Source organism: Phacochoerus africanus, chromosome 11, assembly GCF_016906955.1.
Source record: "Phacochoerus africanus isolate WHEZ1 chromosome 11, ROS_Pafr_v1, whole genome shotgun sequence".
Lineage (NCBI taxonomy): Eukaryota > Metazoa > Chordata > Mammalia > Artiodactyla > Suidae > Phacochoerus > Phacochoerus africanus.
The window spans coordinates 127,234,013-127,522,370 of NC_062554.1; the positions used below are offsets into that span (position 1 = coordinate 127,234,013).

General features: G+C 38.3%; 1 protein-coding gene and 1 pseudogene across 3 annotated transcripts; both read left to right on the forward strand.

The window, feature by feature from the left end:
• Window positions 1-23,171: 23,171 nt before the first annotated feature.
• PLA2G4A (phospholipase A2 group IVA) lies at window positions 23,172-183,396 on the forward strand. Of its 3 annotated transcripts, none has more exons than XM_047751917.1 (19): window positions 23,172-23,279; window positions 38,694-38,870; window positions 54,171-54,273; window positions 67,829-67,910; window positions 92,269-92,417; window positions 93,114-93,227; window positions 105,397-105,434; window positions 107,693-107,834; window positions 121,887-122,023; window positions 128,852-129,074; window positions 129,851-129,965; window positions 142,238-142,375; window positions 142,464-142,556; window positions 146,499-146,570; window positions 151,147-151,389; window positions 159,895-160,079; window positions 172,630-172,825; window positions 174,414-174,571; window positions 182,793-183,396. In XM_047751917.1, exons 3-19 carry the CDS (start codon window positions 54,241-54,243, stop codon window positions 182,922-182,924), a joined length of 2,250 nt encoding a protein of 749 aa, XP_047607873.1. In that variant the 5' UTR covers window positions 23,172-23,279; window positions 38,694-38,870; window positions 54,171-54,240; the 3' UTR covers window positions 182,925-183,396. The 3 variants fall into 3 exon arrangements, with proteins under 3 accessions (XP_047607873.1, XP_047607874.1, XP_047607872.1); XM_047751918.1 differs by having other exon boundaries at window positions 38,723-38,870; XM_047751916.1 differs by lacking the exon at window positions 38,694-38,870.
• Window positions 183,397-245,228: 61,832 nt separating this feature from the next.
• On the forward strand, window positions 245,229-247,867 carry LOC125112195 (microtubule-associated protein 1S-like; annotated as a pseudogene).
• The last annotated feature ends 40,491 nt before the right edge of the window (window positions 247,868-288,358 follow it).

Sequence of the window (288,358 nt, forward strand, 5' to 3'; positions counted from 1 at the left end):
AAGAATATACATACATATATATACACACACCCACACACACACATATATATAAACGGAATCACTTGATTTACAATGATTATATATATAAGTATATATATATAAATACTGAATCACTTTGCTGTACAGCAGAAATTAACATGATTTTGTAAATCAACTGTACTTCAATAACATTTTTTAAAAAGTTGTTTCACATTTGTTCTTTTCTTCTCCATCCCAGTGTCCTCCTATGGTCCAGATGGTCATTACTATAGCAGGTTCCTGGCTAATCACTCTGCTTCTGGATATATTAAATATCTCACTAAAAGTGTGATTTGATCTTTTCATTTCTGAGCATAAAACCTTCCAGAGGCTCACCTTTTCCTATAAAATAACGTTCCTGAGCTCAACATGCAGGGACCTTGAACATGATTATTTGTCCCCAGACTGTATATTCAAAACATCTTTCTCTACAGCTCATCATGAGCCCTTTACTTCAGGTAATAAGGAAGCTTTCCCACCATTCTGCCTAAGACATGCCTGTTGTTGAAACTAGAACGTTACTTTTGTTACGCTGTACCCTGGAATGTCCTCTTCCTCTTCTCACACCTTGTCCATAGTCCCGACTTTTCTCTGAAATATCCTTCCTTTTCTTTCTTTTTACTTTTTCTTCCTTCCTTCCTTCCTTCCTTCCTTCCTTCCTTCCTTCCTTCCTTCCTTCCTTCCTTTCTTTCTTTCTTTCTTTCTTTCTTTCTTTCTTTCTTTCTTTCTTTCTTTCTTTCTTTCTTTCTTTCTTTCTTTCTTTCTTTCTTTTTTGTTGGCTACCCCTGTGGCATACGGAAGTTCCTTGGCCAGGGATCAAACCCATGCCATAGCAATAACCAGAGCTATAGCAGTGACAATGCTGGATCCTTACCCACTGAGCCACCAGGGAACATCTCCTTCCCTTTCTAATGGCATATAAATAAAAATATCAGTAAGTAAATGATTAGAGTGCCTCCTCTTTGCTTCAATGCTACGCAAAATGGGTGATGGAAGTGACGTGAGGCAGAGAATACTATACTATTTTTTAATTGTTGAGAGAGAGAGTGGTAAGCAGTAGGCTTTAGAGTTAGAAGATGAAGTTCAAACTCCAGTTATGTCTGCGGGAATTTTGACAAGTCATCTTAAATTTTATGTATTTGGTTTTCTCATGTGTAAAATGGGTATGGTAGTATCATCTATCCCACAGGATTGTTGTAGGATCAGATAAGAAAATGTCCCTTGAAAATAGTAAAGTTCCATAAGAACGTTATTACTGTCATTATTGCTTTTATTTCATGTGTGTATGCTATTTGCATATTCCCTATTAGATTATAAGCTTTCGAAAGGGGAGTATTGAGTCATTCTTTACTTTTGAATTTCCCCCGGATACTAGTATGTAATAAAATTTTGAATAAGAAATTGAATGCATAGTACGTTTTTACAAAACAAGAAATTTAGAGGGCTGTGGTAGCCCACAAATACATTTTTGTCTTGTTAAGAGAAACAATAAAGGGCAGGAAGCTAGTGATGTGAAGATTAACACTGCTTTCATTGAGAGATTATCTCATAGTGACGAAAATAGTCTTACTACTGAAATCTTTTGCGCCACAAGAATTTTTGAAAGATTCCAAGATAAATAATTTATAAACTCCTCAAGGGAAAATGAGGTCAAAATTCTACAGGGAAAAAGAAAATGACCCATAAAAGAGGAGACTTGAGTATGAAGCAACATGAAGAATTAGAATTATAATAGAAAATATGTTTAGCAAAATTCTATGGCAATAGTTTACCTCTGGTACAAAATAACTTGAGGTTTGGGATTTGGTGAAATTCAGCCACTCTGCCTAGTCCCAACAACAAACAAAATGTATAACATCAGTAATAATTGGGATTCAATTTTATAGTTAAGCCATATAGTTAAGCTCCTAATTTTCAATCAACTGAATGACTAGCTAGCAGCTTATGTCAAGGATTATGGTACTACAAGGAAGCCACTGTAAGATGAATACATTTTCAGTGGTTTCAGAATTATAAGAAATGCTCTTAAATTTCTAATAACCAAATGCTGTCTTTAGTTGCCGCCTGCTATAATTAAAATTAAATTCTGATCCCATGAGAATGTTCAGGTTAAGAATAGGCTGGTAAGAAAGGAGTACAGCTCCATACATGTGTACGTATGTGGGCAGAGAGGAATGCAGCAAATGAAGCTCATAAACAGAGCGATCAAATGAATATTATGAAATCAGAGGATGCTCCCAAGAGGATAAGGTCCTGCCTTGTCTCCTCGTCATTGCCTTCCTTCAACTTTGTACCTGGACCTGCTTGACACCAATGGGCCTGCTTGGCTCTGTTTCAGACTCTGGAACCAAATCAAGAGAAACATAATGAGCCCTATAGGAATAGTCGGCTGGCTCAGCCTTAAGTAAAAGATGTTACTGATCCCTCTCTGACCTCGAGCCTTACCTGGTGCTCATCTTCTCCCTCTTGCTATGACTGAAGTGAGTCTCTCCTTCATTTCCACTCTAACTCTGCTATGGCTGATTTTGGGTCCTGTGCCATAGAATATTGCTTTTCACCACTTGTCTTTGTCACAAACATACCACTGGTTCTTCTAAGTCCAGGGTCCTTTTTACCTTTGACACAAATAAGAAAATAAATTACAGGAGTTCCCGTTTTGGCGCAGCAGAAACGAATCCGACTAGGAACCAGGAGGTTGTGGGTTCGACCCCTGGCCTCACTCAGTGGATTAAGGATCCCTCATTGCTCTGGTTGTGGTGTAGGCTGCAGACACGGCTTGGATCCCGTGTTGCTGTGGCTCTGGCTTGGGCCAGCGGCTACAGCTCCGATTTGACCCCTATCCTGGGAACCTCCATGTGCCATGGGTGCAGCCTCCCAAAACAAAATAAAATTTAAAAAAGAAAAAATAAATGACAAAGCTATAAACAAGATATGCTGAAAAAGTAGCAAAAAATACTACAAATTTTATTTTCCTCCCATTGAGGAAAGAATGGACTTTCTCCAATAAAAGTAAAGTTCAGAAGAATGGGGGGCTCTTTATCTTTTGGTCCACAGGCACAGCCATCTAGGATTGACCCACCGAGGACATGCAGTCTAGCTCTGTGACAGTTCCACAGAAGCCACAACAGTAGAACCAGCACTTGAGGGTCACAGTCTAAGCTGTTAGTGGAGGGAAAGCTCTAAGCTGTGCTCCACAACCACCTTTGAAAACATAGTGAATTTTTTTTTTTTTAATTAAAGTTTTCCTAGAGGTTCCCATCGCGGCGCAACGGAAACGAATCCAACTAGGAACCCTGAGGTTGCAGGTTCCATACCTGGCCTTGCTCAGTGGGTTAAGGATCCGGCATTGCCATGAGCTGTGGTATAGGTCGCAGATGCAGCTCAGATCTGGTGTGGCTGTGGCTGTGGCGTAGGACTGCAGCTGTAGCTCCAATTAGACCCCTAGCCTGGGAACCTCCATATGCTGCAGGTGTGGCCCTAAAAAGACCAAAAAAAAAAAAAAGTTTTCCAGATCACCTGTTTTATGTGAAGCTATGTGCTAACTATAAGGACCTCATAGAGGAATAGGACTGGGTTTCTCTCCTTAAGGAGCTCACTGTCATGGTGGGTGAGGAGAGGAGAAAAAAAATGATTGAGTTGCAGAGGTGAAGAGATTTGGTGAAATTTGGCCACTCTGAATAGTCACAACAACAAACAAAATTGTACAATGGCAGCAATAACTATGATGCAATTATTTGAAATTCTTTACTTTTGTCTCCTGAGGAGAAAACATGAAATTGTGATGGGAATGAATATAAGGATAGAAAAAGAGATATGTCATAATAATTCATTTAAAATACTTGCAGTGTGGCAAGAGAAAAATAAATGCCTATGTTTAGAGATATAAAAATTCAAATCAATCCTAAAAGTGCAATATAGTATGGCTTGAATAAACTAATAAATGACATGGTTACAGGGGACTATTACTTAAAGGTGATTTGAACAGACTTTGAGAGTCGTTTTTAACCAGAACCTGAAGGTGATGGAAAATAAATTCTTATCCTATAGCTAGTCTAGATTATGACTTGTGTTAAGGCACAGGGACAAACCTTAGTATGTTTGCATGAAGGATGACCATTAAATGTTGTTGGCTAAAGTAGAGGGGTCAAATTGCTGATTAGTAAAATATGAGTTAAAGGTTCACCTTGGGAAGATAGTGGATGATCTAGGGACTATGGCAACCAACAGGGCAGGCCACAGGAGTTTAGAACCAGAGGTCTGCTAATAGGGGATCTACTAGCTCTGAGAGTCTGGGGAGCAGGAATTCAGTTACCTGGCTGAGTAGAAATATTCATTCATTCATTCATTTATTTATTTATTTATTTATTTATCTTTTTTTGCCTTTTCTTGAGCTGCTCCTGAGGCATATGGAGGTTCCCAGGCTAGGGGTTGAATCGGCGCTGTAGCCACCGGCCTACGCCAGAGCCACAGCAATGTGGAATCCGAGCTGCGTCTGTGACCCACGCCACAGCTCACGGCAACGCCAGATCCTTAACCCACTGAGCAAGGCCAGGGATTGAACCCGCAACCTCATGGTTCTTAGTCGGATTTGTTAACCACTGCGCCACAACGGGAACTCCCATTTACTCACTTATTAACCTAATGTTTATTGATAATTTTCTATGTTCTAAGAAATGGTCTAGGCACTATGAGTGCCATGGGGAATAAAACAGACAAGGTTTCAAATTTCATGGAACTTAACATCCTAGTGAAAGGAGTCAGAAGAAAACATATAACAAACAAACACACGAGGAAAAAATACCAGATAACATTTGCAAGGCAGAAATTAAAGTGAATCATATGGAAGAGTGATTGAGTTGTTCTTTTATATCTGGGAGTAGGGAAGGGAGATGAGTCGGAGATGACCCCTTGGTGATGTGACATTTAAAGGAAGACTCAAAATCAAGAAAGAACCCTGCACAGTATGAGGGATGTGTGGCTGTGGTGAGCACAGTCTGGTGGAACAGTTCCCAGCAGACAGACTAATTCCAAAACCCTGGGAGGCCAATGTGGTCAAGAAGGAGTAGGCAAGAAACACGTGGCTGAGCAAGCAAGCTGGCGAAGGACCCTGTGGGGAAGGATCTCAGGAACTTAAAGCACAATTCTGAGGTATATAGAAGCAGAGAACTAACTCAGAGGGAATGTGTCCGGGAGCTGAGTGTGGGCATAGGTATGGGTTTCAGATATGGATAAATTGGACAAAGTTAGAGTTCAGTACGGTTTGCTGTAGGCAGGGACCAGAAGTTAACTCGGGTCTGGGCAGTGTTTTTTTTGCTGGAAGTCGTTTTAGCAATAATAACCACAACGATGATTATAATAATCTACCAGTTTACCTCTGAGAGACTTTTTACCTCTCTTTGCCTTCACAACTTTAACTCATTTTTGCCTATTGGTTGAAATCAGGTGTCCCATCCTTTTGACCCAACTCCAAATTTTTGTCGAGTTTAGGATTCCTTCCTCAGGGACCCACTAATACTCAATATATTACTATTCCCATATAGCCACATGGCTTTATGTGTATAAGTTTATATTTTGTTACTCTGTGAAGTTTTTCAGGGAGAGGGACTACATCTTGTTCTTTATATTCCAAGTATGCAGCGTAACGTCTGGCATAAAGAAGTGCTATTGAATATATGCTTTTGGTTGAATAAATGCATGAAAAAATGAGTAGATAACAGTTTACGCCTATCCTTTATGAAATTAGGCCAGGCATATATATGAAATAATAGCAGTTAAAGGTGAAAGTATGTTTAATACATGCCAGGTGCTTTCCTCACATTATGCCTGTTAATTCTCATAGCAAATCAGTGTGGTTATCCAACCTTCAGAGACGAATAAACTGCAGCTCAGAATCAATACAGAGCTGCAGCAAGGTCATACACCTGGTAATGGGCAAGCCTGGAAATAATGCTGGATTCTTTCCAGTACTGTGATTTTTTTTTTTTTTTAGCCCGGTTAGCCCGAGGGCACAGCACGAGTAGTGTTGTACTCAAAGACATATGTGCAAGAAGGAAAATTTTCTGTCCAGTAGCAGATAGTTCCTGATAGCTATGACTGTTTTTGATTTATTGGGCAATGGAGAATATTTCAGCTTTTGAGTGACAGGTCAAAATGTATATGCTATGATGGATATGATCTTTGAGATAATTATTCTTGCTACTCTGGCTACTTTTACAGGTTGAATTACAGAGAGACCAGTTAGGAGTTTATCACAATCTTCCAGAGGGGGAGTTATGGAGAATTAGATTTATAGCCCTAGGAATTCCAGTTGTGGCTCAGAGGGTAAGGACCCAACATTTTTTTTCTGTGGGGAAGCAGGTTCCCATCCTGGCCTCTTTCACTGGGTTAAAGAACTAGCATTGCCACAAGCTATGGGTTGGGTCACAGATGCAGCTTGGATTTGGTGTTGCCATGCTGTGGCATAGGCCAGCAGCTGCAGTTCCGATTGTATCCCTGGCCATGGAACTTCCACATGTACAGGTGCAGCCATAAAAAGGAAAAAAAAATTATAGCCCTAGAGCTAGAAAAGAAAAAAACAATAATATAGGAAATATTGAGTAGAAGAAAAAGACAGAACTTCATTTCTCATTAGATGGGGAATGATAAGGACAGAGTTCACTTGAATATAACTCTAAGATTGTGAGCCGAGGGATCTTAAGAGCATTAGGGAATTTGTGATGTCATGTGATTTAAGGAATTTTTTTTTAAACTCAATGAATTTTATTACATTTGTAATTCTACAACCATCATCCCAACACAATTTTACATTTCCATCCCAAACCCCCAGCCCATCCCTCCCCAACCAACCTCTTTTGGTAACTGTTAAGTTTTTCAAAGTGTGTGAGTAAGTTTCTGTTCTGCAAAGAATGTCATTGTATCCTTTTTTTAGATTCCACATAGAAGTGAGAGCATATGACGTTTGTGTCTCACTGTCTGACTAACTTCACTTAGCGTGGTAGTTTCTAGGTCCATCCATGTTGCTGCAAATGCTGTTATTTCATTCCTTTTATGGCTAAGTAATATTCCATTGTGTATGCATACCACATCTTACTTATCCACTCCTTTGTTGATGGGCATTTAGGTTGCTTCCATGTTTTGGCTATTGCATATAGTAGTGCTGCAATGAACTTTGCAGTACATGTGTCTTTTCCAGTCATGGCTTTCTCTGGATAGATGCCCAGGAATGGGGTTGCTGGATTTTTTTTTTTTTTTTTTTATGGCTGCACCAATGGCATATGGAGTTTCCCAGGCTAGGGGTCGAATCCGATGTAGCTCCCAGCCTACACCACAGCCACAGCAACACGGGATCCAAGCCATGTCTGTGACCTACACCACAGCTCACAGCAACACCAGATTCTTAACTCACTGAGCAAGGCCAGGGATCGAGCCTGCACCCTCACGGATACTAGTCAGATTTGATTCTGCTGAGCCACCATGGGAACTCCAGATTGCTGGATTAAATGGAAACTCCATTTTTAGTTTTTTGAGCACTCTTCATACTGTTTTCCATAGTGATTGCACCAATTTACATTCCCACCAATAGTGCAAGAGGGTTCCCTTTTCTCCACACCTTCCTTCAACAGCATTTATTTTTTTGTGGACTTTTTTGATGATGGCCATTCTGGCTGGTGTAAGGTGGTACCTTATACTAATTTTAATTTTTCTCTAATAATTAGTGCTGTGGAACATCTTTTCATGTGTTTTTTTGGTCATCTGTAAGTCTTCTTTGGGGAATTATCTGTTTAGATCTTCTGCCCATTTTTTGATGGAGTTTTTTTTTTTTGTATTGAGCTTCAGGAGGCATTTATGTATTTTGGAGATTAATCCCTTGTTAGTCATTTCATTTGAAAATATTTTCTCCCATTGTGCAGGGTTGTCTTTTCATTTTGTTTAGGGTTTCTTTGCTGTGCAAAAACTTTTAAGTTTAATTGTCTCATTCGTTTATTTTTGTTTTTATTGTCCTGACTCTAGGAGATAGATCTGAGAAGATATTGCTGTAGTTTATGTCAGACAATGTTCAGCCTAGTTTTCCTCCAAGGGTTTTATGGTATCCAGTCTTATATTTAGGTCATTAATCCATTTTGAGTTTATTTTTGTGTATGGTGTTAGGGAATGTTCTAATTTCATTCTTTTACATGTAGCTGTCCAGTTTTCCCAGCACCACTTATGGAACGGGAATTTGTTAAATGCTGCTTAAAATTCATTATATTTTTTAGATATCCTAATAGTCCACTTATATGTCATGGAATGGGTGAACGAAAATTAGTGCATGATTTATGTCTTAGTTCCTCATCTTTGAATTGGTAGGCATTTCCTTAGCAGATTTTGAAGGTCATTGTCCTTGCTAAATTTATAAGATTCTTGTGAATTGAAGCAGTTTCCTCCTTTACATACCCTTCCCTTTCCTTCCTCTTCTTATTTCAAAATGGTGGTCCTGACCTCTGCACGGCACAGGGAAATCTACTCAATATTCTATAGTAACTTATATAGGAAAAGAATTTACATATATGTATATAAAACTGATTCACTTTGCTGTACAACTGAAACTAATACAATGATAAGTCACCTACACGTCAATAAAAATTTTTTGAAAGAGTTGAAATCAGGAAAAAAGTGATGGTCCTTAAAGTGATCATTATCTGGATGAAGAAATATATATATATATATTTATATGTATTTTTAGGGCCACATATGTGGCATATGGAAGTTCCCAGGCTAAGGGTCAAATTGGAGCTGTAGCTGCTGGCCTACACCAGAGCCATGGCAATGCAGGATCCAAGGCACATCTGTGACCTACACTACAGCTCATGGCAACGCTGGATACTTAACACACTGAGCAAGGCCAAGGATGGAATCCACATCCTCATGGATACTAGTCGGGTTCATCACTGCTGAGCCACAATGGGAACTTCAAGAAATATATTTAAATATAAGTATATAATCAGAAATCTATCCCAGTTTTATACACACATTTTTTGACACTTTCAGTTTGCAAGGCCTGAAAATGCTTACGATTGCTTCTTTCTTTTGGTAAGCATTGCTCAATACAACCACTTGCCTTTCTTTTTAAAAACTGCTTAGGATGAGGCTGTTTTCTATTGTGGTTTCCTCCATAGTAAGTTTTTGATAAAACTCTTCTGTTTATCATACGTTCAGTCATGTCACTGTAGCACACCCTCAGAAATGGTGAAGAAACCATACTGCCATCAGTCATCCAGTCAAGTCATGTTGCAGAGCCTTGAAAGTCCATTCCAGAACCTTAAAATGAGAAATCAAAGCATACCAGTTTGTGTTAATTATGGTCCTGAATTCATAGTGCCTGATTTTTTAAAAATTAATTGGAATTTAGGAAGCATAATGCAGACTTTGGGATGACAAAGAAGAACCATTATAGGAAATCATGACATTATCATACATTAAGTGCAGAGCAATGGAACCTTGGAAATTGGGATTTGATTGTGTCATATTAATTAAGATGAGTTGCTGAAATTAATAGAATAAAAATAACAAGAGAAAAGGGCTTAGAAGACTAAGCAGAGGGAATTCATTCCTTTAAAAATATTTATTGAATACCAATTATTAACTTATGTAGAGAGCATGTTTTACATTAGTTAAACAGAAGAACACAAAATAGACAGTCTTTGTCCTCTCTGAGAGTATAGTCTAGAGCATGAAACTATAGGGAATTTAGGCACTACACAAAAGATTTGCAGTGTAACATGGAGGGGAATTGCAGGGGAAATAGAAGAAAAAGGAGAGAAGCCTGGGTTTGGGCAGAGGAAGAGAGGTATTGGCCTGGTAAAATCTTTTCTGAAAAAGTGATCTTTAAATTGGAAATTGAAGGTAAGCAGTTGGCAGAACTGTTGAGTGAGGAATGGGATATGTGGGAAAGTAAGGAGACGGTCAGGAGTAAGAGATATTCTTGGAATTGAAAGAAGTCCAGTTAGCTCTGGAATAAAGCGAAACAGATGACACGTACTCGAATCAAGATATTTTGAGACCATGTCAAAGAGAATGTGTAGCATCCCAAAGGAAGTGGGAAGCCCTTGAAAGAAGGTGACAAAGATTTGTGTACTGAAGTGATCATGATTATGTTGGCTACTCTTGGAGGAAGCTTTGGAGGGGAAATGAGTGAAAAGTGAACATATATGTGTATATCTAAATGTGCCTCTTGGAAAATATGTCTACCAAGAAATACAATATATTGTATTAACTGAAGAAAGAGCAAGGGAAGTTTGGGGATAATGCTTTATTATATTTATGCAGCCTGGTAGAGTCTTCCTTCTTGATAACAACACCCATTATGAGATTGGAAACGTTTGTACTGCTGGAAGTGTTTTAAGAAAGCAAGATTCCATACCCTTTCTTTCGGAAAGAGTTCAAAATCATGGTGCTCAGACTTTGGCTGTCGGGGATCAAAAATGACTTCCCTCTCCCCTCAAAACAAAACAAAACAATAACCCAAAGAAAAATTTGGATTGCCATTTTAAAACAAAAATTTAGAGAGGATATCATCTCAGTAAATGGTAAGTCTTCTAATTCTTCTGAAAAGATGATTAAGAACATTTTTATGTGTATTATTTTCCTCATTTTCCAGTTCTATAGTTCAAAAAGCTGTAACATTTTGTTTCATTCACAATGGCTCAGAGATAATTTTGTAAACCTCAGCTCTGCCTATCACGGAGACAGGATAAAAACCAGTACTGCCTTTACCTGTGAACCAAATGTATCTGAGGTCACTCAAGAATTTGAAATACACCTTAATTTCATGGCCGTGTCTTCTAGGATTCATTTGAAGGAGACTTAACCTCTCTTACCCAGAAATCGCCATTTGTTGCATATTCATTAGAGGAGAGCAAATGTTTCTCATAGTTTTCCTTCGTTTGATAGCTACCAGATTTGTAAATATACCCCTTTATTCAGTATGTTTAACAGAATTCTGATGAGTCATAGTGCTTTCCTATAAGGATACTAAAAATAATCTTGAAATAGGAACAGAAATTAAAAACCTCCTATTTTAAGGCTTCCCTGACTGGTTAGTGTTTTTGTAAGGAATATTCACATAAAATAGAATAGCTACATATATATTAACTTAGGTTGAATGTATTTAGAAAATGAAAGTTCAGTGAGCATCTTCTGAAAATATATGTTTCATAGGTATTATATTTTTGTTTTCACTTTCTTCTTCTTTTTTTTTTTTTCTCTTTTTTAGGGCCACACCTGAGGGATATGGAGGTTCCCAGGCTAGTGCTTGAATCAGAGTCATAGCCACTGGCCTATACCACAGTCACAGCAACACGGAATCCGAGCCACATCTGTGACCAACACCACAGCTCACGGCAATGCCAGATCCTTAACCCACTGAGCAAGGCCAGGGATCGAACCTGTGTCCTCATGGATACTAGTCAAATTCATTTCCACTGAGCCATGATGGGAACTCTAGTTTTCACTTTATTCTTAATTAAAATAGTTTACCGGGTGGAAGAGAGCTTTGGGAACAGGAAAATGTAATTTTCCTCTCTATGTAAAGGAGGCTTAAGAAGGTCTGGGAGTTTAGTCTTAACCTTGAGAGGAGTAACATTAATATAGCACATCAAGAAAAGTGTTTGCAGAAACTTGAACTTCTTGCTTCCTTCATTGTTCCTTACACATTTTAGCGCAAAATAAATGCTATTATCATTAGGTAAAATCCTGCCAATGTATAATGGTGATGTTGATCAAACTTGTTTCAAGTTATGTATGTTAAAAGAAAAACAAAAGCATAAAAATGCTATGAGCTTCGAAATCAGGAAGACGAGTTTGGATCTCTGCTCTATCACTTAGTAACTTACATTGGGCAACTTAGTGAACATGTGCCTTAGTTCCTCATTGATATGAGAATATTATTACATATTCATTAATGTGGCTATTACCCTGTCATAGAGCAGTTGAAAATGAATGAAACAGCCAGCATCAATATGTTTTCTAGACCCTCAATAAATGGTTTCTATTTTCTTCTCATAGTCATTCTCCCCATTCTAGTATCCAACCCTCGCTTTCTACCTATATCCTTTTGAATGTCCAGGATGCTGGCCATCCAGGCAACATACAAATGTCAACTTTCCCACTGCGTCTCAAATCAAGGCTTGCCTCTTCAATTAACTGTGCATTCGAATTGAGATTTAGTTACAATAATGTTTATCCAAGTTTCATTTATACTAGTGAAAAAGTTGGAAATAGCATAATGTCTTAAGTTATCCTTTCATAAATTACCATGTACCCATATATTGTCATGTTACAAAACCATTAAAAATTTTATTGCCATGGGAAGCTATTTCAAACATGCAGTGGATAGGATAAGGAAAAATGGAAATAAAACAATGTATACAGTGTACTGACATGAAGAATCATATGGATGTGCATAGAATTAAAAGGACAAATGATATACAACAAATGTTAACCATTGTTATCTCTGGGTGGTGGAATGTGTGATTTTTATTCTCTTCGATATACGTAGGCCAAAGGCTATGCCTTCTGTAAGACAGGCTGTAAGAAATGTCACATTTCTTTTATTTATTTTGGGGGCTGTGCCTGCAGTATGCAGAAGTACCAGGGCCAAGAATCAAACCTGCACCACAGCAGTGACGACACCAGATCTTTAACCTGCTAGGCCACCAGGAACTCCTCTTTTATTTTCCAAGTCAAAATTAAAGTGCTCCTCATTCTCATCTGGCTAGGGCTTTTAATTTCAAGTATTACTGGAACGTCTTTCCTCTTAAAATTCTCCAAGTTTATGTAAGTGATGTGTGGGTCTTCTAAAGTTCTAAACATTTAAATAGAATCTTCAGGTTTTAGTGTATGCTGCCTGTTATTCATGATAAGCCCATGACAAAGCCATACCATGCCTTTTTCTTTTTTTTTTCCTTTCCTTTTTAGGGCCGCACCTGCAGCATATGGTAGTTCCCAGGCTAGGGGTCAAATTGGAGCTGCAGCTGCTGGCCTACATCACAGCCACAGCAATGCCAGATCCTTAACCTACTGAGCAAGGCCAGGGATCAAACCCACGTCCTTATGGATACTAATTGGATTCATTACCACTGAGCCATGATAGGAACCCCCACATCATGCCTTTAAATCCAAGAATTGTTCTCTTGCTTCTGTGTGAATCCTGTGAACTCCTGCCAATTTAATCCATTGTTGCCCTGGGCATTTTGCATTTTGTAATCCCAAATCTCTTCATTCCTCCTCAAATTGTTTTCTTATCTTCACATGGCAAAACTATTTCCCACTTAGAATAAACTCACTCTCTTCAGATATTAATGCATGACGTAAGTGGTAATTTAAAGATTAAATTAAATATGCACTATTAAATGTAAGCTTATTATTTATCAATATATATTACTTAGGTACTACTATGCAGCAATATGTATTACTTACTATGTATAAGGCACTAAAGTCCTTAATTTTAAATAAAGTCTCTGAATCAACAGTTTTATACAAGTTATCTTCCACCTTTTCTCTGTGTTTGCTTCCTTTCATAATTCTCTGTAAGAATTTGGGCTTTGCAAACATAACTGGGAAAAGGCATGAAGGAAAGTAGGCAGTCCAGGGGAGTAATCTTCTCCATGCTTTGTAGTGGTTATACTTCTTAAAAGATTCTTTATCAACGGAATACAAAACCATGATTTAGAATAGAGAAGAAAAAAATATCCAGAGCTCTGAAAACTAAACACAAAAGGATGAGACGTGTATTTTCAAAATGTTCAACAATGAACTTGTTACTTCACTAATATAAATTAAAAAAAACCCCACAGCTATCAGAGAACAAAACAAAGCATGCTTGTGCAAACACTCTAAACTTTCTCATTTTCTTTTTATTTCAGAGCTTTATCTTTGAATTCTAAGGCTCAATTAATTTATCTGTGAATAGACATTGGGAAATGGCTATAGAAAGAGATACGTAATTTGAGTTCAAAAGGTTTAGTTTAAACTTTGACTCTACTTTGCAAGAGTCCATGGTTTTCTGTTCTTCCAGTAGGATGATAACGATGCAGGCTGGGGCAAAGCTGCCAGGACCCCAGTTAATCCCAGGGGTTACACACGGTTCCAGGCCACAGGGGAGAGTTTCTTTAAGTAATCACATCTGCCTCTCCAAGGACTAAAAGCAGAGGACACATTCTGTAATTCCGAATCTCCTTTTTTCCCCCCACAAATTGTTTTTCACAACTTCCAGATGGCAAAACTGATCCCAATTAAGAATAAACTGATTTACTTGTTCAGACATAAATTTATGAGGTAAGCAGTAATTTGAAGATTAAATATGAAAATTTAAAGCCGTTATTAAATATATACCATGCCTCCAAACTGAATCTCTGAATCATCAGTCTTATACAGATTATCTTCTCATACTATGTGGTTTGATTTACTCCTGTAGCTGAGTTTTGTCAAATTGTCTCAACCTTCCAATTCCTCTTTCCTATCTTTTTTGTTTGTTTGTTTGTTTGTTTGCCTTTTCTAGGGCCACTACCTGCAGCATATGGAGGTTCCCAGGCAGGGGGTCTAATCGGAGCCTACACCGCAGGTCACAGCAATGCCAACACTGGATCCTTAACCCACTGAACAAGGCCAGAGATCGAACCCGTAACCTCATGGTTCCTAGTCGGATTTGTTAACCACTGCACCGCGAAGGGAACTCCCGTCTTTCCTATCTTGATAGCCCTCCTCCCCTAGAGGGAATTCACCATTCCTTCTTGACTCCGTAATCCCTCTGGTTTTCCCCCTCCCCACATCACTGTTCTCCATTCTTCCCTCTATCTTACTATCTTCCTAAGTACCAGATTTCTAAGAGCCAAGAAACCGACACCCATCGCCAACAATCAGTTACCAAAGTCAAGACAAAATAGTGCAACTACTGTCTTTGATAGCTTGGAACTTTGTTTTTCTTTCTTTCTTTTTTTTTTTTTTTCAAAGCTGCTATCGAATTTATTCTCATTTTATTTTTTTTATTGATATATAGTTGATTTACAATGTTGTGTTAATTTCAGGTATACAGCAAATCGATTCTTTTTTTTTTGGTTTGGTTTGGTTTTGTTTTTTAGGGCTGCACCTGAGGCATATGGAGGTTCCCAAGCTAGGGGTAGAATTGGAGCTACAGCTGCCGGCCTACACCACAGCCAACAGCAATGAGGGATCCGAGCCAGGTCTGTGACCTACACCACAGCTCACCGCGATGCTGGAGCCTTAACCCAGTAGGCGAGGCCAGGGATCAAACCTATATCCTATGGGTGCTAGTCAGATTTGTTAACTGCTGAGTCATGACTGGAACTCCTTTGATTCAATTTTATGTGTATATATAACTGAATACATATAGGTTATATATACTATATAACTGAATACACCTGTATCTATATTCTTTTACAGATTCTTTTATATATACATCTTTTGTATACACATACACACACATATTCTTTTTCAGATACTTTTCCCTTATAGGTTATTATAAAATATTGAGTAGAGTTCCCTGTGCTATACAGTAGGTCCTTGGCGGCTGCCTGTTTTATGTATAGTAATGTGTGTATGTTAATCCCCAACTCCTAATTTATCTCTCCTCCTCCTTTTCCCCTTGGGTGATAGCTGGGAAGTTTCTTTTCCACCACAGGAAAACATCTAAATTCTTTCATTTGTTTTGCAGTAATTTTTAAAGTCTAATCCCAGTGTACATGCCTGAACTTAGCTCCCCGTGCTCTGCCCACAAACTCTTCTCGTCTCCTGGAACTGCCTTTGCACGTCCTCCCAGCCATTAATTCCTGCCTTTGCCTTTGCTGCTCAAATGGATCACAGCTACCCACCAACATCCAATCCTAGTCTCATGGCCCAGTTTGGACTTCAGATTTGATTTGGTGCTTCCTTGTTTCTTTGTCATCCTAGTGCTTCCTGCTCAAGACGCTTGTAATGGCTTTCAGTTAGAGACATCTCCTTTTTCAGCTGTCAGTACAGGTTTCTGTGCTTGTACTTGCTGGTTCTTCTTTCTGGAACATTCCTCCCACACTCAGTTCCATGGCTGGTTGGCCTATTATTTTTCAGTCAAATTTTTGGATCCTTAGAGAGGCCTTTCCTTGGCATATTGTTTGTTTTTTTTTTTTGTTTTTAAAGTTGGTATTTTGTTAATCTGATTCTTTGCCTCCCCTGTGCATTAGGATATAAGCGCCATGATAAATGGACCTTGTCTACCCTTTGCTCTCTCACTCTCTCTCCGATGCCTAACAACATGCCAGGCATATGATAAATAAGCAAGACTTCTGAGGAATGGCCATATGGAGCCCTTGGTAAAGTTGGATTATGTTTTTAGGAGTTTTCAGGAACCAGTCTTGGGCACTGAAGCAGCATAAAAGCTTCTTACTTTAAAGGGAGGAAGTGACTTGATCAGTGGTCCTATCTGTAGTAGCTTGTGCTTCCTGAATTGAATTTTTGCCTAAGTATATTATAAAAAATTTTAAAAATGTCCTTTAGGAGTTTCCGTTGTGGCACAGTGGAAACAAATCCGATTATTATCTATGTGGATGTGGGTTTGATCCCTGGCCTCACTCAGCAGGTCAGGGATCCTGAGTTGCTGTGGCTGTGGCATAGGCTGGCAGCTGTAGCTCTGATTTAACCCCTAGCCTGGGAACTTCCACGTGCCTTGGGTGCAGCCCTAAAAAAGCAAAAAAATTAAAAAAAATAATGTCCTTTAAATGCATAAATATTTAAAAATCATTGTGAATGAGTGATTGAATGAGTGAATCCTATTTATTGGGTGAATGGATGCTGTTTATTAACATATATTAAATGCAAAGAGAATGCTGTATAAGGGTTAGTGGAACACTCCAAAATATGACCATATATAGCTTAAGCCATGCTTTTACTACAAAGAGCAAAATGACTGTTAAAGAAAATAGCAACATCTAGAGAACCAAATGAAAGGAAGATTTTTTTTCTAGAACTATTATTTATAGCAAAATAGTCATACCTTCTTCTTTCTTCCTTTTTTAGTGATAAATCAAATATATTATCCGATCTTGCAGTGCTTTCTTTAAATGCAGCTAGTTATAAGCAACATTGGGCACAAAACTGTTTAGGATATTAGTTTAGTGTTTTATTTTTAATTCAGTTCTTGGACTAGTCTGCTATTTTTCAGGAAAGTAAAAATACCTCAGTAAGGTATTAATTAGGAAATATTTAAATTTATTGAGTCAGTGATGTTTTTCTTAATGGTCCTCTCTATACGTAGAAAAGAGTTGTAATATTTTGTGAAGTGGGAATAAATTAGATTTGGGGGAATTTTTTTAAATAGCAATTTTTGGATTATTTTTGTTACTGTGGTTATAAGTTTTCAAATATTACTCCATCCTAAGAAACAAATTTGGGACAAATGGGGATTTAAGGCTAGGTTATAAATGTAACGAAGACACACCACGTTCAGGAACTTTTGACAAAACTAAGTTTTCCTAATTCATTTTATCTACCCATGGCCATAATGCACACACTGCTTTCTGTATCTTGGTTATTTGGGTGAGGATTAAGAGTCGTCTGTCTTTGTTATGTTTCCAGTTAGAGAAAGATGACATACATATAGGGGAGGAAGGAAACCAGATGTTTCCAAAGAGAAGGTATTGGTCTTGACAATGTATTTGAAACATTAAACAGCATAGAGCTTAGAAGGGCTTAGTCACAGGTCATATACACATAAATATAGGAATGCTCTTATCTTAGGTCTTTAATGGAAACTGTCTACTGGCATCGTCAGAACTCAGTTACTTGAGGAACTCTGGACATTCACTTAATTGCAATTCTTCCTACTCAGGATTGTCTTCAAAGCAAAAGGCACAAGTTCAGCCTCTTGCATGGTTGTCAGTACACTTAAATTCCAAGGGCACAAGGAGTTTTAAAACCCTATCAAGTGCCTGCACATGAGTTTCTGAGCTGTGTGTTTGGGATGGTGCCCATTCTGACAGAACTGCTGAAATTAGACATGCACTTGCTTTACCAAATTTAGAGGGATCTTGGAGCGCAGAAAGCAGATTATGCATTATTGCCACATGTAGGTAAGATGAATTAGGACAACTTGGTTTTGTTAAAATTTCCTGAACATGGTATGTCTGTAGTCAAATTTTTTTAAAAATATGAAGGGGAGTTCCCGTCGTGGCGCAGTGGTTAACGAATCCAACTAGGAACCATGAGGTTGCCGGTTCAGTCCCTGCCCTTGCTCAGTGGGTTAAGGATCCGGAGTTGCCGTGAGCTGTGGTGTAGGTTGCAGACACGGCTCGGATCCCACGTTGCTGTGGCTCTGGGGTAGGCCAGTGGCTACAGCTCCGATTCGACCCCTAGCCTGGGAACCTCCATGTGCCATGGGAGCAGCCCAAGAAATAGCAAAAAAGACAAAAAAATAAAAAAAAAATATGAAGGGAGCTTGATTTAATTTTCCCTTCTACTTTTTCTGCAGGGAAAAAAAAGTTGGTTTTTTTTTTTTTTGTCTTTTTTAGGGCCACACCTGCAGCATATGGAGGTTCCCAGGCCAGGGGTCCATTCGGAGCTGTAGCTGCCAGCCTACACCAGAGCCCCAGCAACACAGGATCCGAGCCTTGTCTGCGACCTACACCACAGCTCACGGCAATGCCGGGTCTTTAACCCACTGAGCAAGGGCAGGGATGGAACCCGAAACCTCATGGTTCCTATTCGTTAACCACTGCGCCACAACGGGAGCTCCAAAAAAAAAAAAAAAAAAGCATTTTTAAGATATAGTATAATGGGTCAATAGACAGTGGAGAAAACTTCACAGTATGAGTTTAGCAGTGGAATGATTTGACTTGAATTGTGGGACAGTTTATCTAGGAATGAAGCCTAAGATATTTTAACAGGGGAAAGAGAGGCAGGAATGATGCCCACATGGCAGTGTATGTGAGTAATAGTAATGCAAGGGTACCAATCAATATTTTGACCATCAAATTTAAAAAGTGTAGCGGTAAGAAAAATGTTGACTGTAGAAACAAGAAGATGAATGAAGGAGTTGAGATGGAGAGGAGCGGCAAGACTGTGACCATTGCTGGTAGGGAAGAGATTGGTGGCAGGTTCCAAGCCTGGGCGCTTAGGGGTGCCGTTTTCCACCAGTGGCTCCACTACTGCTGATGTACAGCAGTAAGGGATTCGGCTAACTTGGGACAGGCTGAAAAGATGGTCAAACAAAACTTGCTGTAAGGGATGGTTATGATATCCTAGAAAAATTCTGGGCTTTGGAGTCAAAGAGACTTGGATTGAAATCCTGGCTTCATTACTAATTTTGTGTGCTTAGGGGTCTAAATAAAGATCAGAATGCTTAATTTCATGAATATAGTGATAAATGTTACTGGAAATGTAGTGATAACACTAAGTATGTGGCCCGATATAGGTTCTAAGCAAGGAGTAACAGTGATATTATTAGTGCTTTATCTGGTATAGTCCTCTTAATAGATTTAAAAGACATTTAGGAGGGAAAAGTTTAATAAACTAGTAATAATCATCCCGACATGCTCAATTAAAAAAAGAATAATTAAGAGAAAATTATTGCTTCCATTTTTCAAGTCAGAATATTGATACAAATATATGGGTATAGTAAATGCACAATAAAAGTACAAATGATTACTAGTAGATATTTCGCTATTAAAATAATTCTTATTGTTTATAAATGCTTTCTCCTTGGATTTGTGTTCATAACAACATCTAAATTTGTATTTTATTTTTTATGTTTTTCTTTTTACAGCTGCACCTGCAGCTTATGGAAGTTCCTGCGCCAGGGGTCGTGTCAGAGCTGCAGCTGTCAGCCTACACCACAGCCAAGGTACCTCTGGATCTGAGCAGCATCTGTGACCTATGCCATAGCTTGTAGCAATGCCAGATCTTAACCCACTGAGCAAAGCGAGGGATCAAACCCACATCCTCACAGATACTATGTCAGGGTCTTAACCTACTGAGCCACAATGGGAACTCCACTGCATCTAATTTTTAAATTAATTGTACATAATTTTAACTAGGGTCCACTTCACCTTTATCTCTGATTAGCTTCATATTTCCAGGAATTTTATTAGTGTGTGTGTTAAAAAATTAAATTTTCTCTTCTTTAGTAACAGTGAAAATGGCAGTGGCAAGTAGACTGCTATTTGGAGGTCGGGTTTAAGACATCCTTGAGCCCAATATCATGGATGATAAATTCAACAAACATCCTTTGAGCTCCTAAAATGCTATAGACTTTGGGAAGAGGATTTATCAAAATGAAAAGGGCTTGTTTCCTACCAGATTGAAGCATAAAACATTTTTCCTTTTATGGCCAGGTTTAACACAAATTAATCAGTGCTCTAATAAATGTTTTTACTCAAATTGAAAGATGAATTCAGCTGGAAAAAGGAGTGGGTAAGTTACATCTTTTCCAGATGAGGTGTAATTGAGCTAAGCCTTGCAGAGTAAGTAGGATTATTTTAGTAGAATTTAAGGGAAAGATGTGCCAGGAGATTAGTCTCTGTGGTAGTTGGAATGATTGTGGTTAATTAGCTGATTGCCAAACAATTCACAAGTGAGAATTATTTTCATTTTCTTTGATTTGGGTCTTATTAACTTGCTTTTGTTAATACATTGAGAAGAATGACATATTAGTTATATTCACAGACAGTTAAATAGTACAAATACCAATGTAGCTACATTATGGACAGAACACTCAAGCAAAGCAGTGGACAAGAGGAATGTATTAATATATGTGAATTGGTTAATTAGTGACCCCTGAGAATCTTCCCTGTTTCTATCTGCAATCTTGATTGGATTTCCCTGTTCATCTCTGAGTATCCCATGCTGGCTAACCATTTTCCCTGGATGTACCAAATTAATCATCAAATAGTATCTCAATCCTCATGTTCATGTTTATGGGGGACAAATCACTTTCAACTGGTTAAAATACAAGATAGGTGAAGTGGAAGTGGTGGAAAAGAGCAAAGAAAGAGAAAAATCAATCATTTAAAAAAAACCAGGTTTTACTTTTCTGCTTTTTAAGCCATGGGTTTTAACAAGTAGGTACTTCCTTGTTAGTTAATTTGGCTAGTTTTGAGTCTGTTCCTTTTGTTTACTTTCCAGTGCTAAAATTAGCTTACTATTCTCAGTCTAATTTTTGAAAATGTTGATAATTAATGGCACAAAGTCTGAAACGTATCGACTCGCAATAATGCACAAGGTAGAACTGGATTTTAAAAAGGCTGCTACATATACTATTGCTCAGTATTAGATGGGTCCCACCTGTATTCATTCTCCTAAGAGATTTTGATGGACAGGGCTAGAAAAGAGGGGTCTTTAGATCTAATTGATCCTACAGACTGAGGTAGGCTATGAAAGCAGAGACTCTCTTACCTAGTGGAGAAATTCTTGGAATTAGTAGGCAAATGTTGGAAACATTTTTGGAGGAATTAGGACAAGGTGAAGACAGTTGATTTGATCATCTGGGGGGTCAATGGGAACAATGAGATCATGAGTAAGGAGCCAAACTGAACCAAATGTGGGCATAGAGGCCATAGAACCACAGAACGTTGCAAGGAGAGGCAGTCAGCATCCATTCCAGAGAGCTGGAGAGACATACCTGCAGTAGCTTTTACACTATATGGATGGAGATAAGTCAGCCTGATTTAATAAGGCTAGAAGGAAGAAAGAAGCAAACATCTTCCCATATGTTTTAACTCTATCCATCACATATACTGAAATTCTCTTTAAAAGCATTTAATCAAAAAATTGTCTTTCTTTTTTCTACACCACAGCCATAGCAACACGGGATCTGAGCCGTGTCTGTGACCTACACCACAACTCACAGCAATGCTGGATCCTTAACCCACTGAGCAAGGCCGGGGATCAAACCTGCATCCTCATGGTTACTAGTTGGATTCATTTCCACTGAGCCACGATGGGAACTCCCCTCAAGTTTTCTTGTCACTGCGGGGTATCTTCCCCAAATATCAAGAGCTACAACTTTTATTATCAAATTGACCCAAGCATTGTGAAGCCACTTTTCAAAGGAGCCTTTCTTCATCAGAATCTTGGGATGACTCTGTCCTGCAAAACATATTCTTTCTTTACCTGGAGAAAAAGGTTAAAAAAAAAAATTAATGGTGTGTTCTCTGCTCTTCTACTTAGCACTTCATTTTTCAAAAAATTTAGGATCTTCTTTGGAAAGAAAAAGTTCTTGATGTCATGAGCTACTACGGATTTTTTTTTAGGAAGGAGAGATTTATAATATAACAGGTTGAATTTATGGGAGAAAGTGAAGACAAAAAGGAGTTAAATCTTGGGCTACGGAAAACATAAAATCCGGAAGATTTGATGAGGGAGCCTGCAGAAATTATATTCTTTGAAAATATCATGAGAGCTAGGGAAAGTGTGCTTCGGTATTTTACTAAAGGCAAAAATAGAAGAACCTGTGTTTGAAAGACAAGCTATGCTGAATGAATGTCAGTCTTTAATGACACTAATTGATTCTTGCGGAATTTGAATAAATTTAAACAATATATCTTCTTTGTTACAGTGATATCAGTTATTGGAATTTACTTGGCACATTTGTAACAACCTGATTTGATTTATTCCCCTAAATCTCAACATGTGGATTATATCCTCTGGTATGCCTTTAATCTTAAATTTACAAACACGTGGTTATTAACACAAATGTTTTGAGTTTGGGGAGGAACTATTTCAATGGATTTAATTTTTAAAGTGGTCTCATATAGTTCATCTTCAAAGTGCACATAGTCTATATTTTGGGCTTGTTATAAACCTTGCCTTTTTAAAGAGGCAGAAATACTCTGGGTTATTCCTCTTTTCAATTGGGTCTTACTTGTTTGGAGAAAAAAAAAAGGAAGAAGCAGGAACTACTTAAGGAAAAGAAGTACTTTCAGACACACAGACATCCATGTGATTTAGGACTGGTTAACGTATAGATGATTTAAGCATGTTTTCTGACTTCAAACCCCTAGTTCTGATAGATAAACATTTATATTTAAGACATTAACTGCTCTGAGAAGCGCGTTTCTCCCTTCCTCTTTAATTCCACCTTAACACAACTGCAAAGACTAAAGGAAACCAGCCCACAGTTTAGCCCCTCCCACCAAGGCAAAGCCTTGAACTTCTCTGTGATCCCCGGCTGAGAAAGGATCCTGACAGAAAGCTAGAGGCGTAAAGGAGCCTGAAGAATCTCAGTAACTCTGGGAACTGTAAGCAAAAATTTACTCTTCCCCCCCCCCCCCCCCCCCGCTCCACTTCCCTCTCCCACCCTCCCTAGCTCTTAGTTTGTCCCTTGCCTGAAAGGAGGAAAGGATGGAGGGATGCCTAGGACTCACCGCTTTAAAAAGTCTGCGCGTCCTCCGCCTTTTGAAATAAGACACAGATCGGGGGCCCTAATTTCCTTCTAACAAATGCCACTTTGCTTTCCGGGGTCTAAATGCACTGTGGAGTCGGACGGTAAGAGTTTGCTTCACTCAGCGCCGGAAAGAAAGCGAACTTTCAGAAAGGCAGTGAGGTGGCTCTCGTTAGCCCTCGCTCCACGTGATGCCACCCCGTGGCTGCCAGTCCCCATACTCCAGCAGCAGCGCGCTGTTTGACAGCCCCGAGGATCTTGAGTGAAGGAATGCATGGACTCTTTTAAGTTTTAATTAAGAAACAGTAATTTTGGCTACTTCGGCGAAGCATTCCTGGGTATTTGATGTGTGGCCGTGTGATTTGAAAAGACAATATTGACAAAATTAGTTGTACAATGACTGGTCTTCTGATTCGCCCTTCTAAATGATTTGCTATGCCAGGAGAGCAGAGCTCCAAACTAGATATTGGAAAAGATGTGCTCAAGTAAGAAAGTTGAGTTCTGCGTGTGAACACTATTTTAGTAATTTTGTAACAGAAGCGTTTGTAAAAAAAAAAAAAGGCATTTGCATTTGAAATAGCAGTGACAACATATCTTGAGTCTCCTATAACTTGTAATCATTTTAGTCTTAAAAATAGTGATGTTTACCTCAAAAACTAGAACGAGAAATGCTGTTCATTTTGGTTGAGGAGGTAAACATCTGTTGGCTAAGGCGGATGGAGAGGACTAGAACTCTCCTGTGTGCATATGGGTATAATTCGAAGTTACATTTGCCTACCTAGAGAGTATTTCTGTTCTGTTTTGTTTCTGTTTGCTGCATAAATTTGGAATTGTAGCCTAAGAGATATTTTCAGGGAATGGTAGTGAAACACACCTTGTTAAGAGTTTTTAAATTGTCTTGCAGAGATCCCTGAACCTTGCCAATCAAGTTTGATATTGGGATATAAAAAAACAGGCTTTCCGCTTCTTTCATTGAGCAAAGGAAGAGTTAATTTAAAATTAAGCAATAATTGTGCAATGTATAGAGAAGGCTTTAATCTGCTTTTGCTCAAAATAGCTTTACAAACTTCCTGTAGGGGAAGCACAATTGATGGGATGAGAAATGAAGAAACCCATTTAATATTTTTGCTTTTCCCAGTTAAACATAAATGCAAAATATTTCAAAAGTGACTTGCAAATATGAAAATGCTTCTTGTTGCATTTTACACTTATCAGTTTCTTGCTAATAGTACCCGACAAAGGTCATCCCACAGAGATAATTTGGCCTGTATTTTTTCCCCACCAGTATCATTCCTAGTGTCTCTGCTTAGAAAGCAAAGTCATAGAACCCAATCATTTGCATACTAAAATAACATGTTCCAGGAATAAAAAAGAGGAAGACAGAATTAGCTGTGGTTCCTTTTCCTCTCCTATGCCCTTTATTTACCATCAGTTTTTTTTTCTTTCTCTTGTTTGAAGAATGTATGGATTTAGTTATTCCCAACTTTTTTTTTTTTTTGTCACAGGCCTTTTTATAAATCTTATGAAAGGTGTAGACCCCACCCTAGAATAATGACACATGCTTCTCTAGCATGCACAAATTCTGATAACACCTTTAGGAATTTCACAAACCCCCCCAAATGATTTACGTCACATGAAAATGTAGTATTTCTTAGAACTTTGGCGTTTACTGATAATATCAAATAATTAACAAATTATTTTACTTATAAGTAAAGAACTGCCTGACAGTGAAGATTGTACTTATTTTCTAGTGTTCTGGAACTGTAAATAATTGGGTGTAATGGAAAAACTACTTGGAAACCAAGTGACCTAGATGCTAGACTCCCCCCAACAGTAATTAGCTGTGCAAATGCTAAGCTTGCCATTTTTCTGTAACATGTGATATTTTTTATTATTAAATGCAATACGTAAAACATAATAGGGTAGTAAGATGCAAATTACTTTTTATTGGATTGTGGGATTTCTACATTTGCTGCTTTTTGTTCCAAAATTCGTATTTCCCCGCCTAATTATGTTTAATAATATTCTTGTTTATTACAAAGATAATTCATGCTTACTGTTTAAATCTTGTTAAGTAAAAAATTGTGAAGAAGAAAAGGAAGGTTGTACATAGTCCCCCGCAAGGTGTAACAACTTTGAATATGTCATTCATTCAATCAAGAGTTACTATTAGTGCGCATCAGCAAAGAGACAAGGAATTCATGCATATACATCTGTTTATACTTCTAGACATTCTTCTACACATACACTCACATGTAGATCTTACAAAGGTATGTTCACACCTGTTAAAAGATCAACTGAGGCATATGAAAATTTTTGAGTTCATTTGAGCAAAAATTGATTGGTATGGGGCAGTGCCCAAGTAGAAGTGCTTCACTGACAGAATCTGGAGGAGTGAATTTTGTAGAGAAAAAGCAGAACCAAGGTAAGATATTTATTGATGGGCTCCAGCTTAAATCCTAGTCGGCTGTTTATGAATGACTCTCCATGGGTTTTAATTTTGTAACTTTGAGGAATTTACTGGCTTAGATTTCAGTTTACTGATGTAGGCTGCAGTGGAATTATAGTCACCTTAGTCTAGTGACTTCCTTGTTTACTTAATGTAACACACTCTTCCTGCTATTTCATGATGTGTTTCCCCTCAATCAGGAAATTTTCCGTTAGAACATGATATTGTTATACTTGTACATTATTTTATATTCATTCATATCTTAAATATTACTGAGTCAATACTATGTGTCAGGCACTGGGCAGGTGATGACAATCTAGCCATAAGAAAGAGAGTGTGGTTCTAAGATGTAATTTTGGTCTATGGAAATGTACTGGCTGATTACAAATCGTTGAATATTTAGGTGGATTAAAGTTTTCCACTATTATAAATAGTGTTTCATTTAGGACCTCTTAATAAATGTACGCATCTTTGTTTATTTCCCTTGGATAGAGTCTTAAAATCTATTTTATTTTTATTTTATTTTATTTTTGCTTTTTGCTTTTTAGGGCCGCACTCGCGACATATGGAGGTTCCCAGGCTAGAGGTCAAATCGGAGCTGTAGCTGCTGGCCCCAGTCCCAGCCCCAGCAACGCAGGATCTGGGCCACGTCTGCAACCTACACCACAGCTCATGGCAACGCTGGATCCTTAACCCACTGAGCAAGGCCAGGGATTAAACCTGAAACCTCATGGTTTCTCGTTAGATTTGTTTCCGCTGCACCACAACGGGAACTCCAAAATCTATTTTCTAGTAGATTCTAACAAAAGTTCCATTACTCACAAGTTGTGAGATCATAAGCCAATTTCTCAATTGTAAAATAGAAATTATAATGGGTATTTGGAGAGTTTAAAAAATATTTAGCAAACTATCATGGTGTACTAGTTATTATTTTTGCTATTTTTTCTCTTGAGAAAGATTATGTCCATTTATAAGTAGTATAGGAGAGTTTTAAACTAACACTATGGTATTCCCCTAAACCAGCATGGTGTTATCACTCAACCAGAACAAACAACAACCAAGTCCAAAAACTCAGAGTTGTTACATGAAAATTGTATCTTGCTTAAGTTTGCACTTCTTTCAGAACTAAGGTTGAACCATTTTTGTAGTGGGCACTTATATGTCTGTGTTTATAAATTGTCTCCTTCAGTGTGATTTTTAAATCTTTCTTTGTTTCAGTTTTAATTTCTAACATGGTAAACATCAATGGCTGTAAATAACATAAAGGTCCTTTGGGGTCCTCAATGATTGTGAAGCGTGTAAGGGGCCTTACCATTAAAGGCTGCATTTTGAAATGGAAATAGAAATTCTGTAAACATTGCTTTTTTCAAGTTTAGAGGATTGTTCTTATTGTTTCTTGATGCCTCTTCTTTAACAATGGGTGAGATGCGTAGAAAAACGAAAGTGAAGTTATCTTTATTCTCATAGACTCTCATCTACAAAATCTGGGAATTTGACGAGGTTTCTGAGAGGGCCAAAACCTCTGAAGACTCTCCCACAGCTTCAGAAACATCCAGACTTGCTTAATGTAGAGAAGGTGGAGATAGAACGAAGGGTTACAAAATGATTCTTTATGGAGGTTTTGTAAGAAAAATGGTGTCCGTGTTTGTTAAGACCCAATTCAGAGAAAATGAATTCAAGCTTTAGGCAATTTACTTTCTGCTCTGTGGCAACTAGGGCAGTGACAGGTGGGAGAAGAAACTGTTAGTTCTGGAGTTCCTTGCAAAGAAGTAAGTGCCTGTCTTTTGATAACACCACCCACCTGAGGAGAAAAAAGAGATGTGCCAAAGATGTCTCTGAGCAGTGTGTGATTTTCAGAGTTTGTTGTTGTTGTTTTTTTGTTTTTTTTTGTTTTTGTTTTTTTTTTGGTTCTCTGTGATTCTTAGTCCACCCTTAGAACATTCTTTGAAAATACAGCATATCTCTCCTTTATACAAATGTAAAATAAGCTTACATACTTCAGTGGTCACCATGAGCAGACTTATGAGGCTGCCCCACCAGTGGGATCACTTATGTAATGAATTCTAATAGCTATAGAGAAACAGAGCGACCCCCTGGAAGTGATCTCTGTCAGAGTTCACTACCCACTGAATCAAAGATGATGGGCCGAGAGGCCAAGTGGTGCTCATTTTCCTTCCGTTTCCTTCTTGGGGGAATAAAGGAATATCACACCATGTGATTGTAAATCACCTGCTCCCTTTATCTTTTTTCTTTCTTTTTTTATTAAAGTATAGTTGATTTACAGCCTTGTGCCAATTTCTGCTGTACAGCAGTGATTTAGTCATAGTATATATATATACATATACATATATATATATATATATTTCTTTATATTACATTCCATTATGGTCCATCCCAGGAGATTGGGTATAGTTCCCTGTGCTCTACAGCAGGACCTCATTGCTTCTCCATTCTAAATCTCATAGTTTGCATCTACTAACCCCAAACTTCCATTTCATCCCACTCCCTCCCTTCCCTGTTCCCCTTGGCAACCACAAGTCTGTTCTCTATGTCTTTGAGTCTGTTTCTGTTTCATAGATAGGTTCATTTGTGCTGTATTTGAGATTCCACATATAAGTGATATCATGTGGTATTTGTCTTTCTCTGACTTCACTTAGTATGAGACTCTCTAATTGCATCCATGTTGCTGCAGATGGCATTATTTGATGCATTTTTATGGCTGAGTAGTATTCCATTGTATAACATCTTAATCCATTTGTCTGTCAGTGGACATTTAGGTTGTTTCCATGTCTTGGTTATTGTGAATGGTACTGCAGTGAACATGAGAGTGCATGTATCTTTTTGAGTTATAGTTTCTTTTTTTCAAATATTTATCCAGGTGTGGGATTGCTAGATGACATGGTAGTCCTATTTTTGGTTTTCTGAGGAGTCTCTCTAATGTTTTCCATGATGGTTATACCAATTTATATTCGCACCAACAGTGTTACTCTCTTTTTCTTAATCTTTGTCTTCATTTGCTTGACCTCTGGAGTCTGTAGGAAAATATAGGTATTTTAGGTAACAGTGTATTTCCAATTAAAAAACAAATATACCTAATATGTATAATTTTGGTATTCCATAGTATGGAAAAGTCATGTATTTATTATACGCAGCTTCGTTTTTTACTTTATTATTTAATTTACAATCTGTTTTTTGATTACCTTATTTGAAAAAAAATATCCAAGGGACAGTAATATCTTTCCCTTGCATAGAATTTTGTGGTTTATAAAGAGCTTGCTCAAGAACTTTATTACGATAACCATGTGAGTTGGCAGGGCAGATACATTTTACAGGTGTGAAAAGAAAGATAACGGAAAGCTAAATAGCTTATTTATTATGTCCCAAGTCTTCTGATTTTCATTTTGATGGATTTTGTATGCTTCAATTGATTAATTGGTTTATATTTTCAGTTTCGATGTATTTTAAGGCTATCAACCTCTTCCTATTTGTATTAACATTGGAAAAATTATAGGGGGAGAACCAGAAATTACACATTCCAATGCATATTCCCATATTAGCTCAATTGTTCTACTCTTGTAACTGGATTACTGATTGACATAATAGAAGAAGTTGCACCAACATTTAAGAATGACTGAAAAGGTTTATGATTTAGAATTCCTTATTTTGTAAAATTTTACACACATATATAATACCACTTGAAGAAAATAAAGTATTTGGAGTTTAATCCAAAACTACAAAATAGGCACTTTATGAGCTGTATAAGAGACATTAATTGTACGAATTATTTTACTTTCGTTTGGTAATACAGCATTCTTTTAGAATATTCTGAGTGTAACCTCAGAGTCTATGACTCTCTTTCACTCTTATTAATCCTGGTGGTTGGCATAAAGCATTTGTATCAAAATGATTACTCTGACCTTGGATTTATCATTTACAGAATAAAGTCATTATTATTTTACCTTTCCAAATGATCCATCAGCTTATGGCAAACCAGATACTCCTTTTTAGAAGTAAAAATCAACTTTCATTATAAAATTGCCTTATTATATATATATGTATAAGTTCGTAATGAATAACAAACACATAGTAGGTCAGGTTTGACTGCTAGATGCAACTGTGTGGCTAGAAACATTAGGTCTTGCAAATGTTTCTGAATTTCAGTCAGTAAATTGACACACTTCCTATTTGCCCCATACTTTTATGTCCACAGTTTTAACAAGATAAAGTTGAGCACAGTACCTTGGCAATAAACCGAGGTTTTTGACCCCTTGTAGAAGGATTTATAATTGAGGAAGAGACAATATCTGCCTAGAATAGTCTAGGGGAAGGTAAGTGGTATCTTATAAGTTTTCTTTGGGCTCTCATTTTTTATTTCTTGAAATTCAAGGACTTTTTACATGCATTTGAGGCAATACCATAAAAGTATTAAGAAAAATCATTTATAGCAATTAAGGATTTATAGAAAAGTAATTTTGGGAAAAATATTTAAAGATGAATGCCGTTACGGGGACATGCTATATGGACTCCTGCATCCATAACTAAAATTTCTTAATGTCCATCAGTCCCTTGTTCTTATCTACCACAAACCTCAGACAGGTATCAACTTCCTTTCCACTCAACTGTCATGAAGTAGAGACAGATGAATTTAAAATTGATTGAACTTAGATCTCAAAGAGATAACTCTAGGGCATTTCTGTCATTCATGGAGTAGTCTTGAAAATTACTACTTTCAATGTACAATGGGAATTCATAGTCAGCTATAATGTCAAAGTATCATTATATCCTTGATTATTGAAAGATGACATATTTTAGGAAGATTTCTCACAGTGAAAATTCTAATTTATAGGGGTTTCTCAGTTAATTAAAAATTTAGTTGGAAAATATTATGATGATAATATAATCTGCTACTTGCTTATTTTTTGAGGTAGTGATCGCCAGGGATTGCTATTTAAAATTAGTAAAAGTTTACAATATTTATATGGGATTTTTTTTGTGTGTATGTGTCCTTATCACTAACAATCCCTCTGTTCTCAATGAAAAGCAATATAAGAAAGAATCAGTTTTGTGAGACTCATTCAGTGTTTGCAGAAATTTATACTATCTGCTTAAATTATGTGTTAAATTGACAAGTTGGCTTGGCTGATTCATACCTTAAAGTTATTGTCACAATGAAGAGAACATTGTTGTATAACTTAAAATTCTCTGTAAAGAAACGAATTTTTAGATACTATTTTATGAATATATATAGCATGCCTAGGAAAGAATAGGAAAAATCTGTCTTTTTAACATTTAGAAAAAGAAGAGTTATTAGGGGAAGCCATGTGGATAGACTGTACTTTTTTTCGCTTAAGAATTTTTACCTGTTTACCTGTTGGGTCAAGAAAAAAATGCAGATGTAACATCAACCAGGAATCACTGACCACTGAGTTCACCAAATCAGTATGTTCTAATTGCTGCTGACTATATTCCAGGCACTGTGCTACATTTAGGGACTACTTGGGTGAGTAAAGATTTAATACCCCCTTGGAGAAGAGAGAATAATTAAGGAAATAATGGATAATAAAAGATGCAAATGGACTTGAATAGTACAGGCTGACCTGGGGAAATGAAGGATGGAAAGGTGAAGTTTAAGCTGAGATGTGAGGGATGAGAAGCCATGTGTGGAGAGCGAATGATGTGGCTTATTATGGAGGGTCCAGGAGCAGCATTTGTAAATGAGCCTGCAAAGGAGCAACCAAGGAATTAATGCAAAATTAGGAGTTAGGACCATGTCATGGGAGCAAAGAAGTGAAAGTGGTTCCAGAAAAACAGGATAGAAAAGTGATGACTGACTGATTTAAAAAACCAGGAAGTCACTAGTGATCTTGATGAGAGCAGCTCCGGTGGAGTGGTGGGGACGCGGTGGGGTGGCAGAGGGCTTGGAAGTGAGGACTCTGAGGACGCGGATAGACAGCGTGTGAGCAAATGGGCCATTAGAAAAATCTGAAGCAGCGTAACAGGGGAGACATGGAGGGAAAAGGAAATGGAGATGAGAGAGACTGTAAAAAGCTTGCCCATCAGGTTATCCCGTAGAAGGTCAAGTTGGATGATTCAGAAAAGACAGGCACAGCTTTCCGAGTGAAGCAGTTGAGGAGGAGAGAGGGATTTTGCGTCCCAAACACATGTGGGGCCAGGTCCAGTACAGGGGGAGGAACTCTCCCTTCTTTGTGACAGAGAGAAGGAGAACCCAGGTGCTCTGGCAGGGAAGTTTGAAGGTTTGCGGGTGAGAAGATGAACTTCCCCTTGTGACGCCTTCTGTTGTCTCTGTGAAAGGAGATGAGGTCACTACCCAAGAGTGGGGGTGGGGATAAGGTGAGAAACTTGAAGGGGAGAAGAAAGTCCTTTTCTAAGGTGGAAATGCAAGGGCACCAGAAAACCTAGAAAGATGCTGTGTGGTGGCCAGAGCCTCTGAGAATGTGGACCAAGATAAAACCACTTTAGCAGGCTATGTGGTTTTTCTCCAGTTATGCTAAGAACGAACCCAGAGAAGCTAGGTCCGCTGAATTTCTCTAGAGGGTTTTTTGTTTGTGTTTGTTTGTTTGTTTTTGTTTTGTGTGGGAGTTTTTAAAGGAAGAAAGAAAATCGGGAAATCACTAGAATGAATGACCAGAAAACAAAATACCTAAAACAAAAGTGCATAGAAATTCATGAGCTTATAGAATGCAGATCTTTTCATCCAGGGTAATTATTAACCAGTAAGATGGAATCACAGATTGCCTTGTTTTCTAGCATTTGGTCGGCAAAGACAGAGCCTTTGTTCCTTTCAAACACTTGGATTTTTTGCCTGGCCAATTGCTAGGCCCAGTTCCACACATCATCGCATCTCAGGGCATTTACCTGTTCCGGGAGCCATCATGCTGGGTGGCTTTTCCTTCAGGTCCTAGGTGCCAGAATTATTGTTTTAAGTTCTGAATACTTAACCATTGTCTTGCCTGCCTTTCTTGGATGGCCAGCTAAGTTCTTGAGTCTGGTTTATATCTTACTCCTCACCCTTTGCCTACTTTCTTCCTCCAGATGCTTGAGGCCACCTTAATGTTCCCTAAAAGATAATGCTTTATAGAATTGGGACCATTCCAAATCTGCAGTGTAAAGATGGCTGAAACGTTTAGTAATAATAACCAGCTGTCGCAAAAGAGGGTCTCTTACAGCTCTGCTATCAGGATGTCCTTCTTCAGCCTGACAAAAATCCTTCATTTTGCAACTTAAAGTCATTTCATTTCCTTTTTTTTTTTTTTCCAATCTTTAGAGCTTTAGAGAACAGCTGGTTACCATAAGTACCATAATCAAAATGCTGTTTTTTTTTTTAAGAACTAAAACAATTTTATTGAACTGTTGACTTTCATATTTCCTCAAAGTTTAATTAAAACACATCTCATTTTAAACAATTATTCATTCTTTAGCCCTTTCTTATTAATCCTTTTAACACTGAAGTGCTTAATTTTACTCTACTGATGGCCAGGTGCTTCTATGAAGGGAAACAGTGAGTCTATGTGGGTCAAGTTGGGCAGGGAGGTGAGGAGGGGAAGCTCTTTGTGATCAGATGCCCTTGAGTTTGCTTCTGGCTCAGATGGTTCCCAGATGCACTGCCTGGCATGGAGGAGGGAGGAGATGCTTCTTTGACCTTCATCCCTCCCTGCCTCAGTGAACCATGTCTGTCCTGCGTTGGAAAGTCATTCTGCACTTTATTCCTGGTTCTGCCCATATTTCCTGAGGTTCTGGTATAGATATAGTTATCAGACTTTTTCCTGTCCAAAGTGAAGAGGGGAGTGTAACAGTTTTTGTTAATTTTCATATTTTTGCAAAAACCCATTGCGGCATTAGATCCCACACCAGCAGCTCAGCCGAAACATCCATATACACTTTATTAATTAAAGTCCTTGGCCCTCTTAGTTACTACCGATGTCCTTAGTACTCCTCTCCATTGTTGAACAAAGGCTGAGGAAATGTAAATTTCATAGTTTGGAGCAAATGAGTGTTTCTAGTTCATTTCAACCTGTGTTTATTATATGTAACACCTACATGTTCAGGTCGTGCTTACATATTCGTTACTTTGGCAGCAGAGATAGATGGTACAAAAGGAACTTAGTTTTCTATTGTTTTACTCTTTATAGTTCTATAAGTGCTTCTGTCTTCAAAAATTTTGCATTGTACTTTAGAACTACATGGGTGTACTCCGCAGAAAATAGAGGGAGAAAACTCAAGCCTCCAAAGCATGCATAAATACCATTTAAGGGGTCTGCTATACTGCATGGACTCCATGTATTTCAATACAGTTGGTTGCCTTTGTGATCTAATGTTTTTATTTCATGAAATTTATAATGTCGTACATATAATGTATCATGGGGTCCATCGGCTTCACCAGACTGCTAAAGGCATTCAAGGTATAAAAGATATTAAAAACTCTTGAGAATATTGCCTTCAAATGCATATTTCTATGTACAGGCCTCTCAATCCTACAAAAGACAGGGTTTCCCATTTGTTTCAAAAGTGAGTTCATATTCATAGCGTCTAGAAGCACATTTCTAAAACCTCTCACAACCTGAAGAAAGAATGATGAACATGAATTCCTATTATATGTTACACAATCCAGACTTGTCGGATGCTCGTGTCATGTTTGGTGGTTTAACGTGCCAGTAACTCATGAGATGGATAGATGTTCAGCTCCCTTGACCTTCCACACTCCTGCTATATTTTTCTTTTTTCCACTTCAAGATCATATTCAATATCCATATTTTAATAACAAGCTCAACCTCAGTAGCTGCTTGAAATAGTTATCGTGTGAGTTGAAAAGTAAACCAACTTTAAAATGTTATAACTCATCCAGTAATAAAATGGCTCTCAAGAAACATTTAAGCCAGTATGACGATTTTCCTGGGGGTTTTCCCTGTACTGTTTACTTAAAAAAAAAAAAAAAGATATGGCTTTCCCTGCTGTGGCAATCTTGAGCACGTCATAAAAAGAGGCAGCAATTAAGGAGGGAGTGGAACCTCAACAAAACACAAATGCTCCCTAGGGGAGCATATTTGCAAACCAGCCGTCTGGTCTGGTGAGAGAAAGTTGTAGAAGTGAATGTACTTTTCAAAAACCCATTGCTTTTCCTGGCATTTTGTGCCACATTTTAAGGCATATTTAAAAACTGTTAACACTAAGGACCTCATTGTTATCAGTTTATGTTAAGTAGAAGGTCAACCATTATTTTACATTTTTTGAAAATGAGCAAGATATAGGTAACACTTGTCAATGTGGTTTTATTCCATAATGGTCCGTGTGGGAAGAGGAATTTTTTTTTTTTAAATGATCCCCGTTGTATTTGGAAGTCAACATCTTATAACTATGATTCAAATCTGGAAAAGTATAAAAGGTGAAAAAGGCTCTTTTTAAGCTTTATTTGACCAATCATAGAAATTCAGTGATTCATTTCCTTCAAATTAATATCTTAATCCTACTTCACACAAACAATAACTTGGCGTCTCAAAATTTTGGTCAACCTAAAATTTAGACAAATGCCCTTTTTATTTTGGCTCTATTTCCTTTTTAGCCTGAATATGGGGGGATGGGGCAAGGGCGAGGAGGGGATGCTAGAGGGCTGTTAAAAAATCAATAAATAAAAAGGCTCCTGGTTGAGAGCTGAGAGATGAGTTTGGCTGTTTCCCTAACTGGGTGAACACACTAGTTTTGTTTACATCTTGAGACCTCAGCTTAGAAATTTGCACAAGTTCTGTCTAGATGGTGATTATAACTACTTCGTCCAATTCCAAAAATTTCTGATCTTAAAATACAACCAGAATGACTGCTTGTTTTTGGCCGCCAAAGGGGTGAAACAATGGAAAATAACAGCAAACTTGGTCAAAGAATGAAAACTAGAAAACTGGCTCCAGAGTGAGGAGACATTCTTGCTTTGTAATGCAGCGTGTGAAACTGGACCAGCCAGTTTTCAGGCCCTTAAAATAGACAGGTTCATCTGGATTCATACTTCCCAATTGTGAAGTGGTAAGAGGAACTACATTACGCATTGCGTTTCATTTATGTAGTGCATGTGTGTGCACACGCGCATGCTCATGCACTTTTAAAATGATCAGATGAGGGAGACTGGCCTGTGTAAATGATGCTGTCCTCTCTGCTCTATATCCCCTCACAGTCCTAGCTTAGGAGCCGGTCTTATCATGTCTGGACCTCTTTGGTTGTGTCTCTCTCCTTGAGCACTGCCTTTCTCCATTAACAACTGTATGCTTCTTTGTTGAGCTGCTATGTTTATATTATGGATGTGTGTTAGAGATTGAGTTGGGACTCCCTCCATTCATAGGTTGAAGCCTTAACCCCCCAACACCTCAGAATGTGACTGTCTTTGGAGATCTGGCCTTTAAAGAGGTGACTGAGTTAAAACCAGGCCCTTAGGATGGGCCTTCATCCACAGAAGAGACAATTTGGACACCCAAAGAGATGCCAGGGGAGCATGGCTACTGAGGCAAGAGCATGTGAGGATGCAGGGAAGAAGATGGCATCTTCAAGCCAAGAAAAGAGACCTCAGAAGACACCAAACCTGTGGGACCCTTTGATCCCTTAGATGTCTAGTCTCTAGAACTGTCAGAAAATAAGTTTCTGTTGTTTAAGCTGTGAAGGTTATGGTGTTTTATTACTGTAGCCCTAACTAATAACAAGGCGTCACTTTCATCATGTCCCCTCTCTCTGCCGGTCATTTAGGGTCTTCTGTAGAATGGCTGAATGATGTAAAGAGAGGGAATTTGGTATGAGTCAGAGGGTCATGGGCTAGGGCCAGCTCAGCATTTGTCACCACAGATGACCTGGAGAAAGTTGCTTGGTCTTTTGGGGAGACATTTATTTCTTGTAGACTGTGAGTAAGGGGGACCATCCACCTCAGTTTGAGCTGTCAGTTAGACGAATCACTCACCCTTTCTCTCTAATGTGGCAATAATAATCCCTTTGCTGTTTTGAAGATGAAAGGAGACGGTGCCTATAAATCATTTAGCACATTATCATTGGTGTCTGGGAAATGTTTAATGTGAACTTTTGAAAGTAAGTTTGCAAATTAGTAATTGCTAAGATAACTTCCAGCTTGTCCTTCTAGGTTCTGTAAATAGGCTCTCCTTGGCCTTGATTATTTCTCAGCACAAAACCTCATCTGTGGTCTCATCAGTTTTCCCCAGGACACTATACAGATTCCCAAATTTATTCATTCATCTTCTAGTAAATAGTAATTGGGTGATCATTTGGGGCCCAACAAGAATACAGGGAGAAAGAGACAGATCTTCCCCCTTGTTGATTATAGCGAGGAAGTCATAAAGTATATACCATTGTGTAGGAGCTATCAAGGAGAAATACGATGGATTTATTCAGAGCATGGGTTTGTGCAGAACCTTGGAGGGCAGGCAGAGACTAGCCTGTACAGAAGATATGTGGGGGGAGGTGAGGAGGGTGTGGGGTGGCACCTGTGAGAGTCTGGGGTGAAATGGAACGTCGCCACCGTGGCTGCAGCCTGCTGTCCATGGTCTTATCCTAGAGCACGTATTTCCATTTCTGCTTTCTAGATATCTAGGCCCTTTCATGCTTTCAAATATCAGCTCAGTTATTTACCTCTTCCAGCAAGCTTTTTCTAATCTAAACCACCTGCATCTTTCTCTGCTCTGAAACTCCAGTAAATATTCCATACATACGTGTCTGTTTGGATAATGAACTTTCGGATGTCCCTCTGTGGTGCAGCAGGATCAGCAGCATCTCTGCAGTACCAGGATGCAGGTTTGATCATCCCCTGCCGGACACAGTGGGCTAAAGGATCCAGAAAGGTCACAACTCTGTCATAGGTCGCAACGGCAGCTCTAATCTGATCCCTGGCTCGGGAACTTCCATATGCCTCCGGGTGGCCAAAAAAAAAAAGGAACTGTTCATTAATACAGATTTGAGGGATGAAAAAGCAGTGTCAGTGGCCTAGGAATGAAAACAGAATGGAAAAAAATCCACTCAAGAGCAGTGATGTGGCTGGGCACCAGTAAGGGACCAGGTATTTCACTGTGGGTCCTGAAAGGCACGTTGCCTACTCTGGGGCTCCTGGCTTGAGAAATAGATCCTGTTCATTAATCTGTGCCTTTGGATCATGTGCCATGCCTTTCCATTTCCTTGGAAATAGGGAAGGCCTCTTAAAAGGTTTCAGTATTAACGTTAGGGTACAGCTTGAGAGACATTTCTAATGTAAGTGGCTCATTTACCTATCTTAATTTCCGTTGTTCCTTCATTCCTCTGTGCCTATTGGTGATATCAAACTCTGCTTAGTGTAGGTTTTAAAAAAGCAACAGAAAATAATTTAAGGATTTAAAATTTTAACAATGCCTTGGTAGCTATATATATATGTATGTAAAATCATATATATATGATGATGGAAGCAGTAATGCCGTGTCCTTCATGCTTTTAGAACATCTGTGTCCAGAATAGCGGAGAAAGCTTTGCTTATATACATATATACATGTAAATATATATTATATTATAATTTTATATATGTAATTTCATGGATCAGAAAAGCAATGCTTTTTAATCTCTGCGAAACCTCATTGTTGAGTATGATAAAGTACCGTCTTTATAAAAGGTGCTTGACAAATTTGTCTACTTGAATTTCCTAGAAATCTCCATAGTGCCAAATAACCCTCAAGATTTTGGTGGAAAGCATGTTTCATAAATAATGGTAACTGATGATTTTGTATATTTACGACTCGCTAGGTACTGTACTTAATGGACGCATGTTTTCTCATTTCCTCCTCCCATTGCCTCCGTGAGGTATGGGGACTGTTTTTCCCATTTTACAGATAAAGCAACTGAGGATCACAGTCACACAGTCAGAGAAAGGAGGAGACAGGCTTGAACTTAGATCAGTCTGGATCCAGGAGACAAACCTGCCCCTCCATCAGTGCTGAGCCTATGAATGCCACCTCTGCTCTGTTCCACAATTTGCAGGTGAAAAGAGAAAAGGATTCTTTGTGCTCTTAACCTTCTTTCCTCCACATGCCACAGACCGAGTACAGGCAGACCTTGGTTTATTGTGCTTTGATTTGTTACACTTCACAGATACTGCATTTTTTCTTTTCTTTCTTCCTTTTTTTTTTTTTTTTTTTGTTTGTTTTTAGGGCTGCACCCGCAGCATATGGAGGTTCCCAGGCTATGGGTCGAATCAGAGCTACAGCTGCTGACCTGCACCACGGCCACAACAACGCAGGATCCAAGCCATGTCTGTGATCTACACCACAGCTCATGGCAACGCTGGATCCCCGACCCATTGAGAGAGGCCAGGGATCGAACCCGCACCTTGTGGTTGCTAGTCGGATTCGTTTCCACTGCGCCACAACAGAAACTCCAGATATTGTGTTGTTCAAGCTGAAGGGTTTTTATTATTATTTTTATTTTATCTTAGGCCACACCCATGGCATATGGAAGTTCTCAGTCTAGGAGTTGAATCAGAGCTACAGCTGCAAGCCTACGCCACAGCCACAGCAGTGCCAGATCCAAGCCACGTCTGCAACCTACGCCACAGCTTGAGGCAACGCTGGATCCTTAACCCACTGAGTGGGGCCAGGGACTGAACCAGCAACCTCATGGATACTAGTTGGGTTTGTTACTGTTGCGCCACAACAGGAACTCCACAAGTGAAGGGGTGTGGCAATCCTGCATGGAGCAAGTCTATTGGCAGCATTTTTCCAATAGCAGTAGCTCCCTGTATCTCTCATATCACATTTTGATCGTTCTTGCACTATTGCAAACTTTTTCAATATTATATTTGTCTTTGTCATGGTTATCTGTGATCAGTATCTTTAATGTTACTTTTGTAATTGTTCTGGAGCTTTATGAACTGCACTCATATAGGGCAGTGAACTCAATTGATAAATGTTGTGGGTGGAGCCATCAGGACACATACATCTGTTCTTCATCTCTGTCCCTCTCCTCAGGCCTCCCTATTCTCTGAGAAATCTCTATTGAAATCAGGCCAGTTAATAACCCTACAATGGCCTTTAAGTGTTCAGGTGAAAGGAAGAGTTTCATGTCTCTCATTTCAAATCAAAACCAGAAATAAGATTAAGCTGAGCGAGGAAGGCACGCTGAAGGCAGAGAGAGGCCAAAAGCCAGGCTGCTTGTGCCAAACAGTTAGCTAAGCTGTGAATGCAAAGGAAAAGTTCTTAAAAGAAAAGTACTACTTCAGCGAACACACGAATGGGAAGAAAGCAACACAGCCTTCCTGCTGCTATGGAGGAGGTTTTAGCGGTCCAGATAGAAGGTCACAACCAGCCACAACCTTCCTTTCAAGCCAAAGCCTAATCCTGAGCAAGGCTCTAACTTTCTTCAATTCTATGAAGACTGAGAGAGATGAGGCAGTTGCAGAAGGGAAGTCTGAAGCTAGCATAGGTTAGTTCATGAGGTTTCAGAAGAGACGCGGTCTCTGTGACATCAGAGTGCAAGGGGAGCCGCAAATGCTGATGTAGAAGCTGCAGCAAGTTATCCACAAGATCTGGCTAAGGTAATAAATGAAGGTGGCTACACCAAACATCAGATCTTCAGTGGGGACGAAACAGCCTTCTATTGGCAGAAGATGCTATCTTGCACTTGGATAGCTCAAGAGGAGAAGTCAGTACCTGGCTTCAAAGGTCCAGTGGACAGGCTGATTCTCTTCGGGGCTGATGCATCTGGTAACGTGACGTTGCACCGAGTGCTCCTTATCATTCTGAAAATCTGAGGGCCTTAAAAATCCCACTGTCTGTTCTCTATAAATGGAAAAGCAAAGCCTCGATGATAGCACATGTGTTACAGCATGGTTTACTGCATATTTTAAGCCCACGCTTCAGACCTACTGCTCAAAAAAAGAAGACTTTCAATATGTTGCTCCTGATCATTGATAATGCACCTGGTCACCCATGAGCTGTGACAGAGATGTCCAATGAGATTAATATTGTTTTCATGTTTGCTAAGACAACATCCACTCTGCAGCCCATGAATAAAGGTGTCTTTTTGAATTTCAAGTCTTTTTTTTTTTTTTTTTTTTGGCTGTGCCCACAGCATACAAAAGTTCCTGGGCTGGGGGTTGAACTTATACCACACCAGCAACCAGAGCTGCAACAGTGACAATGCTGGATCCTTAACCTGTTGAGCCACATAGGAATTCCCTTAAGGAATATGTTTTTTTAAGGGCTAAAGTTGCCAAAGATAGTGATTTCTCTGATGTATTTGGACAAAGTCAGTGGAAAACCTTCTGGAAAGGATTCTCCATTCTGGATGCCATGAAGAATGTTTGTGATTCATGGGAAGAGGTCACAATATCAATATGAGCAGGAGTTTGGAAAAAGTTAATTCCAACCCTCATGGATGACTTTGAGGGATTCAAGACTTGGGTGGAGGAAGTAACTGCAGTTAATGGTGGAAATAAGAGAACTAGAATGAGGAGTGGAGCCTGAAGATGTGACTGAACTGCTGTACTTTTATGATAAACTTGAAAGGATGAGTTGCTTCTTAGGAATGAGCAAAGAAAGTATTTTCTTGAGATGGAAACTACCCCTGGTGAAGATGCTGTGAAGATCGTTGAACTGACAGTAAAACATTTAAAATATTACATAAACTTGATAATAAAGCAGTAACAGTTTGAAAGGATTGACTCTAATTTTGAAAGAAGTTCTACTTTGGGTAAAATATTCTCAGACAGCATTGCATACTACAGAGAAATTATTCCTGTAAAAAAGAGTCGATTGATGCAGCAAACTTCATTGTTGTCTCATTTTGAGAAATTGCCGCAGCCACCCCAATCCTTAGCAATCACCACCCTGATCAGTGAGCAGCTATCAACACTGAGGCAAGACCCTCCACCAGTAAAAAGATGATGATTTTTAATCCATGAGGCTCACATGATGATTAGGATAAAGTATTTTATTAAGGCATGTACATTGTTCTTTTAGACATAATGCTGCTGCAAACTTAAGTAGACTACATTACAGTGTAAGTGTAATTTTAATGTTCATTGGATTTCCTTTTTTGGCCATTCCACGGCATAGGGAGGCCAGATCTTTAATCCACTGTGCTGGGCTGGGGTTCGAACCTGCATGCCAGTGCTCCAGAGACTCCACTCACCCTGTTGTGCCACAGCAGGAATTCCTCTTGCGACTGTCTCTATTGAGATATTTGTTTTGTTGCGGTGATCTGGAACCAAACCTGCAATATCTCTGAGTTATGCCTGTTGCTCTTTTCCTGTCATCCTGTAACTCTAGGCAGGGAAAAAAAGAATGGCAAAACACTCTAGTCTGTGTTTTTAGTTTTTTGGGTTTTTTTTTTTTTTTTTTTTTTCACCTTTCCCAGGGAAGTCCATCTTGCCCTGACAACATGACTAAACAGGGTGTTTGACAGACCACACACATTGAAAGCCAGTAGTTGCATTGCACAGGCAAGTGTGTGTTGAAAAGTATATATGCATTTCCCTCTCATTAGTGTCAGGAAGTTTCTAATTACAGGGTAGCCAGAAAAAAAAAAAAAAAGAAAGAAACCCTGAGCTTCATATCTTTTGCTTCATACTTAAAAGACTGTACATTCACTAAGACTAGTTATTTAGCATAGTTATTAAAAAAAAAAAACCAAAAACAAACAAAAAAACCCTGAAACTGTTTTTTTTTTTTTTTTAATGAGCATTCATGATCGTGGTTGTGCAAACTAGTTGCAATAAGGTTTCCAAGCTAGTTGTGGGGAGAAAACATTTTTCCCACTGTTTAATGTGGCTAGGTGGACAGAAATGCCTTAATTACACAGAAACCTGAACTATCTACTGCTGCTATTAACAGTTTAGGGGGAAAAAAGGATGAGTGGGTGCCTGTTTGTAACTGGAATTAAAAATGTCATCACTGTCTGGCAGTAATAACCAATGATTTTATTCTGAAGAAATTGAACCTTACTCAATAATTTCCCCATAAGCCTGCTTGGTTATTCCTTTTGAACATAACTTTGGAGTGAAAACTGTACACATAAAGTACATCTATCTGCATGTATTGGACTTTTAAGTGATTTTTTCTATTTTGAAACAATTTAAGATTAGAACTTGCAGACAAAAATATTGCAATTTCCATATATTTTTTACCCAGATGTCCCCCATAACTTATATAGCCATAGTACATTATCAAAACGAGGAAACTGGCATGGGAATAATGATATTAACTAATCTATAGACTTAATGTGGATTTTACTAGACTTTTGTATGTATCAGATCTCATCCAGTCTGAAAACCTCTTCATTTTGATTGAAGTGTTAAATTCATCCACATCTACTATTTTAGTTGTTTTCCTTATCTGCAGGGTTTATGTTTCAAGACTTCCGGTGAATGCCTGAAATCTCAGATATACTGAACTCTGAATACATTATGTTTATTTTGTTTTGTTTTTGGCTAAGCCCCTGGCATGAGGAAATTCCCAGGCCAGGAATCAAACCCATGCCGTAGCAGCAGCCCAAACCTCTGCAGTGACAGTGCTGGATCCTTAACCCTTTAACCTGCTCAGCCACAAGAGGATTCCTAGTACATCTTTTCTTATGCGTATATACCTATGATAAAGTTTAATTTACAAATGAGGCACAGTAAGAGGTTACCAATAATAACTAATGATAGAATAGTTATAGCAATATATTATAATAAGTTATGTGAATTTGAGCTTTCTCAAAGTATTTTATTGTACAAATTTAATGTCTTTCCCATCTTAACTAAGCACTTATCCATACTATGGAGCTAACTTTTGCAGTTTGAGGTGCAACAGCAAAACTAGCATGGATTTCTTTTTTCTTCTTCACAATTTCCCAGATAAAAGAATTCTTTCTTAACTAGATATTAGCATCCTCAGCATACAGCTTTTTTTTCTTTTCCTAAGTTGAGAACGTTTACCTTTTCACTTATAAGAGGCACTTTACAATTTCTCTTTGGCATATCCAAATTGCCTGCATCACTCCTCTTGTGTTTCGGGGTCATTATTAAATAAAATCAGTGTTACTTGAACTCAAACACCAGGATACTGCAACAGTTGATTTTATAACCAAGGCGGCAAACAGATGATTCGTGTTCTAGGTGGGACAGAGCAGCATATTGTGAGATTAAAACTTATGAATGGCTTTTCTCTGAAGTTTTTCCATTTAATTTTTTTGACCACAGGGAACTGAAACTTTGGGAAGGGAAACTGCAGAGAAGAGGGCACTACTGTGTTAGGGTTATGGTTGGATTTCCATCTGCCATTTTGCTTTCTGTTTTCTATATGTCTCATTTCTTTTTTGGTCCTTTGTTCCTTGTGTTAAGTAGATAACTCCTGGTAGACCTTTTTAGTTCCTTCATTGATGTTTTAACTGTATTTTGAGTGATTTTCTTAGTGGTTACTCTAGAAATTATTTCTAGGTGCAACTTAATTTAATACAATCTACTTTATATCAATAATAACTTAATTCCAGTAGAATAGAGCAACTTTGCTGTAATACAGTTCAAATCCTTCCCTATCATTTGTGCTGATATTATCACATATATCCTTTCCACATATATCAATCTATATATATTATAAACTCAACAATACAGTATTTATTGCTTTACACATTCCATGTCTTTTAAAGAGCCTTAAGAAGTAAAGAGTAAAACTATATTGAGAAAATACTTTATATAGATGTGCTTATTTACTGTTTCTTTCTTCCTACGGATTCAATTACCATCCGGCAGTTCTTTCCTTACTCCATTATAGCTCCATTCCTTCCCCCTCTTTTGTACTAGTATTTTCATACATACTGCATCTTTAAATAAGTCCAACAATACAGTTTTATTATTATTATTTTATGTAATTGACTACAAACTCAGTAAAGAAGGAAAAATATATATGTTTATACCATCCTTTGAAATTATCTATAGACTTACCTTTACCTGCACTATTTCTTTGTGTGTGGATTTGAGTTACTATCTGGTGTCCCTTCCTTTCAACCTGAACTTTTCCCACTATTTTTTGTAGTGCTTGTCTCCTAGCAAAAACTTATCTCGGTCTTGTGGGAACGTCTTTATTTTTCCTTCTTTTCTTGAACAGTAGTTTTACTGCATGTAGTATTCTTGGTTGACGGAATTGTTCTTGGGTCGGCACTTTGGATGCGTTCCTACTGTCTTCAAGCTCTACTGATGAGAAGTCATCTATTAATGTCATTTTGGTTGCCTTGTATGTGATGAACTTTTTTTCTCCTATAACTTTCAAGATTTTTTATTGTCTTGGATTATCAATAGATGGGCAAGATGTGCGTAGATTTGGATCTCTTTGTATTTATCCCACTTGGAATTGGTTGAGCTTTTTGACATAGTTAGTCATATTTGGGAAATTTTCAGCCATTATTCCTTCAAATATGTTTTCTTTCCTTTTCTCTCTCCTCTGAGATTGCACCTTCATATACATTAGTATACTTGATGTGGTACCTCAGTCTTTGAGGTTTTGTTTATTTTTCTTCATTTTTTTCTGGCTTTTCTGTTCTTCAGATTGAATAATCTATATTGATGCATCTTTAACTTCACTGATTCTTTGATAAGCTCATATCTGCTGTTTATCCTCTTTAGTGCTTTATTTTTATTTTTATTTTTATTTTTTTGGCTGCATCTGTAGCATGTAGAAGTTCCCAGGCCAGGGATCTAACCTAAGCCACATCTGTGACCTACACCACAGATGTGGCAGCACTGGATCCTTAACCTGCTAGCCACAGTGGGAACTCCTTTTGGTGAATTTTTCATTTCAGTTATATTTTAACTCCAAAATTGTCATCTGGTTATTTTTTCTAATGTCAGTATTTCTTTATTGCTATTTTCTATTTGATATGTTTTTATGTCATACTTTCCTTTATTTTTTTATTATTATTTTTGGGGGTCTTTTTAGGTACACACCCATGGCATATGGAAGTTTCCAGACTAGGGGTCAAATTGAAGCTATAGCTGCCAGCCTACACCGCAGGCACAGTAACATGAAATCCAAGTCACATCTGCAACCTACACTGCAGCTCACGGCAACACCAGACTGTTACCCCACTGAGCAAGGCCAGGGATCGAACCCATGTCCTCATGGATACTAGTTGGCTTCACTACTGCTTAGCCACGACAGGAACTCCCTCCTTTAGTTCTTTATGTGTGCTTTCCTTTAGTTCTGTGATCAGATGCTGTGCAATATTTATTAAGTTCATCTAGAGTCCTTTAGAGATAGTTATTATTGATTGTGGTTTTTTGTATGTGTGTGGCTCACTGGCTCACACTTTCCTATTTGTGTTTTTGATTTTTGTCTTTGGTTGTTGTTGCTGAAAACTGGATATTTTAGATTATATACTGTAGCAACCCTAGATTCTGAGCCTTCCTCTGGGACAGTTACTGTTGCTGTTTGTTTTATGACTTTCCTCAGCTTCTATGGAGTCTTCCTCTACAGTGTTTCAACTCTGTGTCAGCTTAGTTGTTATCTTTCATTCTTGTTTTATGTTTAGGCTTGGGAAGATAGGAAAAGCAGTCACCCTGAGTTGATTTAAAGAAAGGATGTTGCTCTGGGATTAAATACCATGAGCCATGTTTTTAATTTTCAATTTACCTTAGTTTCTAACCTAATGGACCCGGGCAGTTAACTATTGTATGCATGTTTCCTACTTTGGGCTTAAATATCAGGGAGCCTCTATCCAGTTCTTGCTGCACAATATAGCAGTAAGCATAGCAGGGGTAAATACAGGGGTTTATGAATGGAGTTTTTAGAAATGAGAAAAGGAAATAAAGTTGCTGACACTAAACTTGGGGCACCAGCAGCAAATTTCCTCTAAACACTGTGGGTACTAGTCTCACTTCTTCTGAAATTTCACTTGTTCTGCCTTTTTTTTTTTTTAAATTGGATATTGATATTTAACATCGTTTGACATTAGGAGTAGTTAGGAATGAAAACAAGAAATATCAGAAGAGAGTGCCCGTGCTATTCTGTGAATTTCCTTTACACACAGACTTGACATTGTGTAACATCCATCTCTCCATCCATCTTGACAACAAATAAATGTTTATCCTGAATCTACTGTATCTTAGGCACTCTACTAATTAGTAGGGACAGATAACTCTGTTCCTCTCCAGTGAGAAATAGGTGGATAAATATGGTCACCAACCTGATGCATCTTTAGTTCCGTCAGGAAGGGCAGGCATTGTGTAAGTGGAGTAGAAGCTTGCAGAAGTACAAGGTACACATGGAACCAGTAACAGGCAGACCGCATATACTCTGAAGATCGCAGAAAGCTTCTCTGTGGAGGTGACATTTAAGCTGAGTCCTGGAGAATGCATGAGCTACATCTAGGTGAGCAGTTGCCTTCAAAGCCCTGCACGATCTTCCCCTGCCTGTATTTCCAAACTCATCTAAAGTCACTTTCACTTTTGCTTACCATTCACCAGCTGCTTGTCTTCTGTCAGTTCCTCAAAAGGTCTGCCTGGAACACTGTTTAGATTCACTCCCTTCTCACCCTCCTCTATGATAGCTTTTTTCCAGAGGCCAGGCCTCGGGTTATTCTTTAGTTCTAATTTTTCTTGTTTCCATCACTTTATACAACACTATTTTTAATCATTTCACTTATTTCTTGGATTACATGTTTTGTGACTGCCGTCAAGATGAAAGGGCATAATTCGCTTTTGCCTCTCAGACCTTGGAACAATGCTTGATGCACAGTAGTTATACCTAATGTATTTATTGAGTCAATGGCTGGAGAGAAAAGGTAGGTAACAGCTCTGAATGGTAGAGAGTGTGATGAAGAAAAGGAAAGAAAACAGCAGGACTCTAGCATAGAAAGGGAGGAGAGTGGTAGGATAAGACAAAGAGTGTAGATATAAGCTCAATCTTGACGTCTTCCAGACCGATAATTTCACATCTATTAGTGCGTCTTGAAATCAACTTAGTGGGCTGCTCTGCCACCAGATTTAAACAAATGAAAAAGAATAAGAATCAAGGCACATTGTTCTTAGTAAAATTGTCACATCAAATTTGCTTCCATGTTTTATTTATATATGTATGTATATAAATTGTGTATTACATTGTGATGCAAAAGGGTTTTCTGTGTTGGTTTGTAGGAAATAGGTATGAAAGCCAGAGTTGTAAGCCCTATTAGGGGTTTCTGACTTTATTCTAAAGGAATAGGAAATCACTGAAAATAGTTTCAAAGAAGAGTAGATTGCAAGATTCTCATAACTCTAGACCTTAATCATAGAAAATGTTACTGCTTTTAGCCACATTTGAGCGTAAAGTACTAGGTTAATCTGCATTTATTGCCACCCCAAGTTTACTTTATTATGTTTGTTGAAGGCAGAAGCTACGCCTTATTCACCATTGCATTCCCAGTGCCTACCATAGAATAGGTAGAAGATCTCTTGTGCAAAGATGCTGTTTGTGGACTGAAAGTCTGTAGATACCAGCAGATGCTTTTCTACTATATCACTGTCATTGGTATGTTTTTTTTTGTTTTTTGGGGTTTTTTCAGGGCTGCACCATGGCATATGGAAGTTCCAGGCTAGGGGTTGAATCAGAGTTGTAGCTGCCAACCTACGCCACAGCAAAGCAACACATGATCCAAGCCACGTCTGCAACCTACCCCACAGCTCAGGGCAACACTGAATCCTTAACCCACTGAATAAGGCCAGGGATCAAACCCACATCTCATGGATATTTTAGTTGGGTTTGTTTCTGCTGAGCCAGGATGGGAACTCCCAGTTCTCTTTTTAACATGGAAAATTTTGGTGAGAATAACTACCATAATCCTGTTTATATTTCAAGGTTCTGCCATGGAGAGTATAAAGTAAAGAGTCTATAGAGCCACAAAATTTCATAATCCACACCTTTCTGGTTCATCATTTGCTCCCAAGCACCTCACGTAGTGCAAAGTATATTGTAGGTATTTGTTTGTTGAATGATAAAATCAAAATTTTCAAACTTCCCAGTCACAACAATAATGACAACAGACAATATACCTTTCAAAGTACATATATAGTTATTGGTGGTCAGTCTGTGTTATCTTGAGTGTAAAAAGGAAATTCTATTATGGGATAGGTGCCTTTCACAGAAATTGACTGAATAGTCCTTATTATAACATACATTTATTTATTTATTTGCTTTTTAGGCCGGCACCCATGGCATATAGAAGTTCCCAGGGTAGGGGTCAAATTGGAGCTACAGCTGCCAGCCTATAGCATAGCCACAGCCATGCATGATGCGAGCCATGTCTGCAACCTACTGCACAGCTCAGGGCAATGCCGGATCTCCCGACCCACTGAGTGAGGCCAGGGATCAAATCTGTATCCTCATGGATACTAGTCAGATATGTTTCAGCCGAGCCACAATGGGAACTCCCTTACTATAACATTTAAGGTAGTGCTACCACATTTATGGCAGAGAAAACTGGATCTTAGAATGTGAAACTGGAATTTGATTCAAAGTCTTTCTGAACCTATATCCAATGGTGTTTTCACCAAATTATGCTACTTCAATGAAAAAAATAACATGGCTTTCCCTCAGGTATTTAATCCCTGATAGCAGTGCCCTGGCGTGGCCCAATAACTGTGTAGACGTCTCAGCTTCTGGAAGGGTGAGATGCATTTCTCAAGGATTACTACTGCTACACCTGCTCTTGGGCCTAGGAGGTTTATATAATCTAACATGTTCTTGAAAGAAGAATTTACATTAAGAAATTATTTCACTTCCGAGAGGCAATGACATAAGGGACAATATGGAGTAAGAATGAGGCAGGCAATTTTCATATATATCATCCATGAAAATATATCCACTAGCAGCTCCAGCGTGTGAGCTGTATTCTGACTTGGGAACTGATACGAGCATATCTTGAATTTAATTGGCATTAAAAACAACAGCCATGCTGGTAGATTAAATCATTGCTGATAATTTTAACCAAGATATAATAGAAACAGCTCAGAAAATCCTGATACTGGGAAGTGCTAAATAGTTAGGATTATGTCATCTGAGTAATATTCATGCATATATTTCTTGTACTACAAATTTGACTACAAATATCAGAGTCATAAATTGCCCTATTGTAGTTTAGCCTGTATCTTCTTATACTGTCATTTCTTTAATATGGAATAACATGGAATGTAGTTAGCGATAAGAGTAATCAGAGCTTATTCAAAGGCACAGCATAGTGTGGTGGTAAATGAACAGTCCTGCAGCATAGGGTGCAGCTGCAGCTTGGATTCGATCCCCGGCCCAGGAACTTCCATATACCATGGGTGCAGCCAAAAAAAAAGAAAGCAATAATGTTTGTATTTTATTTGGATGATATTTGTAATATGAAGTTAATTGGAGGGAAATGATAAGAGGGAAAAGGGGAATTCATACCACTATTGATTAAACAGAGATGATGTAGAAGAAATAGAGGTGAAGATAATACAATTTCTGGATGGAATAGAAAGTGCATTTTCTTGGTTAAAATGTTTTAGTGTACCTAGGCTTAAGAATTGTTCCTCTTACTTGTATAGATAGATTCACCCATTCATTCATTTATTCAACAAATTGTATTAAGCGGCCATAAGCACCAACGAATCATCTGCCTTTATGAGGCTTATGTTCTGATTAAGGGAGAGGAGAGAGAGAGAGAGAAAAGAAACACATGAAAACTGTATAGTAGATATTGATGGCAATTAAAAAGTAAGGTTTCTGCCATTGAAAATAATGGTAAGGCAAGGCTTCACTGGGAAAATAATATTGGAATAAAGATCTGAAAGTTATTGACAATAACAATGAGATCCAACCAAAGTAGCAAATGTGATAATTAAGGCAATTAGTGATTGGCTAATGTTATCAGTATAAAATATTCATTAGGTTTAAAATAAGCAAATGTAAGGCAAAGACTTCAGTAATTTATTACAGTAAAATTGGAATAATGGTTGGCCTCATCGTGATTTAAAAAAATTATTTAAAATGCTGCCTACATTTTCATTTTGGTGAAAATGCTTTATGAGAAGATAAGAATAATCAAGCTTTGGGAGATTAAGAAGTGATTAAAGTAAGTTAATGTCATTTAAAAAATTTCCCCAGTAAAGATAATAATTCTTGATGTCAGAATAAAGAAGAAGGGGAAATTCTCATTTTATATAGTTTAAAATAGTTGACTCTAGATGATTTTTACCTTTCGCATGACACCATAGGTTGTCAAGGAAATGAAAATTAATACAACAATGAGATACCACTACACACACACACCTGTTAGACCAAAATCCAGAACACCAACAGCATCCAGTGTTCATGAGGGTGTGGAGAACAGAACCCTTATATAGTCCTCCTTTGGTATCCACAGGGATTGGTTCCAGAATCCACTGCAGATACAAAAATCTGCAGATGTCCAATTCCCATAGTCAGTGCTCCATATCCATAGTTCCACATCCAAGGATTCAGCGCCTGCAGATCGTGCAGTACTGTAGTATTTCTTGAAAAAAATCCACTAATAAGTGGACTCATGCAATTCAAATCTGTGTTGTTCAAGGGTCGATTGTATTTTGCTAGTAAAAATGCACAATGGTACAGCCACTTTGGAAGACAGTTTGGTAGTTTCTTATAAAACTGAATATATTCTTACTGTATGATTCACCAATCACACTCTGTGGTATTTAACCAAAGGTAAATTTATACAAAAACTCGCACACAGATGTTTATAACAGCTTTATTCACAATTACCAACATTTGGATGTAACCAATATGTCCTTTAGTAAGTGAATGGAAAAATAAACCTTAGTGTATACAGACGACAAAATACTATTCACCACTAAAAAGCAACGAGTTATCAAGCCATGAAGAGACATGGAAAAAACGTAAGTGCATTGTTACTAAGTGGAAGAAGCCAATCTGAAAATGTTCCATAATGTATGATTTCAACTATGTGAAACTCTGGAAGAGGTAAAACTATGGAGACAGTAGAATGAGAGATGGTTTCCAGAGACTGGCAGACAGGGAAGGATGAATAGGCAGAATGCAAACCATCCTTAGGGCAGAGAAAATACTCTTATAATTGTATAATGATGGATACCTATCATTTTATATTTGTCAAAACCCACATAAGGTATAATAACAAAATTGAATTGTAGGCTTAACTGTGAACTTTGTATCAATGTAGTTTCGACAATTTTAGCAAATATACAATTCTGGTAGAGTATATACATGTGTGTTGGAGGAGACCATGCATGTGTGGGGACAAAGAGTAGAGGGAACTCTATAACCTTCGTCTCAAGTTTGCTGTGAAACTAAAATTGCTTTAAAAAGTTATTGTTATAGGGAGTTCCCATTGTGGCTCAGTGGTTAGCGAATCCAACTAGGAACCACGAGGTTGCGGGTTTGATCCCTGGCCTCGCTCAGTGGGTTAGGAATCCAGCATTGCCGTGAGTTGTGGTGTAGGTTGTAGATGCGGCTTGGATCCCATGTTTCTGTGGCTGGTGTAGACCAGAGGCAACAGCTCCGCTTAGACCCCCTAGCCTGGGAACCTCCATATGCTGTGGGCACGGCCCTGGAAAAGACCAAAAAAAAAAAAAAGTTATATAGTATTTGTCTTTCTCTTTCTGACTTATTTCACTTAGTATGAGAGTCTCTAGTTCCATCCTTGGTGCTTCAAATGGCATTATTCTTATTTTTTATGGCTAAATAGTATTCCATTGTGTATTTATACCACATCTTCTTAATCCAATCATCTGTTGTTTCCATGTCTTGGTTATTGTGAATAGTGCCGCAATGAACATAGGGGCATGTGTCTTTTTCAAGGAAAGTTTTGTCTGGATATATGCCCAAGAGTGGCATGGAGGATAATGTGAGAAAAAGAATGTATATATGTATGTGTGCCTGGGTCACTTTGCTGTACAGTAGAAAACTGACAGAACCTTGTAAACCAATTGTAATGGAAAAAATAAAAATCATTAAACTATCTTTAAAAATAAATATCATTCTTTTTGCTTGAAAAAAATGATGAAGTGGGTTTTAACATTCATTATGAGATCTCAATTATGTAAAAACAAATTAATTCCCTCTTTTCATTTTTACTTAACATGTATGAATATGCATTGAGATAGTCTGGAAGAATGCACCTCAAAATGAAAGTAATGATGATACTTTATTCTCTTCTATTGTTCATGTTTGTGACAATGAACATGAACCTTTTAAAATAGTTTTTAAAATGTCATGTATAAAAAGAAAAGAAATGGGGAGTTCCCATCTTGGCTCAGTGGTTAATGAATCCGACTAGGAACCATGAGGTTGCAGGTTTGATCCCTGGCCTTGCTCAGTGGGTTAACGATCCGGCGTTGCGGTGAGCTGTGGTGTGGGTTGTAGACGCAGCTCTGATCCTGCGTTGCTGTGGTGTAGGCCGGAGGCTCCCGCTCTGTTATACCCCTAGCCTGGGAACCTCCATATGCCGCAGGAGTGGCCATAGCAAAGACAAAAAAAAAATCGTTAAAAATTTAAGACAAATTTTAATTATTCAGAAATGAAAAAATTAGATATTAGAAATTAATCATAAATAATACAAACATTTGAAAGGATGTTCCAAATTAGTTGTGATCTGTAGAATGCTAGTCTGTTTTGTTTTATAACATCCCAAGGAGAAACAGTCCATGATGGAAGAAACAAAGATGTTCATTAAACAGTTTTTAACTTGATTTTAAATAACGTGGAGTACTTTTAGAAGAAGAAAGAAAATTGCAGAGTATGTTTTTTTTTCATTTAAATACTTCATTTAACTGCTTTAACATTAAACTGGCACTTTAAAATGAATGAACGTTTCTTTTAAAACATGAGCATTAAAGGTGAAATTTAACATGACTGTGTTTTTAAAATTCTTAATAAATAGCTAAAGTGAACAATATTCTTTTTTAAATTGTGAATTTGTGTAACAGTGATCCAATGAAGAAAACAAACAGTGGCATGTAGCTTTTTAATTATAAACAGTACAAAAATAATTTTGATTTTCTGTAATTTCAATAAACTTCTCATAAAATACTTGGCAAAGGAAAAGAAATCCTGGGGATTCCTAATAATTACAGAATAAATTTGAACAAATAAATATGGAAATTAAGCTGTACTATCAGAATATGTTTACTCTTTCCCTCAGTTATATGTGTATACTCACCCATATAAAGAATTAGGAAGGGCAGTCTAATTGTAGACTTTTACTTCCTAAAGTTCATCTCATTTATCATTTAAATCTTGCACCTGCATCCAAGAGGAAGCTTAACAATAAGGATTGTTTATTTTGTAGGTTCTAAAGAAGCTAGAGCACCAGAGAAGACTTTTGAAGTGTGAAGAGATTTCCTGTAATTGAAACCAAAATGTCATTTATAGATCCTTATCAACACATTATAGTAAGTAATTTACTATTTATATATTCTTCGGGGCGAGGGGGCAGACACACTTTTGTGCATGAATATTGCTGAAGTTACGAGTAAAATAGAAAACTCTATGAAAAACCTTGAATTTTTTTAATGAAAGTAAACTTTATGTGGTTTAAATAAGGTAAAATCCACAATAAAACTAGCTCCTCTTCTTTTCATCACTGTAAGTTTCCAGAAAAGAAAGGCTTAGAGGGAAAAAATACCAAAACATCTGTAACAGTATTGAATGTTCACAGAACAATAAAAAATGTAATTATCAGTTAGCAATTATTAGCCTGCACCCGTCACATGAATTGATGGAGAGAAGATAAAATAATTGTTAAGGGCTACATTTTGGTATGCATTGCCAGGGTAATTAATTTTGTAAGCTTTCCCTTAGATATGCTTAAGCAAATTCTTCTGTGGTTGGATAATTTTTAGTAAAAAGTTGAATAATTCAAATTTTAGTGTGTAATTTTCCAAATTCCATTGGAAGTGTACACTCTTTCTCCTGATTAAAATGAAAAACAAACAAACAAAAAAACCCCCCAACAAACAGAAGAGAAATATTTCGGTGCTAAATTCAACACTTGAGATCCAGTTGGATTTATATGGTCCAGAAATAGTTTTTATGGATATTAAGGGGAAAGAAAACCTCATTTTTATTTAAAATGAAATGCTTTTCTCTTACCTTGCATCCTTCTCTGGCCACCATTCTCTTTCTTTCCCGGTCTGGATAGCAAAGGTTAATTTACTATAATTTTTTGTATTTCCTTCTTCCATTCACAACCTGAATCCCTGAAAACTGGACTCAGCTCTTGCATTTTCCAAAAAGATCTCATCAAGGGCCTCTTTGGTGCTGAATCAAATAGGTTCTTCAGTCTTCCCACTGCCACCCCATCTCCCAACCCCATCTCTGCTGGTCACTCTCCTCTTTTTAAAACTCCTTAAAAGTTTTTTGTTTGTTTGTTTTCTTTTTATTTATTTATTTATTTATTAATTATTTATTTTGCAAGCTTCTCTCACTCTCGTTTTTAAAGGAGGCATAATGTATATAAAGTGCATAGACCTTAATTGTTCAGCTTGATGGATGTTTACATATGTATTCCACCCATGAAACTCTTGTGCAGATGAAAATACACATTCTGAGGACCCCAGAAGAGTTGCTCATGTCCCTTTTAGACAATGAATTCCACAAATGTAACCAATATTTGACTTCTATTACCAAAGATCACGTTTCCTGTTCTTGACCCTCATAAAGATACCTGCATTCAACATTTTATCTGTGAGATTGTTTGATGCTGTGAATAGCAGAATTCCATACTTTGGCATTGCTACATCCCACTATCTGAACACTGTATACCACAGACTATCTGGTCTACTGATACCTTCCATGTCCTCACTGAAGGGCAATGCTACCTTTGCTGTAAATCGGGCAACCACGTAGGTGTGGCTTGGTTTCTTTTCTGTTGTGTTGGTCCATTAGTCTTTGTTTTCCCCAATACCCCTCCTATCTTAATCTCTATAGCTTTGACCTAGAAGGCTTTGGCCATTTATATACAGTAGCGTAAATCCTCCACCTTTTTCTTCTTCAAGATTGTCTTGGACTTTTTCAGGCTTCTGTGTGTCTTTATAAGTTTTGGAATCAATTTGTCAACTTAAACACACACCCACACACAAACCAACGCTGAGATTTTTATTAGCACTGGAATTATTCTACAGATAATCAGGGGAGAACTGACATGATAATAATATTGAATTTTCCAATTCATTTATAATCTATAAAACTAATGTTTATCTAGAAACTAAAAAACTAGGATTGCGTTTATATGGAAATACAAGTGACTTTTTTAGATCCAGTGAATTTACTGAATTTATTAATTTAATAGTTTGTAGATCCTTTTGGATTTTCAACTTACACATTCCTATTATTGGTGAATAATTCCAGTTTTATTTCTTCCTTTTAAATATCTAAATGTTCACTTATCTTTCTACCTTTCTGATTGTAGACCATCTATTTTAGGGATAGCTCATAAGTTTGAAAAATGTCTTATTTTCATAATTGTGCAATTAAAAATATTTTATAATCTTTATTGTGATTTATTCTTTGACACATAGATTAAACGTGTTTCTTTATTTTCAAACACTTGGTAATGTTTTAGTTGTTTTTTTCATTGATTTATAATGTCATTCCTCCCTGTTCAGAGAGGAGAGTCTGTATAATTTTTTTGTTGAATAATAAATAACAGAAGTGCTTTTGGAATTCCTAGTGGAAGTGACATGTAAGCACCAGTCTGAAGGTTTAGTAGAAGTTAGGTGAAGAGGGAGAAAATGACTTTTCTGGATTGGAAAAACATAGGTTAAGTAGTTTGGAGGTGAGAAAGTACATGATGTAAGGAAATAAAAGAAGTTCACCAGGGGTGGGGCATATACATTCCAAAGGATAGTATTATTTCAAATGACCTTCACTTTTCTACCTAATCTGACCACAAGGTTGAGTTAGTTTCAGATAAGTTTCTTTCCTTAGCATACTTAAAATCAACCTGCCTCTGCATATTTTAAGGCTCATTTCTGTCACCTTTTCTTGCAAATTTTGTTAACAATAACCAAATATTTAGGCCATAATAGTTACCTATATGGAGTTCGTGGTGGCTCAGCAGGTTAAGGATCTGGTGTTGTCACAGCTGTGGCTCGGGTTGTTGCTGAAGTGCAGGTTCGGTCCTTGGCCCTGGAACGTCTACATGCCATGGGCATGGCCAAAAAAATTATCGTTGTTACCTACATGGCATCTTAATCTGATGAAGCATGCTAAAACCGCAAATCTGTATCACATTTTTCTTGACCCTTCCCCAGCATCAGAACTGGACACTCAGTCAGCATCCCAATTCATGATGCTTTTCAGTGAAGAGGATGCTAAGAGCTTTATAGTTTTATTCATTCTTGTTTTTGCTGTATGTGTGAAAAAAACTATGCATGTGTACGTGTAAATTGTTTCAGTGGCACAATTCCCTGCCCTCGTTTTCACAGAAAGATACTTTTCACAATGTATAAGTGAGCACACTCAATATGGAACCCTTTCATCAAAAAAGGAAAGATGGGGAGAACTAAGCCAGTGTACTCGCAATGAAGGGTGCCAGACAGGCCAGCAAAGTTTGGCTGCCTCCAGGCAGTGAGGATTTTCACCACACCTGTGATGCAGGGACATGTTGGAGAATCCTGTGGGCTCATGCAGCAAGTTCTCTTGTTTGCAATGGTGCCAGCTTTTAAGAATGTAGGCGAAGATGGAGTAACAAATATATGGCAGCAGGCCGTTCCCGTAGAGTTGTTCTGAGCTGCTTTCCAACCTGAAGGCAACTGGTTCCTCCAGAATCTATCGAAGTTCATTTGGACCAAGAAGACATCATTGTTCCATCAATGTTCAGATATAAAATATTTATTAAAATTTCCATCTTTGCGCTTTGAAAATCTGAGTCACTTCCCTGGAGTGAGGAAAAAAAAAAAATCCACAACTTTTCCCACCACCTATTAGCAATGGAGGGCCCCATATCCAGGCAAACTAAGGTCGTGTCCACATTAGAGCTGGTCAGCCACATAGGTATGCAAGCACGACTGTCTGCTAAAATACAGGGACCTTTGAAAAATGTCATTGTAGGATGACTGGAAATATTACCAAAAAAGTAGAAAGCTGTTATTCTAGATTATTATAGTAACATGGGGCGGGGGGGTGGGGGGAGACACTGAGTAGGTAATCAAAGAGCTAGTGTTTTAGTGGCAGTTCCAGACCTCAGTTACGTGCTCTCGAGCACTCAAACTGAGTTGTAGCTGTTTCATATGGAGAACAGGGTATGAATAATACCTGCTGTGTCTGCTTCACTAGGCTTTTTATAAAGCATAAATCATTATGTCCCTAAATATTCTTTAGAAACTTAACAAGATATTTCTAGGAGGCAACTGAAGGTGAGATATTGCTGCTGGGAAATCAGAAATATAAAGGTGACGAAGCTATTGCAAAAACACAGCCATGGGCACAAATGGATAGTGAATTTTACGTCAAGTAGCATGTTTTTTGGAGATTCGAGAAAGGTGAAGCAGAAGATGGTGCGTGAAAAGCTTCCAGCTCCCCCTGAGACCAGCCATTCCCTGCCACAAGCCTCGTGGCACAAGTACACTCGTTTAAAGGAACACCCATATTTCTGCTTCTTCACCACAGAGCATAGATCAGAAATCTCTAGAAGGTCACCAAGTTTACTTCTCAGTTCTTCAATTTCAATTTTTTTTTTTTTTTTAATGGGCTGCACCCCGCAGCATGGGGAAGTTTCCCCTGGCCAGGGGCCAGGGCTACCAAAACTGCACCGCAGCAGTGGCCCAAGCTGTTGCAATGACAACACTGGATCCTAAACACACTGCATTATGTGGGAGCAGCTCCATTTGGTTCTATTTTAAAACTTCTGGGCCATTTCTTATAGTTTCCTGTTCCCTGTAGTCTTACTTAAGTCTGACTTCCATTTCCTGGATGGTGCTGATGTTAAGTTCAGCCTATTAATTAATTGTGCTGGTGGGTAGTCTTGGTTTCATACCTCCTCATGTTCCTAATTATCTTTGGTTTTGCTGAATATTATTGTAATGAGAAACTATCTGTAGAAATAATTCTTCAGAATTTTACTGGTTTCTGTCAGGTTTCTTGGGAAGCCAGGGGGAAAATGCAATCCCGGTTTCAGGTTAGTTGTTTTCTGGGCCCCTGGTTGAGGCTAAAATGGGTCGCAATACATGAAGGGCTGTTTATTCTTATTCCTATGGTACAGGCTGTGGAGTTTCAGGCTTGAAACAGGGGAATGGTTTCCTAGGGTCCTTATCCTCAGATGGCTTCTAATCCCTCAAGGCTGCTCAGCCTCTCAGCCTCCTCCTCTCTGGCTCAGCAAATGTCCCTGTGGCAAAATGGCCCTGTGCCTGTGTTTCTGTACTCCCCGTCTGGTCAACCCTGTCTTGGCAATTAAGGCCTTCCTATCTTGTTAGTTCTTTGTCATTAGTATTAGTCCTAGGGTTCTCTGATAGATCAGGAGATAATGTCTTGATTCATTCAGACTGCTGTATCGATAACACAGGTTCGGTGGCTTATAAACAGAAAGGTGTTGCTCATATTTTTGGAGTCTGCGAAGTCCAACGTCGAGGCAGCAGTGTGAATGCATTTGATGAGGACCTAGTTCGTAGCTGCTGTGTCTGTGAGGTGGAGGGGGTCAGCAGTCTCTCTGGATTCTTTTCTAAAGGCACCTATTCATTCATGGGGGGCGGGGGTGGGGTGCCTTGTCCTGCCCAAAGGTCCTATCTTCTAATACTGTCATCTTTGGGGGTTTAGGATTTCCACAGGTATTTTGGGGTGACACAAACATTCAGACCATAGCTGATATCTAGTTATGGGGATTTATTGTGAGGAATTGTCCCATGTGGTTATGGAGACTGAGAAACCCCAGAATCTAACATCTACAAGCTGGAGACCCAGGAAGGACAATGTTGAAATTCAGTTCAGCTCTGGAAATGAAGGGAGATGTCTTAGCTCAAAAAGTGAGCTAGGAAAAGAGCAACAGATCCTTCCGTTTGTTCTTCAGGCCCTCAGTGGATTGCCAACCCACAGTGGGAATGGAAATAGCCTTTCCTGAGTCTACGGATCCAGGGGCTAATCTCATCTAGAAACACCCCTCTGGACACATCCAGAAATAATGTTTAATCTGGGCACCCTGCAGCCAGTCAAGCTGACAAATAAAATTAACCATCACAGTTACTTTAGGAAAATACTTCTTTTTTAAAAACTCATCTAGGTTTATTTATTTTATAGAGGAAGTGGTAACCCAGATTACTTAGTCTGCCATTATCACAAGTGGAATTTACTTGAAATCAATAGTGCCTCTACGTAATCCCAAGAAGATAGGTAATCATCTCATCTCAAAAAGATTTCCGCAGATGGTAAAGTTATCCCCCAACCGTCATATTCAGTATTGCTGTCTGTGAAATTCCAGTGGTGAACTCTGGATTTGTACTAGGGGACCCTTGAGAAATCTCATGTGGTTGGTATATCACAATTGCCCTTTTACAGATGAACAAACCAAGGCTGAAAGGGGTTGCTGGGCCCAGTTCCAGCATGTGTGTGGAGGCCTCTCCACACCACCAACTAATTCTTGGACACTAGCAAAGTAACCAAGAACTCAAATCGATTCTATAATTGTAAAATCCGGCATTGCCGTGAGCTGTGGTGTAGGTCGCAGATGTGGCTCCGATCCCACATGGCTGTGGCTGTGGCGTAGGCTGGCGGCTACAGCTCTGATTAGACCCCCAGACTGGGAACCTCCATATGCCGCGGGTGCAGCCCTAGAAAACTCACACACAAAAATTCTCTAATTATAAAATATAAAATTAAAAAATATATATGTTCATCTGAGTCCCCATATATATATTTCCTACATCTCACAGTATTACAAGGGCAGAAAACTGAGACAGAAAATATAAAAGCATTGTATCATAACTACCCTTCTGACTTGTGTCTGTATCTTTTAGTTATTAATTATTTTTCACTTACTGAAGAGTACAAGACAAAAAGATTTTTGTTTTGTTTTTATGGCATGAGGAAGTTCCTGGGCTGGATGTCGACTCAGAGCCACAGCTGCAGGCCTACACCCAGCCACAGCAATGCTGGGTCTGAGCCGTATCTGCAACCTATGCTGAAACTTGCAGCAATGCCAGATCCTTAACGTACTAAGCAAGGCCAGGGATTGAGCCCACATCCTCATGGGTACCAGTCAGGTTCATAACTCCCCACAAAAGAAAAAAAGGTTAAATAGCTGTATTTATGTTCATGGGAATAGATATTTAACTTGAGGGAGGGTCCTTCCTAAAAGCTCTTCCTCTGACGGTTGTAATTTAACCACCAAACAATAGGAAAATTAAGCAAAGAATATTAGATTTTTTTTTAATGCTATAGCTATTAGGAGAGAGCTAAAGAAAAGCAGAGAACATTTAATGCATTTTTTTATACTCAAAGCTGTCAGAATTATTTCATATATTAAAATGAAACAATTAAAAACACTCAGTAGATCACTCACAATGCTTTGCATCTAAAGAAATAAATGCATTTACCAAACTTCAGGAGCATTTCCAGAATCATTTCAGTGACTTAGAACAGATAGAGTAGTCAGATTAGGTCAAAAAGTGGATGTGTGCAATATATAATGCAAACAAAGTCAAAATAATTTTTGAAAGCCAGCTTATTTTTAACCTAAAAATACACTAAAAATCAAAGTAGCAGAGTTCCATGAAGACCCTAAAATACAAATGTACTTCAATAAATATTTTTTTGCTGTTTTTCCATGAGATAAGCCTACTTTACATATCATTTAGCAAAAAGCATAAAAATTGCCTCAGCATGTCTTTTTTCCTCCTTGATGAAAATGAAGCAGTGCATTCCAAAATCATTTTTCTTTTCCTTTTTCTGCTTTTCAGGGTTGAACCTGCGGCATGTGCAAGTTCCCAGGCTAGGGGTAGAATTGGAGCTACAGCTGCACAGCAACTTGGGATCCAAGCCTTGTCTGCGACCTGCACCACAGCTCATGGCAACACCAGATTCTTAACCCACTGAGTGAGACCAGGGATCAAACCTGCATCCTCACAGTTACTAGTGGGGCTCCTTACTGCTGAGCCACAATAGGAACTCCAAAACTGGGGAAGTTTTAAGCTAAGAGTACATCACTAGTCATGAAGGGGTTTAAGGAGAGGAGAATTCAGCATAAAATCGGGGTAAAGATTGACAGAGTCCACGCTGACCGACATCAGGGGGCTCAGGGAAGGTCAACAGGGTCATCCTTTAGGTTCTGGTTGATCTGGTGGTTGAGTGCTTCAGGCTAATCTTAACCATTGAAACACAACGGGGAATCTTAAATCATTTAATATCTTTGCTATTGTTACTTCTCTTGCCTGATAACAATCCCTTGTCCCTGCATTCTTTTGTTCCCCTAAGATCCTTAATTAATGAGACCTGTTCAAGGACAAGCATTGTGGCCAGGCTTAGATCACAAAATGGCTTAGGCCAAACAGGACTTCTCTGCTGTCAAGAAAGCCATGACTGGTTCTCTTTCTCTGGGGACCCCCTACCCTATTTGCCTATAGTGTGGAGGCAGGAATAAAGTTAATATTCACAAAAAATCTCTGTGGTACTATAGCTATTACCATTGGACTAGAATCTCTATCAGTTAAAATTTAGGTACTAAAAATTTGGGTGATTGCTTATTTCAAGTATCTTGAAGACATTAGAATCACAATACATTTATGGTGAATATGTCATTAAATGAGTATTTTAGACTCAAGCTGTTACCATATAATTTTTTTTTTTTGTCTTGTCTTTTTAAGGCCACAACCTCGGCATATGGAGGTTCTCAGGCTAGGGGTCTAATCGGAGCTGTAGCCACAGGCCTACACCAGAGCCACAGCAACATGGGATCTAAGCTGCGTCTGCGACCTACACCACAGCTCACAGCAACGCTGGATCCTTAACCCATGGAGCGAGGCCAGGGATTGAACCTGTATCCTCATGGATGCTAGTGGGGTTCACTAACCACTGAGCCATGACGGGAACTCCTAATTTTTTTTTTTTTGTTTTTGGTACGGGTTTCGCTTCTAGAGCAGTTCCAGTAAACCTGATTAAAAATAGGACCTAAAATCTTCTACCTTCAATGAAAATGAACTCTATACTTACTTTAATATTTAAAGATTATTACAATAAGTTATATTTCATATTTATTACATATTCTTAATATATAATAGAAAATTATATATGCAAGTGGAAAGTTTCTGGTTCATGACGGGGAAGAAATTCAAGTCATATTTCTGATTATACTTTTTTTTAATGATGTCTGCTAAAGTTAAATTCTGTTGCCAAATTTGGTGTTTTGGACATTAGGATAATTTGTGCATATAGCCAATCCATGACTGATACTTCCTAAAGCAAGTTTATGTATTTGTTTGTTCACTTTTTAAAAAAATGTTTTAAAGTATAGTTGATTTACAATGTTTCAATTTCTGCTATACAGCAAAGTGACCCAGTCATGCATTTATATACATGCTTTTTCTCACATTATCTTCCATCATGTCAGGTGAAAGGACCTCATTGCTTATCCATTCTGAATGTAATAGATTGCATCAGTTAACCCCAACCTCCCAGTCCATCCCACTCCCACCCCCTTGGCAACCACAAGTCTGTTCTCTATGTCTGTGAGTCTCTTTCTGTTTTGTAGATAGGGTCATTTGTGGTATATTGTATATTCCACAGAGAAGTGATATCGTATGGTATTTTTGTTTCTCTTTCTGACTGACTTCTCTTAGTATGAGAATCTCTAGTTTAAAGCAAGTTTAGATAGCACTGTTGGTCGAAACTAGATAAAGTGATTGCTCTTTAAAAAATGTGGGAGAAGAGTAGCATGATGTTTGTGCCTCTTAAATGTATTAGAAGGAGACCACAGCAGGAAGTGACACAGAAAATAAGTATCTTATCGAAAAAAGTATCTTGACTCCTGTGTGACATCAATGCAGCATTTTTTTTTTTTTTTTAATTTCTGAGATGTGTTTGAAGTTGCCTGTTGCTGATTATGGCGATCGCAATCTCTGGGTTCAGTAATGAGGTTCTGTAGTCATTATACAGCCTGTAGTTTGGGTTTGAGTTAAAATTAGGCAATGGCAGTTGCATAGAAAAAAATATGTCCATGCAGAGTCGACCTTCTCTTCCATCAGATTTGTTTTATAATTGTTCTTTCATTCTTTGTAACAGTAGCACTTTCAACAGAGTAGGAAAACCATCAAGTTGATTTTAGATAAATGGACTGGTTCCGTTTTCCAGTGCCCAGGCCTCTGAGTTACAAATGTCAGTATAATTCTCCAGAATGAACTTAACGCCATAGTAGTTTTCATAATGGCTTGGAACTTGTAATTATGAAGAGAAAAAGGGTCATGATTTTCACTATGGAAAAGATAAAGGTAAAGAAAAACACTCAGAGTAAGGTAATCCAAGACCTGAAGGCAAGGCTTAATCTTGATGACTAAATAAGGGTATTGAGCTTAGACGTGACAGCTCAATTGAAATACGGCATCTCCCTTTGCCAACTACCAGGTAGCTTTGTGCTGAGTCATTAGGTCCCCCCTAGGGAACACTGGTTTTGCATTCAATAATATCATTTCCTCTGGCACCATCCCTGAAACATAACCCAAAGTCTCTTATCCAAGTCAGAAGCTAGCCCAGTCCACACTAGTTTGAAATTATACATGATATTGGCCCCAGGAAACATGGTTCTTCATAGCTCTTAGAAAGAGATGGGCATGATTTTGACACTCCTGTTTTCAGAAGTTATTTACAGGTCATCTGAAGATTTGTGAGGCTGCCAAAATTAACTTGCAAAAACCAAGAAAGTGATTGATTGGCTCCTTATTTCCTGCGAATGCTGTGCAAGTAATTTGTTCATTATAGTTAGGAAGGCCGAATTGAGACTGAGGGAAACAAAAGCAAATTGAAAGGGAGAGTCGAATGATAGAGAAAATAGCCCATTATTAGAGGGACTTTAGGTCAGCTACAGATAAGAGAATAAATTGTAACTATCTATCGTAGTTTATTTTCAACTCTTTTGGTCAGGTTTTACATCTGTCTTCCTAATCACCACATTAACTATATTATTGATGGACAGCATACATATGCCAGGCTCGGTGCTCTGGTCTCTGTATGAATTGTTTTGTTTCATTCTTAAATTACCCCTGTGAAATAGGTACTATTATTGTTGCCATTCTTTTTTAAAAAATTTTATTGGGGTATAGTTGATTTACAGTGTTGTGTTAGTTTCAGGTGTACGGCAGAGTGACTCAGTTATAGATATACATATATCCATTCTCTTTGTTTTGGTAATTAAAAAAGTTTTATTGAAATATAGTTGATTTACAATGTTATGAGAATTTCTGCTGTACAGCAGAGTGATTCCGTTACACCTATATACATATCCATTCTTTTTCAGATTCTTTTCCCATGTAGATTATTACAGGTCACCAAATAGAGTTCCCTGTGCTGTACGATAGGGCCTCGTTGGTTATCTGTTTTCTATATTGCAGTGTGTCTATCTATACTACTTTAGTAAATGGAAATAGCCTTTTTTTAAACCATTAGTTATGGTTGTTGTTGTTGTTATTATTATTGCTTGTGTGAGTAAAGGAATGTAGGAAGAATAAAGACATGGGTGCAGGAAGACTGGATTCTAATTCAATTTTAACTTTTACTATTTGTGAGATACTGGGAAAATTACTTAATCTCTCAGAACCTCACTTAACTCATCTATAAATATATATAATAGCATTTATTTTTCAGATTGGGAAAATTAAATGAGAATTTGCATCAAGCGGAATGTATACTGTATGGTTCAAACGCAATGAATCCTTATTATAACAATATCATCTCTCTGTACATGTTATTAATAAACATTTGACATACGAATACATTTGCAGCAATTTTAGTTTTCTTTAGTGGAGAAAGCTAATCCATAAACTGGGTTTTTGAGAGCATGTACTTATTCTCCTTCAGGCTCAGATATCATTTGTCTAGGATCATGTTTTTTGTTTTTGTTTTTTCCCTTGTATGTACATGTCTTATTGTTACAGCACCATTTGTTGAAAAGGCTCTTTTTTACATCATGTTGCTTGAGCAAATTTGTCAAAAATCAGTTGACTATGCGTGTTGTTCTATTTGGGGGCTCTCTATTCTGTTCCACTGATCTATTTGTCTATTCTTTCATCAATATCATGTTGTTTTGATTACTGTAGCATTACAGTCAGGTAGCATTACTCTTCCAGCTTTATTCTACTCCTTCGATATTATATTAGCTATTTGGGGGTCTTTTGCCTTTCTCCATAAACTTTAGAATCAGCTTGTTGATATCTATAAAATAACTTGCTGGGAATTGATTGGGATGGTCTTAAATCTCTAGATCAATTTGAGAAGAACTGGTATCTTGACAATATCCAGTCTTCTATCCATGAATATGGAATATTTTTCCATTTACCTGCTTGATCTGTTTATTTCTGATAGAGGATATTGAATTCTCTAACTAGAATAGTAGATTCTCTCCCCCACTCCCTTTTTTTTTTTCGGTAGGAGGAGTGCATGTGATTTTTGATTGTAGTATAAGACTATATGCCTTTTTTAAAGCATTCATGGTTTTTTTTTTAATGATTGATAATTTCGTTTATGTAGAATAAAACTTTGACTACTCAGAGCTCTTCTGAATACAAAAAGTGTTTCTCTTTGACAACAAACTTGAATAAAAATCATTGTGAGGAGTTCCTGGTATGGTGTGGTGGGTTAAGAATCCAGCATAGGTCTCAGCTGTGGCTCGGATTTGAATTCAGTTCCTAGTCTGGGAACTTCCATATGCCTTGAGTGTGGGAGGAAGAAAAGAAAACAGAAGATATATATCTTTGAAAGATATTATATGCTTCCCTGCCTTTTTAGACAATGCTCGTTATTCATGACTTTACCTCTTCTTGATGCTCTATTATAAATCTGAACGTAAATTACTCTGTGATTGAGTAATATCTTCAGAAACTCTTGAATGCTATATAACTTTTGCTGCTTTATCCTAGCTTTTAGACTGCAATTACGCACTTCTCTGAATTGTCTTAGTTTCTTTTTAATTAGTTATGGACTTTTTAATCAGTTTATAAATAAGTCTATTAAATTAAGAAACGTAGGAGTAGCTTATAAATGTGGGCTTCTCCTGAGATTAAACAACAGTGCTTGAGCTTTGGATAAAAAGACTTTGTAATTTTTCACTTTCTCAGAGAACTGTATGCATTCTTGCTTTCTAATTCTGTGGGTAGAGTTGTTTTGATCACTAATTTCCAGTTAGGTGAAGTTTTTTATAAAGGCTTCTACCTGTTAATATTTATTATATGCGTGTAAACTATTAGGCTAACAGAAACTTTTAACATTGTTGCATACGGTGCATAAGAAATGCATTAAAATTAATATAAGTAGTTTGCTGGTTATTGTCTTGGGTCCAAAGGATTTTGAAAACCACTCTGGAAATGTTATACCAGAAAAGACTTTCATTGAACAGTAACAGTAAAAACAAACTTAGATAATGCAAACATCTTGCTCTGACTTTGCCTTTCTAAGCCAGGATTTTCTTATCACCCAGTACAAAGCCTGATTGTATACCTAGGAAAGCCTGCAGTCCTGATTTACATTTTTTCTCCAAGGGCTTGGTAAACTCTGTAGAGTAGGGACTGCAAAAAAGTCCTAACAGTCAAACTGTAGCCATATTTTGAAGCATGATCTAAACTTCTCAATTCTATGTGGGGAAAGAGGAGAAGATCAGAAAAGGAAAAGCCTCAGGATCAAAGAATGTTTCTGGTATGCGTGTTGCTTCCTTTCTACTGGAATATTTTTGGTTAGTCTCAAGGAAACAGTGAAAACAATTTACTTAGATGCTATATTACAAGCTGATTTTAAATTCATTATCATTTTTCTTTCCAGGTGGAGCACCATTATTCCCACAAGTTCACGGTAGTGGTATTACGTGCTACCAAAGTGACAAAGGGAGCGTTTGGTGACATGCGTAAGTGCCCTTATTTGCTCTTCTGTTGAAAGTACGTAATTATGATTCACTCTCTAGTTGCTTGAATTCCTTGACAAGCCAGGGGCTGTCCCTTCTTCAGATGTGTTCATCTTTGTCTGCATATTTGAGTGACTTGCTGATGTTCTTCTATACATCAGAATAATATTTTATCTTGACTTTACATTAATTGAGTGTACTTGGAATCAGTGAAAATGACTATCTTATGATATACAAATCTTTGGGTTTCAAAGACATTCTATTTTGGAAAGAAGACTGAGTCAAAACTTTAGACCAACTGCCTCTGTAAAGTATTGTGCCTATACGGTTTTTTAAAAATGTAGTTTCTCTAGTGCTTATGGCTTTAAGTATGTTTATTATGTGTGGAAATAGCTAGAGAAACTGGTGTGGGACAACTCGAAATGATATGATCCACCGTCTGAGGATAATGTTGAATTGACTTGTCAGTATCCTTCTCTGTGTTTTCAAATGCAATTTTCCTGGTTAATCTTACCATTCCATTCAACTGTTTGCATTAGCTCCTGCGTCATGGTGGTGGGAATACAAACAAGGATGGGCGAAGATTGTGAAGTGAATTGGGTAAAGTTGTAGATTCTTTCCAAAGTATGAGAATGACGATTTACCCCTGAGGATAGGTTTGGGGGAAAGAATGGAGATGGCAAATTTATCAGTCTGGGGAGCAGGGAAGTCTTTCCTAGACAGATGGATTTAAACTGGTACTTGAAGGAAGAGAAGGCATTTGGTGTTATGAGCAGGGAGAGTCCCAGGCAGAGAAAACAGCACGTTCAAAGAGATACACAGCAAAGGTGAAGGAGGATAAGCACTGACACAACAAGACTGAGGTTTTATCAGAAATTTAACAGGAAGAATTTGATGACATCTGAGTAAACAAGTCACATGGATTGAGTCTTCACTACAAAAATGTTTGTTCTGGTCATAGTGTGTTAAATATATGGAAGGCAAATGTGGAATATACTTTTTAAGAATAGGAAAGACTTCAGCTTGTTGAAATCATGATGAAAATGGGCCAATAAAGAGATGTTAAATACTAAGAAATGGAAAATTTGAGCTCTGGGCTCAAACTTTTGGTGAATGAAGAAAGATGTCCAAGAAGTTGGTAAAAGTTGGAAGTAAGGAGGGGACCAGGGAGTGAAATCTAATGGCAAGAGTTTTGGATGGGCATTGCATCCTTGCAGAGGTGACAGGAACAATTTCGTCAAGTCTAGTCTGGACCAGGAGTTTATTTTTTAAAATTTATCTCATACATTAATCTATCCCATTTAATCACTCCTTGGCCAATGTTTTTCTTAAGTTGTTCCTAATTTGCTTTAAAAAAAAAAATGAGAGTTCACTGGAGAAAGGTTCCTGTGAAAGAGAAGCCACATCAGAAGCCAAATTTAAAAACTGGACCCCCATGACCTTGAGAGAAACATAGCACTTACAACTCTAGAGGTCCTGCTGTTAATTAGAAAAGCCATTCTAAATTCAACTAAAGGCTGTGTTAGTGACTGGCCAACCATACAAGTTACTGATCTAATTTGACTTTAAAAAAAGTATAGTTCTCTCTTATACAAAGTAGCAGCAATATTTTCTGTCAGCACAGAGCTGTCTTAGAGACAATGGCTGTCACTATGCTTAAGAGGAGTCCAAGAGCAGTTCAAATTTTATTCTGTGAGTTCCCTTCAACTGGTGTGATCTGATTTCTTAGCTACTTTCCCCGTAAGCCCCAGACACTTTGACCATGCTTATTTATTTATTTATTTTGGCTGCGCCTGTGGCATGCGGAAGTTCCTGGGCCAGGGATGGAACCCAAGCCACAGCAGTGACAATGCTGAGTCCTTACCTGCTAGGCCACCAGGGAACTCTTGGCCATGTTTGTTTACTGTAAGTAGGACCAGAAAGACAGTAATGCTGCAAGTGTCATTTAAAACTTACTTGAGCTGACGTTGGTAACGTTACTCAAAAACGAACGTATGTTAATATATCTCATGAAATAGCAAACAAGTGCATTTTCAATCCCCAGTGTGCCCAACGCAGCTTATACCCTTGATTTCCAAAAAGCTTCCTTTTTAAAGAGAAGGACCCAAGGAAGTCATAGCCACTGGAGATTAAGCATTATTAGAAAAAGGGTAGTGTCGGAACATTTTGTTAACATTTTTATTCAGCATTTGTAATTTGATTTTATTTTGCTTGTGTTATAAATTTTTTGGGGGGAGGGGATTGTTGCCAACCCTTGGTATCTCCTTGATGCATTTTCAGAACATCAGGAGGAGACAGAAAGAAAGAACAGAAGAGAGTCTTAGAGAAATGAATTCAGTGATAAGTTTAGTAAGAAAAAGTAGAGGGACAATATACGGTGACTAAGAATTTATTTTTGAGAAGTTGTGGGAGGTTGTAGTGAGAAAAGGCATAGGTGTGAGCTGTTTTTTCTAAGAGGCGTTTTGATGATGTTGCTTGGTGAGTTTCATCTAATCAAATCACCAAGTAAGTGGAATTTGGGCTTCTTCTAGATAGAAGTTCTTTAAAGGTAGACAAAGATGGAACTATAAAAAATGTCCTAAGATCTGCAAAGGATGACAGAAAATTACACTCTCTTCTGTCGTTGATAGTGCCTACATTTACTTAAAAATTTCAATAAAGTTTTGAGTGGTGGTAAAGAAGGACAGATTACTGTTAGGTTTTTCTGCTTTACCTGTGTAGGTGGACATTTTCTCAAGGAAGCCACATGAATCAAAGAGTTGACATTTAGTAAAGTACCTATGTTCTGTTTTTTTCAATCTAATACTAAGATTATATCTAAATTTTATTTTGTCCCTTGATAAGTCATCCTATTCTCTTCTTTCTTTTCCTCCTTCCTTCCTTTCTTTTTCAGGCCTCACGTGTGGCATATGGAAGTTCCCAGGCTAGGGATCAAATCAGAGCTGAAGCTGCCAGCCTACGCCACAGCCACAGCCACATCCATGATGGATCCGAGCCATTTCTGCAACCTATGCTGCAGCTCATGGCAACTGGATACTTAACCCACCAAGTGACCTAGGGATCAAACCCACATCATCATGGATCCTAGTCAGGTTCTTACCTGCTGAGCCACAACAGGAGACCCAAGTCATCCTATTCTAACTAGCTGCATTTAGAAATACCATCCTTTATTCCTAAAATATCATAATTTAATCAGCAGCATCCCATAAACTATCTTGAGAGGAGTCGGAGCTGACATGTTCATCATAACATTTCACTCATTTCCTTGTTTTCACCTCAGAGCACTGGGCCAGCCAAGAACAAAACAGCCCCTTCCCAGATGTGGTTGCTCATCTCACTATGTTCCAAACACATCATTTATACCCAGTGCTGCAGTGGTGCCAGCCCTTCCCTGCATTCTTATGCTCACATCATGTGAAGAGGTAGTTTGAAGTTCAAATGTGCACCTGACTCACCATAGTCTTATTTCAAAAAATAAGTCATTTGCATTAATTTGACAATATTAACATGTAACTGGGAGTACGTCACTCGTGCCAGGCACTGAGTGTTGGGTGGATTATTAAATATTATATTAAACTCGCTATTTTGCATCATTCCTTTCCTTTTCCAACAGGAGACATGTATGTGCAGAATGACTGCAGTGACAGTACAATTTCAGTTGGTAATATAGTTTTCTTTGTGCATATGTGAAACAAAACACACCTCCCTGTCCACAAACCTCATTTTATAACCAAACGAGATAGCTGGCACAAAGGCTACAGCTCCCTCGCTGAATTTCTGCTCCTTTTAAAAAAGTGTTAGGAAAATGCAGATCATACATTATCATGGAGGCTCATCTCAGAATTCAGAACTAAATAAAGCCCTGTTTCATCCCCTAAGATGAAATCAGAGAATGAATACTGTAGTGTTTTTTAAAACGGTAAAATACCATACCAATGTTAGATATTTTTGATACCCTAATGTCAACTGAAAAATATATATGTACGACCTAAAAGTGGATGGTAAGTTTTATTTGGGGCAAAATGAGGCCTTAACCCCAGGAGGCAGCATCTCAAGTAACCCTGAGAAAACTGCTCCAAGAAGGCAAGGGGGAGCTGGGATACACAGGAGTTTTGCAACGAAAGGGTAAGTGGTAGGAACAAAGGATTACTGTTAAAAAGGAATTTAGTGCTTTTCTATGTATAGGAAGCTGCAGGGTCTGGAGTCACTGAAATCATTCCTTTACGGTGCACCTCAGCTGTCTGGGGCCAGTATCCTCTGTTTTCGCATCCTGAGGTTCCTCAGGGCTCACTCTTGGGAGTGGCTACAGTCTGATGGCTGCTAAGTAGCAGGTGTTCTTTGTTTTCTTCCTGCGTCCCCCCTCACTAGGTTCACCCTTGGAGGTGGCTGCAATCACTGATGCCTGTGACATCTTTTGTTTACAGATATGGCAGGCAATATTTTATTTCTCACTAATTATGCCTATGTACTGAGGATTCTTTTCTAGTCTCATTGGACACAATTCTTTCTTTACAAAATTGGCATCGTAAATATTAGGACTTCTAAGGACAGTTGTTGGAATGCAGATGAATCTACTGTCCTTAAGTACTCAGGAAACCACAGAGCTTAAATGCCAACATTTAAGCTTTATGAAAAAATATATATATACTTGGGAGAATTGTGAACTCATTGTCTTTAAACCAATTTTTATAAGATTGTACTGCTTAATATTTTAAGATACTTTTTAAAGGATTTTTTAAGGATCCCAGGCTTTCATTTTTCGTAATGTCTTTGTGGGTAAATGATATTTTATTTCAGATAAACCTTTAGCAAGATCTTGCTCACATTCCTAATTTTAAAACAGCAGGTTCAAGGCTGACCTAATATCTCCATATGGTGCTTCTTAGGCTTTAATGTTGATATGTTTCACTGGGAGATAATTGTCTAAAATGCAGATTCTGATTCAGGAGGTCTGGGAAGTAGAGTCTAACATACAGGTGATGCGGACATTGCCCATCCATGGTCTGCATTTTGGGAGCCAGGGTCTAGGCAATTTCTTCTATTTTTATTTTTGCTTATCCTGAGGCTATAGAGATTAAAAACTCAGATAAAAAGACCTTTAGATATTCCAAAATGGAAGTTACCACTAAGCTCATGGGTTAAGAATCCAACTGCAGAGGCTCAACCTGGGTTCGCTCCCTGGCCCAGTGCAGTGGTTTAAAGGATCAGGCTTTGCTGCACCTGCAGCATAGTCACAGCTATGGCTTGGACTCAGTCCCTGTCCTGGGAACTTCTCTATGTGTGTATGTGTGTTGGTGTCCAAAATGGACAAAGTTTCTAATTTTTTTTTTTTTGGTTTCTGCTGATTTTACTGTTTTTAAATGAAATAATCATGAGCATCTTAATACTCTTTATTTTAAAAATCCTATGTAGGATTAATTACATGACTTACTACATTATTCTTGAGAAGAATGATAGAAACAAATACAGATGCCCTAAACATAGCACAATTACATTATAAAATTCTGAAATTTGTTTATGCTGTAATCATGATCATTCTAGATTGAAGGCAATGAAAAAGTAGGGCAGGAGTTCCCACTGTGGCACAGGGGTTAAGAACCTGACTGCAGCAGCTCAGTTCACTGAGGAGGTATGGGTTCAATTCCCAGCCCTGTGCATTGAGTTAAAGGATCTGAGTTGCCTCAGCTGTAGTGTAGGTCTCAGCGCTGGCTTGAGTTCATTCCCTGGCCTAGGAACTTCCATATGCCATGGGTGCAGCCTTAAAAAAAAAAAAAGAGTAGGGTATATATTTTTACGTTTCAAAGATCACAGTGCATACTTAAAATGAAATGATCAAATGTATGGAAGGTACCATATATGCACACATTTCCAAATATAGTCTTCCTCCCTGGTACACATAAAGGTATCCTCCATAAATATTTTGATATGGTTTAATGCTCTCTCAATTTCCTAATTCGATTTTATTGGGACAGATCTGAGCACCCAGGCAGGGTAACTCTAGATACTCTGCTTTTTGTTATGCTAACATTTGACGTACTGTTTTCCTCTCCCCTGCAAAGACCTTCGGTTGAGATGTGGCACGTCTGTGGGATACTCTAAGTATGTTGACTGCGTGAAATTTGAAAAAGTACTTCTCCACAAAATAAGTTTAAATTGCTGTCTTTCACGTATCGTCAGAGAATGAGAGTACAAAAACAGGGTGATTCAAACAGAATGGAAGACTTCTAAAATATTCTAGACACAGGAGAACGCCTATATCATTTTTTTTTTAGATTCCACATATAATCAATATCATATGATATTTGTCTTTCTCTGTCTGACTTACCTCACTCAGTGTGATCATCTCTAAGTCCATCCATGTTATACAAATGGCATTAATTCATTCTTTTTTATGGCTGAGTAATATTCCATTGTGCATATGTACCCCATCATCTTTGTCCATTCCTATATCAGTGGGCATTTAGGTTGCTTCATGTTTTGGTTGTTGTAAATAGTGTTGCAATGAACATTGAGGTGCATGTATCTTTTTTAAATAAAGTTTTCTCCTAACATATGCCCAGGAGTAGGATTGCAGGATCATATGGTAACTCTATTTTTAAGTTTTCTCTCTCTGTCTCTCTCTCTCTCTCTCTTTTTTTTCTTTTTTTTTTTTTGCTTTTTAGGGCCATGTGAGGCATGTGGAGGTTCCCAGGCTAGGGGTGGAATCAGAGCTACAGCCACCAGCCTATGCCATAGCCAAAGCAATGTGGGATCCAAGCCACATCTGTGACCTACACCACAGCTCATGGCAATGCCAGATCCTTAACCCACTGATCAAACCTGCATCCTCATGATTCCTAGTCTAGGCTCGTTAACTACTGCGCCACGAAGGGAACTCTGTATTTTTAGTTTTTTGAGAACCTCCATACTGTTCTCCACAGTGGCTGCACTAATTTACATTTCCACCAACAGTATAGGAGGATTCCTTTTTCTCCACACCCTCTCCAGTATTTAGGTAATTTTCAGTTTTTCACCTTAGAGGCAAGAAATATCCATTCTGAATTCCTGGGTTGAGCTAATTATTGGAGCCGTCTTTTTTTTCAGCTTAAGAGAAACAAATGGTGGAATAGCACTTCCACTTTCTTTTTGATACTCTTGGGCACAGTTCACTCCTTTGCTCCCCTGACAGCTGTCCAGATCTCTGTTTAATACCTGCCACATGTACTTGTAAGATTGGGGCCTGCATCTTACTCTCTTTTTAGAAAATAAGTGCTTAGCCTTGAGTCTGGCATAGTAGGAAGGTCTCAGAGAAATTTGGATGAATGAATAGAATACATAAATATATGTAACTATACGTTTTTTGCATATTGCTTCTTTTTGTCTCAGAGAGCATTTTAAAAATTTAATTTCTATTTTTTGTAGATTATAAATATCTGTTATTTCTTTCCATTGCTATCTAGAATTTTCATGGATTTCAAATTTTATACCCCTTTTGGGTTTATAACATAATTATTCTTGGATTAATTACAGAGTTTCAAATATTATGTTTTATAAATGGCACTGCTACCTTGTCTGAATCAAACTAACCTCAGCCCTTAAGTTGTGATTGAATATGAGTTTTGGTTTATTCATATTTTTGGAATATTTTTGAGAATCCACCTGTGATTCTAAAAATTCTAAAATAATTTCCCAATGGACATTTTATGGAAAATGATTGCAAGCTGAGTGAAGTATTCCAGAACACTTGTCTACCTCTCATCTCTTATCTTGTATTTTCTATGTGGTAGGGAAATAAAGTGTGTACGGGAGGAGCTCCCTGTTCCTCCCTCCTTTAAAATACCATGCATTTTAGTAAGTTGTTAAAATGGTTTTGTGAGTACTGTTAGTCCTTTTCCTCTGTATTTAAATTTCAGTTGTTTGTTTTTGTTTGTTTACACATATGTATTTGTGTGTCTTAGATCTGACCAATGCAGTGCATGAGCCTGTCTTTGACATTTTGTTAGCATCAGGTTATGCTCGAGGGGCTTTTCACCACCTTTATTCAGTGCTGCACGGAGCTATATTCTAGTGGTATATTTGGCAGCCATGCTTTTATGAGCTAAGAAAGGCAGGTTCCTGTCAAAGTGAAGAGTACACTACCAGTTCTAACAGGGACACAATGTACATGTTCTTTCTATTTTTTTTAAGACCTGTCAGTGCTGGATCCTACTCATTTAGTAGGATTTATTTTATATGTATATATATATCTATCTCAAGCATCTTCATCTTAAAATACTTTTTATATTTTTCATATATATACTTGAACATGTTAATGTCCTACAAACTGAAAGGAAAAAAAAAAACCTTAATTTAAGGATTCTGGCCATAGCATGCAGTGGCTTGATGTGGGGTCTCAGCTCCTAGACCAGGGATTGAACACAGGCCACAGTGCTGAAAGCACTGAAGTCCTAACCACTAAGCCACCAGGGAACTCCCTGAAAAACTTTCTTAAAGCTAATTGATATGCCACCTTCTTATCATATGTTAGATGAACTTTCTTTGCCAAAAATCATATACTACTTCTATATTGAACAGGTATGATTAATATCTAATGGAATCAAACTAAAAACATGTTTAAATGGCTCTTAAATTTCCAATGAAAAGTATGCTCTTAAAGTTTTTATTTCAAGAACTCTTCTGCTCTAAAGTTTGAGCAGAAGTTCCTGGGCTGGGGGTTAAACCTGTTGCCACAGTTACGACCTTCACCGCAGATACAGCAACATCGGATCATTAACCCACTGTGCCACAAGGGATCTTTCCTAGTATATTTTACATTTTTTTATTTTTTAAAAAATAAAATCATGTGACAGAGATTGAAATGACTAGTTAAACGTAGTTGAGGTGTAGTTAACTTATGCCTCTTTAGAAGTACTTTTTCATTTTCACTTCTCATTTGTTATATCAATATATTTTTTCATGAAATACTTTAGATGAAATTCTCAAGAAAATTATTTTAAGTTGATGTCCAAGGGTAATCCACATCTCAAATGAAATAACAGTTTTGACATTTTAACTTTTTTTTTTTTTTAAAGGGCCATACCCACAGCTTATGGAGATTCCCAGGCTAGGGGGTCTAATTGGAGCTGTACCTGCCGGCCTGTGCCACAGCCACAGCAACGCAGGATCTGAGCGGCATCTGCAGCCTACACCACAGCTCACGGCAACGCCAGATCTTTAACCCAATGAGCAAGGTCAGGGATCGAATCTGCATCCTCATGGATGCTAGTCAGATTCGTTAACCACTGAGCCATGACAGGAACTCCAACATTTTAACTTTGGAGAAGAAATGTTAAAGAAATATAAACACAGTCAGTGCTTATCCCAGCAGGCTCCATTGTTAACGTCGTCAGTAAATGCTGAGCACCTGCTATGTGCTTAGTACCCATCCAGGGCCTTGAAGAAGTACCAAAGAAATGAGCATAATACTTATGGTAGATAACTTTATTGAATGCCTACTTCATACTGGAGAGGAAGCAAGACTTAGTGGTTAGAGCCAGGCCTTTGGAACTGGCTTACTCGAATTCAAGTCTCCCTTCCATTATTTCACTATTCACTATTAACCATGGTGAATTTGGGAAAGTTACTTGGCTTTCTCAGGTCTCAATAGTTAAACCCCTCAGAAATTCCCACTGTGGTGCAACGAATCTGCAGCATCTCTGGAGCACTGGGACACAGGTTCGATCCCCTGCCCAGAAGAGCGGCACAGTGGGCTAAGGATCTGGCATTCAGCTGAGGCATAGATTGCAACTGTGTCTCAGATCTGATCCCTGGCCCAGGAACTGGGTGGCCAAACAAAACAAACCAAACCAAACCAAACCAAAAAACTCACCTGGGGGTAATAACTTCCTCCTTGACTTTATAAGGATTAAATGAGATTATGAAGTGCTTAGGAAAGTCCTTGATGCATAATGTGCACGATATGTTTGTTAAATAAATAAACAAAAATGCTAAGCAGAGTTCTTAGGGCTTTTCGTTACACTTAATTTACTCAACTCAGTAACACTATGAGATATGTGATATTTTAATTTTAATTTTACCAATTTAGAGATTTGTTTAAAAACATTATGTAAATAGTCCCAAATCACACAGCTGTTATGTTTGGGGCTAGAACTCAAGCCTGTCTCACCCCGATGTCTACTAGTGCAGCAGCTTTGCCTTTGAGCTATTTATGGTCTAGCTGGGAAGATGAAATGGGTGTAAATAACTCTTTGGAAAACCAACTTAAGAGAGTGTGTACTCGGTAATTGTTAATTGTAACTATGTTTAGGTTATACAGTATTGATGATTTTGAAAAGTGTTGGCAGTAAGCCTCCAAGAAGACTTTATAGCTTGAATGGCTATTGAGATGGGTTTTATAACTTAGAGTTTTAATGTATGGAATGGATATGGGACATTTCAATTTGGAAAAAAATATAAGAAAAGTTTTAAGTAGTATTGGCATGGCATATCTAATATATGTTAGAGAATGCGGCTTTTTTTTTTCTTTCACTTTTTAGGGCTGCACCCATGGCATATGAACGTTCCCAGGCTGGGTCTAATCAGATGTACAGCTGCCAGCCAATGTCACAGCCACAGCAATGCAGGATCTGAGCCACATCTGCGATCTACACTACAGCTCACGGCAACACCAGATCCCCTACCCACTGAGCAAGGTCAGGGATCAAACCCGCATCCTCATGATACTAGTCAGATTCATTTCCACTGAGCCACAACGGGAACTCCGTATTTTTTAATTTAATTTTATTTATTTGTTCTTTTTAGGGCAGCACCTGAGGCATATGGAAATTCCCAGGCTAGGCGTTGATTCCGAGCTGCAGCTGCCAGCCTTTATCACAGCCACATCAATGCTAGATCCGAGCCTCATCTGCAACTTACATTGCAGCTTGTGGCAATGCTGGATCCTTAAGCCATTGACCAAGGACAGGGATTGAACACACATTCTTACGGATACTAGTCAGGTTCTTAACCCACTGAGCCACAATGGGAACTCCAAGAACAGATCTCTTTTTAATGATTATTCTAGTGAATAAATGTCAGGTAGTACAGATAATGCCTTGCTTTGGAGCAATGGCTCCAAATGGGGACCAATTTTGCCCACTTGGCACATGGGTTACTATCTGGAAGACATTTTTATTTGTCACAACTAGGGGAACCTACTGGCACTGAGTGGATAGAGGTCATGGACAGCACCCCAGAGCAAAAGATTATCTGGCCCCAAATGTTAATAATGTCGAGAACTCTTGTTTTAATAAAAAAGAATTATTCTTTCAGAGAGTAGAGTGGAATATATATTTTTGGATTATATTTATAATAAAATTAATAATATAGCTAAAATTAAAAATATAAATAAATGTTTTATAATACTACATAAGAACTCTGGAGTATTACTTTTTCTCTCCAACCTAAAGAGATTACAGGAAACACTCCTAGATTATAAATGTTTAAAAACGCGTCAAGCAGAAATCCCGATAACAGAAGTATTTTTGTTTCCTTCCAAAAAGGGCATCATGGATGTTTAAGTAAAAGGGCAAGGCAGGCAACAACACAACTTTCAGTTCTGTGTTAGAGCTACATTTATCTTTTGGGGGGGTTATGTCCCATGTATGTGTCTCTGTTCTCTCATGGAATAGCAGCATTCCTGACAAGGAGTCATTTCTACCTCACGCTGGATAGTAGCTCGCTTCATTAGTGTAGGTCAATTGTTAGTACACAATGTACCAAGTCACTTGTGAGTAGAGTTATTGGGCTTTTTTCCTGGCATCCACTTGGCTGATGGTACATTCCGATAGTTTAATTTCCCTTTACAAAGGGAAACGTGATGCTGAGAAACACCGTGATGGATCTGAGGCTGTGAGAAAAAGGAAAATGAAAAATAGACGTTCAAATTAGAGGCTCGACTGATAAAGGGATCCCCAAATAGTGCTAATAAAAGTGCTTTGTGATTTGAAATGAGGAAAAAGTATTCTATGATTATTTGGCTGCCTTGGTCGTAAGGGTTTTGCTCTTTCCAGTATATACAGAATCTCTGCCAAAGTTCTGTCTTACGAAACCATCTTGAATTCGTCACTAACTTTTTCAGCTTCTGAATTTCCAGCAATTTGCAGGAACTTCTCTTCAGCATCTGTAGCCCTAATGATTCCAATTTTGAGCCCGTTCTAGAGGGAGCAGGGGCTGCCACCTGTCACTATGTCCCTTGGTACTTTACCCTGTTCCTTGGAGTTATTAAAGAAGGCTAGCTGGGATTTGAAGATTTATTGGTTCGTTTATTAATTTTTCCATTTAGTACTTGAAAATTAAGGTTAAATACAAATGCACTTGGGAAAACTAACTGATATTAATTTATTAAATGACCGACACTGATATTTGTATATTAAAATACAAATAAATGTGGCGGGACAAAGCTCCAGAGAGTTGAGACATACTAACCTAGAGTAAAAAGAAGTCATGTACCTCCCATGATATAGAGCCCCCTGTTCTACAGTTGCTCAGATCCAGTTCATCGCCCATCACTTCAATGGTATTTACTATGTTCCTTATGTTCCAGACTTTGTGCTAGACTCTTGGACATAGTGGTGAATAGGAGAGATGTGGTTCTTGCTGTCGTCATGTTTGCAGTTTAATAGAAGCAAAAATAAGAGTTATTTGTGCTGGTGTATTTGAAAGAGCAAGGAATGTGGCTTCAGAGAGTGTCAGTTCATCTCCTGTCTCTAAATGACTTTGCTCAACTTACTCAATGCCTCTGAGTCTCAGTTCCCTTACTTATGTGATGAGACTCATAATACCTCCTTCAGCAAGTTGAAGCTTTATGCGGAATTATTTTTATTTTATGCAGATGTCCACAGATGGGGCTTCTAGGGAACGTGGTTGGCAGTGCAACTCAACCCATTAGGAAGATAGAACAACTAGTTTGACTTGTGAACGAGATAAGGAGGAGCATAGAAAGAACATCTCATTCCACTCGTGTTTTAAGTCTCTGGACCCTTATCTTGGATAGTCTTTGGACAAGGACAGTGACTTGAGTAACATTTAGTTATGAGTTACGAACATTTCGTTATCAGCTAAAATGTCAAATGAAAACATAATGATATACATAAGCAAAAGAGAGGCAATGTTCTCTTAGAACAGAAGCTTCTGCCATCAGTATAACTTGTAGACTGTGTGAAATATGTGGATTCCAGAGATGCTTCGTGGCCTCAATGTTGACTTGTGATGTTCCAGCGTGTGGTGGAGGAGGGTCACGGATGGGAAGGAAACCTGGGGTCTGATGGTGGGGGCTCTTGTGGGCCTTTGTCACTGTGTTGAGACCTGCCTTCCTAGGCAGTTAAGGTCAAATGGGTTTCACAAAGACAGTTGTGGCAGCATTATGGAGAGTGGCTTGAAGGTGGGAAAATCAGCAACTTCAGAAGTGTATGAATAGGCCAGGTGACTCAGCTGAACTGGCTAAGTTATATTTTGGAGGAATTGAGGAGCCAGCATATTAGAAGTGAAATAGGTAAAAGTTGGAGACAGATCAGATATGGGAGCTATGAGGAAATGACTCTCCTGTTTCTGGCTCAGACAGCTGGACATAATGGTACCATTTAATCAAATAAAGTCAGGAAAAAGAGCAAGTCTTTAGTTTTTTGGTTTGGTTTTGCTTTGTTTTTCTTTTGTTTTGCATTTAGTGAAAGAAGTTCAAAATATATTGTCAGCAATAGATTGTATATGGACCTATAATCAAGAACCTTACATTTGTTTTGTTTGTACCACCTCCTCCTGGCAGCCTTGAGGGAATGCAGGAATGCATGACGGCTGCCACTTAAACCTGAAGATGATGGGCTTTCAAGGATCTGAGAATAATTATACTATAGGATTGGTGTATGCCACCTGGCTTGAAGGATGCACATTGAGTGTTTTTAGGATTCCGTAAATAACTGTGTTAACTCCTTTTCAAATTGGTTTTGACTCTATGAGCACTCAGCTTTTTAAAGGGCTCACTTCTTTTTCAAACATTTTAATAAAGATCTTTAAACAATATGAAGATAAAGTCCACAATGTCATGGTGAGTTGAAGGGAGAAAAGTTAAGATACAAGGAGGAAACATTTAGAGAAGTAGTTAGGGAATCAGAAATGATGATAGGCACAAAAGGAGGAGATAATCGAACAAAAGAAAGAGGTAATTGCATAAAGCATGTTGCGTATATACAAAATCAAATGAAAATTGAGAAAAAGCTCTTTGAAGTTTATATCGAAGTTGTAATAGGGGCATGGTGATTGCCAGGGGAGGGGGGGTGGATATAGAAAGATGTTGGTCAAAGGGTATAAACTTCAAGTTATAAGATGAATGTGTTCTGGGGATCTAATACACTGCATGTGACTCTAGTTAAAGATGCTTTATTATATTCCTGAAATGGCTAAGCGAGTAGATCTTCAGTGCTCTAACAACAAAAAAGAAATGGTAATTATGTGAGGTGATAGAAATGTTAACTCATTCTACTGTGGTAATCATTTGTAATCATAAGTGCATGTTGCATGCCTTACACTTATACAAAGTTGCATGTCGATTTTATCTCAATAAAGCTGCAAAAAAAAGTTATAATAGAGACAATAGACTGACTATGGTAATGGAATCAGGCAGAACACACTAGTTTAGGAACTTACGGGTGATGGAATTTAGAAGCAGTAAATACAAACTGTATTTATTTTTCCAAGAGCTTTGATGGAGGCAAGATCTTGAAGAATTGGCAGAATTAATAAAGTTGTGTTTGTTTTTTAGGATGCTTAGTGTTTGTTTATATTTATAGGTTGAGAGGAAGTAGCCAGGGCTGAAGTAAATATTTACAGATTAAATTTGGGGTTGGGGATAAATAAATGAGAAATCCCTGAGTGGAGGTAGAATAATTTGAAATTGAGAGAAGAATGTTATGGAAACTTTTTCTTCTAAGACATCAGGGAAGAACTGAAGAATGAATAAATGCAATTTTAAATTGTAAATATATTTTTAAAATTGTGATGTATTGGGAAGAGAAATTGGAAGAGAATATTTAATCCTCTCTTTTTGTTTTCCTAGTAAAGTGTAAATATGAATTGTGTTCTCAGATGAGGAGTAGCGAGGAGGGTAGGTGACCTTGAAAAAAGCAGTGAATGTTTAAATAGCCATGTGGAGGGTGGAACTTTAAAAAAATAGAGATTAGTATATGTTTGGTCAAGTTAATAACAAAATGGTCATTGGGCGATGCTGAAATAACTAATGCAGAGCATTCATGTCTCCTAAGAGCAACTTAGAAAACACAGGTTAAATTAATTTTTAAAAATATCTGAGGGATTGAATAGCTGCTGCGTCAACCAGGATTTGAGGGACCAAGGATCTTAGAAAGAAGAGAAGCTGTTGAAGTAGGACCAGTATTCTCCCAGCCTCCCTCTCCTCAATCCACTGTGTAACCTCGAGAGATTTGGGGATGAGAAGGATGTGGGATGTGGCCAAGCAGTAAAGAAGCAGGAAATCCACCAGAATTGTTGGCGATCTCAAAGGACTTGGGGATATAAAAACTGGATTTCAGAACCAAATCAGTTAGAATGTGAGGGCTGAGATCCCTGAGAGCAGGGAAGCCTGAAAGTCGATGACTTCATCATGCACAGGAGCCAAATTTTTCAGCAATACAGGGCAACAGGCTAAGAAGCAAACCTAAAATATGAGAAAAACAAAGCAGAGTTATTGGCAGTCTCACAGTGCTAAGAGGGAAAAAAACCCAAAAAACTGGATATCAGAACCGCCAAATAAAAGGGGCTTAGAAAACACCCTGGGCTGTCTGTTGAAAAGCTTTGAGTGGGAGTGAGTTTAAGTGAAATTTACAACGATTTAAGTCAATTCAATTTTTGAATAAACTAAGCAGATCCATCCCATTCTCACTTCCTGACAATGAATAAGATGAGTGTGCTGAGGAGGTAGATCCAGCTTCCCCACAATTTTTCATAGAAGGTCTGGCGTTAGGTCAAGAATTTCCAGGTAGACCAAAAAAATAAGATCAAGGACAATAAGTAGATCTGCAAGAACTGGATGTGGTCTTTAAAATAACTAGGGTTAATGTGTCCAGGAAAAGAGATGCCAAGATGGAAATTTTTCCCTGGGAACCAGATATATAGAAAAGAAGCAAATGAAAAATTTAGAATTAAAGACATAGTAAATGAATGCGACACTCAGTGGATAAATTTACTATAGTTTGAAGAAAGGGAATTAGTGAACTGAACGGGTCGGTAGAAAATATCCAGATTGAAACACAGAGGACAAAAACAGAAATAAAATATGGAATTAAAGCATAAGGAATATCTAGGACATGATAAAAAGAAAAAACAAAAACACTGGGGAAGAGAATGGGGCAGAAGGATTATTTGAAAATACAGTGTCTGAGGGTTTTCTATCACTGATAAAATGTTGTTATGAAACTCAAGGATAAATACAAAAAAAATACCAATTTTATGCATATTGTAAAGCTGCTGAAAACTAAAGGCAAAGAAAAAGAATCCTAAAAGCATCAAGAGAAAAAAGACACATTCAAAAGTGTGTTCCACCATAGAACAGATAGATGTCATAAGGTAATAGAAATATATCTTTTCCTTTTTAGAAAGATAATCTTTGAAGGGCTGAAATAAAATAACTCTCAAAATAATCCTGATGAAGTTAAAGTTAGAGGACAAACTACCTGGTATCAAGATTTATCATACAACAATGATAATTAAGACAATGTGGTATCAGTGGAAGCTTAAATGAATAGACTAATGGACTAGTAAACTAATGGAAGTCCAGAAACAAACTTATACGACCACTTGATTATTGAAAAATATTTATATTGTAATGTAAGAGTTAAATGTAGCATTTTGAGGTGTTCCTGTTGTGGCTCAGTGGTAATGAACCTGACTAGGATCCATGAGGATGTGTGTTTGATCCCTGGCCTCGCTCAGGGGATTAACTATCCAGCGTGGCCATGAGCTGTTGTGTAGGCCACAACTACGGCTCTGGTCTGGCATTGCTATGGCTGTGGTGTAGGCCAACAACTACAGTTCTGATTTGACCCCCTAGCCTGGAAACTTCCTTATGCTGTGGGTGTGGTCCAAAAAGGACAAAAAAAAAAGTAGCATTTTGAATAAATGATGCTGAGTTTATTGGTTATTTATATATGTATATAAATATACATATATAATATTATATATACATATATTATATATATGTATATATACATATATATACATGTAAATATATACATGTAAATATACATATATAATACATGTAAATATATATACATATATATACATGTAAATATATACATGTAAATATACATATATAATATTATATATACATATATTATATATATGTATATATAATATTCGTATATATTATATGTATATGAGAATATAAGAGTATTAACACCCATATCACACCTTACACAGAAATTAATTCTAACTGGATTTTAGATATAAGGGTAAAGGGTAAAGCAAAAGAGATTTTTGAAGAAATAAATACAAGCCATTTTATATTAGAATAGCTAAAGTTATCTTAAATGAAAGGCAAGAAACACCGACTATAAGGAAACTAGTGGATACACTGGACTATATGAAAGTTAGGCATTTCTTTTTATCAAAGAACATCATTAAACTGGTGAAAATATAAACCAGATTGGGAAAATACATTGGAATATGCATGTGGCTGTCTAAGGACTCCTACAGATATGTAAAGTACACTATACATTAATTTAAAAAAACAAGCAAACTAATAGAAAATTAATGGATAGGAGACTTGAGTATGCCTTTCACTAAGAGATTATCCAACAGGACAATCTGATTTTTTTGCACATATCATATCCTTCAATAAAAATATTACATTAAGAAAAGAACTAAGCTGTTGTTGAAATTCATACGTTTGTAATGAGGTTAACCATCACTCTCCTTTATGCCAGCAGCTCAGCCAGCATAGTACAGGAGTACTGAAAAGATTCGCAATCATAAAATATTTAAGTTTTTTTTGGAGTTCCCATTGTGGCTCAGTGGTAACAAGCCTGACTAATATCCATGAGGACACAGGTTTGATCCCTGGCCTCAGGCTGGTTAAGTTGGTTAAGGATCCGGAGTTGCCATGAGCTGTGGTGAAGGTCGCAGATGTGGCTCTGATCCTGAGTTGCTGTGGCTGTGGTGTAGACTGGCAGCTGCAGCTCCAATTTGCCCCCTAGCCTGGAAACCTCCATATGCCACAGGTGTGGCCCTAGAAAGAAAAAAAATTAAGTTTTTACAGCTTTAAGTTCTCCATGTAATTATCATTATCGCTACATCATAAACATTTAGAGTGACCACATTGGAGTAAAATATTCAGAGGCATTTCTTTCAACAAATTATTATTTCATTTTTGATCATACTATGGCATTCCTACTTTGGCGGTAACTGAAGCAGAACACTTCAATATCAATCCAACACCTTAAATAGATTCCTAGCTCACATACCCACATGTACTGTAATCTGGGATTTGTTTTCATGTTGTCACTTGAAAATGTATTGAATGGCTGGAGAGAAACAGCCGCAAATTACTGGGTTGTGTTTATCATAGTCCACAGGCACGATAACGCCATGACGAAGGGCAGTGAGCCTGTTGACTTCTCAATGCCAAAATAGTTCTACTGTCCTGTAGGTGTTATTTTATCTTTGTTCTTTATTTGATTCTCATGATATATTTTAACCCCAATTTTTCAAACGTGTGCACAAGTTACCACCTCTAGTCAAGTTGTTAAAAATGCAGATTTCCAAGCCCATGCTGAAGACTCTCGAAGATGCAAGGTGCCTGCATTTTTAACACTCCAGATAACGCTGCGAAGATATTTTCGTGGACTGCATTTTGAGGAAAGCTGCTGTAAGATCACCATCAGTGGATCAAAACTTTCAGAATAGGATATTTTGAATGAGGATTCACGGGGACTTATGAGGTTTTTTGGCTGCATTGCACACAATTTGTAACAGGTTATGGATCATATTTACTAGAAGCAAGGGGTTTAGGTGGCTGCTGTGCAAAATGGATATGTACAAGCATATTTAAAATCAAACTTGGAGAAGTTTCCATTGTGGCTCAGTGGTAACAAACCTGACTATTATCCATGAGGACTCGGGTTTGATCCCTGGCCTCACTCAGTGGGTTAAGCATATGGTGTTGCCATGAGCTGTGGCATGGCAGAGGCATCTCAGATTCAGATCCTGCATTGCTATGGCTGTGGCATAGGCTGGCAGCTACAGCTCCGATTAGATCCCTACCCATAGCCTAGGAACTTCCATGTGCTGCAGGTGTGGCCCTAAAAAGACCAAAAAAGAAAAAAAAAGCAAACAAAAAATCAGACTTGGAGGTTAGAAGCTGCCACCAGCTCCTGTGGTGAATCATATAATGCATTACTCAGACAAAGCTGAAATGACAGATGGACCTCTTATTACTTTAGGCAGGCGCTCCTTAACTACTGAAGTTTATGAGAAGTTTTACAATCCTGGAATTCTGAAGCTATTTCTGGTGCATGTAGTTTCATGTCATCTTTATAGGAGCAAAAAAGATCCATATCCCACACCCCCAACATTTTTGTTAGTCAAGATTTAGATAAAAGGATAAGATGTAAAAAAGTCTTTGCCTGCACACTACATCTATACCACCTGTTGGGCTGGAGCTAATCAAGGTAAAGCTGAAGCAGTGACTCAGCACCCAGTTACCTTATAGGCATCAACTCATGAAGCCATGAAATAAGCATGAAGATGAGAAAAAGATTTATTTTCCTATGTTTGACTCCCCCCACTTCATGCATTTCTAGGAGTTCCTCTAAAGCATTGGGCTAAGTTTTACTGTTAAAATGGACCACTTTCCCCTTTCAAAGCTTCCGTGTGCTACCACACCAATGAGGATGATAGATTGTTTAAAAAAAAGAAAAAGAACTGAGATAGGTGATTATCATAACCAAATTTAAACTAGCTTCTTGCAACTTCTTTTCATCCTGTAGTGTCTACCACTGCTACAGATGTTTCTCCACTTGCAGAGATGAGCAGTGAAGCACATTGCTGCATCACAGTTGGCAGCTGACTGTGGTTCTCTGTTGTCTGGCACTCTTTGACGCCTCCACTTTGATGTCTCTTGTTAATGAAGCTAGAGGAGAAACTAGAAAAACCACCAGTCATGACAAAAAATTTTAGAGTATTGACTTTATTTAGAAGTGGAAATAGTAAGAATATAAAATGACACCTTTGAACTGGATCCCATTTTTTTCTCTTAAAGCTGCTCATGTTTTGACATATAATGATGTTGGCATCTTGTTGTATGGTGTCTTTTTTATTATTTTGTCAGAGTTAGAATTTGGAAGAGCATATGACCCTCTGAGAGTCCAAGTGGCTGAGAAGATGGTAATACCACCGGTCAACTGATGTCACTTCAATTTGCTGTATCCTGTTTCTATCTAGAACCTCCCAAGGAACTTGACTTTCTACTTTCTCTTTCTCATTTGACTCAAGAAACGCTCCTTCCTCTTCCTCAAAGATTCAAATGAAGATCAAGCCTCAAAAAGCCATTTCTCGGGAGTTCCCGTCGTGGCTCAGTGTTTGATGAATCCGACTAGGAACCGTGAGGTTTTGGGTTTGATCCCTGGCCTTGCTCAATGGGTTAAGGATCCAGCGTTGCCGTGAGCTGTGCTGTAGGTTGCAGATGTGGCTCGGATCCCACATTGCTGTGGCTCTGGCGTAGGCCGGCAGCTACAGCTCCAATTAGACCCCCAGCCTGGGAACCTCCATATGCCGCGAGAGCGGCCCTAGAAATGACAAAAAGACCAAAAAAAAAACAAAACAAAACAAAACAAAAAAACCCCTATTTCTCACCTCTGACTTTATGTATGTGTAATAACCTGGATGACTGAGTTACTAGTCACTGGTATAGTGTATCTGCTTGTCTTCCATTACTCTTGCCTCTAAAATTAGGCTTAGCATTTGACTCACTTCCATGTTTCAAATCTATACTTTCGTGTTTGGCTCCCTATCCAGGCCACACTGCTTCTTGACAGGCAGTTCCTGGCATATAGTAGGAACCCAAATATTTATTGAATGAATAAACGGTGTTTATCATCTGCCTGCTTCCCCTTCCTAACACACTCTTTGTTTTCTACATTAGCTTTTGCTTGGTTTTGTGTTTCCTGATATTTGGGGGAAAGATAAAAAAGAGCATTAGTCCCATAAGACAGAACCAACCCTAGGGGATGAGGAAGGGTCACATTTTTGTATATTTAAGGTGAGGTGCTAATTGAGTGGTCTCTTTAAAATCACTTATTTACTTCTACCCAAAAAAGGGAAAAATATTTTTCTTTAGTCTTCTACCATCTGCTCTTATAAACATGTAACTTTATTTCCAGTTTGCAACCCTGTTGAGCACTGGTGGCATGGCAGAAACATGGCTAAGGGAAAGGAATGGTCATCGCTTGGCTGAAGAGTGAATGGTCCCCTTCCAGCATGTCCTTCTTGTCTTTGGCCCATTTTTCCTCTTGCCATTCTTCATGCCCAGTCTTTTGTTTCCTAGTTTGTCTTCCATGGTCCTAAAAGCATTGAGTTTGAAATTGCAATACATAAATGTACCAAACCAATACATTGCACACTTTACATTTACACAATGTTATGCCTATTATATTTCAATGTGAATAAACAAATAAATACAACGGAAATAACTAGCTTTCCCTCTCTCTAAAATATTGAAAGACTGAACAGAACATGACCTACAACAGATCAACTAGAGTAATTGTTTAAAAATGCACATCTTGGAGTTCTCATCATGGCTTAGTGGTTAGTGAACCCAACTGGCATGCATGAGGACACAGGTTCAATCCCTGGCCTCGATCAGTGGGTTAAGGATACGGCGTTGCTGTGAGCTGTGGTGTAGGTCACAGATGCGGCTTGGATCCTGCATTGCTGTTGCTGTGGTACAGGCGGCAACCAAAGCTCCGATTGGACCCCTGGCCCGGGAACCTCCATATGCCACGGGTGTGGTCCTAAAAAGACAAAAAAAAAAAAAAAGACCAAACCAAAAAAAAAATGCAGATCCCTAATCTCACTATTGATCTGCTGATTATGGATCTTTTGGGATTGAGGGTCAAGGGTCTGTGTTTTTAATCAGAGCCCTAGGCATTTATCTTGTACTCTCTCTTTTGAGACTCAGCTGCTCTTGACCAATGATGCATAAACTCCAAGTGGAACAATTAAGTAAAAGACAGACGCAAATGCTTATACCTCATTTGCATGTCTTTTCATTTAACAGTAAAAAAAAGCCCACTTAAAAGATCTGATGCCCACATAGAACTGTGAGCAGCATTTAAAAATTAGAAGAACATCAATTATTTTATTTGATCCTATTTTATTTTATTTTTTTAAATTTTTAAAAATTTAAAAATTTTTATTTTTTTGTCTTTTTGCCATTTCTTGGGCCGCTCCCACAGCAGTGGGGGATCCGAGCCACATCTGCAACCTACAGCTCAGCTCACAGCAACGCTGGATCCTTAACCCACTGAGCAAGGCCAGGGATCAAGCCCAAAACCTCATGGTTCCTAGTCGGATTTGTTAACCACTGAGCCACGACGAGAGCTCCTGATCCTAACTATTTTAAAAGGACAAAGTATATATTTTTAAATTATTAAAAAAATTATTCTTTCAAAGTTGGCCATTTAAGAATTATTACTTTGGATTTTCCTTTGTTTTCAATTCGTCTATCTTTATGAGAACCTCTGTACCTATCTTTCTCTCCTTAACTACCCTTACCCCCCTCTTCTCTTTCCTCCTTCCTTATCTCCCTTCCTTCTTTTGGCTCCAGCTCCTCCTCATACCGTATGATCACATCTTTAGTGCATAGGGTCATGATGTCATGCCAAGGGGGAAGGGGAAGGAGTGGGGGGGACTGGGAGCTTGGGGTAAATAGATGCAGAATGTTGCCTTCGGGATGGATCAGCAATGGGATCCTGCGGTGTAGCCCTGGGAACTCTGTCTAGTCACTTACGATGGAACACGTCATGTGAGAAAAAGGAATGTATACATGTATGTGTAACTGGGTCACCATGCTGTACAGTAGGAAAAAATATATATATAAATAAATGATAAAAAAAGAGAGAATGATCGTTGCGGCCAGATCTTGCTCTGATACTTACTAGCTGTGTAATATTGGACAGATTGCTTAGCATCTCTGTTCTTATTGCCTCAATACTAAGAGTACCTACCTTATGGTGCTGTTGTGGGATCTGAATGAGACTAATGTGTGTCAAGTGCTCAACAGAGATCCTATTGGTCATCACTCGATGGTTAGTTTTTGTGGTTATGAGTTATAATGACCACATGGGAAAAGGATATGTTAAAGAGAAAAGTCCGGTCCTAAAGTTAGGGGACTTTAAATATTGTGACGGTTGTTAGGTTCTAAAGATATAAAGATGAGTAAGACTTGGTTCCTGACCTTAAGTCATTGTTAACATTCTTAGAGGAAAAGACAGCGAGACGTATGCTTTCATTCATAAAATTTAGTGTGTGCAAGGCTGTAAGACGTTGATTCAAAGGAACTACTAAAGAGTGATCAATATTTTCACACTCAGGGTCACTTGCTTTGCTGTTAAGTATATTTGTAGCAGGGGGGAAATTTTAAAAGTTCCTTTATTTACAGTTGTTTCTTTCTGTTTAAAATGGCACCCGTACCATGCCCTGACTCAAGCGGACCTTTATGTGCAACAGAAAAATTTGTCATTTCCTTCAGACACCCACTTCCATCTGATTGAATACTGCCATTAGTACAGAAATATATACTGACTACTAATGTAAATGCCTCCCCTTAGAGTTCTTCAGTGTACAACCTGTACGACCATACAAAGCAGCCTTATAACTACAAACAACATTTATGTGACACTGACTTTCACTATTTTGTGTGGCAGATAACATGATAGGTTAATTTTTCTAACATAGGCAATCACGATGGTCTTGAACTCATGACCTTGTCACCATCATAGTCCTAGGGTGAAGGTTATTCTGTAGTTAGCCGAATGAGATGGTTATCATTGTTTAGTAGTTGGACTGAGATGGTGGCTGCAGTGGACATGCCCTCTAGGTGGAGAGAGTACTGCTAAATAAACTACCTAATAAATGATTTCCTCTCTGAAGTGCAAGGATGTGATATATAAAAAGTATATATAACCTATGATTTTCTTCTACTATGTATTATTTCGCCTCGGACCTTTTGGCTATGTTGCTGTGGTTTCATTGAAAATAATCTGATAGCACATATTAGTAAAAACAAATTAGGAATTAATCACATTTTCGCCTCCTTCTCACTTGTGTTTATTGTCCATAGTTGACACACCAGACCCCTACGTGGAACTTTTCATCTCCTCAACCCCTGACAGCAGGAAGAGAACAAGACACTTCAATAATGACATAAACCCTGTGTGGAATGAGGCCTTTGAATTTATTTTGGATCCTAATCAGGAAAATACTTTGGAGGTAAGTGAATCATTTGGGGCCTGTGAGACAGTCATCGTCAAGTTGAGGTTGATGCTTGAGTTTGTCGCCTACCTGCCTTTATTCTCCTCACCTAGGTGTGGTTGGACTCCAGTTGTGCATATGTGGTGGACTAGCTTCTAGCTACTACCCTTCAACTTATTCGAGTGTCCAACAGGAAATGCAAGAGTTAAGTAGGGCTGAGAAGAATCTTGTATCCTCCCCATGTACTTTGGAGAAAGCACATTTTCTGTTATAAAGAGGAGGACCCAAGTACAACAAAATAAAAAATATTGTCAATTGATTAAAACTTTAACATCAATGAACTTTATCAGCCTAAAGTTAAAATAATTAGCTTTAAAACAAGTTAACATAGATCTTTTCCAAAACAGTCGCACCAACTTCCTATGTGAATTTCTTTCTTAGATTCCAAAATCGCATTTCCCCTGAGAGGAGATACATTTTCATTTTTCAAAATATGACAATGAATAGGTTAATCAGAAAAGTGGAAACATAATTCTTATGATAGAAGCACCTGTGACGTTCAGAAAGAAAAAACCAAGTATTGTTACCAGTTGAACATTGAGCTGCTCCAATGAATGAGAATATTCATTTCTTAAGTGTGGTGGAGATATTAGATATAATTTCCAAAGATCCCAGAAAAGCGTCTTTCCTATGTCTTACCTTTTACTCTCCTAGATCACGTTAATGGATGCCAATTATGTCATGGATGAAACTCTTGGGACAGCCACGTTTCCCATATCGTCTATGAAAGTGGGAGAGAAGAAAGAGGTTCCTTTTATTTTCAACCAAGTAAGCAACACAATAGAATTATTTTTCAAAAGTATGTCATATAAAATGTATTTAATCTGGAACGTTGGAGTTTAATGTTTGGAAACCCTTCCTCCCTCCCTCCCGTCCTTTCTTCCTTTTCTAGGGTTGCTGCCTTTCTGAAATTTTGGTAATTTATTTAAGAATAATAAAACTGTAGAAAAATTATTTATACAGAGCAAACACTGGATTCTGAATTTATAGGAAACTAATTTCACGGTTTACAGCAAGAAATGTAAGGCACAGGTAGACCGGCATTCAGAAAGCTGGTTAATGGCTTCATTTCTCGCTTGGAGCAGCTCTGTTTTTGCTCCTTGGAGTAACTTTTTGCATCTCTCCCCTCATCCAAATTTAGTTACCCCCTAACTCTTCCTCCTTTTCTGACCATTACCATCCCCACAGACCTTTTCCTCCCCGAGCCACACGATAACTATGTTGTTCACTGGGACGGAATCATTTAAACTGTTCAAACCAAAATCCTGTAAGTCAGGAAACTAGAATACTAGCTATGCATGCCCAGTCATAAGGTTAATACATAGTTTATATTTGTTGAATGAATGTATACCCATTTAGAAACCGACTTTAGCCTGAAGGACTGCTCGACCAGTTATGCAATCAGTGATGTAGCTGCTTTGAGGACACTGCCATCACACAGTCCCTGCTGGCCCTTCAGCTGCTCCAGGAAACATGTCTTCTGTACATTTTCTTTCTAGCACTGAGATATACTGCCACATTTCTGTGGACTCTTCAAGTTCTTATATTCCTTTCTTTTTCAAACATTTATTGGAGTCTATCAGACGTTGTGTTGTGTTCAAGGGATATAAAGAAGAATGAGGTACAGGAAGCTCTTCCCTCAATTATCTTCATCTGGGGCGGGGTGAGGTGGGGATTGGAAACGGAGGTAGATGTAGGGAGATCCATGCGGTGAAAAGAAACGACCACACAGTAAGATAAGTATCAGTGAGGTATGTACAGAGTGCAGTGGGGAGAAAGAACAGAGATATTGTGCTGTGAGAGGAGACCAGGCATGGCTTCCTATCAGTAGGTGATTTCGAGCAGGTCAAATGGTGCACAGCATGGGTTACACTCTGTCATTTGAAGCCAGGCTGCTTGGGGTTTAAATCCCAGCTCTGGTTCTCATCATCTGTTTCATTCTGGGAAAATCACTTAGCTCCTCTGAATCTCGATTTCCTCGTCTAAAAAGCAGAGATAGTATTTCATAGGAGGAGCATTATAACTAAATGAGTTAATTATATTTGTACATAATATAGCCATATAAAATATATCATAATATAGCTTACATTTAAGTAAATTTGGATATAATTACTTAATTTTAATTTTATATAAATATACTTATTTTATATATTAAGTATATGACATTGCATAGGAAATATATAATTTTAATATATGTATATATTATACATATATGTGTATTGTATATACATACCTATATGTGTGTGTATATATGTATTATATATACATACCTGTGTGTGTGTATATATGTATTATATATACATACCTATATATTCATATAGAAAATACTCGCATAGATCTATCCGTATATACATATAGTGCTTAGAACAGTGCCTGGTATGTATTAAATACTACGTAAATGTTTATAAAGGGTAGAATTTTGGTAGGCAGAGAAGCAGTTACGAGCACTCTAGGCAGAAGAAACTGCGAAGGCATGGAGTCTTGAGAGAAGAAAGCAAGCTGGGGCATGGCAAGTTTCAGGGCTTGGCAGGTCCACATTGGTGAGCAGTGGGGTAGAGAGAGAGAGGTGGTTAAAGGCTAACATCTGCAGCCCTTACCTATGGCATGTTGCGGGGATCCGTTCTCAATAAACCTTTGTGGAGGGCTTAGTAAGCACAGTTTAGCCTTTCCAAAATATAATGGTTTTTTTCCACTCTTTAGTCTGTGACACAAAGACTGATTTTAGAGAAGATACTGTAGAAAAACATGCATTTCCTCTCCTCCTGTCATTTCCTATGCTTAGGTGTGTAATCCCCCAGGCTCTAAAAAGGCTTTCTACATTCCTGAATTTAAAGTAGCTTACATAATTATTTTCTTTAGGGTGCTTGAGAAAACAGTTGGCCAAACAGCTTTTTTTATTATTCCGTTCTCAAGAGTCCTCTGTAGTTTTCATCGGAATGACAATTCTTCGGGTTGGAACCTGTGATGGCCGTGGGAGAAAGGCTGGTGGGAGAACCCCCATTTGTCCCCAGATGGTGTGGTGTGCCCTAGGGGAGCCCCTCCTCATCCCTGAATCCCCATCTTTCACAGGAAAATTGTCTTTTTTTCTACAATATTCACGGAGGTTGTGAGAAAAAAGTCGTGAGTGAATTGCTGTGGGAGATTTTTAAACAATTCTCAGAGGTGGTTAAGGCAATCTGGCATGATAAAAAGACCACTTGAATTTGGCAGAGGAAGGGTGCGTGCTTCAAGCCAAGACATTATTAGCAAAAACTCCTTCAATGTTTTGTCATCCAAAAATTTATAGAGAGAACACAGAGTGATTTCTGGCATCCAGGAAGGGGCTGGAGAAATAACAGGAGCCTCCAAATGGAGATTGCTAGCTTCCCAAGGCCCTGCTCCACCCATTCAGGGCAGGAACTGGGAACTGGGAGATTTGGACTCTCATTGTGTCTCTGCCACTAACCTCCCTCTAGACTATTTGAGTTGTCATTCTTTCTGAGTTTTATTTGCTTTATCTCTAAGATGAAGGGTTTCTATTAACTTATTTCTGAGATCCTTCCTAATTTATAAAATTCTGTGACCTAGAAAGAATACCTTATTTTTCCCTTGACCATTTTCACCCAGAAGTTTTCAGTTCTTCCCATTTTATGGATATGGAAAAAAAATGTAATAATAAAAGTCTTTATTGTGTAGGTTTGAAATGCGGACCTATCAATGGATTATTTTTTAATATGAGAACTTGAGCCTTTATTGCACACCTAAAACTTTGCTTGATGTTAAGAAATCTATAAAAGGACTTAGTAGTTTGTTTGCAAAGGGAGACGTTCATGTGTGAGCTGATATGGAATATAATAAGCACCTATTCTTTGATTGACTTACTTGGGAGTTATTACACACTGGTTATGTTCCAGGAAGTATTATAGATGATGGGCAAACAGCAGAGGACATGGTGAATAATGGTTCACAGGGAGCTTCCATTCTAAAAGGGAGAGTAAACAGACAAGAAGCAGCAAAAGGATAATCACCACGACATCAGCTAGTGATAAATGCTATGAAGAAAGTAAAATAGATGGATGCAGCAAAGAACAGCTGGTGGACACCCAAGTTCATATAGTCAAAAAAGGACTTTTGAAGGTATTATGTTTGTATTCAAATTTCATTATCAAAATTTCAAGCATATACAAAGTTGACATATTTTTACATTGGATACCCATAGAACTGCTACCTAGAGCCTACAGTTAACATTTTATTCTATTTGCTTTGCCAGATGTCTTTCCATCTCTCTATCGATCCAACCTTCTTAATACATTTAAAAACAATCTGCAGACAACAGTATGTTTCATCCCTAAACACTTCAGCTTATCATGAGCTGGATATACTGTATTTAGAAATTACAAATAGTGTTCATAAATCATTTTAAGTGCCAAATAAAGTATAGACAATATATACAGTGAGAGGTATAAGTAAGAGTTATTCATCCTCCATTCATTTCACCAGTAGCTGTTGATTACCTGCTATGTAGCAGACACTCTTTAGGCAATGCCTATGCCGCAATAAACAAAGTTCTACCCTCCTGGGACTTATATTCTACTTATACAGATAAATAAGAGGTACCTGTGTTGGACGGTGATAGAAATAAGTGCTAAATAAGCCAAGGAGGGAGGAGAGTGAAGTATGCATGTTTGTATGAAGACAGTTGCAAATGCAGTTCTAAAAATGTGGCTAAAAAAAGTATCTCTGATGATATTTGAAGGCAGAAGACCCTCTGAGTAGAAAGGTCCCGGAGCAGAAGTTGGCCTGGCATGGTGAATAAGGAGGGGAGCGTGGCTAGAACACTGGCACACGAAGCGTAGTAGAGAGAGTGGTAGGAGATGGGGAGAGGTGGGTGGGGTTTCAGAGGACCACTCTGCGTTATAGTAAATATCCATGGCAGGAGCTTGTCCTTAAAAGAAGGATGCGGTTAGATCGCCAAAGGGGTGGAAGGCCATTCTGGTGGAGAGAACACTCTGGGTCTTTGCTCATGGTTATAGGACTTTTTAGAAAGAACGAGCATGCTCAGGAGATGATGTCTAGACAAGTGCCATGGCAGTAGAGCATTTGTGAGTGAAGGAAGAACAGGCACATGGGGATCGAACCTTAGCAGAGCTCAAAGCCAAGATGCTGGAATTTGAATGTTATCTTATCAATAGCATTGAGCCATGGAGGGTTTTTAACCAGGTAATGGGGAATTTAGAGCAAACACTATTTGGCTTTTTCCTCAGAAGTATTACGAAGCCAAAGTCTAGTAGGTAAAGTAGAAAATGTTTGATGTTGGAAACAAGAAGGTTGATGCAGCTTTAGCAGAGGACCTCTGTCAAAAGTGACAGGTGTGAGGAATGCCAGGTGACTTGAGCAAAATAAGTGTAGTAATAGCTTTAATGTGTCAGTAGGATCAGCTGGAGGTGGAAAGCAGGAATTTATTCAGCTCTTCCTGAGACTATGATTTGTCATTCAACTCAATTGTAAAACTTTTTTTTTCTTTTTTTCTTGTTTCTTTTTTTTGAGAAAGCCAATCTCAGGGCTGCAGGGCTGGGTGCACAGTTTTGTTTCCCAGCTAGCAGCACGTATAACATCTGGGTTAGGTTGTATTTGTTGGAATCATAAGTTTAGAGAGTGTCCGAGTCGTCATTTGAGAGAAACTGGTGGGACGTGCAGCGTTTGACCCCAGGCTTAGGGCCAGACAGCCACCGTCTGGGTTGGAGTCATGATCTGGCTCCTTATTCACTGTGTGATGTTGGGTGAGTGGTGTTTTTTTATTTGTTTGTTTGTTTTTGGTTTGGTTTGGTTTGGTTTTCTTTGCCACGCGTGCCCATTTGTGAAACACTGGTGTATATAGTACCTACCTCTAAGGGTTGTGATTATGGTTAAATGAGTTAATATATGGAAAATTTTAGAATAGTACCTGGCCCAGTCAGCACTAAATAAATATTAGATATTCTCGTTATAATTCTACTGGCCAGATTTTACCATTTGTCAAGTGCTTCATGAAACTGACTTAACTTCTTAGACTTATTTGTTTGAACTTACTGACCAACATGAACTTCTTTATATAGAAGTAGAGCCTAGAAATTTAGTGACCGTTTGTTTTGACACTGTTCAAAATCAAAAATGCTCTAGTCACTCGTTATTGCTGAGTATATCAAACATGGTTTGGGGTGACAGTAGCCCTTTTTAAAGTGGAAAGAATCTCTTCCAAATTCAGTGTGTTTTGTGTAAACAAAGTAGCTGACTTCAAGAGAATCCTGAAGATGCTAAGATTTTAAGTTATGATAGGGAAAAATTATACTTTATTCTCGAGGAATTTTTATCTTGGCCAAGACTCTGAGGAAGGTAGCCTCTGATTTTGCATTGTATGGCGTTTTAATTGCACATATTTATTTAGAAGCTAGTGTTATTGTTTAAAAATAGCCATGTCTCATGGTTTCTGTGGTATCTAATTTTGGCTAAATGCTTTCTTTGATTGTTACTCATTCCTGATTGCAACTTTAAAATAAATAAGAGAGTTCTATAGAACAGAGAGTGGGAACTTCCTCTTTTTTTTTTTTTTTTTAAATGGGGGTTTTGTTGGTGACTTAGTATCGGAATGACCTCATTGGAAAACTAGGCATTAATGTGTCAAAACAAAGACTACCATGTAGCAAAGTGAACTAGACAAAGCCGACTTTGGAGGAAAACAGAAGAAATATATAATTTTGTGAGAAATTTGGGAGATCTTTGGCTACGATGTGAATGCCATCCCACTGACATAGGGCAGAGTTCAAACATAGGTCGAACAATTCCCGACTTTAAAAGAGGATGCATTTTTGTTTTGGCATCCTAGCAATGGACACTTAAGTGAGTCTGTTTTGATCCTTCTAAATTTGTAACTTTTAAATTATAGGGCATGTTAGCAGGCTCTTGTATTCCTGGGGTCCTCCTCTGAACCTCAGCTCCATCAGGAACTAGGACATTTTCAGCCTGTTTACCAGTGCACACCCAGCCTGACACATGTCAGGAACTTTCAGTTTTGGATGAATAAATAAATGAATGCACTTATGGGAAATGCAGAAAACCTGGGAAGTGCTCAGACAGGCATAATGAAAATAAATGAAGTTTAAAAAAGAAAAAACTGGAGAATCTGAGGGGTTCCTACTTGGAGAAAGAGAGGTAGTATTTTGATTTGTAGTAGTGCTTTAGGAAATCTGGTTTATTGTTGTGCTAGCTGATGATTACACAGCTCTTTCCAAATGTCCAATGTCCATATAAAAAAAAAAGAGAACTTAAATTAATAAAAAGATATTGTTGTCAAATAAGAGGAAGAAAACTCTGTGCGATAGTGTGGAACCTGGCTACAGGGGAAGTGGTGTTTTTGTTTTGTTTTCTGTTTTTATAGCTGCACCCATGGCATATGGAAGTTCCTGGGTCAAGGATTGGATCCAAGCTTCAGGTGCGACCTATGCCACAGCTTCAGCAACATGGGATCCTTAATCCACTGCACCTGGAGGGGATGGAATCTACTCTGCAATGACCTGAGCTGCTACAGTTGGATTCTTAACCCACTGCACCACAGTGAGAACTCTAGAAATGGTGTATTTTTTTTTTTTTTTTTCCTTCTTAAGCCACACTTGAGGCATGTGGAAATTCCCAGGCCAGGGGTCGAATTGGAACTGCAGCTGCTGGCCTACACGAGATGTCACAGCAATACCAGATCCAAGCCACATTTGTGACCTGACTTGCAGCTTGCGGTGTTAATCCTTAACACACTGAGCAAGGCCAGGTGCCAAACCTGCATCTTCATGGATACTAGTCAGGTTCTTAAACTGTTGAGCCACAACAAGAACTCCCACAAGTGGTGTATTTTTTTTTTTTTTTTAATCTTTCAAATCTTTTAAGACTATCTGGGATATCTGGGGGGACACACCTATCCCAAATCCTTTGTTGATAGGTTTTATGATTCCTGGTAGTAAATGCTGATTTAATTTCATTAAGAAATCATACATATTAACTAGACTTACTATGGTGATTATTTTGTATTATATACAAATATTGAATCATTATGTACTTGAAGCTAATAAAATGTTACTTGGAAATTATATCACAATTAAACATGTTAGTTTTTAGTGTTATCAAAAAGTGTATATATTAAAAGATGATTTTAGCAGTGTATTACTCAATTTTAAACATACAAAATTTATTGAGATGTGACCTTGTTTGTATTGTACCAGGATTGTAATTTCTCTCTGCGTGTGGATTATCTACTTATTAGATACACATGTGGTTCCTTCTTTCTTTTTTTTTTTGCTGACCCTGTGGCATATGGATGTTCCTGGGCCAGGAATCAGGAATCGAATCCAAGTTGCAACTTCAGCTTACAACCTATGTCGGAGCTGCAGCAATGCCAGCCCCTTAACTCACTATGCCACAGCAGGATCTCTTCTGTTTCCTTCTTCATAAGATGAAAATACAGTTTATGGAAAGATGATTTTTTTGTAAAAGTGACCCTTTTGATATAATTTTATTTTTATCTGGCACAGGTCAGGTAAATATAGATAAAGGAGAAAATATTGTGTAATTCTATTGAAAGATGCAAATGATTATTGAATCAAATGGTGATTAGTTGTCCTTGTTTCTGTCGAGGGGGTGAAAAAGGGAATAAGGCAGGAATTTCCATTGCAGCTCAGTGGGTTACGAACCAACTAGTATCCATGAGGATGCGGGTTTGATCCCTGGCCTCTCTCAATAGGTTAAGGAACTTTGCCATGAACTCTGGTGTAGGTCACAGACACAGATCATGTGTTGCTCTGGCTGTGGTGTAGGCTGGCAGCTGCAGCTCCAATTCAACCCCTAATGTGGAAACTTCCATATGCCACAGGTGTGGCCCTAAAAAGCCAAAACCCCCCCAAAAACCCAAAACAAACAAACAAACAAAAAAGGTAAGGAGGGGATAAATTCACTTAGGAGGGATCAGAATTAAAAATAAATTTTTTTTGTCTTTTTTTTTTTGCTATTTCTTGGGCTGCTCCACAGCATGTGGAGGTTCCCAGGCTAGGGGTCTAATCAGAGCTGTAGTCTGAGCCGCATCTGTGACCTACATCACAGCTCATGGCAACGCTAGATCCTTAGCCCACTGAGCAAGGCCAGGGATCGAACCCACAACCTCATGGCTCCTAGTCGGATTCACCAACCACTGAGCCATGACAGGAACTCCTAAAAATAAAGTTTTATTGAAATTAAGATTTGTAAATACTGGAGCATTGTATTTATTTTTGTGTTAATTTTTTTTTCCATTATAGTTGGTTTACAGTGTTCTGTCAATTTTCTACTATACAGCAAGATGACCCAGTCACACATACATATATACACTCTTTTTTCGCACATTGTCACTGGGAATTTGGGGTTAATAGATGCAAGCTATTGCCTTTGGAATGGATAAGCAATGAAATACTGGAGCATTTTAATAAGAGGAGTCACGGCATATTTGAGGAGCTCTTTACTAATAGGATTGATTTTTCAAGTTAAAGATTATTTAATTGAGCGCATCTTTTGGAAATACTAATTTTAAAGGACTTCTTTAATGACAGTTACTATGCTTGTTGCATTAACTTTATTATTTCAAAATGACCCCTGAAAAGTTTGCAAAAGAATTCATGGGTTAGATACTGTAAATGTTATTTTTAAGTCTGAAATACCTTTTTTTTAAAAAAATAGGTTTTTCTCCTCTAGTTCCCTTCCCCTGCCCCAATTAAACATCTCCCATTGTAAGCCTCTAAAATTACTTTCCACTGTAAAATTCAAAGAAGAGATTGTTTTTTTCCCCAAGAACGTACAATGAGTACAGGCTGCTTCTTACATTAATAATTCCTAGAAGAGGTGGGGTTCTCATTGTCCTTGTTCCTGGCTAAGTCTTATGGGCTTGCGGACTCCCAGGGAGATTGGGTCACCTTTCCTTCTAATCACCAGATAATGCAAGCAGAGATGCTTCATGCAGTGTGTGGGAAGGAATTTACAATAACTGTTTAATGCCTCATAGGAAGTACATATTTTTGTGGCTCTTTTATCTGAAGGACATGTTCCAGGTGAAAGATGCAGAGAGACTGTAAATATGTCCATCTTCATGGCGTGTCTGAACATGGCGCATCAAGTGGGAGGGTGTAAAATTTCCTCCAGGTGGCGGGTAGTCCACTTGGGCAACACGCGGAAGTCAGGATCCCAATCCATGTGACAGAACCATGGCAGCACATTTGGTAATACTCCGAATGGTGGAAAAATCCTAGGTCTTCTCTTCTCTTATTCAGCCTTTATTTCAAGCATCTTATTCGCCTGTCTAGGATCATGGATGTCTTAGCCAAAGAATGTTGCAGAGGGATGTAGAAGGGACAGTCTTATGGAAAAGACACATATGACCATAAACAAATTAATGGGACAAGTAGGCACTAGGTAAATTCATGCATCAGACATTCTAAATGTAAAATGTTTAGGGACCTGCCAGTTAAGAAGCTGGTTTTTTTTCTGAAGACTTTCTGTCATGAGATGGCATATGGGAATTGGGAGCCCATTCTAGCTTTGAATCTTTCCATTTGTTACAAAACTCTATATTGAGTTGTAATATTGTTCTTTTAATTTTCATTCTTCCTTGATGCTTTTGCCTTTTGGAGATAAAAACAGTAAATCTAGTCTCGTTTTAATAGCAGATTTCATGTGTTGTTGTGTTTGGTTTTGTTTTGTTTTTTAAAAAAACAAGCAGACTATGTTTTGCCCATGTCTTGTTTTTCTTACTAAATATCTGAAGAAGTAATCTCATTCAATATAAAATGTTTTCCAAGCCCTCTTTGGGAAAGAGTCCGTTTGAAATATGAGAATGGGGAACTGATATAATGTGCTGGAATGTGGTCTGAGCAGGGTTTTCGTTGATAGAATGCACAGCAATTACATCAATTGTCTAGAACTTTTTGACTTACAGCTGAACTCTGATTCACGTGGGTAGGAATAAGCCCATTTGTCTGGGATTCATGATTATTTTATTAACTTCAAAGTAATGTTTATATTCATAGGAACTGCTGTCTGGGTGGGATCAGCCCATGATTTCATCTTCAGTAGCAACGAAATATTTCTTGACAGGAAAAGATGCCTAAAGTACAACCTCACACACTCACACCCAGTAATTTGGCAGATACTTATTGATTGTACGTTGTATGCCGAATACTGTGCAATGAACCTGTAAGAGACCTATTTAAGACAAAGCTTATGGTTTAGTGGGACAGGAAAATTTTCATACAGATAATTTCAATACCTTTCTCTTAGTCATAAAATTCAGTACTAAGAATTATGCATGAACTTACTTTAACCTTTTGGAAAGCTCCTACTAGTTTGTTTTTTTCCATCCCTAAAACCAGAAAGAAAACAAAGCCAGTAATCTATAGCATTTCATGTTGACTGAAAGTCTGTCTTCTTCCCATTTGAAGAGGCATAGCCTGGTCCTGTTCTATTTGAAGGTATCCAATAGGTTCCTTTAACTATATTCTTAAGGTAATTGATGGAATAAAAAATAAGAGCACTGTCTTACAATTGTGCAGTGACCTTCAAGACATTTTCTCATTTGTTTCTTCTACTAATCTAGAGTAATATTATTCATGATTAATGGCAGGGATAGTATTGAGAAGGTATTTCTATGCACAACAGATTTTTTTTTATCATTTATTTATGTATATATATATATATATTTTTTTTCCTACTGTACAGCGTGGTGACCCAGTTACACATACACGTATACATTCCTTTTTCTCACATGACGTGTTCCATCGTAAGTGACTAGACAGAGTTCCCAGTGCTACACAGCAGGATCCCATTGCTGATCCATCCTGAAGGCAACATTCTGCATCTATTTACCCCAAGCTCCCAGTGCCTCCCATTCCCTCCCCTTCCCCCTTAGCATCCACAAGTCTATTCAAGTCCATGATTTTCTTTTCTGTGGAAAGGTTCCTTTGTGTTGTATATTAGACTCCAGATATAAGTGATATAATATGATATTTGTCTTTCTCTTTCTGACTTCACTCAGGATGAGAGTCTCTAGTCCATCCATGTTGCTGCAAATAGCATGATTTTGTTCTTTTTTATGGCCAAGTAGTATTCCATTGTGTATATATACACACACACACACATCTTCCTAATCCAATCATGTATCAGTGGACATTTGGGTTGTTTCCATGTCTTGGCTATTGTGAATAGTGCTGCAATGCACAGCAGATTTATAATCTCTGGAAAGGCATCTTTTAATACCCCTTTTCTCTGTGAATATTAGTCACTCCCTTTTTCATTAAGCCAAAATTGGTCTCTTGGCAGGATAGCCTCCTCCCATAAGTTTGGATGGTTCCTCTAGTATTGAAAAAATAAAAACCTAAGTCCCATGTCCCAGATATAGGTATTTCTTAAGCTGCCCACAGTTGGCTGGCCCTGGGTCCTGATAGCCACTTTGGATGTGCCTTCTGTCTTCAGTTTACTATAGCCTGTACTTGTCACAAATAGAAAAATGTGAATTCTCACTTTGCCTTCTGATTTTGAGGCCAGGGGACAGCTCTTAAATTATGATAACACATCTTCATTATTTTTTGATATCAGGACATTCTTATGTTTTTTGAAAAATGATTTTGGAATGCACTGCTTCATTTTCATGAGGGAGAAATAAAACCATGCTGAGGCAATTCTTATTCTTGTTAAATGATATGTAAAGTAGGCTTATCTCATGGAAGATATTAATTATTACTGAAATTATTGAAATGCATTTGTAATTTAAGGTCTTCATGAAATTTTGCTACTTTGATTTTTAGTGTATTTTTTAGAGTAAAAATAATATGGCTCTCAAAATTTATTTTAACTTTGTTTGCATTATATATTACACACATCCGTTTTTGACCCAATCTGATTAATACATCTGTTCTAGGTCACCGAAATGATTCTGGAAATGTCTCTTGAAGTGTGGTAAGTACATGTATTTCATTGGATGCAAAGCATTGTGAGTGATCTACCAACTAATTTGTTTCATTTTAATATATGAAATAATTCTGACAACTTTGAGTATAAAAAAATTCATTAAATGTACTCTGCTTTTCTTTAGCTCTCTCCTAATAGCTACAGCATTATAAAAAAATCTAATATTCTTCGCTTAATTTTCCTGTGTTTGGTGGCTAAATTATAACTGTTAGAAAAAGAGCTTTAGAAAGGCCCCACTCGAGTTAAGAATCTATTCTCATGGACATAAATAAAGCTATTTAAGCCAGTTTTTCATTGTTTCTTTTTTTCTTTCTTTCTTTCTTTTTTTTTTGGCCACATCTGCACCATGTGAAAGTTCCTGGGCCAGGGATCAAACCTGCAGCACAGAAGTGACCCAAGCCATAGCAGTGGCAATGAGAAATCCTTAACCCATGGAGCCATCAGGGAACTCCTGTTTTTCATTAGTGATTCAGATAGATATTGCAAACACATTAAAGTGAACAGAACTAGGAAACTATAAAGAGGGAAAACTGAAAATTGAGACTATAAATGGTCAAGTTCCATGAAGTGTGTTGCTCTTTCAAAGTGGCCTCCGAAAATGAATGTTGGAAAATCATTTATTTATTTTCAAATGATGACTCTTTGGGGAGTCAGTCCTGCCTTGAGAATTAGCTCATCTCTGACCTCGGGCTGAGTTCAGTGTATCCCCCCCTCCCTCAACCTCTCTCCATCTTTCTGAACTTCCCTGTTAAAGTGGGTTTTACCAAAATTACCAGTACACATTTTATTTACACAAACCACAAATTTGGTATAGCCTTCTCATATCTCATAATTTGCCAAATGAATGGTGATACTGGGTTTAGGTATTTCTTTCTCTTATTTTGATCCCTGGAACATGTTGATTCAACTTAGAAAATTATTGCATAAGTTACCACTGCCCTTCAACATATATCAAGATGTGTCAAAAAACAGTCTAAATTATTTAGTTGTGTTATCTCGCATTATATTGATTCTTGCTTACAGGTGGTATATTTTGGTATGAGATTAGGCTGTTTTTGTTACTTGACTACAGAAGTAGTGCTGTTTGTTTCAATGGGAAATGATCTCCAATGGTGTAATCAGGACAATATTATGTAAAAGAAATAGGATTTTGCAATTATCAAAAAAAAATGTAGGGGAAAAACTCAGCTAAACATGTACATAGGTCCAGAAGCAATTTACTATTTACAATGAACTCTCATCAAACTGTTTTTATATCTTAATTTCTTTTGACTCTAAAACAATCTTTAAAGAAGAACTCAATTTTTTAGGGGATGTCTTTTACCAAATATAAAATAAAATCAAGAAAGCAATTAGAGAGTTAAAAGAAGAAACACACAAAATGTACTTCTAGATTTCTTTTTAAAAAACTATTTTAAAAATCACGAGCTGGTTTTAAAATTTAATATGAAGACCTGTCTTTTCGGGGAGGCATTGTTCCATGGTGGAACATATTTGCCCTGTGATCCTGACATCTCAGAGCTTCAGACTTTTTGATCTGTACTAAGGAGTTGTAAAAATAATATGTTGTAATGTGTAGTATTTACTCCCATCATTGTTGCAGTGATACAAATATAATACCTAATGTGTCTAGCATGGTATAAGTACCTGAGAAATCGCTGCTGCCATTATTGGAAGGAAGGGTATCTAATTTAAGGGTTCTGAAATCCAGTCACAAACTCATTTGTGGTGAACCCATGTTCTGCCATTAGAAGTTCCTTTCATTGTCCGAGGAGAGCACTCAGATAAGGCAGTTGATTAAGACAGCGTTTCTGCCAGTATGTTCCTCAGAGCACAGACTCTGGGGGAGGTTAGTGTCTTTCTCGACTGGTGGGGGCCAGAGGGACAGAGGCAGGAATTCTTGATCAAGTATGTCTGGGAACCACCGAAGCAAACAGATCTAAACAGGCTTCTTTCCTGCAGCACTTCCCAAAGACTATACCATCATAACATGCAGTTTACTAGGGGCTGTTTATTTGTTTTTTTCTAAAACATCTCATATTCCTTGTTTTCCGAGAATGTCCCTTGGATGATGCTGCATTTAGAGCGACATCATTTTACACCCTTGTTTCAGATGCCCTTGTGGGAAATGGGTTGAGGGGAGAAGTGAACATGTGTGCGTGTAGCCACCAGGGACTTAGGGAAACTGGATGGTGTATAACAAGGCTCCTGGGGTCAGTGGCTCATGATCTCTGTTTTATATGCAGTTCATCCCCAGACCTCCGATTTAGTATGGCTCTGTGTGACGAGGAGAAAGCGTTCAGACAACAGAGAAAAGAAAACATCAAGGAAAACATGAAGAAACTCCTGGGCCCAGAGAATAGTGAAGGCCTGTGTTCTACACGTGATGTGAGTTGGAAATTTTTCAAACTTTATTGCAATTTGAGAATAAGGTTGTTTGTACTTTCTCCCAAACTCCACCCAAACTTGAGATATTGAGATTGAGCGTTATTTCTCCATCTTTTTGAGATACGGTTAGTGTTTCATAAATGGAAACTCTTTGAGGAAGATCGTCACAAATGCTGCCCATATCTGGTAATATTTATCAGATAGAGTTTTTAAAGGAGGCATAGGCGTACAGATGCGCAAACAAGATGTTCATTTCATTAGTAGGAAAATTTAACCTCAGATGGAAAAGGATCATTTGATTCATTTGGATAGAGACTAAGATTAAACAGCTGTGGGAATTATCATTGCTGAACAGGAACAAAATGTTGTAACTTAATGATAACAATAATTTTTTTTTTGAGATCTGAATAGGGGCGATAAAAGGAAATGTTTCAACTTCTTAGTATTTCATGGTAGGGAGTGAAAAGGTATCCAAAATTACCAAGTAGTCAAAATAATGACCTCCACATTTTAATGTTTTTCGTAACATTATTCATAACATTTCATAGCAGATATTAAAATTAAGCTGTTTTTGTGAATAAATATTGAAAGTGTAATCCATCAATTATTCTTTTACTTCTTTTTCTTCCCTTAAATTTGAATAAAATAAGTGGCATTTAGTATTCAGTAGAATGTGTTATATAACTGAGTTTTTGTCTATTTTTCTATACATTTGTTCCTTCTCTAAATCTGTCTATCTATGTACCTGTCTATCCATTCATCCATTCATTCACCCAGCTACTGGTTTATCTTTTTTTTCTGAAATCTGCAAAAGTAAATTGTGGCCATAGTTAATAATACTGTATTGTATAATTTAAAGTTGCTAAGAGAGTAGGTATTAAATGTCTATTGCAAGAAAAAAATGTATAGCTTTGTATGGGGATGGATATTAACTAGGACTATTGTGACCATTTCACAATATTTACAAATATCAAATCATTATGCTATACAACTGAAACCAATACAATGTGTGCTAATTATACCTCGGTAAAACAACATTTTAAAAAATTGCTGCAACAATGATAATAATGAAATTATCCATTATTCATCAAATGATAAAAATGATATTTCTGCTTAGTGGCGTATCAGGTAATTTTTAAAATCAATTCTTTGATCTTTTCTGTCAATTTAATGTTTTAAATGAGCATAACTTATTTTTGGAAAGACATTTTCATTAAATGTATGTCAATATTTTATATATATATATATATATATATATATATATATATATATATATAATCATAAATATATACTCCCATACAGGCACACACAGATCAGGGATTTGAAATTATTTTAAGTTAAGGACAAAATGTGATTGGAAATGAGACATAAATTCTAAGTAAGGAGGCCAGATGGGTACCCCTGTCCTACATGTGATGGCAGATTTCTAAATATGTTTCTAGGTGGGTGTAGGGGTACAAAGCCAATCTGCTGCTGCTGGAGTGGCTTTTGTTGTCATGGGAGCAAACTCTAAGATAAAATGTTGCTGATTTGGGGAATTTTTGCTAAAAGGAAGCTAGGAGGAGAAGCAAAACCTCTATTGATGCTTCTATTAAAAAAGGACTGTGGTTGTTTCTTATCTCAGGTTGTTTAGTCCTTGAAGAAACAGCCTTCTCTAAGTGCTACTCAGAAGTTCTCAGCTTCCCAGGAATTCTTTTTGTTTTTGTTTGTTTGTTTCCTACAGCAAACGTTTCATCAGCAGTTCTACACGTTCGTTTTGTCCCCATCCTCTTTTGGCATCGTTATATGTTTGGCTCAGAGAAATGAGATTTCAAGTTCTTTTCATTTCTGCCATTTGTCATTCATTGAGACACGGTGCTAGGAACTGGAGGTGAACAAAGCTGAAATGGTTAATACTGAACTGTCACTTTCCTCGCTGAGTTTTAAGCCTGGTTGGGGAGAAAGACAGTTAAGCAGATGGAAGAGTGATGGAAACAGGATATCTCCATTATTCATGGCTGTCATCTTTATTTGGGGGACCCCTTCTGACCATCTCAGTGTTTCCCTCCCTAGTTCTTTCCCTTTATTTACGATGATTTTTTGTTTCACTTCCAGCTACTGATTCCCCCTTTGCTCCTCTCACAATGGATAGACTTGCCTCCTAATCAGAGAAACTAAAAGTCATTAGATGATAAATCCTTCATTTATTGCCCAGGATTGATGTGTTCCATAACCTATGCTTATCCTTTGCCGCTTCCCTTTGAGTTCAGTGGAGGAAAAAGCCCCTTTTCTTTCAAATGCCAAGCCGCATCAGATATGTATTACAAATCCCCATTAGGAACCCCAACAGATCAGCTGTCCAGTCCTCCCAGGACCCCTCCCCACCTCTATTATCTGCCTCCTCTGTGTGCATTCTATAAAAATATAAACATGCTCTAAACTCTTGAGAGAGGAAAGAAAAAAGGAACCAATAGAAATCCCCATGGAACATACATTTCCTTTTCCTTTCTGCTCTGCTTCTCTCCTTATCTTCACAAACTTTTCCAAAGTTTCCCGTGCAATCTCATTCTACTTCCTTGTTTTCCTCTGACTTGTGCCTTTATTCTTCTACTGCAGCACTTTGCTAGTCACCAGTAGAAACACATGCAAAGGGGTTTCCAGCCCTCTCTTACCTAACTGTAGCTGCAAATGACCAGTGTCTTCTACTCTTGGAAACATTTGCCTCCCATCATTTACCCTCTTCTCTCTGATTGCCTTTACTAGATCTCCCTCTGTGTATTATTTAAATATGAGATCTTCAAGACTCAGCCCTAGACCTCTTTCTCCACCTTCTGCACTAAGAAATTTCTCTCCCTTCCACCTGCCACCTGATATCTCTGGGCTAAGAACTTTCACATGTGTATCAGCAACCCAGGACCTCCCTTCTGAGCTCCATACCTGAGTATCTCTACCTCCTCCCCTTGATTTCTTCCCCTCTACTCCTCCCTTGTCCCACGTGGCATGTCTGAAGCTGAAGACCCAGCCCTCTCATCTCTGTGGTTCTCTTGATGCCTGTCCTCCTCCTTTCCACTGTCTGTCCACACTGAATTCAGGGTGAGCTTTCTAAAACACAAAGCTTAAAATTCGTACACTGCTCTTAGGATTGGCCCCACAGCATCCCTCCACTTCATGTGTTGCTAGTTCATCCCCAATCCCCCCTGTCCCCTCTACCAGATGCCTCTTAGTTCCAGGTCTCAGTAGAACCCTTGCCCAGTTGGTGCCCTTGTGCATTGTGGCTTCTCTCTGCAGTGTGCCTCCCAGTTCCACCCTCTCTCCACCCTGCCCCCTTTTCAGTTAACTCCCAGCCTCCCTTTTTTGTTTTGTTTTGTTTTATGGCCACACCTGCAGCATATGGAAGTTCCTGGGCTAAGGGTTGAATCTGAGCTGCAGCTATGGTCTACACTACAGCCAGGGCAACAGTGGATCTGAGCCGCATCTGTGACCTACACCATAGCTTATGGCAAAGCCAGATCCTTAACCCACCAAGCCAAACCAGGGATCTAACCCACATCCTCAGAGACAATGTCAGGTCCTTAGCCCACTGAGCCACCATGGGAACTCCCAGCCTCCCATCCTTGAATCAGTGCCCATGTCACTTATTCTGACAGCCTTTCTCATCACTCTTCCTTCCCTCCATCCCCCTGCCCAAGTCCAAGTTAAGTCTCTCAGTCATGTTCTTTTATGGCACAGATAAATACATTGTCTTCTTTGCATTTCCCACAGTCATACTTCAAAAAATATTTGGACAAATATTTATTTAATGTCTGTTTTCTCCATTAGAATAGAAGTTTCACAAGGACCAGGGCAGTGTCTGTTATTCACCATCGTGTTCCCAGCACCAGCTTGGCTCCTAGCTCACAGTGGGCCCCCAGGAATATTTCTGTTGTAAGAGTCAGAGCACACCTGTAGTCAGAGGACAGATTTGCTAGGGAGAAAGATCAGGGGCTCACAACTGAGGAACACCTGCATCAAGTTGTTAGGGAGGAGGTACATGTTGAGGAGAAGGCTTAGATGAAAAGGTCCCAATTTGGATAGTTAGATTAGAAAGTCGGTGGGACAGGGAGCTCCTGTCGTGGCTCAGTGGTTAACAAACCCGACTAGGATCCATGGGGATGTGGGTCCAACCCCTGGCCTTGCTCGGTGGGTTTAGGACCCAGGATTGCGGTGAGCTGTGGTGTAGGTCGCAGACGCGGCTCAGATCCCAAGTTGCTGTGGCTGTGGCATAGGCAGCACCTGTAGCTCTGATTCGACCCCTAACCTGGAAACTTCCATATGCCTCGAGTGCGGCCTTAGAAAGAAAAAAAGAAAGGAAAAAAAAGTTGGTAGGACATATTGGTGCAGATGTCCAGTGGCCTTTGGTCTTAGGTTTTGCTTTTTGAAAGGAAAGTGCTGCCACACCTCGTAGGCACTTCTCCTTTTGTGAAAAAGAGTCTTTCTGGGAAAATGAAATTTGGCCTAATATTCATACCATTAGGCTTTTCTGCAACAGATGGAGGATGAGGTAATTATGCTTTTCTCTGGGCTAGCCTTCAAAAATATTAAACTCATATTTTTGGGAGTCATTCCTAGAATTAAGACTTTTGATGTTGTTGTTTTGGTTTTGGTCTAGACTTTATTCTCTTGGCAGAAATAATCCGTTCAGATATATTCAGCACCACCCATTCCCATAACACACGTATCATTCTCCTATTTTGTGTTCCTCCTTGGCTCAGGGCCTTGTGAGCCCCCATTTCCCTTGCTCCCTGCCAAGGTCGTCACTTTCTTTTCAGTACTGGCTAGTTGGCCCCCTGAAGGTAAGGAAGAGCAGGCTATTGTGGCAGCTTGTCAGAGACATACCAGCCCAACCTCATTTCTCCTGTCTTGGTCCCAGTTTACAACAAATGGTTTGTAGCATCCAGTTTAGAAGCTCAGTGTTGAATTAAAATGTGGCATGAATTTGGGCAGTATGAATGTGGGCGCCTTGCTTCACTTGTGAAAGGGAGACAGTGTCTCTTATTTGGCTAAAAGGATGCGTGCTAAGGCTTGTAAAGCAGTCAGCACGATGTGTAAGTCACATCTTAGTTAATAAAATAGTTGCTATTAAACCCATACATGGGTGTTGCTATTGTATGACACTCCAGGGCAATTTCAAATTCAATAAAACCTTAGATTTCTTACTTGGATAATGAATTAGTCAAACAGTTAAGGTTTCTAATAACTCAAGAGTTTCTTCTTCCAAGTAATAAGACTTTTGAAAATAATCATTCTGAATAATTTTTTAAAGAGTTTTGAAGGTATCGATTCAATCATTTGGATGGGAAGGCTTTCTGAAAAATGTAATTCTTTTTTTTTGTCTTTTTATGGTCACACCTGTGGCATATGAAGTATGGAAGTTGCCAGGCTAGGGGTCTAATAGGAGCTGCAGCTACCACCTACGCCACAGCCACAGCAACATCAGATCTGAGCTGAGTCTGCAACCTACACCACAGCTCATGGCAAAGCCAGATCCTTAACCCACTGAGTAATGCCAGGGATCAAACCTGTGTCCTCATGGATACTAGTTGGGTTTGTTACTACTGGACCACAACAGGAATTCCCTAAAACATGTAATTCTTTGCCCAGATTGAACTGATTTAAGCGCTCTTATGTCTGCAGTCTTTGCAATCAACTGCCATTTCCCCATGCTTTCTATCTTCCCTTTAAATAACTTCTTCAAACCGCTCCTTTCTCTCTCAACTCTGTTGTTGTGGAATTACAGCCTAATGAGCAAGCATAGCTCTGATTAGTATAATTTCTCCATAAATAAAGGGCTGAGATCTTTCCTATGTAATAAATTTGCATGGGAATTTTGGCCATGTTTAGATTATTTAATTTTCTTGTTCCAAAATAGCTTTTTTTTTTTTAATAGTTATTTCCCCAATACAATGTTGTTTTTCTACTGTACAGTATGGTGACCCAGTTACACATACATGTATGAATTCTTTTTTCTCCCATTATCATGCTCCATCATAAGTGACTAGACATAGTTCTCAGTGCTACAGCAGGATCTCATTGCTAATTCATTCCAAAGGCAATAGTTTGCATCTACTAACCCCAAGCTTCCAATCCATCCCACTCCCTCCCCCTCCCCCTTGGTAACCACAAGTCTATTCTCAAAGTCCATAATTTTCTTTTCTGTGGAAAAGTTCATTTGTGCCATATATCTTACAGAATGGGAGAAAATAGTTTCAAGTGATGCAACTGACAAGGGCTTAATCTCTAAAATGTACAAACAACTTATACAACTCAACAGCAAAAAAACCCAACAACCCAATTGAAAAATGGGCAAAAGACCTGAATAGACATTTCTCCAAGGAAGGTATACAGATGGCTAGCAAGCACTTGAAACAGTGCTCAACATCACTGATGATTGGAGACATGCAAATCAACCTACAACGAGATACCACCTCACACCAGTCAGAACAGCCATCACTAATAAGTCCACAAATAACAAATGCTGGAGGGGTTGTGGAGAAAAGGGAACCCTCCTGCACTGTTGGTGGGAATGTAAGCTGGTACAAAATAGCTTTTGGTCAGAAGAGGCTTCCAGATAACCGTCTCTTATGTGCAGTGACATGCTGCTTGACTGTTTTCATGTCTCTGCTTAATAAAACAAAGCTGGTTGGGGGACTGGAGTCTAGAATTAAATTAGTAGGGAAGTGAGAAAAGGAAATTGGACTCTAATCTTCATCAAAGAATAAAGGAGGAAATACAAGGAAGTTATAGCAATTTAAACAAATAGCTGTGGATGAAAATAAAAGAATAAAAGGATCCTTAAAGAGTATGTTCTCTGAGTGCTTTTCTGTATTTAAATTTGTCAGATAAGTTAGGCGGAAAACTAGAAAAAATACAGGCTATCTAGTGACAGAGTAGGGGGAGGCCAAGCAAAGTAATTTCTGAAGGAGGTCACAGAAATCAATCTTAAGTTGTCAATAAGAATTTTTATTCCTTTGTTTATGGTTTCCTTCATCTAGAAGTTTCTGCCTTCATTATGACAATAGCACTTTGCATTGTCAATTCTGATTTCTTTTAGATGTAAACATTGTTGGGCAGATCATCTGAATCCTCCTTAGCTAGTTTTGAGTGGGGACCAGAACAAGATAAGGCTCTGCAGCAAGACCCAGTAACTGTGAAAGCTGCTCTGCCACATGGGCCATGTGACCATTCAGATTCATTGATGCTTGAAGTGTCTGTGGCAGATGGAGATGCTCTTTGCAGCCTGTGGTGGGCCCTTGTAGGTGAATTGCAGCATAGGCATTTCTGGTGCAAGGCCTTGCCATCCTCTGTGGATAGCTACTGTCCTTTTGAAAAAAAAGCTTTTGGCTGCCAGTGGACCTTAGTGGAGATTGAATGCTTAACGGTGGGTGACCAAGTCATCCTGTGACCTGAGCTGACCATCATGTTATCTGACCCACCAACCCATAAACTTGGGTGTGCATGGATGCATTCCATCACCAGATGCAAGTTATGTATGTGAAACTGGGCTGAACAGATCCTGAATATACAGTGTAAGTTCTGTGAATGTAAGTTTCATGAAGAAATGGCCCAAATGCCCACTCCCATTATACTACCTTCTGTTTTCCATCCTGCACTCAAAGCCCCTGGGGAGATCCCTATGATCAGTTGACAGTGGGCCTCATTACAGCTGATTCTGCACAATATTTAGGCGCCACCTGAAAGAGGACAGCTGCAGGACACGAGCCCCTTTCTGGGACATCCTTGAAGGACAGCTTTGGGGGCAGAGTTCCAGGAGTGCACCTGCTTTTCATTTTGCTTGGGGGGTGGGTAATGGCCAGATGTGCAGTTATATACCGAAACGTGTCCTGAGGCCAATGTTTTGGCTGTATAGGTAGGGACTTTGAAAGAACACAGTTAGAAAATTGGTGACAAAGAAGGTAAAGGCTGAGGAAGAGGTATGTGAAAGAGCTTTCTGAGTGGATGAAAAATGTGCAAGATAATTGTGTCCTAGGTCAGTGCCCACCAAAGGGTGGCCTCAGCTGAGAAAGATTTTCATAAACAAGTGGATAGGATGACCTGTTCTGTGGATACCAGTAAGTTTCTTTCACCAGCCACCCCTGTAATTGCCCAGCAGGGCCATGAAAAAAGTGGCCATTGTGGCATGGATGGAGGGTATGTCTGGACTCTGCAATATGGACTTCCATTCCCCAAGGCTGAGCTGGCTACGGCAGCTGCTGCGACTCAATCTGCCAACAGCAGAGACCAACACTGAGTCCCCAGTATGGTGTCATTCCCATGGGTCATGTCAGCTACCTCCTGGTGGCAGATTACACTGGACTGACTCCATAAGGGAAAGAGCAGTGTTTTGTTTTTACCTGAATAAATACTTATCCTGGATATAGATTTTCCTTCCCTGCACTCAAGTTTTCTGCCAAAACCACCACATGTAGACTTATAAACTGCCCTATTCAGTGTCCCAACACTCCACACAGCATTGCTTCTGATCAAGGAACTTATCTTACAGCAAATGAAGTATAGCAATGGACCATGTCATGGAATTTACCAGCCTTACCATGTTCTCCACCATCATGGAGTAAGTACTTGGTAGGATGGTAGAATAGCCTTTTGAAGACTCAGTTATAGTGCCAGCTCAGTGGCAGTACCTTTCAGGTCTGGAGCATGGTTATCTAGGAAGCCATAAATGCTCTGAATCAATGTCCCATATTAATGCTATTTCTCCTCAAGATTCCTGGGTCCAAGAGTGAAAGTGGGAGTGGCACCACATACTATTACCCTTAGTGACCAACTAGCAAAATATTTATTTCCTGTCTGTGTGACCTTACACTCTTCTGGCTTAGAAGTCTTAGTTCTAAAGGAAAGAATGCTTCTACTGGTGGAACAATGGTTCCATTGAACTATAATTTAAAACTGCTGCCTGGCCTTTTGAGGCTCCTCATGCCTCTGAATCAACAGACTAAGAAGGGAACTACTATTCTGGCTGGGGAAATTGATCCTGGCTATTAAAGGGAGGCTGATGGAGGCAGGCAAGAGTAGGTCTGGAATACAAGAGGTCCTCTATGGTTATCTCTTAGTATTTCCATGCCCTGTAAGTTAAGTCACTGGAAAACTATAAGAACCCAATCCAGTAAGGACACAGACCCTTTAGGGGTGAAGGTTGAGTCACCCTCTAGCTGAGGTGCTTGTTGAGGCAAAGGGAATATAGAATGGATAGTGAAAGAAAGTAGTTATAAATACCAGCTATGACCAGATGAGCAGTTACAGAAATGAGATTGTATTTGCCAAGATTACCTCTTCCTTGGTTTACGATGAATATGTTTGTGTGTGTGCGCAGGTACGCACAGAAATACAAAAGCAGATTCATATTTAAGTTAGGAGGTATCAAGGAGAAGAATAAGCATTATTTAAGGACTTTGCATCCTTTTCCGGGGAAAGTATTTTCCAGATACACACAGGATATCTGTATCATACTAGCCAGGGGTATGGCCTTATTATTTTCTTTATTTGGAGATTAAGTATGGTTGAAGAGAGGGACTGGACTTGTGATGGATGTTTTTGATTAGACTAACATTTAAGTCAGTGAAATCTGAGCAAGCAGGTTGTCATCTAGACTGTGGGTGGGACCCATTTAATCAGCTGAAAGACCTAAATAGAACAAAAAGACCAACCTCACCAAGCTAGAAAGAATTCTCCATCAGATAACCCTTGAAGTTCATCTGAGCCATCAGTTCTCCTGGGACTCTGCCTGCTGGTATTTGGATTAGAACTATATTATCAACTCTCTAGAGTTTGGAACCTGCTGTCCCATACTGCAGATTTGGACTTGTCATTCTTTATAATTGTGTGAGCCAATTCCAGAGAGAGAGAGAGAACCTATCTACCTATTGGCTCTGTTTCTCTGGAGAACCTTAATTCAGGAACCAAGAAGGTAAAAGTCTTTACATAATTGTCAGAACTTTAAAATCTATGAAAACATTAAAAAAAATCCTTGAGCACTTTAGAATTTTCTTTTGCAAGGGAGGAAATTAATAATATCTGCAAGCCCATGTAGGAAGATAATTTAATCAAACACAGGATTTTTGGTAAATAAAAATTCATTTCCTGTCATCATATGAGAGAAATATGAGAAATATTCATTGATATCACTTATCTACAAATTCTGGTAAAATTAAGTCTAAATATAACCTAAAACTCTCAGTAACCTTTATTTGTTGGATTCTTTTAGATTTAGAGCCAGGACTAACAGCTGCACTTTATAAGTTTCCAGCTAGTCTTTGAAAGTTATTTCAGAGTGATGACCACTATTAAGACATCCAAAGATAGTCTTTATTTATTGCATAAAATTGTGCTGTCATCTGAAATGATACACAAAAATGAAATGTAATTTAGCTGAGTATCAAATGGCTTTTCTCAATGAAAATTACTCCTTTCTTCCTGAATAATGGGGAAAAGGAAAGGGCACGAATTACGTGTCAGTGACATCTCAGCTTACATCTAGTTTATCAGCCATCAACTACTTAGCAGCTCTCTGTATGTGGACAAGGTATTATGCCCCGAATAATAATGCACTCACGTGAGAAATGAAAATAATAATGGTCTCCTTCTGAGGCAAGGGAAGATTAAATGAAACAAATTTTCTTCGTTAAGTCTAATGTCCATTTCTTTTTTATAGTTAGTACAAATTTATAGTTTTATAGTTTAAAAATTCACATTCTATATGCGTTATAGAATCTAGAATATTATCAGTAACAAAAAGCTTCAAGTTCATTCATTCTACCCCCAATTGTTACCTATAAGTGGACTGAGTACAGAGAAGATTGTCTGTGCCTAGATCCCCCTTGGTTGTAGGGAAGCTTTCAGAGACAGAGTGGGGCATAGTTAACTAAAAATACTGGAGTTGGACAGACCCAGCTTTAAGTCCACAGGACACCACTTCCTAGCTTTGTGACAGTGGAAAAATGCTACAGTTGGTGTTTCAATTCCTTTATCTTTAAAATGCTAATAATATAGATGTCATAGAGTTGTGAAAATTACGTAATGCATAAAAACAGATTAATTCATGTGCATAAATAAAGGTGTTCATTATAATCTGCACAGTCAATCAATTATTTCATCATTGGGTCTTCATATACAAATAATCTGACATTTTCTTTCATCTGATAATAACCCAAATTTCTGACTTAACTCTCTTAACCTGAAAACCCTCTCTCAAAGTTCGTGTAAAGCAATAATGAAAACAAAGAGTTACATAACACATCAATCCCAGTTTAATAAGTGATTATTTCCAGAAAATTCCTAACATATAACAGTCATCCATAAATATGTTTCGGGCATGTAAAGAAGGCCATCTGGGGAATTGTTTTCTCAGGATTAAAGAGGTCTTAGGTTCACTTTCCAACTTCTCTTGTGAAATCTATCTCTGAACAGTAGGGCAGGTTGTATGTTATATGTTGAAATGAAACACTATAATCTCTTACTAAGAATTTTTCTATTCTGAACTATTTGTTTTGTATCAGGTTTAATGTTAATTTCAATAACACAGCATTGAAAGTAGCTACATCAACAGGCTGAAATATCTTTAAATAATTTTACTTTATTTATTAATTAATTTTTTTTAAGGGCTGCACCAGTGGCATATGGAAGTTCCCAGGCTAGGGGTCAAATTGGAGCTATAGCTGCCAGCCTATGCCCCAGCCACAGCAACGCAGGATCCGAGCCGCATCTGTGACCACAGCTCACAGCAATGCCGGATCCTTGACCCACTGAGCAAGGCCAGGGATCAAACCTGCAAGCTCATGGTTCCTAGTCGGATTCGTTTCTGCTGTGCCATGACAGGAACTCTCCCCTAAATAATTTTAAATATAAACAGTCTTCTTCCTTCTACCATATCAACCCTGACTTTTTTCTTCCCTTAAAGCCCTTCATAATCTTATTTTTCCCAGCTCCCTAGTATACTCCTACTATAATAAAAAGACTAGTCTTTTTGTCTCAAAATCAAATATCCTTTCGTATTTTTGCCTATCTTGTCCTGACCTTAGGCCCAGGGCTTGGCACATAGCAACAGTAAATGGTTATTATTATTATTATTATTATTATTATTATTTTCCCATAAACTTGTCTTCATTCATCTACTTTATAACCCACTTTAGTTTCCTTTCTTAGCTTTCCGTTCTTTCCATAGACGTTTTTAAGAACTTAACGTATTTTGCTTTCTTTACAATTTAAAAATCTATATTTGAGAGCATTCTGTTCATCTAAATATACACAGGTTCAAAGCCATTTAAAGGTCGCTATTGCACTCAATTGGTAGACACTATTTTCCTGGATGAAGGCTTCCATTTGCATCTAATCTGATGGCCACTCAGTACTAGAAAAGAGCCCTGGATTAGGAAAAGGGCTCCAAGTGTCCTGCCATTCACTGTTCTACCTCCAACAAGACCTAACTTTTGCAGACTTCCCTTTCTATATGTAAGAGTTCTGTAGCCTTTTTGTCCTTTTGGTTCTAAAATGATTCCATGAATGTGTATTTATTATAATGGTGGGTGGACACCCAAGAGTCAGATGCAAGTACTTGGGACGCAATGCGGGTGGGTTCTCTAATCTACTTGCAAATTCGTACAACTAGTATGTCATGCCTCATGTAGTCTTCAGAAAACGCCATTGTATACTCCTGAGAGAATGAGAATGAAAAAGGAAGATGACATCTTCCTGTTATTATGAAAATGGTTTTGACCTTGTGGACAACCCAAAACTCTGAACTCTATGAGGACTGCTGTCCTAGGATGTAGAGAAACAACCAGCTTTCTTAGGCAATAATGGTTCAGGACCACAAAGAAAATGACAATGTCTCTCTCTCCAGAGAAGCACTCTTGTGTTTAAGTCATGTGACACACATCCTATGCTTTGGTATTTTACGTGAAAACTCTTCATTGGCTCATTCTGTTCCCATGTCCAGAACAGCCTGCTTCCCTGCCCCATCCTTCCCTGTTAAGAAACTGCATCTTTAATACCAAGCTCAGGCTTCTTCTTTGTCTGTGAAGTTTTCTCTACCACTCAAATTCCTCAGATTGGAGTTGACAACTCCTTCTGGACCTCATGCACTGCCATCCTATACCATTTGACTTTGCCATCCTGTACTATCCAGCTTGAACCTGGATACAGGAGCCTGGGGTGTGACTCTTGACCCAACTCTGCTACTTACTGGTTACATGACCCTGAACAGGTTTTCAAGGTCCTGGTTCTAAGGGTCTTGGTTTCCTCACCTGAAAAATGGAAACCTCGTTAGGATTTTGCGAAGATTAAAAGGGACGATTTCTGTAAAAGACTAAAAACAGTTCATGCCAGATAGGAAGAGCTCAACCAATGTCATCTATCCTCATTATTCTTGCTATCATAATTATTACTCATTTCTGCTTCACTTAAATAAACTCTGTTCCCCAGGTCCATCTGTGATGCCTGAAACATTGACACCACTTAACAGATTTATTGAATGAATTAAAGGATAAAGATATTTCATAGGTCTTTAAGTTGATTAAGTTCTTTTTTTATGGATTACATAGTAGCATATGTTTTGAAATCAGTCAGCGTAAAGCACCACTAAGAATTCTGGACCAAGAAGGCAAGGTTCTTAATCAACTACAGATTATCTGCTAGTAGATCTTATGCAAGTAATGGCATCCTTTCAGAACTTCTATCTGGAAAATGAGCAAATACTTTTTTGCTCATTTTACAGGAATTTTGAGAGAACCAAAATTTTAAAACTGCATCCGAAAGTAAGCCCCACACAGCCAAGGGTAAAGCAGAAAGGATTGTGGTTGCTATTGCTTTTGTTATCAAATAGTGTTACTGGGCCATTTTTAATAATGTTTGCATTCTAATAGACATTAATTCTTGATTTTCATATATGAAACATTGTTTTCTCCTTTTTAAAAATTAGATGTTATCAAGATGTGAATGAAATTACAATTCTTTTTTTTTTACCAAATGTAGGAAGTGGAAATGAAAATGACTTTACAAATGATATCTGTTTCTTCATTCCAGGTACCCGTGGTGGCCATCCTGGGCTCAGGTGGGGGGTTCCGAGCCATGGTGGGATTCTCTGGTGTGATGAAAGCACTGTATGAATCAGGAATTTTAGATTGTGCTACCTACATTGCTGGTCTTTCTGGATCCACATGGTTAGTATGCATTATGTTTTATTTTTATTTTTTTAATGACATATAGTTGACTTACAATGTGTTGATGTGTATAGCAAAGTGATTCAGTTATACATCTGTATGTATATCTATTCTTTTTCAGATTCTTTTCCCATATAGGCTATTACAAAATATTGAGTATAGTTCTCTGTACTATACAGTAGGTCCTTATTGGTTATCTAGTTTATATATAGTAGTGTACATATGTTAATCACAAACTCCTAATTTATCCCCCCCCCATAAGTTTGTTTTCTATATCTGTGGGTCTATTTCTGTTTTGTATACAAGTTCATTTGTATCATTTTTTTTTAGATTCCACATATAAGCAATATCACAGGATATTTCTTTCTCTTTCTCTGTCTTTGTTCACTTAGTATGATAATCTCTAAGTCCATCCCACATGGTTAGTATACATTTTGAATCTTAGTTTTACCATCTAAGTTTCAGGTAGCATTTATCTACCTGAAACTTAGAAAAGAAGATTTAGAAAATTGACAGTAACTTCAAATTATGGAAATATCCTAGCTTGATGCAGCAATTAAAAAAAAAAAATTTAAGGCATATTCATACCTAATGATGCGTCGTTTGAGCACACGTTTGCTCCCTTAAGCCCATTTGTGACTTAAAATGTAGTTAAACATAAAATAAAAAATAGATTAATTGAAATAATTCTATATAAATATCTCAGAAGTGGAATAACATACTCCACCCATAATTAATTTAATCTTCCTATAATTTACTGATTTGTAATCTTGCAGCAATTATGTCTAAGTCTACATGATTCACTAGGTATTCATTTTCTTCTTTAGGGCAAATAGAATGAAATGCAAGATACCTTAGTATACAGAAGAAGGAGAACAACTTTTGAATGAAGAAATACAATAAATTTCCCTGATTTCTACCTAGTTATAAAATTAATCCTTTAAGTGTATTTAAGCTTAGCTAAATTTGGATAGAGGGTTAAAACATCTGTATGCATAATATTTGTATACTATAGATTTGCCTTTTCAAAAATATATTTATAAAACATTTTCAAAGAAGATATACTGTGTACTTTTTGGGTTTGCTTGCCTCACATAAGCACATTGAAAATCAGATATTAATCCTTGCTTAGTTGTCTCAAATAAAAGTATCACCTTATTAAAAAATATCTGATTTTGGCTTATAAGCCTTTTAGTCTCTCAACCATGCTGAAACTTATCTAATGTATATCTAGTATAATTATAATTTATATAATATATATGTGCCTATATTTTAAAATTTCTGCATCTTCTCATCCTGTGAGATAGCTATGAGTTTCTTTGTTTTTTTTTTTTTAGTAGAGAAAATGTGACTCAGAAGGCAGGTGATTTGTCCAAGAGCACTAGCAGGGCCAACAACAGATTCAGGATTTTGATCCCTTAGTCTAGACTCTTTCAAATAAACCACAACCTTCTCTTAGACAGGTATATATTCTGCTTAGAGATTCACTTTAAAGTATCTATAGTTTCTTAAATATTTTAAACCGGCTTCTTTAGCTAAAAAACCAAAACTTAGAGCCATGGTTGCCACCTTCTTTGTATGTATCCTCAAAAATGATTTATCTTTTTGAAAGAAGGGTGTAGTCCATCATTACTCTTTCCCTTGAAGGAAAGAGCAGGCACCTGCCTGTTTTATGAGTAATATGAATGTGATGGAAAACTTGGACCCTTAGATTAATTCACCAACTCAAGCATTTTTTTTAAACTACTCTTCAGGTGGTTTTCTTTATCTGTATTCACTATTTTCAAATCCCTGTGGTCCATCACTGACTGACTAATACATTATAAGAAGCCAGCCGTTAAGAAGGCACTTCCCCTCGCTCCTCCCTATTTCTTCTTCCTTGTTTCCTTCGTTCCTCCTCCTTCTTCCCCTTTCCTTCCCCCCTTCTCTCCCCTTCTCCCCTCCTCCTCGCTCTTCTCTCGAGGCGGGGGGGAGGGAGGGGGAGGGAGGGAGGGAGGAGGAGGGAGGGAGGGAGGGAGGGAGGAGGGCGGAAGGAAGGAATGGGAAGAGGAAGGAGGAGGAAGGAGGAAGGAAGGAGGAAGGAAGGGCGGGGAGGAGGGAGGGAGGGAGGGAGGGAGGGATGGAGGAGGGAGGAGGGAGGAGGGGGGAGGAAGGCAGGGTGTGGGGGGGGGGATGAGGGACGGGGAGGAGGTGGGGGAGGGCTAGGAGGGTCTTCTTCTCATTTATCTCTCCTTTCTTCCTTTCTTCTTCTTTTTCCTTTCTTTCTTCTTTCTTTCCTTCCTTTCTCCCCTTCCTTCTTCCTCCTTCCTTCCTTCCTTCTTCCCTCCTTCCTTCTTCTTCCTTCCTTCCTTCCTTCCTTTCTTTCTTGACAGTGCCCAGGGCAGGCAGAAGTTCCTGGGCTAGGGATCAAACCTGAGCCATAGCAGTGATCCAAGCCACAGCAGTGACAACACCAGATCCTTAAGCCACTGAGCCACCAGGAAGCAATGAATTGCTTTCTTAAACTCATCTAATAAAGAAAGATCAGTCCTTGAGTGCTATCTTGGAGGTGTAATAGTGTATATCTGGGCTTAATTAGAGCTGCAGTCATTTAGTTATAAATTTGGGCCAACATCTAAAATCCCCTATCAGGGTTCTGAAAACAGTCCTGCACGATGGAATTAAGAGAATTTTAAATGTTATAGACCAATCATTTAAACATTTCAAGCCACCTATGTGTATATACATAAATTTCTGTTCTATCCTTCAATGTCTAATTTCTTCAAAGATTAGCCTTCTTTTTTAATGCTATTTCTTTGAAGGCTATGTATTCCTAAAATTCTTACAATCATTTTTCACCCAGAGATCACATAATTTCCAAATATAATAATGTCTTTTGAAGTATTTATTCTCCTTGACTTTTGGGGAGAGTCAGAGAGGCCAAGTTTGGGAGTGAAGACATTTTATACATTGAATTCTCCCTCTTTCAGACCTTTCCTCCTGTGCCTTTTTCCCCATCCTCTGATTGCTCTCTCCTCACTGTTGTCTTTACTGCTTCTACTACTTTTGTCCTTTAAAATGAGCTGACTTCCAGGATCTCTCTTTTGTCCTATTATATCTACAATCCTCCCTTGGTAATTTAGCAATTTCTATGACTTCAGTTATTGCTATCGATGATTTAGTTTGTAGAACTCCAAAGCATATAAAAACCTAGAGGAAGGAAAGAAAGAAAGGAAAGAAAGAAACGCTTATGGACAATGCAAAGTAGTCCTCAGAGAGGAAAATCAAGGAAAAGTGAGTTGCAGAGGTCAGGGTGGAGACTGTTCACAATGCAGTGGGTAATAGAATGAAAAATCTATGTGACGCTTCACTTAGAGCTCTGATTGGAGATCTTTCATGGTTTTAGCAAAAATTACTTGATGAAGCAGATGAAGGGTACTTTTGATCATGAACTTACAAATAAGAAACGAATAGAAGATGAAAGGAAGAAAGGTGAGAACTTGAACCTGGTAGGAACTACCCATTATTAAGAAAGGGAATTTAGGACCCAGGAAATACTTTGCTTTGGATTTGTTTTCAAAATATAAGAGACTTGAGCATTTTTGTAGAAGTCTGAGGTGTAGAGGGATAGATGAAAGGTAAAGAAATAGATGGATCATGGATAGAAAAAGATGCAGGCAGAGACAGGATAGGACAAGATAAAAAGCACATGTGAAGCTGTTAACTGTGAAGAAAAGAGACACTTCCTGAGACAGAAGAAAAGGCGGTCAGGATGATTCATATGAACACTTTTCTCTTGAAAAGTATGGGTGAGAAGGTAGAAAGTTCAAAGGAAGGAATTCGGAAAGGCTTGGAAAAACAAATTACGCTTTTGTGTTGTGTAAGTTTTTCTATTCTGCTGCTACATGACCATTAGCTGGTGCAAATTAGGTAATACGGAAATATCTGGAGAAGGCTAAGACCTCCCATAAAGATTTCTGTGATCACAAAGGAGAATTTTATGTAGGACAAAAGCTTCGCTTGTAAGTGCTCCTATCTTTATGGTAATTATTTCTGAAATCATTTTTGGATGATAGTTGTTATTCATTAAATACAAATTTTAGCCAACCAGGAGCACTGGGATGTGCGAACTAGTGGCATTAATGCTGTGTTCTCTCACTCAGTGAGCACGGCTCTTCCTTAGCACAGCGGCTCATTTGCAAGATCTTAGGGCTGCTGGATACTGACTGCTGTGCTTGGATGACATGACTGTCTAAAGAGAAATGGAAACAGCTCTGCATCTATAGACAATGGAACCCCATTTATTACACCGCCAAATGGAACTCAGGAATGAAAACTTTCTTTTTAACAGTCTGAAGAATTCATGGAACATTGAAAACTGAAACAATTTTAATAGAAGTTGGCCCCTCAGAAGTGATAGGTTAAAAGTTCAAGATTGTGTTAGAGCAAATATGTTGTTTGAGAGGAGGCCTATGCTCCTTTTGTACACAAATGCCTCTTTCCCACTTATCACATGTTTAATGACTAAATGAAGATTTGCATAAGTAACTGCATTTTTGGAGAAAAATTAATCTAGGAGTTTCATTAAGATTTCAGAACATTTGCTTCACAATGGCAAGGGCCTTGTCAAGTCATTCCAAACCTTTGTTGCATAAGAGAATCACTTATGGTACTTTTTAAAAAATATAATTTTATTTATGTATGTATATATGTTTTTATTTATTTATCTATTTATCTATTTTTTGGCCATGTCCATGGTATTACGAAGTTCTGAGGCCTGGAACTAAACCTATGCTATAGCAGTGACCCAAACCACTGTAGTGACAATGACAGATCCTTAAACACTAGGCCACTGGGGAACTCCTCTGGCCCTTTTTTAAGCACAGAAATTCTAATTGTTTGCTCCTCAAGATTCTGATTAGGCAAGTCCTGAGGGCCCAGGCACTGAAATTTTAAAACTGACTGTGTGACTTGGAGGCAGGAAATGAACTGAGAATTCCTTGCTCTCTGGCATGATTTAGCTTTTAAAACTTTTCACTTAGCCTGAAATACATTCATACAGAAAGAATGAGGTAGCCCCTTTTTTCCATTTTTATTCTATCCTTGAGTGTAAACCAGTACCATTATACCAGTGTGTGCATTTGTTAAAAAGTATGATGAGATCCAGCATTAGATTGTTGTTCATCTAGATGAATCATGTGGTAGAATGACTATAGGAATGGATGGACTCTGTGTTTTCCTAGAATCTCAGCTATATTTTCAATAAACATTTAGTCATTGTGCCAGGCTTGATTATACCAGGCTGGAGTCTATTTGATTTATCTTTATCACAGGATGTGAGAAATGTTAAGAATCCAGTTTGTATAACGAAGATATTTTAAGAATTTTTTTTTTTTTTTTTTGTAGAGTATGTGTTCCATTTTAGGTCTCTCATCACTCACCATTTGTTAAGTTTTCATTATTCTCAGTTTGCCTCTAAAGAACTCTGAATCTGACAAGAAATTCTAATTTCTCTAAAGACCCCTGAATCCAACAAGAAATTCTAGTTTGTAAGAACTGAAATCTTAAAGTTTTTTTTTTTTTTTTTAATAAGCCTATCAGGGGAGAGGGTACGTTTTAAATTTGAGTTCTTTTATTAATTGGGGAATGGTTAACATGTTATTTAAATTCATCATTATTTAAATCCTCTCCTTATCTTTCAAATAGAAGAACTGAAAGCTATCACAAGTCTTCAGGACAATAGCTTATGAGCAATTATCCAGCACAGGCCCAGAACATACTAGATTCAATAAGAGGTAGTTTTCTCCCTTCCATAAAGGGAAGATAAATTACTCCGGTGGTGTTTTGATTCAAATGTCAAGGAAGCAGAAAATTTAAATATGTGCTGCATTCTCTTTGGTTGGATAAAGTAGTAGAATGTTTCATTACTTTGCACTCTCAGTTCAACAGTTCAAAACACTGTGCTTGTCATATATACTAGGCATTTGCTGGTCATTGAGATTAAAAAATATGTTTTTCATGCACATGGTCATAACTAATTAAGGGAGGCAGATAAGTAAACTAACAATTAATGTTTAGAATGAGAGCTACAATATTACAGATACTGGTTCACAGGAGGATTTTAGCTTAATGTTTATTGTCCAAATATCAAATACCAAGACAAATGGTGATTTCCAGCATCATCAAAAGTGACCAAATGGCCAAGAATCTGCTCAAGAAAGTGTTTACCTTATAGACCTACTGTCTCCAGGATTTCACCAATAGAACTGCAGGCTCAGAAATTCTGAGACCTAAAGTTGACAAGGCTTGGGATTTTGTCTAATTGGCCAAGGGACAGTTGAAAAAAAAAAACAAAAACAAAACGCATTTTTCAAGAGAAGTAGGCATTCATAGTAGTTTGGACAGCACATTTCCTATGTGCAGCTAATCATCATGAAAAGCCAAATTATTAGATTGCTTGGCTAGTATTATATCCAGACATCTCAATTTATTTACATGGCTCCAACATGTTGTGTCATCAGTCTCTGTCTGACAGACATCAGTGACTGTCTGATAGGGATACCCAATTCTGGAGACTAGACAGTGCCGAGGCCCAGTAGGGCATCCTATCCTCTGGCCTGTGCCGTGAAAGTCCAGTGTTTCCTCTGAGTCCTGTTCTTCACTTCCATTGTAGACCAGCTATTTTCTAATTGGTGGATTCTTTCCCTAATGAGTGAATGTCTTCAATGAGAAAATTGAATCAACTTGTCTACTATTCTTTCTTTTTCTGATGACAGCCTGCTTTCTTTGGAGACTACTTACTATGTGATACCCTTTATCTTTACTGATTAGATTTCGTTTTCTTTACAGGTACATGTCAACCTTATATTCCCACCCTGATTTTCCAGAGAAAGGGCCAGAGGAGATTAACAAAGAGCTAATGAACAATGTCAGCCACAACCCTCTTTTACTTCTCACACCACAGAAAATTAAAAGATATGTTGAGTCTTTATGGAAGAAGAAGAGCTCTGGACAACCTGTCACCTTTACTGATATCTTTGGGATGTTAATAGGAGAAACACTAATTCATAATGTAAGCTCTGGCTTAGTCTACAATCCTTCTGGTACAAGAAGGCCATGACTCTCATAATGTTCTGAATGAGACAAAATATGATACATTTTGTAAAAGTCAGTTGACTCAGCTTATCCTATCTAAATGTCCTGAGTACATACTCCCTGCCAGATGTTGACTCTCCCACCTTTCATTCTACGTTCACACTAACTAATTTATTCCAACTATGTGTTCGTTTTAATGGGTGGGGAAGTACTTTTGTATTCCTTTTCTTTGAAAAAAAAAAATACTCATTTTAACCATTACCTGCCCACTCTGCCCAAATAACAATCTTTTTAGATAAAGAGGTGAATGCAAGTAACATTTAAAAGGCAGAGGAAGAATGGAAGTTGTCTGGAGAGAGTCAGAAAAAGGAGTGAATCACGTGGAAGAAACCCACTTGACACTTGCCCACAGCGTGACATTTTATCTGAAGATAAAGCGGGGCAGAAAGAGTCTGTGCCAGGGCATCTGGGGGCTAAATTCCATCTGGGCTCCATAGCTTGCCAAGTTATTCTCCAGTTCAAATGTCAACATGGTCCCTAAAGTTATGACTGGTTTTAGAATGAAGATAATTACTTCCATAGAGCTTGCTTTTTGTTGTTTTCAAGATTCAGACATTTTTGAGAAGAAACAAGTCTTTTACTATAAAATTTTTAAGTGTCTCTGTTGGAAATACTATTTTACATAGTTTTTTTTTAATCTGTATCTGTTTGTATATGTAATATATGTATGCCTTTTCTTTCTTCTGTGGACAGAGAATGAACACTACCTTGAGTAGTTTGAAGGAAAAAGTCAATGCTGGACAATGCCCTTTGCCTCTTTTCACCTGTCTCCATGTCAAACCCGATGTTTCAGAGCTGATGTTTGCAGGTATGGAATTTCCTCTTGCAGAATATTTGCTGGAACCTTGAACTGTGGTTCCTAGTGATTTTCTTTAGTGGAAGATCATAAGCAGTTTTAGTTGCTTATTTTAATATATTTTTTGTAATATGAAAACACTTGAGAGTAAAAGAATATATTAAGCAGATGACTTTCTGGTTGTAGAGAATAGTCTGTGAAACCAATTATTACTATATCTTCATTCAAATTAGTGGAAAGAAAGATATATTTTTTAACAAAATAGTATGCCTAGCACTTTTAGGCATTAAATATCTTTTTGCTTGCTGCTTATCTGTTCATTAAATTGGGTAACATGATATATGTTTATCATTCAAAACACTTTTCTAATTTTTATAATTCAGCACCTTAAAGGTACTAGTCTATACCCCTGGCAGCAGGTGAACAAAATACCTCATTTTGTTAAATCTCGGATGTAAACAGTTGTTTCTTCTGTAGCTCTGCTGCTTGGTGGGTGCTCTAAAATATGTGACGTCATACTGTTGGGGACCACTACAAGTCCTAGTCTGCAGTGTGGTAGCACTTCTGACTGTGGCTGGCAGGATTCATTGTATTTTTAGGAAAAGTATCTCAATGAAACCATGCACTTAAAAAAAAAATCCTTGTGAATGGCATATAATTAATAGATGTAAATCTAGAATCCTTTGCAGTTCTACCAAGTCTCACATTTTCTTTGACTGCTCTGAGGCAAGAATTTTGAATCGTTTATAAAAAGCACCGCACCTGGAACTCATTCATTCAACAAGTGTTTATCCATTATCTTGACTAAAATGTTTTTCATGCTTATGGTTCAGCAAGCACTTATCATATTTATTATCTTATTCAATATTTACCACAACCCAGGGAGGGAGGAAGGTATTTTTAGCTGTGCTTAACAGAAGAAAAAAACTAAAACCTCAGAAAGATTCAGTGATTTGCACATTGCCACATAGAAAATAAATAGTGGAGCTGAGAAATCAGGGACCCAAGCTGCTGCAGTAACAATGCCAGATCCTTAACCCACTGAGCCACAGAACTTTTTTTATATATAAAAATATTGGCTTCTTAATGTATTGTTGGATGCAGTTTGCTAGTATTTTGTTGAGGATTTTTGCATCGATGTTCATCAGTAAAATTGGCCTGTAGTTTTCTTTTTTTGTGGAATCTTTGTCTGGTTTTGGTACCAGGGTGATGGTGGCCTCATAGAATGAGTTTGGGAGTATCCCTTCCTCTGCAATTTTTTGAAATAGTTTCAGAAGGAAAGGTGTTAGCTCTTCTCTAAATGTTTGATAGAATTCACCTGTGAAGCCATCTGGTCCTGGACTTTTGTTTGTTGGAAGTTTTTTAATCACAGTTTCAATTTCAGTTCTTGTGATGGGTCCATTCATCTTTCCTATTTCATCTTGGTTTAGTCTTGGAAGATTGTACTTTTCTAAGAATTTGTCCATTTCTTCTAGGTTTTCCATTTTATTGGCATATAGTTGCATATAGTAGTCTCTTATGATCCTTTGTATTTCTGTGATGTCTGTTGTTACTTCTCCTTTTTCATTTCTAATTGTATTGATTTGAGTCCTCTCTCTTTTTTGCTTGATAAGTCTGGCTAGGGGTTTATCAATTTTGTTGATCTTTTCAAAGACCCAGCTTTTCATTTCATTGATCTTTTCTATGGTTTTCTTTGTTTCTATTTCATTGATTTCTGCTCTGATCTTTATGATTTATTTCCTTCTACCAACTTAGGTCCTGTCTGTTCTTCTCTCTTGAGCTACTTTAGATGTAAAGTTAGCTTGTTTATTTGAGCTTTTTCTTGTTTCCTGAGGTGGGCTTGTATTGCTATAAACTTTCTTCTTAGAACGGCTTTTGGTGCATCCCGTAGGTTTTAGAGTGTCGTATCTTCATTGTCATTTGCTGACAGGTATTTTTTAATTTCCTCTTTGATTTCTTCAGTGACCCATTGGTTGTTTAGTAGCATGTTGTTTAGTCTCCACTTGTTTGTGTTTTTTGCACTTTTTTTTCTTGTTGTTGATTTCCAGTTGTATAGCATTGTGGTCAGAAAAGATGCTTGATATGATTTCAATTTTCTTAAAGTTACCGAGGTTGGATTTGTAGCCCAGGATATGATCAATCTTAGAGAATGTTCCATATGCACTTGTGAAGAATGTGTATTCTGTTGCTTTTGGATGGAATGTCCTATAAATATCTATTAAGTCCATCTGGTTTAATGCTTCATTCAGGGCCTGTGTTTCCTTATTGATTTTCTGTCTGATTGATCTACATCATGATCAAGTGGGATTTATCCCAGGGATGCAAGGGTTCTTCAATATCCGCAAATCTATCAGTGTGATACACCACATTAACAAACTGAAGAATAAAAACCACATGATCCTCTCAATAGACACAGAAAAAGCCTTTGACAAAATCCAACACCCATTTCTGATAAAAACCCTTCAGAAAGTGGGCATAACGGGAACCTACCTCAACATGATAAAGGCCATATATGACAAACCCACAGCAAACATCATTCTCAATGGTGAAAAGCTGAAAGAATTCCCACTGAGATCAGGAACAAGACAAGGATGTCCGCTCTCACCACTACTCTTCAACATAGTTTTGGAAGTCCTAGCCACAGCAATCAGAGAAGTAAAAGAAATAAAAGGAATCCAAATTGGAAAGGAAGAAGTAAAACTATCCCTATTTGCAGATGACATGATACTATACCTAGAGAATCCTAAAGACTCTACCAGAAAAGTGTTAGAGCTTATCCACGAATTTGGCAAAGTTGCAGGATACAAAGTCAATACACAGAAATTGACGGCATTTCTATATACTAACAATGAAAGAACAGAAAAGGAAATTAGGGAAGCAATCCCATTTACCATCGCATCCAAAAGAATAAAATACCTAGGAGTAACCTACCTAAAGAAACAAAAGACCTGTACTCTGAAAACTATAAGACACTGATGAAAGAAATCAAAGAGGACACAAATAGATGGAAAGATATACCATGCTCGTGGATTGGAAGAGTTAATATTATCAAAATGACTATACTACCTAAGGCAATCTACAGATTCAATGCAATCCCTATCAAATTACCAAGGACATTTTTCACAGAACTCGAACAAAATATTTTAAAATTTGGAAGCACAAAAGACCCAGAATAGCCAAAGACATCCTGAAAAAGAAAAATGGAGCTGGAGGCATCAGGCTCCCGGACTTCAGACTATACTATAAAGCAACAATCATCAAAACCATATGGTACTGGCACAGTATAGATCAGTGGAACAGGATAGAAAGCCCAGAATTAAACCCATGCACTTACAGCCAACTCATCTATGACAAAGGAGGCAAGAATATACAATGGAGAAAGGACAGCTTGTTCAATAAGTGGTGCTGGGAAAACTGGACAGCCACATGGAAAAGAATGAAATTAGAACACTCCCTAACACCATACACAAAAATCAACTCCAAATGGGTTAAAGACCTAGATATAAGACCAGGCACTATCAAACTACTAGAGGAAAACATAGGCCAAACCCTCTCTGACATAAATGACAGCAACATCTTCTCAGATCCACCTATCAGAGAATTGACAACAAAAACAAAAATAAACAAATGGGACTTAACTAAACTTAAAAGTTTCTGCACAGCAAAGGAAACCCTAAACAACACGAAAAGACAACCCACAGAATGGGAGAAAATCTTTACAAGTGAATCGACTGACAAGGGATTAATCTCCAAAATTTATAAACACCTTTTGCAGCTCCATACCAAAAAAACTAACAACCCCATCCAAAAATGGGCAGAAGATCTAAACAGACAGTTCTCCAAAGACATACAGATGTCCGAGAAACACATGGAAAGATGTTCAACATCACTCAGTATTAGAGAGATGCAAATCAAAACCACTCTGAGGTACCACCTTACACCAGCCAGAATGGCCATCATCCAAAAGTCTACAAACAATAAGTGCTGCAGAGGGTGTGGAGAAAAAGGAACCCTAGTACACTGATGGTGAGATTGTAAATTGGTGCAACCACTGTGGAAAGCAGTATGGAGATTCCTCAGAAAACTAAACATAGAACTACCATTTGATCCAGCAATCCCACTCCTGGGCATCTATCCACAGAAAGCCATGACTCGCAAAGACACATGTACTCCAATGTTCATTGCAGCACTATTTACAATAGCCAAGACATGGAAACAACCTAAATGTCCAATGACAGAGGAGTAGATCAAGAAGAAGTGGTACATATACACAGTGGAATATTACTCAGCCATTAAAAAGAACGACATACCAGCAATTTTTGCAGCATGGATGGACCTAGAAACTTTCATGCTAATATTAGAAAGGAATACAAAAATATGATACCTTTTAAAATTGCACCTCACAAAATCAAATACCTCGGAATACACCTGACCAAGGAGGTAAAGGACCTATATGCCGAGAACTATAAAACTTTAATCAAAGAAATCAAAGAAGATGTAAAGAAATGGAAAGATATTCCATGTTCATGGATTGGAAAAATCAATATTGTAAAAATGGCCATACTACCCAAAGCAATCTACAGATTCAATGCAATCCCTATCAAATTACCCATGATATTTTTCACAGAACTAGAACAAACAATCCAAACATTTATATGGAACCACAAAAGACCCAGAATCGCCAAAGCAATCCTGAGAAACAAAAACCAAGCAGGAGGCATAACTCTGCCAGACGTCAAGAAATACTACAAAGCCACAGTCATCAAAACAGTGTGGTACTGGTATCAAAACAGACAGACAGACCCATGGAACAGAAGAGAGAATCCGGAAATAAACCCTGACACCTATGGTCAATTAATCTTTGACAAGGGAGGCAAGAACATAAAATGGGAAAGAGAAAGTCTATTCAGCAAGCATTGCTGGGAAACCTGGACAGCTGCATGCAAAGCAATGAAACTAGAACACACCCTCACACCATGCACAAAAATACACTCAAAATGGCTGAAAGACTTAAATATATGACAGGACACCATCAAACTCCTAGAAGAGAACATAGTCAAAACACTCTCTGACATCAACATCATGAATATTTTCTCAGGTCAGTCTCCCAAAGCAATAGAAATTAGAGCAAAAATAAACCCATGGGACCTCACCAAACTGAAAAGCTTTTGCACAGCAAAGGAAACCCAAAAGAAAACAAAAAGACAACTTTCAGAATGGGAGAAAACAGTTTCAAATGATGCAACTGACAAGGGCTCAATCTCTAGAATATATAAACAACTTATACAACCCAACAGCAAAAAAACCAATCAATCAATGGAAAAATGGGCAAAAGACCTGAATAGACTCTTCTCCAAGGAAGATATACAGATGGCCAGCAAACACATGAGAAAATGCTCAACATCGCTGATTATAAGAGAAATGCAAATCAAAACTACCATGAGATATCACCTCACACCAGTCAGAATGGCCATCATTAATAAGTCCACAAATAACAAGTGCCGGAGGGGCTGTGGAGAAAAGGGAACCCTCCTGCACTGTTGGTGGGAATGGAAACTGGTACAGCCACTATGGAGAACAGTTTGGAGATACCTTAGAAATCTATCCATAGAACTTCCATATGACCCCGCAATCCCACTCTTGGGCATCTATCCAGACAAAACTCTACTTAAAAGAGACACGTGCACCCGCATGTTCATTGCAGCACTATTCACAATAGCCAGTTGTTTGGTGGAAACAACCCAAATGTCCATCGACAGATGATTGGATTCGGAGGAGGTGGTATATATACACAATGGAATACTACTCGGCCATCAAAAAGAATGACATAATACCATTTGCAGCCACATGGATGGAGCTAGAGAATCTCATCCTGAGTGAAATGAGTCAGAAAGATAAAGACAAATACCATATGATATCACTTATAACTGGAATCTAATATCCAGCACAAATGAACATCTCCTCAGAACAGAAAATCATGGACTTGGAGAAGAGACTTGTGGCTGCCTGATGGGAAGGGGAGGGGGAGGGAGTGGGAAGGTTCGGGAGCTTGGGCTTATCAGACACAACTTAGAATAGATTTACAAGGAGATCCTGCTGAGTAGCATTGAGAACTTTGTCTAGATACTCATGTTGCAACAGAAGAAAGGGTGGGGGAAAAATGTAATTGTAATGTATACATGTAAGGATAACCTGACCCCCTTGCTGTACAGTGGGAAAATAAATAAAAAATAAAATAAAATAAAATAAAAAACCCTTCAACTTCATCTATAAGAAAAAAAAAACTTTCATGCTAAGTGAAGTCAGCTGTACAATGAGACACCAACATCCAATGCTTTCACTGACATGTGGAATCTGAAAAAAGGATAGATGGAACTTCTTTGCAGAACAGATGCTGACTCACAGACATTGAAAAACTTATGGTTTCCAGAGGAGACAGTTTGGGGTGTGGGGGGATGTGCCTGGGCTGTGGGATGGAAATCCTGTGAAATCAGATTGTTATGATCATTATACAACTACAGATGTGATAAATTCATTTGAGTAATAAAAAATTTAAAAAAAATTGATTACTGACCTTACAGAATGCAGTAGGCCCAGCATGAAGTATAAACTCCCCTCTCCTCTAGAGTCTATTGGTCTTTTTCTAGAAAACCTGATCATCTGTTTGAGAATATGCAATAGTTGTTAAAGAAGTTAAGCCACCAGAAAGAACAGAATGTTACTATGCACTGTTTCCTTTAGTGCATAATGTCTTTTAGCCTCAGCTTCCTCATCTGTTAAATGAGATGAAATTCTCCTTATAGTATTCTGTTAAATAAATGAAGTAAAGTGTATAAATACTTATAACAGGCACAGGCCCATATCAAGTTTCAGCAAATCTTCACAATTTGGAGTGTTCTATGAAAGCTGTATGAGAAAAGTCAGAGGTTGGTTCTTAAAGATGAATGGAATTTGTGTATGAAAGGCAACTTTAACTCTTGGATGGGGGTTAAGGCAGCAGGAGTCTAGGGCAGCCTTGTCATACTTAGCAGCAACAGGGAACCACACTTTGACTGTAACAGAGTTCAGGGGGAGAGTTAAGATTCTGTTATATAAGAAAAGTTAAGAGCCATGATAAATTGTTTTCTGTTGTTTTTGTTCTGCTCTTTTGCTTTCCCATACCTGTCATCTTATAAGGTCTTAGAATGCTTGGAAATTGGTTGGTTAATACCACTAGCATGCTGGCCAAATCTGTGCATAGTTAACAAGCCATCTTTTACCCCAAAAGCAGTATGATATGGTTAAACAAGGATTAAACTCATTTGGAAGCCTTGTCTTCCTTCTAAGCTGAAATATCTTAGTAGGGCTATTTAATTTCTCTGATTCCTATTTTACTTATTATTAAAAAGAAGGATATTAATAAACCAGTTTTCTCTTATAGAGCTATTAAGACAATTGCATGAGATATGATATAATAAAGAGACATAAAAACATCATAGTTTTATTGGTACTGTTACAATTACGGCATTTTCTTAGTTGCCTCTTTTTATTCTGAACTTTTAGTTAACAGCCATTCTCAAGAGAAAATCTGACTGAAATAATTAAAGAATAAATAATATTTCAGCAAGTGAATATTTTGGGTTCATCTAGGGTGAGAAAAGGCTGATTTGGGCCCAACTGCCTAGCTGCGATATTGTTATAGAAATGATTGAAGGCCCATTAACCTTCATTGTTAAGCTTGTACGATGAGGAGGTTCAAGCTGTTTCTTCCAACAGAGTTGGATAAAACCATCAAACATTACTTATGTGGATCTTGTACCAGATAAGACATTCAAAGGAGCATGTTATGAGTATTCAAGGAGCTTGAGTATTGTTACTGTTGGGAAATAAAGAATGGAAACATGTCTATACTTTATGCCTTTAAATTTGCTTGGAGTGAAATGGATATTCAGGAAAAAATTAAAATATTATTTGAATTATAATATAAAAAAATCAAAGATCCAAATTATCTTAGCTTACAGAAGTTTTATCAACTTTACCAGAGAATGTTTTTCTTCCCTCTTAGAAAAGTTTTAAACATTTTCCCCTTTTGAAGATTTTAAACCAATAAACATTCGTTGTTTAAGTGGCTACATGTTTTTGACTCCTCTGCTTCACTACATTTCTGTTAGGGTTTCAAACTTTCATTTTAAAATTTCCATTGGTCAGTAAATTGCGTTTACTGAGCACAAATTACAGACTTAATATCATGTTAAGTTCTTTAAGACACTATAGGAATAAAAATATAGTGCTCTTCCTCAAGAAGAGTTACAATCCCATTAACAAGATAAAAATAAAACATGAAAAATCAATGTCATACACATAGAATACTACTACCTATTGGAGAATATAAAACTGACAAAAAGTATAAGATATTAGAGATTTAGTATAGTTTTATAGTTGTAAGAAAGACTTCATGATGCTTATGGAACTCAGATTCAAGTTGAACTTGAAAGATCTAGCATGTGGAGGTATAAAGTCATCTTTGTGGGAAACAATATGAGAAAATGCTCAGAAGGGAAGCCCAAGGTATGTTTTGGGGATCAGTGAAAATACACTAGCCTTGGACTTGTGTATGAACTGGTGAAGAATGGGGGGCATATTTGGGAAAATTATTGGTGCCAAGTTACAGAAAGATTTGAGTTCCAGATCAGTTATGATGATCATGGGAACTACTTAATGCTTTTGGGTAGGGCAATAAAAGTATTTAAGTGGTTTTTTAAAAGAAAGTATTTTAGTGATTCATATGGGTATATTGGCAAGGAAAGAAACTGGAAGCATTGATACTACCATTTTTTTTTTTTATAAGGTCCTGGAACTAGGGAGGTACAGATATGGAAAGGGAGGAAAAGATGGATGTGAATAGCTTAAATGTTTCCAGTGGTATATGTGATGGATGTATTTGATGTGAGTGGGGATAAGAGGGGTTTCAATTAATTTGTTTTTCTTCTGCTGTGATAGTGTGATTTCCAGAAACAAATAAACTAAATTGGGAGGAAAGATGATGAGTTCCTTTCCAGGCAAGTATAGTGGGATGTGATGACAGCATATTGAAGTATAAATGTGCAATAGGGGGTTGGAAATGAGTAGATGGAGGTTCTGAAGAGAGGTTCGAGTTTGAAATCCACAAGTCAACAGCAGAAGAATAATAGTCCAATGACCATGGTGAATTCTTCAGTTAGAGAGTAAATCTTAACCTCTCGAGAATGTCTCTAATTATTGTGTGCACAAGCCACAGCATTGATCAAAAAGAGACTGCTAGAGACGTAGGAACCAGGAAGTTACTGTTGATACCCTGGAGAGGGGTGTGCAATTCAGAGGTAAGAAATTGATCACACTGATGTAGAAATTTTCATAATGGCCTCTGACTCATTGCTAGTCATGTCTTACTAACTCCATGTAAATCATTATAAAACACACTTTCTCACGAAAGATGTATGTGCTATTTGGCTTTGATGTGAAATGAATTCTATAATGTGTTCTCATCACAACTGAGATTTTTATAACTTGTATCACAAAAGTAGAATGTTCTGAGCTACTTTTGAGTAAATAATAAATACATATACATCCACAATTAATTCCTTTTCCAAAACTTTGAGGACAGATAAATATATATATATATACATATATATATGTATATATATATGTATATATATATATATTTTTTTCTTTTTAGGGCTGCACCCATGGCATATGGAAGTTCCCAGGCTAGGGGTCGAATCGGACCTACAGCTGTCGGCCTGCATCACAGCCACAGCAATGCAGGATCCAAGCTGCATCTGCAACCTACCACAGCTCATGGCAATGCCAGATCCTTAACCCACTGAGCGGGGCCAGGGATCGAACCTACATCCTCATGGATGCTAGTCAGATTTGTTTCTGCTGAGCCACAGTGAGAACTCCTAAGGACAGATGTTTTAGAATTCAGAGTATTTTAGTATTTAAAGTAAAAAAAAATACTTATACTAATATTTCCTACTGTGGTGCACAGTATGTTAAGTCCAACTACAGAAGTTCAGGTCATTGTGGAGGTGCAGGTTCTATCCCTGGCCCGACTCAGTGGATTAAAGAATCCAGCATGGGTCATAGCCGAAGCTCTAATTCAATCCCTGGCCTGGGGAACTTCCATATACCATGGGTGCGGCCATTAAAAAAAAACAAACAAAAAACAAAAAAACCAAACTTGTACTATGTATTACATAATACCCCACTAGGGCTCTTATATTCAAATAGAGTGATTTCTCCAATGGAATATATTGATATTCACATTAAGTGTATAAAGATTAAGCCTCACAGAATTTCAAGACAGTTTTTTTTTGTTTGTTTGTTTTTTCTACTGCATGAGTTTAGGTTAGATTTAACTGCCAAATGGATAGCAAAAACTTCTGGATTTTGAAGTTATTTGGATATTGGATTTTTGAATAAGGAGCTATAGACATGCACTAATTTCAGAAAAGGAAAAACTGAAAAATAAAGGAAGGCAAAGAATTTGGAGTTAGGCAGGGATGCCTGGTAGTAGTTCTCATAGCGGATGGTCAACAAAAACTTTGAACTAAAGATTAAGAAGGAGCAAACCTATGATTACAGAAGGGAACAGCAAACATGAGGACTGTGAGGGGGGAATGAGCTTGACCTCTTGGAGAAACATGAAGAAGCTGTGTGTCTGGAATAAATAAGAGAGAACGTGCTTGGAGATTGGTTAGGCTATTTGGTCAGACAGTGAGCATGAGCCAGATCACGATGAAGACGTCTCAGCCATGTTTTTCTTTTTAGTGTAATGGAAGCCCTCGGAAAGCTTTCAGCTGGCAGTGGTGTGCTATGATTTATATTTTTAAAAATTCATTCTGTTTATGTGATATCAATATGATAGTAGGGGGACAGAGAAAATGCTTTAAGAGGTTGTTGTGGAAGTCCAGGAGAGAGTATGGCAGCTTGCACCAGGAAGGTCCTGGTGGGTAAGCAGGTAAGTCGCCAGTTTCTAACCACATCCACTGAAAGAGCCTACAGAACTTGAGTTTTGGGGTGTGAACTATAAGAGAAAGAAAGCCATCAAGGATAACCCTAGCATATGAATAGTGGTTATGAATATATGAAAAGGAGTACCAGTTACCAAGAAGAGAAAGACTGAGGGCGGCAAGTATGGAAAATGGGCGTTGAAAATCAAGAATTCTTTTTGGATACATTGAGATTCAGGTTATTATTAAACATAGTTATAGCCATAAGAATACATGAAATCACCATTTATTGAGTGATTCGTGTGTGCTATGCCCTCTTCTAAGTTCTTGAAGGTTTTTAAATCATTAGTTCCTCACCCCCATTCTATGAACTGTCTACTGATTCTATCCACATTTTACACATTAAGGACTAAGGCAGAGAGAACACAAGTAATCTCCCCAAAGTTGCAGTCAGTTAGTAGCAGAGTGGGATTGAAGCCATGGCTTTGTATACTCTGTTGGCCCCATTATCATACGTTTCTGAAGACATAGAACACAGTAACTTTGCATTGTAATCTTATGAGTTAGAATATGTTTAATAAGCAAAGTTAAGGAATGATGAAGAAAAGGCAAATGTTAGAAACCACTTTCTTCCATTTTCATAGTCTGCTAACACTATCAGAAAGTTTAATATCTCCCATCTCCTTCACAGGTTTTAAACAGCCCAGTCAGCAATTTTAAAATTGAATCTAAAGTTTCCCCTTCTTTAGCAATAAGATTGGCTTTATAAAAGATGCCTGAGGTTTTTAGGTGCAAAAATGTATTCAGTTTGTGAAAATCAAGGCATCCTTTTGTGTTATCATCTTATTCATCTTTTATTTAAATTGAAATTTAATTTTTTTTCCCTTTGCTTTTTAGGATGGCACCTGAGGCATAGCGAAGTTCCCAGGCTAGGGGTCTCATCGGAGCCACAGCTGCTGGTTTACACCACAGCCACAGCAATGCCAGATTTGAGCTATGTCTGAGATCTACACCGCAGCTCACGACAACACCAGATCTTTAACCAGGGGTTGAATCCACATCCTCATGGATACTAATCGGGTTCATTACCACTGAGCCATAATGGGAACTCCATCATCTTATTCATCTTTACGCTTTTTTTGCTACAACTTCTATATAGTGCCATATGCATAATGGGCAGTTGGTTAATTTTTTTAGGAATGTTAAATTAATGAATGAGAATACTCATGGTTATGTTGAAGTCATCTTTATGCACATCTCTGTAGTACTTTCCTATTAATGGATTGTATTTTTTTTTTTTAATGATTTCAGATTGGGTTGAATTTAGTCCATATGAGATCGGCATGGCTAAATATGGTACTTTTATGGCTCCGGACTTATTTGGAAGCAAATTTTTTATGGGAACAATTGTAAAGAAATATGAGGAAAACCCCTTACATTTCTTAATGGGTAAGTGATCAAAATCTACCATGAGTTTGTTTGGCTGTTTTAAGTCTTGGTGCATTCTAAGTTGTTCTCTGTTTTTGCTTTATCTTAGGTGTCTGGGGCAGTGCCTTTTCCATATTATTCAACAGAGTTTTGGGAGTTTCTGGCTCACAAAATAAAGGTTCCACAATGGAAGAAGAACTAGGTATTGTAAAAACATGCTTACATTGATAATAATTATGCCATATTGCTAAATTTGATAAATTTCGTTCACACACATGTAGACAGGAAAATTAAACCAGAAAGGTTAAAATTATTGTTCTGTTATCAATAAATAATTTAGTTGAATTAACCTAATTATTTTCTGTAAGTCATATGTCAGTTACCTCAAGTATTAGTCTGATATTGACATTGTGAAATTCATAAAACGTATTGATTCTGGAGAATAATTTTTACTAGACCATCTCCATTTCTTTTTCCTTTTTTTTTTTTTTTGTCTTTTTGCCATTTCTTAGGCCCCTCCTGGGGCATATGGAGGTTCCCAGGCTAGGGGTTTAATCGGAGCTGTAGCCACTGGCCTACACCACAGCCACAGCAACGTGGGGATCCGAGCCGCGTCTGCAACCTACACCACCGCTCATGGCCATCCCGGATCCTTAACCCGCTGAACAAGGCCAGGGATCGAACCCACAACTTCATGGTTCCTAGTCGGATTCGTTAACCACTGCGCCACAACGGGAACTCCAAGACCATCTCCATTTCTTTTAGTTATTATACATCTAAACAACTATTTGTGTTAAAGAACACAGCTGCTCCCTGACTTACTATGGTTCTTCTTAAAATTTGTTGACTTTACAATGTTTACAGTGGTGAAAAAAACAATACTACTCAGTAGAAACTGTACTTTGAATTTTGAGTTTTGATATTTTGGGGGCTGGTGGCATGCAGTATGATCCTCTCCCACAAGTGAGCTGCGGCTTCCAGCCAGCCCCGCCATCATGAGGGTAAACAAATGGTCATACATTCTTTCTACTTTCAGTATTCAATGTATTACATGAGATATCTAATACTTTTATTATTATGAAACAGGCTCGCGTTAGACGATTTTGCCCAACTGTACATGAATATCCTGTTCTGAGCACGTATAACGTATCTCAGGGTATTTTAAATTAACAGTGGGTTTATTGGAACGTAACCCCATTGTAAGTCAAGGAAGATCCCTACTCCTTTTATCTAAAAAGACAGGTTTTTAAAGATTAGATTCATCAATAGTTGAATACACTGTGACCCTTGAGGATAAACTCACGCTTGTTAGTTTATTTACCTCTTAGATACTAACTCACTGGGATTCTGTTTGCTTCTTATAAGCTAATTCATAACAAAAAGATGGGAAAATGTTTCCAATCATGTCTAATAAATTAACATTAATGATTTTCTTTAAATGTAACTCACTAGCTCGAGAATACATTTAAAATAATATTTAAAAAATCTGAAAAAGTAGACAACCTCGGTTGAGGACTGGTAGTTTTCATTTGTATAAGATTAATGCCATAGAAACATAGGTTTTCTCTAATGAATAAACCTGACCTAAAGCAAACAAAAAAAAAAAACCACTTTCATTTAGTATCTCCCAAGTGCCTTGCCATTTGTATTGTAATCAATGCCACATTTTGTTACGGTTATTTTGACTGGCAGTAGGAAGGAGCAGGGAGAATACGCTAAATTTGAATTTGGGGCCAGCCCACTTGGGGCTGGGGAGAAAGGTCCTGAAGATTAGCAGCACACTGGCCGCCTGCTATCTCTTATCTGTCCTGTCTGTAAAGTATCAATACATCTCTTTGAGGACAGAGTTAATAGAAGAACATAATGACTTTTTCAGCAATCAGTTCTTTTGAAGAACACTCGCATGTAGAAACCTTACTGTTAGATTTTTTTGACAAGCTGCCCTTAGTTACTCTAGACAATGACAGTTGATTTAATTAAGCTTTATATGCCAAAAATATTAGAGTTGTACCTTTAGTTATGTACGGCAAGTTGCCTTGAATTGATTTTAGTGATGTGATATTTATGTTAAGTGCAGTAACTTTCTATAATCCTTAATATTTTGGGATAGTTCTTAAGAAGTAATGGAGAAGTAATCTTATAATTGCACCCAAGCCAAAGATTTGTAACTAAAAATAAAAAGTACAACCAAAAGGTACTTTGTCTTTGAACTTGCTCCTGTCCCCTGAGCATCACTCAGTGAATAAGGAGCCAAATGGTAGAATTTTTGAGTGTACTCTGGCCTCAACTTCAGAGCCACATTCTCTTAAGGGTCACGGCAAGGCGAAGTGCACAACCCTGAAAGGCTCTGCCTGGATTTCTTTTATTTTTTATTTATTTATTTATTTATTTATTTTTATTTTTTTATTTTTTGTCTTTTTGCCATTTCTTGGGCCGCTCCCGTGGCATATGGAGGTTCCCAGGCTAGGGGTCGAATCGGAGCTGTAGCCACAGGCCTACGCCAGAGCCACAGCAACGCGGGATCCGAGCCGCGTCTGCGACCTACACCACAGCTCACAGCAACGCTGGATCTTTAACCCACTGAGCAAGGGCAGGGATCGAACCCGCAACCTCATGGTTCCTAGTCGGATTCGTTAACCACTGCGCCACCACGGGAACTCCTGGATTTCTTTTAATGAACGTTCTATCCCAGATGAATAGTCTGTTCTCAACTCTAATTTTGTGGGAATAGTGGGAATAACTCACTCTTCTCTAAAGTATGTGAAGACTTCAGAAAAGAGAAAGAGAACGAACAGGAGTACCCCCTCTGCTGAGGCTCGATTCTCCGTGTTCCTCTCTGTTGAATAACCCAGATAACCCCAGGGCTTGTTGCTTTTTCCTCTGAAGGCAGGAAGCGAGCAGGGCTGAAATAACACATCTGAAGGTGGGTGAGACAGTGGCTGAAGGCCAAGGAAAAGGAGATTGTTTATATTTAATAGTCTTGAGAATAGTCTTTGTTGTGAGACGTCCTCTTTGAGACCAGCAGTTTGGCAGCTTATTTACTTTCGCTGTGTGTCAGACAAGAGGGGAATATTGTGTTCTTGAGAACCACCGGTCAGCAGGATGCATGTTACCTCAGATGAGGTGAGAGTTTCCAGAAATGATACCAGAGAGGTGACTGAGGGGAATCTGAGGCCTCCTGGTGACTCTTTCATCCACTGGCCGACTAACACCTACCTCTCAAAGGAGTGCTCAGAGATGTTTTTTCTTTTATTTTCTTAGCGTCTAAAGAAAGACTCTAAGGCAAATTGAAGCATAATATGAGGAACCAAAATGTTATACCTATATTTCTCTGAGGTTAAAAGCCCAAATGGCTTTATCACTGAAAACTGTACATTTGGAGTCGGTTTCTGAAGATGGAAAAAGAAAAAAACAAAAAAAAAACCTGTTGATTAATAAAAGGGAAAAAGTCACTGTACAGAAAAGGATTTGATTAAGTGTTCAAAAAAGCTTGATTTTTCTACAAATGGTGATTATAAAGTGGTCCATAATTTGGGTAGAGCACTAGTTATACCGGATTTCACTCTTGTCTTTGTTTTAAGGATTTACGGTTTGTATTTTAGCTTTTGTAACTGCTTTCTTAAATATGTTTTGAGGGAGCACAAATCAACACCAAAACATACATTTCAATAGATGTTATTCAGTATTGTTGAAAATCAAAAGGTATATTAGTAGCTTCATTAATTTTGACAAAACTGTTTTAGCCCCCTGGTAGATTTTGGCTTTATCTTGTATTGACCCTCATAAACATCATTTCAACTTATTTAATTGAAGAAAAGTAGTATTTTTGGGTACTAGAAGAACTCTATAATTAAGTTATTCTTCCTGTCAGAATTAAGATAAACAAATAAAAATTTTCCCCCTTAACCCATGTAGGAAAATCCTAGGTTAATTTTCCATACCCTGGGAAATGGTGTTTTCCAATGAGAAATTTGAAAATACCAGTAAATCTAATACATTTGTATTTACTAAATTGATCTAGATTTATCCTAGGAAATCTAGTAGACCTCATTCTGTGGTTTTGCTGAGATTACTTCTTTATAGTAAATTTCATTGTGAGTCTTGACACCTGGGATTCTTCAATGGTTTTGTTTTCTTTCCATAGAAAACATTACAGCAAAGCATATTGTGAGTAATGACAGCTCAGACAGCGATGATGAATCACAAGAGCGCAAAGGTAAGAGAGCTGGAGCCTCCCCTGGCAGAAGTGCACTAGGAAAGGGTATGAATATTTACCCGATTCTCTCACTCAAGATGCTAATGGTGGTTTCTGCTTAAGGCACCAAGTGGTAGAATTGTAGCTTACATTTCAGAAAGAGAATTAATGCTGCCTACATAATAAAAACAAATGCAACACATAAGTATCCTTTATTTCATTTCTTTTAAAGACCTCAAAAAATTTATCAGTTAAACAGAGGACAAACTGAAATGGCAGCAATACCAAATTCTGTTAAGTCTGATGAGAGCGCTAGACTTCTCAGCAAGAAAATTGTGCTTCGGGAACATTTTTACGTGGCTTTAAATAACTAAAATTTCATCTTTATAATCTAATTATTAAGTAACATGTGAAAAATTATGTTCTCACTCCATTCCTAGCTTTATCCCATTCCCAACTTTCTGTCTCTCAGGAAGGGGTCAGTGATCAAGTGGGGTTGAGTTATCAGGACATTTTGTTTCATGTATTACTTTGTAGTGTAAGGGAGTTCACTTACTCTTTGACAAGGCAACTTTTAGCTTTGTGTGGATCACAAGAGTCAGTACGGAACCAGGGAAGAGATAAGGCAAGGATCAGGAGTATGTGTTGCAAATATGATATGGTGAAATGGAATGATTTTACATTTTGACATAGCCCTTTGTACAAATATTCCCAATAGGCCAAAACAAAACAAAACAAAACAAATGAACAAACAAAAAGACAAAGAGGAGATTTTATAACAACCGAATGAACATGTCCTGCTATTATTTGAATACAATCACTTAGATTTTAAAATATATTGTTAGGATTTCCCTGGTGGTTTGGAGGTTAAGGATTTGGCATTGTCACTTCTGTGGCTAAGGTGCAGTCCCACGCCAGGGAACTTCCACATGCCGTGAGCATGGCCAAAATTTTTTTTTTTAATGTAAAAAAATAGATGAAAAAAGGATATTAAATGCTTCTTGTCCAAAACTTGATGAATTCCACCATCCAAGGTATAGATATTGGAAGAGCCCATTTTATCCTTGCTGAATTAACACTAAAATTAAATTCTCTTTTCATGGCTGGATTACTATTTTTAGCTGTTCAGGTTTTTTTGTTGTTGTTGTTTTTGTGTGTTTTTTGAAATTTCCTTTTAAAGAAAGGAGATAGAACAAAGGAGATAGACAGCATATTTAGCATTTCTAAATTAATTATGTGTTGATTTGGGGACTATCAAGTAGATGTAATAATGGTTTATCAATTATTAGGTAAATAGCCAAAACAATCAGTACATTTGATCACCTTGGCGGTACTAGCTGGTTATCTTAAGGCTGAGAAGTGCAGGAACCCTTTAAGTATGTCTGCTTTGGTTTTAGTACCAGCCTACTAATGGAGAATGATATTTAGGATGTTTTGCAGGACTTCTTATTAGCTATTAATATTCATTTCTTCTTTTTAAATAGCCTTTATTTTTTAGAGTAGTTTTAGACTCACAGAGAAATCAAACAAAAAGTAGAGAGTTCCCAAATATTTCCTGCACCTCCCCCCACAGCCCTCCCCCGCCACTCCGCCTTTCAGCATCCTATACCAGAGTGGTACATGTATTATAATCAATAAGACGTCATTATCACCCAAAGTCCAAGCTTCAGGGTTCACTCTTAGTCTTGTATATTCTGTAGGTTTTCACAAATGTGTAATGATATGTTTCTTCCTCATAGTATCAGAAAGAGTAGTTTCACTGTGTTAAAACTCCTCTGCACTCTGTCCAGTCATCCTTCTGCTTCCCACCCCCAGCTCCTAGCAACTATAGTTATTTTTTCACTCTTTCCATCATTTTGCCTTACCAGAATGTTATATAGTTGGAACTATACAGCATATAACCTTTGCAGATTGGGTTATTTCACTTAGTAATTTTCACTTAAGTTTCCTCCATGTCTTTTCATGGCTTGATAACTCATTTCTTTTTTAGCATCAAATAATATTTCGTTGTCTGGGTGTACTATAATTTATCCATTCACCTACTGAAAAATATCTTGGTGGCTTTCAAATTTTGGCAATTATGAATTCCCCTCCTATGAACATCCATGTTCAGATTTTTTGTGTGGATGTAAGTTTTCAATTCCTCAAAGATAGCATGTGATATAAGTATAATTAAGTTTTGTAAGAAATTTCCAATCCATCTTCCAAAGCGCTTGTACCTCTTTGCATTTCTACCAGCGGTGAGTATTCCTGTTGGCCCACATCCTCACTGGCATTCAGTGCTGTCAGTGTTTGGGGTTTTGGAATTTCTAATAGGAGTGTAGTGTCATCTCATTTTAATTTGCATTTTCCTGATGACCTGTGAGGTGGAACATCTTTTCATATACTTACTGGACGTCTTTATGTCTTCCTCGGCAAGGTAGATATTAAGGTCTTTTGCCTATTTTTTATTTATATTTTTTAGTTTTATAAGACAATTGAATTTTTTATTGAAGTATAGTGATTTATAATATTATTTTAGTTTCGGGTGTACGGCATAGTAATTCACTATTTCATAGATTATACTTCAGTAAATTGGGGTGTTTGTTTTCTTATTGTTGAGTTTTAAAAGTTCTTTACGTATTTTGGGTATCAGTCCATTATCAAATGTGTCCTTTGCAAATATTTTCTCCCAGTCTGTGGCTTATATTCTTCTTAGCAGCTCCTTCATTTTTAGTCATGTGATTCTGAGCAAGGTCTTTAAGCATTTTCAACTTGAAATTTTTTTTTTTTGGTCTTTTTTAGGGCCATACCTGTGGCATACGGAGGTACCCAGGCTAGGGGTCAAATCTGAGATGTAGCCACTGGCCTATGCCAGCCAGATCCAAGCCATGTCTGTTACCTACACCACAGCTCACAGCAATGCTGGATCCTTAACCCACTGAGCAAGGCCAGAGATTGCATCCGTAACCCCAAGGTTCCTAGTCGGATTTGTTAACCACTGAGCCATGGTGGGAACTCCCAAAGGGCTTTAAGTTGTAAAAAGTTAATAAATAGAAGTTGGCTGTCAGTACTACAGCTAGTAAGCAATAGACTTCATTTATCTGTTGACTTCTGGATCTGTCCCACAAATGATGCCATTTCCAACTACTTCATAAGGAAAGTAGATCCACTGCGGTATAGAAGTGGGATAAATTTAATAACAACAACAACAGCAACGGTGATGATGAAGAAGAAAAAGAAGAAAAAGAGTAGGAAGCTCCAGACCTGTGGGAAATAATTGAGTTACCTTATCCATGTCCTATGTAATTGGAAGACATAAATCACTCATTTTAAAGCCTCGTTTATTCTAGGCAAAGATTTTCCTCGTCATATTTGGCATTGGAAAAGTGTGGGCGTAGAAAAGAGTGTGGATTTGTTTTTTCGTGACCGTGCAGTCATCTGGATGGGTTGTTGAAAGGAAGATCCCTTCACTTACTGAGCGCAGTAAAGCTAATATTTTGAAGATAATAATCTATATTTATTATGGTCTTTTGTATGTTTAGTTAACATTTATTGAAAATTATGAGGTTCGAACATAGATTCTCTTTGTCGTCTCTCAACTCACACATATACACATGTAGATTATAAATGTATATTTATGTACAGAGTTCCCTGAAATCTGAACAGAAGGATTTAGGGGGAGGAACTGTACTCAACCACTCAGTGTTTTTAGATTTGAATTATCAATGAATAATAGTAACAATGAGGATTGTGCTGCTGCTGCTGCTGTTATTGCAACTATGTCTACTATCGTCCAGGGTTTATTGGGAATGTAATGTAGGCCAGACACCTTTCTAAGACATTTATGTAAATGCGCTAACTCGGTTTATCCTCACAACAACCCTATGAGGTTGACTGATGAGAAAGTGAAGGCTGCGAAAGGTTAACTAACTAGTAAATAGTGGAGAGAAGGTTGGAATCTGAGCAGTCTGGTTCTGGAGCCAGTGCTCTAAATAACTACTCAGTATAGTTTCCAGCAGCAATAATGAGGGCACGGATTGTAAGGAAAACGTCATTGAAAAGTGCTTCTTTGGGATGGTCACTGTTTTTCCAAACCTTTAAAAACGTGTGTTTAAATTACATTCTTCTTAAACCCCAAACTTTATAAGCAAGAATGAAATGACAGTTCAATACATGCTGAATCCTTTAGTTGTCTGCTCTCAGGCTGCATGATTTCTGAATGTTGATTAAATAAGACAGGGAAGGAAACTTGGGGAAGGAAGAGGTTTAGCTACTATGGATATTCGCTCCATGTGTGTGTGCAGCCAAGGAAAAGGAAGAAAAGAACTGGGAAAAGGGGGAAAGGGAAAATAGAAGTTTCTTTGGAAATCGAGAATAGGCCAGGTAACACTGTCAAGAATACAGCCTTAAGAAGTGACTACAGGGAAAGGGTAAAGTAAGAACAATTTAAGAACAAAAATGATTAAGCACAATATTTACTCTATTCATTGACACAGATCAACATTTGTTAAAATCTGTAGAGCTTCATCATTAATTTTACCATTCCATTGCCCCAATCTTGTTTCTGTTTGTATGGAGTTTGGAGTCTGTCTAACAATCTTACCTTTCTCCTTAGGCACTGAAAACGAAGAAGCAGAAAGGGAATACCAAAATGATAATCAAGCAAGTTGGGTCCAGCGTATGCTGATGGCCTTGGTGAGTGATTCAGCTTTGTTCAATACCAGAGAGGGACGTGCCGGGAAGGTGCACAACTTCATGCTGGGCCTGAATCTCAATACGTCCTACCCAATGTCTCCTCTGAGAAACTTTACCACCCAGGAGTCCTTGGATGAAGATGAACTGGATACAGCAGTAGCAGGTAAGTACCCCGGATGGAATCCTTGGAAGTTAGTTCAGGAGATCTTTCTTCCTTCTCTAGGGAGGAACATTCTAATTCTTGCTAATAATAAGTCCTTTGTAATCAAATTAAAAAGCATGCACTTAACGTGTGAAGGGCTCTGAATTATTGTTTTGGTTTTTCGGAGAGGGCAGTGAAAATACATTGGATGGAAAATGGCATAGTCATATCAGCATAAACAATTTTCATTGAACTATTGAGTGGGAGCGTATCTCCTTTCTGTGTTGGTCAAAGTTCACACACAGAAAACAGGAAACCCTCTCCCTTGTTTAACTGAAAGGGGTTTAAAGTAGGGAATTAGGTGCTTACAAAATTGTTCCATGGCTTGGAGGAGCAAGGTCCAGGCTGAGCGTCTAGGAATGAGTCCAATAACACTTCAAAATCACTCCCACAAACTCCCCCACCACTGTGCTTGGCGGTAGAAATAGCAGAAACATAGCCTCTGTCTCATTTCCTCCTTCCAGCCTCTCGTGGGTGTTTCTCCTTGGCAAAGGCTGGCTCTCAGCAGAAGCCAAGCTGGGAGGGAATCTGGTGAACGTGATCCTCAGCCCGGCTCTCCAGTGCAGTGCAGAAATGTGTGCAGCCTAGGGCTGGGAGCAGAACTGAGTTCACCAGTCTGCAGCGCCCATCGGGCTAGTGACTCTGTCCCTCCAGTCCTCAGAAAGGTTAAGTAACCTTCTTGAGGCCACCTCCTGAGAACCCACTCACCTTCAGGTTTGTCGCTTAGCCAAACTCCAAAGAACACTCATTTTGAGGCTTCAGTTCCATGCATGTTCCAGATTAAAAGTTAAATTTGTCTTGGTGACTCATCCCTACATAATAATCTTTCTTATAATGCTCCTGTCATCTTAAATTTTTTTACTTCATCGTGCCATCTTGTTTCCCTTAACTACCCAAATGGCATTTCTCTGTTATTTCTGCCTAAGAATGCTAACAGGGGGGCTCTGAAAACATAAGTGGAATTTTTCTAAAACCTTTCCACTTACTCTTTGCTTCAGAATTCTCCCTGTTCGATGTTTGTGAAAATTAGGACATGGCTTTAGATCTTGTCATTTAGGTAATGCTGTTTCTATTTGCTGCTTGAGCTTAAGGGAAATTACAAAAGCAAAAGTTACCCTTGTGGTTTCCACAGAGAAATAGAAACTCACCATATTTTGCATTATGTTTGTGGCATCAAAGTCTAGGATATGAGGTAGGTCTGATTATATACCTATAATGCCAGCCCTTCCATATGAACTATAATAAAAGTCTATTTGGAATAAAGTCAGTGTCTTTTTTTAAATTCATCTAAGATAAAAAGACTTCACTGTACAATCAGTGATGTTACTTTTGTGCGTGTTGTGGCACATGCTTTTACATATTGCCATTAAAATGCCAATTAAGGAGTTCCCGTCATGGCCCAGCGGAAACGAATCCGACTAGGAACCATGAGGTTGCGAGTTCGATCTCTGGCCTCACTCAGTAGGGTTAGGATCTGGCGTTGCCATGAGCTGTGGTGTAGGTCACAGACATGGCTCGGATCCTGTGTTGCTGTGGCTGTGGCATAAGCCAGTAGCTATAGCTCCCATTCGACCCCTCGCCTGGAAACCTCCATATGCCACAGGGGCAGCCCTAGAAAGAAAAAAAAAAAAGCCAATTAAATATCTTCTTTAGAAATTCAGGTTTTATGAATGAATGATGATGGGCTTAAAAAAAAAAACTCTCATAGAGCATTTAGAACTAGAAAGATTCTTTAGTTATTTTACTCTATAGAAAAGGAAGATTAAAGATAGTTTGCCTGGAATTGCTCAACTGAGCTAGAACTTGAACAGGCCTTTTGACATTGCTCAGAAGCCATTCCCTCCTGCTACACCCCCTTCCTCATAGGCCTTGGTTTTATTAGTCATTGTCTTGCTGATGTAAAAATGGAACTTTCCTTTATGTCTACTTATTACATCTGTTTTATGTTATTGCTTTGATTACATCACCGAGCATCATCTGTGGTTTGCACAGCATGGATTCTGTGCTCTATATTTTAACAATTTTCTGATAGTTTTGAAATAGTTCATGTAGATTTGGAGGTGTCAGGGCTGCTAGTGCTTGGTTAAATTTGAATTCCAAATTATAGATAGATAGATAGATAGATAGATAGATAGATAGATAGATAGATAGATAGAGTATGCCCCTTGTAACATTTGAGACATACTTGTTCTAAAAATTATTTGCTATTTATCTGAAACTCAAATTTGGCTGGACACCCTGTATTTTTATTCAATAAGCCTGGTGCCCTTAGGAAGTGTGCCTCTTTGATTATCCTCGCCTTCTTTCAGATTGATCTTCATTCTCAGCTTCCTTCTTTCCTTTGTTCCTTTTTGCGCTGACCCAGTATTTACAGAGCTCCAGCAGTGTGCATGGCCCTAGGCATCCAGTTGTAAAGCTGACACGCTGTCCTTGCCCTTGAGAATGTTAAAATCATTTCCTGACCATTCCTTGAAAATTTGATTCATGGAGGGTTTATATACTTGCACTGACTTCGGTAGAAAAGCAGAGTAAAACTAAAACCCAGCAACCCTGATCCTGATGGGACTGTAGGCCACTGAGGAGGCATGATCTTCATTTGCCCTCTTTCTAGTGCTTGGAGGATAACCGTCACTTTATCTGACTCTTTTCTTTATTCAGCACCTTTTGAAAAAGGAGTCATGGACCGTTTTCATAAAGTGACATGAGAGATAGAAAATATTAATCCCTAAATATGGTATTACATAGACTAAATATTTCTTTTGTTGAGATGTTTTGAAATGTTCTCACCTAAAATTGTTTTAAACTAATGAGCTTTGGAAAGAACTTTATATTTTATTTCTCAGTGTATTTCTCATTAAATTATATATACTTCACTCTTTGTATTTATCTGATCGAAAAATTGCACATGGCATGTTGACTTTAGTCAAGAATTCAGTCTAATGGGTGACAAGTTCATTCATATGTATTGTTTTTGGACCAACATTGCTAAAATTGACTGCATTTTAGGCTGAACATACTGAATTGATGAGTGCTTTTTCAGACAAAGCCCTTACCAAGACAACCTCTGTTTACCTCCCTCTAGTTATTTCCACGTTTTAGAATAATGATATGTTTGGAATGAAAAGTTAAAAAGGTTTAATCACAAAATGTGACCAACTTGATTCATAAAAATCTTAATTAAAACATTTTATTATACATTTAAAATACCACAGTTAATTAAGACTTTCTATTTTATGTTTAGAGATTTTATCCTTTTTTCTTTCTTTTTTTTTTTTGTCTTTTTAGGGCTGAACCCACAGTATATGGAGGTTCCCAGGCTAGGGGTCCAGTTGGAGCTGCAGCTGCAAGCCTACACCACAGCCACAGCCATACAGGATCCGAGCCATGTCTGTGACCTACACCACAGCTCACGGCAACGCAACGCCAGATCCTTAACCCACTGAGTGAGGCCAGGGATCGAAACCTCGTCCTCATGGGTCCTAGTTGGGTTCGTTAACTGCTTAGGCACGATGGGAACTCCAGCAATTTTATCTTATCTAGATTTTATGTTGGGAAAATCTTAGAACAGTCTCTCAGCCTAAAACAAGAAAAAGTCAGTATCCTATTTTTGTCCCTATTACTTCACCTTGCAGGCCATCTTTTGGAAACAAGAGAAATGAGGATAAAAATCCCCTCATTCGTCTGCTTCAACATAGTTAAATACCTGTGGAAACTAATTTTGGAGAAGCTGTTCATTAGTTATGTGACTTCTTTCCTGTTTACTTCTGTGTTTATATTATTTACTGTGACATACACCATCTGGAATAAGGAAAGACATGAGTTTATTTAGGCCAGATTTCAGAACACAAACATCCAAATATTTGTACATTATAAATTGAATCTGTGCAATGTATCAGTAAAATGACCATTGTAAAATTCCACAGCTGAACAGCTTTAAGGAAATGGTACATAATTATAGAACAGAACGTGTGTCCATACCTATTGAAGAACCCCATGAACTCATTCACAGGTTTGGAAACCATGTACCCTTTAATTTATGGGAGGATGTTTTTCCATTGGGGCATTCATCAAATCCCCTGTGGTGTTTTAGTGGACGTTAAACAACAAATAGGGTTCGAGTTGACATCAGTTTGGACAAACTCACCACTCCATCCTCCTCTTCACAAATGAGTTTGAGAAGTCCTCCTTAAAGATGGTTCAGGTATGGCTTTAGAAGCAGATTGGCATGCATTTGAATCCCAGCTGTGTCATTTAAAAAAAGCTGAAGAGTCCTGAGCCCTTACTTAGCATAAGCCTACATTAATAAAGATAGAAAAGTAGAGTGAAACTCAGAACCAGAATCCTGAACCTAATAGAACTGTGGGTTGGTGAGGATGCAACAATCCCCACCATTTACTCCTAGTTGGCTGACAAAATAGAAATAATTGGAAATAGTTGTCGCCTATACTATAGCGTTATTCTGAGGATTAAGTAGCATCTCCACTAAAAAGTGCTGTTTGTCCAGGGCATGGTAAGGAAAAGAGGGAATATATAATATCATTTGCTGTTGCTTTCAGTTGGTGAATCTTACCCTTCTCAAGCCTGTTTGCTCATGGAACTCTTAATTTTTATATGGAATATCTGTTAATAGCTTGCAAGACTGTTTTTTTTTACAACACAAATTAAGAAACATACCTTTCTGTCAGTTTATCTAGGAGGTTGGAGCCAGGTGTTTAGCATGGAGTTGGCCCACATGATTTTCCGCTCAAATATGGTCTTGGATTTAAGAGAGGAAAAAAGGAGACTCTTAGTTTCATGATGAGACGGGAAAAATCAAACAGAATAGGAGGGAAGTGGTCTGTTTCTGATGACTCTTTTAGCCAAAATTAAAAACATCAGTTGACAAAGCTAAAGAAAAATATTTGTGAATCATCACTATGTAATGTTAGGGGAAACTCACTGTACTATTAAAAAAGTTACCATTAATGTGTTTTTAATTTTTCATATTTCATTAAATATGCACATCAATGTGGTTTTAATGATTGGTAGATGCATGTGTAGGTTGCCTCTGTACATTGTACTTATTGCCTTTTAAATTACCCTCCTCAAACCCTTTAGTCTTATGACTGCGCCGCTTTCGGAAGTAACAGTGTGACACTGTGGATAGGGCTTAGACTCCATGGCCCTGGCTTGGAATCTTGGCTCTCACTGTGTGAAACTGGACCTCTTGGGCCTCATTTCCTTATCTTTAAAATTATGCAAATAATACCTCCTCTGTCTTCTAAAGAATTTTCTAAGGATGGCAGATATTATAGACACTCAAAGCTGCTTTTAGGAGAAAATAAAAATACCCAAATAATAATTATCTCAGTAAAATATTTTAAAATTAATATGACAGAGACTCACTTTTTCACCTTTTTAAAAAATTCACATGTATAATTTTTTTTTAGTGGTTGCGTCTGTGGCATATGGCAGTTCCTGGGCCAGGGATTGAATTTGAGCACAGCTGTGGCACCACCAGATCCTTAATGCACTGTACTGGGCTGGGGAACAAACCCGTGCCTCAGCAGCAACCCGGGCTGCTACAGTCAGATTCTTAACCCACCTGCGGCACAGCAGGAACTCCCACATGTGTAATTTTTAAGCAATAAAAATTTCAGAGTAACAGATGTTACAGTTGTGTTTGATAATAACGTATATATTTCAGTTTTACAATTCTTAGGTGTCACGTTCTGTGATAGAAATTTAGAGTTCTGGCTGATGGCAAAGTATATTGTCACTAAAATCTGTAGATATTTGATAAGAAAACAGAATGAACCTGAAGATATTTAAAGAATGATATCTCTGCTCCCTTCTGGTTGGCCTAAGTGTTCGCCTTGGACATAGCAAGGCATTTTTTTCTTTTTTTAACTTGACCTTCCTTTTCATTTGTTCACATAGCGTTATTCTTGTCTAACACCTACTCCCCTCCATTGCTTTTTGGGGGGTTTTTAGCATATTTGTTTTTTCATTTAAGACTGTTTATTCACAATTTCCTGCTTTCTTTTAGTACACATCACCTCAGATGTAAATTCTTTTCCTCTTTATTTGTAAACATCACGAGCAAATGTTTGTGACATTCATTTGTTATGCAGTATTTTAGAGATGAGAAATTTTAATAGCTATGAGAGATTAGAACAATAACTTTTTTGTTGTTGGTTTTTTCTTTCTTTTTCTTCTTTTTTTTTAGGGCCATACGCATGGCACATGGAAGTTCTCAGGCTAGGGGTGGAATCAGAATTTCAGCTGCTGGCCTGCTCCACAGCCATAGCAACGCAGGATCCTAGCCAAGTCTGTGATCTACGCCATAGCTCATGGCAACGCTGAATCCTTAACCCACTGAGTGGGGCCAGGAATCAAACTCACATCCTCATGGATACTAGTTGGGTTCGTTACCACCGAGCCAACAATTCCTGTGGGAATTCCAACAATGACTGTCAAGTGTAGAAACTTGTAAAGATATTAATGTTTTCTTAAGTAACTAAACCAAAGTCTGATTTAGAACTGTTTCTCTTAGGTGAAACTTGAAACAATAAACCAGCCATAAAAGTGTCATCATGAGCTGTAGGTCCACTCCAACCCACACTTGTTATCACCTCAGGACATTATTGGACATTTCTGTCTGTTTCAACTTTAGCTAGCTAAAAATTAAAACTCCCACCTGGGCTAGACCCCAGCCACCATCCCGTGACTACGTGACTCAACACATGACCCCTGCCCTATAAAACTTAAGTCCCCTACACAGTGGGGCCCCAAGTCCCTTCTCAGTGCTCCTGGCCATCTCTCTGGTCAATAAAACTTGCTTGGGACCTCACTGCTCCAGTTGACTGTCGTTTCTTCTCTCCTGCACACTAACAGTTTCAGTTCACTTTGAATAATGTCCTGGCTGATTGTCTCGCTGGTGCTAAAACGTCTCAACATTTAGTGATGATGAGGCCTGTGGATTTAATTAGTAAGAATTTAAAGACTGGCCTTCCTTTTTGATCTCTTGCTTTTCCAATGTAATGATGAAGTCGACTATGAGTGAATTATAATCAGTATCATTCTAATTTAGAGATTATATGGAAGGAACTAACACGTAATAAGCTTCTACTATGTATTGAACATTCTCCTGAGTAATAGGTATTAAGTACACTCTCTGGATGGTTCTATAAACACATACTGATCGGACCCTCTAGTTTTTATTGTTTCCTTGCCACTTGCAATGTAAAAGCTTATTCAGAGGTCATACTGCCTGTCTAGCATGAACCCCTTCAATTTCTGCTGCTGCAACAAAGCTCTCTCTTGATCTTGGATGGCCTACTTCCGAGATGTGAGGGCAAGGGGATGGAAGAAAACAAATACATACCTCTTCATTCAGCTCACATCAACTCAATTCCAGTGTCATTTCTCTTTCCTGGGAAGAGACTTAGGAGGACCCCCACATACGTGTGAAAAGCAGCATGGTATCAGTATTATCTGCTCAGAAAACTAATGATTTCTAGGCGCTGCTTTCTTTCAGATCTCTTGTCATCTCACTCCACTCTCCTCTTATACTATAGCCATCCTGGGCTCCTAGCAGTTCTTCAAACACACCAAGCCCTTCTCTGCCTCAGGGCCTTTGCTCTAGTTCTTCCCTGTCCCTAGGGGAAAAAAATACCGCCTCCTGCATACCTTTAGATGCCAATTCTCTGTTATTGATCTGGTCTCCAAGTCTCCTTCTCAGAGAGGTCCTTCCTGACTATTCAGCTGAAGTTCCTCCCTGTCATAGCTCCTCTATTATTTTCTTCATTGCATATATCACTGCCTGAACATCTTTTAATGTATTTGCTTCCTTACCAGCAGTGTGCTCTATCAGAGCAGAATTTGTATCTCTCCTGTTCAGCACCAGAGGAGTGCCTGAAGAGTAGCAGACAGTACCTGTCTGCTGACTGTGTTGGCTGGATTATTCTCATGGACGCCCATCACCAGAGAGCTGCTGCATAAGATCCCTTCAGACTTTGCCGCTCCCCAGTTATGTCTCTTGAGAGATGAATTTAATGTATTTCATCTTCCATCTGTGGATATCCTCTGCTTCACATGTCTGTCCTTTTATATTGCAACAAGATAACACATGAGGAAATGCTTTTAAACTAGTAAAGACCCCAGGAAGATAATGCCGTTACAGGGATCATGGCGTGCAGATTAGAGTTGCTTCTAAGGCCTGAGCCCTGCTTGCGCTTTCCCTGCATTGTGACACTTGATCCTCACTCTGATATCACAGATGACAAAACTCAGAGTTCGAGGCAGTCGTTACTTTACAGTTGCTAATGCTGGACTCGCCCAGTGCAGTTTGTCTGCAAGGCTTGAGAGCCTAACCATATGGAATTCTATCTCACATATTCACAAATAAAGAGTTTTAATAGTCTCAGTAATGTTAAATGATCACTTGATGCACTCTGTTCTTTTCTCTTTTTTTCCTTTGAAAAGATCCTGATGAATTTGAGCGGATATATGAGCCTCTGGATGTCAAAAGTAAGAAGATCCACGTGGTGGACAGTGGCCTCACATTTAACCTGCCGTACCCCTTGATCCTGAGACCTCAGAGAGGAGTGGATCTCATCATCTCCTTTGACTTTTCCGCAAGGCCAAGCGACTCCAGTCCTCCGTTCAAGGTAAAGAGCATTTATATAGCTATCCACGATCTACCAGTTCTTTTGAGTGCCTTGTGGATATCTGTCTCTTGACCCCAGCGTCTTATCCCTTTAGCCTATTTTCTGCATTGTTATAAGTAATATTCTCTAAACACAGGTGTGATTCAATCATACCAGTGCCTAAATAATTTTTTTGCATGATTTCCCGTGACCCACATTTTAGTTCGTAGTCCTGATCAGAACAAGCACGATGCACTATATCTGAAGTTCAGGAAGGAAAGTAGGCTGGAACTTGGAAGTTCACAGGTCAAAGATAATTAAAACCATGGGCGCGCAGTGTATGCTGTGAGAAAAGGACATGAAATAGTATCTTGATGATTCAACAATAGCATCAGGAGAAAAGAACAGAAACCCAAGGAAATGTGCTGTATTATAAACCCAACTGAAGATACTTGACAGGAAGTCTTTGGTGAACTGGACAAGAGCAGTTTCAATAGGGTTGTGAGGGCAGAAGTCATAAGGCAGTGACTGGAGGGTAAAGTAGAAGAAAATGAAGACAATTCTATAAACCATCCAGAGATGAAAAAGATGACTCTATCTGCAGGAGGATGTGGAGAACAGGAAACCTGTATGTGGAGGCGTGGGTTGGAGATACTTGGGTGTGTTTAAATGCTTTAATGGCTCAGACTCATGAATAAAGGAATATCATGGGAGAATGGAGAGATGACATATATGACAGAGTCACACGTTCCTGGGAAGGTGTCAGGGGTGGGGAGTGGAAGGGAGATACAGACATCCCAATGGAGAGGGATATAGAAGCATCCATATTGGGACAGGAGAGAAGGAGAATTAATGGCTATGGATGGAAGTCTGTTGTCAGGCTTGGAGGAGGGAAGAGGGGAAAATACTCACTCGATGACGTCTAACTTTTATAGGAATAAGATATCAGCATTATCTTTTGAGGGTGAGATAATGCAGGAAGGGGAGCCAAGGGTGGGAGGATAATTCAAGTCAGCCTCCGTGAAGGAACAAGGAGTTCTGACTAGGACGATGGAGAGAGATTGCTGGGCAACATCCAAGGAGACCATGGATGTTATCTCTTCCCTCTTTACATGCAGCTCAAATGTTATCTTTCTTAACTTTCACAGGCATCGTTTTAGTACAAAGGACTTAGTAAATTCTTCTAGTGCAGCAATTTCCATGTTGTATTGTCTGCATTTGTTTACATAGAGATTGCATCCACTGTCTGTGAAACTCCTTGGAGACTAGAACACACGTGTGTGTGTGTGTGTGTGTGTGTGTGTAGTTTGGCCACACCCACAGTAAATGGAAGTTCCTGGGCCAGGGATTGAACCCAAGCCACAACAGTGACCCAAGCTGCAGCAGTGACAATGCCGGATCTTTAACCCCCTGAGTCACAGAGGAACTCCTGTGTGTTTTGTTTTAATCATTTGGTTCTAATTGCTTTATAAATGCTAACCCAAATTATGGGTATATACAACATTTTTTGTGGGTGAATGAATGAGATGCTGTAATAGAGATCAGGTTATTACCCCCATTTCATAGATTAAGAAATGGAAACTCTTAAAGTGAAACAGTCCATGATCTCCCACCCCTGGGGATATCTATCACTCAACCAGGTGAGTCAGTGACAACCCAGGACCTCGGATATCTGTTTTCCTTTCTATTGTATATAATTAAACTGTTCTCAAGACTAATAATTGTTGTAATAACTCATATATATATATATATATCTCATATTTTAAATGTGCTTTCGTATTTTCCTTTATTGAGGTGGTTAGTAGTATTCAGAAAAGGAAACAAGGATTGCTGAGGTAAGAAATCTCATCACGTCAAAATATTAAATAAAGTAATGGGTTAAAAGAACACAGCCCAGGACCTCACTAGCAAAGTGCTAGTTAAGAAGTGTTTGAGCTGGACCAGATTCCAAGGCTCCAGGATGAGAATCTAATGTCCTTTTCCCTTCACTAGCTGCCTCCTTTGTACACAGTGTGTGTGTGCTTTTTCTTGTTTTGTGCGCTGTGTGATGTGTGTAGCAGTTAGTGGCAAAACATGGGTCTTGATCTCTGATATTTTAGCTTTTTTTAGGAAGAGAAAGACTTTTATACACAAGAGTCATTTGGAAGGGAATCAAGAAACTTATTGTTAAATAATTATTCGGGTTTATATAACTGTGTATTATAGGAGATACCTAGCAAAATATATTTGTGTGTCCTGGAGTAGATGAACAGGGAAATGAATGAAATAAGATGAAAATGGCACAAAAATGGCCATAAGCACGTCTGAGGATTGATCAGGTTAGAGTGACAGATATTATGCTCTACTAAGAGGGCTGGGGGGAATTTAAGGTTAGGTGATAGCAAACAAAGAATCAAAGAAGGGATTCCAGCAGGCAGATGTCTTCATGGAACTGGAATTTTAGGATAACTAATCTGACAGTGGAAAGTGGGCCAAATTAGAGGATGGAAAACAAAAGATTAAAATTAAGAGGGATTGGAGTTCCCATCCTGACTCAGTGGTTAACAAATCTGACGAGGAACCACGAGGTTGCGGGTTCAATCCCTGGCTTCGCTCAGTGGGTTAAGGATCTGGCATTGCCGTAAGCTGTAGTGTGGGTCGCAGATGCAGCTCGGATGCTGCGTTGCTGTGGCTCTGGAGTAGGCCAGTGGCTTTGGCTCCGATTCAACCCCTAGCCTGGGAACCTCCATATGCCACTGGAGCGGCTCAAGAAAAGACAAAATAAATAAATAAATAAAATAAATAAAATAAAATTAAGAGGGATTTACTCTAATGCAAGCATAGGACAAAGAAGTACTGAACCAGGATGGGTGACCGTGAAAACCAAGAGCAGGGTTAGGTGACCCATGAGCAGCAATGGGAGGTGAGTTTCAATGGATGACTCTAGCATCATAGCTTAGAAGCTTGTTTTGGAGGTGGAAGAACCTGATTATTCACTTTACCAATGGGAGTATAAATTGTCAAAGCCATCATTTTGTTTATGAATCAGAGCTCCACGACAGCAATGAATTGATATTGGAAGGGGTATTAGAACATTACTTTGTACTTCTAAAAAGAACCATTGTACTTTGCTATAGTTTTTAAACATACTTTGATTCACTATGTCTAATTAAGAAGAACACATCAAAAATTTGGAAATGTGGAATATACATCAAGTGCTTCTGCTATTCATAGACAATGCTGATATTTTGGATTTTATTTATTTTCTCTTTTCATTGCGTGTGTGTGTCTGGGTGAGTGTGTGTGTGTCTATGTGTGTGTTTGTCAATACCAGGGTCATATAGTTTTGCAGTCTGCTTCTTTCTACTAAAATTACATTGTGAACATTTTCCTATGCCATTAAGTGTTTTTAAAAACATAATTGCAGACACAGCATATCCCTCTATGTGGCTGTGCAAGAATTTATTTAACAGTGTTCTATTTTCAACTCTTAGATTATTGCTGTCTTGTCATTTTTTTTTCCTCTAGTGATTATTCTTGTGCATGAATCCTTAATCACACTTTTTAAAAATTTCCTTAGGTTAGCTTCTTACATATGTATTAGTTAAGACATTTAACAAGTATTTCGAGATTGTTTTCCTGAAAAAGCTGCACCAATTTACATTACCATATTGGATTGTACATGTGAGCTCTTATTTTATGTGGCTTTGCTGGCATGAAAAAAATATTTTTTTTTCATTTTTTTATTACTGAATGAATTTATCACATCTGTAGTTGTATAATGATCATAACAATCTGATTTCACAGGATTTCCATCCCACAGCCCAAGCACATCTCCCCACCCCCCAAATTGTCTCCTCCAGAGACCATAAGTTTTTCAATGTCTGTGAGTCAGCATCTGTTCTGCAAAGAAGTTCCGTCTGTCCTTTTTTCAGATGCCGCATGTCAGTGAAAGCATTTGATGTTGGTGTCTCATTGTATGGCTGACTTCACTTAGCATGAAAGTTTCTAGGTCCATCCATGTTGCTAAAAATGCTGGTATTTCGTTCTTTTTGATGGCTGAGTAATATTCCATTGTGTATATGTACCACATCTTCTGGATCCGCTCCTCTGTTGATGGACATTTAGGTTGTTTCCATGTCTTGGCTATTGTAAATAGTGCTGCTATGAACATTGGAGTACATGTGTCTTTGCAAGTCATGGCTTTCTCTGGGTAGATACACAGGAGTGGGATTGCTGGATCAAATGGTAGTTCTATGTTTAGTTTTCTGAGGAATCTCCATACCACTTTCCACAGTGGTTGCACCAATTTACAATCCCACCAACAGTGTTTTAGGGTTGCTTTTTCTCCACACCCTCTGCAGCACTTATTGTTTGTAGACTTTTGGATGATGGCCATTCTGGCTGGTGTAAGGTGGTACCTCAGAGTGGTTTTGATTTGCATTTCTCTAAAAATGAGTGATGCTGAACATCTTTTGATGTGTTTCTCGGCCATCTGTATGTCTTCTTTGGAGAATTATCTGTTTAGATTTTCTGCCCATTTTTGGATGGGGTTGTTAGTTTTTTTGGTATGGAGCTGCAGAAGGTGTTTATAAATTTTGGAGATTAATCCCTTGTCAGTCGATTCACTTGCAAAGATTTTCTCCCATTCTGTGGGTTGTCTTTTCGTGTTGTTTAGGGTTTCCTTTGCTGTGCAGAAATTTTGAAGTTTGATTAGGTCCCATTTGTTTATTTTTCTTTTTATTGTCAGTACTCTGATAGGTGGATCTGAGAAGATGTTGCTGTCATTTATGTCAGAGAGGGTTTGGCCTATGTTTTCCTCTAGGAGTTTGATAGTGCCTGGTCTTATATCTAGGTCTTTAATCCATTTGGAGTTTATTTTTGTGTATGGTGTTAGGGAATGTTCTAATTTCATTCTTTTCCATGTGGCTATCCAGTTTTCCCAGCACCACTTATTGAACAAGCTGTCCTTTTTCCATTGTATATTCTTGCTGCCTTTGTCATAGATGAGTTGGCTGTAAGTGCATGGGTTTAATTCTGGGCTCTCTATCCTGTTCCACTGATCTATATGTCTGTCTTTGTGCCAGTACCATGCAGTTTTGATGACTGTTGCTTTATAGTATAGTCTGAAGTCCGGGAGCCTGATGCCTCCAGCTCCATTTTTCTTTTTCAGGATGTCTTTGGCTATTCTGGGTCTTTTGTGCTTCCAAACAAACTTTAAAATATTTTGTTCAAGCTCTGTGAAAAATGAAAAAAATATTAAAAACAAAAATTCAAAATATTTAAAATATAACAGAAAAACACACTTTTGCTTCAGTTGTCTTCCTTTGCTTGTGAGATTAGTTTGTCATGCTCTTTTGTGTACTCATGTTTTATGATACTTTTAATTGGATTATTATGTTGCTATTACTCATTAATGAGAGTTATTTTATGTCTTAAGGATCTTAAAGTTTGTCTTATTTTTGCAAATATGATCAAGTGGGTCATTTGCATTGACATTTTATTTCTGATGGCTTTAATGTTTTAAAATCTTATGTAATGACTTCTTTTATTGGTTTTATTCTTGAAATTCATACTTCTTATCAAGATAAACTACATTTAGATCATTATTTTTATTTTCATGATATTCTTTTAAAATGTTTAACTCATCAACCTTTGCAATATATTGGGTGTGTAATAACACAATCCCTCAAAGACTTTTTTTTTTCTTTAGTCTTTCGAGGGCCGCATTTGCGGCATACGGAGGTTCCTAGGCTAGGGGTCGAATCAGAGCTGTAGCTGCTGGCCTATACCACAGCCACAGCAACACCAGATCCAAGCCACGTCTGTTACCTATACCACAGCTCATGGCAACACCAGATCCTTAACCCACTGAATGAGGCCAGGAATCGAACCTGCATCTTCATGGAAGCTAGTCAGGTTCGTTAACCACTGAGCCACGATGGGAACTCACTTCAAAGACATTTTTAACATTACTCATGATGTTTACTTTATCATATACTGTATTATGATAGAACATTAGGATAGGTTTTGTATTTATCTGTGGTATTCCTTTGGTCCATCTGGCAATCTGCATGTTCTTATCTCTGTTCCACATTGTAACATTGTATTTTATTTACTACCTAGACTCTACAAACGCCACATTCACACACACACACACACACACACACACGCACACAAATCTGTAGACATTTTCAGCTATGCATGCTCATAGATGTGCTTTAGAATTCTTTTGTCAATTCCTTACATCCCACCCCTTTTCCTGATATGTGAATATCTCCCTTAGGTATTGGTTTAGTGTAGCATGAAACCCATCATTCTGGAAATAATGAATTGTCTTTTCAGAGACTTAATATGAAGGAAATTGCAATATGTTATGTGTAATAAACTTTTTTCCTCCAAAAAGAAATTTCAGGAAATTCAGAGTGAACAAAACAGACTTTTCAGGCTCACTTGGAATATTGAAAGTGATTTTTTTAAACTTATTAGTGCTGTACAGATTGTCATAATAATACGCATTTCCATATGGATCTAAAAGATTTCTCAAATATCTTTAAATCAATATAAATGTTATAGTATTAATTCTAAGGTAGATTGCTTATTTTAGATGTAATATAGTAAGGCTTAAAAATTGAATCTACATGAAAGTTTTTGATAGGAGATGAGAAGCTTCAGGGCAATAACTGAATATATGCAATACTGCTTTATCAATGCAATTAAATAGTGAATAATTTTACTTTTTTGAGACTGATATATGAATGTCTTTTAAAATTAAGGAGTAGAGCATAAATTCTGGGTGAAAAATTAGAATCATTAAGTTTATTTCACAATAATTGATATAAGCATTTCATGTTTTATAAATTAAATCTCAAAGTTTGTCAGGGAGATAGAAGATGATGGATATCATGGCTTTGGATAAAGACAACATCGTTCATATTATAGCTACACTGTAACTGACCTTGAAAGTTCAATGTCAATGTCAGTGATACTGGAAGGTTTTTTTGTTAGTTTGTTTTAGATTAGTGGGCACACACCCTAGTAATAGGCCTAATATAAAAAGCCTCATGACTCTAAATAGTATTATTAATTGATTTAAGAAAAACACTTCCGTGTTTCATTTGTCAAGTTTCTTTTGTTAACCATTTAGTAAGTTCGATATATGCCATGTAAATTGAGTTTACCAGTAGGGTTCATCCAAGGAAAACTGTAATAGGATTGGTCTTTAATATTGGTAAATTAAAACAAACCAATTTATTCATATTCAAGTCTGCAAAATAAGCAGAATTTAAGGGGAAAAAAATCTTTGTTTCGAGGAGTAAGCAAAGAATGTAGGGAAATTCAGAATTTACTATTAAAGATTTTTTCCTTTAATTTACTAAATCACACGGAGAGTAATTTATTATGGTTATTATGCCATAAATTAAATTATTTTATACTATATCACCATATATTAGATATAAATCTGTTTTTCAGTGCCCTTTTAAAGGTATAGTGACTAGAACCCAGAATAGTGGGCTCTTTCTCTTAAAAGTAAAAGGAAGGAAGGAAGGAAAAAAGGAGAGAAGGAGGCAGTGAAAAAAAGGAGAAAAGGAGGAGAGAACAAGGAAAAATTGAAATGAGCTAGTCTTCACAATTGCAAAAATCATGTATGTAAATTAACTTTATCTCCCTGTATTTTCACTCGAGGTCAGAATTTCATTTACCCACAAAAAAGACATAAAGAATCTGGTTTTTTTTCCACACTAACCTGATGTATTTGTTGACATCATGGTATGATCCTTTGTTTAGAACTTCTGTGTATGATGTCCTCAAGATGTTTGGTTTGGGTTGAACCATCATAGCCAAACCAGCTTCCAGTAGCTCCAGGCTTTTTTTTTGGCCTGTGGCTACATAACCCCAACCTCAGCCTCTGGCTTTCTATGGCCTTCTGTGGGTGTGGGTGTGTGTGGCGGTGTGTGTGTGTTCTTATAAGAACATTTGTCATTGGATTTATAGCCCGTCCAGATAATCCACGGCGATCTTATCTTTAGACCCTTAGTTACATTTGCAGAAACTCCTTTTCCAGACAAGTTTGCATTCACTGGTCCGAGGGTCAGGCCACGGACCTACCTTTTGGAGCGCCACCATTCAACCCACCATACCTGTACTGGTCATTGAGGATGGGCAGATACACACAGCGTTAATTTTTCCTGACATATTTATGTAAACCTAGAGTAACCTCTTAGGGAAGAAGAACTAATGAGAAGTACAAAGTGCTCTATAAATTCTACACTGTTTGATATAGGAAATTATTTTCATGCCTGTTGCATTATAAACGCTTGGATCCAAATACCAGCATGCTTTTTACTGGAAATCAGAAGGGCCATAACCATGAAATAATGAATTCTAAGTTATAGTTTCTATCCATTGTATCTCATTTGCTTCAATAATTTTTGAAAATTATGTCAATTTATTTACATGATTATACTCCATACCTCTCTCTAATCTAAAAACAGGTTTTAACTAATGAGAAACATCTTAAACACATATCCTGAGTTTATACAGAAAACAAACTCATTTCCTCTAGAGAAAAGCTAATTTATTATATTACATGTATATAAATATATTTAAATTTAAATTCAAATATATATTTAAATAAATAAAATGGCATGTATATGCCATTCACACTACAGTTTGAATATATTTCTGTTATTTAGAGTGTTTTTCCTATTCTTCCAAGATGTTTTAGTTCTCAAAAATGAGCACGAGGAGGTCCCCTTGTGGCTCAGCGGTTAACAAACCCCGCTAGCATCCCTGAGGATGCGGGTTCGATCCCTGGCCTCGCTCAGTGGGTTAAGGATCTGGCATTGCTGTGAGATGTGGTGTAGGTTGCAGACATGGCTCGGATCCCGAGTTGCTGGGGCTCTGGCGCAGGCCAGCGGCTACAGTTCTGATTGGACCCCTAGCCTGGGAACCTCCATATATGCCAGGTGCGGCCCTAAGACCAAAAAAAGAAAAAAAAAGAGCACAACCATGTTACAAAGTATCACTCTGAAGGATACTATCAAATTTTTATCTCCAGAGAAAATAACTTTCAGTTAGTCCTATGTAAATTGAGCATGAATTCGTCTGTGGAAATCTGAAGCATATGAAGTGTCAGAGAGTAACCAGACTGGACAGTGAGAACATGCTTCTGCTGTACTGCTGCAGTTTGTGGAGCAGCAGGTTTTTTTACTCACTGCATTCTTCTGAAATACTCTTTTCAAACTCGTCTGCTCTACTCATAGTTGTGTCATTGTTTCTCAGCCTTTACAAACAGAGAAATGGGCTATCAGAGAGGAGATGGTTTTTCCGTCCTGTAATCACTGCCTTTACAGTCATTGGTTTTTAATCTCTTCCACATTAGGATCATATAAGGAAAGGGAAAGTTTCCATCACTTCCTGATTCCAGTAGAAAACATCTGTCTAAAAATAAGTTGCTCTTTCACCTCACGCAATTCTCTTTTCCTCTTTTTCCACACAGCACACGTCATTGGTCATACCCTTGAGTCATGTTTGTAAATACTAGAAAGCTCGCTCTTTTCCTCCTTCTCACGCAATTCCAGCGTGAACTTTTAGTTTTATTTTGATGTTGAATAATCCTTAATGAATAATTGTGAACAGTGCTAGACAAGAAATAAGCTGAATAATTCAACTGAATAGAAGGAAAAATCACTTAAGAGAAAAAGGTTTCTAAAGTTTCAAATAAGCAAAGTAAATATACATAAGATTGTCAGAGAACTATAATCACATTTAGCTTAACAGTTTATGGAACAGAGGCCTTAATATAAATGAAGGCCTTTGTCTTCCCAGATTTTCATTTCTCAGTAAATGGCATGGAGAGAGGCGATCAACTTAAAATTCAGGAAATTTCAGAAGCATCAAGAATAGTGAAAGGGAATTCCCACTGTGGCTCAGTGGTTAACTAGGAACCATGAGGTTTCAGGTTCGATCCCTGGCCTTGCTCAGTGGGTTAAGGATCTGGCGTTGCTGCGAGCTATGGTGTAGGTTGCAGACGCGGCTTGGATCCCACATTGCTGTGGCTCTGGCATAGGCCGGCGGCTACAGCTCTAAATGGACCCCTAGCCTGGGAACCTCCATATGCCGTGGGAGCGGCCCTAGAAAAGGCAAAAAGACAAAAAAAAAAAAAAGGGTTTTTTTCTCTAAATTTAAGGTGTTGTTTTAAACACTTATTTTCTGAGATATAGATGACTGAATTTTTTAAAAATTGGAGTTCTCATTGTGGCTCAGCAAGTTAAGAGCCCCACATAGTGTCTGTGAGGTTGTAGATTCTACCCTTGGCCTTGCTCAGTGGGTTAAGGATCCCATGTTGCCATGCCCGTGGTGTGGGCCTGCAGCTGCAGCTCTGATTTGATCCTTGTTCTGGGAATGTCCATATGCCATGGGTGAAGTCATAAAAAGAAAATATATATATATATAAATTATATATATGTAATATATATCTATATATATGTATATGTAATCTCATTTAATCCTCACAGCAATGCTCATGAAGATAATAGTAGTAACTTTATTTTACAACTCATTCATTTACAAATGAGTTGATGAGAAGTAAGAAACGGCTGACATGTAGATCAAATGAGGTCAGAAGCCTGCTACTTCAGGGATAGTACCCAACATGGTCCATGTTTGTTTGTTGCTACTTATGATCCCATGGTGTGGTGTGATCAGAAGCGTGTCACTGCATACTCCAGCCTACAAAAGAATTCCTTTGCTGCTAAGCTCTGGTGTTAAGCAGTTTGTCTCAGATCACTCAGCAAAGATGGGCTGACATTTCAGATGGCACAGCCTAGGCACAATGCCATGCATCATGCTCCCTGCCTCTTTCATGCTGCAGTATAATATCTGTTATTTATCTTTCCCATTGATTTATAATCTCCAAGCGTCCAAGGACAGCCTCTGTCTTATCCCTTGAACATAGCGGATGCTCAGTCATAACACTGAATGAATTAAGCACTCAGGAAATAATCCAGGTCTACTGCAAAATCTCACAGCAAATACACACTCTTTTCATAACATTTGCCACAGTTTTAAACCTGAAGGGTTATTTGCTTCCTTTTTTTCACCCACCAGGCTGTATAAAATCACAGAATAACAAGAGGTTATTTCACTGTTACGTTCCCACCTCCTGGCATGAAGCTTAGATCAGGACCTAGTAATTGTCATCAAATGCATCAATAAGGGAAGTAGCTTAAAAAGCTTAAGATTGTACTGATCATTTCCCTAAAACTTCCCGTCTCTAGGGATTTCCCTAATACCATTCCTGCCTCTCTTCCTTTTTTCCCTCTTTTCTTTCTTCACTTTTTTTTTCCCTTCCATCTCTTTCCCTCTCTTTATTGGCATTTATTTATCAAACATCTGTATGGTTTTATTTACAGGCATGGTCCTAAATACTGCTCTCATATTAACTTAATTCTAATAGCAATCTTATAAAATGGGTATCACATTATCCTCCTTACTTTATATGTGAGGATAGCGAGTGTGGCAACATTAAGGCTCTCGTCTGCCGCCCCAGAGCTTGTACTTTAATTCGGGCAATCTGGCCCCTGTGCTTTTCTCATCACCTCGGTCTGCTTCTTATTTGTCCCCCTTGCCCTTAAGCTGCATTTCCATAGAAGTCAGCTGTGTTCGGTGCACCTTGCTGTATTGATTTATGTTCTCGAGTTTCAATTTAATGATTTTTTTGTGCTTAGCCACTGTGTTCGTCAGCCTTGATGCGGAAACAAACCTAAAAAATCTCTGTAGTCCCGACAGCAGACAGCAAACGTGCATTTCTTGGTCATGTTACGTGTCCGCAGATGCAAATCAGCCTCTCTGGCTGTGTGCCACTGCTTCTCTCATCCCCGTGGGATGTATAATCCTTTTACCCGGAAAGGCGTAAAAATGTGGAAATAGTCACCCACCCAGTGGGCCACGTGCCTTCACTAACTCTCAGTTCTTCTGCGGGGTGACTCTGGGCCACTGCACACATAATAACAAATGAGGCCGGAAGCTCAGCTTCTTGTCATAAACAAAAGCAGAAAATAAAGTAGATTCAGAGTAGCTCAAGTGTCTCTTCATACATAAAATGTATTAATTTTTAATGAGTTTTGTGGAGAAGATATGGGTAAAAATTTACCATTTTTGCGGTAAAAATATGGGTAGCAGAATGTTTGTCGTTCTGCTTCAAGAGGTTTTTGTGACTCTGAAGTAATCCTTTAACCAAAAAGCATTCACAAGGCTTATAAATGCCCAGAACCTATAATATACATTTTTTTTTCTCTAGAAATTACATCAAAGTAATTTCATTCAGTTCAGTTCATTAATAATGTTTCATACGCCTCCAGTGGAACAATCCCTGTGCCAAGAGTTGACAGAACAATGGCGAGTTTGTCTATGGAGTACTTTTGTATTTTTCGAGATTGATCAGCTTCTGGAGAATAGGGTCATTATTCATCCAAGCAAAGTCAGTGCTAACCCATAGCAGACACCAACGAATGCAGGGTGATGGACAGACCGACGAAACAAATGAGGACTGAAAATTCCCAAATGCACTTTTCCGCTTCTTCTACAGGAGCTGCTTCTTGCAGAGAAGTGGGCAAAAATGAATAAGCTGCCTTTTCCAAAGATTGACCAGAATGTGTTTGATCGTGAAGGACTAAAGGAGTGCTATGTCTTCAAACCCAAGAATCCTGATGTTGAGAAAGATTGCCCAACTATCATCCACTTTGTTCTGGCCAACATCAACTTCAGAAAGTACAAGGCTCCAGGTACATGGAGAGTTATATTCTGTAAAATAGAAATGTGATAAAGAAGTAAGTCTGGGAGTTCCCGTCGTGGCTCAGTGGTTAACGAATCTGACTAAAAACGATGAGGTTTGCAGGTTCAATCCCTGGCCTTGCTCAGTGGGTTAAGGATCCGGCATTGCTGCAAGCTGTGGTGTAGGTCGCAGACGTGGCTTGGATCCTGAGTTGCTAGGGCTCTGGCGTAGGCTGGCAGCTACAGCTCCGATTAGACCCCTCGCCTGGGAACCTCCAGATGCCGTGGGTGAGGCCCTAGAAAAGACAAAAAGACAAAAAAAAAAAAGAAGAAGAAGAAGAAAGTCTGACATTAAGCTGGTTCACACTGGCACTGCTAAACCAGCTGTTACAACATGGAACACTTCCCTTCCCTTGATAAATGGCTGCTTTCCTGAAACAACCCCAAGTACTTCCCCTCTTTCTCATCCCAGGATCCCCTGAGTTCCTCACAATCCAGAAAACCGACTCAGTAAGAATCTCTGGGGCTTTTCACCACATCCTCAGACGGGTATTGAATATTTTGATTACTACCCATGGAAGGAAGGCCTTGTTTCAGAACAAATCATGCAAAAAATTCCTGGGAGTTTGATTGTAAAAAGTAATGTAACTTAGCAGTATAATATGTGCTAGTAATTTCAGGTTCTCGCACATGAAAGACCAGCAGGACAGAAAGAGTCATTGGAGATTTGAGAAGAGACTTCAGAGAAGAAAGTGAACTTTTTCTAGGTGGTGGAGGAAGTCAGAGGAGGGATCAATAGGGGTAGACGTTATTATGAGTCATAGTTCAACACAAGAGAAGGAAGAATTGGCTGGACTTTTTAGTTATTGAAGAGTGAAATACTTAAAACCTAGAATATTTTGAATTTTCTATCACTGTTAATTCTCCAAAAGGGACTATGAAAGGGATTCCTGTGACACGAAGACAGTTAATTAATGTATGAGTTTGAGTTCTATGAGAAGCAGTTTCCAAGCAAAGGATTCAAGTGCAAACAGTTTATTTGGGTGCGCAAGGGAATTTTAGTAAGATAGTAGGGAACTGAAAAAGGGAAGAAAGGCAGATAGCGAAAGATGTATTAAGCTGGCCATCTCAAGGAGAACCTGATCCTTTTGGGAAACTCTAGGAAATGGAGTGGAATCTGTGGTCCAGAATCATCCTTCCCAGTAACACAGCAAGTGGCAAGGGAATGGGGGAATTTATATACCAATACCATAGAGTCTTTGTTTGACTGCTTTCTGGGACACAGTATTATTTACTGACATTTCCAGCCTGATGCTAGTGAACAAAGCCGGCTTCTGCAGTTGCAGGGAGGGGTAGAAAGCCCATAGACTCAGAGAGGCAAATCCTGTCCATTGGAAGTTCTCTGTTTAGAACCTACAGAAATGGTGAAGTTCAGGGAATATGGGTGGAAGCTTATTAGTATATGTTAAGAATTACATGACCCCGGAAGAGGCTCCCAGTGTTGTGTTAATAGCTATGTGTATGTTTTATATGCCCTGGGTTTTAGAGATAATTTACAGTTTTCAAAATTATGCCATTTGAGACTCTTCTTATATTTAGGTGTTCCAAGAGAAACTCAGGAAGAGAAAGAGATAGCTGATTTTGATATCTTTGATGACCCTGAATCACCATTTTCAACCTTCAACTTCCAATATCCAAATCAAGCGTTCAAAAGACTGCATGATCTGATGTATTTCAATACCCTGAACAACATTGATGTAAGTATCTTCTATGATCGTTGACGATGTCAGATTCTTTCATATCACATGGACATAGCAAAACCTCTTTTTAATTAATTAAAAATAAGGTTTATGAATACCACCCCCCCAACTGTACCATTTTCTTTTTTATGAGCTATTGGTGAGCCTTGTAAAGTTAACAGATAAGAATGCCAAGGCCTCCAAATTATTATACTCACCTGTTATACTCTCATTTGATTGACGGCTTGGTTAACTCTCAGCTTCTTTCCCAAAATATCTCGTGTATTTATTCCATATTAAAATAAAATAGGAATAGGAAAAGAGTGATAAAAAGAAAATGAGTGTAACCAAAAGTGTAGTTAGCTGCAAAAATAGCATGAACTTTAATGGATACACTCATGCTTTTAAATGTCTTTATTTTTTTAGATCTTGGCAGTGTTGCTCAAAGTGGCAGCCTCTCTTCTCCATTTTTAGCCCTGGAGATACCAAGTATGTTTTGCTTCAGTTAGAAACAAGTCATTCTCTTCAGTATTAGTTCCTGACAAGTGTGTCTGCTGCTAAGATTCTGTCTCTGTGTAAAATTCTTTAGCTGCTAATGCACCATTTGGGACTACTGTTGTGTAACTAGAACCATGATGGCTTGTGATGCCACCTCACAGATCTGACAAATGATGATCAGTTTTAAAAGCCCAAGTTCATTGGCCTGATTGGATTTCGCACATTAGGAAACAAAGAGTACAAGCAAAAGAAAGGAAGAGTAAATGGAGAGGGAAAGGCCTCATACCTCACTTGCCAGTCTTTTTGGAAACTGTATGAATAGACCAAAATAAGGTACAGGTGTGGACGGGTGTTCTGGGCATGTGAGATTTAATTAGATTTTGTGAGCTCATAGAATTCTGGCACATTTAGTGTGCTTGTTTGTCTATTTTGGCTTGAGGCTAGTAACAATCAATTGTGTGCAGTTATAACGGTTCCACCATCATATGCTTATTAAGCAATATCTTTAATTTTTGTTAACGTGTGAACTTTTCCCCAGTAAGCTTCAGGTCCTGCAACTCTAAAGTGTTTCTTGTCAGCCTTCACTTGTGAATAATACATGATAATTTATGTAAAACATGCTTAGCAAAATTAATAGCATATGTCATTTTCCAAGTAGATTTATTCCTTTACTTTGTTATTATTCAGTGAACATCTGAAATCCATATGTTACATTGTTTCTATGGCGATGATGAAAAGTTAAAGAATATTAAGAGAAAATTGGCGTTTTAATCTATGATTCATAGGGAGCAAGCAGACGTTCTCAGAATGGAGTTGTGTTTTATAAAACCTCATGCTATTAAAACAGAAAAGAAGTGAGGCGTAATATAGGAGTAATTTTTCAGTGTAGGGCCAATAAACTCAGAACTATGCTATGTATTCCTTGGGATGAAATGTATTAAGCTTGATCAGTTATCCTCAAATGGAAAAAAATAGATGGTAAGAATATATAAATACCCTATTGGACTTGGGAAAATAAAAGGATCATATACAAACACACACATACACGTGTATCTGTATATATAGAAATATATACACAGCTACATTTTTTTCATTGTTTTCAGTTCTGGTTTATATAAAATCTGCTAAGTTATTATGTATATGGTTATATATATGTATGTGTGTGTGTATATATATACACATATATATAGTTCTATTTATATATTTTACACACATTCTTAAAAGTAGTTTTTTTGATGCATGATGAAAAAGTTAAAGCTTGAACAAAACCAGACTGAATTCCAGAATAACTATCCAGACTTAGAATTCATCAGATGTAGATTTTTCACCAGCCATTTAATTAAGCAGGTTTCGATTGCTTCTAAGAACTTTTTCTGGTATGGTATATAGAAGCAAGGTCGTGGACTTTATGTTTAGCTCTTAGATGGGCTACTTGTGTGACCTTGAATAAGCTACTTGAACTTTCTGAGCCTCAGTCTCCATCTCAGGAGTAACCGCATCTGCCATAGTGGCAGTAGTGAATCGTGAATCAGGTGATGTATGAACAGTGCCCTCTGCAAACAGAAGCTGTTTAATAAATGGGATCCGTACCTATGTGTGTCTGTATCCTGTACCATGATGAATACACCTGAAGACCTTTGCAAATGGCCAGAAATAAGACTACAGACTGGAGTTCCCATTGTGTCTCAATGAACCCGACTAGTGTCCATGAGGATGCAGGTTCAATCCCTGGCCGCACTCAGTGGGTTAAGGATTCTGCACTGCTGTGAGCTACAGTGTAGGTCTCAGATGTGGCTCAGATCTGGTACTGCTGTGGCTTAGATGTAGATGGCAGTTGCAGCTCTGATTCGACCCCTAGCCTGGGAACTTCCATATGCCTTGGGTTCAGCCCTAAAAAGCAAAAAGAAAAAAAAGAAAGAAGGAAAGAAGGAAGGAAGGAAGGAAGGAAATAAAGGAAGGAAGGAAGGAGGAAATAAAGAAAGAAGAAAGAAAGAAGAAAGAAAGAAAACGTAAACTCTTCTAATTCAGATGTCTGACTACCAATCCCATGGAGACAGTTTCAACTTTGCGGCCACAACACCATGACTTAAGGGAGGTTTTCATTTTTGATTCTACCTTCGGAGTTAAATCTTTACTCTGAAAAGGCCAACCTGTCTGTTCAGCCTTGTGCTTCTGTTGCTTCACAGTGGGCCTGCTTTGCTGGAGCTAAATGCCAGGTCATCTTTAGAGAACTTCTGTTTCTGCTCACTTCTTGACAGCAGGCTGAGTTTCTCATTAGCTCCAGGTTTCTGCACTTACTCAGTCCTCCCAAATTCCTTTTCGCTGAACAGTGCCCAAGTGCTTTAACAGTGGCAGCATTTCATGGGAGTTTTTGGTCTTTTTTATTTATTTATTTTTTTAAAAGAAGCCTAAGATATAGTGACTTATACTGGTAGACATGCAGTATGTGGAAAATGTAAAGGCTTTGGAGTCAGACCAAATTGAGGGCTCAGATTTTTGTCTGTGCCTCTTCACTGAGTGACCTTGGCCGTGTTGGTTAACTTTTACAAAGTCTACTTTTCCTCATTGTTTGGCTTTTGTTTGATTTTGGCCATGCCTACAGCATGTGGAAGTTCCTTGGCCAGGGATCAAACCTGTACCATGGCAGTAGCCAGAGCCACAGTAGTGGCAACACTGGATCCTTAACCCAAGGTACCACAAGGGAACTCCTCCCTCATTTGTAAAAGGCAACAATGTATGTTTTATAACACTGGGATGAGGATTAAGTAAAAGTATATAATGGAAAAGCTTGGTATGTACAAGTCACTTAAGTTGAAATGGGTAATATGATAATGATAATAATTATTAATAGTGTCCATATTATCCTCTGATTTTAATTATAAATTTAAACACCTGAAAAACAACGATTTTCCTTATTTACCTTGTATCTTCCAGAGATACTGATCACAGTGCCTTGCACCTAAAATAAATATGCATCAACGTTTCCATAAGTTATTTTTAAGATGTCATAGACTTATTGGGACTTCCTGGCTGAAACTGTTGAAGCATTTAATGTGACAGGAGGAGGGGGTAGCAGATGTCAGGATACAAGGTCTGTTGGCTGGAGGCAGAGTCCTGAGTATGGAGAATCTCCATGCAGTGCGTGCCTGGCCAGGGAGTGTGGCTACAGACTGTACTCACAAACTACCACCTCCACCTGGAGGAATTACACCATCTGGTGTCTCTTCTCCAAGCTCTTGTTGATTCAGTTATCACCAAAAAAAGTATATTATTATGTAGTCTCACTGATTCAGTTTATTAATTCAGGAGGCATATTCTAAACACAGAGTTTATTCAGCATATACCAAGATGCCTAAGCATGAGCTTTTAAAATGCTTTCTCCAATAATCCTATAAAGTGTTAACTGTTCAGAGTTGATTAAAATGAGGAAAAGCATATATCCAGACGTACTGGTATTTACTTCTTAATTTATTGATAGTTCACCATCATGATAGAAGTGTCGAGGTACAAGTGAGAGTTTTTATCATTTACAATGTAATTTAGAAGCTTATTATATATCATAACCATATATATTTGGCCCAATTAATCTGCCTTGAATATGGCCAGGAGTCTTTTTACATCTTATTTGTTCATTTATTCAACATATTTATTGAGCATCTACTGTGCCAGGCACTGTTTGGGAAGCTAAGGATAGAACAATGCACAAAACAAAAAGAACAAGAAGAAGCTTTACGTGCTTAATATAAGCCAAATATTTCCTTTCCAAATAGTCAACACTCAAAGCTGGCTTATGAACTAGGTGTTCTTATTTATACCTGAGGAAACTGAGTCATGGATTATTTAGGCCGATTCCTGGAAGACGCAGTTATGTTGGGGTGCTGAGATGGGAGCCAGAGGTTTTTTTTTTTTTTTTCCCCTCACTCTTCTCTTACTTTTAAATCATCTCAGGCAGCTTTATTTCCTAATATGCCCCCAACACCTTTCCAGCCAGGCCAATTCCCAGATGTTTCCTGTACAAGCCTGGACCTTCCATCTTCAGCCTCTTTATAAGATTATCCTTTTGCTAAGAATGACCAGCTTTCACAGTCCACTTATAAAATCCTGCTTGTCCTTCAGCTCAAGCCTCATTGTCTCCATGAGGTGAGCTTTGTCCCATTTACTCTGATCTGCAGTGAGCACCTTTGGGGCAGTCATTAGTTTTACAAATGTTTCTTCTTCTTCTTCCGGGTTCTAAGTGCTGGGATCAAGAATGACAAGACTAATAAGGCCCTTGCTTTCCTGACACTTCAGTTTTTATTGGGAAGGCAGGCATGAGCCAGCAAACCTACTGTACTTTATTTTTAATTTTTTGTTGTGTCTCAAAATATACTGTAACTTCCTTTTAAGGCCCATTTTAAATTTGCTGTTATAGGAATTCAGTATTTACTTATGGGTTGCTTCTAATACCACATTTTGAAATTGATTCCTTTGGGGGAAATTTTAAATTTTACATACTTTCTTATTTTCTGCCTTTATTGCCAAATATTTAAAGAATCTGGCAAATGAGGCTATTAAATAATTATTAAACTAATTAGTGATTATTAATTAAGTGAAAGACGACATGGACCTTATTTAGGAATAGGCGGCGAGGATGGAGAAAGGTGGGATATAAGAGCTTCTGCTAGGATAACACTGATGGGATGGACTTGGAATCTCAATGAATTTCAGGGGGGAAGAAAGAATTAGTTTGTAAACACTATTTTGTTTGTTTCTTTGTTTTATGGCCCCACCTGCAGCATATGGAAGTTTCCAGGCTAGAGGTCAAATTGGAGCTGCCAGCCTATGCCATGGCCACAGCAACGCCAGGTCTGAGCCTCACCCAAGACCTGCACCACAGCTCAGGGCAACACTGGATCCTTAATCCACCGAGCAAGGCCAGGAATTGAACCCTCATTGTCATGGATGCTAGTCAGATTCTTAACCCGCGGAGCCACAATGGGAATTCCTCGAACACTATTTATAATTTGCTCCTACTGTAATAATAATTTTTAAGAAGATTCAAATATAACATATTGCCTTTTTGATCACATGTAATTGTATCATGTATAAGGCCAAGAGGTTTGAATTTGGCAGCTGAGGTGGTACTAGGTTTAGCCAGTTCTGTTGGCATCACAGAATTACACAGTGCGACAAATGGGTATTTTCTGCAGTACTCCAAAAAAAAAAAATCCAGTTAATGGTTTCCTAGTGTTACTGCACCACCTAGTGTTTAAACTTGCACATTCTTGGTTAAAGAATCTGACTAGGAACCATGAGGTTGCAGGTTTGATCCGATCCCTAGCCTTGCTCACTGGATTAAGGATCCGGCTTTGCTGTGAGCTGTGGTGTAGGCCGGTGGCTACAGCTCCAATTTGACCCCTAGCCTGGGAACCTCCATATGCCTCGGGAGCGGCTCAAGAAAAGGCAAAAAGACAAAAATAAAAAAATAAAAAATAATAATAAAAATAAATAAATAAAAATAAATCTGCACATTGTTATTGCATTATGACTTGGGTAGCACAGTTATAAATGTGGATTCTTCTTTATAAGAATTGCCATTTGCTAAAAACACCTGGCAAGGGCCAACTCTGAAAAACTCACCAGTTCATGATGCTGATATTGTTGATTTTTTGGTGCTTATGAAGTCATTGTAAAAGAGTTGACGGCAGTCATTATCAGTATAATGTCCCCTTGTAGTCTTTTATATGTTTTAAAGCTTTTAAAAAGTCTTTGGAAAGTAATTTGTTTATTTTTAACTTAACTTGAGTACTTCTCTGCAGTGAAGGTTGATGGGCCCATGTTGTTTCAGTGGCCCTTTCAGAAGGAGAAACCAGCTGAAAAGCTGCTGACATGGTCTCTAGAAAGATGAGGGGATTATTAAACGAGGATGGAGTAGGGCATGATTGAAATAGCAGAACTGATGCGCTGACTTTTACCATATGACAGGCCCACTGTTGGCCACACATGGCTACACATGGTGTGTTTATTTTCAGTAAACTTTCCAGCTCCCATCTAATTTAAAACTCCTAAATTTCCTCACATGTGGTCAGTTTTACAAATAACAATAAATAGATGCTGGGAGTTCCCATCGTGGCGCCGTGGTTAACGAATCCGACTAGGAACCATGAGGTTGCAGGTTCAATCCCTGACCTTGCTCAGTGGGTTAAGGATCCGGCGTTATCATGAGTTGTGGTGTAGGTTGCAGACTTGGCTCGCATCCCTCGTTGCTGTGGCTCTGGCATAGGCTGGCGGCTATGGCTCCCATTCAACCCCTAGCCTGGGAACTTCCATATGTTGCAAGAGCGGCCCAAGAAATGGCAAAAAGATAATAAATAAATAAATAAACAGATGCTAGTTGTGGAATGTTTCCTATGTGCCAGGCACTGTGCTAGGTACTTTCTATAAATGATCTCCAGTTCCCACACTAGCCAAGATTAGTATAATTAAAGATGAGTATTATTAAAGAAGGGGACATCGGCTCAAAGATTTAAGTTAATCCTCTTGATCTCACGCAGCCAAGTGACTGTGCCTGGAAGCCCTCTGAGAAGGACTCTGTCGTAGGCCTGAAGTCCTCTCTTCTGTGGCCACAGAATTATGTTTCCCTTCCTCGTGGGAAAGGTGGGGTCACCGCATACCTGCTTTCCTTAACGGGCTCAGTAACATTTGAGCCCATTTTCCCCCAGAAGACAATTTTATATAGATTTAATTTAATGTATATATTTAATTGTATTTTTTTCAGGAGGCAGTTATATATATATATATAATTACATATATATTTTCTGGGGAAAAATAGATGACTAAAAATCATAAAGCCACAAAAGTGTGACATTCTCATGATAAATCCCTCTTTCTAGAAACATGATTGCTTAAGTTGCTATTAAATAGAGGGCCCTAAACATTTTTTTTAAATAAAAAATAAATAAATTTAAAAAAAAAAGAAAAGAAAAGGAATTCCCATCAGGGCTCAGCAATAATGAACCCAACCAGTATCCATGCGGATGTGGGTTCAATCCCTGGCCTCGCTCAGTGGGTTGAATATCCAGCATTGCTGTGAGCTGTGGGGTAGGTCATGGATGCTGCTCAGGTCCTGAGTGTCTGTGGCTGTGATGCAGACCAGCAGCTGTGCAGCTCTTATTCAATTCCTAACCTGGGAACTTCCATGTGCCACAGGCATAAAAACCAAAAACAAAAAACCAACAAAAAGCAAAAAAAACCCCACAAATAGACTCTTAGAAACAGAAAACAAACTTATGGTTACCATTGCAGGAAGTGGGGGAAATAAATTAGGAGTTTGGGATTAAAATATGCATGCTGCTATATGTAAAACAGACAACCAAGGACCTACTGCATAGCACAGGGAACTCTAGTCAATATCTTATAATACCCTATAATGGAAAACAATATGAAAAGGAATATGTATGTATATATAGAAAATAAAAGAGTATGTGTGTATATATATACACATATGTATATATGTATGTATAACTGAATCACTTTGCTGTACACCTGAAACTAGTACAACCTTGTAAATCAACTCCAATGTAAAACAAATGCTTTAAAATGTAATAGAGATGTTAAATTTAAATATGCACATGCATGGCTCAGAGATTTCTCTATTTCAGAAAGAATGCTATAATTAAAGGTTATGTATATATATGACCAAACAAATGTTTCGTTGAGTCCAGAACAGCACGAATTTTCTATCTTTTGCCTCTATTTGCAGGTGATAAAGAATGCCATGGTTGAAAGCATTGAATATAGAAGACAGAATCCGTCTCGTTGCTCTGTTTCCCTCAGCAGTGTTGAGGCAAGAAGATTCTTCAACAAGGAGTTTCTAAACAAACCCACAGCCTAGTTTGTGTACTGGGAAGGGTAGCAATTTCTGATGTGGATGTAGGAAATTCCATGACAACTGGATTTAAAAACACAGGACAGATCTAAGCACTGATCTCAAGGGACCAGTTGATACTCAAAGTAGCAGTTATTTAGCTGCAGGAGAATAATACCCTTATAGGTTTGTTAGGTTGACAGGTAATGTCAATTGTGTAAAAACATACTCAGCTACATTTTCTATCAGTATGAATTTCCTGATGCAAATGTAGAGATGTGCCATATTTTTAGACATTCCTCACCAACTATCTTATGTGTCCTTTTTTTAAAAATGTTTCTTTTTTAGAATATTTAATGGTTCAACTCAGTAAGTAAGACTTTGTATTGTGTGTGAATGTAATTCACTGACTGGATTTATTCGTGCCATGAGACAACACTATTTTTTATTTATATATGCATAGATACATACATGAAATAAATGCATCTATATACAAATAGCTAAGGGACAACTGAGTTTTTATTATTTTTAAAGAACTGCTGCATTGTTGCTATTGACAGATGCTCAGATTCATGGCTTCAAAGACAGAAGTTGTTAATCTGAAACTCAAATGTGAAACAGCATTTTAAATTATGGCAATTTTTCTTTTTTTATTACTCAGTGAATTTTATTACATTAATAGCTGTACCACAATCATCACAACCAAATTTTTACAGCATTTCCATCCCAAACCCTCAGTACAATTTTTCTTAAAAGAGAAAGTATGTATAATTTGTTGAGCAAATAGGATGTGTTCGTTCAGCATGTAGGGGAAAATAACCATTTCTTTTTTATCAATTTAATTTTTATTTTATATTGGAGTATAGTTGATTTACAATGTTGTGTTTGTTTCAGGTGTACAACAAAGAGATTCATTTGTGCATAGATATAGAACCCTTCTTTTTCAGATTCTTTTCCCATGGAGGTTATTAACCACTTCTACCTTAACATTTTACTTTGCTGCTATTATCCTGCTTATCCAGCAGAGGGCAGTTGACTTCAGAGGAAAATACGGAAGAATATCAAGGGCTGTATCTGCAAGACCTGTCTTGGGGATTGTCTGTATTACATGGCTGTGGTTTGTTACCATTGAACTGCTAAGGTTCAGAGTTAGTGTTTCAAATATAAGGGCTTCTCCATGCCTTCTTTGATTCTACCTTTCTTTAATCTCTTTAGTCATGTCACTTTTTTTCCTCTCACCTTTCATTCACATTTCTACCAGTGAGAAAAGACAGAAAAAAGGTACCAGGAAGGGAACACTTGAAAGTTCATTCTTACGGGAGTTCCCGTCATGGCACAGTGGAAACGAATCCGACTAGGAACCATGAGGTTGTGGGTCCGATCCCTGGCCTTGCTCAGTGGGTTGAGGATGCAGCGTTGCCATGAGCTGTGGTGTAGGTCACAGACATGGCTCGGATCTGGCATTGCTGTGGCTGTGGTGTAGGCTGGCAGCTGTAGCTCCAGTTAGACCCCTAGCCTGGGAACCTCCATATGCCGTGGGTGTGGCCCTAAAAAGACACACACACACACACACACACACACACACACACACACACACACACACACACACACATATTCTTTCATTGGTTGATTTATACCCATGGCAAATGGATGCCTATCGTGGGCCACCAGACATGCAAGATCTGTGGATACAGCATTGCACCAAAATGAACAAAAGTGCCGGCCCTCGAGGACCTTACATTCTAGTGGAGGTGACCAGCATAAGCAACACAAATAAGTTTCTAGAACGTTAGTGATAAGTGCTAAGGAGAAAATTCAAGACAGGAAGGAAGGAGATGGGAACTGTTGGGGGTGTCTAATTTTAAATGGGGCCCTGGGACAGAGCACAGTGAGCAGTGACATCGGATTGAAGATGAGAAGGCGCTGAGGGGGCAGGACCTGTGCACGTTCGAGGGAAGAACATTCCTGGCAGAGGGACCAGCAATGCAAATGCTCTGAGGTGGAGCCAGGCATGTTTCAGGAGCAGGGAGGAGACTGATGCACCCAGAGCAGAGTGGGAAGCATAAATAATGAATGTTCACTCATTTGTTCAAAACGTGGAAATACTATTTATATTTAACTTGTCCTTCAAAATGCCCCTGTGAAGTAACAAGACCAGAGTGGTTAAGAGACTTGTCCACGGTGACGAATGTCTGACTGGCGTCCTGCGCCCCCGTGGCCTTTATATCACACTCCATAGGCCTTTCTGGAAACTCATCAGATGAATACTTTACAGACTGGTGATTATAAAACTGAAATGATCCAGGGCCTTTTCTTTCTCTTTTCTCACATGATTTCAGTGTCTTTCTTTCTTTCTTTTTTTTTTTCTTTTTGTCTTCTTAGGGCCACACCTGTGACACATGGAGGTTCCTAGGCTAGGAGTCCAATTGGAGCTACAGCTGCTGGCCTACACCACAGCTACAACACCACCAGATCTGAGCCACGTCTGCGACCTACACCACAGCTCACAGCAACACTGAATCCTTAACCCACTGAGCGAGGCCAGGGATCAAACCACTACCTCATGGTTCCTAGTCATATTCATTCCCGCTGCACCACGACGGGAACTCTGCTTTCAGTTTCTTAATGCCAATAATAGAGACTCTTTAGTTCAATATTGACGACTTGTTCATTTATAAACTCGCTAGCATTCTAATTTGATAAAACACATTTTGATTGCAAAGTAAACCTATAAGTTTATTTATTTCATTCTTTCTGTGTCTCAGTGAATGACTAAGTGAGACGTCCTCTTAGTCTTCCTCCAAATCAGCCACATGCCCTAGTAATTTTAGCTGAGTCCTTTGTCTTTTTGCCATAAGCACACCTTTCCAATTTGCTTGTTGTTCATGCATGACCAAGATCCTACTTTACTTAATCCAGTAAAATCTGACCAAACTCTGGTTACTTTTGGGGTAAGTAATAAAAACACAAAGATAAAAACTTGGTGTGTGGAGTTCTCTGGTGGCTCAGTGGGTTAAGGATCTGGCATTGCCACTGCTTGGCTTCAGTCACCACTGTAGTGCAGGTTTGACCCCTGACCGAGGAACTTCAGCTTGCTGTGGGCATGACCAAAAAAAAAAGGAAAGGTGAAAAAATGTCTAATGTGTGTGTTTGGGTATGTATATTCCTTCTGAAAGATAAAATTTTAGACATAAATATTTTCTAATATTGAAAAACTTCAGAAAAAAAAAATTTCCCTCCTCTCCTTTACTTCCTAAACTATTTGATCCTAAATTCATGAGGTGGGGCAAAGACAGGTAGGCAGGGATGGTGGTCATGGAACCACAGCAAATCAAAGTGGGACATCGAAACATGAACAGTGTCAAGAAGGCATCCAGGCTGAGGAAAAGCACTGCCCATGTAGATTAGTTACACGCATGGAGATCAATCAAATAATTAAATGTATTAAAGGGAGTAGAAGCCAGTGTCTCACTGAGAAGCAAGTTCTCAACAAAATGAAAATGAAAACCAGCATGTATTCTGTAGTGTTAGGCTGAAATTGCAAGTATCAAGGTGTATCTATAGATGCATAGGTGTCCCCTAGGTCTGTCAGCGAGAGGGCCTAGGAGCAGTAACACTCCAAGAAGATCTTGTGCCCAGATCTTGGCCTTTAAATCCCATTATTTACTAAAAGGAATCGAAGCTCCTTGGAGAAGTGGTTAATTCCAGGGCTGGGAAAAGAAATGTATAAAATGATCCTAGGCCATTTGATTTTTCAGAAAGCAAGGAAGTGTTCAAATAATGATAGGGTCATGTCAAAAACACAGAATCCAGGTTGAAGACAAAAGTGCCTGTCCCCGGGACCTTACATTCTAATGGCGATGACCTTACATTCTAGAGGAGGGGACCAACAATAAATAGAGAGCTACCATGTGATCCAGCAATCCCTCTCCTGGGCATCTACCCAGAGAAGACTATAATTCAAAAAGATGCATGCACCCCTGTGTTCATTGCAGCACTTCTCACAATAGCCAAGACATGGAAACAACCTCAATGTCCGTCAACAGAAGAATGGATTAAGAAGATGTGGCATATGTATACAATGGAATACTACTCAGCCATAAAAAAGAATGAAATAATGCCATTTGCTGCAGGGCATTCTTTAGCATTCCAGTTAACGAAGCCAACCAATATCTTTTGCTTTCACTGGGAAGAAAATTCACCTGGACAGTATTGCCTCAAACTTTTACTGAAAACCCTTATGTCTCACAAATCAGGAAGTCTAATCTAGATGATGTCAAGTTCTCTGGGGTTCTACCTTGCAGCGCTATGTGGATGATTTGCTTCTCTGCTGTCCTCAAGCCTCCTCAGAGGAAGACAGTATCCACTTGCTAACATTTTTAGCAAGGTCATCATGGAATAACTAGAGTTTACCCAAACTCATATTTGATATTTAGGGGATCTGGTAACAGAACAAGTGCTATATGGGGCCCTAATTTCCCAAAGCCCAAAACTAAGCACCAACTTCAAGATTTTCTCCAGCCAATTGATTATTGCTAAAACTGGATTCCAGATTTCTCTCATGGCCAAACCTCTCTATATTTTACTAAAGAACAACAACCCCAACCTGATTTTATGGGAGGAACTAAATGACAACGTCTTTAAGGAATTAAGGGAGGTTTTGATGAACTACCAGCCCTTGGACATGCCAATGATCAGATTCTTTTTTGCCTTCTTTATATGTAAAGGAAGGGAATTCCCTTGGGCCCCAGCACCAAGGGCCTATAGACCCAGCTGCCCCCAGCAAGCTTAGGGGTGTGGAACATGCATGTGAGAGTAACTGGCACCCCAGAAAAGGGCATGAGTCTTGAGAGGTCCAGGTGAAGGAAGGGCTCAGGGATAAAGCATAGGTTCCTGCAAGCAATTCCTATCCTAACCAGTGGACAGTGTTCTCCCTGAATGCAGAATTTGGGATCTCTGGATTGCCTGGCCAGGACTGGGCATGCTGACATGTTATCCAGAGACAATCCAGGAGCCCTAGTTGATGGGGAACCTGGCACCCTGTCAAGCGGCAGGTCCTAATGGAGACTGACAGTCACTGATTCGCAGCTGCCTCCTCAGGGTACTTTTCACAAAGTGTACGGCCTCCACACTGGATCCTGAGCAAGTGGTTGAGACTGGGCTCAGCGGCCTCCGAAAGGCTGAAGGGGTCTGAACTGCACATGTGCCCGCTGGAGAACCTGAAGCAGCTCAAAGGTCCTGAAAGGCCTGGCCACAGGGGGCAGGATCTTGGGGACACAAGTGCTCCCAAAACCCCAAGCCCAAACCAACCCAGAGGGAATATCCCCTTTGACTCAGAACTGGAGGATACTGGCCTGCCTTAATAGCCTGACTTTCAGAGATCGGCCTCTCTTCCTGCAGATGGTTGCAGCCAGATCCTAGGTCCACTCGCCTGATGGGTCCACCCGCCCCAAACCAGTTGAAGGGGTGCAAAATGTGCTTGCGCAGGCAGTCCCCCTTCAGAGTGGCAGAGACCTAGGCCTGTGCATGGATCTCGAGAGGCTGATTGACACAGCCGGCTCATGGATTGTTAACACTTTCTGGCTGTTGTGAATAATGCTGCTCGGAACATCATGTACAAATGTTTCTTTGAGACCCTCTTGTCAAAGCCTTTCAGGTATGTACTCAGAACCGGAATGACCTCATCATGTGGAAATGCTACTTTTAAACCTTTGAGGAACTGCCCTACTGGTTCTCAGAGCAGCTGCATCATTTTACATTCCTCCCAACAATTTCTTCACATTCGCCTCAATACGTGTTTTTCCTTAGATTGTAGCCACCGTAATGGATGTGTGATAGTATGATGCGGTTTTGGTTTGTATTTCCCTAATGATCGGAGATGTCCAATGGCTACATTTTTTTTAAGAGAGTAATCATACCACATATTTTGTCTGATAACCATGTACCCAAGAAAGGGCATTTTAGGGACTGGTACAACACTGTTTGCTGTTGGGATAACGCATAGGTAGTTAACAATATAAATTTATTTCAAAGGATACCTGCGAAATGAAAAGGAATGAATAAGGAATTTATATTTTGGGGGCATAAAAAGGAACAGGTATAAAATACCTTCAGAATTTCTGAATTATGTGCTAGTGATCGTGTAAATTTGGGGGAAGGGGAGAGGAGTAGGGGCTTGAGCATTTGGGGATGGGTTCATGGAGCCATAGGAGAAGGTTCTAAATTGGAGTAACTGCATGAACAGAGGTGCAGAGATGAAACTGGACGTGGTCCATTGGTCAGCTGTGAGGTGACTCACCACTGGCTCAGGAAGTCTTTGTTAATTAGATGGATGGAGTAGGGACCCCACATTGGATGCAACTTATTGTCAAAGTCTGAGCTTCACATTCGCTGTTCAGTCCACAAGTGCTTATTACATTATTAAATACACACACAGGGAGTTCCCGTCATGGCTCAGTGGTTAACGAATCCAACTAGGAACCATGAGGTTACAGGTTCGATCCCTGGCCTTGCTCAGTGGGTTAAGGATCTGGCATTGCCGTGAGCTGTGGTGTAGGCTGCAGACTCAGCTCAGATCCTGCATTGCTGGGGCTGTGGTATAGGCCAGCAGCTATAGTCTGATTAGACCCCTAGCCTGGGAACCTCCACATGCTGTGGGAGTGGCCCAAAAAATGGCAAAAAGACAACAACAACAAAAATACACGCAGGCATATCTATGTACATAAAAGTGGGCTACCCATGAACCACCCATAGACTGCCATGAGCCAAGGATTAAGATTAAAACAGTTCTGTGATATATACTCTTGTCCTTAACGGGAGCAAAACAGAACAAAACACAAAAGCAAAAAAATAAAATAAAATAAAATAATGCTTTGCAAATCCAAATGATCCAAAAGCCTTACTATATATCTTCATTAATAAATGAAAAAACAGACTGTATCTTCTCTGGCAGAGAATAATTCTCTGCAAACCTTTAAATTGCTCCCATTCATTTTCCATTCCCCAGCAGCCCAGCCCAATGAATTGCAAGCAGATGTAGTGGGAGTTCTTGCTGAGCCAAGGCAAGAAACACCTTGTTGTGTGAGATCCCTGGGATGAAGAGTTGCTACCCGGGCACTGAGTGGCCTTAGCTGACTAATACATCTACATTATGAAAACCGCATATGTCTTAAATTCCAAATAAAAAACCCTATATTATTCACATTATTCGGAGTCATAACTTGACCAAGAGAATTTATGATGAAACAGGTCTTGAGTGCAGTCAAGAGAAAAGAACAATAGAATGGAGCTGTCCTGACATGAGCCAATTTTCTGCATGGTGGCCTGAGGTAAATTTCTTGTTCTGTTTTGCTTTTGTTCGTTAACCTATAAAATGGGGATAATATTAACTGTTTTTATTTTCTCAGAAGAGGGCTATGAATGTCAAATGATAAAGGGTGTATGAAAACGTTAAAAATAGAAAGCCTTCTTTGGGGCAACTTATTTTTCTTTACAGCAGTTATTTCCTCGAGAATCAAGAAGAAAGCTTAATCGTTAGAGCTCCCAATAACTGAAAGTAAATAAGTTATTAACTATTAGTGAATAGGAAACTATTTACTCAGAGTATAAAAACTCCTTAACTCAGAAATGGAGAAGAAATTCACTGAGGAATATATTCACATATAAGTAAATTTCTTGATTTGACCACTAGGTGGAAGCATTCTTCCAAAAATTGTTCTACATGCGCCCTTCAGTCGGTCTTTAAATGCGTCTATAGTTCTATTTCTCCAATGAGGTAGTTTCAGGCCACGTCTTGCAGGTAGGAAACACAGATATTATATAACGGGATAACAATAACGTAACACATTTTTAAGGTGATCGACCCTTCCTTTGTTCATTTTGTTTGCTGCTGTAGTTTAAAGATACACAGAAATAAAATGGAGTAAGACCTAATTGCTCCATTTTTAAACCCTAAAAGACATATTAAACCCTAAAAGTGAATGATCTACCTAACACACTAGACAGAATCACCTCCAAATTTCTAAAACTTTCTTAACCATGCCTTTATACATGTTGTCCCCGGACCTGGAATTTCTTCAAAATCCTTGCATTTCCAGGTGTTACATGTTCTTACTCTCATCCTTCCCTTCATCTCAAAAACAAAAACAAAAACAAAATTTCACCTCTGTGGTTCTTTCCTGCACCTGCACTCCTTGTGCATAGCTCCACTATAGGACTGTCTCATTGTCCATCTTGCTATGAACTCCTAAGCATAGGGACAGAGGTGTTAGTCTGGCAGAGGTACCTGTACCTGGAGGGAACCAATGATTGTTCACTGAATGAACCCTAAACTTACCTAACTCTGCCTAAAATCTGCTACCCATTGTACTATGGTTTTATTTGGCCCAAATTCATCCAATCCAATCGTATTTACCGTCTCCACACATTTCCAGTGTTGGCTATACCCATACAGGTTAAAGTGCTGAACCCAAGCTTAATAACAGAGTTTTGTTTTTGTTTTTGTTTTAGGACCACACTTGTGGCATACAGAAGTTTCTAGGCTTGGGGTGGAATCAGAGCTGCAGCTGCTGGCCTGCACCACAGCCACAGCAATACCAGACCCCAGCCACATCTGTGACCTACGCTGCAGCTCATGATGACACCAGATCCTTAACCCACTGAGTGAAGCCAGGGATCAAACTCACATCCTCATGGACCCTATGTCGGGTTCTTAACCTGTTGCGCCACAGCGGGAACTCCAATTGATGACAGAGTTTTAAACTCTTGGAAAGGTCTTTACGGTCATCATATAAATACAGATGGCCAACAAGATCATGAAAAAATGCTCAGCATCACTAATTAATAAAAGAAAGACAAATCAAACCTAGCATGAGGTACCACCTCACACAGGACAGAATGGCTATCATTAATAAGCCTAAAAATAATAAATGCTGGAGAAGGTGTGGAGAAAAGGGACCCCTTCTACTGATGGGAACATAAATTGGTACAACCACTATGGAAAACAGCATGGAGTTTCCTCAGAAAACTAAATATAGAACTACCATATGATCTAGAAATCCTACTCATGGACATATATCCAGACAAAACTTTCCTTGAAAAAGACATATGCACCCATATGTTCACTGCAACACTATTCATAATAGCCAAGACAAGGAAACAACCCAGGCGTCCATCGACAGATGATTGGATTAGGTAGATGTGGTATATATACATAATGGAATACTACTCAGCCATAAAAAAGAATGAATTAATGCCATTTGCAGCAATGTGAGTGGAACTAGAGACTCTCATACTAAGTGAAGGGCAAATACCATATGGTATCACTTATATGTAGAATCTAAACTATGGCACAAATGAACCTGTCTACAGAAAAGAAACAAACTCATGTACATGGAGAACAGACTTGCAGTTGCCAGGGGAGGGGGGAAGGAGTTTGGGGTTAGTAGATGCACACTGTTGCATTGGGGAGTAGATAAGCAATGAGATATTGCTGTATAGCACAGGGAACTATATCCAATCACTTGCGATGGAATATTATGGCAGATAATATGAGAAAAAGAATGTGTTCATGTGTGTGTGTGTGTGTGTATCTGGGTCGCTTTGATGTACAGCAGAACCTGACAGAACATTGTAAATCAACTGTAATGAAAATTTTTAAGGAGTTCCCGTCGTGGCTCAGTGGTTAACGAATCCAACTAGGAACGTTGAGGTTGTGGGTTCGATCCCTGGCCTCGCTCAGTGGGTTAAGGATCCGGCATTACCGTGAGCTGTGGTGTAGGTCGCAGACTCAACTCGGATCCAGCGTTGCTGTGGCTCTGGTGTAGGCCAGAGGCTACATATGGGAACCACCATATGCCTCAGGTGCAGACCTATAAAATAAAAAAAGACAAAATTTTTTTTTAAAGTCATCATGTCAGTTTTATGGCAATGATGTAATATAAAAGGATGTAGGTGAATAATAATCTTTATTTCAGAACTTTCTTGAGTGCACTTCCTGATTAATAACTAATATGAACAAAACGTAGTACTCTGAGTGATGGAATTTAAAAGGATCTGAACAACATATAGCAATTATACCCCTGGGCACTACTTTCAAGGACCTTTTATGCTATTAATGTTGTCACCTACTTCTCAAGGAGAGAGTTGTCTTCTAGCCAATTTTAGAATGCAAACTCATGTTAGGTCCTGTGAGAAGTGAGCTATCTAAACTTATTTGTGTACAGCATTTGTATTTTTTGAAGGTTTATCCAATATCAAAGCTGCTATAAAATTATATTTAAAACTCACCTCCTATAATTCCAGATTGTTTTATTCCATGGAATACATTTATTGTATATAGCGGAGAGTCTTTATGAGGCCAAAAATATTGCATTCCTAAGTAACGGTATACCATTAAGAATTTTATGATTATGCATTTTTTTTTCAGGATGGTACAAAAAGTCTTATTTTTTAAAGAAGAATTTAAGTAAACATTTTAGCTTAGCTTGCAATTACAGAGTTATTGGACTTAAAAAACAAACAAACAATTATTGGAGTTCCCATTGTGGCTCAGGAAGTTAAGAAACCAACTAGCACCCATAAGGATTCGGGTTCAATCCCTTGGTCTGCTCACTGACATGCCTGCAAACTGCGGCCGTAGGTCTCAGACACAGCTTGGATCTGGCATTGCTGTGGCTGTGGCTGGCAGCTGCAGCTCCAATTTGACCCCTAGTCCGGGAACTTCCATACCTCAGCAGGTGAGGTCCTAAAAAGAAAAAAAATAATATAATTAAGCTTTACCTAATATATTGAAACTTTTTTATACTGTGGTGTTAGGTAGTAAGAAAATAACAAAAACAAACAATATTTATGGTACTTCATAATCTGTAAAAAGGCCTTTTGTGTACTATTTTATTTGATTGACAGAAGAGTCTCTAAAGGCAAGCAGGGGGAAAGTAATTGCTTTGTTTATGAAAAATGAACTAGTAACTCATGGATTTAAGTGACACACTCTAATCATGTGACAGCTTAGTTTGCAGTCCTGTTCTCCTGGTTTTGACCCCACATGTTCTCATAATCATCTAGATGTATGACCTGGAGCCAGAGGCTGAGGGGTACAGCCGTATTTCTGTCACTCAAGGGCCATATAGACCTTAGCACCTAAATGTTTTGAGGTTTATTCTCCTTGTTTGAAAAAAAAATAACATCTGTATCTTCTATTTGACAAGCTTACTGTGAAGCACATCAAAATTCATTAAGTCCTGTTTTAGGTATTAATGTGATCTCTCAAAAATATATGTGCAATATAATTGATTCCGAGGGCTTGTGAAGCCAAGAGCATTGAATATTGTGGCAGGGGTGGGGGGTTGTCTTCTAGGTTATAGAGGTCTTCACTTAGCTCAGAGATTGTTAAAAGCATAGATGCTGACATCAGATAAGAATAAAGTTAACATTGCTCAGCCATTTACCAGTAGTATGACTTTTGTCCTTTTTTTTTAACGTAGTATTAATTACCATGTGTGTCTATTTTAGGGAATCTTAAATAGTTGGCAGATTTAACATTTTTATTTTGATTGGAAATAATAGAAGAAATTTTATTTTTATCTTTTATGTTTTATTGAAGTATAGTTGATTTACAGTGTTGTGATAATAGCTACTGTGCAACAAAGTGATTCACTTATACATGTATACACATCTATTCTTTTTCAGATTCATTCTCCATATAGATTGTCACAAGATATTGGATAGAATCTCCTGTACCATACAGCAGGTCCCCATTGGCCAACTAGTCCATAAGCCACAGTGTGGCTATGCCAGTCCCAAACCCCCAGTCCATCCCTCCCCTAAGCTGTCTCCTTTGGCAACAATAATATTGTTTTCAAAGTCTGTGAGTCTATTTCTCCTCTGCAAATAAGTTCACTTGTATCCTTTTTAAAGATCCACACATAAGTGACATCATATTATGTTTGTCTTTCTTTGCAGACTTACCTCATTTAGTATGATGAGCTCTAGGTCCATCCATGTTACTGCAAATGGCATTATTTCACCAATTTTTATGGCTGAATAATATTTCATGGCATATATATCTGCCACGTCTTCTTAATCCATTCCTCTATCAGTGGACATTTAGGTTGCTTCCATGCCTTGTTGTAAATAGTGCTGCAATGAATATTGGGGTGCATGTATCCTTTCAAATCATGGCTTTCTCCTGACGTATGCCTATCGGTGAGAATGCAAATTAGTACCACCACTATGGAGGACAGTGGGGGGTTCCTCAAAAAAACTAGAAGAAACTTGAGTAGCAACAACCTAACCCTGCTTTAGTTTCAAAAACAATTTTGGACAGAAGCTTATATGAAATTAGCTATTGCAACCACACTGTGGCACTCTTTCCTTACTTAAGGGTTTTCACTTCACCTTTTTCTCAGTAAATTGTGTTTATAAAATGCAAAGTTGCCTGTGCTTTCAACACACATCTATTGAGTATCTACTTTTTCAGACACAGAGTGGCAGGTGCTAGGCATAAAAATTACGTGCTTGTAGTTCTAATCTCAAAGAATACACACATTTGTGTAAGAATACTCTCAGGCCCACAGAACCATAATATAAACCCAACTGTGGAAAGTTCCCTGGCAGAACATAAATGCTCAAGTATGTATTATAAATTTAAAAATCATATTATTTACTTAGCATTTGCTGTATGCTCGGTGTCATGATAAGATTCTTTACACAAAACTCCTAACGGATCAATATATTTATCCTTATCTTACAAGTCAGAAAGTAAGATTAATCCATTTGCCAAAAACTGAGGTCTGTCTGATTCCAAAACTGATACCTTGAAACTACAGTGCCAGGCATTCTGACTGCAACTCCAGTGACATGTTCACCATCCAGTGTACAAAAGGATCATTGAATAAAATCAATTACTTCTGACTCCCGTGGAAGGAAAAGGGACACAGATGGGCAGGCATATTCCGATTGAAGGGGCAGTTTGAGTGACAGCAAGATGATGAACACAGCTCCTTAGACTTTCTTCTACACACAAGCGAACCATTAGAAGAGAACAGGATTGATGATTAATTTACCCACGAGGTATTTTAATTGAATAGTATACTAGAGCAATGGAGTCCACCCAAAATGATCTTCAGGGTCAGGCAACAAAGCCAGCCAAGTTTTAGGTTAAGCCCAGAAGTCAATATATGATAGATGAGACCAACTTCGGCAGAAATGATTCACCCCAAAGTTGATTCTCCAATGGTTCCTATTGCAATTGGAATAACACTTGATGGCTTAAAGCCATCACATGATTGAGCTACTTCTTTAACCTTATTTCCAAAAGTTTTGTTCCATCCACGGAATTTGGAAATCTGTCAAGTCCTCTCCCACATCCGGACCTTTGCTCATGTCATTCCCTTTGCCTGGAATATTCTTCACTCAGATGTCTGCTCAGCTAGTCGCCCCAGCTGGCCACTAGGGGACATTCATTAGTGAGGGTACCACCCCCTGTGTAAAGTAGCAACCACATGCTACTGCCTGCCCCTCTTAGACAATTCACCAATTTTTTGAAAAACCTTTTTATTTCAGGCATGATATGGAAGATAGTTCCTCTGGATATAAACGTTTATATTGAAAGTTATTTTAGCATTTTGAACAGTCCATCTATCTATCTACCTATCTCCTATTGTTTTTATTGTTGCCAATGAGTAGTCAGCTGTCGGTTATTTATCATTTCTTGTAAACCTTGGGATGCCACACAAGCCTGATCAGAATGAACATTGCTCCATTCCCAAGGGCACAATTCATAGACAAACCACAAGGGAACAGCACCTCCCAGGGTAGAGCACATCTTGCACAAACGCACATGGCAGTCCTCAAAATTTCTTTTCTACTTTACTGTTTCTTTGCTACTTTGTATATTTTCTTTTTGTCTTTGAGGATCTCACTTTTTCTGCACATTAAACATAAACAAATTTCTTTTTGCTTATTCTACTTGAATTCTTTTGTGTTCCTGAATCATGTTTTTTTTTTTAAATTCTGAAAAGATCTCAGCCATTCTTTCTTCCTATATGACCTTTCCCCCATTTACTCTTTTCTTCCTCTTAATACTCTCTTTTTCCATTATCTTTCGTTTCTCTCAAGCTCTCCTTGATATGTTCTATTTTTATCTCTCTATGCTTGGGTCTGTGTAATATCTTCAGACATGTCCTCCAGTTCAAAAAGTTTCTCCTTGATTTTGTCTAATCTTTAATTTAACATGATGAGTTTTTTTCCTCAAATTTTCAACTTTATGCTATTTATAAAATTACTTCTTGATATTTGTGTTGTTAATTTTTATATCTTCATATATTTTCATCATTTTGAGATCCTTTTTTCTTTCTTTAAATATGTTTATATTCTGTATCTGAGAATTTTAATATCTTTTTGGTTTTTGGTCTAATTTTGCAATTTAAATTTCTGCTAAATCTTGCTCATGATGCCTTATTTCTCAGGTGAATGTACAAATTGTGATCTCATGTTTTATTCTATATTTAATTGTGGGCATTTTTAAAGATCCGCTAGCAAAGTGGGGGGGATTGTCTAACTGAATCCACCTCAAACTAAACTTCCGATTTGCGTGTTTTAGACCACACCCACAAAACTTTTGCCACATGAATGTCACCTAATTATTTATGACTTTCAAGGAAGAATTTTTTTTTTAACTCCAAGTCTACTCATAGCCAAATCTGAGACCAGCAAGTCACTTTCTTTGGAGGTGAGTTTTACCTCTGTCTTCCACTGAGTTGGAATATCTTTGGGAATACCAGCTACATATAGCTATCTCATGTTCATTTATCTCGTCAAGCCCATATGTTTTTGTATTATGTTCCATGTTCTAGACTACCAGGAATTATCGGGTACTCTTTAGTAAAATAAATGATGTACTTCTTATCCCTGTGAAATCTCACTTCTCAGTTGTTTTCCCTTTTCACCACGAACCGCTACCTACTAGTCAGTCACTTTCTCTGTGGAGTCTTTGAAACTTCCCCATAAACTTGTCTCTGTAACCAAATGTTCCTATCCTATAGTCTTTATTATATTATTTTCATAGTATCTCTAGTGATTTATGATGCTTGCTTCCCTGTATTCTCCCAATTGATGATGAAGTATATAAGCACAAGGGGGTGATTTTTTAATTCATCTCTGTATCCCAAGAACCTCAGACAATGTCTGGCCTATAATATTTTGGTGAATGAGTGAATGGACTAATATAGGGATCGCATTCTCCTCTGTTTACATGCCTTTGCTCATACTGTCCCTATGTTTGAGAGGTTCATTTTCTTTGAATAGCACCCTTGTTCATTATCTGCCTCCGATGCTACCTCTTGCTCACAGCCTCATTTGGAAGCAATCTGCTCTGTATTGCTGTGGTGATAAATTACTGTCACGTTGTCCTTGTCTCTTTATGCCTTATTTTACAGCGACTGCTTCTTTCCTTTCTATGTTCCCCACAGTGCCTCACACAGTGCTGTACTTCAGACAGGTGCGTAATAAATACTTCTTAATCGAATAGGAACTTAGAGTCTTCTTAAAGACTCATTTCAGGGTCAAATTTTAAACCACGTTACCCTGACCATTGTTTGGCCTCTTGTCCCAAGTATTTTTTTCCCATTCCTGAATATTTTCATTTTGTTGGTGCTCAAACTCTAGCAATAATATTAAGAGGAGTAGTAGTAGTATTTACTGAGTGCTTATCTTTGTCAGGCACTGTTCTAAGTGTTCCACATGTTTTATCTAATTCAGTCTTCCCCAAAAATGCAATGGGGGGATTATCATTTTTTCTTTTTTTATTAGAGTTGATTTTTAATGTTCTATCAATTTCTGCTGTACAGAGAAGTGACCCAGTCATATATATATATATATATGTTATTTTTCTCACATTATCTTCCGTCATGTTCCATCACAAGTGGCTAGATATAGTTCCCTGTGCTATACAATATGATCTCATTGTTTATCCACTCCAAATGCATTTTTTTCTTTTTTGGTCATATGTGTGGCATATGGAAGTTCCCAGGCTAGGGATTGAATCTGAGGTATAGTTGCAGCCTATGGCAGATCTTTTAACCCACTGTGCTAAGCTGGGGATTGAACCCAATTCTGCAGCAACCTGAGCTACTGAAGTAGGATTCTCCAAGAGTTATCAATTTTAAAAATAAAAACCCTCTAGAAGGCTTAAGGAACTTTGAGTTTCCAAAGAAACAGAGTTGAAAATCTGCTTTATATTTGAATTTGATACATGACTTTAAGTAACAAACTTTCAGTATTTAGGTACTCAAATCCATAACATCAGAATACTCTATTCTAGATTTATGACACTTTGTTCCCCCAAAGAACATTTTTATAACCTGCTTCTTTATCTGTGAAATGAGAATGACACTCACAATATTTCTGTGAGAATTAAGATAATGCCTTTGAGAGACTCTAAAACTGCTTGGTACACCATAGTTACCAAAATAATTCTTGTCAGGGTTGATCTGACAAAATAATCTCTTCATTTCTGGAATCCAAATTCAACTTCCAACTTTTGTTATCACCGAAGATAGATTCTTTTGAAAACGAGAAGGTCGTTAAGAGGGCTGTTCGCTACCACCTTTATTAATGGCATGGCATCTCTCAACTTCTGCTTTAAGAAGGAATATTGTGGAGATTTTTTTTGTTGCTGTTGCTTTTGTTTTTAGGGCTGCACCCTTGACATATGTAAGTTTTCAGGCTAGGGGTCGAATTGGAGCTGCAGCTGCTGGCCACAGCCACGGCAACATAGGATCCGAACCCCGACTGTAATCTATACCATGGCTTATGGCAATGCCAGTTCCTTAATCCATTGAGCAAGGCCAGGGGTGAAACCCACATCCTCATGGATAGTAGTTGGGTTTGTTATTGCTGAGCCATAAGAAACTCCCGAAGGAGGAATTTTGTTACTCCTATGGGAGTAGACTGCTTTATTTACTCTTTGCCAGAGGTCTCATTTTAGGGACACCAACTAAGCCAACAATTTGAGGATAAAGGTTTTCTAAGAAAATATATCAGCATGACATAAATCTAACTACAAATACCTTTCCCCCAAATGGAGTATTTGAAAAACGATAAACGACTTTTCTTCATTCCCCACTTAAATTCAACCACGGATAGAAGGGAGAGCTTAGAGCAAAATCAGTTCACCAAATATCCAGCAGAGTAATTTTCATCTGTTGGGTACTGGGCATTGTACTAAGTTTTAACGGAGGTGTACAAAGTTTTAACGGAGGCGTACAAACAATTTAGAACACGTGTTCCTGTCCTTTGACTCTGTCCCTTGGGACCTCAGTCTCATGCCAAGCTGTTTATCAACAGTTTTTAAAAATACGTTTAGCGTTTCCTTAAAATAATGTGCGGAACTAATTGTTAAGAAAAGAAAGCTGTCCCATTTCTTACATGTTTCTGGCTTTGGAGTAAATGCTTTTTTCCATGGTTCTTTTTGATTCTAGTTTTTGCCAAATGGCTTTTGGAGTCTACTGCTTTTTCAGCCCATTGACTAAGGGAATATAAGCAGAATCAGCACTGGTTCTAGGCTTATATTTATCTCATTCCTGATATATTTTATAAAACAATTATTTTTGTCCCAAACAGATTCTGGGTGAAATCATGTCTGATATAGAGGAGGCACTTAAAAAGTATTTTTGGATGTCAATAGAGGGGCATTTGTCAGTTGGAGGTCTCATTCTCCCCCGATCGCCTTCCTCATTCCCATTCAGGCTCCTGACATTTGGTCTATTGTTCTGTCCTGCTTTTGACTTCAACTCACACATCCCTCTCTTTTCATCCAGAGATGATAAATTCCCTCTCTTGCTTCTCGTCATTGACTCTACTAAAAATTCTAAATCCTGTATGATGTTATTCCATGGCCTGTAATATCAGTTGATTCATCAAATGCATTCCCCTGTGCAATCTGCTAATGATATTTTAGCTATCTGATAACTCCATGGGTACCTTTTCTGTCTAGTCCATTGATGAATAACTTTATTAGACCATAACAAACTCTGCGTGTGTGTGTGTGTGGGATGTTTTGGTGTATAGATGTTTTTATACTTCCTCCAAATCTCACCTATTTGACCCACAAAGCTCACTAATTTTATATGACAATGCTAGAGGTCTGAATACTAATATTAAGAATGTTTTGCTTGTTCTAACATGGATGAGTCATGGAATGGCTTAGTACTCATAAGAGGCTCCTTCTGAAGCCTTTTTCTAGCACCTGGAGTAGAGAGTCAATGCGATAATTACCCAGGATGATTTTTTTTTTTGCCTCTGAATATGACTTGGAGTTGTGAATGATGATTTGGTTTTGTTTTTTAAATATATATATATTTATATATTTTTTAAATATATATATTTTTTTAATATATATATATAGTTTTTAAATATATATATATTTATATATATAGTGCTTTCTTATATGCCATTCCCTGTTCTGAATATTAACCCATTTGAAATTCAGAACAATTTATGATATAGGCACTATAATTATGCTCATTTTACAGAGATGGAAACAAACTCTTCCGATGCACAGAAAAAATAAGTAACTTGCTTATGGTTACTTAGGTAGTAAGTGGCAGCTGTGAACTCAGGGGCCTTTACTCCAGGGTCTGTGCTCTAACGTGTGCTCTGCTGCTCTTGGAAGTGAGGATGCTACCGTCTTCAAGAGAATGCCTGGAAGTGTATTGTATTTGAATGTTAGGTTCCTTTTTCTCCCTCCTTACGTCATTCTCTTCTGATACGAAAAGGAGTTTTTATGTAAGAATAAAAGTGACTCTGGGCCGTTTCAACAAAAAAGGAATTTGTTGAAAGGATGTTGGGTAGCTCATAAAATCACCAGGACAACTCTAGGCTTGAACTTGGTGACAGGACAGGAAAAAGAGAAGCTGAGAAGCAAAATCACATCCCTAGATCAGGCCAGTGGAGACACTGCTGTTGCTGCTGCTGCTGCTGGGCAGAGGATGCCAAAGTCTGCGCACCACTTTCAGCACTGCCCACTGCTGTAACATAATCGTCGTTGCTGTTGCCATGGAAACTTGATCTTGCTGCTGTTGCTTCGACCACTGACTAAATGGATTCTCCACTGTCCCTGCTTCTTCTGATTCAAGGTCTGGTCAATCTAGTGCCTCTAATTGATTAGTCTTAGGTCACAAGACCATCCTATGTCACAACCTAGTTACACAGGAGGCTGGGAAAACAAGATCCTGCCTTCTAGGTTTGTGGAGTTTGAGGGACCTCCTTATTAAGGACTTACTTATAATAAAAATGTATTTGCTGTTTTTGTGACATTGAAATTTAGCTGGGAATCCTGTATTTTTATTTGTTAAATCTGGCAACTCCATTGCCTTCTTAATTTCCATATTCAAGAGAAAACAAAGATCAATATGATGGATAATTTTCAAAACATGGGATGAGTTCTCTTCTGAGAAGAAACAAAAAGACTAATATTCACTGAACTCCTTCCTAACATCTGTCCGCATAGTCACAACACAATAATAATGCTGTACTTGCTGGCATCAAAACAACAACCAAACTATAACCGGATTTCTTTTTTTACCAGTATTTCCCTCAATGCTGTATCACAATCAATTTAATTTCCTAGTAATTTAGGTGATGTTTTGGATAACGTGCTCTTATTTCTGACATAAACCTCTTTTCTCAACAGTAAATGGGGTCCTCATTCCCAATCCTGAGGAAGTTCCGTTGCTGCAGCCTATTCAAACTAAACAAATATATAAACATACCATGTTGCAAAACGCATTTTAAGTCAAGAAACCTATGTCATAAAAATTTCACTTGATATCATTTACTGCTCTGTACTCTAGAGTCTCACCTTCACTTTCTGAAGTGAAATATTTATGAAGATAGTATTCACTAAAATATGTATGAAGCTCTTCTGATACTTCTACAGATAAAGGTGATTTTGAATGTACAAAATATTGGCAGCTGAGGGCCAAAAAAGTTACCTCATAATTTTTGTTAAGTAAAACTTCTCTGACAAGCTCACCCTAGAGTCAAAGAAAATAAAGTAAATATTGGCAAAATATTTTATTTTGCTTATAAATGTTTGTACATTTTCAGTTTATATGCCACATACATTCCATTTTAAGCCCTTAAGAAAGACAGTTGGGGAAAAAAAACAATCATCTAATAATTAAACAGATCTCCAGCTAAAACTGCAATCGGAAAGAGAAATTTTTTTATTACAACACCAGTGTAATCACCTAGACTTCCTGTACTGATTTGATTTGAAAATATGGATTTTATTTACCAGTATCGATGAATTCCATAATCATTGCTGGAAAAATTACCAAATTTGATAAGTAGTGAAAAGGCAAATCATTTGAACTTCAGCAGGAGAAAATCGTTTCTTAAAAGCTATTTGTTTTTTTAAAACCTAAAAATAACGTGTTAGAGAATTTATATGCAAGTGTCATTAGGAATTTTTGGTTATATAAACCATTTAAATTTTTGTCCTTATTTTTGTTCAAAGCAAAAAAATCAGATTAGCTTCTGCAAATAGCAATTGCATAGAAGGAGGAAAGTGGTGGATGGCCAAAGAGTGGAGTGGCATATAATTATCCTGGTTCATTCCCAAGCATCTTTAGATTGTAGCAAAGATTCAGACAATGTTCTTGACAGTTAATAAGCATGAATTCTGATTCCCAGTTACACAGCTTATATTATATTTGTATGAATCTTATGTATAACCTTATGCCACACATAGAAATATTTCATTTTACTTTATTTTACTTGTAGAAAAAAAGCATTAAGTTAATGATATTTCAAATCAAAATATCTTGAAAATTGTCTCTTCACATGATTTAAAATAGTTATTTTAAAAGGCAATTATTTAAGTATTCTTTAAAATGATTGCTTATTTATAGTTTATTGTTTTGCTATACACTAAATAAAATGAATATATAATTATTAAAAACCTATAAAAAGTAGTATATTCAACATGTAAGAGTCCCCTGTTTACACCCACTACCAATCTCAAGACATAACCACTGAAAACAGTTTGATATGTAAACTTGTAGGATTCTCTATAAGGATACACAAACATCACACGTGATAGCAGAATTTTAAACATTCATTTAAAAACTGAGATTCTACTATAATTTGGAGCTTTATTAAATTTAAAAATGTTACGTCATAAATATCTTTCATGTAAGTTGCATACATATTTGCCTTACTCTTTCCAGTAGCTACGTTATACATTATAAATTATGAAATTCATACCATAACACATTTATTTTGTTGTTGTTGCTTTTTTTTGTCTTTTTACCTTTCCTAGGGGCTCTCTTGGGACACATGGAGGTTCCCAGGCTAGGCGTCTAATAGGAGCTGTAGCTGCCGGCCTGCACCAGAGCCACAGCAACGCAGGATCCGAGCTGTGTCTGCAACCTACACCACAGCTCAGGGTGACTCCGGATCCTTAACCCACTGAGCAAGGCCAGGGATCGAACCCGCAGCCTCATGGTTCCTAGTCGAATTCGTTAACCACTGAGCCACAGTAGGAACTCCGCATAACACATTTAAACAACACTAAAATGTACTTGTATGCCTTCATTGATTTAACCATTCCATTATTCGTGGGCATTTAGATTACTTCCAGTTTTTCAGTGCCAAGAAATATTTCCACAGAGAACATCTTTGTCTGTATACGCTGTTCCACTTCTGCAAGTAGTTTGCTAACTTTACAATCGTGAGTAATTCATGTTAGTGTTCAAATCTGTCAGACCGTACCTGGGATGTCTTCCTTCAAATATTGGAAATCATATTATAAATCTTAATAGTGTCTATGCATCAAAAGCAGATAAGGTGGACTAGATTTTCTTCCTCCCTTGTTCATACATGGGCACAACAAAAGTTTAGGTTTGAAATTAATAATGAGCTGGTACATATATTACTCAGAAAAGAGTGTTTCAGCAGTTAACACACACACAAACACACGCACATGCAAACACACATATGTGTAAACATCTCCTATTCTCCACTGTCAACCTGGAGACTTCAAAGCAGCTGACGAGGGAAGACATTCAGTTCCATTTTTTAGAGAAATCAGGTCCTTCGTCATGAAAACCATTTGGCTCCTCTGACACTAGATATGACGGTGTCAAAAAATGCATAAACCAACTATAGTCTGGGGCTTGGCTTGGCCCTGGTTTCAAACAGGATCACATTAATAGGACAACTTTTCTTGCTTCTTTTATTCATAAAAGACCAATTTTATAAACCACTCTGTGCTTCTTAAAGTCTTGCCGTGCTTCCCATCTTCTTTTCCCATTCCTCTCACCCTCTTGGAACTACTCAGACCTTGAAGCTTCATTCCACTCCGAAGAAACTCCTCCTTGACACCTGCCTGCTTCAGATGTTGTCCTTTTTACTCCTGCTTTACTTTCCAAAAACACTGTTTCACTTTTCGAAGACTAAATCATCACTCTTTCTGCTGCAAATCCTCATCTCCGCTTCTCCGGTCTCCTCCCCACTCTCAACCTTTCTCAGCTTATCCTGATCCGACAAATAAGACTGAAACTATTCTAAGAATTTCACTCCTCTAATCCTCATAACAAATTTATGAGGTGGAAACTATTATTATTCTCACTTGACCTATGAAGATACAGAGAAGTAACTTGCTCAAATTTACATTATCTTACGAGTGGAATTTGATCCAGGCAGTCTGCTTGTTAAGTATGTAATTTAGTAACCTCTTTTTCTGATTTTTTTTTCTTTTGTATGTGCAAAACACATCCATTTCATTTAGGTCTGGCTCCATTCATCTTTCTTAATATATTTGATCTAACAGTTCTTTTCATTTGCAGGCAGTAGAAAAATGCAATCCAAACAGCCTAAAAATAAAAAAGTTTCCAGGCTCATAAACCTCAAAAGTGGTCCAGGGGTAGAGCTGATTTGGGGTGCAGCTTAATTTGAATCTCAAACAGTTTTCTCAGAGCTCTGACTTGCTGTGTCTGCTACATTATGCTGTTTTTGGTAGGTTGGTTTCATTCTCAGACTTCCCATGATGGCCGAATGACTGCAGTAGCTCAAGTTCAAATTCATTTCTAAAGAAAATGTCTCTTTTTTTGGTAGCTGTTGGGCAAATTTGGACACAGAATGATGGGAGGGTGAATTTCCATAGTTGTTATCACAAAGAGAAGAAAATTGATATTTCCTATTATAATTCTCACCAATATTTCAATGGTAACTCTGAGGCTTGTTCATCCCTACTTGCACCTCTTAATCCTCCCCCCCCCCTTTTTTTTTTTTGCTTTTTAGGGCTGCTCCTGCATCATATGGAAATTCCCAGACCGGGAATAGAATCAGAGCCGTAGCCACTGGCCTATGCCAGAGCCACAGCAACGCAGGATCCGAGCTGTGTCTGCAACCTATACCATAGCTCACGGCAACGCCTGATCCTTAACACACTGAGCAAGGCCAGGGATCGAACTTGCAACCTCATGGTTCCTAGTCGGATTCGTTAACCACTGAGCCACGACGGGAACTCCGCATAACACATTTAAACAACACTAAAATATACTTGTATGCCTTCATTGATTTAACCATTCCATTATTAGTGGGCATTTAGATTACTGCCAGTTTTTCAGTGCCAAGAAATATTTCCACAGAGAACATCTTTGTCTGTATACGCTGTTCCACTTATGCAAGTAGTCTTATGACGGGAACTCCAACTGCTCCATTTTTATTCACTAATATAATAATGTAGGATTTTGAAAAGAACTCGCTGTTTTTTCTTCCTCTACCCAAAATTTTGCCAGTCGTCTAGGAGATTTAATTTTCACATAGATCACCATCCAATAGTATGGTTTTATGTTTCCTGGACTTAAATGGACCTTCTTCTACTTCCACTGAATGCACACTAAGTAATATTTATTGTACTTAACTATTTGCATGCAATTTTCCTCCAGACCATGTGGTCTTTAGGCTGGGATTTATGTCTTCATCCTAATATATTAGCTGTTACTCCTATTTATTGCAATACATTAGTAAAGACCCCCTTTCGACAACACCCTGGGCCTGGAGTGGATAAAAAGGACAGTTAAGTGGAGACTGGCAGATTTGTTGTGGCAAGTCACTGAAAATATATTATTGGATTATTTTATCAGTGAAATTCAGAGTGGAAAAAAGGGGGAGTCAAAGGAACAGGGAGTTGTCAAGAAATTAAAAGTTATGATGAACTTGGAAGGGAGGTTTAGCCAGAATGAATGAGAAATGGAAGGAACTAGGAATTTCATAGTTCAGTATTTCAAAAGCAGACCAAATTGGACAACAATGAAATGTATGCTAAAAGTGATAGGGATAGAGTAGGCACAGGTGGTTGTAGAAGTCCCAGTGGGGGGATCTTAGATAAGGAGGGAAACCTGGGAGATGCTGGGACACCACTCTAAGTTCAGGAAAGCCATCAGAACGAGGCAGGCTTGCCTAACTAGTGCAGGTGCGAGAATTGCCTCCGGTCTTTGGGTGGGGGATGGGATGAGGCCAGCATTCAGATTCAGACCAAGGCAAAGAGTTTCAGGACCACCCTTCAGCTGATTTGAATACACACCTCACCGGATACTAAGGAGGAGCTACTAGTCCTGGGAAGGAAGAGGCGAGGCTTTCCAACCCCCGCGCCCCTTGGATGATAAAACTGTGGCCCACACATCCTGGGACAGAGCTTCTGTGCCTTCCCACTTGCATCTCTCACAAGCTTCCTATCCTAATAAGTCTGTTTCGTGCCTATCGCTTTGTCTCTCGCTGAATTCCTTCTGTGCGGAGGTATAAAAGAACCTGAACCTCAATGATTCCAGCCACAGGGTGAGTAATTCTAATTGAAAACTGTGGGTTTAAATCCCAGTCTAGGTTTTGGCTGGGTTCATGTCCCAGTCTGTGTTCTGATATGTTAGGCCGTTAGTGTTGTCAGTTTCAAAAAGATGCAGAAATGAGGAAACAAACTCAAATTGAGGTAAGGGTCATTAGAGGAGGCAGCTGAGCTCAACTGCCAAAAACTCATCTTCTGAGATAAGAGTTGGATGTATATTTACTTCCTTAGCCCATGTGCAAACTCAAAAAAAAAAATTTTTTTTAAACCTTTATGTTTTCTTATCTATAGATAGGAATAATAATATACACCTACAAGATTCTTGTAAAAAAATTGTATTGGAGAAGTTCCCGTCGTGGTTCAGTGGTAAATGAATCCGACTAGCAACAATGAGGTTGTGGGTTCGATCCTTGGCCTTGCCCAGTGGGTTAAGGATCAGGCGTTGCTGTGAGCTGTGGTGTAGGTTGCAGATGCGATTCGGATCCTGCGTTGCTGTGGCTCTGGCTCCGATTAGACCCCTAGCCTGGGAACCTCCATATGCCACTAGAGTGGCCCAAGAAATGGCAAAAAGACAAAAAAAAAAGTATTGGGCTATAATTAGGTAAATATTAGTTTATTATTATTATTATGACAGTAGAGTGGATTGAAGGGCTATGAGACTGGAAATCTTGAACCAGAGTCACATATTCTTGAATGACAAGAGGAAGCCAACCTAGAGAGAAAAACAGTGAGTCTGGTGCTAAAATCGTCAATAAAGGGAAATGGCCGAGAAAAGTGGACAGTGAAGCTAAACTGGTGTCAGGTGGAGGCATGAGTTGCAAAAACAAGCTCCTGTTGAATGAAGACAGGAGTCCTGCAAATTACATTCGAGGAGTCCGGAGAATATGGGCCTTTCCTTGTGGTCCCAGGGTCAGGTAGAACACTAGCAGAAACTAGTCTTTGGTGTAATCGAATGTCATGAACATCAAAGGAGGGAGGAGATGGTTGAATGAAGGCAAAAATGAATTGAGAGCAATAGTGTGTGGGGCAGCTATCAGAGTGCTTATCATGCATTTGGAGACTGCAATACCTGGGACATGCAACAGAACAAAGGGTGGGGGAAAAATGTAATTGCAATGTATACATGTAAGGATAACCTGACCCCCTTGCTGTACAGTGGGAAAATAAAAAAATTATTAAAAAAAAAAAATGAAATGTGGCAAAAACAGCAATATGCTCAAAGGATCCAGGTTCAGTTAAGGAAAGGAAATGGACGAATGAAGAGGTCAAAATCAAACAGAGGTTCTCTCCATGATATAGTCACAATTTCCAACCTTTAAAAATATTGCCTGGTGATCATCGTTTCTGTCTTCATGCTCGTCTTCTTCCATCCTGCATGGGTCCTTTACCTTTATCCTGCTCCAGATGGATTTTGTGGGGGGAGAAGAATGAAGAACCTTGCCCTAGTCCAAACAAATTACAATATGACCACCCTTTGCCACAGGCTAAGTATGTTCCAGAAATCTAGTGCTAAACGTACTTGGAAAAATTGATACAGTAAATTATTGATGGCTATTTCCTCAGACTATTCTGAATCAATTCATGACTCCCAGCTATTATGTTGAATAAAAAGCTCTCATCAGTCACTGTACCAGAGCAGAAAGAGATCAGCTTAAATAGCCTTGGAATAACCAGAAGCTGCCCACAGGCAAGTAGAATCTGGCATCTTGTTCATGCTTCTACAGCCCTCTTGAATATTATTCCAGCAAAGAGCTATTGAAACATGTCATTTTTTTTTCTTTGTGGAAGGTTTAAGAGTCATAGTTGTCATGTATTAAATAGACTTCTTCAAAAGAAACCCCTTCTTTTCATATTTAAATTTTCTCCCCTCCTTTTTCAAAAGGAGGATTGTCTTTAGAACAAAAGACTAGTCATTTTCAACAGCATTGGAAAATTGAGTTATTGGAATTTAGGAGTTACATGTTTGGTATAAAAAACATCTGGAAGTTCCCACTGTGGGGCCATTGCCACAACTGTGTTACAGGCTGCAGCTGCGGCTTGGATTTGATCCCTGGGCTGGGAACTTCCACCCGCTGTAGTGCAGCCAAAAAAAAAAAAAAAAGTCTGAATTTGGCACAATCGCTTATAGGGCAATTGTTAACAAGAGCTTTGGGTTCATGGATTTATAGGATAACATCAATAACGACAATTTCATTGGCTTCTGCTTGTCATTGCAGCAACAATCCTCTCCAGATTTACGAATAGAGTGTTTGCTTTTGATTCTTATGTGATGCATTGTAGTACCCCACACAAATATCTAGTGTTAATAGTTAGAGTTTTGAGTACTGCTACACACTATACCATCCCGATTTTATAGGTGAGAAAAATGGAAACTCAGAAAGGTTAAATAACTTGTCCAAGCTAACCCATCTGGTGAGTTATAGATTCAGAATTCTAACCCTCACTTGTTTTCTCAGTCCTATACTGCTTATAACTAAAACATTAATGATTTATTCCAGAAATAAAATTGCACATATTATTATTATTATATTGTTTTTACTGGAATGTCTTTATTTTAATTTATTTTTTATTATTTTCCCCAACACCCTTTTTTTTTTCCCCACTGTATAGCATGGGGAACCAGTTACACATACATGTATACATAATTTTTTCTCCCATTGTCATGCTCCATTGTAAGTATCTAGACGTAGTTCTCAGTGCACATATTATTATATTAAAAACGGTAATGGAAGACCAAATAAGATTTACAAATATTTATTTAAATTAATGTTGATAGAGTGGAAAGATATTTGACCAGGTGTTTACATTTAGACAATGGTCTTTCCATTATTTTGAAATAATTAGGGAAAAATACACTAGGACTTAATTTCCTAATAGTTTCTTTCCAAGTTGATGGTGAAAGGGAATGATGCATTGGAAAATTTATAACATCAGTGAACAATTTGAATCAAATTAGACAGAATTTAGGAAGCAGAACAATTGGCTTTGAGACAACATTTTTCAAACTACTTTCCTATATCCTTAAGGTTTAGAGCAGAATTACCATGGGTTTATAGACTGGACGTTTCCAGGCATGTTTTTTCACTCAGCCTTATAAGTCTTAGGGGTCCATGATTTCCAGCCTATTCTCTCTCTTCCTGAGACTCCTTTGACCTGGGCTATCAAGTCAGCTGCTTTGATGTGATGTCTTCAGTTGGTTCCCCAGTCTTGTCATTATTGTCACAACCCTCATCAACTGTGCCTTTCCCCCAGCCACCTGTCACTCTGAGTTTGAACGGAACATTTAAAGTGGTATGTGGAATGGGCATGTTGCACATCTGGATTTGGAGGACCATAATTTTAAGTTCTTCTTCAATTAAACTGATGATTTCACGTACAGTTTCAATAACACTAGTTACTGAGAAATGGATCGATTTTAGTACATTTAAGGATGCTATTTTGCAGCCCTAAATTAATAGCTAAACAAGTTCTTATAAGACCTGTAATTAGTTGTCAGAATCAAAGTTTACCCTAGAGCAGGTCAAAACAAATTCCAACTCTAATGCATTATCGTGTTATTTCTGTGATCTTTCCTCCAGCAGTGCCAACTGTGCCACCTTCAGGAATCTCTCTCTCTTTCAAGCACATCTTCTTTAAACACATTGATGTTACAATCCATGTAATCTCTCTAGGTATCATTCTTAGCTCCTGTTTTGGAATTCATCACAAAATTTGATGGCTTGGATGCATGGGAAAACTTGGATGGATCTTTTGTGGGTAATTCCTCAGGTGTGAAGATAAAAGTTGGTCCCGTTTATGGAAAAAGCATGTTGAGGCAGATTTAAATTCTATTTGGAATGACTGTCCCTTAAAGGGTATTACAACATTCTCCTCTATTCATTATTTGGGGTGTCAGTTATATGATAAACTAAACACTTCAACTTTCATTTTGAGTATTTATTATAAGATATTTTCTGACTTGAATTTTCTTGGTGTTTTGAGATATGTAGGCAAATTCAGCCAGTGCCAAAAATGGACTGCAGAGAGAAAAGTCTGAAGTAAGGGTCACACTGAAAAAATGATGCCAGGAGTTGAGAAAAATGAAAGATTGCAATCAGGGATGCTGGGTATGGAGCTAAATAGTACTATATTTTTTGGATAACTGTTTGGGCTAATGTAACACCTTTTCTGAGAACTGCCTTGCTTAAATATTAAAGTTAATTTACAGGCCCAGCTCATATAATTCATTTACAAAGAGTGAGAGGAGTTCCTGTTGTGATGCAGCGGAAACAAATCCGACTAGGAACCCTGAGGTTGTGGGTTTGATCCCTGGCCACACTCAGTGGGATAAGGGTCTGGCGTTGTGCGAGCTGTGGTGTAGGCCGGCAGCTGTATGCAACTCAGTATTCAATCTGTTTCAGAAATGTTTGCTTTTTTGAGTTATCCCTCTTTTTGCATCACTTGGCTATCTAGGCATAGTGTATTTTCCACTGATGGCCATAGAGATAGCTCCCAAATCAATGCTCTTCTTACAAATACGACCTTTTATTTTCTTTTGGGGGTGGTGTGTCTTTATCGTCCCCTTGAGACTGGGTGAATCCTTGAACCTATTTTCATCCAGAGTTGATGCGATGCTGTGGGACTTTGAAGACTGGGCCGTAAAAGGAGAGATAGCTTTCTGCTGGCTCTTCTTCTTGGGACACTTGCTCTTGGAATCCAGACTTATGCTAGAAGGACACCCAGACCACATGCAGAGGCAGGCCTTGTGCAAATGGTTTTAGCTGAAGCTGAAGTCCTGGCTGACAGTCAGCAATGACCACCTGTCACGTAAGGAAGGAAGCCTTTGCAATAACAGTACCAGAAACCACCTGACTGCAACTTCAAAAAAGCCCAGGGAGTAGCATTACTTAGCTATGCCCAGTCAACTGCTAGAGCTGGAAGAGATAAGAAATGATTGCTATTGTTTTATGCTACAATCTCTGGGGTGATTTTTTAGACAGGATGTTAGAATTTGACCCATCTAAATCAAATTTCTTAAATAAAATCACATACCTTAATTATGGAAAAGGATGGCATGGTCGAAATTACATTTTTAGAATATAGATTATACCTTATGAAAACAGTGAAGAGGTTGCAGAGCATGGATACACTTGTTCTGTGTCTTCCCACTTAGCAGTTTTTCTTTCTGGTGCATAACTGGGAGAGAGGAAAACAGCTCTCATATTTTGCCTCCACCAGCACAACAGCCTTTTTTTTTTGTGCATGTTCCTGCACCAGGGTGTGGGTTCAAAGCAGGGCAGCCACATCTCCCGGTTGTCCTAAGATAGTCCCCATCTACCTCTGTGCAGTCCCAAGGTTCTTACTATGTCACCCTTGTCCTTTGTTTTACTCATAGTAGCGTCCTAAATCAGATAATAAATTGAGCAGTGGTCTAAGGGAACTGACCAAAAGCACAGCCACATAGCCAGGTAAATTTTTCTTACCCAAACTGAAATGATGGTTGATGTGTGAAAATTGCCTTATGTTCATTAAACAAGTGGGACCATATCCACAGATCATGACTCTGTAGAGGGCATAATGGCCCGGCTTCACCACGCCATGGTCAGGGAACCCGTGAACATCCGGGTTACACAGTTGTCCATCATAGTCATACTGAATTTATGAGGGTTATGTATCCACTGTGATATAATTACCTGTTAAAACACGATTCGCTATGTGGGCAACAATCAAGGGAGTACCAAAGACAGCATGCAGAATTCATTTGTTCCAGGATCCCATAGAAAGCTCACAGCTCTCCCTTCTAGGAGACACTGCTACACATTTTACAATAAACTGTAAAGAAATAAATAGGAGAAAATCTTCAGGTGCTAAAGCTCTGAAGCCATCATTTATGACCTAGATTGGATTCTTCCTTGCTAAAGAAAATGGAAATAATTGCCCCAAATCAAGAGAGCTTACAGAATGCCAATATTAATCTTACAGCTTTAGAAGAATTTATAAAATGACAAAGTGAAAAGGAAGCCTCAAAATTGTGCAGAATAATGTCTCTGTTTAGGAAGGGGTCCAGACAACTCTTTATTCTGTACTAATGGCATCCAGGGAAGAAAATTCCACGCTTTTTATCTTGATAAACTGTTCCAAGGTTTACAATTAGAAAAGTTCTGTTTAGTTGCAGGCATACATTTCTTCAAAGCACTCTCATATAAGTCATCTCTGGCATTGAGTAGACAAAACACACACAATTGAAATTTTTTTATTTTACTAAAACTGTAGTTAAAACCTATGATAGCTCTAGCTAATTTTAAATTTCTTTTGTGACATCCAGATCATTCACATTCCTCTTTCTTTTTAAAATTTAGACCATTTTGGATGTATTTTTCAAATCAAACATTTTCCTCAGCTGTCTGCTTACTACTGGAAAAATACACAGAGGCCATGGTCTATGCTTTTGCCAAATGTTTTAATTCATTATTTTAATTTAATTATCTATTATAATAAGTATATAAGTGTAGTCCAGAGTATATTGTCCTCCATGTGCATATGTTTATTAACAGTATAATTCATGAGTATTGATACAAAATAATGTACAATTGACATGCTCTCAGCTTTTCGCTGTTCTCAAAGACCATTTCCTTCTGTTCAAATATTAAGTAGCCGTTTGATAGTTTTCAATATAGTTTTAAACTCTCTTACGCATTCACATTTCTATAAGTATTACAAAATAACAAATACTCTACATCTGTAAAATGGATATATAAACTAGATACACATAGGCAATTAAGAATGATACATGTACATGTTTATTCAGTACATACATATAGAATATATGACATTGGAAGGACTTGGATATTATAACAAGAAAAGTGAAACTTAACCTGTGCTTTGTGAAAAATGACAAAAATCTATTGCCACAGAAAAGCCCTATTGATAAATGTTGGTCCATGTCTGCAAGGATTTTTAAAGACAAAATTTAGCATCAAAAACATCTGCTTTAAATCTTATTATTTTATAAAAGCATTCTTAATCTTTAATGGTTTGCCCTATTTTTCAATGATATTGAGTAAGCTACACTGTTTCTAATACAGTTCATAAGCCAACATTATACAAATCCACTTTTAGTGCTTTATTTATATTAACAGATGATAATAAATAATAGAGCTAAGAACGTGAGGAGCAGGAACCATCAACAGCGCAGTGTTGGTAGGGAGAGTGATTTACTCCTCATTGTTAAACATCGCTGTTGAAATCTGTCAAGCAGCTTGAAGGTCAACATAAAAGTGTCAATAAATATGAAACCCAGACTTCATGCTGGAGAACAGTAGAGAATAGTCAGAAAACATTCATTTCTTTGGCTGAGATAATGAGGCACTCACAGAGCCATTATAGTTTCACCTGATTTTCTTTTATACAGCTCCAAGTTCAAGGATAACACTCCCCTCACACTGTGAGAATTATACAAGCTTTGTAATAACTTTAGCCTAGGACTGCATAATAGGATTAAAATGGTATCAAATTTGTTTAGTTGAACAGCATGTACCAGGCTTGCACAGTGAATAGAGATCCTTAGAGTACGTTAGAAAAAATTGCCTTAAGAAGGACGTGGGGAAAGAAGCAGAAGGAGGGAAGGGGAAGTTGGTGAAGATCAGAGCAAGTCATGAGGGAGTAACTGGACTCAGACAGAAGCCAGAGGACTCAGAGAAATTTTTGCTTATCTACCAAAAGAGTCCTTCCTCCACCCAACCCTATTCAGACCTCCCTCCTGTCTTGCTCATTGTTCTGGCTTTTTTCCCTATGAACTTCAGAGAAATCTTAATTTCCTGACTCTCTGATGTTTCTTTCCTCTTTTCTTAGACTTTATAGAAAATTGGAATCAGAATCAGGCACACAGGATAAATTGAAGCTATATATATATTTAAAATCCATAATTTCTCCTCTTTACTTGTGAACTATATCACGCACAAACATTAAAGGTGTAATTTAATATGGTTTAATTTTTAATTTTTTAAAAGTTTTATATGGCTTTAGAATAATAAATTTGGACATCAAAATTATTGGGTTTTTGGCTTGCAAGCCCAAATTTTGGGTTTGGAATTTACAAAAAGACAAAAAAAAAATTTTTAAAAGGAGTTCCGTCATGGTTCAGTGGTTAACGAATCTGACTAGGAACCATGAGGTTGCAGGTTTGATCCCTGACTGAGCTCAGTGGGTTAAGGATCTGGTGTTGCCATGAGCTGTGGTGTAGGTCACAGACGCGGCTCGGATCCTGCATTGCTGTGGCATAGGCCAGCGGCTACAGCTCTGTCCAATTAGATGCCTAGCCTGGGAAACTCCATGTGCCGTGGGCCCTAGAAAAAAGACGTAAAGACAAAAAAAAAAAAAAAAGGAATTTACTATTACCACAAGTCCACTCTTCTAAGTAAAGAGGATTAACTATTTTTATAACAATGTGAGACTTTTTATATAGACACAAGTCAGAAAAATATTTATGGATTGTATGCATTATTTACTTGTTTAGAAAGTATACATAAACATGCAATTGGTTATATGAAACTATTGTCTGGAAAATGTGGTTGCCATAAATTAAATCTACTCCTACTCGTGGAAATTCATAACATGTGGCTTGCTGCTGAGGCTGTTCCGGGGGCCTGACCTTGATAGAAGAAAAGGCAGGGGGGCAGTGCTTTCTACATCAGCAGAGCCAGAGGTCCCCCCGAGGTTTCTAGAATTCCACTGGGCTTCCCTCTGGTTCAATACAGTCTGTAATTCCTTTCTAAGAAGGGACACTTCAATCTCATGGTTAGAAGTTGGGCTTTAAAGACTGATGCAATTGCGGTATCAGCGTACTGACATTATAAAAGAGAGAGAGAGTTCGAGGTCAAATTTAGAACCGGAAAGTCCTTAGAGGCCATCTCATTCCATTTGCTTTTTAATATTTAAGTCCCTTTCTTCCAGCAGTGGATCGTAAGTCATTTCACAGATCTTCTTGAGAATCTGATGAAAAGAAGGGACTCTTGCCCCCAAACACGTGAACCTACAACACAAAACTTTACATTCAAGCAGTACATTGGAATCCGTATAGCCACTTATTATACACGTCTTTATTGCATACCTACTGTGTATGTGTTAGGTAGTGTCTTAGACCTTGGGAAGACATCAGTGCCTCTCTCCCTTCATGGAACTTAGGTTCTGTTCTTCACATTGCTGGATTTTCCCTGGTCTAAAGTTAATGTTTTGAACATTAGTGCTTAAATTATACATTTCCGGAGGAAGCCAAGAAAATAATTAACTGCTGAAACACGCCGTCGTAGCCAAGTTGTGAACGATAAAAGTAAGAGCCATGCCATGATCTGGTGAGCCCCCCTTCCTGGATGCAAGAGGCCATCTGCTCAGTTTCACATGCCTCATCACACTCAGTAGCCATGCTGTTGAGGTCAAGCCTATTGTCACTGAATAACCCTCTGACAGGAGTGGTTATTGATGTGTGTTATGTGATGTCTTGTAGGGTTACGGTAAGGATTAACTGAGATGCTCTAGGTAAAGCTCTCAGCCCTCCTAATTTAGTACGACCCTAACCTTCCAGGGTTATGAAGTCACTTTAAACACAGCCTAGCCGCATTTTTATTTAAATTAAAATATATGATTCAAACCAATGGATGAAATAAAGAAGACTAAAGAAGAGATGAAGTGTGACTGTGTTTTGGTTTTTTTGTTGTTTTTTGTTTTTGTTTTTTGGTTTGTTGTTTGGCTTTTAGGGCCGCACCCATGGCATATGGAAGCTCCCAGGCTAGTGGTTGTATTGGAGCTACAGCTGCCAGCCTACATCACAGACACAGCAAAGCAGGATTCAAGCCATGTCTGTGACCTACACCACAGCTCACAGCAACACCGGATCCTTAAGGCACTGAGCAAGGCCAGGGATGGAACCTGTATCCTCATGAATCCTAGTTGGGTTTGTTACTGCTGAGCCACGATGGGAACCCCAGTGTTTGTATTTTTAAAACTCACTTTTCCCTTCTTTGCCAGAAAACAAAATGCTAATTTTCAAATTTTTTTTTGTTTTATTGAAGTATAGTTGATGTACAATGTTGTGAAAAATGCTAGTTTAGAAATATGTTTTCTCAAGTTCTATGTTTAATTATAATTACATCCTGTAGAACTCACCCACACCAGACTTTAAAGATTTTTCACAATGCCAAAATCTTCAATAAATAACAAAAATTCATGTTGAAGTAGATTGACCAGACATGTCTTACTGGTCAATTAATTCTCCAGGTGCAGTATCTTGAGTTTAGCCATCTGAGGTGTTCTGTAGTTGATGACTCAAACAAGCCGCATCTTGTTGCTTCAGAAGCTCGGGTTCTCTAAAGCTGAAGGAAATTCTTAGCGTTTTAAAAGGATTAATTTACCTGGTTCTCTCAAGCCCTACGTGGTGTCAATAGTTGATGAAATATCCTCTTCCCCACCTGTCTCCATTTTCCCATCCATTTCAGGATTTGGAAATGCTGAAAATGTGTGGGAAATCAGTGGTTTTGAACACAATGTTTAGGTCTCTAGTAAGTTGCATGTGGTTGAAGGTCGCCTCAGGGATAACTTGCCTCCATCCTTTAGGGTAATGACTGTGAAGTTGATAGAGACAGTCGAAATGGGTAAATGTCTTACATTTTCACACTATGTTAGCTTGGTTCTTATCCTGTTGATCTTTCCCTTCCTCTTCAATTTGGGGGTCCTTGTTGTATTCTAACCTATAATATGATCTGGTTTTTAAAAATACAATTTTCTAAGCTTACATTTAAAATATTGCTGACAAGCTAGGATCTATTAAACTGTTTAAATCAACACAATCAACCTAGGATTAGGAAACTTTTCCCCTCACTTTGCCCTTTACATAGCATAAGGTCTGGCTCATTGCGGGTGCTGCTCTTTAAATTTCACATGTAATCGTCATGTATGACTTGTTGTATGGCTACTGCCTTAAGCAACATAGCACCACTTTCAGCAACTAATAATCCACAGCAAACTCAAAACATCTGACATTGCTCCTCTATTCTAAATTATCCCAAGAAGCCTAGGAGTTTATGGTACTGGATAAGAAGAAACTGAGGAGAAGGAGGTAAGATGTTTTATTAGTCCTGGAAAGTAGATACAGAATCAGAGGAGCAAAACTTCTCTAGTACAGACATGTGCAAATTTTGCACTTGTATTACTAACTTTTGTAGTAGCAGATTGCTTGAGGTGTAGTTACCTGATCAGCCTGTGTCAGATAGACTGGCAGCCAGAAGCATTCCTTTAAAAGTACAGCCCATACAAATATGAGATCTAAGCCCGAAGCTAAACTGACATAGAGGTCTTCTCAAGCCAAATGATGGCAGAGAATATTAAGACAGGGTTTTTATGATTCAAAACAAGACTCTACCATAAAACTGTATGGTGATCAAGGCTAAATTGTTTCTTCTACCTTAAACATAATGTTTCATATCATGCAGTGTCTTACAGCATTGAGAACTGAATGCCTATCATGTGTGTCACTAAAACATAAAATAGAATAAACTTTAGTGTTTGCTTGGGCATTTTGAATGGGTATTTTTGTATTTTTTTAGAATAAACTGCTATTTGTGCAGCTGCATCTTTTCTCATTGTGTGTTGGGTCCCTTTGTTGATGAACAATTCTGGTTCCTATCTAAAGCTGCAAAGATTACTTAAGAGTTTTGTCTTTTAGTTGACCTAAAGAGTTTTCTCCAGTGGAACAATGCCACCCCTTAAGGCTGGCACCAAGTGCCCTGCCACCGTCATAGTTCACCAGCTATTCGCAAGCTATGGTCAAGCATTTTCTGGTTTTCTAGCTTGGAATCGCCTCCCTTCAGTCCACAATAAAACAGCTCAATGGGCATTGCTCTGCAGCTGTTTGTACTCTCCAAGGCAGAATGGTTTTACCATAAAGTACTGGGAAATTAGACACATTCTAAGATTCCATTCTTGCTGACTTGGTTTCTGTCTTTGAGTTGTAAAGTTTGGAATTTTTTTCAAGTCATCAATTACATAAATTCAGAATGGTGTTTTACTTTTTCTGGAAGATTTTTAGTTAAATGCAAGCCACGAAATATGATGTTTGTGATTAATCCAAAGATCCTAGCCAGGAACGTTCTCTGTCTAGATTCCTGCAGGGCACACTCCTTCACATCTCTGCTTAAGTATCATCTTTTCCAAAAGGCTGTTTCTGACCACCCCACTCCCACTGATAAGTTGGCACACCTTATGAACCCTAACTTGCATTATTTTTGACAATAGTACGTATTAGAATATTATCTGTTGATAGCCTGTATCCAGTGTGTTTAAGGGTAGGGGTTTGTTTCTATTCCCAACTCCTAGAACTATGCCTGACTAGTAGGTGCTCAAAATACATTTATTGATTAAATGAATAAATGAGACTAATTATTCACAGACCCACAATTTAACCTAGAGCCTATTACCATAACTGGCCCTTTTGGGTCATTCTCTTTTCTGAGGATGGATGTCACAGTGAACAGAAGTTAGCTGAAGTAACAGAATTTGATGTTAACTTCTCAATCTGTAGTCTTGATAGAAATTCAATGAGGATGTTCCATTACTGAAGAAATGGGATCTATAAAGGATATCTTCTTCAGATTTATTATCTAATCTGAAATTGCTGTTTGTTTTAGTAAATTCCATCAGTAAGTGGATTTGACTGGTATTACAGATTAAATTACTTCTTGTCCAATTAGCATAATGAAGTAGGTATCATCGTATGTATTCCATCCAGGGCTGCAGAAATTTAAGCATGAAGAAGTTGGCTTAAAATGAGTGAATGGATTTTATTAGTCATAACAATAAATTTTCCTGATCATTGTAGTGACTTAAAAAAATACAACATACAGTAACACATGTCATCCATTGAGTCCTTAGTATATGCTAACGTAGCACAAAGAGGCTTCTATCTCACACAATACTCATGACAGCCAAATGAAGGAGGTATTCCAATTTCCATTAAACAGGTGAGAAAATAAAGACTTAAGGCATGGTTTGAAACCTATCCAAAGACATCAGCTTGGACCTGGCAGAGATGGAATTCAAAATCAGATGCTTATGATGTCAAATTCCATCTTCTGATCTAGGTACTGTGTGTTTATGCATAGGCTGAGGCACTGAAAGAGAGCCAAACCACATCTACTTGAGGGAGCTCAACAAAACGATCAAATTGAATTGTCTTGAAAATAGAAAACAATATGACCTGTTTAATTTTTTTTTTTAAATTCTTCCTCAATGCTTGGTTTATACAGACTGCTACTCTGCATTCTATTGTTCTCATAACCTGCCCCCTTTCACTCTGCTCAGGGCAGGTTTAATTTCTGCCTGAGAGACTGTCAGCAGAGTAGTGTTCTCAAGAATCATAAGACACTATAAATTGAAAAGATGACATTAATAGCAGAAGAGGAAAAGGAAGGTGATTTGCCTTATGTTTCAATTTCAAGATAATAGACTAATCCCATCAATGGAAAAGTTTATCTTAAACCTGTTCTCTCTCCATCCCACTCTTCTCCCCTAAAGAGCCTCTCTCCTCTAGACTTTCTAAAGTATTCTATAAAAAGCAGTCTTTTTGAAATGCTTAGATTTGGAGATAGTGCTTTAAAGAAGAAAAAAAAGAAAAGACAGACAGACTATGAACCTGTTACATTAGTAGCTAATCAAGAGCTTTCATCCCTGAACTTGTTCTGAAGTCATTGATATTTTAAGTGCTTTCTGACAACAGAAAATAAATTAGGAGACAACTATATGGAAACATACTGTCAGTGGAAAAATGCAACTGATGACCTTGTGTGATCAGCCTGATTTTAATAGAAGGGAAAAACAAACAGGATTTTAAAAATATGTTTACCAATCTTTAATTTTTTTTCTTTACTTGGCAAAACTATGGAGATAGTAAAAAGTCAGTGGTTGCCAGGAGCCTGAAGGGAAGGAGGAAGGAGTGAGCAGAGTCTAGAAGATTTTGGGGGGAGTGAAAATACTGCAATGATGGATAAATGGCATTCTACCTTTGTCAAAACCCTTAGAATATACAGCACCAAGAGTGAACCCCAGAGTAACCTGTGGACTTTGTGAGATAATGATGTGTCAATGTAGGTTTATCAATTGTAACAAATATGGTGGGGGATTTTTTAAATTTTTTTAAAATTGAAGTGTAGATGATATACAATATTACATAAGTTACAGGCATGGAACATAGTCTCAATTTGTAAAGGTTATATTCCATGTATAGTTACTACGAAACACTGGCTGCAGACCCTGTGCTGTACAATACATCCTTGTAGCTTATTTATTTTATATGTAATAGGTTAAAACTTTTAATTCCCTACTTTTATCTTCTCCCTCCCACTCCCCTCTCCTCACTGGTATCTACTAATTTGCTCTCTGTATCTGTGAGCCTGTTTCTTTTCTGTTTTATTCACTAGTTGGGGGCAGGGATTGATAGGGAGGCTGTGTCTGTGTGGATACAGGGAGTATATGGGAACTCTTTGTACTTTCCTCTCAATTTGGCTGTGAACCTTAAACTGCTCTAAAAATTTTTTTTTAAATCTAAAAAATGTATATTTATTTTTTGTGTTGTTATTTAAGAACATAAAGCAGATGACAGTGACCTGCAAAGTTTGCTGAGGAATATGTCCCCCTGCCACATGGATGTATTCTCTAGCTCTGTGTTCTCAAGCCCTGTGTGTCCATAGCCTGTCTAGAAGGCGAGACTTCTGCCTGTGGAAGAGCTATAAAACCTTTGCTCTAGGAGTACCCACTGTGACGCAGTAGGTTAAGAGTCAAACTCTAGCCGGCCAAGTGCAGTGGGTTAAAGGATCTGGTGTTGCTGCAACTGCAGCATAGGTCAGAGCTGCAGCTGAAATTCAATCCCTGGCCCAAGAACTTCCATACACCACGGGCATGGCCATAAAAAAAAAAAAAAAACCAAACCAAAACAAAAAAAAACCTTTGCTCTGTATCTCAGATAAGATCGAAATCATAAAAAGATGGACAAGCTGGTAGGTAAGACACATATTTGTTGGAACTGAGGAGAGCTTATTCAAAGATAGTACTAAAAACTATCTTCAGGAGCGAGGTAACATCACTAGATATTCTTTTAGGAATAAAAAAGGGATAAAACAGCATTTTTAGTGAAAATAATTGTTGGTGTTAATCATTTATATTCACTCTTCTACTTTGTATTTTGATACACTGTCTCTACTTTAGAAACTTGCATTAAATATGTCCTGATATTAACAATTTTTTGGATGAGATAGAGTACAAGCTATTTAGCAATTAAGGTAGCCTCCCCTGTTTTTGGATGTCTGCTTATTTATTCATTGACTCACAAATTATTATCATAACTAGATGTGTTGGTTTCCTATTGCTGTTCTAACAGATTACCACAGACCAAGATGTTTAAAACAAAAACAGATTGCATTATAATTCCGAAAGTCAGAATGAATCAGGACGGCTGCATTCATCCTGGAGATGCTATGGGAAACTCTGGTTCCTTTCCTTTTCTGTCTTCTAAAGGCTGGCTCCATTCATTGGTTTGTGACCTCCTCTTTCATCTTCAAAGCCGGCAGCCAGGATAGCCTCTTCCAATTTCTCTCTCAGCTCCTACTGTCACACTGGCTTTTGGTTGACCTCTTGCCTCCCTCTTATAGGGACGCTTATCACTCACTGGGTCCACCCAGATATTCCAGAATAATCTCTACATCTCAACACCCTTAAATGAATACATCTGTAAAGTTCATTTTCCAACTGAAGGTAGCATCTTCGCGTGTTCTAAGGATTAGGTCAGGCACCTTTGGGGGGGACCGTTAGTCTCTCTGCCATGATCTATGCTGTTGGATATAGATACCTCCTGAAACACATTCCAACTGAGTATAAACATGCAAAAATATCTTAAAGTTCCATTTTATTATACAAGTACCAATAGGTATATAAATGTATCCTCATTGTAAGATATGCAAATACTATGATAAAACCAGCTCTTCCTCCACTATCACATTTCATTTCCAAGTCCTTTCCTCCAGGTAACCATCATTATCCATGCACACCACATATGCTGTAAGGCCTTTCACATATTTGCATAAAATAAATGTCTCTATATAAAAATGGTCCATAGTTTTAATTTTTTAAATATAAAAATGATAATAGACTATATATTTCTGTGTTCAAGTCACTTTTTTTTCCCCTCAATTATACTAGAAGTGTTTAGAATGGATATACTTTGTGGGTATAATTATCATTCTTCTGTTGATTTATGCTTCTTTTCCTTTTTTTTTTTAAATAAGCAATTTTAACTGCTGTTGCAACACCTCACACATGTCTCTTTGAACACTTGTTGGACTGGTTCTCTAGATGGAAAACTCTAGAGCTGGAAGTGACAAGACGTAGGAAGTGTGCTTCAAAAATCTAACAAATGCCACAAAATTACTTTGTGAAGTGTCTGTACCAATTACTACCAGCAATTTTGGAGAGTTTCCCTTTAGGCTCATTAGTTGATGATATTATAACATTTACCCCTTGATTAGATTGTTTTAAAACTTGGTAGCCCATTCTTATTTTCATGTTCATTTCCTACCTGACCAGCGAGGTTTTATGTGTTCTCATATTCACTGGCTACTTGGGTTTCTCTGTTGGAATTGTTTCTTTATATTCTTTCCTTGTTTTTATGGATCATTAAAATATTAATTTTAAGAATTATTTTTATATGCTAGATACTTTTTGCTTGTTATTGAAATTTCAAACATATATATTTTCTCTGTTGCTTGGTTTAAAAATTTACTTATGTTATCTTTTAGTATAGATAAGGCTTTAATTTTGATGTAGTCAAATTTATTACTCCTTTAATATTTTGTTATTTTTCTCATTTAAGACATCACTTCATGTTTGTGGGTATATTTTTAATAATTATCGTAAATATTGCCTTAGATCAATATATTTAATTAATTTAGAACTTGTGATTTCTGTGAGGTAGGATCTTAACTTTTTTATAAAATTAACACTCAACTCTTCCAAACCCATTTATCAAATAATGTATCATTTATTCAGTGGTTTAAAACACCAACTTAATTTTTTACAAAATCTCCATATGTACATGGGTCTATTTGTTGATTATTTGTTTTGATAGATATGCTATTCTTATTTTGAGACTAGCAAGCTTAAGTTCTGTATGTTGTTTAGATATGTTTTGATAGTACATTTTTTTCTTCTTTTTAAAAAATGTCTCTAATATTCTTATGGTTAAAGTCTCCTACATGAAATTTTGAATCAGTCTGTCAAATTCCTTCAAAAATCTTACTAGAATTTGGATTTGGATTATACTAAATTTGAGACTAATTTTTTTTGGAGAATTATAATAAATGTCTTTATTCAGATGACCATTTCTGTCATAGTTTATGGTTTCCTTAAACTCTTGCATACTGTTAGTTAATTTCTGTTTTATAGACTATTAAAAATACTTTTTATTGGAGTTCTTGTCGTGGCACAGTGGTTAACGAATCTGACTGGGAACCATAAGGTTGCAGGTTCGATCTCTGGCCTTGCTTAGTGGGTTAAGGATCTGGCATTGCCGTGAGCTGTGGTGTAGGTTGCAGACGCGGCTCGGATCCCTCGTTGCTGTGGCTCTGGCATAGGCCTGCCACTACAACTCTGATTTGACCCCTAGCCTGAGAACCTCCATATGCCGCGAGAGCGGCCCTGGAAAAGGCAAAAAGACAAAGAAAAAAAAAACTTTATTTATTGTCCTTTTGCTCTGGTAAAATACTCCATCACAGTGTTTTAGTAAAGAAGTGATAGCAAAGACAAAAATTTCTGATTTTCATCAAACATTAAGTCCAATGCTTGCTTTGGGGGTTTTTAAGACACCTTTTATTGGTTAATGAAGTTCATTTTTAGTTTTCCTAAAATACCCATTGTTTACTTGGCTTGTAATCATTTATTTAGGTTGGTTTTTGATAGTTGTGTCATTTGCCTACTGTGGCCTCAGTGAGAAACTCGAAGCACTGGCCTATGTGATCTTTCGAACTTGGTGGATACTGCCAGACACCCAGGAGATGATCTTGCCTCTTGGAGTTGTCTACTCATATTCCTGGTTCCTACTTGGGGAAGACACTTCTACGTCAATCTAGTAGTTATTTCTAGTTATTTTTGTCACTTTAAATTTTTGTCATTGTAACATGCATCCCTGAATCTCCTATAGAATTTTTTTACTAAGTGATTCCTAAAATGAATTTTCATTTCTTCATTGTCATCATAAAGAAACTCTTACTGGGTAAATTAAAACAGGTAACAAAGATTGACCTAAGTTATTATCTCACAGTGTGAGATGAGAAATATAATACAAGACTGAGATTATAAACACATGAGTTTCTTTGCAACTTTCTTCCAACACCTTAACAGTTCATAAGAGCAATTTATAATAGGCAAATCTGGAAATCAACGTGGAAAATTGTGACCAACATGCTGCAAAACCGAGAGCTAAAAGGATCTTCAGGATACTATTATTTATAATGAAGCCCTTTGTTGAACATGATTGAGGGTCAGTATTTTATGTTTTTAGACACACATTCAGGTGATGCAGCATTTGCATATTTTCAATCTAATCCTTGCCTGCGCTACTATTAATATCAGTGGCTACTATTCTAATTCTTGCCTGATAAACAGGTAGTACTCGTTTGTCCTCTGGATGCTTACTTTTTAGCCAGGTGATTTTTTTTTTTCTGCTGCCATATGCCCCATCAATCTGTAAGCTCTTGTTCTACATTTAAGTGATATTTAATTCAGCTCATTTATGCAATTGGCCTTTGAGTCATGTATCAAAGACAGTAGGCTTTGATTTTCCTTAAAGAAAAACAACTGGCATCATAATTTAAGTGTGCTAATGAAGACAAATATATCCACCAAATTAAAAACATGATCTCAAAATCACAGTTTTTGTGTATTTTTCTGAGGACACAATTTTTTTCCTAAATTCTTTGTCCTAGCAGTTGAAAGAAACTCACAACACAGCCAATATACACTTAATTAAACCATTCCATGGATGATATCAAAGCACTTCATCTTTTCCCAGCGCAACAGAAATTGGACTATATGATAGTAATAAAAAGAAGATTAAAGAAATGTCCCGGTGGTCTCATGGCTCCACAATATTCACACGCCTAAGTCATTTGACACTATGGATCTGTAAGTCAGGGTTGAATGGTCTTATATCGAGTCTCTATGACCTAAGAGACAAATCGCCTAATACTAGCAATTCTAGCTCAAGGAAGATAGATAAAACTGTAAATCAAAGAGATTATATCAAATGGCTGTGATAATTACATATATATATATATATTTTTTTTTTTGCCAAGGTTTACATTTGTGGTTAAAATTATTAATTCAAAAATGCTTGGCCTCGGAAAAGCATCAGCAATCTCCACTGCTAGAAGTAGTTTACTTGGTTTTTCTTTCCACTGAACTCTGTCTCTGGGAAGGTTTTTGCTGGGGAGAGTTGCTGTCAGTTTTGTGGGCACCTGAAGCCGTAAGGCAACTGGCACACAGCCCAGGGTAGGATTATGTTGATACACAAATGGAAGCATCTTCAATTGAAGACCAACAGGAAACCAACCACTCATTTGTTGAGATGGACATCTAGAATAATTTTTCATTTTAATCCGCAGAACTCAGCTAAGTAAACCATATTCTGAGTTCTATGCCATTATAGTAGTAGAGGAAACATATTTTATACTGGTTACTAAACAATCTAGAAATTGCAGACAAATTGCTAGTGAAAACCAAAGGTTAAACAAAATTCCTGATGTTCTCTTCATTCTTATGTTTTATCATCAAAACATAATTCTCAAAGTTATAAGTAACTAATATATGAAAAAGTGGTGTTACTTTTATTATCTTAATTATTTTTATTTTCAGTCAGCTTTACTGAGTAAAATTTACATGCAGCATGATTCACTTTTTTTTAGTGGTGGTTCTTAGAGTCTGACAGAAGTATATAGTCATTAAAAAAACCCACAATCAAAGTATCAAAAAATTCCATCACACCCTCAAATTTTCTCCTGCTGTTTGGAATTATCACCTCCCCACTCCCAACTTGTGACAACTAACTGATTTGGTTTCTGTTCATGTATGTATGTTCATGTTTAGTGTGAACATAAGCTTTCAATTTCTTTGGATAATTACCAAGGAGAGCAATTGCTAGATCAAATGGTTAAGAATATGTTGAGCTTTGTGGGAAAGTGCCAGACTGTCTTCTGAAGCGGCTTTTCCCTTTTGCATCCCCACTAGCAATGAATGAGAGTTCTTCTTACTCCGCATCTTTGCCAGCATATGGTGTTGTCCATGCTCTGGATTTTGGCCATTCTAATAGGTGCATGGTGGCATTTTACTGGTATTTCAATTTGCACTGCTGATGACATATGATGTTGAGCATCTTCCATATGCTCATTTGCCATCTGTATCTCTTCTTTGGTGAGGCATCTGTTGTGGTCTTTTGCTAATTTTTCAATTGTTCTCTTATTGTTGAGTTTTAAGAGTTCTTCATGTATTGGAATAAGGATTCTTTACCTTATGCATTCTTGCATATGTTTGCTCCCATTGTGTCTTGTCTTATCCTTTTCTTGACATTGCTTTTTGTGGAGCAGAAGTTTTTAATTTTAATGTAGTCTAGCTTATCAATTTTTTCTGTCCCTGATTGCGTCTTTGGGGTTCACCTAAAAAGTCATCTCCATATTCAAGGTCATTTAGATTTTCTTCTCTGTTAAATTGAGGAGTTTTTTAGCACAGCATTTTGCCTTTAGGTCTGTGATTTATCTTGAGTTAGTTTTGGTAAACAGAGTAAGCTCTGCATCTAGATTCACTTTTTTGCATGTGGCTGTCACTTGTTCCAGAACCATTAGTTGAAGAGACTATCTTCTCTCCATTGTCTTGCCCTTGCTCCTTCATCACAGATCAGTTTCCTGTATTTTGGGGCCACTCTGCAGCATACGGAAGTTCCCAGGCTAGATGTAGAATCAGAGCTGTAGCTGCTGGCCTACACCACAGCCACAGCAGTACGGGATCTGAACTGCATCTGTGACCTACACCACAGCTCATGGAAACGCTGGATCCCCAGCCCACTGAGTGAGGCCAGGGATTGAACCTGCATCCTCAGGGAAACTAGTTGGATTTGTTTCCATTGCACCACAACAGAAACTCCCCATGCTGTCTCGTAGCATTAAAGTAAGACTTGAATTTCAATAATGTCAATACTCCAACTTTGTTCTTCTTTCCTTCAGTATTGTGTTGGCTATTCTGGGTTTTTTGCCTCTCCATATAAGCTTTAGTATGAATTTGTTGATATCTGCAAAATAACTTGCTAGGATTTTGATTGGAATTTCATTGAATTTATGTCCCTACATTTTTGTTATGTAAATAGAACTATACATATCAAGCTTTTTGAATCTGGCTTTTTTCACTTAGCATAATGCATTTTCAGTTTATATATATTGTTGAATGTATTAGCAATTTGCTCATTTAATTTCTAAGCAGGTGTGTGACTCAGTTTGTGGGTGTGACTCAGTTTGTTTATCCATTCATCATTCACCAGTTGAAAGACATTTCAGTTGTTTATCACTTTTGGTGATTCTGAACAATGCCACTATAAACAAACATATACATATTTTTGTATAAAAACACAAGTTTTCATTTTTCTAGAGTAAGTAACTAGAAATAGGATCGCTAGTCATACATAAATGTATAAGAATTATCTTAGAGATAAAAATTTATAAAGCAAAAGTATGATATGTTTTATAAATTTGTAAAACAAAAGTATGATAAAAATTTATAAAACATAAGTATGATATGCAATAAATTATGTCTTTAAGTTACATACTTTCAAGCTTTGCTTGGACTGCTTTAAAGTAGCTTTACTCTAAGTTTAGTTTAGTCTTATTACTAAGACGTAATAACTCTTCTGGAGCCTCTGTTGAATGCCTTAAGCTTCACTGGAAGCTCTTCACTCAGGCCATACAGAACTCAAACTTCTTCCAGCCCAGTATGGGCATTATGAATTGCCCAGCTTGCTGCTCCTTGGCCATTCTTTGTCCATCCTTCTTTTGAACTTACTTATCCAGGACTTGATCTCCAGAAATAGACCCAAGGGGAATGCCATGCAGATGTCAGAAACATTTTGTCTGATTATGCTTTCCTCTCTGGTATCTTCCTCTGCAAATTCAATGGCTTCAATCTCTTATTTTCAACTCATTAAGACAATTATGTTCTGTGTGGGATCCCTTTTCGTGTACTGTGATCGAGAAACAACTTCCAAGAAGAAAGTTGGGGTGATCGTAGGGCTCATTTTGTTTGTTTCTTTTTTTTCAGGTAACTCAGTCCTGCACTGTCGATTGCATTAAAATTTTTATTTAACACATTTTATATAATTCTTCAGATGTTTATATGAGGAGGCTAAGTTGGATTCTCGTAACTCCATCATGGCAGAATCAGAAGTCAACATGTATGTTTTTAAAGAAAGGTATTAGTGTTGTTAGCTTTGGAGCACAGGCCCTTTAGTGATTCTCAGAGTGTGGTCCACAAAGTACCTGCCTCATTATTTCCTGAGAAACCTATTAAAATGCAGATTCCTGGGCTCCACTCCAATCTTTGGGGACTAGGATCTAGAAATTAAATTTTGAAAGCATCCTAGGTGATTCTTATGTCTAGAAGCTTTTGATCACCATGACTTTTCTGTGTCTTTTCTTCTTCTGCAACAGAGATACTTCCACTATTTGCCTATCTTTGAGCCAAGGAGCAAATAATACTAGAGCTGGGCTTCTTTGAAAGAGTTCAGGCAAAGCAATTCACTTGCATAGAGAATGCTCTGAAAATCAAGGCAGTGGGTTTATTCCTTGCTTACCTTTAATAGAGTCTTTCTAAGTATGGGCAGTTAGACTGTGTCTTAGGGGTATAGGCAGCATCTTTTTAATTTACAAAAGACAGTCCACATTCACCAGGATTACCACCTCACTGTGAAACCTAAGAAAAATTTCTTAAAAGCAGCATGTTCAGTGGCATTAACTAAGTGGAGTACTGCATTAAGATGATGGTAGAAAGTGCTATCTGATTGTTTTAGAGATGATGATATGAAAGAGGTAGAATAATGCCAGTGAAAACAAAAAACAATCACTCAGAAAACAACAATAACGGCAAACGTTCTTGTTTTGCACTGTCCATTTTTGTTTTCTGCCCTTTTTCCATCAATTTTCCCAGGCACTGAGCTCTTAGTCATTTAATGAGTTAACCAATTCAGGGTACCTGATTTAATGAGGGTATTGCATTTAAATAGAATATAATCAGAAGTAAGGCATTTTAATAACAAAGAAATAACAATAGAGTTTCCTAGCCGCAGAAACAGGTTTATGGGGGATATTTCATGTGTGTGTGTGTGTGTGTGTGTGTGTGTGTGTGTGAGGTCTAGATATGTTTGACTTTCTAAGAGGCAAATCATAAGAATTACATGTGTTATTAGGTATATTCACACAGCAGAGTACTAAACAGTTGAAAATAATGAGGTACATTTCTATGTTTGTGTAAATAAATAATAGTGATCCTAGGTTATTATACATAGAGAAAAAGATGGAGGATATAATATATTACATTCTGTTAATAGAGGTCATCTCCCTCTGGAAGGTGAATATTTGATGAGGACTTTCCTTTATAATGTTAATTACTTATGGGCATTCCCGCTGTGGCACAGTGGGTTAAGGATCCAGCAAGGTCTCTGCTGAGGCACAAGTTTGATCCCTGGTCCAGCACAGTGGGCGAAGGATCCAGTGTTGCTGTAGCTGTCGTGTAGTTCACAGCTGCAGCTTAGATTTGATCCCTGGCCTGGAAAATTCCACATGCTGTGAGGACAGCCACAGTAAATAAACAAACAAACAAACAAATAAATAAAAAGTTAATTACTTATGTAGTGTTTGCATTATGTAAAATTTGAGTAATCAGAAAAATAAGTAATAAAACTCAAGGGGACTCAAAGTTTGCCTAAGTGGGGCCTTATGTGGTGGATCCATAAATCAAAAATAAAACACATCAGCTCAAGTGTTTTAGGCATTTGCCATATATTCAATTAGAGAGAAGGTGCCTTTTATTTTAAGACTATGAAGCTAAAGGTTAAAAGTTATATTTTTTGTTCCTCTGCGCTTGATCCTCTCACTTGCAAGGAGCTAAGGGAACTTCTCCCATAGAGGAAGGGAAATGGAAAAACGTAGAGCATGGTAGCTGTGAGAGAGGAAGGAAAAGAGTTTGACAAAAGCATGGATGTGTTCCAAGAAATGAGTATATAACTGGATTCAACTATTAAAAGGACGATTTTGAGAAGGGGATTAATAATGATGATGACAAGAGCAGCAGCAGTTAACCGTTGCCAAACCGTGTGCAAAGCTCTTCCCGTGGTTCATTCACCTCAGTTCAGCTTCACATCGACACGGGAAGGACACACACCCTTTCGGACCTCAGTTTCCCCCTGAAATAACAGGGAGACAACTGTCACAGGCTTGGGGCGAGAATTAAATGAGGTGATGGGTACAAAACACAGCATAGCGCTGGGGATGCGGCAGGGCTTACTGCATGTTATCTAAGGTTATTTTCCTCATCCCCTTTTTACAGATGTGGGGAATTGAATCTGAAACTTGCCCAAGGTCTAAGAACTGAAAAGGGGCAGAACTAATATCTGAATAGGGGCTTGTCTGTTTCTAAGTCTGTTTCAGAATTCATGTGAAACAGCCCCATTTTGGAACCCTATTTAAACACCCTGAGAATTTCAGCAGTTTTGATGACCGTTTCTAGGACAATGATGTCCACCTGTCACTAATTAAGACCTATTGGTGCAGTGATAGATGTGTGGGTGGATACATGTGTGATTAGAGACATCAACCAAAACAGATCACACCTTTTCGAAGAATGAGAGCATGTTCTACAAGTAGGGTTTTTAGTTTGCAATGCGTTTTTCTTGGAATCATACTCAAGCCTAGAGCATGACCTCCTCACTTTCAGTGTTGGTGGAAGAAAACAACACATCGCCCCCGCAGGGTTTTGCACCAGAGTGACAGATGGCTCAGGCCAGGGCTCCAACTTCCTGGCGTAGTCTACTACCTGCCTGGCATACTAACTCTGCCAATATAACAGGAATTGCTCCAAGGAAAAGCTTATGCTGAGGTGGGGCAGGGCAAGGCATTACCTTTGCTACTGCTGTTTTGTAAATATAAATCAAGACAAGTCACCTTCACCTGGGAAGTTATTCTGGGACTGAAGAGGAAACCAAAATGACAGAAGCAAAGAGGAAAGGGGTGCAAGTCTTTGGTCAGGGGTCAATGATACTGAAAGCTGGGCTGCCTGGCCAGGAAGCATTTTTTAAACAGGCAAATCCATTGTCATGTGCTTTAATGGAAAATGCAGACCCACAGTGCGGCAGTGTAAGGTGGTGCTGATTCTAGTTCAGCTTGTCCTAAAACCAAACGGATTTCCTGGCTTTGCATGCATGCTAGGCAGAAACTCCTGGTTCAGCTACTCAAACTGAATAACATGTTCCCTGAAGGAGTAGGAAGTGAGAGATCAGGGTGGGTGGATAGGGCAGCAAGAATGGGGCTCACAAAGCTGATGTTTTAGAATCAGGCCCATATACCTGGCATAGAATGTGAATCACGATGCGAAGATGTGCTTCACTTGAATACGAGCCAAAGGCCAGAGGGGGTTAGTTCAACCTATTCATCTCTCCTGTCTGGCACCACCATCTGCTCTGAGCCAAACTGGCTGCAGGACACAGTGGTTGGTATATCACTTGGTATGTACCTGTCTGTCCCTAGTTAACAGGAGGGAATCTGAGGTAGAAAGCCAATTCTTGGATTTCAGTCGTCCATGTAAGGGGGACTTCTATCAAATCTCTGGACAGAGAGAAATCTTAAACTTATAAAAATGACAGGGGACTGTCCATTCACTTATTCATACAGGAAGAGCCTTGTCCTCTCACCTCCAGGTTGGATCCATGGTGAGGGGTAGGCTTCTGGGCCAGTGGGGCTACAGCAAGAATGACGGTGAGAATGATTCTCCCTACATAGGCAGCAGGACAGTATTTCCTTGGCGTCCCTCTTCTTTGTTCCTGAGGGGTTGAGAAAAGAAAAGGGGAAAGAAAAATCAGAGCAGTGCAGAAGTAGGAAAGTGTGTTTGCTGATGAGACCTGGAATGTTCTAGAGTATGCAGCTGAAACCACTCTGTAACCACTAAAATTTGCCAAAAGGTCCTACCTGATAGCACAGGGAACTATATCCAATCCCCTAGGATAGACCATAATGAAAACAATATTTAAAAGAGTGTGTGTGTGTGTGTGTGTGTGTGTGTGTGTGTGTGTGTGTGAGACACATAACTGAGTCAGTCTGCAATACAGCAGAAATTGGCACAACATTGTAAACCAACTGTACTTCAGTAATTTTTAAAATTTGCTTATTCTTTCATAGGGACTGAATGCATCCCTCCAAAATGCATGACTGAAGCCTAATTCCAATGTGATGTTATTAAGACGTGAGGCCTTTAGAAGGTGAGTAGGTTATAAGGGTGGCACCATCCTGGATAGGACTGGTGCCCTTACAAAGAAACTCTGGAGAGCTCTCTTGCTCCTTCTGCCATTTAAGGCTGCCATGAGAAATGGCCATCTGCACCCTAGAAGAGGGCCCTCGCTAGAACCCAACTGTGCTGGCATCCTGATCTTAGACCTCCAGAATGGTGAGAAACCGATTTCTGTTGTTTATTACTTCTCCAGTCTATGGTATTCTGTTATAGCACCTCAAACCAACAAGGACACTCTTAGTATGCCAGCACACAACAGTGACTATGCTGGTGGGATAATCAAATGATTTAAGGGGGTGCTAGATAGTTTTGATTCCTTGGTGTTCTAGTCATTCTACTATAAATGTGTATGAGTTATATAAGCCAATAAATGAAGACCCCAGCATAACTTGCTTTGAATGATAGCTCTAAAGAACAAAAAAACCTGCACATATCTTCTGGGCCTCAGTAGAATATCTGAGACGGCCTCGTTTTCCCTGTTCCCACCCTCACCACATACTAGCAACCTGTTTCCAGTTAGTTCTCAAAGAACATATTTGTTCAAACAGGAGAGTGGAAAGGATAGCTTATTCATCTCATTTTGATTTTATATGAGGTTCCTGTTTGCAAAAGGCATTAGCAGTCATTGTGATTAGAATGCTCTAATACACGTGTGTTCCAAGCAGTTTGGGATGCTTCAGACTATCTTTCTGCCTCCCCTTTGTTCTCCTGAATACAATCTTTGCCAGAGTGCAGGTGCGTTCCTGAGGTGGTGTTCCTTGAAGGGAACAAGCATTATGACAGAAGCAGTGGAACCATTTTTGCTTAAGACATGGTAACACAATTTTACAATTATTTACTAAGTGACATTCTTCAGGAACATAAAAATATGATTGTCTTTTAGCACTAAGTAAGGAACTAGATGGGCTTGCTGGCAGCCTGGTCCAAATCATGGAGCAAGAACCTGAAGCAGACAATAGTACAACCTGTGACGGTTGCCTGCAGTGGGCAATGAATGCTTCTGTGTAAATCTTGATCATTTTTAAAGGAACAAATTTGGAGATAAAGAACTATGGTTTGTCTTTACTATTGGTGTTTTGTAAACTTTTTCATTTTATGGTGGCTTGAACATCAAAAAATGAAAATAACATGATGTCTTATATCATCTTAAGAAATCTAATCCATGAAAAATTAAATTAATTGCTTCTTCCAAAGACTCTTTTTGGACATGATAGATGTGTAATCTCCTCCCCCCTTTTCTGGCCACGCTTGTGGCATATGGAAGTTCCTGGGCCAGGTATCAAATCTGAGCCACAGCTGTGACCTATGCCACAGCCACAGCAATGCCAGATCCTTGGCCCATTTTTCTGGGCCGGGGTTTGAACTCATGTCTCGGGAGGGACCTGAGCCACTGCAGATACAACAGTGGACCCTTAACCTGCTGCAAGAACTCCTGAAATTCTTATTTTAAATTAAAAGAGCATCAAAGAGCAAACAGGTTTTCTAGAAATCCCCAATCCTATGTTTTATGGCTACTTCGATTCAGTTTCTTTTAGGAAAACAAAATTGCCACTGCTAGAAATTAAAAAATAAATGAATCCACTTAGAATCTTCCATTAAGCAGAGGGAAGTGACTTTTCTATTCCAAACAAGTTATTCAGGCATAAATCACTGCACTTTGAGTCTGCTCATTGATGGTTTAGAGAGGAGAATGCCATCTCTCTTCCATTCTCTCAGGTGGCAGCTTGAATCTTTCCACCCTTATCAAGACACCACAGAGAAAGGTTTTACTTTAAAAGATTCCAAGAGAATCAGTGTTGTAGAACTGAGTTTGAAGAACCCCTTTGAGACTTGAGGATTCCTCAATGTCAGCCAATGGAAAACTCATTTGATTCTTAAGAAATACGTATTTATTCTCTTTTAACTCCAGTGGGCCATTTACAGCAAGACAAACTAGTGGGCGTTGAGGGGAACAAGGAATGGTACAAATCCATGCATTAATGCATTTCTTTCATCTGGCTTCACAAACGATTTACCATTCCATTCGATTTTTCCTATGGGAAATTGGAAAAATGCTTCCACTGGCTTCTGGCACAGTGGTTGTTCCCTTCAAGGACAACCATGTCAGGAACACACCTGCACTCCAGCAAAGATTGTGTTCACCGGAACAAAGCGGGGGGGCAGGGGGGCGGAAAGGCATTCTGAAACATTCCAAACTGCTTGGAACATACCACGTATTAGCAGACCCTCTGTGTGTTAGATCATTCTAATTACAGTGTTATTAGCAGACCCTCTGTGTGTTAGATCATTCTATTCTAATTACAGTGTCTGCTAATGCCTTCTGTGAGCAGGAACCTTTGTAACTTTAGCAAGGAGAAGTAATGACATCAACAGCTCTTACTTGACCTCAAAAATATATAATTGTCAGCAGCATGACAATTTTTTTTACATCAGTAACAAAATGGATATTTTTTTGGTAAATAAATACAGGAAACTGCTTTTACATTTACCCACAAAACAAGGACCAAAACAAGCAAAGATATTTTTTTGGGGGGGGAGCTGGATTTTTAACTTTATGCACAAAACAAAGCAAGCTAAAAGCAAAATGAACACAAAACAAAGCAATGTGAATTTCTAGAGGAAAGAGTTGTCTAGAATTGTGAAGGATCTGAGATTTTACTCCGCTTACAAGGTAACATGTTAGCCTGACCTGATTTCACCGATGCTGGCAGAAGACATGAAATTCCTGGGTCGGAGATGAAGGCCTATTAATTACTCATGCAACAGCAGTAGTCAGAGTATCTACTTTTTGGTGCTGCTTCCTCAAGGCCCTTTTCCCATAGGGTGGTGTGAAGAGAGCCAATGACACCTGTACATACAGTGGTTTGCATTATAGGAGAAGGATTCTGAGCTTTGGGCACCTCAATCTTTTATAAAAGGCAGTAAGCATGCTTTTCGTCTGCTCTGGAGTTAAGACATTATTTTACTGAATGGTAGTCGTCTCTGCCTCTTGCTTCAGAGCATCATCTCTGTCTTAAAAGGCTGTCAGCAGATAAAACCTTTCTTAGCTCTGGAGGAAGATATTATCTCTATCTTCCAAAGCTGATTGCCAGGTGAATATCCTTGAAGTAATGGTCTGGAACAAAGGGTAGCCAGTGACTCACTTGCAAGAAGTACAGAAATATGAAAGACCCAAGAGCAACTGTTTCCCAGTCCAAGTGTTTGTAATATTGTGTTCTACTTTTAACAGTTAGCAAGTGACTTCGAACAATCATCAGTTTGTTCATTCTCAGTGAATCACTCATTCATTCACTCAATAGGTCAGTCTGTCATTTAATGAACATTTACTGATGTCTTGCCATGTACTGTAGAGAAGCAAAAAAATGAGTGAAGTTGCGTACATTTCCCTGAGGAAATTACATATGAGTGGAATAAATGGTAATTGAAAAGATGATATTAATACAAATGTTAAGCAGAGATAATGCTTAGTTTTATCTTTCTTCCTGGGAACACATAAAAACTGCATTTTCAGGCTTCCTTGTTTTCGTCGTTAGGGTGGGGATATGTGACTTAGTTCTGGTGAAGTGGATGTGGGCACGAGCAATGTAAGCTAATGGCACACCAGGTCCTTCAAAATAGAACCCTGAAGCTTTCTCTTCCCTGGCCATAGACTCTGTGGAAGACCGCCAGATCCACATCAGATTTGCATGAGCAAAAATAAAGTTTATTATCTCCTGTTTACAAGTGAGGAAACAGAACCACAATATAATGTACTAAATATGATAATAGAGATATATTATTTCCAGTACTATGAACAAACTCAGAGCAAAAATACTGACTTACTCACTAACCTTTCAGCTCTTGGCACAGAATCTAGAAGAAGAAATATACTTGTCTCTTACGTCAAGAAAGAGATTGCTATGGTAATTAGGGGCAGGAAGTCAAGGGAAATATTTTTATTTGTTTAGTTATTCTTTAAGAAATGTTTGAATTTGACTGAAGGTGCAGGAGATTAATCAATAGAGAGGGAGAGGATGAAGTTATGGAAAAAAAAGGTCTTCAAGAGAGAGGAGAAGAGTAGGTCTGGAAGAGCCAGTAATCAGGTGGGTAAATAGCTTCTTCTAACCTGATTATATGGGAACAAGGAGGAATAAGCACCTGAGGGATGGCTTTGGGGATATCCTGTTTTAGTTAAGGTAAGAGAGATGGAGAAAGCATTGAGAGATGAGATTAGGATGTAGATTCCAATCACTGACAGAAAAAATAGCATGTCCTGTCCCTCTGTTCTGTACCAGTTTGTTGGAGCACTCACAAACATCTCATTTAATCCACTCCATATTCTACAAGGTACTTTGGTGTCATTATTATTTCATAGATGAAATAACAAAGTCCTGGAGGTGAAGTAATTTATCGAAGTTGCATAGCTAAAAAGGGTCAGAGCCAGGGGTCAGATCTGTTCTGACTCTGAGCTTCTTCTACATTAGAATGACCTGATAGGGGAAGTCCAAAGGATGAAATTGTGTCAGTACTCTTGGAGAACTGAAACCAAGGTGCTTGACAGTGCTCTGCCTGTGACATCGCCTATGTCTACGAATAGTCATCTGCCAGTGTAGGTGCACCCAGTACCTCCCCGCAGACACCAAAAGGATTTTAACAAGATTTAACTATGAAGTCAATCAACAGGTTGTTATGGATGAGTCCACTCACCAGTTTTTTGCCAGTTTGGGTTCATGATATTAAGTGACCTGAACAATGGTTTGTTTAGGTATCACTCACTCACAACCTCCCCAATGTGAAAGCCAATATAGAGGGAATTAAAAGGTGATACCAAATCTTCAATATCTCCACAGTTACATTACCTTATTATCTTTTTTAGGTCTGTCCCAATTCCTTTGAAGATGTAAGCACATAGATTATACTTAAGTCATGGGTATGAGGCGGAATGAAAATTTTGGAAAACATTTATTATCTTGACGTATTAAAATAATCTTCCAGATCTGAAATTATAAATGCAAAATTGTATTTGTTCAAATAGATGGCACGTTCTAAACCTAAGAAATGCATTCGTTCACAGTAAATTCCAGAAGTAACGTTTAAAGTAAGCATTGAGAATGAAATGAGATGAGTATCGATAGTGATATTGGCACCCACGCTTGGGAGCTGCAGCTATGATGATAGAAGAGGCTTGGTACAGATTTCCTGGAAGGTATCTGGAGCATCACAATGAACACTATTCAGCAATGGAAAGGGGGAAGAGATTAGGGGATAAAGTAAATGAACAGACTTTATAACATGGGCTTAGCGGATGCTATCCTTCTTTTGCCTTAGCAAGGATTTCTTTGCCTTCCACAAGGCACTGCTTGCACACTCCAAGTCTTCAACCTTGATGAGATCCTAGTTAAAGCGACTCACTAGTCCAGTGCATTCCCACAGCTGCCCAATGAAGGGGTCATTTTGCTCCCAGGAACACATTTTTCCCAGTTCTCTGGGCTGGCAACATGGCTGAAAATGGTCAAAAATATGCTTTTGGACACTTTGTGGCTTAGAGATAAGATCTGCATTCCAAGTGCAAGCTCTTGACTGAAAGAGGCCAGATTCCTCTCTGAATCCTAAGAGATTTCTCAAAGAGATTTATTCAGGTGTTTGGAGGATTATGTAGTTTCACTATAAAGAGGCAGAATCTGAAAGCCTTCCTTGTTTCAACATCTGCCTTCTTGTGTGGTCTAAGTGTACTAGTCTATTCTTAATTTTCCCAACTTCAGTCTTGCTTCCTGGAATTAGAGTCCTGATGTCTTCTTGGTTAACTTCCTATTGGCCGATAGAGGCACCATTCTAGAAATGTGGTACTTGCTCCAATCTTGCCTGTGGTTCCAATTCTGAGCTTCACTTGTTCTTCCTAGGGCGTATGATATGTTTCATCTTATACTTCTGGCACTCATTTAAAATTTCTGATAATTCAATCTCACAAATATGTATCAAGAACCTATTAAGTCTCTTCTAATCTCTGCAGGGCTTTGAAAATATCTGAGTAGAAGAGTCCTTTTAGAATTTTTATCAATAAGTTCATAATTACATTTTAAGTAAATCTGCTTTGAGAACTACAATCCATTAATACAATCTAATATACTTATTAGCATTCCTATAAATCTCTTAAATACTTACAATAATTGGTAGCATTCCTTTAGTAACTCTATAATATAAAGTAACAGTATAGACTTGGTATGTCCAGACTTATCGTGGCCAGCAGGCCCCTACATCTATATTCTCCTTTGAGCTTCTCAAATGGGCTGTATTTTCCCACCAAAAGGTTTTATTTCATCCTCCAAGGAAGTGGCTTTCTATAGAAAAGTTTTCCCAGGTCATTTCTCTGTCTTCCAGATCTAACTTAGGTCCCCTTCATTTTTCATGACTGCACACTGCCACCATCATAGACTTTATCACTGTGTATTGTGACCATTTAATTTATTTTCTGCCTCTCTCATGTTTCATAAGCTCCATGAGAGCAGTACTGACTCCAGTTTTATTCTCTGCATTGTGCCTCCTGCCGTTGGTAAGTAGTCATTAAACATGGAGATAGGATGGATGCATGAGAAGACCTATGTTTGAGCCTAGGTCTCCATTCTGGTTGACTCTGTCAATGACAGTTTCCTCATCAATAAGAGTGTTAAAGATAATACTTCACTATAAGGGTTGTTGCCAGGATCAGATGGGATAATATAGGTGCAAGTGCTTTGCAATTTATAAAAATGTTAATTATTACTCAATCCTCATAACTATGTTTCTGTTCCATCTATGTTAATTTCTACTGCATTTTATGTTGCTTTTAAGACTTGCTTGAGATTCTTCCATGTGCAAGCACTCTCCATATCCTCACTAACATTTAAATTTATGGTCTTTTTGATGATGGCTATTCTGACAGGTATGAGGTGGTATCTCATTGTGGTTTTAATTTGCATTTCTCTGATGACTAGTGATTTTGAGTATCTTTTTTTTTTTTTTATGTGCCTGTTGGCCATCTATGTGTTTTCTTTGGAAAAATATTCAGATCTGTGAGTTTTTGAACTGAGTTGTTTGTTTGTTTGATATTGGGTTGTATGAGCTGTTCATATATATATATTGGAGGTTAACCCCTCATCAGTCATAACATTTGCAAATACATCCTCCCATTCAGTAGGTTGCCCTTTTGTTTTGTCAGTTGTTTCCTTTTTTTGCGCTAAAGCTTTTATATTTAATTAGGTCACATTTGTTTATTTTTGCTTTTGTTTCCTTTGCTTTGTCTAACAGATCTAAAAAAAAATATTGCTACGATTTGTTAAAGAATGTTCTCCCTGTCCTCCTTCTCTCCCCACCATCTCTCTATTTCTCTGTCTCTCTCTGTCTTCTTGTCTCTCTGCCTCTTTCTGACATAGGGCTAAGAAGAATAATAGGAATATACAAATCCATTATTAGATTTGGAGATTTAACATACTTTCTTCAGTTATAAACATTTGCTCCCCCCAAAAAAAAGAGAAAATAGGAGTTGAATATAGGAGATTCATTCCAGATGAATGAGAGATTTAAGATTTAAATAACTAAATTTTAAAAGTTGTTTTAAGTGACATACATGGAACACTGTACCTAAAATCATTTTTCAAGTGTCCATAAAACAAATTTCAACAGAGTTCAAAGACTTAAAATTATAAATCCTAGAAAAATTGTTTAGAAATAAAAGAGAAAAAGTATAAATTACCAATATCAAGAATGGAAAAAGGGGAACTCACCATGGATCCAACAGAAAATTTTAAAAATAAAAGATATTTGAACAACATCTTGCCAATAAATTTGACAATTTAGATAAAATGGATTAATTTCTTGCAAAACAAATGAATAAAAGTTGATATAAGGAGAAACTTAAAGGGAGTTCCCATCGTGGCTCAGTGGGCTAAGAACCTGACTGATATCCATGAGAATGGGGGGTTTGATCCCTGGCCTTGCTCAGTGGGTTAAGGATCCAGCTTTGCCATGAATTGTGGTGTAGGTTGCAGATGTGGCTAGAATCTGGCATTATTGTGGCTATGGCTGTGGCCAGTGGCTATAGCTCCAATTTGACCCCTAAGCTCAAGAACTTCCATATGCCATGGAATGCAGCCCTAAAAATACAAAAACAAAACAAAACAAAAAACAAACAAAAAAATTGGGCATGTAAAACTAAAAACTAAAAACAAACAAACAAACAAAAAAAGCTATATTTCCTGATATGTTAGTCTTGCCTGGAGGGATAGTCTTAACCTACTAATTTCTGTGATAAATGGAAAATGTTTTAGTATTTCTATAAATAAGCAAATGAGCTTGGATGATGTATAATTTGAAAATTTATGTCATATATTAAGATTCTACTAAATCTATTTTATTAAAATATTTACAAGGGAAATAAGCAGACATATTTAGTGCAATGCACATTTTTTTTTCAATAAGAAAGGGGACAATTATTTTTAGTCCATGAATTGTTCACTAATTTCCCATACTTCTGTCAAGAATAGATTGCTTCACATTTCTTTCTTTTCAAATGCCTACCAGAAAATGCAATAATCACGACTCCACTCTAAAATGATATTTTTTGTCACCTGTGGTTTTGTGGCTGACCATCAATTTGCCTTGATGCCACAGGAGGCACTGCTCCCCACATCTGAGTGCCGTGTCATGATGACCCACAAGACCGGAGGCCTTCACTCCTACATAAGCTGCACTCTAGCTGAGCACCTGTTACTACTATTTTGTTCAGGGAAGGTGGCTATCCAGAGAATTAAATAATTATATAACTGGTATCTGTGAATACTGGTTCCCATAGGAAATAAATAGGAAAAAAATGAAGAGGGAGGGGAGCTGAGTTTTGGCTAATTCCAGGAGGGACAAAATCCCAAAGCACCTTTTTTTTTTTTTTTTTTTGAATAGAAATAATCTTCTACTCACAATCTGCTTAATTACCTCCCCACTTAATTCTAGAACCTGGATCTAATTTGAGCATGGATTTTGTGACATGGCTCATCTAATCAGAATGGTCTCTCTGATGTAAACTACCTTTCCTCCTGAAATTCAGGCTGTTGAAGGTATTGCTCCAGTATCACAAGATAGAGAAGATTCAATGCATCAGAAAAAGCTGGGTCAGGTCAGAGGAATGCAATCTTTAACCCTTTCACATCCCACCATAAGAAAAGGCTGAGCAATCATGGATCAACTCTTCAGGATTATGTCTTGATGCTTTTTTTGGTGTGGGTCAATTCAGCAGCTCCTGCATAGAATGTGCTTGACACTAAGACTTCCTTATAACACAGTGCACTGAAGTATGTTTATTTAAAAATCCTAAGCTTTTCTGTCTGGTAAGTATGTATGTACTTTGCCAGATGAGTGTTAAGATAACATGAAGTGGAGAATATTGCAAAATAGCTAAAAAATTCGGAACAAATGAATTATGGTTCACATTATTGTTCCTGTTCTCATCCATCCTTCAGAAAGACACACAGTAGCTGCACAGGGAAATTGTTTTCTCAGATATAATGCTGTGGTCCAAAACAGCCCCTCAGAGGCTACACCTCATTGCTTTTGTCAATGAAATTGAAATTGAGCTGTAGGGATAAAATTTTCTGTCTCTGATTATAAGGCTAACCCTACTCCACCGTCTTTTTCATCAAGAGGGCTATTGAAAGGGCTGGCTTGAGCTTCCTTCTCTTCCCTTAGATTTAATTAGATACATAGAATGGATGAGGCTTAAATCAAGCTTTGATGCACCAGACAAACTTTAAAATCAGCAGCTCCTCATTTTCCTCCAAGGGCTAATTTCAGTGTTATCTATTATGGACTAGAAGTGGGGCTTTTGAGCAAGTTAAATTCACTCATGATAAAACAATGTTGCCTTTTTGCAATTCTGTGTTCTGACATTAAATTTCAAACCTGCTATACTTGGTAAGGAAGAGAGGCCACAGAAGAAAAGGAAGGGAGAAACATGGTTAATCTTTCTGAAAGTGGAAAAAAAAATTATGAGCTGATAAAAATCATATGGTCATACACTCGAGATTAACTTGCTGGGGGTCACACAGTGGAGCTGGGCTGTAAACCTAGGAAGATAAGCAGAAGACTATCTAGTCAGGACCCCCTTACTGTACTGCTTCTGTAAAAGAAAATGAGACATGGGTAGGAAATAAAAGGATGATTTTAAAAATTGACATATTTGGAAACAAAGAGAAAGACGTTAGCGATGATGGCAAATTGGGAAGGGGTACGGAGGACTCATGGAATATGGTTCCCAGGAGGCTAGAAGAAAAAAGAAATAGAAGCAGGTGAGAAGCAAAACCACCTCTTGCCTGGAGCAGGAGGAGAAAAAGAAAGAAATATGTGAAGACAAAAGTGCTAGGACTGAAGAGAAATTATCATGCAAAGCTTTTCTTAGAAGGCTTCTAATTTTAAAATAAGGAAGGAGAATGCAATCCTTTAGGAGGTAGGACCAGTAATTTACATCTATACCCGAAGAAACTAAGGAAGAGGAAGACAAATCAGAAAAGCTTTCTTTAAACGAGAAGATCTCATATAAAGAGTTCAGTCTCTGATCCCTTTCCCCCAAGTGAAAGTATTCCCAGAGTGTGTGTATGTCTATATATAATATTAATATATACATCCAATTACAATTACAATCTGAAGATGAGATAGAGGAAAATGTTTGGATTGACCTAACACTATCTCTTTAACATTCTACTTACAGGCAAAGAATCAGAATTTTTAACTGAAGCTTAAAACATTTTGCACAAAATAGCTGACACCTTAATGTGTGCACACTTGTTGCATTCGTCTTTTAAGACAGCATTTTTAGAGGCCAGCACCGCCACATCCTCCTCCCCAAGAGCTGAAGAGGGACCCCAAGCCGAATGAATGCCCCTTGGACGCGGCCGAGGGAGAGGCTCAGGGGCAAAAGGCTGTTGCCCACTTGGCTCCTAAGCCCGCAGGGCACCCAGCACACCCTGGCCAGGGGTAGGGATGGGGGAGGTGGGGGGGGCGGGTCCCAGGGGGGCGGGTCCCACTGGTGGAGAATAGCCCACACGCGGTCCCTGGGGCTTCCAGCGCACAAAGGCCAGAGCCCGTCCCTTTCCCCTCACCCCGGAAGCCTGTGGCTTCCCGGCTCCCCGCTGGTGGCCACGCCCAGCCAGGAGAACCTTCAGCTGGGCTGGGGCTGACCCCTGAGGGAAGCAGTTTACCAGCCTGGAGGAGAAAACCCTGCAGCTGCTCCTGGCCAGCAGCACTCCCCAGCCATGCACTTCCTCGCAGGCCAGAGCCCACCAGGTCCCAGCTGAGAGCCCGGGGCCATGATCACTACCACTGAGCTGATGCGGGGTGAGGAGCCCCAGCAGGATGCCTTCCCCACAGTGACCCCGCCTTCTCTGTGGGCGGCGGTGGGCGCTCCACACTCTGCAGAGTGTTCCTGTTTGTCTCTTTTGAGCAAGTGCTACCATCCCTACCTGCCTCCAGGTGAAACCAGGCTAAACTCCCACTTTGGGGTCCTTCCGTGCGGCGCTCAGCCTCCCCGTATGACGTGGACCTGTGTCTAATGTCACGCCGTGATTTTGAGCACCTCAAGGCCTTGCTCATGGCGCCAACACCCTGTGTCCCGTGGAAGCTCCAATGACAGTAGTGTCTGCACTCCGGAGACACCGTCTATGTCCCTTAGTGAGTTCCTGCCCACCCTGTCTTGACTTGGACCCTCTGCCTGCCACGGCCTCAGAGGAGGACACAGATGGGTGTAGGGTCCCTTGCCACGACCCACTGCCTGACCCCTGAGGATCCCTGCGCTGCTGCTCACCCGGGTGTATCTGCGTGGTGGACTCGGAGATGCTGCCTCCCCAGCGGCCCGGCTGAGAGACGACCTCGACTGTACCCGGAGACCCCTCAGCAGCCCCAGCAATGGCATTGCCGCTAACAAGCCACGCCAGTGACCAATGCTGAAACCAAGGGGCTAACCAGTGGGGACCAGGCCAGTCGGCCACTGAGCTCTGGGAGCGAGCCCAGTGACAAAGGAAGTCTGGCATGCCTGTCTAGAAAGTCTTCAGCTCTCAAGACGATGACTCGAGGACAGGCCGGTAAGTACCCAGGGACTAGAGTCCTGCAATGGGTTCCCTCCCCAAGTCCTCCTGTTCCCTACTTGCTGTATGGTCTCAGCCATCACCCCCTCTGGGCCTTAGTTTCTCCTGTAAAATGGAAGCTTGGTCCTCGCTACTTAAGCAGGTACAATTCCAAGGTACTCCAAGCAGGACGGTCATGGGGAATGGGAGCATATCCATCATGGTGAATTTTCCAGTAGCCTTGTTAAGCACAAAGAAACAGGTGAGAGTGAATTTAATAATACAGTTTATGAAACCCACTTGTGTGGAGGGGCCCAAGACCAACACCTGGTTCGTGATTGGCTAGGAGGACTCATGTGTGGTCATACCCATGGCTAAATTTAGTACAGCCAAAAAGATACAGAGCAGAAGGGAGGAGATGTGGGGAAGCCCCCAGAAACCAGGCATTAGCTTCTGGTGCCTTCTCCCAGTGGAGTCACATAACACAGGCTCAATCACCTGACAGCAGGAAATGCTGTCTACCGGTGAAGCTTGTTAAGAGACTCAGAGTCCTCAGGTCCTGCAGGCGCCTTTTGCCTCACACGTACACTGGAAAGGGTTCCTGGATCCAGTTCTTGGACACCGGCTGGGTGTTCTACAATTCCCCCCCATTCTTACACTATCTTCGCAGAGACAGAATCACATTCTACAGGGAAAGGGCTCTGTTCCGGGAGCACCCTCCACTCAAGTGCCAATCACAAGTCCACATTGTTACCTATGCTTCTGACTAACTGGCTGTAAATCAGAGGTTCCCATGAGCCCTTCTTTGGATTTGATTAATTTGCCAGAGCTCCTGACAGTACACAGGAAAACCCATATATTCACTAGATTACTGATTTATTATAAAAGGATACAAATTAACAGTCTGATGAAGAGGTATGTAGGGTGAGGTCCCAAACAAGAGATCTTATATCCTCATGGAATTTGGGGCCCTGCAGAGTGGGATGTAGAAGTGTTCTGGTTCTTTGATATGGAAACTCTGAAAAAGGGCCAAAAAGCTGTCCTTTGGGGCTTTTATGGAGGCTTCAGTGCATAGTCATGATTGACTGAATTGTTGGCCAATGGCAGTTGATTTACCCTCAAGCCCCTCAAGCCCCTCTTCCCCTCCCAGAAATCAAGGGACAGGACTGAAAGTTCAGATCCTCTGAGCAGGAGGTTGATTCTCCCAGAAACCTGCCCCATACCCTGGGGTGGAGTCCAAAGTCACCTTCATTAACATAAAACCCATTTGTGGTGGAAAGGGCTTGTTATGAATAATAAGACAACCACTTCGCCTTTTGGGCCCTGAAGTGTTTTCTGGAACTGAGAACAAGAGACTAAATAACACAAGATGATTCTGTTGTTCTTATTGATCGGAAATTCCAAGGATTTGGGGAGCTGTGAGCCAGGAACTGTGGAAGAAGACCAAATACATCTGAGAATGACTAAATATATATATTTCTTTTTTTAAATTGAAGTATAGCTGATTTTCAATGTTGTATTAGTTTCTGATGTACGGTGCAGAGATCCATTTATACATATAGGTACATTCTTTTCCATATTATTTTCCATTATGGTTTATCACAGGATATTGACTATAGTTCCCTGTGCTACACAGTAGGCCCTTGTTGTTTATCCAGCCTACAGATATTAGTTTGCATTTGCTAATCCCAAACTCCCAGTGTTTCCCTCTCCCACCCCCTATCCCCCTTGGCAACCACAAGTCAGTTCTCTATGTCTGTGAGTCTGTTTCTGTTTTGTAGATAAGTTCATTTGTGCCATATATTAGATTCCACATATAAGGGATATCATATGGTATTTGTCTTACTGACACACTTCACTTAGTGTGAGAATCTCTAGTTGTTGCAAATGGCATTATTTCATTCTTTTATAGGGCTGAGTAGTATGCCATTGTATATATGTACCACATCTTCTTAATCCATTCATCTGTGGATGGACATTTAGGTAGTTTCCATGTCTTGGCTATTGTGAATAGTGCTGCCGTGAACATAGTGGTGCATGTATTTTTTTTGAATTATGGTTTTCTCTGGATATATACCCAAGAGTGGGATTGCTGGATCATATGGTGGTTCTACATTTAGTTTTTTAAGGAATTTTCATACTGTTCTCCATAGTGATTATACCAATTTACATTCCCATCAACAATATAGAGGAGTTCTCTTTTCTCCACACCCTCTCTAGCATTTGTTATTTGTAGACTTTTTAATGACTGGTGTAAAGTGGTACTTCATTGTAGTTTTGATTTGCATTTCTTTAATAATTGATAATTATCTATAGATGTTGAGCATCTTTTCATGTTCCCATTGGCCTTCTGTATAATGTCTTTGGAGAAATGTCTACTTAGGACTTCTGCCCATTTTTTGATTGGATTTTTTATTGTTGAGTTGAATGAGCTGTTTTTATCAAATATATATATTTCTCATAAATCGCAAAAAGGCTTAATTTTTAAAAATAGCTAAATAAGGTTTCATTTTAAATTTTTGTCATTTAAAAACAAATTTTAATGGATAAACTAAAATAGGAAATATATTCTTTTCAAAGAAATTTTTTATTATAGTTTATTTACAATGTTCTGTCAATTTTTGCTGTTTTAAAATTTTTACTATTTATTCTGTTATCTTTATTTTACATTAGTATTTAGCTTACTAATTTGGATAATTTTTGCATTAATTTAATCATCTAGTAGTTACATCAAAATTAGAATGTGTGCTAATATTTATACACACATTAATTTAAAATTTTAGATATTTTTCTACTTAAAATCTATTACTTTTTCTGCTTTGTCATTATAAAAATATTATGAATTCTAAATACTTTTAAAATGAAAGCCCAGTATTGTTTCAAAGTTATAATTTTGAAATTATTTCTAAATTATAATGAATAAATATTAAAATGCAAGTTGATCATTTCGCTGTCCTAATGTAATCAGAGCAGTTGGAACGATTAGATTAAAATGACTGATCATGAGTTTCTATGTCTCCTTGGCATTAGTTAAAGTCAAAAGCATCTAATAAACTGAGGGCTGAGGAAAGGACATTAAAGCTGGAATCTAGTTAAAATACGCTATCATCCTCTTTGGTAATTTGAAGGGAAAGGGATTTGCTCCAGAGAATTAGATTCTTCGAAAATTATGGCACAAGTTGAAGGAACATGCACGACGCTGTGTCTCTGTGAAAGATTCCTAGAATAAAATAGCTGAACTAGACTGTCAGTGAAACAGCTCTCCTGATTATGGAGTCAGGAACTCAGAGGATCAGGAGGGGCTGTTAGAACTGGTGAGTTCAAGGGCATTCTGCTGGAGTTGCAATGCATGATCAGGAGGTCCAGCTGCCTCTTACCCATAACAAAGTTGGTAACTGGATGCTGGAACATGGGTTTTAGTTGCCACCAGTACTGTCATAATGCCCTTTTAATATCCACAAAGTAATAACTGGACAGTGCTCTGCCATTGCAGAAAAACCTAGGTCTCCAGTATCTTTGCTTGCCAGCAGCCGCCTCTAAAACACCAGAAACACAGCCTCTGTCTCACTTCGGCTTACAAATCTCACATGAATGGATCTAAGTGGCAGAGTCAAAATCACATCTAGAACTCAGCTATGGATGTGGGAACTCTTACTTTTAGTCTTCCACTGTGTATAGTTCAAGAAGACACAACTAGCCACAAATACCGTTGAGCAAACCGGTCCATCATGGCCATTAAAACTGGATGATAAAACTATACCATAGTGAGGATATGTTAAATATCAGTCATCATGATATAGTGGGAAATTACAGAAAGAGACCTAATGTGGGTTTCCAGGGCCCAGGAGGAGGGGAACACAGGGGGCTGTTCAATGGAGTAGTTTCAGTCCTGCAAGATGGAAAAGTTCTAGGGATTGGCTCTGCAACAACGCACATAGTTCATACTGAATATACACTTAAAACATGGTTAAGAGAGTAAAGTTTTGTTATGTGTTTGTTAGCACAATAAAAAATAACCACATTTTTATAAAGGAAAAAGAGGCCTATGTAGTTCAAGGACTTCATAGTTGCCTCCAGGTCCTATCATCATGGTCTTTATTTATAGTCAATCATACTTGAAATGGTGCATGTCAGCATCCCTTACCTTACACTCAAATGTCAAAGGTTTTGGATTCAGCTTGTGATCATTTTTGGGTATGTTAAGAATAAAAATCACCTGAAAGCAATATATACTTACACAAGGCAATATCTGACTATCTAAAAATTAAAAATAATAAATTATTGCTCTCAAGTTACATCAGAACCCTTTCTGCAGAAACTCTGGTTGGAAAAAAATTCTCGAGTGCTTTTGTCATAAATATTTCACTGAAGTATTTCTATTGATACAGAATTTAAAAGATTTGAGATGCTAGTTCCAAAATAAATCACTCCATTAGAACAGATACAGAACGGAACTTTTAAGCTGCTTGAAGGATCCCTAATCCATTGTGAATTTGTCATTCTCTTTCTGTGTTTGAAAAAATAAATTACATAGGGAATGGAGGGTGGATATAGTAGAAGGGCATATTGAATCTTTGGACTCAAGTACTTATTTTATGTGTAAATAAGTGAAGCACCTAGAGTGTAAAATTAAAAACCTTCCAGAGACTGCAAATGGTTGTAATGCCTTCAGTCTGTAGCCAGCTGCCCAAAAACAAAACCTCTGTGAATTTCATATCAAGAATTGCTTCAGTGCTTTGTGGGTCTGTTGTTTATAAGCTTATATGTTAAATGATTTTTGGTGAAATTGTATTCTTGTATTATAGTCTTGATGTTTTTCTTTTAATAAGTATCAAAGAGTCAAATTAATCTAATGTCCATAAAGCTTACATACATTTCTCAGACTTATTTGTTTTTGATTGGTAAATAATTTCTTATTTGTAATTTCCAGATCAGATTTTTCTAAATTCTCATTTCCAATACCCAGATATGGTGGTGGCCTCTTTGGAAGAGTCAAACAGAAATAACATGATTTGTTGCCTATACTCAGAATCATATTTTCTCAGGTCATCAAAGAATATGGAATTATATTACATTGTCTCATTCAGTGCAAGTTTCTGGTTTTTCCAAGGATATGTTTAATAGCTTTTAAAGAGGAAGTCTATCCTCCTACCTTTCTCTGGGATACAAAGGAGAAACAATTGCCCAACTCTTCCTTGACCTCACCCCCTCAAAGGCTGAGTTTCTAAACAAAAGCCATTTTAGTATGGAGATACAGATTTTGCACATGTTTCTTATCACAGTAAAACTCACTGCAAAGGTCAGGATTAGAATGATCTCTTTAAACCCCCTGGATTCCCTCACCTTCATGTCTTCTTTATAGATAATTTGACAGTTCCCAGAGCTAAATCAGACTGTACAGAGACTCTGTTTGTATCACAGGCCACCACCACTTGGAAGGAAAATGAAAAATTCAGTCCATTATATGGCATCCGGATATCTGGATGTTTGAGATGTGGGAGACAACACTTCTGGATGATGCTCTCTGCCAGGACTGTGGGTGGGAACAGAAGTAGGGAGAAAGAGAAGAACCAGGACTACTGAGATCAGAGGGGAAACCAAGGGAGAAGGAACAGGGCAGAGGGAGCAGGGCGGACCACACACACAGGACGTTCCCAGGATGCGGAGGAAAAGGGCACACTTCAGGGCTGCAGCCTGAGCAAGGCCAGTGTGTCCAGACTTTGTTGACACAAGCGCTAGATACCTCTAACGTTAGTAAGAATGCACCAAGGATTTTCAAACTTTTTAAACCAATGAAAAGTCAAGAAACTAATGTCATTGTCTCTATCCTGTACAGCTTAAGCTTTTCTTCATAGTTCTCTGATCTTTAGCTCAAAGATCAGGTTTTTTTGTTTGTTGTTTTTTTGTTTTTTTTTTTTCCCCCAGCATTGCCTTTGTGACATGGTTAAGAAGGTCCAAAGGCATCCAAGTACCACAAAGTGTGATAGTGACACGAGTAGAGATTTTTTAAAAAATTTTATTGAAGTGTAGTTGATTTACAATGTTGTGTTAATTTCTGCTCTATAGCAAAGTGATTCAGTTATACATACATATATATATATACACGCGTGTGTATACATGTATATTCTTTTTCATATTATTTTCCATGATAGTTTATCACAGAATAGTGAATATAGTCCCCCGTGCTATACGGTAGGACCTTGTTGTTTATCCATCCTAGATCTACTAGTTTGTATCTGCTAATCCCAAACTCCCACTCTTTCCCTTTCCCATCTCCCTCCCCCTCAGCAACTACAAGTCTATTCAGTAGAGATCTAATCTTTATTTTCAAATTAAAAATCTCCTTGGAGGACTGACAAGCTAAATCACTAACAGTTTAGTTTATATTAGAATAATGATTGCCTCATTGAATGGGTTAGGACATATTAATACTCTTTGCTTCTGTTTTTTGGAAGACATTGTGGAGAATTACTACTTCTTCCTTAAAATTGTGGTAGTATTTATCAGTGAAACCATCTGGGCCTGTTGTTTTCTTTTTCTGGGATTTCATTAATTATTGATTCCATTTCTTTAACAGATATAGGCCTAATCAGATAGTCTGTTTCTCCCTGTGTGAATTTGGTTAATTTGTGTCTTTCAAAGAATTGGTTCTCTTTGCTTAGATCATGAAATCTGTGTCATAGAGTTGTTCATAGTATTCCTTTACTATCCCTAAAAAAACTTTATTCCAATTTTATTAAATAATTGACAAATATAACTGTGTATATTTAAAGTGCATATCAACCTTTTAATGTCATAAAATTACTAGTGATGACCCCTCTTTAATTTATGATATTGGCCATTTGTGTTTTGTGTTTTTTTCTTGGTTAGCCTGCCTGAAGGTTTATCATTTTTTTATTCTTTTTTTTTTTCAAGGAAATAGCTTTTGGTTTTATTGATTTTTCTCTGTTGTTTTCCTGTTTTAAATTTCATTTATTTCTGTCATTATTTTTATGATTTCTTTTCTTCTGCTTCAAGATTAAATTGTTCTTTTTCTAGTCCCCTAAGGTAAAAACTTAGGTTATTGATTTAAAATTTTTCTTCTTTCCTAATGTATGTATTCAATATTATCAGTTTTCCTCTAAGCATTGCTTTCACAGCATCCCACAAATTTTGATAGGTTGTATATTAATTTTCACTTGTTTAAAATATTTAAGCTTCTCTTCAGACTTTTTTGACTCACCCTAGTTAAAATTGTAAACTTTAAAAAGTAATATTGCTCTCTCTTTCCTTTCTTTACTTTTTCTCTCCTTTGTATTACTTGTAACTTTTTTTTTTTTTTGTCTTTTTAGGGCTGCATCTGGGGCATATGGAAGTTCCCAGGGTAGGGGTCTAATTGAAGCTGCAGCTGCCAGCCACAGCTACAGCCACAGCCACAGCCACAGCCACAGCCACAGCCACAGCAATGTGGGATCCGAGCCGTATCTGGGACCTACACCACTTCGCAGCAACACTGGATCCGTAACCCATTAAGTAAGGCCAGGGATCAAACCCACGTCCTCATGCACACTAGTCAGTTTCCTTACCTCTGAGCAACAGTGGGAATGCCAGCCTTCTAATATATAATTTATTTATTATGCATTTTTGTTGCCTCTCTGTTAAAAAAAAAATCACAAGGGCAGAGTTTGGGAGCTTTATCAGTTTTGTTTAATGATGTGGTTCAAGTATCTAGATCTGTGCCATATCTAGTCACCAAATGCATATTTGTAATTGAAGTCAAAGGAATTATATAAAATTCTTGACACATAGAATGAGAGAAAGAAACATGCCTTTGAACCATGATTTTTTAAACTTTAGATATTGAATTTTTTAATTAAAATTTTTGCTTTTCAAATCCTACATGGATCTTTGATAAATTAAGTTCCATATGATGTTTGAGTAAAGATTTTGTGCCCATTTGATCTTTTCTAATCAGAGCAGGACATGCTTTTTGTATAGTGCACCAGACTATTTTTATGTCTCTCGAGTCTAACTGCAAATTCTGAGTCAGAAACCTGTGAATTCCAATTAAACTATAAAATTATTTACTCTGTGAATCACAGGACAAAAATCGTATTTTTATGCCTATAAGAAAGGAGAAATTTACATAATATGATTGATCAATATATTATTCATCTTTGGACACAAATATGTGACATGAATTTTCTCAGATGTTATGTTTGGCCACATGAATCGGAATATGAGGTGCCTGAATGAAATCCTTAATGGCCAGATTTTGAAGAAGCAGCTTATGCTTTATGAAAGTTAATCTGTCATACCCATTTTCCTTCATTTCTCTGTCACAAGACACCATTTAATGGAAAAAATTCTTCAGTGGATATCTAAGAAATATTCCTTATCACCCAGGTGATGTGTATGTCACTGCATTAATGATATTGATAAAGTGTATCCTGGCTATTTATAGGCATACATTTCCACTGCCATTACCTGAAAAATTCCACCAAATCTTATACTTTTAATCTACTTGGCAGCTGTAGCATTGCAATGTGATTAAAAGCTATGACTATACCAGGTCTCTTATGTAAAAGGCTCTTGATAGGTTAAGAGTGGGATCTTGAGAACTGGGATGGGAATGGGGAGATTTCAGAGTGCTCAGATGAATCTAAGAAACTTACACACCAAAACCACCCAAGGGTCCTGTGCTTTCAAAAGCAGCTCCTCTCTGCCTTTCTGATGACTCCATCTTTCCCTTGCTTGAAAAAAATCTGGCAATTATCTTACAGGACTCAGTTTCTCTTTCTCCTCATGATCTATTCTTAATACTCATCTGCCTCTAGACTCATAATTAGAAGGAGACCCCAGAATGTTCTGAGGGATTAACATTAAAAGAATAACATTTTGCCAGCTTATATTGGAAAAAATCCTGAGAGTATGTATAGGAATGGCTTTTTAGTGGGTAGCCCCAAGGGACCGAATATAATGGACCCTCTTGTTCAGTGCGGATGATAAACTCCCAAAAGGCCAAACCATGGGCCATATAGTAGTGTTTAATTGCTAGGTGTGTTTTGGTGTGGGGCTACAGTGGCAACCAGTTTCAGCTTGCAGAGATTCTTGGCAGTAGCTGATTTTTTACAAAGTCCTTGGGTGTTAAATGTATTGGCATCCTATCTTATACTTAGTAAAACTAGGGAGAAAAGACTAGTTTGTATCTGCTCAAGAGTCATGTTTTCCTATCCAGCTTTCAGACACAAGGCAATTCCAAGACCCAGTCCCACCTAAATGAAGGCAAAGTTTCATATCTTTGAAGACAGTCCTTGGGACACTATAATAAGTAAATATTGTACATCCTCTTCAAATCCTTTCCCAAAGAGATCTGAATCCATCTACTAGGATGACTATGTACTGAGAAAAGGGAAATACCGAGACATTTAGAGCATTATAAATCATGTTTCTGAATTGCTAATCCCTGATTACAAACGGCACTTTATTCCAACTAAAAGTGTATGGAGTTTTGGTTTAGCACCTCTCATAGTGGGTTTAATAGGCCCATGGACTCATTTTGTTATGATTTTCATAACTCTCAATTTACTTTCAGTTTCTCTTGAAATTACATTTTTGGCAATAGGGAATCCCCACAGTTGCTCATGAACTGTGAATTGGGGGCTATTATAATAGGCAGGACCAAGTGGAAGTCTTTGAAAGTTCTCATCCCTACCAAAATATGAACTAAAAGCAGTATCTCATTCATGAGAGGAATCACAGAAGTTAATGTCACTATCAAAAATTTGAAAAATGTAGAAATATTGCTTCTTGTCAACAACCTAGTTAATTTTGTCTTTTGTGAAAAAGACAGGTGGGTCTTGAAAAATGTGAGGTTTTGAAAATGTAATCAGGTGATAAATAATTCCAATAATACATGACAACCATAAATTATAGATATAAGATGTACAACAAACAATATAGCTTTTGGAACATGGTGTGTAGTTATTAATCTGGCAGTTTTTAAATTTTCTATACCAATTTACATAACATCTCCCTTCTATCTGGCAAGGACAAAAATACAACTTCATTTAGGACTGGTCCTTAGACCAGCAGCATCAATACTACCTGGGGATGTATTAAAAATTCTCCAGCCTCAGATCCATCCCAAACATACTGAAATGATACGTGGATCAATCTGTGTTTTAACAAGCCGTCAGGGTAGCTCTGATGAGCACTAAAGTTTGAGATTCACTGCCTTTGAAAATCACATGTGTGTGAGAAGGTAGGCAGTAAGCCCCATAAAAATTCAAGGGTCTGGCTCCTTGATAGAGTTTGAGGAGACTAATCTTCTGGAGCATCTCTTCCAAAATAAAAAGGCAAGTTGCTGCATCTTGCACTATTCACCACTATGAAAGAGGTGCACTTCTTTGTGTCCATCTTTGAACTGTTGAGATAAATAATACCATGTTTCACTGTGCTGCTTTGAGTACTTATAAGTAACTTGCAAGTCTACTTGCAAGTCTATGGTGGAGCTCAAGGCCCTGCCACTTGGGTTTTATGAGCAGAGGATTCAATGGCTGTACAAGTATCTATGATGCTCTATGGAGGTTCTTACATGCTCCAACAGGGGCTTCTACCGCAGCTCCTGAGGGCTCGGGGAGAAAGCTATGTAGTCTTCTACAACCAACCATCATCTCTCTAGAAACATTTCTTGATTTGCTTTTGAGCCTGGGAAAAACCGATGCTTAATCACTGAATCTCTGAACTGCCCATTATAAACTGATTATCATCTGATCCACCTACTCTAAACAGGGATAAAAGTAGAAGCATTCTATCCTTAAGTGGAAGCAGAATATATGAAATTAGACTTGATCAGTTCCTAAAAATACAAGGTGGCTCAGACTTCTAAAACTCCTACTTCTTATTACTCTCATCCCTCAATCCACATCTAACTTTTCATGGGTTGTTTAGAGCAAAGCCATGGCCTCTCCTGCAAGCAGGTGCTGTCCCTTTGAGAAAAAGCTCCTGACTTGCTTCTTCTGGTCAATTGGTAGAAGAAGAAAAACTGAGACCTTGTTTACAGATGATTCTGCATGACGTCTTGGGAAGAGATGGGTAAGGCAAGAGGCAGGAGGAAGCCATTCCCCACCTCCCCTGCTTTTGGAGGCGCCTTGGACAGGAGCAGCCATGGGAGAGCCAGCTCCTCAGTGGTCATCTAAGTACCTGGATTCTCACTAAGTGGCAGCAGAGTGGTTCTAACATCAGAAATAGTGGTGCCTTTTGCAACATTAGTGAGAAGGTATGTGGGATCCTCAATGGAGTGCGGACTCCTGGGTTCCTGTTCAGCTATTACACTGGTAGAAGGTGGCAGCAGTGCTGGCAGCAGCTTTCCTATTTCTTTTGCTTACAGGCCCTTTCCAGTCATTGTCATCAGCTCCCTGCATTAAATCCCTCTCTGTTTGAATGGTTTCTGTTTTCCTGATGGGCAGTGACTAAGCTACCCAAAAATGTTCTGTCATCTCATTCTTTCTTTTTTCTGGAATTTTTTTTTGGACTTTTTGCCATTTTTGGGGGGCCACTCCTGTGGCATATGGAGGTTCCCAGGCTAGGGGTCCAATCGGAGCTGTAGCTGCCAGCCTACGCCAAAGCCACAGCAACACAGGATCCGAGCCATGTCTGCAACCTACACCACAGCTCACGGCAATGCTGGATTGTCAACCCACTGAGCAAGGGCAGGAATCGAACCCGCAAACCTCATGGTTCCTAGTCGGATTTGTTAACCACTGCGCCATGACGGGAACTCCTGTCATCTCATTCTTAAAGCCATATGGAGAAAGGCATTATTATCCCCATTTTACAATGGGGAAACAGAGACCCAGGAGATACTAAGCAACTTGCCCAAAAATATAGAACCTAGTGAGAGAATCCATGATGAAGCACTAGTCTGAAGCTGGCTCATTTATAGTTTTGTACTGAGTTTGAAACCATAACTTTGTGGTCTCTAATAGGAGCTGCTGGTACTGTTGCAATAGTTTTTCTGTCACAGCATGCCAGGTAGACTTCACCCCTTACTCCTTTGTTAACCCTCTATTTATTTATTTATTTATTTTTGTCTTTTTTTTTAACACTCTTTTTAAAACTACCTTAAGGAATTCCCATTGTGGCACAGCAGAGCAAACCCAACTAGTATCCATGAGGATGCAAGTCTGACCCCTGGCCTCACTTAGTGGGTTGGGTATCTTGTGTTGCCGTGAGCTCTGGTATAGGTCACATTTGCAACTTGGATCCCACATGGCTGTGGCTGTCAGCTGCAGCTCTGATTCAAACCCTAGCCTGGGAACTTCCATATGGTTTGGATGCAGCCCTAGGTTTTATTATTTAGTAATGCCTATGAGTAAACCTGAAGTATTAATTATGCCTTGAGTTTGCCATATGTTATAGCATTAACCTTAGATGCTTAAGTTTGGGTTTATAATGAAAAGCAACCTTCTTCCATCTCATACTTTATTTTGTGTGTATGGTTCCAAGACTGAGGAATGGGGAGAATTAGAGCTTATCTTCAACTTCTAAGATATTTAATCTAGGAGTAAATATTAAAAAAATATATAAGGAGTAGTGGGTCAGACAGTCAACCACATTCTCTGCAAGCACCAAGTAAGATTGTGGTTGCTGTGATTACACAGTTGGTACTAAATATACATGGAGTAACTTACTGACTGTGAGCACGACCTCCAGCTCTGGAAAATTCCAGTATTCCTGTTAACCTTTTTTTTTTTTGAATCTATGAAGAACTTGGGTTCTGCACAAATCATACTATTCCACCTACCCTAGGGGCTGGCTGCCTGGCACTCATGATAGTGCTGACCTTATGTTATTCCCTCTGAGAAAGATCAGGCTGTAATACCATGTAAAAGTATTCACTTAAAAAGTCCTAGAAATTAGTCTTTAAACCCATATTCTGAAGTATCTCCTCTATAAAGGAGGATTATCTAAGCAGGCTACATATTTCTTGACCATAATTCTTCCAGTATTACTAGCTGGTCTGGGTAGTGGTACTATTGGTACTTTTATTTCTTGGAAATTTCCAGTAAATATTCGTTAGTTATAAATTTTTTTTTGAAGTAAGCAACAATATAAAAACACAAAAGATTTTGTAGCAAAAGCTGAGGACTAACAAAGCTGAAGACATTTCTCATCTGTCCAGTGGCTCCTGGTTTTTCCCTGAGAGACAGTGGTATTTTAGGAGCTGAGCAAACTTATTAGCTTGAAATAAAACCTGATGTTCTTTTCCAAAATCATAGGAAAATGAATCAATATAGAGTACTGTTTATTTGGTCTTTGCTTTTTCTTAAATCTTTGAGACTTGCTACCATTTGTCTGCTTCTAGCAGAGGGCAAAAGGAATGACTAACAGACAGAAATATTAAAGTAAAAACTTGAAAATGTGATTTCTCCAAATACTATATTATGTTAGTCTGCTCAGGCTGTCATAATGAAATACCACAAACTGGGTGACTTAAACAACAGAAATTCATTTTCTCACAATTCTGGAAGCTAGAAAGTCTAAAAATCAAAGTTCCAGCAGGGTTCAATTTCTGGTGAGAATTGACTTCCTGGCTTGTAGATGGCTGCTTTGTCCTCACATGGCCTTTCCTTTGAGTTCTCTGGTGCCTCTTGTTAAGAAGACACTAACCCTATTGGATCAGGACTCCACCCTTATGACCTTATGTAACCTCAATTACTTCCTTAGGTCCTTAGAGGTCCCACCTCAAAATAACAGCTATCCTGGGGGTTAGACCTTCAATATATGAATTTTGAAGGAACAAAAACATCCAGTCTGTAACAGATAACTATTATCAGTTCTACTGAGAGTAACAGATCTGTACACAGAATGCAGTATATTTTCTGAGAGTTAAATTTTCCTTACTTTAAATTACATCTACATCACTGTCATATGGTGTTCTGAGACAAATACCATCATTTTCAGGGTTTGGGGCTCCTCAATATTTAAAAGATACCAGATATTTAAAAGATACCAGAAGGGTAAATTCCGAATTCCTTGGCGGTTATGACCAATTTTGTTGTTGCCTCTTTGAAGATGCTTGGAGCGTTAATAAAATGCGTTCGCACTAATATTTATTTCGCATGTTCCATAGATATTCATACAAGGTCTATGTCTTTCCCATTTTTCCTTAGGGAAGCAGCAAAGTGTTGACTTTGGAGCCTATTTATTTACTCCAAGTAAATTTTATTTATCATATTAATTTACTCTAAAAAAAGTATCTAGGGTTAAATTGGATAAATTACTTAGCATCCCTGTGCCTTATTGACATAGTGGGGCTAATAATAGTCTCATACCAATAGAGCTTTCGTGAGAGTTAGGTGAGATAATCCGTCTTCAACCCTTAACAAAGGACCAGGCACTGTTTAATCACCAATATAAGGGGCATGGACATAAAGTATAGTTGAAGCCATTTGCACGGATTAAATATTCTTTTTTAATAAGAAAGTTTAAAAAAAAGGTATAAGACGTAGTGAAATCACATAGCCAAATTCTGATGTTCTAGTGTGCATTTCACCCCAATCAGTTGTATTCCCCCTACCTATGGGGATTTCAGATTTAGAAAGAGCAATATCTGTTCTTAAATCATCCGGCTTTGACCTCTTCCCCAGACCTTTCTCTGTACTGACAAAGGAATATTTCAGTGACAATAATTCTTTCCAATTCTAGTTCACAGTATAATAAAGTAAGAAAGTGTAAAAACAAAGGAAAAATTTGAAGAGGAGGAGAATCAGAAGACTCTAAAGTTTATTGGGAGATAAACACTTAATTGAATATCTTACCTGTGCCAATCACATGACAAATTAGTGGTCATTTAATTGCTAGTATCACCCAATAAAGAATAGGATCATCAGGAGTTCCCATTGTTGCTCAGTGGTTAGCAAATCCAACTGGGAGCCATGAGGTTTCTGGTTTGATCCCTGGCCTCGCTCAGTGGGTTAAGGATCTGGCATTGCCATGAGCTGTGGTATAGATCGCAGATGCGGCTCGGATCCAGCATCCCTGTGGCTGTGGCATAGGCTGGTGGCTATGGCTTCAATAAGACCCCTAGCCTGGGAAACTCCATATGCCATGGTGCAGCCCTAGGAAAGACAAAAAGACAAAAAACAAAACAATAGGATCATCTTATAAATGAAAAAATCTAAAGCTAAAAGCCCTTAACTTGCCCCAGGGGTGAGAGTTTAACTCTGTACAGATCCAAAGCCCCAGCTTTATTCTTTACAGTTTTTTTTTTTTAATCTTCATTTGTGACCCACTGGTCATAAAATTGTGGGGTTTTTTTTTCATTCAATTTAATGAGAAGAATAGAAAGTATCAGGGATTCATGAATGATAAATATATTTCTTGAAACTTGTACTGCATTGATACACATATAACCATTACTGTGTACATTTCAAATATACCATTTTGTTCTAAACTAAAGAAAGAATTCCTGCATCAACCAAGTATGATACCCTCATGTTCTATCCCTTCTCCTTCTTGAAAAAGCACTTTTCTCCTTGAAACTGTCCTGGAGGAGCCCATGGTCAAGAACATGAAGATTTCATTACAAGAGGTCTTGCAAGTTAGACTAAGAACTCCATAGGAAACTTTTTTGGTATTTACAGTCCAGAGTTTTAAGAAGTACTTTTGGTCAAGAAACATAAAATCAGTATGGAAATTAGTATGTTACTCTGAGTTCTCTAAGTGTACCTTTGATTCTTCTCCATTAAGTCTGGAGTACACATCTACACACAAAATTATTCAGTGTATAGAAAAGATGTTCTGTGCATGTTTAATCAATATTTATTTAATGGTGTACAACAATGGAGTGTCAATTGACTTTAGCCTATTTGTTCCAAAAAATCTAGATAACCTCCACGTGGATATTTAGCAGGTGTTACTGTGTGCTAGCTCCTCACTAAATTCATGCTCTTTTGTTTTTCCTGGGAATGCAACTAGAATGTATTTCCCAGGCTCCTTTGCAGTTATGTGTGGCTATATAACTGAGTTCTAGTCATCAAAATGTGAGTAGAAGTGGTACGTTCAACTCCCAGTCCTGGTTCATAAAAGCTCTCCATATGCCCTCAGTCATACTCTTTCCAGCTAACGGAAATGGAGATGATCTCAGCCTGGCCTTGAAAACCATGTGTTTATGATAGCAGAACCTTGTTAGTCTGGTTCACTGGAGAGCTGTGTGAAAGAGGACAACCCCACCCAGATATTTGCCAGTCAACTACTTTTATGTGAGCATAATTTTTTAGAAAACCTCCATTGTGTTTGAGTCATCATACATTTTGGGGTCTATTTATTATAGCAAATAGCCTACCTTAATTAATATAGTCTGGAAGTGAATGTTCCAGGTGAGGAAAAGGTAGAGGCTGTGACTTAGTCTATAAGAAGGAAACCAGGAAAAATAAGTTATCTTTATTGATTCTCTATTGAAGTATTTCCTCAGATTTATCAGACTGTTTTTTTTTTTTGATGGCTTCTGGTACATTACAGGTCAATGATAGTAAAACGATGATGAAATATTTTATATGCATAAAATATAGAGTGTACATTGAAGTACAAGAATAGTGCGGTGTGATCTCATAGAGCCCACTTCAGTATGCCGGAGCTTGTCTTCAGCAGGTCACGTTCTCCTACCAGCAAGAATGTGATTATTAGTTCTCAAGGCTGTTATTTTAAGGCCATAGAAAAAAGTCAAGAGTGATGGTGTAGCTCTCAATGCACTTCTTTGCCCCCCATAAAGTGTTTTGTAGTCCAGCATACTTTCCAGGTAATTTCGACAGTATTTACTTTAAAAATTAGGTCATTTCAAAATTCTTTTTTTTTTACAACAGAATCAACTTTCAGGATCATTAATAATAAGAAGAAGAAATGAAATTTAGTGATAAGATCCAGTTTCAATAATAAAGGCCTCAAGTTGATCAAATCACCATTTCTGTTACACAGTATACTCAGTATATTACCTGGACTTGTAAAAACTCTTGGGAGTTCCTGTTGTGGCTCAGTGGGTTATGAACGCAACTAGCATCCATGAGGATGTGGGTTCGACCCCTTGCCTTGCTCAGTGGGTTAAGGATCTGGCATTGCCATGATCTGTGGTGTAGGTTGCAGAGGCTGCTCGGACCCCGAGAAGCTCTGCTGTGGGATAGGCTGGCATCTGCAGCTCCAATTTGAGCCCTAGCCTAGAAACTTCCATATGCCATGGTGTGGCCCTAATGAGCAAAAAACCCAAAACTAAACTAAACCGCCCCCCAAAAGCAACAAACTCTTGATGATAGTTAAATTCATACCTTGCCTTTGAAAATTGGATTATTACCATTATCTTATTAATGCTTGCAGTCTGCCTGTAATTCCAGAGAAGTTGTTAAGGTTTATTTTATAGGTAAGAAAATCAAGCCCTAAAGAAGTCAAGTGATTCTCCCAAGACCCCATAGCCATGAGACGCAGGGCTGAGTCTCAAATATTGATCTTTTTCTGTTTATACCATTTGTTTATATATGCTTCTCTGTGTTTTATACCTTTTCAAATAAACTATGTGCCAAACAAAATGAAGACTTAAGGGAACTATATGTCCATGATACAGGGGAACTTGAGATTGAAAGGGATCCAAAGAGACCAATAAAATGTATTAAGAGGCAGGACTCATAATTATGGCTTTATAGTTCACCAAAATACTCATGCAGGGTGTGCTCAGAAGCTCAGAAAGGAAAATGAGCTGTAGATATAAAAGCATCTAACGCAGTGCCTGGCATCTATTAGGCCCTCCAAAAAGACTACTTGGAGCCAGTTCTTCATAAATTATTGTATGTAAAACCGTTTAGTCAAAACCTTCACCTCCTTGAGTAACTCATTTGCAAAAGGAAAACCCTTGATGTTTGTTACTCAAGGGTTATTGATTAGTGTGGGGAAAAGTCCATAATGAAAAGCTAGAGGCAGAACAAAGAAGACAGCCTCAGCTAACTGGGTTCCTTTGCTATCTCCAGAAATAAAAACAATGACTAGGCAGATTCTGCATTGTGAGACTCAAAGAGAAAAATGTGTTTCTCTGAAAGCAGCAAAATGTTAGGAGGCTCTATCCATTAGAATTGTGGCACATATGTCTACCTGCATGATTTTATTGGAATTTGAAATATAATGTTTTTAAAGAAGCAAGAACATTATTGATTCCTCAGTAGCAATTACCTTCAAACAAATTTTAATTTTTATCTGACTTTAAAATTTTTTATTGGTATCGTCGTCTCACAGCTACTAAACACTCACTGCAATTGCAATAGCACTGGAGCAGAATATAAGCCCAGGCATCAGAAGATGAGGCTTTTAGTCCTGGCTCTGCTTCTAATTACCTCTATTACCTTGGGCAATTCGTTTGACTTCACAGGAGTCTCAGTTTTCACACCTGGAAAAGGAGCCTAGATAAGGTCTCTTCACATGATTCTTCCCAAAGGTTAACATTTCCAGTCCAACTACGATGTTGCCTCATTTACATGTGCACAGTGTAATAAATATTTTGAAGGATTTGAGCCATATGACTTTTTTTTTTTTCCATAGAATTAGATCCTATCATCAAAGATTCAATACGTCTTCTTTTATTGACTCAGGACTGAAATGTCCAGGGAATCTTTGGCCATCTCTTCTTTTTTGTTTGTTTGTTTGTTTCCCAGTCTCTTGCTTTTGCTTCTTGGTTTTTTGATATCTAAAAGTTTTTCATTTTAACTTTGATAGCAAAATTTCTTGGCATCTCTTGCTATATTTCTTTCATTTATACTCCCTATGCTTTGGCCATCATAAATCCACACTTCTGCAGAGGAGAGAGGGACACCATAGGAATTAGGGTGCCTGCTGAGTATCTACAAGTGAATGAATAGCTTAGGGAGATGCCACAGGTAGAAATTTCATGTAGTATCGAAACCAAGCTGGACCCTGTAGGACTCCTGGATGTGGAATCTGTGAGCTCTCCTGCAGAAGTATTCTTCATTCCAGAGAGAAGATCACAATTTGATAGCCTTGAGAACCACAGAAGCTCATCAGGGGACCACCTGAGGCCAGATAAAAGGAATACAGGTTCTGCACACACCCTGACCCTCATTAGCAATCCTGCCCTTGAACCATTGCTAAATCCTGCCCTTGAACCATTGCTGTGAAGTTCCTGGGCGAGAAGGTTTTGAAGGCATGAGCCCATTGTGTCCCCTTTTGCCTGACAAAGCAATAAAGCTATTCTTTTCTCTTTCCCCAAAACTCTGTCTCTAAGATTCAGCTCAGCGTCTGTGCACAGAGGCCAGGATTTTGACAATATTCTCTGTCTCTCTCCCCCTCTTTCTCCCTCTCTCCCTCTCTCTCTCTCTCTCTGTCTCTCTTTCTCTCTTTCTCTCTCTCTGTGTCTCTCTCTCACACCCACACATACTCACACACACACTCTTTGATTTCACAACCCAGTTTCCTAGGAGAGATCTCGAGTAGGGCTAGTGCTCTGCTTCTTTGTGGGTGAGATTTAGCACGTGATACTCAACTACAGTAAAAAGGATCTTTTGACAGATTTTTTTTTCTTGTAAGAACACAGTAGCTTTCTGATTACTTACTGCCTGAGTAGAACTTCAGTCCTTGAAGTGACTCAGATTTAATCTAGGACTCTTTCCTTCACATTGGTAGAAGTAGAAAGCTCTTTTTTCTTACTACTACATTCAAGGATCTTCTTTTGGTGATTCCATTTCCATTTCAATGAGGCAGTAAGTCTGATAAATATGGCAAGAGATTATAGCTTCCATTTTAAATCTGTGTGCTTGGTTATATTCTAGTCTCAACCTTTCCTGTTGCTTGCTGTAAATATAGCTCACTAAAGAGATTTTTTTTCAGTTTCACTTTTTGAAAATTGTAAAAATTTTGACTTTCTTTGCCCTTTCCCTCCCCCCTTTCTCTTACTTTCCTCCTCTTTTTACTTATTGAGGAAGTTATAGAAAAAAAGGGTTAATCAACTATTTTACACAAGCAGATGTTCATTTGTTACTTAATGTCATTTTCTGAATTAATGGATTAATAGATTTTGCTTATTTAACTAATTTCCTCAACATAGTGATGGATTCTATTTTGATCAAATTCATTTATTCAGTGCTTTTGTTGCATTTCTGAAAAGTTATGCAGAAAAATATTATGGCAGCTAGAATATGAGTAGGAAATCATCCCACCAAGTGATTATAATAACATAGAAGAGAGAAGAAAGCTTACATACAGTGATCAATAAGACACTATTATAGAAAGAGGGCTGAAAATTAATGGAAAAAAAGTTATGTATTGATTGAGATACTGTATACTGCACTATCTAGACTTAAGCAAAAAGAGAAACATTGTAATTGGATGATGCCAGCAATTTTCTTAATCGTTCGCAAAATAAGTTAGCTGCCTGGACGTACCTGTGATTGTTTCGGTGGAGTAGTTTACTTGAGCAAAGTTAGACCACCTTCCTCTTCTGTCCCAGGACAGTTGCTTTCTTTAGAATTTGCTTTACCAGTTGAAAATCATAGTCAACTAACTTGTAGGTCCAACCAGGAAATGTCCTGGCAATTAGCAATCAGTCTGATTTTCTTTAAAATGCTATCTGTTGTTCCAGGCTCAAATGTGAATTTCTCTCATTAGATATTGATCTCCCCTTGAATAGTCATATTTTTTTATCAATTATATTTTGCTTAGAGCCACTTATGTGTTTGATGCAGCTATCTTTATGAATAGTGTTATCATTATAATATTAATAGTACCCAATATTTGTGCAATGGTTCATAGCAGCAGAAACAAATTGGGTCCCACTCACTGAATGCAGCCTATAATATGTTTTGCTGGCCCACACTACATAGAACCATTTTTAATTGAGAACCAACATTTTAAAATGGGGTATATTATATAAAAATCATATTTTTACTTTTCTTGAGAAGTTGGATGATCTGGCCAAAAAAGGGATCTCATTGTCACAATGGGATGGTTTCCTGACAATAACTGGTCAAAGCTGAGCAATAATTGCTGCCATCTTTTCCTCATTTTAGATGGTGTCAGTTCTCTATATTCTGACTGCTTTATTCATTTATGGTATTTTATCCACATGCACAAATTTGAGTTTGAAATATTTGATTGTTAAGATCAAAGTTCATTCTCATTTTATCACTACAAATACATATGAGGTAAATAGTATAGAAACACACAATTGAAGACCAGGGAGTTAATTAAACTATATTAGTTCAAATAATTAGTCAATAGTGAATATTTTCTGTTTTCATCTTCCAGTCTTTCTACTCAATGATTCTAAATCTCAGGAATAACAGAAAATGATTTCTAAAAACCTTTAAATTTCAATTGGAATAAAATCAGCTTTGATAGTGTCTACAAAAATGCCTACTGGGATATTGATTTACATGGCATTAAATCTGTGGATCAGTTTAGGTAGACTTCACTTTTTTTTCCCCCCGCTGTACAGCAAGGGGACCAAGTTACACTTACATGTATACATATTTTTCCTCACCATTTATTCTGTTGTGATATAAGTATCTAGACATAGTTCTCAACGCTACTCAGTAGGATCTCATTGTAAATCCATTCCAAGTTGCATCCGATAACCCCAAGCTCCCAGTCCCTCCCAGCCCCTCCCTCTCCCCCCAGGCAGCCGCAAGTCTGTTCTCCAAGTCCATGATTTTCTTTTTGGTGGAAATATTCATTTGTGCTGGATATTAGATTCCAGTTATAAGTGCTATCATATGGTATTTGGTATTTGTCTTTGCCTTTCTGACTTATTTCAGTCAGTATGAGAGTCTCTATTTCCATCCATGTTGCTGTAAATGGCATTATGTCATTCTTTTTTATGGCTGAGTAGTATTCCATTGTGTATATATACACATCTTCCTAACCAATCATCTGTCGATAGACATTTGGGTTGTTTCCATGTCCTGGCTATTGTGAATAGTGCTGCAATGAACATGAGGGTGCGTGTGCCTTTTTCAAGGAAACTTTTATCCAGATATATGCCCACGAGTGGGATTGCTGGGTCATATGATAGTTCTATGTATAGATTTCTAAGGTATCTCTAAACTGTTCTCCATAGTGGCTGTATCAGTTTACATTCCCACCAGCAGTGCAGGAGGGTTCCCTTTTCTCCACACCCCATCTTGAACTTGTTATTTGTGGATTTATTAATGATGGCCATTCTGACTGGTGTGAGGTGGTATCTCATGGTAGTTTTGATATTCATTTCTTTTATAATCAGAGATGTTGAGCATTTTTTCATGTGTTTGCTGGCCATCTGTGTCTTCCTTGGAGAACAATCTATTCAAGTCTTTTGGATATTTTTCCATTGGGTGATTGCCTTTTTTGCTGTTGAGTTGTCTAAGTTGTATGTGTATTTTAGAGATTAGGTCCTTAGCAGTTGCATCATTTGAAACTATTTTCTCCCATTCTGTAATTTGTCTTTTTGTTTTCTTTTGGGTTTCCTTTGCTGTGCAAAAGCTTTTCAGTTTGATGAGGTGCCATGGGTTTATTTTTGCTTTTATTTCTATTGCTTTGGGAGACTGACCTGAGAAAATATTCATGAGGTTGATGTCAGAGAGTGTTCTGCCTATGTTCTCTTCTGGGAGTTTGATGGTGTCCTGTCTTATATTAAGTCTTTAAGCCATTTTGAGTTTATTTTTGTGCATGGTGTGAGGGTGTGTTCTAATTTCATTGCTTTGCATTCAGCTGTCCAGATTTCCCAGCAATGCTTGCTGAATAGACTTTCTTTTTCCTGTATTATGCTCTTGCCTCCTTTGTCAAATATTAATTGACCATAGGTGTCAGGGTTTATTTCTGGGTTCTCTCTTCTGTTCCATTGGTCTGTCTGTCTGTTTTGATACCAGTACCACACTTTTTTGATGACCGTGGCTTTGTAATATTTTTTGAAGTCTGGGAGAGTTATGCCTCCTGCTTGGTTTTTGTTTCTCAGGATTGCTTTGGCGATTCTGGGTCTTTTGTGGTTCCATATAAATGTTTGGATTGTTTGTTCTAGTTCTGTGAAAAATGTCCTGGGTAATTTGATAGGGATTGCATTGAATCTGTAGATTGCTTTGGGTAGTATGGCCATGTTTACAATATTGATTTTCCCAATCCAGGAACATGGAATATCTTTCCATTTCTTTACATCTTGTTTGATTTCTTTGATTAAAGTTTTATAGTTCTCAGCGTATAAGTCCTTTACCTCTTTGGTCAGGTGTATTCCGAGGTATTTGATTTTGTGAGGTGCAATTTTAAAAGGTACCGTATTTTTGTATTCCTTTTCTAATATTTCATTGCTGGTATACAGAAATACAACTGATTTCTGAATGTTAATCTTATATCCTGCTACTTTGCTGAATTTATTAATCAGCAAAGTTCAAGTAGTTTTGGGGTTGAGTCCTGAGGGTTTTCTATGTATAGTATCATGTCATCTGCATACAGTGACAGTTTTATCTCTTCTCTTCCTATATGGATGCCTTTTTTTTCTGTTGTTTGCCTAATTGCTGTGGCTAGGACTTCCAAAATTGTGTTGAATAGCAGTGGTGAGAGTGGGCATCCCTGTGTTGTTCCAAATTTGAGTGAGAAGGCTTTCAGTTTTTCTCCATTGAGTATTATATTTGCTGTGGGTTTATCATAAATGGCTTTGATTATATTCAGGAATGTTCCCTCTATAGAGAGAAAGTGTACCCACTTTGGTGAGACTTTTGATCATGAATGGATGTTGGACTTTGTCAAATGCTTTTTCTGCGTCTATTGGGATGATCATATGATTTTTGACCTTTTTTTTGTTAATGTGGTGTATGATGCTGATTGATTTGCGTATGTTGAACCATCCTTGTGAACCTGGGATGAACCCTACCTGGTCATGGTGTATGATCTTTTTGATATGTTGTTGGATTTGGTTGGCTAAAATTTTGTTGAGAATTTTTGCATCTCTATTAATCAAAGATATTGGCCAATAGTTTTCTTTTTTGGTAGTATCTTTGTCTGGTTTTGGAATTAGGGTGATGGTGGTATCATAGAGTGTCTTTGAGAGTGTTCCTTCTTATTCAATCTTTTGAAAAAGTTTAAGGAGGATGGGCACCAGATCCTCTTTATATGTTTCATAGAATTCACCTGTGAAGCTATCAGGTCAATTTCATTTTTTTTATGACTTCTTCAATTTCATTTCTAGTGATTGGTCTGTTCAGTTGGTCTGTTTCTATGTGATTCAGCTTTGGCAGGCTGTACGAGTCTAGAAACTTTTCCATTTCTTCCAGATTGTCAAATTTGTTGGCATATAGTAGGTTGTTCGTAGTATTCTCTTATGGTTTTTTGTATTTCTGTAGTATCCGTTGTGATTTCTCCTTTTTAATTTCTAATTTTGTTTATTTGGGTTCTTTCTCTCCTCTTCTTAGTGAGTCTAGCCACGGGTTTGTCAATTTTGTTTACCATTTCAAAGAACGAGCTCTTTGTTTTATTAATTTTCTCTATTGTTTTTTGAATCTCTACTTTATTGATTTTCTCCTTGATCTTTATAATTTCCTTCCCTCTGCTGACTTTAGGTCTTTTTTTTCTTCTTTTTCTAATTTGTTTAGGTGGAGGGTTAAGTTGTCAATTTGAGATCTTTCTTCTTTTTTGAGGAAGGCCTGTTATCACTATGAATTTCCCTCTGAGCACTGCTTTTGTGGCATCCCATAGATTTTCAGAGGTTGTGTCTTCATTATCATTTGTTTCAAGGTATTTTTAAATTTCCTTCTTGATTTCCTCATTGATCCATTGGTTTTTTAGTAGCATGTTGTTTAATCTCCATGTAGTAGTTTTTTTTCTCATTTCTTTTCCCATGGTTGATTTCTAGTTTCATGCCATTGTGGTCAGAGAAGATACTTGAAATAATTTCTATGCTCCTAAATTTGTTGAGGTTAGCTTTGTGTCCCAATATGTGGTCGATTCTTGAGAATGTTCCATGTGCACTTGAGAAGAATGTGTATTCTGATTTTTTTGGATGTAGTGTCCTGAAGAGGTCAATTAAGTCTAACTTTCCTATTGTTTCCTTTAGGATCTCTGTTGCTTTATTGGTTTTCTCTCTAGAGGATCTGTCCATTAATGTGAGTGGGGTATTAAAGTCTCCTACTATGAATGTTTTGCCATCAATTTCTCCCTTTATGTCTGTTAATATTTGTTGTATGTATCTGGGTGCTCCTGTATTTGGGGCATATATGTTGATGATAGCAATACAGTCTTCTTGAATGCATCCCTTAATCATTAAATAGTGTCCTTCATTTTCTTTCTGTATGTCTTTTGTTTTAAAGTCTACTTTGTCTGATATGAGTATTTCAACTCCTGCTTTCCTGTCCTGTTTATTGACATGAAATATTTTTTCCTACCCCTTCACTTTCAATATATATGTGTCCTTTGTCCTAAGGTGAGTTTCTTGTAGGCAGAAGATTGAAAGTTTTTGCTTTTTTATCCACTCAGCCACTCTGTGTCTTTTGATTGGAGCATTTAGTCCATTGACATTTAAGGTGATAATTGATAGATGATTATTTATTGCCATTTTAAACCTTGCATTCCAGTTGATTCTATGATTCTCCATTCTTCCTTTCTTTTTTTGGCTGGATGGTCTCCAATTATTTTCTGCTTGAGTATTGTTTTTTTTTTTCATTTTTTTCAAATGCAATTTTTGGTTTTGATTTGTGACTGCCCTGCTTTTTTAAGCATGCTCACCCCTTGCTATAATTGTGTGTTTTAGCCTGATAGTCCTGTAGGTTCAAACACTACATTACTATACTAAAATTAAGAAGAGAAACAACAAAAAAAAGAAAAGAAAAAAGAGAGAAAAAAAAAGAAAAGAAAAAATTTTTTTTAAAGAGTCTATTTATTTCCTTACTTCCCTTGCTCACATTTTATGATTTTGATGACTCTTTTTTTCTTTTTAATTTTATTTTGTTTTAAACATGTTCATGATTAAATCTGTATGCTGGCTTATTTGATTGACTTCTGTCTGATTGTGGTTTCCTCAAGCCTAGTTCTTCCTCTTTTTTTTTTCCCGTTTCCTTCTTTTCTTTTTGGTTTAGAGAAGCCCTTTCAATATTTCTTTTATCCTGGGTTTTGTATTGCTGTATTCTTTTAGCTTTTGTATGTTGGAAAAAAATTGTATTTCTCCTTCTATTTTAAATGATATCCTTGCTGGATAGAGTATTCTAGGTTGCATATTTTTTTCCTTTTAGCACTTTAAATATCTCTTGCCATTCCCTCCTGGCCTGTAGAGTTTCTGTAGAGAAATCAGCTGATAACCTTATTGGGGTTCCCTTATAGGTAACATTTTGCTTTTCTCTTACTGCCTTTAGGATCCTCTCTTTATCATTAACTTTTGCCATTTTTATTATGATGTGTCTTGGTGTGGGTCTATTTGGGTTCAACTTGTTTGGGGCCCTCTGTGCTTCCTATATCTTAAACTCAGTATCCTTTCGATTTGGGAAGTTTCCAGCGATAATTTCTTCAAATATATTTTCCATCCTCTTATCTTTTTTTACTCCTTCTGGAATTCCTATTATGCTTAGATTGGCCTGCTTTATATTATCCCATAGTCTCCTATATTGCTTTCATGTTTTTTCATTTGGTTTTCTGTTTGCTGTCCTGTTTGAGTGATTTCCATTATTCTATCTTCCATATCACTAATTCATTCTTCTGCATTATTCATTCTGGTTTTTACTGCCCTTAGCTCATGTTGTATTTATGCAAATGAATTTTCTAGTTTTTCTTGCCTCCTCCTTATATTTTCTAGTTCCTTTTTGAGGGGGTCTGCATTACTGTTCATATCTTCTCTTAATTCCTTCAGTATTTTCACTATTTCCCTTTTGAACTCCAAGTCTATCAGAATGCAGAAGTCTATTTCATTGTTGACTGCTTTAGGTGAGTTCTCCTGTTGGTTTAACTGAGGGTGGTTTCTCAGCTTATTTGTCTTGCTTGTTATTTTCTTTTTCTTGGTGGAGTTTTACTCCCTGTGGCTGGGCAGGGTTTGCCTTGGCACTGCTGTGGAATGTTTCCCAAGGGCTGGCATTGTTGGTCGGTCTTCTTCAAGGCAACGTAGCTTTTCCTGAGGGTGGGCGGGGCTGACAGGGTCTCTTTGAAACAAAGGAGGACTTCCTGAGGGCAGACAGGACTGGGAGGTCCACACTGCAATGGAAGCAGAATTCACGTGGTTGGGCAGAGCTTGCTCTGGTGTTTCTGGGCTGTGAGGCTCTTCCAGAGGGCTGGTGGTGCTGGACAGCTGTTCCACGGGAGTGCAGCAACCCCTGAGGGAAGGAGTGGCTAACTGGGTCACTGAGAACCTAAGGGGCTTTTCCCTAGGGCAAGAACTGGCAGGACTGCCCTGCAATGGAGGCAGATTTTGCACAGCTGGGCCGAGCTTACTCTAGCTTTTCTGGGCTGTGGGCCTTTTCCAGGGGGCTGGAGGTGCTGGGTGCTGCTCCATGGGGGTGTAGCCCCTCCAGAGGGCAGGCAGGCCAGGGCAGGGAAAGCCCCTGTGGTGGTTGGCTTCCCGCAAATGGTGAGGCCAGCCCTCTGGGATGGCAGGCAGCCTCAGGTCTGGCCTGCGAGTGCATGGGGTAGGGGGAGGGGGGATGCACTGGGAAGCACAGCTTTCTGATAGCTGGCAGGCAAGTGAGCTCACTGTGGCGTAGGGAGTATTCATTCTATAGCAGCCTACCCCCCTCCTCACCCCTCCCCAACACTGTTGCCTTATCTCTCCTGCAGATCCATCTCTTCTCCCAGCTTCCCTCTGATGTGGCTTTCCACTCCCCAGACCTTAGAGTATTGCTCCCTCCACCCACGACGCTCTGCTTTCTAGTCTTCCAGGCAGTTTCTGCCCTGCCAACCCGACAGACCATTTCCTAGTCCCCTGGGCAGTCTCTGCCCTGCTGCCCTGACCAACTGGTTCCTAGTCAGTCCCCCAGGTAGTCTCCGCACCACCCATCCCAGCCCGCTCCTGGGGACTAACCTCCAGAGCCGAGGTCTCGGTGCCCAGCCCCCACCCAAGTGTCTGGTTTTTTGGTGACTGTGCCAGTAGTTCAGATGATCTGTTCAGTTCTCACTCTGCTCTTCAGATCTCTGACTTACTGCTGTGCTCTTCTCTGCATCTGGAGATCCCTCCGATTTGATCTTTCCATCAAGTAGGTGACTTTCCAGGGTGTGGGATCCCTTTCTCCTCCACAGTTCCCTTTCAGGAGCACCTGTCCAGCCCCGATTCCCCTTCTCTCACTCTCCTCTTTTCTCTTGTTTTACCCAGTTATGTCACGAGATTCTTGCCATCATTGGAGTTTAAGTTCTTCTGCCAGTGATTAATTGCTGTTCTGTGTGAGTCGTTTAACCTGTAGTGTTTTTTTTGTTGTGTTTGTGGGAGAGGGCGAGCGTGTCCCCCTACTCTTCTGCCATCTTGCCTTCCTCAGACTTCATTTTTTATCAACATTGAGTTTCTAATTCACAAACATAATATAGCTATCCATTTAATTCATTCTAATTTATCATAGCAGAATTTTATAATATTTACTGTATTGGTCTCATTCTTTCTTTGGTAAGTTTATTTCAATTTCACATTTTGATGATATTGTAAATATTACTTTAATTTCAGTTTCCAACTTCTCCTTGTTTGCATGTAAGAACATAATAGGTTTTTGTATATTGACCCTGCATCCTGCAGATTTACAACTTTCACTTATTATTTCTACCTTCTTTTTTTTAGATTTCTTACTGTTTTTTGCACACATGATCATGTCATCTGTGAATAAAGACAATTTTAATTTTTTCTTTCCTAACCTGAAAAATAATGGATATGCATATGTGTATAACTAAATCACTTTGCCATACAGCATAATTATCACAACATTGTAAATCAACTATACTTTAATAAAACTTTAAAAAATGATAAAAAGAAAAACAATGCTCCCCCCTGCAAATGGATTAGAGTCTTAAAAATTGATGCAGGAATTGTACTTTCTACCTGAAATATGAGGAAGTATGGAGGAGTCCACACACTTGAGAAAGAGGTGACCACTTTCCTAGAGATCTACATCATCAGAGGACCTAGTGCCTAGTAAAGAGCTAAGCTGTGGTCTCACTTTGCACATTGACTTAATAAAAAGAAGCTAGCATTGCATATAATGAGACCCTTCCAGACAGTCTATGTGGCTTTTTGGAATTCCCGTCATCGTAATGACTTTTCTCAGTGAAAAGACATTAAGTCTCCAGAAGTGCTTTATTTATTTATTTATTTATTTATTTAATTTTTTTGTCTTTTTACCATTTCTTGGGCCGCTCCCATGGCATATGGAGGTTCCCAGGCTAGGGGTCTAATTGGAGCTGTATCCGCCGGCCTACACCACAGCCACAGCAACGCGGGATCTGAGCCGCGTCTGTGACCTACACCACAGCTCACGGCAACGCCAGATCCTTACCCCACTGAGCAAGTGCAGGGACCGAACCCGCAACCTCATGGTTCCTAGTCGGATTCATTAACCATTGAGCCACAGCGGGAACTCCAAGAAGTGCTTTATTTTCTATTTTCTTTCTTTTTTTATTTGTGAAGGGCATCCCTAAAGAATATTCGTATAAAATAGCAGCTCAGACAAATTTACCTTTGGTACATTTTGATTAACTCCTCCCTTGTGGTTAACAAAGCACTGAATAAATTATTGAAACTTTAACTATAGTTTGGGGTAAATGTATTCTGTAGTGTGGATTCCTAAGTAGTTTATTCAGAAAGAGTTTTATTGAATAGTTCATTACTCTGAGCACATAGGACATAGCACAAGGTTGAGAAGGGGTGGATGGTGGAGAGATGGCTGAGAGGAGAAGATTTGCAAATAACAGAAGATTGTGAGAGAAGATACTCAAGTTTGACTGCTGTTGTGGTTTGAATTGCATCCCTTGAAAAGATACATTGAAATCCTAGCCCCTGGTACCTGTGAGTATGAACTTGTGTAGAAATAAGGTAATTACAGATGTAATTACTTAAGACAAAGGTCATACTGGAGTAGGGTGGGCCAACTGATGTCCTTATAAGAAGAGAAGGGTAAATACACAAGACATTTAGAGAAGAGGGTCAAGAGAAGGAGGCTGAGATTGGAACGAGGTATCTACAAGCCAGGGAACACCAAAGTCCAAGCAGAAGCTAGACCCAGGCAAAGAAAGATCCTTCCTCAGAGCCTGCAGAGAGAACCTGGCCCAGCAGACACCCTAATTTCAGACTTCTAGCCTCCAGAACTGTGAAATAATAAATTTCTCATTTTTTTTTTTTAGCCACACACTTTGTGGTGCTTTTTTATGGCAGTCCTAGGAAACTAATACAACTGCTCAAGTTTGAATCTTGGCTTTGAAACTTACTATTCTGTAATCTTGGGAAGTTATTTTAATTTCTCTAAATATTAATTTCTTCAATTGTAAAAAAAGAAAAGGAAAAAGGGAGTAATTATAGTACCAAATTATAGGGCTAGTGTAAGAATTGAAATAATGTAAGTCAGCACTTAGTATCATACCTGGCAAATAGTAAGCATTTAACACATTTTCACTCATATTAGCTTGAAAGGAGGAAAAACTTCAAAGGTAAATTTTACTTAAAAATGTGTTTACTGGGAGTTCCCGTCATGGCTCAGTGGTTAACGAATCCAACTAGTAATCATGAGGTTGCGAGTTTGATCCCTGGCCTCGCTCAGTGGGTTAAGGATCTGGCGTTGCCATGAGCTGTGGTGTAGGTCACAGACATGGCTCAGATCCTGTATTGCTGTGGCTCTGGCATAGGCCGATGGCTACAGCTCCAGTTAGACCCCTAGCCTGGGAACCTCCATATGCCATGGGTGCAGCCCTAGAAAAAGACAAAAAGCAAAAAAAAAAAAACAAAAAAAAGCTTTCTGTACACTCTCATAATTACAATGCCCAAGGCACAAGATTATGGCCATATTATGTAATCAGTGAATAGTAAGAGGTCCTCTTAAATACACTAAGTTTAGAGAAATCGTAATAAAACATTGAATCTATCTACCCATCCATTTATGTATCTATTCTATATCTAAAGATTGTTCAGACAATCAATTTCAATGCTTTATGGAATGAAAGCTAATTAAGTGTAACAATTTAGCACTGAGCATTTTTTGCCCACCTGTATAAAAACTTAGTGTCAATTCTCCATGGCTCCGAGGTTGCTTTTCTTTTCATTTTTCACAAACATTCTACAGATACTTTAAAAATGATATAAAATACTTTGCTTAAATTACCTGTTTTTCTGTGCCTTATAATAGAGCAAGTCTGGACATAATGGAAATAATTGGACCAAATATTATTCTGGAAGCCCAGGTGAACTTAATTTAAAAGGAAGTCAAAGAGAGAAAATGAGATCAGTTCTGACATCCAAAATGAGGAGAGTTTTTCATTTAGAATTATATTCTAGTATAATGGCATCTGAATAGTGGGGTGAAAGAAAAATAGTGCCATAGTAGATTATTTCTCAATGTGGAAAATCCCAGCAACTTTTCCACTTGGTATTACAGGCTCTCTGACTTGTCTGTCCATTCATGTTTATACACGCATGTATGCAGATACACGTCCCTGTGCATCCATACACACAAATTCTACCGAAATTCCTAACTGATTGCTATCACGTATACACAAATAACTGACAGCAAGGTTAGAAAGGAACTGATGAAGATTACAAATATGAGGGTGATGGTAAAATGACTAGGAATCAACAATATCCTACAGCAGAGAGAAGATAAGAAGGGAACAGACTAGGCAAAGAAAATCAGGAGAAAGTTTTCAAAAGCAATATGTACACAGCAGCACCTTCATAATTATATTCTCTGTCATGTATTACTATACAAATGAATATACCCATGCACGTGAGTGAAAACATTTTCCTTATCCCCACTGTGAGAGAGTTGAAACAAAGTAAAAATGTTGGATTATTTTTATAGCTAATCATCTTTGATAGCCATCTCTATATAGAAAAGAAACCTGGAAAAGATGAATTTTAAAATATGCCCTTCTATTTATAATAAGCATATAACATTTTATTAGTTTTAGGTGTACAATATAATGATTTGATATATTTAGACATTTGCAAAATGAAGACCATAGTAAGTTTAAACATCCATTACTACATGTAGTTATAATTTTTTTGTCTTCTGATGAGATCTTTTAAGCTCTACTATCAGCAATTTTGAAATAGATAATATAGTATTATTAACTACAGTTTTCATGTTGTATGTTACATCACCAGGACTTATAACTGGAAGTTTGCAGATTTTACTACTATCACTCATTTCACCTAACCTCCTCCTTTATCCTCTGGATAAATTTGTTCTCTATCAGTTAGTTTTTTTAGAAATAATTTTGTTTTATAGATTCTACATATAACAAGTGAGATCATACAGTATTATCATTCTATGTCTTACTTATTTCACTTAGCATAATGTTCTCAAGGTCCATCATTTATGGTCACAAATAAGATTTTCTTCTTTTTATGACTGAGTGATATTTCAGTGTATGTGTATAATTTTCATATCTACGTATCCATCAGCATACACGTAGTTGTTTCCATTTCTTGGCTATTGTAAATTATGCTACAGTGAATATGAAGATGCAGATATATTTTTGAGATGGTAACATTTTTTCCTTCAGACAAGTACCCAGGAGTGTGATTGTTGAATAGCTCTATTTTTAATTTTTTGAAGAACATCCATACTGTTTTCCACAGTGATTACACCAATTTACACTTCTACCAGTAGTGTTCCCTTTTCTCCACACCTGTACCAACACTCATCATTTCTTGTCTTTTTGATGATAGCCATCCTAACAGGTGTGAGGTCCTATCTAATTGTGGTTTTTATTTGCATTTCTATGTTTATTAATAATGTTGAGCACCTTTTCATGTGCCTGTTGTCCATATTTCCTTTGGAAAAATGTCTTCTTAAATCCTTTTCCCATTTTTCAGTTGGATCATTTTTTTTTATACTGAGTTGTAGGAGTTCTTTATACATTTTGGTTATTAACCCCTTATCAGATATATAATTTGCAAATATTTTCTCCCATTTCATAGGCTGCCTTTTCATTGTGTTGACAGTTTATTTTGCTGCATGGGAGCGTCTTAATTTCACGTATTACCTCACTGTTCTTTTATGAGACAGTTTTTTAAATTATAGTTAATTTATAATGTCTCTCAATTTCTGCTGTTATGTCGAGTGACCCTGTTATATATACATTCTTTTTCTCACATTATCTTCCATCATGTTCCATCACAAGTGACTAGATATAGTTCCCTGGGCTAAACTGCAGGATCTCATTAACTCAACTGCAGGATCTCATTACTTATCCACTCCAGATGTAGTTTGCATCTACTAACCCCAAACTCCCAGTATATACCTCTCCCTCCCCCTCCTCCTTGGCAACCACAAGTCTGTTCTCCATGTCCATGAGTTTCATCCTTTTCTATATCTAGGTTCATTTGTGCCATATATTAGATTCCACGTGTAAGTGATATCATATGGTATTTGTCTTTCACTTTCTGACTTCACTTAGTATGGGACTATCTAGTTCCATCCATGTTGCTGCAAATGGCATTATTTTGTTCTTTTTTATGGCTGAGTAGTATTCCATTGTGTATATATACCACATCTTCTTAATTCATTCATCCATCAATGGACATTTAGGTTGTTTCTGTGTCTTTGGTGTTGTGAATAGTGCTACAGTAAATGTAAGGGTGCATGTATATTTTTGAATGAAAGTTTTGTCTGGATATATGCCCAGGAGTGGGATTGCTGTATCATATGGTAGTTCTATATTTAGTTTTCTGAGGTACCTCCATACTGTTGTCTATAGTGGTTGTATCAATTTACATTCCCACCAGTAGTGTAGGAGGGTTCCCTTTTCTCCACATTCTCTCCAGCATTGGTTATTTGTAGACTTACTAATGATGGCCATTCTGAAGGGTGTGAAGGGGTACCTCAGTGTAGTTTAGATTTGTATTTTTCTAATAATAAGTGATGTTAAGCATTTTTTTCATGTGTCTCTTGGCCATCTGTATGTCTTCTTTAGAGAAATATCTGTTCACGTCTTCTGCCCATTTTTTTTTTTAGATGGGTTGTTTGTTATTTTGCTGATTGATGAGTTGTTTGTATATTTTGGAGATGAAGCCCTTGTTGGTTGCATCATTTGAAACTACCTTATCCCATTTCATAGGTTGCCTTTTTTTAATGGTCTCCTTTGCTGTGCAAAAGCTTGTAAGTTTGTTAGGTCCCATTGGTATATTTTTGGTTTTACTTCTATTGTTATGGGAGACTGACCTAAGAAAACATTTGTATGGTTAATGTCAGAAAATGTTTTGTCTATGTTCTCTTCTAGGAGTTTCATGGTGTCTTGTCTTATGTTTAAGTCTTTAAGCCATTTTGAGTTTATTTTGTGCATGGTTTGAGGGTGTGTTGTAGTATCACTGATTTACATGCATGCAGTTATTTGGTTTTGCCAGTACCCCTTGCTGAAGAGACTGTCTCTTTCCTATTTTATATTCTTGCCTCCTTTGTCAAAGATTAATTGACCTAGGTGTCTGGGTTTATTTCTGGGTTCTCTATTCTGTTCCATTGGTCTGTATGTCTGTTTTGGGACCAGTACCACACTGTTTTGATTACTGTAGCTTTGTAATATTGTGAAGTCTGGGAGAGTTATGCCTCCTGCTTGATTTCCCCCCACCCACCCCCTGAGGATTGCTTTGGCAATTCTGGGTCTTTTATGGTTCCATATAAATTTTGGGGTAGTTTATTCTAGTTCTGTGCAAATGTCATGTCAGATTGCATTGAACCTGTAGATTGCTTTAAGTAGTATGGCAGTTTTAGTTGTTACTAATTCTTCCAATCCAGGAGCATGGAATAGCTTTCCATTTCTTTGACTCCTCTTTAATTCCCTTGACTAATGTTTTACAGTTCTCAGCATATAAGTCTTTCATGTCCTTGGTCAGGTTTATTCCTAGGTATTTAATGTTTTGCGGTGTGATTTTAAAAGGTATTGTGTTTTTATATTCCTTTTCTAATATTTTATTGTTAGTATACAGAAATGCAACAGATTTCTGAATGTTAATCTTGTATCCTGCTACTTTGCTGAATTCATTGATCAGTTTGAGTAGTTTTTGTGTGGAACCCTTAGGGTTTTCTGTAGAGTGACAATTTTATCTCTTCTCTTCCAATTTGGATACTTTTTATTTTTTTCATTTCTCTGATTGTTGTGGCTAGGACTTGCAATACTATGTTGAATAAAAGTGGTGAGAATGGGCATCCTTGTCTTGTTCCAGATTTTAGTGGGAAAGTTTTCAGCTTTTCTCCATTGAGTATTATGTTGGCTGTGGGTTTGTCATAAATGGCTGTTGTTATGTTAAGATAGTTTCCTCTATAGTCACTTTGGTAAGAGTTTGTTTGTTTGTTTGTCTTTTTGCCATTTCTTGGGCTGCTCCTGTGGCATATGGAGGTTCCCAGGCTAGGGGTCTAATCAGAGCTGTAGCTGCCAGCCTACTCCAGAGCCACAGCAACGTGGGATCCAAGCCGCATCTGCAAGCTACACCACAGCTCACGGCAATGCCAGATCCTTTAACCCACTGAGCAAGGGCAGGGATCGAACCTGCAACCTCATGGTTCTTAGTCAGATTCGTTAACCACTGAGCCACGACAGGAACTCTGGCAAGAGTTTTTTTTTTTAACATGAATGGATGTTGGATTTTGTTAAATGCTTTTTCTACATATATTGAAATGATCACGTTGTTTTGACCCTTTTTTTAATGTGGTGTATGACGTTGATTGATTTGTGTACATTGAACCATCCTTGTGAATGGGATTGAATCCCACTTGGTCATGGTATGCGATCTTGTTTTTATGTTGTTGAACTCGGCTAAACTATATTTGAGAATTTTTGCATCTATGTTCATCAAAATATTGGCCTATAATTTTCTTTTTTGGTAGTATCCTTGTCTGGTTTTTGTATTAGGGTGATGGTGGCTTCATAGAATGTCTTTGCGAATGTTCCTTCTTCAATCTTTTAGAAATGTTTAGGAAGGATGGGTGTAAATTCTTCTTTGTATGCTTGGTAGGTTTTGTCTGTGAAGCTATCTATTCCTGGGCTTTTGTTTGTACGCTGTGTTTTTATTACATAGTCAATGTCATTTCTAGTGATCGATCTGTTCAATTGGTCTATTTCTTCTTGATTCAGTTTTGGCAGATTCTATGTCTCTAGAAAGTTGTCCATTTCCTCTAGGTCGTCAAATTTTTTCACATGTACTTGTTACAGTATTCTCTTATTTTTGTTTTTTGTATTTCTGCAGTATCCTTTGAGATTTCTTCTTTTTCATTTCTTATTTTGTTTATTTGAATTCTTTCTCTCCTCTTCTTGGTAAATTTGCCCAGAGGTTTGTCAATTTAATTTACCCTTTCAAAGAACCAGCTCTTGATTTTGTTGATTTTTTTCTATTGTTTTTTGAATCTCTATTTTATTGATTTCCTCTCTGATCTTTATCATTTCCTTCTTCTGCTGACTTTAGGTTTTTTTTTCTTCTTTTTCTAATTCTTTTAGGTAGTAGGTTATGTTGTCAATTTGAGATTTTTCTTCTTTTTTGCAGAATGCTTGTATTGCTATGAACTTCTCTCTAAGCACTGCTTTTTCTGCATCCCTTAGATTTTGAATGATTGTGTTTTCATTATCATTTGACTCCAGGTATTTTTTAATTTCCATTTTGATTTCCTCCTTGACCCATTTGTTTTTTAGTATCATGTTATTTAGTCGCCATGGAGTCAGGTGGTACCTGTTCACAGACCCCTAGTGGTGGTGGACCATGCCCAACTCTGGGTGGTTTGATCTTGCCACCTATAGACCATGCAAGAGCACCATCACGCTTAGCCCATGCAGGAGGCGGTACCACCTGTAGCCCACCCAAGAGGTGCCTCACTGCCCATAGTCCCACCCTCTGAGAGTCCATGTGTTGTAAAAACATTCCTGTGGCAGTCTGCCCCTTCTCTTCTTGCTCTCTCCAACAATGGCCCTTTACTTCTCCTATGGGCCCAGACCTCCTCCCAGTTTCCTTCAGCTATGTCACTCCACTCCCTAGCCCTTGCCTCACTGCTCCCTAGCTCCCCCAGGCTGTCTCCACACAGCCAACCCTCTCCTCTTCCAGGACCTGACCTCCGAAGCCTGAATCTCAGTGCCCAGCCCCCTTCTGGGCCTCTCAGGCTTTGGTGTGTTGGGAGGTGGTACTGATGATGTGTGCAGCTCTTTCTCTGTTTTGCCCTCCTCAGTCCAGCTGCTACATTTTCTCTGAGGCTTTGAGTTCCCTCCATCTCAGCTGATCTCCCCGTAAGGTCAGGTAGGTGGCTTCCCAGGGTGTGGATTCCTTTCCTCTTTCACAGCTTCCTCTCAGGAAGGCTTTCACAGCTCCCTCTAAGCCCATCTGGATTGCTTTCTCTCTCTCTCTCTTTTTTTCTTTTGTTCTATCCAGTTATGTGGAGGGTTTCTTACCCTTTTTAGAGGTTTAAGGTCTTCTGCCAGCATTCAGTATATGTTTTGTATGAATCATTCTACATGCAGATTTTTTTTGATGTGTTTGTGGGAGAAGGTGAGCACCATATCTCCGCCATCTTGACCCTGCCTCTATGACACTGTTTTAAAACAATCACAAACTGAGTCCCAAGAGTTTAATCTGTGTTAGAACCTTGTTTCATTTGGCCTGCATATTTTCCAATTGCTGCCACAAAAATGAGGATCAAAATAAAGATTTGATTTCTTGATTATTTAAAAAAAACACAAAAGATAGAGTGACATTGGGCTCTAATATACACATAGCAATCAACTGTGGCTGAGAAGTGACTATTACCTTTAGTAAGAGAATCCACTCTTTTGCTTACTACATTTGCACCCAGCTGTTTATATTTATTTATGCTTCCTGCCTGGACCTTGCTGACATTTTTGTTTATGATTTCATTTCTACAGTAACAATTAAAACCTGATCAGGAATTCTAATGGTCTTAACACTGGTGCATTATCACCCAGTGGGCTTCTAGCAATTTTAGAATGTAATAGAGTTTTTAAAAATATTTGTGTATCTGTTCATCCTCAGTAGATTTTATGCCTCAGTAATTTATGCCTTAGTAAAATCCACAAAGAGCTGAGTTATTATGTACAAACTGCTACGCTAGCTGTTGCAATAGTGTGAAGAAAATTCACAATCTTTTTAGTTTCAAGAAGCTTGGAAACTAGTAGAATATGTTGGATATATAAATAAACAATTAGAATATGATAAATGCATTTATAATAAAAGTATGATAAAAATACTTCTGTTCTGAAGCTTATAGGAATAGTATCTAAGCCACATTTTATAACATCAGTAAAGATGTCTATAAAAGTGCCATTAAGATGATGAATTATTTGCACACATTCAGATGAAGGGGCAAGGGGAAGAATTTTCCTTATTGAGAAGATATTATATACAATGATTTAGAGATGAGAGGGAGATTGTTGAATTTGAGAAAATAAAAAGTTGCTGGAGGATTTTCCATTGTGGCTCAGTGTGTTATGAACCCAACTAGTATCAGTGAGGATGCAGGTTTCATCCTTGGCCTCACTCAGTGGGTTAAGGATCTGGCATTGCCATGAGCTGTGGTGTAGGTTGCTGACATGGCTTGGATCTTATGTTGCTGTGGCTGTGGCATAGGCCAGCAGCTGCAGCTCTGATTCAACCCCTAGTCTGGGAACTTCCATATGCCGCAAGTGCGGCCCTAAAAACAAAAAAAAAAATGTTGTTATTGGCTAGAGTATTTATTATAAGGCATAGTGACTTGAATAATCCTGTGAAGATAATCAGTGGTCAAATATTACGATGAATCTTAAACACTGTATTTGGGAATTGAAAATTTAGCCCAAAGGTAAGCAGGAGCCATTAAGTAGCTTTAAGCAGGTAACTGATGTAACCCATTTTGAATTTTGGAAAATTTACTTTTTTTTCCTATGTGGAAAATAGATCAAATGTTCTAAGACTAGCATGATGGGTTCAGATATAAGCCCAATGTAGTAATACAAAAGAGACAAAAATGTGACTTCAGTTAGGGTTTGGTTATAGAGGCAGTGAATGGATTTGAGAAATACTTAGGATGTAAAGTTCACTAAATTTTCTAATGAGATGGATGTAGGTAGTGATGCATTAAACTACTAGGGATACCTTCCATATGTCTTATATAGGTAACTGTACAACTAATAGTGGTACTATTTATGGGGATAGAGGATATCAGAAACAGAAAATTCTGGTAGAACGATGATGTGTTTGTGTAAAACATGTTAAATTCGAAGCATCTATGAGCTCAAGTAGGGGAACCCATTGGAAAATTGGGTATGTGGTTTCTAACTGGAGAGAGATTAGGGATTTTGGATAACATTACATGTAAGTTATCAGAAACCATAGCTATAGATGAACCAGTTAAAGATACTCATAGAGTGAAAGGGGCATGGACTGAAGTAAGCTCTTAAGACATGGCAAAGCTGGAGATAAGAAACTAATAAAAAGCTTTCAGAAAATCATGCAATTGTGACATCATTGAAGGTAAGAGGGGAAAAGTGTTTTAAAGACGTGAACAATAATAAAGGATGCTAAGATATTTAATTATTAATAATAAAGTATATCCATTGAATTTAGCAATGAAAAGGTTCTCCTAGGAAAACTCGTTGAGACTGGATTTTGTGGAAGGTTGTAAAGACAAGCCAGGTTGTAATGGCAGAATTGAAAATAAGGAAGTGGGAGTTCCCGTCGTGGTGCGGTGGTTAACGAATCTGACTAGGAACTATGAGGTTGTAGGGTCGGTCGCTGGCCTTGCTCAGTGGGTTAAGGATCTGGCATTGCCATGAGCTGTGGTGTAGGTCACAGACGTGGCTCAGATCCCACGTTGCTGTGGCTGTGGTGTAGGCTGGTGGCTACAGCTCTGATAAGACCCCTAGCCTGGGAACCTCCATATGCCAAGGGACTGGCACTAGAAAAGAAAAAAAAAAAAAGAAAAGAAAAAAGAAAAAAAAAGAAGGAAGTGAAGGCAGAAAGTGTAGAAAACTCTTTCAAAAGTTTGTCAGGGAAGAAACATATAGTCTGGAAATCCAAGAAAGAATGTGGATCAGGAGGTTTTTTTTGATGGAAAGACAGAGAGCTAGAGATTTAAAGTGAGGAAATGTGAGGAATGCAAATAAATGACTGATGGTGGTTTTTCTTCTGAATGAGCAGGTATGGCTAGGGTCCAGAGAACAGGATGATTAACTTTAGACAGAATGATAGGCATTTGTACTAATGTAAGGAATGGGTATGGATTGAAGTTTAAAGATAATTGAAACATGGGTGGATTTCCATCTATATGCTATTTTCTCTCTAAAGTGGGAGGTAAAGCGATTGGGTATGAGTGAGGAGACAAATTCATGGATCTGGGGCTTAAGTTAAATAGAGAACATTGAAAACAATGGAGAGTGAGTTTATTAAGAGCTGAAAAGATATACACAACTGCATTTCCAGGAACACTGGAGGGCTCAGTTTAGGCTGTATTTCAACTGATGGTAGAACTATGTTGTGCATCTTCTATTTTTTGTTTGTTTGTTTTTGTTTTTTAAAGAGCAGCATCCAGGAGTTCCCATTGTGGCACAGTGGTTGATGAATCTGACTAGGAACCATGAGGCTGTAGGTTTGATCCCTGGCCTTGCTCAGTGTGTTAAGGATCCAGCATTGCCGTGAGCTATGGTGTGGGTTGCAGACGCGGCTCGGATCCCATGTTGCTGTGGCTCTGGCATAGGCTGGTGGCTGCAGCTCCAATTTGGCCCCTAGCCTGGGAACCTCCATGTGCCTCGGGAGCAGCCCCAGAAAAGTCAAAAAGACAATAAATAAATAAATAAATAAATAAATAAATAGCAGCATCCAGCCACATGGGTGTAGAAAAGACAAATATTTTCGTTCATTTGCATTTCAAAGTTTGCTCTACAAAGAGATAGTTCATCAAGAGATCTGAAATACTAGTAAGAGATTAGTATAATGATGAACCAATAAGTATAAACTAAATAGGAAAGAAAATGAAGGCAAGAGGGAGAAGTGGAAGGGTCAACAATTGCAGGTCCCTGTGCAAAGAACCAATTTTTTTTTTTTTTTGGTCATTTGTCTTTTCTAGGCTGCACCCATGGCATATGGGGGTTTCCAGGCCAGGGGTCTAATTGGAGCTATAGCTGCCGGCCTACACCAGAGCCACAGCAATGCAGGATCCGAGCTGCATCTGTGACTTATACCACAGCTCATGGCAACACTGGATCCTTAACCCACTGAGCGAGGTCAGGGATTGAACCTGCAACCTCATGGTTCCTAGTCAGATTCATTAACCACTGAGCCACGATAGTAACTCCAGAACTGAAAATATTTAAGTGAGAAAAAAAGCACAGAACTGTGGTTAGTAAATGAGGGGTCTCTAATGAAGACTGTAGAAGTGGAGTGTTCCAGTTAATGACCAAGTCCAGGGCATGGCCAGCAAATTTCTGTGGATGTGTAGAGATAAAAGTCCCCAGAAATGTAGACATGAATGAACTGGCAGGTCAGCATGTTGGACATGTCAACAGGAAGTTAAAATCGCTAGAAATGAGGCAGCACTTGGGAATGGAGAAGAACATACTGTGCTTGGTATTGGCGCCCCGATAGAGGGAAGGAGCCTGAGCGACAACACAGAAGACTGGAGAGACAAGCGACATGACCATCAAGGAAGCCTTCAGATGGAAGAATAATGTTCTGAAAAGAGCAATAGATAATGAGAAAAACATGGATAAATGTGGACATTTGTGAAAAAGCTTTTTAGGATTTCTGGGTATCAAACTTCATTGATGTTACAAATGAAATTATTTCACTGTATTCTGTTTCCACTTTATATATA

What these genes read in the sequence shown, in the direction of transcription:
- PLA2G4A (XM_047751917.1), top strand. Translation starts at nt 54,241, where the DNA reads ATGTCATTTATAGATCCTTATCAACACATTATA. An exon ending in ATCAGGAAAATACTTTGGAG is followed by an intron (nt 92,418 to 93,113) that starts GTAAGTGAATCA and finishes TTACTCTCCTAG; the next exon opens with ATCACGTTAATGGATGCCAA. An exon ending in TGAATCACAAGAGCGCAAAG is followed by an intron (nt 146,571 to 151,146) that starts GTAAGAGAGCTG and finishes CTTTCTCCTTAG; the next exon opens with GCACTGAAAACGAAGAAGCA.